At 39.2% G+C, this 288,358-nt stretch overlaps 6 protein-coding genes across 10 annotated transcripts; 4 read left to right on the top strand and 2 right to left on the bottom strand.

The window, feature by feature from the left end:
• The first annotated feature begins 47,570 nt into the window (after positions 1 to 47,570).
• Positions 47,571 to 72,910, top strand: acsf3 (acyl-CoA synthetase family member 3). Of its 3 annotated transcripts, XM_055154978.1 has the most exons (11): positions 47,571 to 47,610; positions 47,680 to 47,700; positions 48,053 to 48,823; positions 49,549 to 49,704; positions 53,344 to 53,498; positions 54,145 to 54,290; positions 58,129 to 58,226; positions 58,450 to 58,576; positions 70,040 to 70,174; positions 70,286 to 70,397; positions 72,318 to 72,910. In XM_055154978.1, exons 3-11 carry the CDS (start codon positions 48,110 to 48,112, stop codon positions 72,430 to 72,432), a joined length of 1,758 nt encoding a protein of 585 aa, XP_055010953.1. In that variant the 5' UTR covers positions 47,571 to 47,610; positions 47,680 to 47,700; positions 48,053 to 48,109; the 3' UTR covers positions 72,433 to 72,910. The 3 variants fall into 3 exon arrangements, with proteins under 3 accessions (XP_055010953.1, XP_055010954.1, XP_020794647.1); XM_055154979.1 differs by lacking the exon at positions 47,680 to 47,700; XM_020938988.2 differs by having other exon boundaries at positions 47,571 to 47,700.
• A 29,866-nt stretch (positions 72,911 to 102,776) lies between these two features.
• On the top strand, positions 102,777 to 120,022 carry cdh15 (cadherin 15, type 1, M-cadherin (myotubule)). Its single transcript, XM_055154847.1, has 14 exons — positions 102,777 to 102,827; positions 109,622 to 109,777; positions 110,586 to 110,741; positions 111,817 to 111,961; positions 112,411 to 112,592; positions 113,608 to 113,736; positions 113,814 to 113,996; positions 114,654 to 114,898; positions 115,513 to 115,649; positions 116,424 to 116,654; positions 117,575 to 117,814; positions 118,165 to 118,313; positions 118,899 to 119,087; positions 119,603 to 120,022. The coding sequence occupies exons 1-14, from the start codon at positions 102,777 to 102,779 to the stop codon at positions 119,801 to 119,803; spliced, it is 2,394 nt and encodes a 797-aa protein (XP_055010822.1). The 3' UTR covers positions 119,804 to 120,022.
• A 420-nt stretch (positions 120,023 to 120,442) lies between these two features.
• spg7 (SPG7 matrix AAA peptidase subunit, paraplegin) lies at positions 120,443 to 124,895 on the bottom strand. The gene is given in 18 exon segments (XM_020938820.2): positions 120,443 to 120,949; positions 121,020 to 121,097; positions 121,166 to 121,262; positions 121,264 to 121,327; positions 121,402 to 121,558; positions 121,670 to 121,785; positions 121,875 to 121,985; positions 122,056 to 122,158; positions 122,259 to 122,383; positions 122,490 to 122,663; positions 122,746 to 122,908; positions 122,976 to 123,101; positions 123,184 to 123,286; positions 123,399 to 123,538; positions 123,613 to 123,854; positions 123,911 to 124,000; positions 124,079 to 124,181; positions 124,377 to 124,895. Coding segments are annotated over 18 exon segments (2,412 nt in total). The 5' UTR covers positions 124,590 to 124,895; the 3' UTR covers positions 120,443 to 120,742.
• A 1,112-nt stretch (positions 124,896 to 126,007) lies between these two features.
• On the top strand, positions 126,008 to 238,906 carry ankrd11 (ankyrin repeat domain 11). Of its 3 annotated transcripts, none has more exons than XM_020938857.2 (14): positions 126,008 to 126,398; positions 157,630 to 157,706; positions 220,398 to 220,543; positions 222,573 to 222,705; positions 225,573 to 225,743; positions 226,368 to 226,568; positions 226,654 to 226,796; positions 226,873 to 227,020; positions 227,638 to 231,952; positions 232,030 to 234,589; positions 234,678 to 234,776; positions 234,882 to 235,025; positions 235,103 to 235,195; positions 235,266 to 238,906. In XM_020938857.2, exons 3-14 carry the CDS (start codon positions 220,457 to 220,459, stop codon positions 235,449 to 235,451), a joined length of 8,280 nt encoding a protein of 2,759 aa, XP_020794516.2. In that variant the 5' UTR covers positions 126,008 to 126,398; positions 157,630 to 157,706; positions 220,398 to 220,456; the 3' UTR covers positions 235,452 to 238,906. The 3 variants fall into 3 exon arrangements, with proteins under 3 accessions (XP_020794516.2, XP_055010999.1, XP_055010998.1); XM_055155024.1 differs by having other exon boundaries at positions 126,014 to 126,398; positions 232,033 to 234,589; XM_055155023.1 differs by having other exon boundaries at positions 126,025 to 126,134.
• A 1,412-nt stretch (positions 238,907 to 240,318) lies between these two features.
• Positions 240,319 to 259,199, top strand: slc22a31 (solute carrier family 22 member 31). The gene is made up of 9 exons (XM_020939042.2): positions 240,319 to 240,770; positions 244,598 to 244,701; positions 245,149 to 245,303; positions 253,688 to 253,856; positions 254,994 to 255,139; positions 255,862 to 255,970; positions 256,154 to 256,368; positions 256,614 to 256,725; positions 257,228 to 259,199. The coding sequence occupies exons 1-9, from the start codon at positions 240,378 to 240,380 to the stop codon at positions 257,667 to 257,669; spliced, it is 1,845 nt and encodes a 614-aa protein (XP_020794701.2). The 5' UTR covers positions 240,319 to 240,377; the 3' UTR covers positions 257,670 to 259,199.
• Positions 259,200 to 263,690: 4,491 nt separating this feature from the next.
• Positions 263,691 to 275,138, bottom strand: dpep1 (dipeptidase 1). The gene is made up of 11 exons (XM_055154324.1): positions 275,108 to 275,138; positions 273,819 to 273,876; positions 273,499 to 273,625; positions 273,067 to 273,199; positions 272,833 to 272,983; positions 272,656 to 272,725; positions 272,389 to 272,565; positions 271,556 to 271,640; positions 271,396 to 271,471; positions 268,890 to 269,025; positions 263,691 to 263,876 (listed from the first exon to the last, which is right to left on the bottom strand). Exons 1-11 carry the CDS (start codon positions 275,136 to 275,138, stop codon positions 263,691 to 263,693), a joined length of 1,230 nt encoding a protein of 409 aa, XP_055010299.1.
• Positions 275,139 to 288,358: the final 13,220 nt, after the last annotated feature.

Here is a 288,358-nt window from a genome sequence, read left to right as displayed (position 1 = left end):
CATGTCTCAAGCCAAGAAGAATGCAGCAACACCAATCAGGGTTTATCTGGAGAAATAAGAAAAGAGGGCAAAGGGCCACATAATAATTGCATTCTTCTTGAGAAAGAAAGCAATGTGTGCTGTCAGCTGTCTGCATATAATTATAAAATGAAAATCAGGAAGTGTACTATTAGCATTCTAGTTGCATTTCTGTGAAACCAAAATTCACATTCAAATCACAATTACCAGTCTGGAGCATCTCTCATTGGAAAAAGAAAAACTCTGGAAAGGTGAATGACGAACAATTGAATCTGATTGGTTGACAGCGGAACATATAAATAAATGTATAGTGGTGAATAATTAGGATGCTTGAAATGCATAAGGTGAGGAATAACTTTGGACCAACATTTTAAGATGAACTACTTCTCTTTTACACAAATCATAGACATGAATATCTCCTATGCTTTTGACTTACTGTATCTTCCAAATACTGTAATACTGCTATGGGGACCATACCAGAAAGGCTGAATGATGTATCAACAATTTAACTTTTGTCACAACTTTATTTATTACAGATTATGTCATACACCATGAATCTATTTGTTCCTTTCCTGCATTGTGGCCTGTTGCTAGAGGCACCTGACGTTTAGAATAAACACATTATAAAAGCCCTTTTTCTTTTGTCAACACAATGGAGGTGGGTGTGAAGCACTTGTGACAGATATGACTGATGGATGAAGGGAAACCTGCCCCGGCTGTCAAAGAGGTTCAAAGTATAAAGAGGTGATGAGGAGGGGACTAAAGGGAGGGTCCTGGCCGATGGGGGACACTGTGTGGATAAGAGGAGAGAGTGGAGATAGAGCCAGACTAAATGTAAAGCTATATAGAGTGATGTGAGAAGAACAGTGCTAGAAAGGTCATCAGAGTCCCCTGTGACGTGGAGTGGTATTTGAACCTTTCTGTTGTTACAATGTCTTTTCTCTGGCATTCTGAGTGGGAGAAAGCTATAGAAAAAGATTATATTTGTTTGGCAGTTGACAAAGGGGATGCTGGATTTAATTGTCTGTAACAGAAAGCTGTCTCTTTAAGGATCTCCTTTGAGGTTGAGACTCAAAAGGATTCAGTGAACATGATCAACACTTTCTCTTTTTCCATGTTTTATGAGGTTATGAACAATAAAAGATGGAAAACAGACCTTCTGTAACCCGTGGTAACAGACAGTAATTTGCAAATATTATTATAGCAATTGTGAAAGTGTTACAAAATTTATTTCATTCATGCCTTTTAGCTATTGGAGCCAATTTAGTGATCTCGAATTTTATGGTAAAGTAAAAATAGTGAACTGTTATTCATTTTTAGCACTACCGCACACACAGAAACATATTTTAAACAATTATTTATTCAGTTGAGTCTGTCAGCCAAAAGACAGATACAGGGAAATGCTTTTGAGTGAAACTGATGAAAGGAGCAGTGTGCTTGTGAATATTAACCCTTGGTGAAATTTTAATAAAATGTGAATGAAATATGCAAAAGATGACAACTAACTTTGAGGATGAGCCTTTTGGATTTGTAAGTACTTTCAAGATGCTTAGTGCAAGCACCTGTCACAAAAAGAAATACTTCAAAGTAAAAAAATATATATATATATGTATCACTCTGTCTGGTCTCCTCAGAGGCATCATTGCAGAGACACTGTTCCATGTGGATCAATAGATCTGTGTTCTGATTGGTCACAATTGAGTCTTCAGGAGCAGTGGGATGAACTGAAGAAGGTGATGTCCAGCCTGACTGCCCAGCTATGCTGACCTTGTATTGATGCATGAAGACAGATGCACATTAAATAAGTCAATACATGTGAATGAGCAAGAGTAAAATCAGCAATACATATTGTATTGATGTACTGTTATTTAGATTATGGTTAAGAAATTTTAAATACACAAATAATGAAATAAGTAATGAAATGAACACTCATGCTTAGAGTGGTAGAGTGTTAGCCACCTACTTGCCTCCATCAAATATGCCACAGTATGGCATTAAACTTACATTATCTATCTCCATGGAGACAAGCAGGCAACAACACAAGGTGAAGTTACAGGTTAGATCTGTGGAGAGACGTCCCCATTCACATAGTCATACCAGCTTGTCAAAGCTTGATCTCATCAGATCTCAGGAGCCAGGGCCTGGCCTGGGTAGTACTTGGATGGGAGACCACTGGAAATTCCAGGTGCCACAGTGGGACATCAGTCTCAAAAAATAATAAATAAATAAATAAATAAATAAATAACTAAAATTGTTCTAACCTTAGGCAAGACACTTCCCCTACATTGCCTAGTAAGAAAGTGGAGTGTGTGTTAGTGCTGGTGGTTGGAGGGGCCAAAGGCACAGATTGGCAACCTTGCTTTTGCTTGCTCAGTCTGCCCAGGGCAGCTATGGCTACAATATTAGCTTGCCACCACTGAGTGTGGAGTGAACGAACAATGAACTATAAAGCTCTTTGGGTGTCTTGAAAGGAGCTATGTAAATGCAATGATTAATTAATTAAAAACAGTAAAAATACATGTTTTTCAAGGTATCTGTTTTAGCAATAAAAATCTTGTAATTGAATAAATGCAAATTAGGTCATTTAAATACCATACTGTGAAACATTCCAGACAATGCAATAACATCTCCATGGAAACAAATAGGTGGCACCTTTAATAAAACTACACAATTATTTAATCTGTTCATCTTCTATTATGTTGACCACATACAATCCAAAGCAACAGAAACCACATTACTAACTGACCTAATCCTGTGAGTATTTGTTTAAAACTCCCCATGCAGAATGATCCTATTTCAGATTAGTTAGTAAAAGTTGACCTTGGGCTCGGTCTCCACACGCCCTCTCTGTTCTTAACTTGTCGTGGTGTGTGGTGTTTTGGGGGGTCCGTGCAGCTGAGGTCCCAGTCTGTTGGCTCCCTTTATGCCTGTCTTAAATGGCTGTGTAATTGCTGAGCTGCTGGCTGTGGGCCCCTGCTGTGTGGAGATGAGAGCTTTACTGCCTTCATCCTGACCTCTTGATCCTGCCTCTAATTCTGCCTCTGCTCGCTCCCTCTTTCTCTTTCTCCAGTTTGCTGTCTGGTTTTGTCTCTCTGTTTGTTTCCTCTCATAGATCTGCAGTCTGCTGGGAAGACAGACACATGCAGAGTTTGGATGCAATGATTCTAATGGGCCTTGCAGGTGGCATCTTTGTAAGTCTCCAAACTCATAAATATGCTTAATGTAACGTATTCTATGGTCAGGAAAATTGTGATACTAGCCATATTTTATAATTACAAAACCTGGAATAACTGGAATTTACCAAGATGTTTGTAATGTATTTGGTTTGATCTTGTTTAAAGTTCAAGTGACATGCTATAACATATTTTTATAGGTCTATGCCACACGAGTAGTGTGTATAAAGGGAAAAAATGTATAAATACATTATTTAAACAATTCTGTACCTTGAGACTTTGTACATTAGATAAAGTTAGTCAGAGAGCTTACGTTTCCGGAGCATGTACCCTGACTATAACCACTCGATAAACAGAAATAACAATAACACAATAAGTGCAAACTTTTTTGGTCAAAAAATATTATGAAAAACCTAACATTGTTGATATACATTAAATTAATGTTCACTGACTCAGAGACAAGACCAAGGAACTAAAATTGCATTGTGATTAATGAAAAAATACAACTGTAAGTTATTGGACGCCTTCAAGAAGATATCTCTAAGTTTGAGTTAAATTTGGACAGGCAGATGGAGCAGCAGATGGATGGAAGGACAGTTTGTGGTTTGGTAAAGACTTAAGCACAGAATTCTTAATGATCTATTTCTCTTTCCATCACCATCCCCACAGTAAATCCTTGCAAGCTTATTACAGAAATATTGCCATAATGTTGTGTTTTTCTCTCCAAAGTTCAGAGGGATTTGAAAGAAACTGCCATTAAAATTCATGTGTGCAGCTTGGTTTCACAGCAGCTGTTGACATAATTACAGTGAGGGAAAAAAGTGTGAAATTAATTCCAAATTTAATGTAAATTATAGTGATTGGCAGAGCTGTGCTAATCGCCATTCATGTAAAAAGAAAATATGCATGCCTGGAGCCTGTGTGGGTGCATGAGGAGCCCTCTGATAAATAGACCATCACTACATGGATGGATACAGTGACGACACTAGAAGGAAATAAAGTGGACAAACAAATACTTGAACAACATTAATTTTCCTGGATTTGTAAAACATTCTTTTAGTGCTTACAACCTAAACTGAGCTACTTTATAACCATCTGTTGGATATACTTATAAATATTCAACTCAAAATTTCTGAGTAACATAGGTTTTTGTATTTCTTGTATTTCTAGGTGTATTTCTTGCATTGCTTAAATTACACGAATATTGCCATACACCAAAAAGGATCCAATAACTCCAGTAGCATCTTATTGGTCAGACCCATCTGTGTCAAGTGGTCTATTTGACATTTAAGGCCTATTTGAAACACTTTTTAAATATATATTATATTTATTTAAATGCATACACCTGCAAAGTTAGACCAGTATCAAAACATATTGTATCACTAGCATTAATTGTAGTGTCCCATTCCTAAATGCTACACACAAACATGCTACACACACTGCATAGTTGTTACCATATATTCTTCCAATGCACATAAATGCACATGTATTTTATTTATTGTCTTAGAATAAAAAAAAACAAAAAACAAAACAAAAAAAAAAAAATACTTATTACAGTACTAACAATAAAGTTACATTTCTTTGTTTGCATATCTCTGTTCACATATGCTTCATTGGTGTTTTCTGAAATGGGATTTACTTTCAAACGTGTACTGATCAAGTGAGTCAATGACAACATCTACAGACATTTCATAAGCTGTCAGTCATAGATGATAGTTGTACCAAATGATTTTATTCAAACACTATACTTTTACCTACAGTAGTGGCTTGACTAATGTATTTTAAATATATTCCACACATCTGCAGAGCCATTGTAAGTCAACATCTGCTGCAGCCGCACTCAAACACCCACAGACTTTGAGCGTCTTGAGCAGTTCGACTCATTGCACACATCAAACAAAGCCATCCAGACGAGATGAGAATTTTAAAGCCTTTCTCATGTGACAACTGTTGATTGTTTTTGTGTAAGGATTGTGCTATACATAACACATTGAGAAATATAAAAGTTAACTACAATGGAGACTTGTCATTGAAATGTCAAAAAAGCATAACATTTTGTAGCTGCAGTGAGATTTTACCCATAGTTCAGAAGTGCACGATTAACAGACTGATTAGCCAATCAAAGAAATGCATGGTTTGTTTGTATCTTCCGAAAAGAAAAAAAACAACAAACAAACACAAAAAACAAAAAAACAAAAAAAAAAAACAAAACAATAACACAGGATAGGTACTCCTGCAGAATTGATGTGAGATGCACTAAACGCTCTGAGTTCAAAGACGTAACTAATAAACAACCTGATTGCAAGTGTCTGAGATGCAGAGAAGGGAGTGGTGACCAGACTTCAGCAAACTCCTGTATTAGAAAACACAGGGAAAAGTCTGGATCCCAGGCTTGGTATTTTCAAAATTCTTTAATCCTCTTGTCTCCTATCAGCCAATCTTTGTTTTTGTGTCCCAACCACCTTCATTGGTATAAATACATTCTTTGTACATGTGACAAGAAAACAAATAAAAATCCTTTTTATTGGGGTCAATGTATAATTCGTCAATTTTATTTTGGAAATAGCTGAAATAGCTCTATAAACATTTCACCGTTTGTGACAGGGTCACTACTGATGTCACAGAATAAAAAAAGAGCAGAATAAAAACAATAAATACACTGTTTCTATGTGCAGGGTTCTTGATGACAGAACAGCACAACACACATTAATATACATTCAGACTTGTAGGCTTATCCAACTCGTCTTGTACCTGTGTGGATCTTATGGAGCCATTTATGTTGAAAAGTGAATGCAAAATGAAACTCAAAAAGCGTTTTTCCTCAGACCTGTCACTCAGCACCTCGCCCTGGCATCTGGAGTGTACCCACCTCCACCCAAATTAAAACAAGGAGGGCAAAAAGATATTTTCCAATTCAGCAGATGTGAGTCATTTCATCTTGTGATTCAAATGAGTTTGGTGTTTTGTGTGAACAGATGTCCGTACCCCACCTCCTTTATCAACATTAGCTGATTGGGTTTTAGCATGCAGTTGCCGTGCCTGTGCCTCACAGGTACTAACACACTAATCTGCCCTGCACAGCTGTGCGGCTGGTGGAGGAGGCGAAGTGAGGAGCAGAGAGAGCAAGAGCTGCATAGGAAGATGAGAAGGGCTGCGGGCACCAGGAGAGTGATGGCACCAAGAAAATACAGAAAAACAAAACCAAGGAAATGCTGTTTTGAAGTTAGAAGCTTTTTATGCTTAACTTCATGGTCTGAAGCCGTTTTGAGGAACAACTACAGAGAAGCAAAGTCACAAGGCAATGTACATATATCATATTACCTGCTGAGGTGGTTTGTAGGGCATTCACTTAAAAACCTAAAGGTTGGGGCATCAGTACCAGCTCCAGTCAGTGTCAGTGCATACTGTTGTAGTGTCTATGGGCTAGACTCTTCACCCATCATTACATGAATGTGGTGTGATTGGAGTTGGTTGGAGGGGCCTAAAAGGCATTGATTGGCAGTCTCAGCTCCGTAGTCCACTCCAGGGCAGCTGTGGCTATAGAAGTAGATTATTCTTTATTCAGTTTAATCCCACCATAGTTGAAACAGTTTTTGATTTAACCAACTCAAGACAACATGGATGCACTTTCTTTGTTAAATAACACCTGATAAGTTACACCTGTATAAAAGTGGCTTAGGGAACACTGCCTTAAGTCCATCTGTAACCCGGCTCTTTTGAACTGACACGTGTTTGCGGATCTAAATAGTGAAATACTCTGTTTGTGTGTGTGTGACAATGTGGCGGGGACCTCTGGTGAGTTTGTTTACCCAGCCGCTGTGCCACAACAACGGGGTTCTTTCTGTTGGCGCACCTGTTCTGCAGTCCTGACATCAGCAGCACTCAGAGCACAAAGACCACCTCTGCTCCTGGAGAGGTGGAGGTGACAGAGACATGAACAACCTCGAGTGGAGCTTGTGAAAGGGAAACTCACATGCACAGGGTTTGTGTGGCTGCTTACAAACTTTCATAGATGTCAGTTGGTTTGTTATACTGCCGAATCTAGGCAGCGTCTCATATGCACCACAAAGCTGCTCCTTTTTTTTTTTTTTTTCTTTTAATCATTAATCTTAATTTGTAGCAAACAAGGAGGATTATGGCGTGAAACTGAATTCAAATAATTTGTGTTTGCAATGACATATATACTGTACTTGCACTGTATAAATATGGAAGCAAGATGTTACAGAAGTAAACTGGAGGCATCAGTCCTTATGTGGAACATATTCAAACCAAGTGAAACCCTTTTGGAGATGTATTTATGTATTTATGTATTTATTTATTTGTTTATTTATGAGAATAGGTGCTAAAAAAAAAAAAAAAAAGGAAATATTTATTTGCTTGGTGCCAGAGACAAGGTGAGGTTGGGTGTAGAGTTCCTTGCGTCACTCTCCTCAGACCCGGGAGTTGATCGGGTGCACTCAGCTTGTGAGCTCATTAAAAAACACCCATTATCCCGGCATTTGCACGCATCGCATGCAAAACTAATTTACTTGTAAGAAATTAAAAGTTCATTTTAATTGAGCTCGCACTGCAGTATGCAAATGAGGAGTACATAATGTACATCGATGCAAAGCAGACAACACAATGAAAATGGACTTAACCCTTTCATAACAATAAAAACAAATCCAAAAGTAAAAATTCTATAACAACTGAATTTTTCCCAAGTGTTTTACCTATTCTTTGTTCTGTCTTTTCACAAATCTTATTTTAAATCAATGGTGAAAGATGTTTCACAATTTCTTGAAAAAATATTTGACATCCTAATTAAATACTGTACTCCCATATGAGGGGGTGTTAATTGTTTGTGAAAGAGCCCAGAGTGTGCCAGTAGTGTCCCAGTTCAATAACCCGCTGGAGCAGTGCAAGAGCAGTGCAGATCCATACGTGCATTTCTCCATAGGGTCAAAGATCAGGGACAAAGATTGGGATCAAGCAGTAAATAAGATGGAGCTGAGGTTTCATCACTTATATAAGACTTGGTGTGTTTCCCCAGAGCTCAACCTAAAGCCTTCAGCCTGACCCTGTGACCTGACCGCTGCCCGTCAATAACCAATAACACGTCAATGAAGAGGTCCGATCGTCCAGAACGTTCCATTAGCTGAATGTCTGAGGGTTTGACTGCACTGAAGCAGAGTTCATTTATCACTTCATAGGCTACTTATTGTCATTAAATACTTAGTGGCCTACTCTATATGAGACGTTCTGATGTATAGAGCACATGCAGGTTGCTCTTTGAAGGGTCCGTGTAAAGAGCTTTTGTGAAATTATTAGTAAATAATGAATTGTACTGGAAGAGGGTAAAATAATTTGTCCCTGTTTCGTTCAGTTTAAAATGGAACATTATAGGGTTATTATGATTAAGTTGTGATACTTCATATTTGACACATTCTGGATAAAAAACAATTACTTAAATAGCACCAGCAGAAAATGTCTCCTTGTAAACTGCAAAAAGTATTACATTTATTTTTATGCACATAATGATGCATTCAGTGATAGATGGTATGTAATTACATTGACAACAGTCATTTCCATTGTACATAACTCAGTAGATTTGCTCACACACACACACACACATCTCCACACACACACACACACACACACACACACACACACACAGACATACACATAGACACACAGTGTGGGATCAGCACTGAGTCAGCAGCCTGTATCCTCGTCATGCCAGGTGAGCAGGCCTCTCACAGGCCGTGCTGGCACACTGCTCGGGTACAGTACGGGCGGGCGCGTCGTTAGCTGGCACATGCAGGAAGCCACCACTTAATGAGTAAAGTGTTGATTTGGCGCGGATCCTAATAGGATCAAAGCTGTCATTTGGCTCCCCCGATGGCTGACAGGAGGCCAGGGCTGGCACGCCACCAAGAAGGAAGCAACGCGACGCCACTTTCACAGGCTACATAAGCTCACATCCACTGCTTTTCTTCTGCGCGTTCCTCTGTCGCAACCAATTTCTATCTCGCAACTGTGTTACCACTTTGATGCTTTTCATCTGCTGTCCTTTTTGAGCTCTCATTTACAGAGTCATACAGATATAAAAGAGGCTAATGGATCTGTAGTTCATAATAGGGATGTATGGCAGCAGTATGATGTAAGGTTGATGCATGTTCATTTGTGTCACTGAGATGTCCACTCCAAAGCTCAAGGCCGTTTGAAGCAAAGGGAAATCAGTGACAGAGAGGGCAATAGGAGCGATGCTTATTGAATGGGGATGATACTGTAATGCACTGAGCAGCGTCTCAGCTGGCTGCAGCTCATTGAGGAGAATGATTTATTGTACAGCAGTAAGTGGGGTTTATTTTGGCTTGGGAGTGCCACATGCCCTCAGGGCTGCTGCTAGATTCACTTACACACATGCATGCATTATCACTTATACATACACAAACACAAAACAACTTAAAGACGCTTGTAGTAGCATAACAACAAATAGCTGACAGTAAAAATTGGATTTGATCGGAAGCACAGCACAGAAAAAAGAGACAAAAGGAAAACCCTGATTGAAAAAAAAGAAACAACAACAGACCCCCATAGGCTTAAAATTAAAATGCAAATGTTTTTTTTATCATTATTTGCCTCATCCTCTTCATCCCACCCCCACCCTTTCACCCTCCACCCCTCGACACACACCCCCTTGTCTCCTCCATCCTTTTGTCTCAAAATTAGTGAAGCAGAGTGCTCGGGCGGCTAATTATGTATTCAAATGAAAGAGGCTCGTTAATGTTGCACAGGGGAGAGGCAAGATGATTGGGAGAGGGTGATGGAATTGAAATGAGTGCCGGGGTGTCGTTCGCCTGCGCACCCTCCGCTCGGGTGGCGGTGGCGGCGGTGCATCTGGAGCCAGCCGAGCGCGTCCCGGCAGATGTCACCTCCCGGGGGGTGAGGGGAGGAGGCAGGGGGAGGGGGTAAGGCAGGGGGGAGAGGGGGGTTTGGTCAGACAGGAGATGCACAGTGACAGAACGGGAGGGGCTGGGGGGCACAGGGCTTTGTTTCAGCAGAGGACACACAAAGAAGAGAAATGGTATGGTTAATTTAGCTCAGCAGTGAAAGAGAGAGAAAAGTGAAATGAGCTAATGAGCGTGTTGTTGTTCTATAAGGCTGTGCTACTGTATGACCTGCTGCAGCGTGCACAGTGTGAGGGCATGACAGTGAGGCTAATGCTATGGAATAGATGCACCTGCAGTCACACAGTCCAGGAAGTTTCACTCACACACAAACATAACATGTCCATGAGAAAACAGTGGTATGAGGAGAAAGTGCCTGCAGTGAACTTTTCGACCACAACACAATTGTTTCACTTTTGTAAATTATAGGTTCAGTGTTTTGCTCCAAATGTTTTTTTTTTTATTATTATTATTATTATTTTTTTATAAATATATATATAAATAATATTGCACCATTTTAAAGAAAATTAATGTTAATATATCAATTTTGCCGATGCCAAGCTTACAAAGAATATACTGGTAAGGTCCTAAAACCTCTCTCCACCTCAGAGTGTAGCCGTAGGTGAAGCTGCAGCCATCTGCTCCTTGTGTCCTTCAGCTGACATACTTCTCAGCACTCGGCCCACATCAGCTGTACTTCTCTTGGTCCTGTATTCATAAAGGCTGAGCTGCCAGAGCACTGCCTTGAGGCTCTTGGAACTGTGGCCTGCAGCTATCATTAGACAGAGCCTGTACTCTCATTATTGATCCTGTGAATGAGGTGGCTCTGTCCCTAGGGGGCACCACTGGGACCTGTGGCCCCACTCTGCACTGCTACTGTGGGCTGTGCCATCCACACATTAGTCACTTCATGTTCAGACATGCTCCTGCCACATGAATGAACATATAGAGGAACATAATGACATGTATGTCTTTATTAGGGATGAATACATACACATTATTTACATACACATTGTTTTTTTTTAAAAACAATGAAGCAGCCAACACATGAACCACTCACTGAAATACTGAGTACATCACTGTATAATATGGATAACACTGAGCACACTGGTAGTATTTAAAGACTTAAAGTATTCATTTACATATCCATCTCATCACATGTGCCACTCTTTCTCATTTCTTTCTTTTTCCATCCATTCCATCCTTAATTTTTCCTGTGAATCTCTGACGGAGATGCATGGTGTTTCTAATTTGGCATGCAGACATTAATTCCAGCACAGCTGCTGCTGCCTCCTCCTCTTCCCTCCATCCTCTCCACCTCCCTCTGCCACCCCTCTCCCCCTCAGCCCCAGTCTACCTCCCCCACTCCCCGAAGGCTTCTCTCTAATGTGCAGCTTCAGAGAGGCGCGGCAAATTAACACCATTTGTTCTGCGGAGCATGCCTTCTTCTCAACACTACAAGCATATCTTATGAGCTTTGTCTCAATGTGAGAGAAAGCAAGAGAAAGAAATCCACAAAAATGTTATTATGTTGTTTTTCAAAATCCACAGCGTAAAAACACATCTCAAAGTTATTTTCATGTGCCTTTACACCAGAGATGGCAAACCTTGTTATCTGTGTAAAGTTGCGCCTTCAGCACCAGTCTTTTGCTGTGGCACTGACAGAGATCAAAATGTGTAAATTGTCACTTTTACAACAGCCGACATCTGTGCAGCCGCTGTGATCTCTGCCGGAGTATTTCTATTTATCTATTAGCATGCGTCTATGGATCTGTAAAGTATTCTATTCTCAGTGAGAAATACCACTTCAGGCTTTGCTGACATGGTAGTCCATATGTCTAGTGTTTAAGGAGAGATATTTAAAAACATCTGCAGTACTTCTAAAAACAAGAAAAGTAATGCAGAATTTGTATAGACCCAGACAGGTTGCTTTGGTATTCTGAGTCCAGACTTACAGGAATATTGAGCAGAGGAGAGCAGCCTTTTGCATAGCACAAAGGAGCAGGCAGCGCACAGTGCAGTGAGCAGCCCTGCAGACTGCCACCTGCTCCTCCTGCTCTCACAGCGGGACTCTGGCTCTCCGCGGGCACGGCTCCTTTTGAACCACCGGCTAATTCCCTCCTGCACTTCTTCCTGTTCTTTTATTTACATTTATTTTCTGTGCACACCCTCCCTCTCCCTCCCCTCGCTGTGCCCGCCCTGCCTTGGAGATAACAGCATTATTAACTGGCCTAGTTGACCTACACTCCTGATAAAGTCGTCCCGCTGAGGATCCTTGCCTTGCTATCGCTGCGGCTGCTCTGGGAATACTATCTTCCCAACCGGAGGAGAGCGTCAACATCAGAAAGAGCACGGTCATCTCCACCTGGAAATAGATAATGGATAATCAAACTAGCTAACTAAGCTAATTAAAAATAAGGATGGGCGTTGCTCAAGAGTGCGTTCACAATATTCAAAATCCAATGTTTGGACATGGAAATCATAAAAGAATTACATTAGCCGCTAATTTGTTAATTACATAGAAGCAATTTGATTAGCAGGAGTTGAAGTAGTGCCGGATATGGGCCCATAAGTACTCAGCTGCGCCTCAGCTGGAAGAGCTGAATAACCCCTCTAACACAGGTGCATGCTGGGAGAATTCAGGGGGCTCAGGCTCTTAAACAAAACAAGCGACTGGTGTCAAAAGAGTCTCATTTAGAAGCATCAACCATGGAACATTACTGTATTATGTTTTGCACAGATGTTATAGAGGAGCGGGCCAAACGGAAAGAGGGATACTTCATCAAAAAGGCGCCGAGTGAGGGAAGACGGAGTATTGGGGAGCGGAGAGGAGAAGGGAGAAAGTGTTGGTGCACTTGGAAAGCTGCCGCCACATCTGCTCGTCCATGATGTCTGTGCAGCCGGCGTCAGCTGTCACTTTGGACCGCAGTCAAGTGGAGCAGAGGTACCTCCTGCTCTGCGCTCACACACTCCCTTTGGTACAGAGCACACTGCAAACTCCAAAACTGACTTCACCTCACCTCCACATCTGCTTATTAATAGGGCTGTGCTTCAGAGTGGCATACTCCAGAGTGCTTGGAGGCAAAGAAGAGCTATTGTTTATTGGATAGTTACACAATAGGATAGTTCTGCCCTTTTATTTTAGACCAATATGTTTTTCTGACTCACAAAAATTCACATAGAGTGCGCTTACACTTGCACACAAACCACATTGACACCCTGAAACTAAACCTAGACTGGACCAGAACTAAACCAGGACTAAACTGATTTCAAACCTGGACCAAAGCACATTGCAATATTATTATTATTATTATTATTATTATTATTATTATTATTATTATTATTATTATTATTATTATTAATTAATAATAATAATAATAATAATAATAATAATAATATTATATTATTTATTTTTTACTATAAGAGACAAATGTCTTCATTTGTTTCCAGCCTTGGGACTGGACCATTTTTATCTCCATTTTTATGTCTTTCTTTTTTTGTGTGTAAATACAGTTTCTTATGCATGTAGTTTTGGTTGGTCTGCCCCCTCCTCTCACTTTTATTAGGCAGATGGGTGAAGAGTGACTGGAGTGCTGAATAACTGATGTTTGTGCATGAGGCCTAATGGTAGTGCTTAAAACTGATGCCATTGTTTACAACCCTGGCTAATGCATTGGGACACTTAAATTCTTTGTTTGGTGATGATAATTGGGCTAAATACTCTACAGTAATGGATCCTGTTGTGGGCTGTTAGCGGCATGTTTCTCCTGATGGATCACCCTGTTGTTTCGTAAGCCATTTCATAGAGTATTAGCCAAGACATGTAAGGTTCTGGTTGTGGCAATGGCATTTTATGTACAAACTTCTTCTCTTGGTAAATGTCTTCTTTCCTTTCTGCTTTTCCTATTAAGTTTCAAAACAGTAATTAAACTGACAAACATGGGATGATTTGCATGGTGCTTTTGGATAGACTATCACCCCAGATGCCCTTTCTAAAGCTGTGCTTCTGTGGTACAGGCTTCACTCAGGACTGTCTGCAGGTCTCCTGTCTTTGTTCAATTAGAGACAATTTAATACAGTGTATTAAGTGTCTTCCCTTCTTTTAGTCTTTGTTTATAATAAATTTTACTCTGTCCAACAATCAGATGACCAGATATTTATGTATATATTGTATACTGTATTTCTTCTTCTGGTCATTTTGTTTCTGATTCATAATAATTTACCTACTTTGTAACTACTTTAAAATCTCCTGTCAGATAATAAACCTCACAAAATTCCTTTAATCTAATGAGTAAATATTTATACAAACTAAAAAGTTGGGAGAAGGATGTGCCTAGTGAGAGTGGAAGGTGCTTTTGTTGAATGTTGAATTATTGTTGTGCATTAGACAGTCAGGCAGCAGCAGGGTGAGGAAATAAATAAAGAAGTGGTCTGCGGTGTGTGCTGCTGTGCCTGGTTGCCCATGAATATTCCATGAGGCGGAGAGAGAGTGGGGAAGTGGTGCCTGGAACATCTGGTCCGGTCCACAGGGACGCCCGTGGCGAGAAAGCTGCAACTTCAGGAGGAAAAGGGAGGGAAAAATGCCAATAAAAAACAGCAGCAATCAACAAGCCTGTGCATCACATGCTTGATTTGTTTTGCTAATTTGATTTTAAGAACGATGGGTCCACAGTCACAGCTCAGCCTCTGAATGAATATAGTGGTAAAATGAATAGTGCATCACAGCATCAAGGTCAGTGTCTCACATTTGGCTTTGTGTGTGATCAAATATGTATTTCACACTGCATATGTACAACAAACGAGCCACTTTGCAAACTGATGAATTAGGATTTAAACTGACAAGGTCTGATGGAGATGGGAAATGAGCAATGTGTTTTCTGCTGCAGTGTACAAAACATTCTGAATATAAATATGGCAAAGGGACATTAACAATAAAACTGCACAAGATAAACATTTAGTCTATAAGGCCTGATCTGAAAATGGTAAACAAGCAAATAGTCGTGCTATATTAAAGCTATGACATCAATCACATAAAAATATTATAATCTGAAAGGGGAAAAGTCCTATTGAAATTCTTTAAATTATAGAGGATACAGTTCCCTGGAACCCATCAAGTTGTAATTTCAAAAGTTAAAAAAAGAGAGAGAGCCAGATTTAATACAGTACTGTGCCTTGGATGGTAATTACTGTAAATGTGTAAAGTTGCTACTTAGTCAGCTGCCTCGTTTTTGCTTTGGTGCATTGTGAACACACAATACAGAGTGAAAGTTGTGCCTGTGCGGTAATCACTGAAACACCTCAAGGTTTCAGCTTCCAAAAGCGTATGACGTTCATTTTGTAGAACAAAAAAACAGACCCCTTTGCAACACTCAGATGCGAGGTTAGTTATAAAACCTTGCTAAAATAAAAGGCTCAATAATGAAGCACTGGCAAAAGAGAGGAAATTTGTTGGTATTCAGTGTAGTATGTAAAAGTAAAATAAAGAGAATGGGACAGAAAAAAAAATGTGTACCACTTTAAACTGTCAGCATTTATTGGGTTTTTTATTGAATATTACTAAACATTTTGTATTTCTGTAGAGTGCTTGATGACTTCTAATAGGTTTATGTTGCATTTTCCACATGGGTTATTTATCTACATATTCCAGTCACTGGATGCTGGATATATGTTTAACACCATTGTCCTGTCAATTTGAGCTACCCGTTGATTCAAGCTACCCATCAATTTGAGCTACCAGTCAATTTGAACTATCTAGTGCTACTGCACATGCACATGACCCTCAAGAGCTGTTACAGTTTAAATGCCCATCGATTTGCGGTACCTGAGGCAGAAGTGGAGTAAAAAAAAAATTTTTCTTGTGTAGAAAACGTTGTAACTTTGTTTAGAAAGGCATTGTATAAATAAAATATCATTATATTATTATAGGAAATTCACATTTTATTATATATTTAACACTTTTTAATATGAAGATTTCAGTGTCTCCAGTAGTTTCTTTCTGTTATAGTGGGAGCCTTATTTGATAGAAGATATAGGCCTGTCGAAATGACTTCTACCCAAATTCATATAAATGAAGAGAGAGGAGCGGTGGGATCTGGAGGACTAAACGGGAGAGTGAGGGGGGATGTGGACGGGGTCTGGGGGACTAAAGGGGAGAGTGAGGGAGGATGAGGGAAGTGGTCTGGAGGACTAAAGGGGAGAGTGAGAGGGGAGGAGAGGCGGGGTCTGGAGAACTAAAGGTGAGAGTGAGGGGGGATGTGGACGGGGTCTGGGGGACTAAAGGGAAGAGTGATGAGGGAGGAGAGATGGAGTCTGTGGGACTAAAGGGGAGAGTGAGGGGGAAGGAAGGATGGGGTCTGAGAGACTAAAGGAGAGAGTGAGGGGTGGTGGAGAGATGGGGTCTGGAGGACTAAAGGGGAGAGTGTGTGTGTGTGTGGCGGGGGTGTCTCTGTCTGAGCCACTCACGACATCAGAGGCACATAAGATCACAGACCTCTTAAAATGCAATGGAGTTTGACCGGTTGGCAGCACAGTATTTGGGCCGTTTTGGACCACAAAGGAGCGCATACACCAAGTTTGCACTAAAACAGCAAAAAGGGACAATGAACAGAAGAAATTTAAAATGTGTAAAAAAAAACACAAAAAAAAAAACATGTATACTAGCACAGTTGAGTTGCAAAAATGTTATTGTTTTTAGTTCCATTCAATGTAGGACAGGTTATTTTGTAATTAAATGTGTTCAGTCTATTTGACCAATTCTTCAAAACTATAGGAGCAAGATGTCAAGGGCAGGACCCATCGTCTGGAGTACCTTGCTGGAGGACTGTATAGCCTTTGCTCAGGTGGTTGAGGAAACAGAAGTCACTCTCAAACAGGGAATTTAAGCAAGGACTGTTCTTTAAAATCACTAATTTGACAAAAAAAAAAATCCAATGAAAGACTCAACAGCACACATTAGCATTTTCACCTGCTAAACATGAACACACAATCAAATACAATCTATCAGATGTCTTTTTCCTCAGCTGGATGTGAATGTGTCTTTATTAATGTGAGTGCAGCAGCTGGCCCTACAGGGATGGTGCATGGGGGTCAGACTGTCCTGTCCTGGATACTGAATCATGGAGATCCCCTCATTAGGCCCAGAGTCTGTGATGATTGGCCTTCAGCCGCAGCACCTGAGCACGGACCACAGCAGAACAGCACCAGAAGAACTGCCCTCACAGACACTCATTATAATGGCACCAGGAGCAGCAGACCGGGCACATACAGGTGAGAGATGCAGTAATGACGATGGAGTAAAATATTATTCTTACACAGTTACAGGGGCGTATGTGTACAAGTTTATCTTAGTTTGACAGGACAAACAAGTACAGCAGAAGAGCAAAGTGGATTTTTTCAGAAGTTCAGTGCTAGTGAATCTCCAGTGCACATTCACATAGCAGGCCAAAGAGTGTTGTAACTGATTTTAAAAAATAAATAAATAAAAATAGATCAAGGCCATTTCAAAAATCCAAATCAGAATAAAGTGTATTGCCATTGTCAGTGAACAGCATGCACCCAAGACAGAAGAAGCTAGAAAGAAATCAAACTTATATAACTTTTCATTTGTTCATAAGTATCTAGAATATTTATTTAAAGGTTCCATATTACATAAAATTGACTCTTGTGGGTTTCAAGGCATGCTATAAGGCTGTTATCTCCTCAAAAAGAGAGGTGGAGTTGTTTTTTTGTTTCATTTACACATCTTTATTATTAGTCTGATTACATCTCCAAAGCTCAAAATGCTCCGTTCCACCTTGTGATGTCATGCAGAGGTACTTTTACCTTTAGTTCAGTAGAGATTGGCAATTCCGGGGCTGAAATTATCCAAATGATTCTAATAAAGGTGTATGGAGTTTAAAAACACAGTGGAGCACTCCATGTATTACCACATGAAATCACAAGGTGGAATAGAGTGTTTTCTGTTTGTGAGAAGAACTAAATATGCAGGGGTTTTGTGTTACATGTGTGTGAATGAAACAAAACACAACTCACAAGGGTATTTGACAAGGAAACTACATTAGAACATAGATCAGAAAACAGTGTAATATGGGCCCTTTAATATTACACTATAAACTGCTCTGCTTAACTTCTTTGTGCTCCTTTAGCACCTTGTTCTTGTCTGTTCTCTTGCAAATAACAAATAACTTTTTTTTTTTTTTTTTTGAACAGTGAATTAAAAATATTTGTACACGCTCAGACTACAATATAAAAAGATAGCAAATACCACAGATAATTGGGAAATATTTTGACTGTTTGGTGTAGCCAACATCTGAAATTACTGTGAGTCCAACTACTAAAACTACATTTTGCTCAGTTAGACTCAACAGTCAATAATATGTATATATTTTCAATCAATAAAATGTAAGCACTCCAACACACACTTGGTTGTAAGTATCAGATTCATGTTTATCTTCTAATTTCAAATGTATTGTCTGAAATGATTTGTATGTATATTGAGTGTGCTAGTGTTATGTACTTTTGTGTGATTGTTGCTGTACTTTTCCCTGTCCTGTAGATTATTTCACATCAACCTGCTGAGGGAATGAAGATTGAAATTAGCCACGTTAGCTATAATCTTTACATATTTACATTTTCATTGTTCATTGATATGTGCCATCCATTTACAAATAAATACAAAAATAAAATAATAAGATTCCGCTGTCAGAAATCCTAGTCCAGTTTTGTGTGACGTGAGCTCAGCTGGACCTGTCCTGTATCTGAGCGAAGGAATCCTTGGGTCCAATCTGCTGTGATGGATTGTGTGTTTGACCATAATATGTGTGGTGAGAGCCCACATGAGCACACCTCATCCATCATGCAGCGCCACTCTCCTCGGCATCAGTCCTGCCCACAGACTCCCTCCACCTGAGACCTTCAGCGCAGAAAACACCGCGTGCTCCGCGTGTCCTTAACCCCGCCGCACAACAAAGATGGCCTCTCCCTCTTCACCTCTGCCCCTCTCACACCCACACCCAGCAGGCCAGCCACGGTAACTGCTCTCCCTGCCCCCGCCCCCGCCCTCCCCTCCACACCGCCACTGTTTTAGAAAATGTCTCAACGTGGCAGCCTCTCCAGCTCTCACTGAGGGTAACCTTGAACAATTCTGAGGGATTTTACAAGCTGCACTAATGAAGCTAAAGTGAGGATTTGAGCAGAGAGGACACAAAGAAACAGCAGCGCAGACATGTACTCTGGATATCATTTATAAACATCTCATTGAAGTAATATGCATTTTATTGATTGTTTAATCTCCAGATCAATAACATAATGTAATAAAAGTAAAAAAAGAAACATGGAACCCCAAAGCATTGGAGCAAGCCACTTCCCTGCCATTAGCATAATTTTTACTCTATTCATTGAGTGATTACTGTTGTAAGAGTTTTACGTATTAGTCCCAATTTATCTTTAAATTTGGTTGAACATATTTGTTTACATGTATCAACATCATACTTTATGGCAAAAAACAGTTTCAGTATTAAAATAAGTTTGAATAAAATGAAAATGTATACAAGTATGTAAATTAATTGAAATAATAAATAATTAATTCAAATTCATTTGTACGTGAAACAAATGTACTACAAAAGGCCAAAAAAGGTATTTTTAACCAATTTGACATTTTGATGTATGTTGAAAAGCACATTGTAGTTGTAAGCAAATAAGTTATGTGGCAAACTCAGATACTTTGTGTTCTTAATAAGATTGAATTGAATTATCTAGTGAATAAGATGATGTAAACTTGTAGACCTTTGAAAAATCAAGACAGAATGAGAAACTCCTGAAACACATTGCACGGTATTGCCTCAACATTTTTGGTTTTCTGTTGCTGCTGTCGTCTTTTACCTCCAACTAAACTCAACCTGATTTCACAGCTCGCACTTGGAGCATTTGTTATTGCACGGCTGTCCATCGCCCGCTATGGCCTCCCTCACGCGTTACTGTTGTTCTTACACTTTTACACAGTCCCCCGTGTGCTGGACATGTATATTAGATGCACAGAGTGGAGCCTCGCCTTCATGTCTCCCTGTAGCCCTTCTTTCAAATCAGCACTTTAGATCGGATGTGGGTGTGTTTTCACAGCAGACGCAAGGAGTAAATTAAAAGCAGTGGCTGACAGAGAACCATATGGCCCCAGTCTCCGCACAAGAAAAAAACACAGCAAAGATTAATTGATAATAGCTCGCACTTCCACAACCTCCAACTGGGATATGACTGTTAGATGTATGCGTGTATGTGTGTGTGGATACAGGCAGATTTGAAACAGCATGCGTATATTGAAAAGCCCAGGAGGGGGACCTGTCAGCTGAGATGTTTTGTATTGTCAGTGGTATCAACGCGGCCTGCATTTTTAAACTTGCCTTGTGTTGTAAGAGACACTGAAGACTTAAACAAGCAACGCATTACTCACGACTGGCAGCGCTCGGGGCACGGCTGGAGACTGCTACATGTGTGTTTTGTCTAGATAAATCTGTAATAGGCACACGGTTTGTTCTCAAATTTGGATCAGAGAAAATGACAAGGGTAGTACATGACCAAACAGAATAGTGCAGAAATGTACTGATTGTTTATATTACTTACTGGAACTGATACTGAATATTCAAAGGTTACTTATGTTACTATTTCTTGCAGAAATTACTACTATTACTACAGTCACCATCTCCAGAAACTAGTTACTGGTTACAATACAAATATTTCTCAGTCTGGATATTGATGCTACACTGTAAACTCAAAGAAGTTACCAGAATTCAAAAAAGGCGAAAAAACATTTGATTGCTTTAAACTATTCTAAACTGATTAACTTAAAAGTCACAATCCTCCAGAACTTAAAGGTTGGATGGCTTGCTACTTGTACCTTTTGATAACAGCTGAATTAAAAGTGCTCATTTAGCTCAACTCAGAAATTTGCAGTTAATATGACTCATAGTTTTCATTTATTATTCAAATTTTCATTTATTATGACTTAAAATAGGGAGTTCAACCAGTTCAAATCACTGGAATAAGTTCACAGAACTTTAAAAAATAAGTACACAACCACACCATTTTATGTTAAGCAAACTCAAATGTTTATTAGTACCCACTAGTCAATTTTGTTTGTTACAGCACAATAGAAATAACAGGACTTTATCATTCTCAGCATTTAATTACTTAATTTTACTAAGTTGTGCCTCATCTATATTTTTAAGTTAAGGTCACTTATACCCATTAAGCAACACTTTAATAAAAAAAAAAAATCAGTTAAAATGACTCAAAAAGAAGAACATGTTACAGCAACGTGATATAATTAAGTTAGTAGGACTATTTCTAAAACTTTGAGTATACACAACTTAATCTATTTAATTACTTTGAACGTTTGGGTTTACAGTGTAAGAAAAGTTCAAGAAAATACTCAATACTCATTTACATAGCAATGATAAACCATATAATTGTATACATAACATTGTTGAGACTATAGAATGTAATTTTCAATGCCAAATTATTTTAATTATTTAATTTGGACCATAGTAAGTTCATTCTTAAACTATTCAGAATAGGCCCAATTGCGTTTTCATTGCTAATAGTTTCAAATTATAGTTTTGATCATGGCATTTGTGTTGTTTTTGTTTTGTTTTTTTTGTTTTTTTTTTTTTTTTTTTACAGCCCCAATATTATGATGTTGACTGCTATAATAATACATAAGTCCTACAATTACAGCAGTTAGTAAGTTTCCATAAAGAAATGAAATTGCACAATTGTATTTGGTATTTATAATTAACATTTCCCAGTGAAGTCTCTAAAAGCAATAAAGGACATAACCATTTTTAGCTTTGAAAATCTTAAGTTGAATTGTAAAACTCTGACCATTGTCTGTTCTTTGAATTCCTCTAAACATTCTCCCAGTCCACTCATCATATTTCCTGTCATCTCTCACAGTCAAATGGTGTGCGACCTTTCACCTCTGGGTCAGATCACATGAGATACTGGAGCCCACGACATGTTTGATGATGGGGGGAGCACCCTGCAGGGCTGCACAGGGTGGCTGCAGGACAGGGGCAGGAGAGGGGCAAAGGCTGTGGATGTGATTGGACAAACTGATGTGGGCTAAGAAAACACTGAGAGCTGGGGAGATGGAGTAAGACCACTCAGGGGAAATCAGCTCCCTCCACTCATAAACAAATTCATCATCAGCTCTGACAAACCACACGCCGCATAACGATGAGCTTAAGTGCACGGTGCTGAAGAAGAAGGAGGGGCCAGATTGGAAAAGACAGATATGCAAAGTATATATTTACCTAGAACAATGGCTATAATGTTTGGTAAATAGTTGCTTGCTTTAGAAAGTAACAATTAAGTTAAAAATGTATCAATCTATGATGATGATGATGATGAGAAATTAGGATTGTTGCCATCCATAGTGATTAGAAATATAAAACAATTCTATTTTTGAATAGGAAATAGTTTTCAAAATGTAAAAGACACGAGATATGCAAAGTATATACTTACTTAGAACAATGGCTGTAATGTTTGGTAAATAGTGGATATTGTTTTAGAAAGTCACTTTGTAACAATTAAGTTTAAAAACAATCCATGGGTTTCAGAATGATGGGAACTGTTGCCATAGCAATTAAAAATGTAAAACAAATTATGGTATTTTTTCACAGAGAAAAGTCCGCAAAATGTTGCATACAAATAGAAGCTGAAACCCATGAATATAACTGTATGTGTTGATGTCTTGTTAAAATCATTTACATTCTGTTTTTAGTATAGAGATCATATTAGCAGTAAAACATACATTTCTAAGAGTGAGTTTTTATGCTATTTGAATAACAATGGCTACTCCTGTAGGAAGAGAGAAGGAGCTGTCCAACAGATGGGTGGTGCTGAAATAAAAAAAACATAGAGCATAAACAATACAGCCATTCACCTTAACCTCTGCTCTTCACTATTGTAAGTAGTTTCATTTGTACATTTATTTATTTATTTATTTAGAAATACAATAAAACATCAGGCATTATTGAAAAGCCTGTAACATCGAGATTGATTAAGGCGCATTATTTACTCAGAGTTGGTGAGTGATTGGACTGAATGCGCTAAGTGGACGTTGTTAGAGTTGACATGGGGGTGTGGTGGGGCAGAGGGGAGGGGGCACAAACTAGAGAAGAGCCAGTCTAAAGGGGTGTGAGGGGGGGGGGGAGGGGGTAGGAGGGCAAAGGGGGGTAAGGGTGTAGGGTAAGGGTTTGGACTGACAGCACATAATTACCACTCATTTTCAGTCATTAAGCCACAGAGAGAACTGCACTGCACTAAAGGAAGGGTCCTGATTAATAATGAAGCCCCCTGTCTGCTCTTAATGCACTCACACACATCACAACCAGATGAGAAGTCCAGATTTCAATTCAGTTTTGTCTGTGTCTAGTATAAGGTCACAGAAACATGTTCATATTATGATAGTGGGTTTGGTACATTGTATGTCTGTCATTTTGACAACATAATTAAAAATGATCTTTGGTGTTTTCTTTATTTTACATCGATCATGATATCTTATTTTTGTTATGACAATTTCCGTATGTTCTAACGTAATATGTATATATAATTTATTGTCTAAATGTGGTTTATATCTGGTTACTTTCACACATAATTGATGATATCATAATCACAGATGGGGAGTAAAAGCCTGTGTAACTCTTTGGGAGATTTATTGATTTTGAAAGAAAAACCAAAAATCCAGAAATGTTAAACCTCATCATTATTTGATAGGGATTGGCTAGTGATTAAAGAGATTTAAAAAATGGCCAAAACATTTGCAGTTTAACAGTTTCTATAATTCTGTGTTGACAGTATGTAACCAATATCCACACTTTGGTATAATGCTGTTTTATTTAACCAATTTAAAAATCTTATCAAGGCTGCACTGAGCCTGTTGCGGCAATGAAGGCCTTTGCTTTCTAAAACGATGTTTTGTGCAATAATACCTTTGTGAGCTTTTCATTGCTTTACTTTTTTAAAATCTCAATTCATGTTAACAATGGATTTACTTTCTAACTACTTCTAACAAAACTTTTCATCTAAGTTTTAAATCTGAAATTGTCCAATTTCTACTTTTCTACTTTTCTAACCCTAACCCTTACCTTACAGTAGTAGTGCACAAGGATGAGGAGCTGTCCAGCAATGGGTGGTGCTGAATTCATTCTGAGCACAAAACAAAAGCCATCCTCTCCACCTCCCTAACACTTCAGTTGTTGCCTCACCCTTCTCCCTCTGCCCTTAACCTCTTCTTCCCACTTCTCCCTCTCTCCTCATCTCCCTCTCCTTTTTCTCCTCTCCCTCTTTTCGCTCTCTCCTCTTCACTCCTGACTCTGTTCTGGCTGAGTGTCAGAGGGCCTTGTGTCTTCTCCTTTGAACTCCAACACTGGCCCCCTGCTATGATCAAACTTTGCCAGCTCCCCTCCATGAAATATTTAGCACACAGAAGGGACATACTCAGTCAGTGTCTGTGGGGAGCGTCCACAAAGGTGCACATAGAAACACACAGAGAATATAAAAGGTGCAGAGGTGCATTTTTGAAACTGAAACTCCATCCATGACTTCACTATGAGACTGCAAGGACCAGATAGTGACAAAGTTTTTTTTTTTTCTGGATAAGCTTTCTGAAAATAATAAATAATGGATGCTGTTGCCAGAAACACAAACATATATGGCAAGACAGACATAAAGTCCAGTATGCTTTGTTACACAGTTTTGTACAGATACTGAGTGGAACAAATAGTCAAAACTTTTACCATTTCCCATTAAAAATAAAAAAATTAAAAATGTAAATGGCAGAAATTAATGATAAGAAATGTTAATGAAATTCAAATCAATTTAATACATTTTTGTAGAGTTCCACATCACCACACACACACACGATAAAAAAAACTCAAAGAAAACCTAGTAATCTCAATAAATAGTAAACCAACTTTTATAGCTCACCATAAATTTTGAATTAAATTATTAACATCCCAAATTAAGTTTGAAAAGATGAATGACAAATCTTTTTTTTTATGTCATGGTTTTAATGACACTGTTTACTGTACCACCCTGTACGCTCCCCCATGCCCGTCCCACCCTGGTTGTTTGCAGGTGTCACCAGCCCCTCAGTGGGACACACCAGCAGCACCAGCACAAGCAGAGGCCAGAGTCCCAGCTGCTCCCTGCTATCACATTCCACTGCACCCTAATGACAGCACCCTCCACCCAGCACCCCCAGCCCCCTGACCCCAGCCCTAACACCCCTTCATGGGCCCCTGGGGAGGCGGTGCGGATGGGACAGGGGGGAGGCAGGGGGTGGAGGGGACGGGGGAGGAATGACACAGATGAGGGAGGACACTCCAGGTGGTGGGACAGCTCTGAGGGAATTGAAAGTCATGAATATATTAACTGACAGGAGGGGGGAGTAATGAATTCAAATTAAATTATATGTGGCGAGCACCAGATGAACACGAGCGAACACGCCGGGGATATTTCAAGGGGGCCGACATAATTACACCTTTCAGAAAATTTGATAAAAAGGAAATATGTGTAAGACAATCAGAGATGCAAAACACAGCTGCCAGGCTGCTGCCACTCTGTTGGAAAGTTAGATACTATCATTAGGCAAACTTTTAGGAGATACCAATGAGTGCCTCTGTCTGTTCCTCATAAAAATTAAGAATTATTTATTGAAGCTTGATATTTTGGGTGTTTGAATTATTTTTGTTCTGTTTTTTTTTTTTTTTTTTTAGAAATCATTTCATGAGTTAAACATCATTATGAAAAAAGAAAAGTAGCATCCAATAACTTAATAACTTTTTATTTAGTCTAGACTTCACAATAGTTATTAGGTTAGAAAAATCTTCAAGCCAGAAATAAAGTTAATGATGAGATATTTACGCCTAAGTGTTGTAGAATAAATTGCAGTAGCTGGAGTGTTGAAGAGAAGAAGCATGATGTTAGAGTTTTAATATAAGAAATATTTATTTACAATCAGTGCTGCATGGGACCCAGCACCCTGACACACGAACCCTTCAGACATTGCAAGTCCACATTGTTGTTGATTCTTTTGGTTGTGTTTTCATTGTATGGAGTATTACACCTCTAAGATACCTGCCAAAGATAACAGAGACTGAGCTGGCAGTGAGAGCCCTCAGTACAGCTCAGAAATGTAATTTCTCTAACACTAAATATCTTAATAAGCCTGTGCAGCAGCTCAGTATTAGCTATTACCCCAGTGGTTAAATTGAAAAAAAAAAAAAAAAAAAAAAAAAACAGAACTAGAGTAATACTAATAACGGAGCGCCATAATCATCATGTTATCTGCAACAATCGCCAATAAAGATGGCTTATCTAAACTGAAGGGGCAGTTTTCCCTATTGATAACATTATATTTTCCTGTGAAATATCCAAAAGGTAAATGCACAAATGTTGAACTTGATGATTTCTATTAATGACTAGACCCAAGAACTCCCTGTATTACACCAAAACTGAAATTTGAATAATACTGATTTACGGTGATCCCATATGTATTAAGTATTATGGGCCTATAGCATGCTGTGACACCAATGGAAACCCTGCAATATAAAATTTAACTACCCTAGTGGCCACTTGGGGAACTACAACAACAAAACAGAACATGATTATGGACCTCAACATGCTGAATCCAAATGTGTTTGACTACATTTTCCGCCCAAAGCTATTGTGCCAATCCAAATTAAATGAGTTGAGCCATTGGTCTTGTTCCAGGCCACGGATTTGGACCTTATGGCAGTGGTTACAGGACTGACCACCACAAGCCATGGGGAGGTGAGAGGAGGTCCAGCTGTCTCCCAAGGCTGGAGCTGACTGCGGCTGGCCAGCTAGCAGTTGTGGGCCAAACCCGCGCCCCCCCTCCTGTCTCCATCCCCCACTTTGTCCCTGAGTGTGCTATGGCTACGCCGGGGGCAACTGTCATCCTCAAATCCCTCTGTTATAATGTGCGGTCAGCTGACTGGAGGGCAAACGGTGCTGCAAAGTAATTGGTCCAACTGTGAATATCAGGAGAATTGCAGCTGAATTAGTCCTTGATGCATATGAGAGGCAAAAAGTAGGTGAAAGTCAGAGGGAGAGAGAAAGAAAGAGAAAGAGAGGAAGCGGAGAGGATGCTGGGAAGGAGGAAGAAGTGGGTAAAGGGCAGACTTGTGCAGAGCCGGAGGCAAGAAAAGCAGAGGGAGCACTGAGGAGTCTCCCCTGTCTATTGTTCAGCTGATCCTATAAACAATCTCCTAATCCCTGTGATCTGGTAAGTATTAGTCTGTCCACATGGGCCTTCTACTTAACAAGACAAACACTGAACCACAACATTCAAAATACACCATTTCTTTAACAAGGGACCTCTATGATATTATAAGTACATAGGATTATTATTTCTTTTGACTGTAGTACATTACAAAGAATAATAAAATAAAAGAAGTATGTTTAAAATGTGATAGCATTCATCTTGATAAAGGCACACTAGAAGGACATTTTTGTTACACTGCACACGTAAGGGAAGCAAAGTTGGAACCACTGTGCAGGGACCATTCCACAAATTGTCATTATTTTCCTCAGATTTCCAATCAAAACTGACAATAATGATGTTTTTAGTTAAGTTGATAAAATCCGTACAGTGAAACCTGCCTGAAACATGTAATGAAACAGGGCCTTATTATTAAGTTTGATTCAATTCAAATGTATTTTTTTGGGGTGTAACAATATCCAAGTCTCTTGGTACGATATTTTCACAATATACATGTCATGGTACTATATTTATTGCGATATTTTGTAGAGACTAACAAAAAATGCCTTGAGAAGACTAAGAACTAAGACTTAAAAGTGCTTAGGATTGTTATTTCTTCATGTAGTCTACACTGAAATGGAGCAAAGGATCATGGTCGATGTAGTTCCCTCCACCTTTTTTGCACTATAACTCTTAATTTAAGCAAAGAGACTTATTAGATTGGTTATTGTTACATCCCCAGTATTTATATAGCACATTTCACAAACATAGGAAAAAACAATAAAATACCAATATATTCTGTTCAGGGAGAAGAGGTGGGGTTTCAGTCTACACTTCAACTGAGTTAAAGACTGAGAGGATCTGACAGGCATAGGGAGGCTGCTCCACAGTTGGGGCACTGCCACGGAAAAGTCTCTGTCACCTCTGGTCTTGAGCCTGGCTTTGTGCACAGCCAGCAGGAGCTCTGGATGGAGTATCGGGCTGCACTAAGTCCCTCAAATAAAGTTATTATTCTTAAAAGTATCTAATTACACAAGTGGACACTCTTAAAAAACAGTTATAAATTAGCCAAATAAAAACAAATTGTGTGAAGACATGCTTATGATGTTTCATTATTCACCATGTTTCCTTTTTTAAATGGTATGATTAATTCAGTTGCAATAAAAAAGTAATTTTAGAAAACCATTCTAATCAAACCAGCCACAGTGATTTATATTTAAATTTAGAGAGACTAAGATTAATGCTACATTTATCTTATTCTTAACGCAAATTGCTCCGCTTATATGTGCAAAAACAATCTTAAGGTAATAGCAGCCACTCTGTTGCCTACACGTTCAGGCTCTGTGTGTTAATTATGGATTTTAAAGCTCAATTAAAAAGCCTGCAGTTACAGAGAGCATTGTTTTAAGAATCCTATTATTTGAGAAGACTGTGCGATGGGGGAGATACAGCTACACCAGACAAAGATAATGTAGACCAAGATGACGTCTGGATAACCGCTTATCTCAGCTTTCACATGTAGCTTTGTCCTTCTCCTACCCTCCTTCAGATTCCTTTATCAAGTCCTTTCTATCACTTCAGATCTCCCTCAAGTAATCTTCTTTTCCTCAAGCTCATGTCCTCATTCACCGCAACATGTTTATTTTGGTATGTTGGTGCGTCTCACAACCATATCAGTGCATCTTTCTACAGTCTATAAAGCTGAGTCCCCTTCTCATTGCCCTTGTTGTGCTTTGTGCTTTCTGCAGGTTTTCATTATCTTTGTGCGCACAGCCGTCACCCTCATCTCACCTGGAGAAATTACAAGGATATGGCTCATTAAGGTTCGCCTCGCACTGGTTTGGAAAAATATAAACAAATAACATGCAATTTATATTAATCTGTAGACTATATAGTAGCGTCAATATGGTGAAATGTGAAAATGCTATTTAGACTCCACAAAGTTGACTTGCAATATGCTCACTTTAAAGGTCCTATATTACACAAAATTGATCTTTGTGAGCTCTAAGCCACATTATTGTGTTTTGTTTCATTCACACCTCTTTCAATAATCCTTTATTATTAGGCTGTCTACATCTCCAAAGCTCAAAATCCTCAGTTCCACCTTATGATGTCATGTAGTGGTAAGTTTAAAGGTAACAGCAACATTTTAGCTTTAGTTCTATAGAGATTACATGGCCAAAATCAACCAAATGATTCTGCTGAAGGTGCATGGAGTTTAAAAACACAGTGGAGATCTTCCTGTACTGCATGACATCACGAGGTGTAGAGAGAGAAGAGAGAAGAATTTGGCTTAAATGTGCAGGGTTTGTGTGTTAAACGTGGGAATAAAACAAAACAAAACTCTAGGTTTGTTTTTGATGAGGAAACATTATAACATGAATCAGAACATATTATAATATGGGCCATTTAAGTATTGAATTCCATTCAATTCCTATCTACATTCAAACTATAACCAAGCTATGCCAAGCAGTCTTTGAAAACATTTGATAATTTAGCATTATTGGGTGTATCATTATGAAAATTTGTCAAAAGATAATACTGTGAAGAAAACTATAAAATCTAGAATAATAAAAGTTGTGGTTGCCAGAATTGTGCTGTAAATGGTGACTGTAAATTATCGTTTCTGCCCCCAATACATCGTAAAACAACATTACAAAAATTAGAGAGTTTAGTTTCAGCTACCGTAATTTACTAGCAATATAATACAATATGTTTATACTTATTATTACAAACTTGACAAACTTGGATACTGGATTAACTGTTAATTTGATACTCATATTTTCATCCACATAGGAAAGCAGTGATAGATACAAAAAGACTAAGTTCATTTATTCAAGTGGTAAATTCTCCAGCAAATTTACAAAAAATGAATGTTAATATTATAGCACTATATCTCCAAAATAATAAAAGCAAACATCTGTGTGTAGGACACATTTGGAGGTGTGAGACAGCAGATGGGTCTGTCTAAAAAAGGACCCAAGCCCCCAACACCAATCAACCACTGCAGGTCGGGACTATTGCTAAAATGCCAAATTATTTTCTATAGCACTGAGCAAATTAGTGCATATTTTATTCTTCACATGAACGCTGATGGAAATGGAAGCACTCAAAAATCCCCTTGAAATTGCATTTTTCTCTAACATACGGTTATAAGATTTAAATATATCATCCAACTTAATCTTTCCATAGATTTAGCATTTTGCTCATGTTTGTGTGTGTGTTGTGTGGCAGACGAGTGTAGAGCCCAGTCTGATGACAATGACAGGACTTGATGAGCAGATATACCCAGCGCTGATGCCCTGACCATATGGACGCGTATTGTTGTCACCTCCCCCTCACTATCACAGATGGTGCCCGCAGCAACACAGCACAACAAAACCTTAGCTATTGTTTTACCAGTAGCAATCATAATACAGAGAGGAGGCGCGGGAGGGGAAACTGGAGAAATAATTACTTCTCCTGCAAATGTGTCCTCTTCAGAGCTGGTGTCCAGAAGGGCAGATTCCTGAGAGAAAGCAGCCAGAATGCTATCGTTGGTAATTGACTGATATGGTAATGAGAGCGCCTAATTATACCGGGTAAAGGGGCGCAGAGGGCTCGCCTACACAAGGACTGCCCTGTGACCCGCTTTCTGACAAACTGTCATTTGTCCTGCCATGTCACTCAAGAGCTTCTCAAATATGACTCCAAAAAAGAAGAAATACAAGGCACATTTACTGTAAACAGTCTTTACTCATGCATATTACAAAGGTCTATGTTATGCTACTTTCTGATCTATGTTATAATGTTGTTTCTTCATCACAAACATACCTAGAGTTTTGTTTTGTTTTATTCACACATGTTTAACACACAAACTGCATATTTAGGCTGAGTTCTTCTCCCAAACGGGAAACACTCCCCACTGTTCCACCTTCTGATGTCACATGGTAATACTTAAAGGGCTCCATTATGTTTTTAAACTCCATACACCTTTATTATAATTATTTGGATAATTTCAGTCCTGGGATTTCTTACCTCTCCCGATCTAAAGGTAAAAGCCTATTAACTTGAAAGATAATAAATCGTTACTTAAACATGTGTGAATGAAACAAAACCCAACCCCAGGTATGTTTATGATGAGGTGACAGTATTATAACAAGGCTTAAAGCTCACAACAGTCAAATGTGAGTAATGTAGTATGTTTAATACTAATACTAAACCATGCTGTGAATAAGATCTTGCTCATATTAGTACACATACTAGCATCTACAAATTCCTGCATTATACAACATTATATTAGAACATTGTAAAACACAACAGTGAGTCTTATTCACCTGTTTACCAGTAATTTTGAAGTGCAGCTACATAGGGTTTGGTGTCTCTCTCTCTCTCATGAGCACACACACACACACACAGCATGTGCAAGGCAATGTACAGGCCTCTGTTTTGTGAGATAATTTGCCAATTCCAACAATTTGCTGAATATCTCTCCCTGTTCTTCACTTCCATTTAATTCAAAAATGTAAGTAGCTAGCAAATATTGGTTTGCCAGGCTGGTGCCACCTAGTGTCTCCGCTTAATTTCATTTCTCTCCAGCGACTAGGTCAGGAATCGGAATCCACTAGAAAGTTTGCAAGAACCCCGGAAGTTGTAGACCGTGCACCAGCCAGTCAGCGAAGAGCTGTGAAGCCATGATGTCAAACTCAAGCACCTGTCTGGGTCCCTTTTGTGGTACAGCACAACAGTAAACAAAGCGGTCGAGGTGGATGTAGACAAAGCCATACAATCTGTGTTGGCAACAATTTCAGATCGAGGATTTAAAGACATTATTGCCCTTCTTCCTAAGGGATCTGATGCATTACATACATCAAGACCAAATAACAGCAATTGATTAAATAAAAAAAGGACCCGCCTACCCTCGAGTGAACGAATCCTAATGCTGCGAGGTAAGACGATTTCCATGAAGTGAAACTGGCTGATGAATCAGGCTAAATATTGGTTGTATATTGGTTGCAAATTGTTCTTGCTTTTGCATCTTTCCCAAACCAGTTATTAGAAAATGTTGAATATTACACTTGCATCTACAGTATTAACACAGTACATTTACTACAGTCATTTTAAGCCATATATTTTATACCTTAGTCAATATATAAAAAATATTTAAAACTCATTAGTTTTGCAGATATCATGTGGTTCAGAAGTGTAGATGTAATATTATCAGGTCTTGGACAAGGTGTTCTCTGTTATATTAAAATAAAACCTTGGCATAAACACAATTCATTTTTTCTGTCAGCTATCACAATATGTGTACTGTATAATTGCGAGTCAGTCACGTAACTTGTTCTTGTACAAGGTTAACACTGCTTGAAACATTCATTAAAGCAAGAATTATTCACTTTTCATTCAAAGTGTTCTCCATTGTTCTCAGAGTATTTATGCAATCCTGCGTTTGGTTGGGTTCTTGACAGTGATGTGAACAGTATTCAAACCTACTCAGCAGGGAGGCCAAATTAAAGCTCTATTGACCAGAGGGATTTTTACTCAGTGGAGTCCCCAAATGTCTAATGGTTTTAGCTGACTAAATATGTTATGAAGAATTGCCTTGCCCTAGAGGGAAATGGTACCAAAATATACAGACATTTGTAATCTAATATGGCATACTTGGGAGCAGGGATGGTAGTCTTTTTTGAGGAAAATTGCTGTAGTTTTTAAGTTTATTTTAAAACAAACCTTGAGCACAGGTTGTTTACTTTTTTATTACAGATCTTTTTGTTAGCTGAACTCAGAATTGTTTGTTTTGGGTGAAATTTTGGGAAATTTCAGCCATGAGTCAAGGAAAAGCCCCCAGTAAGGTCAAACAAATGCTAGATAATTCCTCTTTTTTGTTCAGCCCAGAGCACAGCACTGTGTTCATTATTGCAAAGAATTGTTACCTTGGAAAAAATCCACTATGAAATCTGTGTAATTCTGTCAATTTAAAAATGCATGGAACAAATTACTGTTTTTTACTTGTGTTGGAAAAGCATGTAACTCTGTATGCGTGGGGGAAAAGTTTCTAAAAACATTGTCAAAGTTCTTTACTTGAATCATGCTTGTAGACGATTTCAGCAGATATTGTGATTTCATCAGGTTTGGGAGCTACACCACAACTCTGTAACCAGCAAGAAACCTGGCACAGACTGCTCCAGACTGTACGGCTAAGAAAACAATGCAGTCTCCAGGGCTATGAATAAGTCTGGCACTCTCAAATCATCAACAGTTACTCAAACACAGGAAACAAGGATTAATGATTCTCTGCTCATTATACCTCACATCAGCTGGTTTTAGCACCTTTCCTTTACACTCACAGTTAGGCTGCCACACAATCAAAATCAGCTTTTTGTGTGACGCATTAAAACGGTAGGAAAATGCATTTATGTCATATTCTTCAGTATTGTTCACGAAAGCAAATTTTTTCCTTATTTGGAGAAGTGTTCATTTGTTCTTAAATTCAAGGAATGATAAAAGATCCCACTAATATGAAATATATTATTTTATGAGAGTCTTGATCTCATAAGGAATTTTGGCAGCCAAGAAAACCATACACTGCAAATCAAATTAAGAATTATTAACAAGTAAAATTATTTACCTTTCTGCCCCTCAATTCAAGCTAAATAGGATTTTGTTTCTTCTTTTAAGTGCAAAGAGTTGTTATTTTTGACCTATGAAATGTACTCAAAGATGACATTTTCTTAATTCAAGTCATTTTAACTTGGTAAGATTTTATTTTTTGCTGTGTATGAAACTTATACAGACATAGATATAACATGCAAACTGCACAAAAGGCTGCAAAGGCCTCAGTCATCTTGTAAAATATTTCTTTGAACTCAGGTCACCCAGACTGACTACCTTGCTCTACCTGGCCTGTTTCTGTTTCCTGTCATGTGACATGCTCCTGTGTGATTGGTCAGTGTGGGTCAGAGTCTGGCTGTAGTCTCCAGATGGCCCTAGTTCAACAGGTGGTCCCAGGGAGAGAGAGAGGTGGGGGGTGGGGGGGTCTGGAGGTCTGACATCTGCTGTCCCCTGCTCACTGTCCATGCAAGAACTGTGTATGACTTCATTCACATATAACACACTTCATCTGCATCACTAACTAACAGCAGTCCTGCTGGTGAAATGGCAATTTAACATGAGAAGGTTTTTGAGAGGTGTTTTGCGTTCGGCTACAATAACGTGCTCAACAATGCCATTCAGTTTTACCATTCAAGCTTTAGCAGAAGAGAGAAAAGAACTAGTAATATCTAATATGAATCATAGTAGTACAAATCACTTAATAATAAATGCATTCATAATTTCTTCAGATGAAAAGGTGTAACATAAAATAATTTCATAAGGTTGACATTTCATTATTTGTAGTGTATAAGAGCAGTGTTATAAGTGCTATAGGTGAAGACAATGATGGTGTAGGTTGAGGAGCAGAGATGACTAAATTAGCCCTGTTGAGAAACGTGAATTATTCATCAGACATCACAGACATTTTTGTCGACTTTCAACTGACAGGTGTCTAGGTGAGCTCATATGCTATAGTGCAGGAGCAGAGTGCTACAGTACAGTGTGTATGAACATGTACATAGCACAGGTCTCGTTATCACCACAACCGTAGAGTAAGGCTAATTTAGTCTTCCCCATTGTGCGATCACACCTGCTCTCACCCTGCACCTGTCACTGAACTCAAGCCTCAGATCATGTTGTTACTATTGATTTTCCATAAAAATCTGATCTTGGTTTTCTATTTTGATTGCTAGTGTTGTTATTTTTATCTTGTCATAGCATTAATTGTGAGTCTATCGATTGGAATGGCATGTACATTTCATTGTTACTTACAGCCTTATAATTGTGGAATTATATTTAGCAACAGGAGATGTTACTGTCTTACAAATAAATGCATAACAGTTCTACATATACAAAGCTGTTTTACATTATAATGTAATTCAATGCAATGTGAAAGCATCCAATATTCAGAATCCATATATAAATATAGAAATGTAAATCTTGTATTTCTTAAAGTCTTGGCCAAGAATCTACAATACATGGTAAAAAGTAAAATTACTGGCCAAACGTAATCCTTGTGATGACTCGTTTATTTTTTTATTTTCTTACCACTCAAACCAACTGTAATTCTTTCACAACACTCTCCCCACTCAATTTGTGCAAACCAGCCCATCCTCCCTCTCACTTTGAATCCTTAAATCACTATTTCTCATTTTGCTTAAGTAGTTTATTTTACCCTCTGTCATCTCATTAATTAAAATGCTATGCCCAGGCATGTTTTACCCAATTAACATATTGTGCACAACTGGTAACAAAAGCCAGCAAGAGGAAAGGCACATAAAGTGGACAATGGTCCGTTGAGACTGGAGGTCAAAAGGTGGCGGGGTCGTGACCTCTGTGGGCAGTTAGGGGCAATATGGTCTGTGCTGCCACCAGCTGAGGGTTGTTACTGCTTTGTGCAAGTTCATTCAGCTTGGTTCATTTATCTTCTGCCAAATATACTCCTTAAAAGTTCACACACTGGCAAGCAATCATTCACTGGCTAACTCTCATCCATATATAAGTTACCAGATTTTAATTATAATCATTGCAATTGCTGAATGTCAGTCAAATGTAATTTTTTTTTGTCATTTCTCTTGACTAATTTTCTGTTGTTTTCCACCATATCACCAACTTAAAGAGCCCATACTATACTATTTTCTGATCTATGTTTCAATGTTCTTTCCTCTTTACAATCATATCTAGAGTTGTGTTTTGTTTTATTTAGCTTGCATATGAGTTATTTTCTTAAACAGAAAACATTCAATAATACAAGAAGTGCTCCATTATGTTTTTAATCACCTTCACTAGAATCAGTTAGATTATTACAGCTTTGAAATAACCAGTCTCTTCAGGTAAAATGTAGGTGTTAACTTGAAAACTACTTGATATCACAAAATAGAACAGAGCATTTTGAGTTTGGTGATGTAGACAGACTATAATAAAGGATTACTCAAATATGTGAATGAAACAAAACACAACTCCAGGTATGTTTCTGAGGAAGTAACAGCATTATAACATGACTTAAAGCTCACAAAAGTCAATTTTGCATAATATAGGACCTTGCATTCCTCTTTTAAATAAAAAATAAAAAGGGAAAAAAATTGCACATTTCCTTCACTGTGTTTATTTGGCTATATATATATATACATATATATATATATATATATATATATATATATATATATATATATATATATATATTTATTTATTTATTTTTTTTTTTCCTACCAGTACCACATTGTTCCCCTTCAGGCTTTCTGCAGACCCTTTGGAGACCTTTATATTGTTGCCTTTGAACAGGCTCCAATAAACAAACAATTACATCCAAGGAAGATATATCAGGCTGGATTGCTTTACAATGACAGAGCATTTAATTTGTGATTTCACAGTGCTTTAGAGGAGCTGACAGGGGGCAGGACAGGCAGCAGTCTCTACATACTCGCCCTCTATCTGCAGTTTTCCATGACTTTCTGAACAGCTAATAATTGCATCTGCTGACCCTGTGTCACGGTGCTCATTTTTAATTTAATGTATGGATGTAATGCATTGTGGCTATAGGAAAAAACATCCATCTCTATTTGGGATTTTACATGCTGCTCATAACTGAATCGGATACTGAATAATTCAATTTGAAGCTGTATATAATAGCTACATATTGTGGAAAGTGACCACAGTTTCAATACGCACCTTTAATGGATTGATTCAGTTATGATGGTGGGCTGCAGTAAGTAGTCTTCCTCCTGGCTTGTCTAACCACAACATAGCCATAAAGTCCGGCATTAAACTGCACGCAAATCAATACGCACCACTAAAAACACTGGGAAGGGCCTGGGCATTGCGGAATAAATATATTGTCTATATTGTGAGCATAAACATAAACAGTTTTAATTGCACTGAGCAACACAAACTACTTACATTAAAGTAACATGCTTTCTGATTTATTATTATCATGTTTACCTGAGCCATGAAGGTCAGAGACTAGCCATGGTCATTAGGGATGCACTGATACGATACTAGTATGGGATATTGGTGCAGATACTGAAAAAATTTACTGGATCAGACACCGGCACCCAAATATCAGTTCAGTCAATATATATATATTTGATATTTACTAGTTTTAGTCTCCCAGAAAGTCACAGAATGTTTGAACTTCTATTTACACAAAGTTGTTCTGTCACTACATAAGGATAAATAACAGCTACATACCACATTTTGATCAGCTTTGTCTCGTTTTTGTTTAAAGTAAATAAATGCTGTTTTCACATACTTAAAGCTAAAGTATCAGAATCGGTATCTGAACTGAAAAAGTGTAACCCTAGTAATTATTGTTTTAAAATTCTGTAAGATGAATGTTGTGGACTTTTCACAAAAAGCTAACAAATGTGGTATTGATCTTATAATATTATGTTATTTGTGTTTTTAAAACATTTTAAGACAAAACTTCAAATAGAACAATAACTAAACTTTTGATAGCTTTAATGATTTGGAGAAATGAAGAAATTATCCATGCTTATTAAATACTTAAAGGTCCTATATTATGAGAAATTTACTCTTTAAACTTAAGACATGTTATAATTATGTTACCTGCTCAAAAACATACTGGAAGTTGAGATTTGTTACATTCATACATGTTTGAGTAACCCTTTATTATTAGTTCATCTACATCTCCAAACCTCAGAATGCTGTCATGTCATGGAGTGATAGTTTTCAAGTTACCTTTTACCTTTTGTCAAGTAGAGATTGGCAATTCCAGGGCTGAAATCATCCACATGATTCTGCTGAAGGTGTATGGAGTTTAAAAATACAGTGGAGCACTTCCTGTGTTAGCACAAGACATCACAAAGTGAAACTGAGTGTTTTCAGTCTGAGAGAAGAACTTTGCCTAAAGGGTTTGTGTGTTAAACATGTGTGAATGAAACAAAACACAGCTTCAGGTATGTTTGTGATGAGAAATGCAATATATTCTAAACACAAGACAGATCACTTTTGCTTTTTTTATAACTATTATACCTCCACTAAACAAAATATTGCTATTACAAAAATACCTTATCTGCTCTGTTAAAACTGTCCAGTAGCAGACACGCGCTGTGCCCACCCCTATTGTTTGCCTTGCATTGTCCTTGCCGGCTTTATGCGTATCTTTGGCCCCCCTCATACATCTGCCAGCCCAGTCTATTGTCCAGCAGCGCACTTCACAAACAGGCTTCAATTAGGCGGGATGTCCTGTATTCTGTAGCAGTGTGATTGTTTTGGCCTGGTGTCACCCGCAGCACCTGTTCCACACATGCTACACTCTTTTGATGAGCTGTAACTTAACCCTTGTTCAAATTATCCACCAATAAATATAGTATGGGCTGCTCAGGTCAGGTTCTGCTAGTTATTAGTTCACTTAAGGTCTTCTGACAGGATCATTATTACCACATAGATAAGACATGCAGACACAAAAGCCTGCATATTGGTTGGTGTATAGACTATGCATGTTAAAGTATCTGTATTTGGATTACAAATGATAAGCTCATGTTATGCTACTCTAATTTAAATTAATGATGTAGATTGAAGTCCGCTATGTGTGCATCAAGAAACATTTTGAGTGCTATTAAATATTTGTTCATCCTGTATTACCAACAGAGTTACAAGTATAGTTGTATTAGTAGTAATAACAGCTGTAATAATAAGACACAGGAAATACTATAATGTGGAAAATACTTCATATATCTGACCTGTAATTGACCTGGCAGTTTCATTTGTTTGGAGATTGATAAATGAAAGGGCCAATATTGTTTTATTTTCTGAAAAAACATACCTGGAGTTGTGTTTTGTTTCATTCACCTGCATATTTATGCTGAATTCTTCTCTCAGACTTAAAATGTTCCAGATTGTGATCTCATGTGGTAGTACAGGAAGTGCTCCGTTGTGTTTTTAAATGGCTTACAACTTCACTGAAATCAGCTTTTGGCCCTGGGATTGCCTATCCTAGCTGAAATAAAAAGGTAGCTATTAACTTGAAACCTACCACTACATGACATCACAAGATGGAACAGAGCATTTTCCACTTTTGAGTTGTAGATAGACTAATAATAAAAAGGCTACTCAAACATATATATGACGCAACATGCAACTCCAGGTATGTTTTTGATGGGGTAACAACATTATAACATTGTTTAAAATTCACAAGAGTCAATTTCTAATTTCTAATATAAGACCTTTAAAGCCATACTGATGAACATTGCAGACAAAGCATGAACATTTCCATGGAGACAATCATATGGCGAATGTGACAAATTGGGCACTTTTGAGTTTAACACTTTTTGGGTATTCCTTGTCTTCTTAAAAGTTAATCCCTATATCTCTTTGAATTACGTTACTTTGAATGACTGTGTACAAATTGTGCTATGCAAATAAAGTCACTTTGCCTTTGCCTCTCTTTAATGGGCAAACATGCCTTTAAACTTCAACTGTTTTACTCTTTTCTGACCAGTTTTTTTTTTTTATTGGGTTAGATGTAAATTTCACCATCTGACTGCTTTTCCACAAGTGTATATTTGTGCCAAGTATAGATTGTGCTGATTTGCCTTTTTAGTGACAAGCAACAAATGTGAAGAAAGTGAATATTGGCACAAACGTCGGCTCGGGCTTCCAACACCACAAATCAGTCACACTGCACTTATTGCACTTGTGGGCTTTTTCATTAAAATATACTCTAGCACTGAGCATGTGTGTGTCCTTAAAGATGCACTATGTAACTTTTCTGATGGATGATTAGCCAGCTGTTTGCCTCCATGGAAAGGTTATTGTTCTTCAGTATGGCAATTGGCTTGTGTATCTCCATGAAGACAAATATATGGCGCCACCAGGTCAAGTTATGGATTAGATCTGTGGAGAGGTGAGCTGTATGCTTGTTTTCAAAGTATGTGAGCTCACCTCTCCACAAGGAATAGAACGCCTGTTTCAGTGTATTTTAAGCAATAAAAACACCTGTAAATACAAAACATATCATTTAATGGCATACTGTGAAATGTTCTTGGCAAAGCATTCATGTCTCCTTGGAGATAAGCAAATGGCAGACCTCCCAACAGAAGTTACACAGTATACCTTTTAGTCTTTTTTATCTCCTTGTTTTATATACTTACAATACCATTTAATAGATAGAAAGAAATGATGATTATACATTTTCAGTTGGCCAATAGAATTTTGTCCAGTACATGTTCAGAGTACATTTGTACTAAAATGACATAAAGCGCTTGCTTTTTTTCTTCTTCACCCTTTAATAACAAGACAACAAGGTAGTGTCCTTCAAGTCGAATTAAAGTAGTGGCTTTTTATTTCATTCTATTACCAATTTTGACTTCATATTTTTTTCAATTACAAATTGACAACAAAATATTCTAAGTAAAACATGCAAATCAAGAGAAGATGGGTTTGTATTTCTATGGAGCATTTTCTCTTAATGTTATTTTATAAAGACAGCAGTAACTAAAACTAATTGCATTTCCATATGTCAACATCCATTCATATGCGTTTCATCTGTTCGCCCAGATAAAGCAGGTGTAAATATTGTCTTATGTACCAAAAGATACAGTTAATCTCTTCTCAAACTCCACGCTTAAAGAGAACCACAGCTAATTAAGCACACACCAAAACAAGAATACATTTTAATATTGATCCTCATGTCCCTGGTGCATTGTCTCTGTGTGTGTGCGTTGGTGTGTGTGTGCGCAGGCAAGTGTATGATTATGAATATTTTAAGAGCACATTTAACATGGCGGAGCTGGAGCAGGGGCTCGGTGAGGGATTTGCGCCTACTCTTCAGCTAATGACCCCGGGCGCTTCCAGCAAAGCTTCTTCATATTTTAAAGAAAGTCGATAGAGCCTCAGCCCAGTCAGCAGCATTAAGATTCATACAGACGCCACAGGGACCCAGAAAAAATTAATAACACGCGTGTCTAACAATCCTTCCTCCGATTTAGCCGAGCACCCGAGCTCTCTGCCTGAAATGCAAAGTAGTAATGAACGCGCAGATAAGATAAATTCAGAACACGCAGCTCCTACCCTCAAGTCAATGTGCAAACAAACTCCTTTTCCTTCATCCTGATTTCAGCAAACACATCCAAAGGTATTTGAACAAAACGCTGACAACTTATAGCACTCCAGAACACTTGTCCTTAGCTAGAACAGTCTCAAAGCACTTTCTCCTTTTTATTTTGAGATTAGATTCATCAATATACATTAATGAACAAGGTTAACCATTGTCTAGACTGGGAAAATAATTGTGTTGTAGCAGAATGTGTTCATGGTTGGCAGCGTTCCATGTCATTCTATATGAGTGCTCTTGAAAATAGCATTGTCATTTAAGATCAATGTCTCAAACTGAAAACAAAGAGACACTGAGACAGACGCCATATGCATTCATTAATTGAGGAGTGGGTGACTTAATTAGTTAGCTAATTAACATTGTGGTGTGTTACGAAATGTGTCTTGTCTATATAGCAGCAATGGCATAATAGAAATTATGGGTGGTAAGTATCTAATATGTATCAACTTTACAATGAGGCATTGAGCCCTATTATCATTTCAACTGTTTAAAACAATAGAACACTTTAAATTCTACTTGATAATTCATCTGAGCACTATTAATTTAATTTGAGTAATAGTCTTAGCATTAACAGTTTACTTTTTGAATGCAGTCAACATCTTCCACATTGGTACTGCTCTGAAATTGGGAAAGTTTTTTATTTTTCTTTAATCACGTATTGTTAAAATGTAACAAACAATGTAACAAAATATCCTTGTTGAAAAATGACTTAAAAAAGATTTAGAGAGAGAAAAGAGAGAGAAGATAAGAATCCATTATATGTGAGATGCATGATATTAGTATGGCATTAGTGTGTGGTGTCCTCTAGTCGGCCTCCCTGTAGAGTTGTGGAGAGGGACATGGCTCAGCCCCTTCCAGGTCCAGACAGCATATGGCACTGTCTACTACAGAACAGCACCAGCAGCACTGACACCACTGAGGCCTGTGTGTGGATACAATGTGAGTCATACTGATATGACCACGTTAGCAGGGAAAACACATGAGAGGAAACTGAACATGCAGGAGTAAAAAAGGAAGAGAGGCAATATTTTGAAAAAAGAAAGCTCTGACACGGTGGTATAAATGTGCTTAGTTTTTGGAGGAGCAGTTTTGTATTTTTATGTGTATGCACATTTATGAACCACTGATATTTGTATTCCATAATTCAGATATATAATGTATTTCCCAAAGTTCACTTATTCAGTGTAGCAGATCTGACAAGTGTGTACATAAATGCTCCACACTGTTCTTGCCTGATGAGCCAGTCCCTGTCTGTTCAAGGCCACAGAGAATTTTGGGACGGTCCAGTAACACCCACTAATTTGTAGCATTTTTCAGACTATTGTTCTTCTCACATATTCTTTTATCAATGAAATGAAATGTTTTGTTTGTTTTTTACTCATAAGCTGCTATGCATTTCTTTGATTGGTTAATCCACCTGCCAGTCACACCCACTGGAAGTAAAGGAGACATGAATGCAGACCTTAATGTAACTGCATGGGTTCTTGGCAAAACAGACACACATTGTCCTGTTGTATTGTGAACACTTTCACTCATATTTTAATGTCACTACAAAGAAGTTATTTCTGCAAAAAAAAGTCCAAATGTTATTATTATATGATCTGCATGAGAAACCATCATAGTTTCATGGCTTACAGTATATACAGTATACACAGCAGTGTTGCTGATCTAAATTACTGGTGACTGCGGAAGTCCCGACTGTCTGTCTTGCACCACACTTTCCATTTCCATGTGTAGGAGTAAAAGGGAAAGAAGAGGAATCAATAAGACATTAGCGGAAAGTCATCTGAAAACTCTGGAGTGATCTAAAGCTTATTACGGCTGGGAGCTAAGGAAGTTGGAGATCATTTATTTAGGGTGAGTTACTTTAAGACTACTGTTATATTAAATTTATTCCATCCATTTGACCATGCTATTGGGAGAATGTGTAAATTACAATAACAAGCTGAGGGCACAATCATTCGCATATATTTTATGCTTTTTACGACCACAATTTAAAGTTGGAACATGGTGTAAAATGTTAGAAAAGACATAAAAAATCTTTCATATGCAATAGACACTATTATATAAATATTCACCATACTCTTTTGAATAGAATATATGCATGTGGGATTGAGAAATATTTTATTATTTCTTTAAAAGTGGCAGCCGACTTTCAGGGTGGCATAAGAAGCATCTGTTGGAATACTCAATAAAACAGACAATAAAAGCTCATCTTTTGTCCATAACTATGACAAAAAATATTAGCAAAAAATGTTAGCAACTTTCACACTGAACATGGCAGAAACACAAATAACCATTTTTATTGGGTGCCTTCAAGCTAAAAGCAATATACAGACTAAAACCATAGAGTTTATAGTTTTAGTGCACAATGTGGTGGCACTCCAAACAATGCACTTCCAGACAACAGCCTGGTCGAATCCTCTGGAGCAGGGTTGTGTCCAAGGCCGTGTCGGGGCTGACATAAGCAGCTCGTGAGCAGCCGTTTGCCCATATGTGCCTCACGCCCCACTGTCCCCAGTGGGTCCTGGCGCACTGCAATGATACCATCTCATCTGCCAACATGGAGCACTTGGACTAAACAACCCAATTCCTTCTCTGCTTGGCTTATTTGGACCTCATTGGCTTGTGTTTTAATTTGTAAAGATAGAGAAGCCAGTTTGTCAACCATCTGAAGTCCAATTGAATGGTGGTGAAACTTTACCTCCAAGCCCTTCACATTTCAGAAACCAAGCAGCATAATAAATAATTTATATGTACATACGAAAAAGAAAATACTGTAGCTGTAAATTACTGGAAATCATCATTGGAAAATATGAAATGATCCATAATCTTATCAATTACTGATTATAATATGGCATTGATAACATACGTTTTCATTATTTAATAATCACACAGTTTGTAATGAAAAAAAAAAAAAAAAAAAAAAAGATAAGATGTGATCAAATAAAAAATTCAATCTAAACTTTACTTATTTAAGTAATGAGATCACAAAATTAAATTTTGCTTTGCTATTCTGAAAAATAAGTTTGATATAAATCAAGCAGACCCACTTTACATTCAGAGCTGCAGTGGATGTTTAGGCTAATTGAAGACTGTTGTCCAATTACAAAGGTGTGAGTCCTTGAGGCCATTATTGATGATGACATATGCCACAGGAAGCAGAAGTCCAGGATCATATGAGCACAGTGTGAGCAGGTCCTGGGAGGCTCGCTCACATATGTCTGGGGCTCAAACAGTTGGACGTGGCCGAGGGCTAAACTGGGTCAGACTGACACAGATGGAGACTAAACTCCCACCGGCTCACTGGCACATGACTAATACAGAAAGGAGTGAGCTGATATGAGCCTGTCTTCCTTTCAGAGTATATGTAATCTTATCTAAACCTTACTATGAAAGTCAAAGTAGGACAAATGCACTACAAGGTTGAAGTTACTGTATATGTTATTGGCACAGTTTTTTAAATTTGCCCCATCTTTCAGTCCCGCTGAGACAACCTGTCAGGAGCAGAAGGGCACCCTTCATGACATCTTCATGGTCAGTACTACCTAGCTGGAGGATCTTGTCCATGTTTATGGTTAATGATAAAACCAGGCATGATGAGAAAATGCAAACTCCACACAGAAACCACTTGTAAACCAGGAATTTGAACATTGGTCCCTTGGTTCTTTATTGGTTGCTCCAGTGACAGTGCAAGATTGTAAAATTAAAAGAATAAATAAACCTATCCACCCTATCCATCAACTACACCTTCAAAATACAAAATATCTTAAATGAGAAGTAATGAAATATAACGAGTTATATTTAAAAATCTATAATCAATCAAATCTTATCATCAATATTATCAGCATAATGTTTAAGTAAAAGGCATGTTTTGGTTCACAGTGTGGCACAATGTCTTTGAAGGTCATCTAGGAACAAAGCCATTATGCTTTTGTCAAGTTATAAGTATGTCACAGATTAAATGCAGTGAAAGCTTCAGGCAAATGTCCTTGCTCGTCAAAACCTCCATTAGAGGCAGAATGTGAGGCAGTAATTGGAGAGTTGAAAGGTCACACATCCATTTGTTCAGTTTAAAATAGGAGGTAAATTCCATTCAGTATGTTTCCTATTCACATGATTCAACACAAATCTGAAGCCAAAGAGAAATCAAGAGTTGTAGTGAGGTCCGAGCTTGTGTGAAAGAGCACACTGAATAGATGCAGATGCCATTCATGTGGCTCTCAGCTGCTTTTGTGAGTCTCTGGACATAGGTTATATGAACACTCTTCCCTTTTACAAATCTGACCTTCCAGTTGCCATTTGACTCTATTTAATGTACTTTTGACTTGAAAAGTCCCATCCACAATCTCTGTTGAAACACAAGGTTAGGTAATCCTGTCCATAACAGAAAATACCATTTCACCAGGGCACTGGCCTCCTGGTCCTGTGTGAAACCATGCATTAGTCCTTGGGTGGCATGGCTGTTGGAACCTGTCATATGTTTACAGAGAATCACTTGGATGAAAGTCAAGTTTGCAGCTGCAGCATTGGAATAATTCATTGCATGTCTTTTACCCAGGAGGAGCCACAGGTAGTTGATGAAGTGGCAGTGCCAAGACTTCCAACTGGCGAAGACGAAGCGCAGCTGCCGGGAGTCAGCGCGGCCAGATGCCGCTGCTGATGTACCATGTGTTCCAAGCAGGGCAACAGTGTGTTTGTGTGCGAGCTTCGGTGGGAAGGGAGAGAAGGGAAAGCTTGCCAAGGCATTCACACATTGATGCCAACCTGACACATGCTCGGGTACTCCCCGTGGTTTGTGCTAGCATCATACCCTCTTTGGCGGATCTGTCGGGGGTCCCTCTCTTCTCCTCTGTCTCTTTTTTCCTGATCCAGTCCTTTGCCAACGCAGGAGAGGCATCTGCTCGTGGTCGTCCTGCCAATACGGTGGAGGATCCTTTCAGGTGGTTTAAGTTGATGGTGAATTGGCAGCAGGCCATGGCACCAAAGATACATTCGATACAATGGGTTTTCTCCATACCTTTACATTGGCCCTATTTGGGAGTCTGTTAAATAGCTATAAACAAATGTGTGTAAAACCCATTTTCTTATTCATGTTCCGTAATCGCTCACCCTGGCGACAAAATGTGGCCAATTTCCAGGACACAATTCCAAAATTACGCGTCGTCAACGTCTGGTTTTGATTCTTCTTACAACGATCCATCGAGCCAAAGCGCGACTCCACCATCTGTACCTAAAAAATGTTAACAAATAAATCGTATTTGTAGTCGTGAAAATTCATAATATCCCGGAAATATCCAAACAGTGGGTGCAGGAGTATCATGGCATCCCCTTGAATAATGTTTTTTTTTTTTTTTCCAGAAATGAGAGCGAGTGGTCTTTGACGATACTATTCCTGAGAGTGAAGGGGAGATCTCTGAAACAAAGGCTGCAGTTTTGTTAGGAACATGCCATCACCGTTCACAGTGTAGGGGGTTTGGGGAGGGAAGTGAAAACTTTTTGAATGTGTGCCATGTCTGTACCATTCTCTCATCTAAGGCCCGCGAGTGCCAGCTGGCGGCTGATTGTGCCCACTTGCACTGTAATGATCATGCCAGCCAAGCTAGTTGGCACGCTACTAAACTTATGATCTCCAGCCAAACAGCCCCATATGTAGTAGATAGATATTTTCTGAATATCAGAATAATCTGCACCACAGTTCTGGGAGTTTATAAACATACAATATATAACTTATTGACCACTAAGGTGAAATTATACTGCTAATCAACTATAATGATTAAAAGGTTAAAGTAAATAAAATTTAAAAAAAAATTAGATCCATGTTCTGTATAAGTATATAATAAAATCACAACTAATACTGTTGGTTTGTCCATTAAATTAATCAACTATATTTGGTAATATAAAAATAAATAAAATGGTTGCTTACAGTCAGTTCTCCCCTCCACCAGTTTCTTTGTGCCGGAACTCTTGTCACGGTTCTTGTTTCATTAGGGACAATGAAGCTGATGCACGGTCCGTCACTGAAACAGTACGTACCGGTTTTGTCAACACTGCTCCGCGGTAAGGCCTTAAAATGTTGTTTACTTCACTCGTGTGCTCTATAATAAATCCGTATAATTCTTTTCCTAGGGCATCACTTTTCAAAAACGTGTAAGTGTTTTGTATTTTTTTATATATTTCCCGTTTTACCGCCTGTAACCTTGATATTGACAGTGTAAACGTTTCTCAGCACTCTTTCAGTGTTTGTGTCAGAGTTGTTTTTTTAGGTGTAAAATGCATACCATAACAATATCAAAATAAACATCATTATATATTGTCTGACAGCCAGTAGAAAACAAATGAAGTAGGTTGTATCAGGATCAAGATTAATGTCACATAGTTTGACTTTACTTTAATAAAAACTATTTATTACAGACTATTTTCAATTGTGTCTTATGTTGTGTTACTTTGTAAAAGTGATTTATAATTGCCTTTTTCTTGGTGTGTCTTTAATTTGTTGCAGAGAAAAAAGACATTATTAATGGAGCTCTCTTGATCAGTGTGACACTGGTCCTCTAGTATGTTGCCAGTATTTGGTGTTTCTGCTGCTACTTTCCACTCGTTGAAGTGGTCATGCAGTCAGGGGAAATTCCCTGATAGAAACCGTTGTCCATGGAAGACACTGACCTGGCTTTTCAAAACTGGAGCTCAGAGAAATGCTCATAGATGGACAGTAACGCCTCCAAAGCTAAAGGGGCCTGTATTCGCCCGTGCTGCTTCATATGGAGACAAGACTGCAATTATAGATGATAGTGGCACTCACAGCTATAAACAACTGTACAGCAGCAGTTTGGGGCTGGCAGGTAGAATCAGTACCGCTCTCAGTTGTGGAACAGGGGATGTTGGTGGAAAACGAATCTCCTTCCTGTGTGCCAATGACGCATCCTACACAGTAGCACAGTGGGCTGCTTGGATAATTGGTGGGACCGCCGTGCCCCTGTACAGAAAACACCCTCTGTCTGAACTGGAGTACATCATCTGTGACTCTCAGAGCTCACTGCTGGTGGCTGGACATTCCTTTGCTGATAGTCTAGAGCCTCTGGCACAAAAGTTAGGACTTCCATGTCTGACTCTTCCACCAACCTCCAACCTCAGCAGTTTAATTCAAGTGGACACTCATGAAAAAAGTACCATCAATGACTGGGATGAAAGGTCAGCTATGATCATTTACACCAGCGGGACTACGGGACGTCCCAAAGGAGTACTGCACACACACAGCAGCATCAAAGCCATGGTAAATAAGTCACTTACTTGACAGAACAGATAATGTTTCTGTCGACTGTTAGGTCAAGTTTTAATTTGACGCTTTTAAAAAGACTGATTTCATATTTTAATGACTGATTGATTGCTTTATTGATTGATTAATTTGTTGTTGTTTTTTTTCCCAGTTTGTGCCAAGAGAGTAACAGTAATCTTATACATACTACATGGTCATTGAAAATAACAGAAAAGCAAATTTCTCAAAAATGAGTGGGAAGAAGAAAAAACATATTAACCCACCCCTATTCATTACATATTTTTAAAAATTACATTTATAATACAGTACAATACAAATACAAATATATAATCTTTATTAACAATGATAAAACAACTACTCACAATTACACAGAGTAGAAAAGAAAATTAATACTTTAATAAGCAAAAATGCATTTACTTATTTCTACTTGTATGTGTTTTTCTCCATTTTACATTTCTGAATAATTTCCAACTAGCTATTCTATAATTCTATAACTATAATTGCAGTTTATAAGAGGAAACAGTTAGAATAAGAAGAATATGTTTGTAACAAGTCATCATGTGTCGATGATACACCCAAATGGTTAACTGCAAAAAATAAGTAAGATCCTGATGATTTGTTTATTTTGATAATTTTCCTTTTCCCTGGAATTATTGAATGAAATGCAGTACACAGTAAAATCTACAGTTTAGCACATGTGTCCTTCTGTCCTTCACCTCCAGGTCCACTGTCTGGTGTCTGAATGGGCGTGGTCTAAAGATGATGTCATCCTTCACATTTTACCTCTTCATCATGTCCATGGGATCGTCAACAAACTGCTATGTCCGCTGTCCGTGGGGGCCACCTGTGTCATGCTGCCCGAGTTTCATCCTCAAAAGGTTCACACTTTATTTTGTTAACACTTTCATCCTGAACCTGTACAAAAGTCTCTTCAAGAGAATATTAATTTACTTAAAATGTATAATAAAACAGCAAACTGTTACTGAGATGACAGTAGTTGAAAAGTAGAAAGTTGTTTAATTTGCTGCTGCATCATTTAGACTATAATTGCAACTACAATATTAATATAAACAGTACTACCTCTGCATTAAGAGTGTGAAAGATAATGTTTTTAGTCATGAAATAACTTCTACAATGGGGCTTACTGAAACATTTGTAAAAGCTGATGATGCGTCCCTAACCACCATAAAACACAATAACAGTGTGTTCTGGCATTTTCTGCATTCATTTTCTGCATCTCTTTTCCTCCCAATTGTTCGCTCTCTCACTCCATCTCCCTTGTTTTCTCTCTCTCCCTCTCCCTCCCTCCTTTTTGCTCTATCAGTTTCTTCTCCTTCTCCTACTTCCTCTCCTTCCTTCCTTCCTGACTGTCAAACTAAGTGTTTGGGGCTCAGTGATGAATTGCCCTGTGTGGCTTTGTATCTGACCAATGCCGACTCACGGCAGGGGCTTAAGCAGCGGATCAATCGATGCTCTGACATTGAAGGATGATGCTGCTTGTTTGGCCCTTAGAGGGAGGGGGACAGAGGGCGCTAAGTGTGTCTCTGGACGTGTGCAGAGGCTCAACTTTGCTGTACCAATAGTGTAGTTTCATGCTTCAATTTGTTCTTTCAAGGTTTTGTAGCATATTGGCCATGACGTAAACAGGCTGAACATATGTATTTATCAACTGGGGTATTGCTTCACCATACGAGCTATCAGTATGCTGCTGTTATCCCTGACCTTGTGCACTAAACCACCACCCCCCTCGCTCCGTCTTAGAAAAAGCCTTTATTCTCCTGCTCCTGAAGTTACAGTACATTGACGAAGTGATCGATAGTCTGTCTCTTCTATCCCCTCAGATCTCTGAAGGGTAGCCTAGGCAGCAGAGGCCAATATTGATCTCTCCTGATTTTGCCTCCAGATAGTGACAAGAATTTTCAGTGGAAGAATCGTGATCTACTAAAGAGCAGATAAGTCTATTTCAAGTGTACACGTGTTGCCTGGGAAAAGATACCAAGTCCTCTGAGCTTAAGAATAATTTGTAGTAGTTTTTTTTATTGTTTATTATTTTTCCTTTTTATGTCTGACTTTAGTGATAGTGTTCTGCACAATGAGCAGTAATACAATGCATTTATATTTCATAATATTTATTTTATTATAATTTTATTCAATTGAATGTTTTTGCTTTGTCAACAAAGTGCATAATTATAATCAAGGTTTTGGTATTATATTATAAAAGGCTATTGTTATTTTGGTGAAATTTAAATGTGTCATCATACTTAAAAACAAAACAAACTATAATTTATACTATCTTCTATAATCTCTCATGCTGTATGAATTTGGTCTGCGAGTCGTTATGGTCATCTGGTCTACAGCGAAATAGTACTGATCTAAGCTGATCAGTTCTCACAATAGTAAACTGTTATGAAATTATCAAATACCTTATGTTTTCCTCATATACATTTTTCATAATTCAGGGACACTTATTATATAGAACCTTTATTATTAAATGGCATCTCACCACCCCTCTCACAGTTGTTTTTGATGTGGTCTGTGGCTTTCCTTTGCTCTGCACGCTCCTGTCCCTTTAGTAGAGGCCAACATTTTGACGGACATAAATTGCCTTCCTCTCCCCTGCAGACCGGCCAATGGTGGAAGCGCTCCACTGCACTTGATGGACACCAACCAGGAAGCATAGCCCATGCTCGCTTAATAACCCCCTTTCTCTTCTCTATATTCTGTGTACAGGTGCAGGCTAACATTTCAGATTGCCTTGTAATTTTATTGTGAGTAATAGTTCTGGGGAGAATGATTGGACTCTTGTCAAGTTTAATTATATTTCCTGCCAATTTATTTTGCTGTGTTTGTTTATTAAATGTAGACTATGGAGAAGCGGACCTTAATAGAGTGCGCAGAATGGATAATAGATCTGTATAGAAAGAGGTGACTCAAAGGAGAAGTTTGGAAATTGGCCATACATTAAGAAGGATGTGGTGGTATGTGAGAGGAATGGGTATATGCTGCATCTGTGTTTTTCTATGTGAGAGACAGGAGCTGAGGCAGTCAAGCAAGAAATTATGAAATGGAGAGAGGGGGTAAGTGAATACGAGATAGGACAAGAGGCAGAGGAGGAAGAAGGGTAGACGTAGGGTCAAGAGATGAAAGCAGCAACGGAAAAAGACCAGTTGGGAGGTAATAGGAGGTTTGAGAGTAGAGGTATACTCAAGGTACGTACACAGACCACTGAGGAGGAGCGTTGGTCTCTTCAGGGGTTCAGACTAGACTGGGAAAAGACTGTCTTTCACCTCCACTTAATTCATGACCCAGTGTCTTCATGGTTTCCTGCTGTAAAGCTGGACAGCATATATAGTTGGGCAATATGAAAATGATTTTTTTTTTTTTTTAATCCAATAGTTTTTCAGTGTTCATTTCTTGAATAAAAAACATACAGACTGATTATCAATACGATTTAACACAAAAAAATAGTCATTTTTTTCTGCTCCAAACCACAATTTACTGACTGACTGAACACTGACTATAGACTGGATTAATTGAATTGATTAACTGCACATCACAAATGGGAGGTGCAGGGTTTTTTAAATTTTGTTTTGTTTCTTTTTTGAAGTGTATTTCACACATTATGTGCAACGTAAATTGATTTGTATTATCTGATTTATATTTTAAGATAAAAACTGAAAAGCTGAAAAACTATAAATTAGGTTAGAAATGCTTTCTAAACCTTAGCATCTCATATCAATTTGTGTTTGCAGCTTTCTTCCCAAGCTCACATCTGTGCTACCATTGACTTTGACTGCACAGTGAAGGGTGGGGCAGATATTTCAGTACACTATTGTCCTTGAATGCTTAATTAAAACAGTATTTTTACATGTGCATTGAATGTTTTTGTGTATTAGTCACAGCAGAGCCAGTGAAGGCATGTGTGATGTAGAGGCAAAAGTGGCTCCTTCAGCTGCAGATACATTTGTCACAAGTGTCTGTTCAGGGCCCTACAGCACTCTGGGTTTTCTTCTCCCTGACCTTTACAAATCTTGGCTCTTTCCTTTGCTTCTCAGCAAAGGTTTGACATCTTTTATATGAGCATTGCTGTCCAGATTTCTCTTAAAAATACACTTTTATGTATTAACTTTAAATTAGTTTGATAATGGCAATTTGCTCATAGATATATATAATTTCTAAGATAGGTATTTTATTGTTCTCCTCAGGTAAAAATCTAATTTCAGGTGAAATATTACTATGAAAATTCATGGTCAAAATATAAATAAAGATAAGATAAGAAGATAAGAAATAAAATTAAATATATTCAAAATATAAAAATCTATATTTTTCCATTAAGCTAATGAATTGTTATTTATTGGTGACTTTATTAAACCCTGGAGTAGCACTGAATGATTAGTGAGTGTTGAAAACAGTAACTTCTCCTTGAGAAGATTGGTTGTCTTTTATGTTTTATTATCTTGCTTGTGTCTATTAGAAGCTCATTTAATAAGCTTGACATGTCTCCTGTGTGCCTGCAGGTGTGGGAGAGGCTGCTCGGCTCCAAGGCTCCGAGGGTGAATGTGTTCATGGCCGTACCGACCATCTACTCTAAACTCATCCAGTATTATGACCAACACTTCACACAGTCTCATGTCAGGGACTTTGTCAAAGCCGTCTGCAAGGAGAGGATCAGGTACAAACACATGATCAATATCAAATATGCTATAAAGAGACAAAACACTGCAGAGATTGTGTACAAGGTGATTCACCTGTAATTGATGTTATTTTCTGAAATATTACTCATCAGTGGTGTCAGACAGTGGTTTTCAAACTGTGGTATGTTTATGACTTGTGGTAACATGGAGGCTGAGTGGTCAGAAAACTTACCTCAAAGAGAGAAGGTGCTGGGTCCCTATCAATCCAAAACATGCACAATTTGTAAAATCTTCTGGCTAAGGTAGTCCTGACCAAACCTAGCTGTGTGTTTAATCTAAAGAACCCCAAACTGGTACCAGAATAACTATATATTTTAATGCAACTTTTTAATGCAACTAATACAACTATATAATAGAACTTGCCCTGTAAAATTTGTGCTACAAAAGGTGATTATAGTAATCCCTTTACCTGCACAGTTTAGTTTTTGAAAAATGAATTACAACTTTAAAATTTTTCTTAAATTTTAAAGTAATTAGAGATTACTTTTTTGTTGACAAAGATAAACTACGTCTTTTTCCAGCTCTGACAGATGCCTAATAAGCTGAAGTCTATATAAGTGCATCTCCATTTCCTCCATTATTCATATTACATATATGGTTACTTTTCTTGTCTCTGATCTCCAGGCTGATGGTGTGTGGCTCCGCAGCTCTGCCTCTTCCCACTCTGCAGCGCTGGGAGGAGATTACCGGACACACGCTGCTCGAACGCTATGGCATGACAGAGATAGGCATGGCACTGTCCAACCCACTCAAGGGCCCACGCATCCCAGGTACACTGCACTGACAGCACTGGCTAGTCTCTTTTAGAAGAAATAAAGTAAAGATGCTATTCTTGACAAGTGCATGTTGAAATTTAAACATTTATTTTGAAATGAAACTCAAAGGATATTCAAGAAAGAAATGTATCACAAAAAGAGGAAAATATTTTGCAAAAGATCCAGATTGAACCCAAATATTATCTGCCTCTTTCTTTAAATCTCCTTTACAGGTGCATTATTGAACATTATTGGGGGGTTGATATGTAGTATGTGTGCCTGGAGTGTTCCACGGGGTCATTTTCTGTCTTGTCTTTATTCAGTTGCGGGTGTTTATATTACCCTGAAAAATATCTATTCTTAAATAAGTGGACTCTCCTCTCTGCAGATCTGAGCAGTAACTTGGCCTGGTATTTTCACCTGCTGTACCAAAAGTAAGCAATAGAAGTACTTATTGCCAAACCAATATCCTCTCCATGGACAACATGGTAGCCTTCCCTCCACCAGAAAAGTTGCATTGTGTACCTTTAAGTCTATCAGAACCAAGACAATAAGATTATGCCATAATTATATATGCAGGAAAAATACTACTCTCAAATTAATTATGGCAAACATTTCATTAAGTCATAAAGAGCAATTAAAAACCCAGAGATAATGTATAGCTTAGATTAACACAATTATCTAAAATGTTTATCATAGACTCTAGAGAATTTCTTCTGTTTGTGTTGTTGACTAATTAGCATCATGTAACATATAACCTCTGAAGAAACACAGAAATTATGATTATCAATCAACAAACCTGTAATTTGTGTTTTTCCACCGTAATCAATTTGTTTTCAGTACACGTGCAGAGACAGTTGTGATGCAGCTGGCAAAGAGAGCGATTACAAACCTTCATAACAACATTTTTTTCATAGGTCGAATTTGTTTCTAAAAAATGCTGTTTATTGGTTGATGTGCTCATGACAGCCACAAGGGGTCGTTAAAGAAACAACTATTATGTTTTGGTTTTGTTTTGTTTGTTGTTGTTTTGGTTTTTTTGTTGGGGGGGGGTGATGGTTGGGTGATGGTTGGGTGATGTAGCTTGTGTGATGGTTTCATTTGGTCTAAAATCTTTTGTTGATGGAAGCAAATAAAAACAAGTCTAGCATTAATTAGGAGCCTCATTAATGTAATTACTAATTAGAATTTCAGGATTTTCTCTAGTTTCTCATTTATCATGTCCTGACACTTCAAAGGTGCACTATTGTCTCATGGAGATGTAAATGTTTTGCCTTGAATCCTCCACTGTATGCCATTTCTTTAATTACAGGTGTTTTTATTACTCACAAAAAAATGCATTCTTACTGTGAGCACCGCAGCCTCTCCACAGATCTGATCAGTGACTTCATCTTGTGGCACCACCTGCCTGTCTTTACATATAGATATGATTAACACCATACTGTGGAATATTCCAGGTAAAGCGATATCATCTCCATGGAGACAAGAACGTGGCCTCCATCAGAAAGGTCACGCTTCTTCATGTTTCTTTCTAACTTTTTATAATTGATTTTATCACCACAGAAAACGCCGCCAGGTTGATCCAACTTTTTTACTTTGTCTTTCAATTCAAGTCCTACCACTTTCCCTCCATATGTTTTTACGTTCATTATTTCACACTGGTGCAGTGTCAAGTTAAACCCCTAAATCCCAACATCACCTCCCTCTGATGTTCACCAAAACAAAGTTGACGTCTTGAAATGGGGTCACATGCACACTTCTCATCTTCTACCTTGCCTCGCCTTGGCTCTTTGCTCCCTTGTTCCCTTCCCGACTCTCCCTCCCACTTCCTGGTAATGCTAATTAGCCTCGCAAGTGGTTTGGGTAATGCCCCGTGCGCATGTTTTGTCGAGGATATTATTGTGTTGCTCTTGTTTTGCTTGTCAAGTTTCTCAGCATAAACTGCGCTGGCTTTGTTTGATTTCTCTCAGATGATTATTAAGAATGGCTTTGAGAGGTCTGCGGTTGTATTGATGTTTCCACTGCAGAAAAAAAACATTTGAACAAGGTGTGTGAGTGAGTGTGAGTGTGTGTGAGAGAGTGTGTGTGTGAGTGTGTGTGTGAGGGGGGTGGGCATCGTCTGTGCCTGTTTGAGTCAATGCGTTCCTGTCTTGTCTTTAAGTAGGTTAAAGCAGATCAATAGCAACCACAGGAAACACTCTCTGAAGAGCAGTGGAGACTGGAGAGGAGTCCACACAAACACATGCACCCTTATTTTTGTATCTATTCCAGCCATCAACTACATTAGCTGGATCTTAATACGGTTTTATGCTTTTTTATACTTTTTTTTTTTTTTTTTTTTTTTTTGAGGGGCTGACATCAAAGCATTTTGAATTTGTTGTGCTTTTACAGTTTTGGAACATTTCAGATTATGACAATGCTGTATAGGTCACATTGCTTTTGTTGAGATGTAAATATGGGAGATGCCTTCATCCTAGTTCCATTTTATTATTAACTCTTAGGACTGCAACAAATTATTATTTTGAAAGTTGGCTTTTTTCAATTAGTCAACCAAATATTTCAAATATACAGGTTTTTAAAACACATTATATATAATTATTTGTCATTTTGATTTCATAATGCCGCTGCCTTTGCAATTCATCTTTTGGCATTTTATAGACTGTATAGTTCAGATAGCAATTAGTGCACTATACATTTTTTTTTAATTATTACTTTTTGATATATGATATGATATAGTGAATCTTCACTGCCCATTGAAATCTGTTCACTATAAAAAATACATGTGCGCTTTCAAGTTGGGTGTCATTTTATCTTGACAAGACAGAAAGAAAATGGTGATGGGAGGAAGAATGTGCAGTTCCCAGAGTTTAGCTACAAATGGATTTTTGAGATTTTTGTCAGAGAGAAACTGGAGGCAGTTTTTGTCATTTTGTCACTGGAGAAACGCCCACGAGGCGAGATTACACTGTGCACACCACTTCACCCCAATACAAGAGGAGTGACCCAGGGTTTAGCTGGAGTTATGGGCTCTGACACTTCAAGTTTCAAACTTGTAGAGTTTAGTGATTTAAGGACAATGAGATTCTTCCAGCTTATTTAGTTTAATGACACTGCTTTTAAATCCAACCCCCAAAGCAACTGGGGAGACATATTAAGCAGGAAATAATTTGCCTTTACTTATCTACTTAGTCAAGTGTGTAAATTGACTCCTAAATTGAAGTTTAGGCTGTTATCTTTTACAATTTGTCCCTAATTTCTGTATTAGGACTCACCTGTAGGAATCAGTCCAGCACTTTATTGGACTGGTTGACTGGAAAGTGACAGGCATTGCCAATCAGGGCCAAAGTGGATTGGATCAATATAAAGTAAGAAAATTGCTTTCTAATCAGGGCTTGACCTGCTCTTCTCTGTGAGAGCAGTGGTCTGTGAAACGGCATAATTGCTTCAAGGCAGCAGTGCAGACATATACCTTTAGAGAAAAGGCTCACGACTCACAAAGACCTTCCTTTTGTACCTCCTGGTTATAATTACTTTACTCACATTTTCACACAGCACAAATTAAAACTGCAGGTTATTCCATTATGTACAGGGGTTTCCCTGCTCTGCCTTCAGCCATTATTTTAATAGATCAACTTAAACATCACAGCAGAATGATTAATGAAGTCTGCCCTTCACGTGTTCAGAATTTAGTGCAGTTCAAAATGATCAGCCCACCTTTACATTTGTATCATTGTGCTCCATTAAAAAGAGTTGTCACACACCCAAGTCTCAGTTATGATTTTGTTTTATTTCTAATATTATTGAGTTTTTTACTAAATATTCTGTACATACATATAACATGTTTTGCCTCCAGGAGCTGTAGGTCTTCCTCTTCCTGGAGTAGAGGTTCGCATCACCATGAATAACTCCATCAACACCACCATTGCAGAGGGCAATCACAGAGAAACTCAGGTAAACACGAGAAATAGCCAAGGTTCTGGTGTGGCCTGGTCTATGGACAGAACTCCCCTGAGCTTCTAAATCTCAGAAGGACTTTGATTAAAGGTTAAATAAAGTTAAAATTTGCAACACAATAGTTAAACAGTTACAGAGATCCAAAAGTGAAACATATATTGAGAACATTTTAAAGTGTCTCTTACCCTATGACACTGCAGTGATCTTGTGTCTGTCCCAGGTGCGTCCCGGGCTCGAGGGTAAAGAGGGAGAGCTCCTGGTCCGTGGAGCGTCGGTCTTCAGGGAATACTGGAACAAGCCTCAGGAGACCAAAGAGTCCTTCACCGCAGACGGCTGGTTCAAAACAGGTACCGCTCTCTGCTTCTGCAATTACACACATCACCATTAGCACTAATTGTCCTGCAGTGATCTGTTACAAGCATTTACAAGTGTAAGAAAGTAGTCTATAATTGATGATTTTGTACACTTTAAAAAATGTAAGGTGGCTGTCGCTTATCAATTACTATTAAAGTAATTTTCAGGTTCTAACCACTCTTTCTTAGTGATATCTAACTTACTGCCAACTGTGCTACTGTGTTACTACTCATACATAAACACAATAAATTGGTGATTCAGTATGGTTATGGCTGTTGCACTACATTGCTAAGAGTACTTTTAGTTTCTTTTAGCAAACAATTTTGTGACAGCACTACAATTTTGTCACCTATTCAGTGGAAGTGAACTTGTTTATGTAATACATGTGACATTTTGACAGTTTTCATATTAACATGAAGCAGTTTAGTGACTTAGCAAATACTGTTCTTACATTGTTTTTTAACAGTGATATATCTGTATACTGATTATCATATGTATCGCCATATCGTGATATTAACATATCATATTGAGTCATGATGGCCCCCGTGATTGCCAGCCCTGATTTTATAACATATGCTTAGGCCTGTCGTCATCGACCTCTGGTTCTATATATCAAAGCTGGAACAATATATTTTTGGGCTCAATATTTATCAAGTGCCCAATTTCTTTGCAATAATGGGGAGATTTTTTAGACATTTTTATTGTAATATGATAACATTTGAGCTGTAGAGAGTAGAATAACTAATGTTTATGGCTAATTATTAATTCATTCTGCAGTTTATTTATGACAGCTCATGCGTTAAATGACACTGTATATTTACAAACTGGTTTACAGGGATTATCCTGCTTTGTGTCAGTGGCATAAAGTACTTTCAATTCATTGCTGTATATCTGTGTACCAATTAGGGATGTAACAATATGATATTTATTGTGATGTGGAGGCTAACAAAATTGTAAATATGCTACTTTTTCCTTTTACAACACTGTGGTTTTGTCATAATCTAAATAATTAAGTTTTAAAGTGCTCAAAACAGTTATTTCTTCATGTAATTGACACTGAAATTACACTGATCATGTAGTTTTTTTTAAACTATATTGCTGTACTATAACTATTAATTTAAGCAAAGAGACTTGTAATTAGATATATTGTGATACTGTTTATTGTAAATCCCTAGTACCAATATATTGTGCTTCAAAATTTGTTATAGTGACAGACCTACGTATGGTTCAGGTGCACACCAAGACTGAACTCATTTTCGTGAGTTATGAGGAAGTGATAAATGGACGTTGTGTGTTTTTGGTGCTGTAGGGCATTTTTCCTCCTAAGTGCTTGTGACTGCTCTGGGCTTTAAGAAAACAGGCCCTGCTCTTCCTCTCTCTGCCTCTTTAGTCTGCGTGTGGCTACGCACAGAAAAGCTGCCTCTCCCAACAGTCCAGCACTTTTGCCTCTGCACCCCCAAAGGAATCCGTCTTAACTGCTGAGCCACCGGGAGCTCCGCGTTTGGATGGGGAAACTTCAGATTGTCACATAAAATAAAAAGTGCCCCAGGCAAAAGAATAGGAGAAAAAGTTTGAATTATTGAGCATGTGGTATAGAGGAGGGGTTAGATAGAGCAAGGCAAGCACGGTGACATGCAGAGTCCCAGAGAGAATTGAGACAGCATTGGGGAGCTACCGGTGGTCGGGGAGAGAGAGAGGAAGGGTAGAGTGTGTTTAATTGGCTTTGCAGGCTAGAAGGACAGGAGATCCAGAGCCCAGCATGCCACTGTCACACTCCATTACAGCCAGTGGCCACATAATGAGAGGCAGTGCAATCAGCTCCCCACAGACCAGAGCCTCCAGCACAGACACAAACGCACTGAGCAGCAGCAGAGAGCCAGAGCAGCGTCTCCACCAAGTCTATCCACCTGTCTATATGTCCCTCACAGACACTGCCAGGGAACACTGCAGCCAACTTTATACTGAGATATAAATGTGTTTTTCTCTATTTTATGCCCTTTCCAAGGTATTTAAAGTTACATTTATAATATGCAATTAAGCTTGAATAATTTTTGATATGGTCTTATGTGCAATAATGAAATTGTCCAAAAAAAAGTAAAGAAGTAAAGTTTACTTCTCTTTGGTTTTAAGTCATACATTCAGCTTTTAAGCCATTGAAATACCAGGATACCTGTTATTTTCTTTTGAAAATAACAGGTATCCTGGAATTAATGGAGCCAGATTGTACAATGTTACTCAAAGAAAAAACTGCAATGAATGTACATTTTCTCCATTCTTCAGTGTTAAACTCAAGACTCAAGTGCATATTTTAAGAATAGGAGATTTTCTGGAAGAACACTGTTTTTCTTTGTGAATATTTTTGCATTTTTGGAGAGATGGCTGCTGCATATTGTATAGATTGGCTAGTTTTTAGTGCACCAACTGTTGAACTGTTATGTATTTGGAAACCTAATTGCTGTCATAGATGGAGTTTATATATGAAAAATATGCCAAAATGTCAGGACTTTTTCTCTGCATGTACAGTAATATGACACATTTATAGCTGATAAGTTATTTTCAGCTCAACATATAGCTGGATAACAAGGGTAACTTTCTGTCTTCTATTCTTCTTCTAGCATTGTCTCTAAGTGTCAGACGCTCATCTAATTCTCAAATAAAATCAAATGTTCAGACTCCTATCGTCAGGGACACAGCAGTGCGTTAATCTTGATGTGGGAGCAGATTGTCGCCTCCTGGTTGAAGAGTCTTAGCGTTGACTTGAGCTACCTGGCTGCTCTGTGACACCTGCACCTTTCCCCTTGCACCTGCTCCCTGTTTCACACTCCACTCCAGCGCTCTTTTCAACTGTCTCCTCCTCCTCACAGGGACTGACGGGTGTCTTTCTATTTATTTAAGAGGATAAACAAGATGATACAAATTTCATCAACCATATGTTTTGTAGTGGGTGTTAGTCAGGCTGCTAGAATGTACCGTATATGGGGTTAATACAGCATTTTAAAAATCAAAGAAAATGTATAATATAAGTTGTGGATCTAACTATATTCTTAACAGGAAACAATTAAGTCACATGTGAGAATCAATGGTTTGACATTGATTTTTCTTTCAGCTGATTACGATATTTGACTTGCTGTTGTGGCCTATACTATTATCAATATTTTTAACCCAGTGGCGATTCCCACAGAAAGAAATAAGTTTCACTTCTGTAAAAACAATATGTTATTGTCTTTTTTTATTATTGTGTAAACATACAGCCACCTGGGCTTCTTTGCTCATCTATTTCTGTTAGAAATAAAAATAAATAAAAATCCTTAGAATACCTATTGGCCTATATACCCCAGGACCACTGACGTTGCAGCAACACCGATATGTTTAGTTCATCCCTAATAGCGGCTAGCAAATCTTACAAATGTGTTATCCTATTAATAATTTAATTAGCAGAACCACATCTCACTTTTCATGGCTAATATTTTAATTTATGACTAGGCACATCTGCCAGTTCATAGCAATGCACTAACCCCTTGAATGCATATAAAAACTGCTTCAGAAAAAAAACAGTCTAAAATTTTGTTACTATAATATGCCACATCTTAACATAAACTGCTCTGTATACACAAACCATTAAACCCCTGTCATTTTAAAATTGTCAGCAAATATGTACCATTTGAATCCTCTTGAGGCTGGAAAATGATAGTGTTTGGCAGAAGCACAATACAAGATAAACGTGGAGGCAAAGAAAGCTATTAAAGCAGACTGACAGGCGAAGAGGAGAGAGACAGGAGCGATGGAACAGAGAAAGTTGTGAATAAGGAGTGTGGAGTTTAGATCAATAGTTGGACGGAGGTGTGGCGTGCGCTGGGAGGGTCCGGGTGAGTGGCAGCGCGATAGAGGAGCTGTCACCCTCTAAGTGCGCTCTCTAGCTCACATCTCCACAACATCTCACTGCATTGATCCTCTCACATGGGTTTTCTATTTCTGAGCACAACAGTCCGCCATGCTCCACCACTACATGACACTGTGTCTTTATGTGGGGCTAAAGCACATGTAAACAGACCCAGTGCAGTCAAACAGAGTGGACATTTTAGTCATAATATTTCCTCTTCTTAGACAGGGTGGTTCGAGTAAGATTAATGTACAGTACTATGAGGATAGAGTGGCTGAGCTAACCGCAAAGTCAGGGTCTAAATCATTATAATGTGTTACGTTAAAAGTGCCCTGGATTTTAAATATTTGTACTGCAGATGACATTAAAGATCATGTTATTGGAACAATTTGAAAGAGTTTAAATTGGCTATAGTTGTTTTTGTTTCCATACCATTATGATAAAGATAATAGATTTGACTTGAATTACATTTTGACTTGCGTTTTATTTGATTTACTAAACAATTTTGTTTCCTTTTTCTAGGTCCAAAGTCACTGCTTCCTTGCTTACTCAGGGTAGCCACAGGGTCTTGAAAGTCTTAAAAAGGTCTTAAATTTCATGTTCCTAAATTAAGGCCTTAAAAAGTCTTAAATTATGTTGTCCAAGTCTTATTTTTTTCACAAAAGTCTTAAATTTCATTAGCCTATTTTTTGTATACTCAACCGGGCTGCAGTGCAATGTTAAATGGAGAGAGAGAAAAAAACAGCAAGAAATCACAATCTAATTTGGAGTATGTGTAAACAATACTTTGGTTTCTGGTGCTGGCGAATGGATTGGGGGAAGTGTAAGTTTAAACTACAGTGGCTCTTAGATTCTAGATATAATACCGTTAGTTGGTTGGTTATAATGGGTGCAATGCTGGTCTTAATTTTCACTTAAATGGTCTTAAAAAGGTCTTTAAAAAGTCTTAAATTTGGGGTAGTCAAACCTGGGGATACCCTGTTACTCTTTGAAATCAAATCATTCACACTTATAACATACCAACATTTTAATTCTTTACATAACACACTTGAAGACAACAACTTTCTTTGTTGTTTTTATCTCTTGAGTTTAAACTGGGCATAAGCTGCAGAATTCCCAAACTATATTATAATATCTTATACCTTGCTAAATGCTTATTTGCTCACACTTAGTTGGTTGAAGTTTAAAACGCCTTTCTTTGTCTTCGTTTCCTAATTGCCTTTGGTCTTGTCTTTAATTCTAGTGAAATGTCTTGTCTTGTGTTAAATACTGTGGTGTCAGACACAATAGGCTTTTGTTCTTTTTGTCTCTCCCATCCCACTCCTTCTTGGGTTTGATGTGCCACAAACTAAAAATAGTGCTTTGAGTTTGGAAAGCAGCCATGCTAAACGCTAATAGCCCGAGCTTCAGTTGATCCGTCTTGCTTGACTCTGTATCACATTTATGAGCCTGGAGCTGGAGAATACAAACAGCATCTAAGTGGTTTTCTTGATGAACATTTCACATCTAAGACAGACATCAATCCTGTAGTTCATCTTGTTATCTGCTGCTGGAGTGGAGACCTAGCAAGGATTATAATCGGCAACATTACCATAAAGCAATCCGAGCTCTTTTAATTGCATTATATTAAACAAATTAGATCAGTCATCCAAGTGCAAAGTGCTTTCTTGTAAGATATTAATTACTAAAAAAGGAGCGCTGACAAAAGTTAAGGATGATAAATAATGTCATAGCTGGGATTTCTCTGCATGGCTGTCTGTTATTTATCCTCATTAACTCTTCCATCTCAGGCCTGCAGCTTTAATGTGTGGCATTAATATTCATATATGCTAAGTGTTTACAGTGCGGCGGAGGCAGCTCTGTGAGACCCCTCTCGTCTGGAGGTCTCTTCAGTGATGGAGGGCACTCACTGCAGATCAGGGCCGCGGTGAGGTGAAAGACAGGCGCCACTCATACCTGTGCACAGCAAAAACAAACAGCTCTTACACTGAAAAGTGGCTCTAGTGCAAAACATGTGCAGAGATGGAGAATCAACATGACAAGTGAACTGCATCAAACTTTGATGAGTAGCTTTGAAAAAATATTGGATACGCAGATGACAATTACTTTAGTATACTGTGTGCAATTTAATAGCAATTCTAACATTAGTAGTTTTGAATTTTGGGAGATATAAAGTAGATCTGCACAGATGTTCTTTGGATCTCTTAATTCTTTTGCAATAATTACACCACATTTGAAATTTCAGGTCAGTAAATGCTTATATCGATAAAAGGGCTCCAGTTTGATTTTCCTGTGTGTGTCTCTCTCTACAATTATTTTTGTTAAATAATAAATACCTAATAATTGAATAAGGAATTTTGTAAATAAGAAATTGTGTGTAAACATGTTGGTTGGTCACTTGGTTTGATACTTAAATTACATACTTTCTTTTTTTTTTTCTTTTCACTGAAAATGTTGTAAACTTCCTTAAACACCCTCTAATCTGAGCAATGTTTAAATAATCCTTTTTGCTAATACTGTATATATTAATAAACCTTAAAGTTAGGAGCATGCTGAATCCAATTTAACATTTATAAACTAATTTGCGATCTGAAAATGTGGACCAATTCTGTGGTGAATTGATCCAGTTTTTCTATTTTTTAGAAAGTTTGATAGCTTTGCGGTACGATGTAGCCTGTAGACATGAGGACTATTTTAAACAATATTTTCTCTAATCTTTCTTTTGTTTGTTATGCTAATCTTTCTGCTAGCATAATAATGAATAATCCATAATGCCACAATCTCATTCACACAGCGCTGGTCTCTCAGTGTGACTGTATTCTGCTGCTATCATTTCCCCATTCATCACTTTGCTGTTTGCAGGAGGCTGAATACCACAGACATCCCGAGGGCTGAGCTGTGTACAAAAACAAGTGCAGTGTGCTCCCATCCAGGTCACATTCACTTACAAATGCATCCACCATGTTTCTCTCCCTCACCTCCACAACGCACACAGCTCTGACAGACTAATGGATGGTTACTGTCACCTCCAACCACATTTTTTGTGCGTTTTTGGAGTTGTCTGACACATCTGGCAGCAGCGCCATCGGCCGGAGAGCTGTTTTTGTGAAGTTGGCTCTGGCCTTTGTCACATGTCACACTTTGCCCTTTTGTTGTTACCTCCAGTGGCGAACATTCCATTTTTGCACTTTGTATTCGGACAAAGAAATGGGTGTCCTTGTAAGATTTAAGATGGTTGTGTGAGAAGTCTTTACAGTGTGGCTTGGATAACAGATGCAAGGTCCAACACAGAGGCAGGTCATTGATAAGAAAAGATGTGAACAAATGGAAATGTAAGGTCAAGTTACATAGCTGTGGCATGGTTATGAGTACAGTTTTCCATTGTGCATTTGTATAGGAGAAAGTTATACATTTACTGTGGTCTCTGAATGCCTTTTTCCAAGAAATTGGTATAAAGATGTATTAACAAGTACATATTCTTTTCACATAGGCTTCTCACATTTTTTTACAAAAAATAATAGACCTTTCAGGATGCAGTTATTTGAAATTACTGCCATAATACTACTGCATAACACTGTGCAATCTTTACCGGGGTTTGGAATTTCCATACAAGCTGCTTGGCCACTGGGTTGCAAGTGAACTGTTCTGTTTTGATAGACTCATTCATGTTTGAGTAATAATGTACGGTACTGACTTTGAGGCTTGACAGCTCAGAAAATGTCTGGTTACCATACTATACCATACCAGACCAACTTTATTTATAAAGCACCTTACAGCTGGCCAAAGTGCTGTACACACACAACCCCTATCTCCCCTCTGCTTTGTACTAACTTGAGAGTACAAAAATTTTATTTTGGGTCATACATGGAGAAAGCAAAAATATTACTTAGACTTCTTAAAAAAAAATTTAAAACATAAAATCTGTTGCTTGCTACTATTGAATTTCACAGTGAAAAAGCGAGGTCTTACATTTCTGCCATTTTTGAACAAGAAGTTAATGGTCCTGTTTCTATTACTAAGCCCATTTAGATCAACGTTGCAATTTACAATGAACAAATGTAAAATGGTTTTCTACTTATGTTATAGTTTAATGCTAAGTACCAGAAAAAAAGATAATATGTAAAATGTCTCTAACGAGACAAATGTGGTTTTCTTTCTGTTTTCATAAAATAACTAATTTACAGATTAAATTATATGATGAGTTAAGACGTCAGTTCTTTGGATTACTGAGCGCCCTTCACATATGGCTGGTCAGTGTGCTGGAAGCTGTCATAAATAACAATAAGAATGATTAAGACGCATTTGACAGCAGCACCGAAGATCCACTGTTGGAGTGTACATTTCACACATCAACAGGCGTGTGACTATTGAGGCTTGTTTTAAATCATTATGACAAACGGTTTAGAAAAACTCACTTACGCAATGTTCTGCTTTAACAAACTTTAAAATCTCTGTAAAAGCTGTCTTATCTGGATTTCTTTTAGTTCGCTGATGGTAAAAGTTTCTTCAGGGCCATTTGCTTGTTTTCTGAAAGACATGATAAAACTTCGCTGTCCTCCATCCTTCGGTTAAAGTCTCGAACTGTTTTATTTCATTTTTTTTCCTCTTCACACTGAGCGCCTTCACTTTCTTTAATGCCTCGGAATGAGATGAAAGCCCAGTGCAATTAGGCTTCTTATCGTTTTAATTAAGAAAGCCATTCGTCCATATCTGCCTCCGACGCCATAACACATAATGGCAGTGAGTCTCTGATGCCTGGAGTCGTGTTTGTGTGTTCTTGTGTGCTTTTGTGTGTTGTGTGTGTGCTTTTCTGACATGGTTCATATTAACTATCTCGCCCCTCTTCCCTTTTATCAGCCTGTGTTCTCCATCAAATTCCCACTTGTACTTCTCTCCAAACATGTTGTTGTAGTCCTCGTTATTTCGCTCTCTCAAACAGCCAAGGTCAAAGAGTCTCACACTTCAAACTCCGCTCAAGAATGCTTTTGTCAGGCCTCATTAATGCGGCTTTCTTTCTCTGCACTTAAACATAAGTCAAAAACATGTTTAGTTGTGCTGGTGATGGTGATCAAAAACACCCTTTTCAAAGTTTTAATTAAATTGTTTTTGTCAAAGAAAACACAAGCTGTGCAGTGGAGGTCACAGTAGCTATACTATATTTTGTGCCACTCTTTCTCTTTATGAGGAATACCGCATGTAGATAGTTTTCTTGTGTTTTTCTCTTTTGCACATCTGAATTGTATTCCTAATATCAGTTTGTAAATGCCATTTGTTTTCGTTTGCAGCAGCATTTCTCTGTTTCTCTAAATGACATCTGTTTGCTGTCTGGCCTCTCTGTGAAAGCAGCATTAGTGGTGTTAACACCAAACCAAGCTCTATCCTTCACTCTGCTCCCCTCACCCCCCCTCCTCTCCCCATTACCCTGCTCTATCAGTGCGGAGCAGTGGTCTGTGAAGAAATTCCCAATATCTAAATTTACACACTGTATCAATCTTGTTTAATAGACTGGAAAGCTTATAGCCGGCGTGGCAAGCCGGCAGAGAGGGCAGCAGTGATAAATTGTGGGTGTGCAGGCGACAGCCGCCCGTGATGTATAATGAAATATTTATGATTTATCCCAGCTAATAAACTGAAATGAAGTGCGTGATGTATGGGAACAGATGGGCTCTGTATTGATGCTGAGGCATACAGGCAGAGGCTAAAGCAGACAGGAAGAAAGGTGGAGCAGAGGAAGTGGAGATGTGGTGAGCGATGCTACATGGACGCTGAACGAACGACTTAGAGAGAAAATATGGAGGGCAAGGATGAGAAAAAAGAGGTTTTGTGTTGGAGTCTGAAAAGCGCAGAGGAGATGGATGGAGGAGGCAGAGGAGGGAATAAATGAGATTAAATGATGGAGGAGAAGATAGAGAGAAGATGGCAGTTAAAGAGGCCACCATCTGAATGTGACTCTCCTCTATGTCACCGCATTGGGCTGAACAAGCACTATTGTTTATTTTATTGATTTGGTATTTTGGTGACACTTCTTCTCAGTCATTCTTTGTCCTTTTTTCTTGTTCAGTTTAGTCTTTATTCTAGGGACACTTGGGAAATGCATTCATAGAGTGGTGTGTAATAAAAAGGCATGAATTAGGTTTGTACCAATTTTAGTTCAGCATTTGACTGGCATGCTGTCAACACAATCACCTGTTAATGTCTCTGAAGACCTGTACAAAATATATTTATTATATTCAGAAAAGCTTTTACAAACATTTCTGCCTGCTTTCTTCTTCTTTCCCTTTGAGTATGTCTTAATTTAGTAACAAAACATTCATTTCTCAACTCACTGTCTGCAGTCTACAGATCAAAGCAGAATGTTACACTAGAATAGAAATAATTAACAGAACATTAAATAGCTACAAGACTCTTCCCCTAGCGGCGTTTCACCTCTGTCCTTACATGCTTGTCCCTGACCTTTGACCTCATCTCACACGTTTCACTTTTAATTTGTTTTTTCTTTTCCTGGTTTGGCCGCAGATGTGAACGCAGCACCTGTAATAATCCTAAAAGACACCTTCCTCCCTTCTCTGTCCATTTTCACTGTCTCCTCAGTCTCTCTCCACTCATCCATAGTGACCCATTTCCTGAGCTCATCGCACCCCGGCCCAGCTGAGCCCCATGTCCCACTGCTATAACACCCCCACCCCCCTTCTTTACCCCTCTACCTCCACCCGCCCACCCGTCCCGCACCTGTCCGCCCCTCTCTGGAGTAAGCATAGGGGGCTGGGGATCTTAAGCCATCATCCATCCACTGCTCCAGTGCATGTGAGGAGACGCCTGAGGAGCAAAGCATTAGTTACTGTTCATAGTTACAGTCTAGACCAAGACTCTCATACTGTAGATTAATAGATTTGGATAAAAATAGTGTATCATCTGAAATTGATTATTACTTCCTGCAAAATCTTTTCTTTTTTACACTGCTAAAAAAGTACCAAGCCTACATATCAACTCAGCCAGACAAGATTTTATTACCTCCGCCAAGGAGGTTATGTTTTTGCCAGCGTTTGTCTGTTTGTTTGTTTGTTTGTCTGTTAGCAACATAACTCAAAAAGTTATGGACCGATTTTGATGAAATTTTCAGGATGTGTTGGAAATGTGAAAAGGAAGAACTGATTTCATTTTGGGGGTGATCCGGAAGAAATCCTGGATTCTGGATCACTTTGAAATTTTAGTTAACATTGTGGTAAATGAGGCCAAAAATTTTGTTTCTCAATATCTCGGTTAATTATTGACCAAACCCCATGAAATTTGACTCAGGGATGGACAATGGGATCCTCTTTCATATTCCAAAGGCTGATCCGGATCTGATCCAGAAGACTGATTTTATCGCAATTTATATAAAAAATGGGGGTAGTCCTTGGCGGAGGTCTGCGCTCTCTGAGTGCTTTTGTAGTTTTTCATGTATTGCTGAATGGTCTACTAAAACAAAAATGGGTTGGGTGTGAGCTCTGGAATAAATGTTAATGACTATGGATACTGATTAAACTACTCCCTGAGGAAAATTATTTAAAATTTCAGCTATTTCTTAATTTTGCAGGTGACACCGCAGTCTATAAAGATGGCGTGTACTGGATCATGGGCCGCACCAGTGTAGACATCATCAAAAGTGGAGGCTACAAGATCAGCGCACTTGAGGTAGAGCGCCACCTTTTGGCACATCCAGATATTATAGGTAAGAGTTCATAGAATATTGTACTTTTATATATAAAGCAATATACTAACTAAATCCAACCTCTCTAGTAAAGATTATCCATATCTTTAATTGTGTGATGCACTTGTCCAGATGTGGCTGTGATCGGGGCTCCTGATGCAGTTTGGGGTCAGAAGGTCACTGCAGTGGTACAGCTCCGACAGGGGAAGAACTTGACTTTACCAGAATTGAAGATTTGGGCTCGGTAAATAGTTTTGTTTCTTGACACGGCTGCGTTCCATTATTCATAGGTAGCCCATGTGTTTTGTGTATTATGACTATTCCTCTTAGCATTACCTGAAAGCAGGTGCCAGAGTTGTATATGGTCTGAACACCCAGTAAGGATGATGTCTCTAAATACTGGGCCACCTGCCACCTTTAAAAATGCTTTTCAGAAGCAGGTGGACTCCAACCTGTACCACCAGTGGAGACCGTGACCTGAATAACTAACAGCAGATTCATCATCCAGAAATCCAACAAAATTCAAGAACAACAAAGCATGCACCATTACACACTATTGTTTTATACTGTTCCCTGGTCCCGCATTTATATACAGAAAGTAATGCAAAACATGCGCCAAGGCCCTGAAGTAATCCTTGTTACATTTTTTTTCTTGCTGAGATTCCTGAAACATGTTTGTCCCTTAAAATAATTTGGACCAAATTCTCAAAACACCAGACATACTTGAGGCACCCTCCCATCAACATGTTTTGTAAGAAACCGCAAACACAAACAATTGTACAAAAATGACAAAAACGACAAATTAAGTTCCATTTCTGAAATTTGATATGAAAGAATCTCCATCAAAAATAATATCAAACTGATTTGGAACCTCTTCAAAGTAATTTCAATCTCTTGAGTCAGATTTGTTAAATGCTAATTCAAATTCCTTTGTCATTGTAACTACACAGACAGTATTGACAAAATCAATAGATAAAACCGATACCACAGAGATGATTCGTTCTTGTAAACCTCATTGTTTAATATTCTTTTCCATGTTTTATAACTATCATAGTAGTTTATTTTTCCATTGTGGACAGCTGGCGACACGCAACCTTTGCTTACACACTTTTATAACACTATTGTTTCTTTTTGCAGAAATTTAGATTTTCTCATCTTCACCTTTTCCTTCACCTTCACTCTACCATCTGTTTTATCCTCACTGCTTTCCTTCCACATCCCACTAGTATCATTTATCTGCATTGCATGTGTGTAGCTCCAGTGCTGTAGGCTCCATATGGTGTGGGGGTGGTTGAGTCTGACTGCTGTGGCCCTTTGCTGGTCCAGCGGTGGTTTAGTGCCGGATTGGTGCGCGTGACGTGACCCAGTACAATGGTGCCATGGGTACAGCCAGTGGTCAGCCAGGGCCCAAACACGCTCCAGTGCTACGATTTGATGGAGGGAAGAGAGAGACAGATAAAATGAGACATAAACAAGTGGATGGATGCTCACTCCTCAGTGCCCTGGCTTCAACTGTCAGTCTCAGTCAGCGTCATTGGATTGAACACAGGGGGAGCGCTATAGACGAAAACTGGTGGCACATTACAACAATATATGCAGTGTAGTTGTATTCATTGACTTGGAGACACATCTGCTCAAAGGGGCGTAAGATGGCACCACTATGAATCATTCTACTTGCGCGCAGCAAAGCATTAACACGGGAAGTCACACGCGCACACAAACAAACTAGGTTAAAGATAATAAAAAAGCCCCGGGCCTCAATCCTTGACGTAACAACTGAGCTCCCCAAATGGAAAAAAATAAAAGACTTTTAATTATCCCTGCCTTCTGTTTTCCGCTGTATTATTTGTTTTTCTTCATAGTGGAGATTATATTGTTTCATAAAGGGAAGTGTCTGGGAGGCGAATGGGATATTAGGGAGGGGAGCTGCGGCGCACTGTATGAAGGACATTGGTTTGCTTATCTGGACTGCTCTGCCACAGGGCGAGCTTTTGTTTTGAAATTGTTTTGTGTTTTTTTTTTTGTTTGTGCCGATGCATTTGTGTGTATGTTTTTGTCGGCACACTCATCATTGTCAGTGCGTCCTTGTGCAGTGTTTGTCTATGTGTTATTGCTCCTCTGTTTTCACTCGTCTGACCTCTATGGGACTGGGGTTGTTTTTCAGGGAGCACATGGCGCCCTACACCATCCCCACAGGCCTGCTGCTGGTGGACCAGATGCCCCGGAACCAAATGGGCAAGGTCAACAAGAAGGAGCTGCTCAGACACTTCTTCCCCTGACCACTGTGTTCAATGGAAACCACAGTATATACGGTTAGCAATACACCCAGGAGTAACATTTTAGTCACTCTAGTATAAACTATGTGTTGGACAGTGTCAGTTGAACAAGTGCCTTATTGATTTTATTATATAGAGAAACAATTAGTGATCCAGTGTTTTATGATCCAGGCTTTATTATTTGATTAAATTGTTGGTAATATTATATTATCACCAGGGCATATATTCTGTAGCTCTGTTAACAGACTGGCACATCTTAACATGCTGTAATTTTACCAAGTCTATCATGCTTGTAAAGTGTAGTTTTTTTAATGAATGAACCTGCCATTCCTATTAAATGTGATTATTTGTGAAAGTTAAAGGGACAGTCTGGAATTTTGGACATAGGACCTCATTTCCTAGTTAGCCAGAGTGTTGGAGACGTGTGGAGAAACTTTTTTAAATATTCCATCCAGTCCTTGTATTTGCAGAGGTCGCTGGTGCTGGGCTAGTGCATGTCAATGAGCATAGTTAGTCTGCCACTAAAAACCATCTTACCCACTTCACAAAGCACCTGAAGTAAATCTCTTATTATGCCAGAGTGTCGATGTGAATGTCCATGTTGATAGAATAATGTTTGAAATAAAACTAACCTTGCATCGCATGAATCGTCACATGGGCGGCAGTAGCTCAGTTGGTAGAGCATTCGCCCACTGATCTGAAGGTTGGTGGTTTGAATCCAGCTCTCGACATAAAACATCACAGATTGAGCGGTCAGACCCACAGGTTGGCTGGTGTGATTCCAGCTCCCACAGATGAATGCTGCTGTTGTGTTCTTGGGCAAGACACTTAACCCACCTTGCCCACAGTGTCTGCGTACACTGGTGTGTGAATGGGTGGTTCCTTGTTGTAAAGCGCTTTGAGTGCCTTGAAGGTGGAAAAGCGCTATAGAAAAATGTTTACCATTTACCATGTTGAGGGACTATTTTCTCAGCAGCAGCGGAACTTTACTTTGCTTGTAAGATAGGTGCTAGGTGATATCAGTCCACCGCTGCCAAGCTTTCTATCAGGAAGTACAACTCACTGCTGTTGCTCAGACATAAATCCTTCAAATGCAAGGTCGGTTTTACTTCTAAAATTATTCTATTGACACAGACATTCACATTGACAGTCTGGTGTGATAATAGATTTTCTTCGGGTGCTTTGTGGAGTGGGTAAGACGAAGTTTTTAGTGGCAGGCTAACTATGGCCATTAACCTGCACTAGCCTAGTACCAGTGACCTCTGCAAATACAAGGACTGGATGGAATTTTTTGTCTCCACACGTCTCCAACACTTTGGCTAACTAGGAAATGAGGTCCTATGTCGAAAATTTTGGACTGTCTCTTTAAGTAACTAACGTTGGCAAAGAAGGCTACCAAGAACACGGTGACACTATGTGTATTACAGTGTTATATTAACATTGAACCATCAACCTTTTGGTTACTGTGCCAATCCATCATGTTGAGACAGTTACAGATTCTGTTTTGAGTAATTATTACATAACAACATTTTATGTAAGAGACTGAAATAAGTTGATTGTAAATTTAGCTCCATGCACTAAAGTGTATAATTGAGAGACTTTTCTGAGGCGAGATGTACACAGGTGTGAAGAGCCTGAAGCGACGCACAAATCCACAGCTGGCCCCACACTCCATATGACTAACCCCACTCCACGCTCCCCTCATCTCCACATCTCCACGTTTCCTCCTCCATCTCTCCTCCTCCTGATCTCCTATTCCACTTTTCCTTCTCCACGCTCCCCTCACCTTCACCTCTCCTCCTGCTCTCCTCCTCCTGCTTTCCTATTCCACCTCTCCTCCTCCACACTCCCTTCACCTCCATCTTTCCTCCTCCTGCTCTCCTCTTCCTGCTCTCCTATTCCACCTCGCCTCCTCCACCTCTCTTCTTCTACCTCTACTTTTCCTTATGTGCTCCCCCAGCTCTCCTCCCCTCCTACTACTCCTCTTTTATATCCCCCCCCCCCTTCATCCATCCTCCTCCACCTGTCTCCATCTCTTCTTCACCCCCTCCACTTCTCCTCTTCCACTTCTCTTCCACCTCTCCTCCTCCATCTCTCCTCTTCAACCTTTCTTCCTCCACCTCTACTTCCTCTTATGTGCTTCCTCCTCCTCTACTCCTCCGCCTCCTCCTCCATATGTCCTCCATCTCTACTTCTCCACCCCCTTCATCTATGCTCCTCCACTTGTCCTCCTTCATTTCTCTTCCACCTCCTTCATCTATCTTCCTCCATCTCCCTCCACTATCTCTCCTCTTCCACATCTCCTCCTCTAATTTCCCCCTTCCACCTCCCCTCTATCTCTGCTGCCTCACCTCCTCATCTCCATCCTCCTCTTCCACTTCTCCTCCTCCCCCTCCTCTACCTCTCCTCCACTACCACTTCTCCTCCACCTCATCCTTCACCTCCTCCATCTCTCCTCCTGCTCTGAAAGTCTCACAGATTACACCAGGAACAACTTCACCGTAGACTTCTCTTCAATGAGCTCTGGCCTGCTGCCAACAGAGAGAGAGAGAACAACAAAAGTGTAGAGTAGTAGGAGTGCGGGGATGGCTGTATTGTTTTCACTCTATTCAAGATAAATTAACACATATTGCACTGACTCCGTGTTTGGCATACTTGATCAGCGCTTGTGACTTGCCTTGTTTTAAGTACGGTGAAGTGAATACTCCAGAAAATGTATTATCTACTTTTAATGTGTGCAAATAAATCTTTAATGTGATTTCATATATGTTTTTTTTTTCTTTCTTTCTTTTTTCACCACCAAATACAGTATTGACATGTACCATAAATGCTAACTTTCAGAAGTATGAGTGGATGAAGGAAATGTCTAATTCTCAATTTTGTTCTAGTAATTATTTTAGCTAATAACACAAGTCTATATAAGGATGTCAGAACAGACTGTAGCTATTGTAATTTAATACTAAATATATCAACTGAATGGGAAAAAGTGCTCAAAATATTGTGTATAAAAGGAAGCTGAAACCCATGGATACTGACTAAAACACACTGCATCCTCCATTTTCAATGAGATCAAGCATTTGAAAATCAATGGTAAAAGTTGTCTGGAAATGTAAAGAAATGATAACAAATAAAAAACAAAGTGCAACCTTCAGCCTCTAACAGCTCCTGTCCACACAAACGCACGCACACACGTAGCGGTCCGCCCACAGTCACCAGAGACCTGATTAAGAGAGCAGAGCTATCGATCTGTGGGTTGGCAGCCCAGGATGGATGAGCACACACGGCTACAGGAACAGCAGAGGACAGCCCCAGTGCCCTGGACCCCACTCACCACCACCCACACCAGGAGGGGGGAGAGGGGCGTGGAGGGCTACGGGCAAGACCTCTGGGGCCGCCACACTTAGACTGGTGAACAGGTCAATACTGGAGATGGAAGAAGACAGCGTGTGGTTAAGGTGACACTAGAGCAAGGTTATGGATTTGTACTGTAATTTTTAAATGTGCAGAGTCTAAAACTAAATGTAAAAGTTCAATCTACATTATTTTTAGGACCTTACACTCACCCAAGATATTTTCAGATTCAGTTCAACTTAAAATCTGTTCCTCACCTACAGCAAGCACAGTATTTGTCATGTTTTATTGAAATGTCTTTCAAAGAGTTGGCTGTAAATATAATAAACGGCTTCATAACATGACTTGTATATATTCTGATGGATATTTTAGTCTTATAAGCAATCATGGAAAAAGATACTGGTTTAAGTGTTATTGCCCACAAATAAAATACAGAAACCATTTGCATGATTAATAATTCTTTATTTAATTGTTCAACCCTGTACCTGATTTAGAACCATGAGTGAAGAAATGTTTTTTGTCTCTGCCCACTGATTCCCTTCTCTCACTCACTATAGAGCCATGACAGACAAACAACTGTAGGGATAGTGAAAGGCAGTTGTTTCTATGGGATTCTTTTGCAACAATGAGTCTGATTGGACAAGAATAGTGTCACTGATAGTTGCTTTTATGTGGTTCACGTCCAGTAAAATAGCTTTTAAAAGTAAGGCCTATGATATCCCTTAGATTCTTTTTTTTTTTTCTTTGATGGATAAATAAAAGACAGGACACATAAAGTTATTCTTATGATATGGACAGGCCATACCTCATGTGAAGGCTCAGAACCTCCAGAAATTTCCCCAAATTATAACATAAACAACTTGGCCATCATATCCAATGTTTTTTTGTAATTAAGAATAAATCTGTGCTAAGTCATGTTTATGGAATTTGAAATGAAAATATTACATGCTGTCCCTTTGACCAAATAAGTTTTTCATGCTCGTATTACAATAACTCAGTCATCCAGTCCTTTGCACAGAGTTAACACTGTACAGTGCTGGTGAGGCTAAAGTACATGTGGTGATGGGACTATTCCCTGGGCTGGTTCTTGATGGAGTCCTCACGCCCTTGAACCACCTCCTCTGCTCTCGTCTCTCTCCACAGCCTTCCTCTGACTGCTGGAGTGGAGGCAGAGGGGGTCTGCAGATGGCTGCTTATTGGACCCCTGGGTGCTGCCGGCTGGGTTATAAGGGACACTGGTGAGGTTGTTTATGCTTTGAGACGTTTAAAGGGTTATTGTTAGAAAGTTCACAGACTCTTGCAGATGTTACACAAGAAGATACTGCTACGTCATGCTTTTCCTCTGTCTCCTGTATATTCAATTCATGCTATATTAAAATTGTATCTCACACTGAATAGCAAAAATACATCCCAAATTGCAATGTGGGTTTATAGAAAGTTGCTGTGAAGGTGTGTTCATTGGTTTGGCCGTGGTTTGAGCCCCATTTAGACCTGATATACTTGATTTGGTCATTTTGTAGTCCTGATTTGGTCCTGGTTTAGTTCAGGTTTAGTGAGGGTTTAGTCTAGGCTTAGTTTCAGTTTTGGTTTTAGGGTAGGGTCAATTCAGATGTGGTAAATGTGCAAGAGTGAACGCACGCTCAAAAGATAACAGGTCCGACCACCAGGGGCCAGTAAAGGTACAACTTAACATTCCTCTCATTGTGGACTGGACCAATGAATACAGTAATAGTTTTCAAAAGTCCAACCTGAGGTTAGATTCACAAACCTTGCATTTTATTTCCAAATATCATTACAGTACTTAGGGCAGGGTGACCAGATTTCCAAAATAAAAAACGGAGATCCCTGATTTGGGTTGGTTCGTAATAATAAAATTGTGACACAAGTACTTAATTATGAAAAAATTGTTCTGCACTCTGCAGTAATGTGAGTAAGTATAGTCACATTTTCTTTGTGTTTTGGTCATTTTTAAGCAACTTTTCTGTATTTTACCTAAACAAATGACAATTTATGCTTCTCTTTACTGTTGGTGTCAAATTGGTCAAAAATAGGGACACCTGGGACATGTGTTCACAAATCACTGGTTTTAGATAAATCTGCTGGGACAGGGGATAAATGGCTCAAAAAGAGATGTCTACTTAAAGGTCCTATATTAAGCAAAGTCTCTTGTGAGCTTTTAGCCATTTTATAAGGTTGTTTCCTAATCAAAAATATAACCAGAGTTGTGTTTTGTTTTATGCATGTTTGAGTAACCCTTTATTATTACATCTCAACAACTCAAAATGCTCTGTTCCACCGTGTGATGTTATGTAGTGATAGTCAAGTTAACATCTACCTTAGACACTGGCAATTCCAGGGCTGAAGTCAGCCAAATGATTGTACTGGCACAGGTGGTGTAGGTGTATGGAGTTTAAAAACACAGTGGTGCACATCCTGAGCACTCCCACATGACATTACAAGGTGCATGTTTCCCATTTAAAGGAAGGACTCAGCCTAAATGTGCAGGGTTTGTGTTTAAAAATGTGTGAATGAAACAAAACACAACTCCAAGTCTGTTTTTTGATGAGGAAACAACATTAAACATAGATCACTGTAGTACGGGCCCTTTAAATGTTTCTTTACCCAAAAACAGCTAAAATTAGGATGTCAGACAAATTGCCTTTTAGTCTTTCTTTTCAATCATATAAAGCTTGAGGAGTCACAGTAAACTTAATGCTGATTAAAAATACCTACTTTATTTGGAGAGCACTTATTCTTCTAATATTAGGCACAGCAAATCGTCCTAATGCATTCAGAGAGACAGTGACACCTGTGCGTTCCAGTGCACGCTCCTCCCTGCAGAGTCTCAAGTACCATTTACCAGTTCCTCTGAGCCACCTGTGACGCGGCATCTGAGGTGGAAACTCTCACATAGGCACAAGGTGTGAGCTTCAGCGGATATGGCTGCAGTTGTAATGTTGAAATGAATATTTTAGCAACTTCTAGCAGACTAATCAGGTGTACAGGTGTAACAGCTTGAATACAAGAAGTCGACGTGGTAACAAATAGTTAATTATTGTAAATTAATGTCTTTGGGCTAGTTCTAACAAGGCAGTGACATAGCTTGGAAGTATTTTAATCCTCAAAGTGATAATACATAAACCCCTTGTAAATTGCAGTAATCAGTTTATTGGAATTAAACAATGAAAATGACCAAGATGTGGGGCTGGGTCAGTGTGGATACCATGAATCCTTAGATGGTTTCTAGGAAGGCATAGTTTTGTCTAAAGAGGTTTAGCCTACTTTGATGTAATTTATGAACAATGTTATATGGTTTACATCACTGTTTCCCAAAGACTGGATTGCGACTCTCAGGTGGCGACAAGAGGTTTTTGAGTTGCCTTGTCACAAGCTGCACATAAGTCTGTAATATACCGGTACATACATACATAAATCTTTGCTCACTCCCTCTCGCATTGCCTAACCAATTTTCTGTGGGAAACACTGACTACTGTTTTTCATAGTTTAAAACTTGAGTCATACTAATTGTTCAGAGAGACATGATCACTCAGTCAACAATAAAATATCCTCATTAATGTTCAATTATTTTTACGAATACTGTAATGTCTTTTGACTTGGGTCGTGAAGATTCGTGACTATTAAAATATAGGTCCCCAGAAAAAAGTTTGGGAAACACTGGTTTAGATAATGAAGACATGAAGAAAATATTCTCAGCTACAAAGTTTTACATATTCCATTTTAAATATAATTAAAGGTCCTGTATTGCTTTTAGTCATATTGGAATGTACAGTACATCCAAATGATTCTAATGAAGGTGTATGGAGTTTAAAATCACAGTGGAGCACTTCCTGTATTACCACATGACATCACAAGGTGGAACAGCTTGAGAGAAGAACACTTAAAGCCTAAATATGCAGGATGTATGTGTTAAATGTGTGTGAATGAAACAAAACACAACTCCAGTTATGTTTGTGATGAAGAAGCAGCATTATAACATAGATCAGAAAATAGTGTAATACAGGCCCTTTAACAATTTACAATTTAATTTTATCACAGAATTTCTCAGTTCAAAGCCTGATATTTTCTCTCAAACTGTCTCAGGATCAGTAGTGGCGAGCTGTGGTGAGTAGCTGTGTGCATTATGAACAGTGGTTGCCTCAGCCTCAGCGCCTCTCCACAGGCCCTGCTGATGCTGCTGTCACTCTGCTGCCAACATGAAAGCCATCCATCATGAATGATTCTGAGAAAAAAAAAAAAAAAAAAAAAAGTGTATCCTTTGAACCCAACTGAATAATGAGCGGTCAACCTGAAGCAACTGAGCTCAGAGACACAAAACACAGCACTTCTGAGAATACTGTTGTACTACTACTACACAAACATGAAAATTATGCAGTCAAACATTCACACTCTTTTGACAATCACAAAAGGCTCGCGGCTACTTGATCAACATGACAAGCTTAAAGGATGTAAGAGGAGAGAGAGGGGATGACAGACAGGTGTGTGCGCCCCAAGGATGCCCCAGGACTCACACTCCAGTGCAGCAGCAGGCCTGTGTATGGCCATGTATTTAGAACCATGTGAGGACTCCAACCTGTATACTTACAAACAATTCAGGTCTTCATTAGGGTTGTACAATATAGGACACTCAAACTGAAATTACAGTTATACCATGACTAATCTAATCACAGTCACAATATTTGTCAAAAACGACTGCAATTCAACTTGTTTGTTGTTGTTGTAGTTGTTTTGTTTTGTTTATTTCAAAATTGTGCAGTCCTAGTCTCCATGACACGTCTTCATCATTATTAGATCAACAACATGCTTTAAAGTTTAGATATGGATTAAATTGCTAAGGTTATTAGGTTTAGGTTAAGGTTATAAGCAAGTGGTGACGATTAAAGCTGCACTGTGTAACTATAAGAGGGTCTGCCACTTGTTTGACTCCGTGTTTTTCCTGAAATGTTCTATATTATGGCATTTAATTTAACAATTTCCATGGAGACAAGCAGGCCACACCACCACAAGAGGACCCGCTGACAGAAGTAATGCATGTTTTGCGGAATAACTTTGGGAAATAATAACACCTGTAATTGAAAAAATAAAAAATATATACTGTATTTGATAATGCCATACTGTGGAACATACCAGCCAAAGCAAGAATATCACCATGGAGACAAGCAGATGGCAGACCCTCCACCAGAAAAGTTACACAGAGCACTTTTAAGGTTAAGATAAGTCTAGAATAAATGAACGTAAGTCAATGCAATGTCCTCAAAGCACGTAGAAACCTAAAATGTGTGTGTGTGTGCGCGCATGTGTGCATGTGTGTGTGTGTGTATGAGTGTGTTGATGCTGGTAGTGGCAGGTTGTTGTTTACATGCGGCTCATGTTTATTCTGCTGCACACACCTCACTGCCTCAGGGCTCAGGCTCCTGCTCACTGTCTCTGCCTTTTTCTCACATGACCTTTTCAATGCTTCTCTCCCATCACTACACCCACAGTATTTCTTTTATTGGCCATTCGCTGTTGGGGTTATCTGCTGTTAATTACTGTGTGTTAGCCACTAGAATCGAATTATGAGGAAATTATTCAGTTAGATCGAGTTTATCAGAGTCATTAAAAGCATTAACAAATTGTGATAAAGTCTGTTTTATGACAGGCTTGTAGCGTGCATCAGGTTGTAACTATTGCTGTTCATTTGAATGTGAGACTAAAGGATCTGTCAGCATGTCCCTACTGCCTGGAAGCATTAACCCAGCAATACCCCCCTTGCCTGAGATGTACCAATTAAATATCTATATATTGCATAGTGTGAAGCCTCTGCCATTTATTCTAACAGACATTAGTACAAAAATACATAAATACATTGTAGATTCTCAGTGAACACATAAAAACTAGACACACTCAAAATAACTAGATTTTTTTTAGAGCCACGCTTTGATCACCACTTTGAGCCTTTGAATATAAATATAAATATAATATTTTTCTGCTACATAATTCTGTATATCTTGCCTCATATATTTTATGTCTTCCATATGTATATAAAATGTAAAACCTAATGAAAAAAAAAAAAAACTTTAAATGAGATGATGTGTTCAAACTAGTGTATTTAAAAATATGTTCTTTTTTCATACATCATTTATGAATAGGCTATTTTATCTTAAAAACCAAACAGAGCAATTGAAACCTGCAGTATCACCTTCACTGAGCAGCAGAATCCGATATTACACAGACTGTAAAATAGTGCGCCCCTGATCCTGAAGAGGCACTGACACCACACAAACTTTTTAGTTAAGGTAAAAAAGCGGTGATCAATAGTAAATTATCATGTTGTAGCCCTCATAACTCGGCCCACTCAACAATGGAGAGAGACAAGGTCATGAGAGAATAAATAGCAGGCAGACTGCCTAATGATCGATCATTCTGGACAAGCCGCTGCACCCGAGAGCCGCGCGTCTGACAAGATCATTAATAAAAGCTGCTGGGAGAGTGATCGATCGGCCTGATGGATGATCACAGCCACAAATACTATAAAACACCTGCACGTCAAAGCTCGTCTCTTTGAAGAGCCGGGCCTGAGGAGGGAGCTATAAAAATAAAGAAATAAAGTCTAAGACCCCAACTGGGAGAGATGGGATCAGACCTCTAAAGCTGAAAATGAATGTGCAGTGTTTTATGCAAGGCCGTGCTGAGGTCTTGTTGAAATCTCAGTGTGAGGGCATCATTGTCATTTGGGCTGGATCAGACAGCCAGTGGGGGTCGTGTTGTACCAGTCCACTGCGCTGTAATGGCAGGTATTTATTATTGACACACTCTTCTAACATCATTACAGGAGCTGGGCGGTGGTAATCCTCTCTGTATCTCCACAGTATCTTCCATTGTGCGTCTGTGCACACACACCTTACTCAGCAGTTCATCTCGATGCCTAATCTTTTTTGGTGAGAGGAGAGAGAATGAATTGAGGAGTGTAGTCTTCTCGCATGGCTGCTTGTATCAATATCTGCGCATTGATCTGCCCTCGCCTCTCCTCTCTCCGCGCCTTCGTCCAGATATAGATTGGTTTTCCCAGCAGGTATCTGGGCCCGGGATCTGACTGATGGGCGGGGTGCTCAGGGAGGGAGGCCCAATCGAAGCAGGGTGTCCCACAAGCCGAAGGAATGTGTAAGACCACTGAGCAAAAAAAGTACAGGGTGAGAAAAAAGAAGGGTTACATTTTAGGCAACTGAAATGCACACAAAAAAGGCTTCATGAATTGTTTTTATGTGAAGTACAACTCCCATATCTATACATTTTTGTGTGTGGTGACAAAACTTTATACCCCTTAGACAGTTTTCCTTTGCCTGGAGAATGTGTATTGCCAAAGGACACAACAACAAGACTGGTAGGAAAAATGGCACCTCCACGTTAGTGGATAAACATGATCTGAGTTGCCATGTTTCATAGATCTGTGAACAACAAAATGTCCACAGAATTTACAAAAGTGGTCAGAATGAGTCAAGGAGCCAACAGTTCTTTATATTATAACTGAGAGATAATTTTCATTCATTTGAAAAAAAAAAACGTAAAGTAAAAGTATTTTATTTACCACAGAATATTGCCAATGATTCATGTGATGCAGTACATCCCATATGCCTCTGTCAACCCTCATGTGGTTTTGCTGTTCACACTTGACTTACTCAGGCACATTATAGAGTGTGCATCACATTATTAAAAGCTTTATATTGTGTGTTTAGTTTGTTTGTGTGAGAGATGTATTCACTGCAGTGCATTTGTCTGTATGTGTCTGTGGGGCCATCAGGACTGGACCATAAATCAGGCCCTCTGGTCCGGGGATAGCCCGACTGCGGCTCCATGTGTAATTACAAAGCTGACATTTAAACAGCAGCACCATATTTCACTCTCGCCAGCACTGGACACAGAGTGGTCTACGGACCCAGTAAAAGTTTTCAGCTAGAAAAAAGGCACCGAGGAAATCAATAAGAGATAGAATGCATTCTAATGCCTTGTTAATGGACCCGCATATTAATTATTCAACGAAGGCCATTTTGTGTGCTCATTAAAGTGGCAGTTAAGAGGAGAAATGTACAGCATTACTGAAGCCCACAGCGCCCCAGCTCCAGTGTTACAACACACTGCTCTCTTACACAGATGGGCAAACTACAGTCTCTGCGTGTCACTGCTGGTTCAATATGTCTGCTGTATTTAAGCAACTGCATCTACATGAGTGAGAGAGAGAGGCAAAACTGGAAATGTGCTTCTCTGTATCATCTGAAACCATGGTTTATTAAACTATCATGACATGACAAATCTGGGGCCTTAATGACTAACGGAGCACCCAGTGTTTACACATATGTAAACTTATTTAGTTTATTTTTCATTTATTTATGGAACTCCATTAGTCTCTGTAACACTAAAGACCACTCTTCCTGGGGTTCACTTAGTGAAACATGACATACAATCCATTCATTCAGTGAGGTTATATGGGCCTTTAAAAGGGTCACTATTAGTAATGGGTATTGTATTGTATTGTATTATTGTATTGGCAACTTTTTTTTCTTTTTTCTTTTTTGCCATATTAGCACAAAACTTGTGACTGTCATGATTCAACGTGTTTCATTCATATTTCTGCATTTACATATAGTCTCTCCAATAACATGAAAATAGCACAAATTCAAATAAAATGTGAAAATATGTGACACATTTCACTGGTCCAGGTGGAGGATTTCTGCTGGAGGTTTCATTAATGCAGGGATCTGGCAGGATTTGGGATGAGCCTGGCTCTTGGGGCAATATATGGCCCAGTGTTTGGGAGATGGAGGCGAGGTGAGAGCTGTGAGACGAGGGAAAAATTAAAATTCTTCTTTGGTCTGCTGTCAACCTGCGTCTGCCGGCTGCGCTCAGGAGCTCTGCGTGACGGGGTTCCTAATGACGTTGCAGCAGTCATTGCCACGAATTGCTTTGACTTGATTTATTTCTCCTTTTCCAGCCCCCTCCACCACAACACATCCTCATTCAGCCACTTTCTCTCATTGGCCTCTTTCTCTGTGCACAAACGCAGGGCCTGCTCCTGATAGCATCTCCTCTCAGAGTGGAGCCAGTGGCAGGGAGCATCTGTCTCTAGGTTGTGCTGCCACACAGTGTTACACTCAGGGGCGCCTCCTCCCTCCACAGGAGGGTCCAGCAGGCCTATGGGCAGAGCAGGCCTTAGTCCCATGTGAGGGAGGGCATCCAGGCGGAAATGTGGCCTAGGGTCCATCCTCTCGCCCCCCTGTGTGTGTTTGAGTTTATAGGTCAAAGGGCATCAAGGCATCAAAACAACTACAGGCTAAGATCTGTCTTCTATTTGGGGAGCTAGTGTTACTCTGACATTGTAGGGAGCCACTAAAGGGACTATTCTAACTGGAGTTCTGTGAGGTATAATATTACCCAAATTTTTTAAAGTCAAAAAATTACTTGATTAATACATATTGTTACAAAATGATAAAAAAAAAACAACAACTCCAGCTTACAATTTTGGCATTCACCATCAGAAAAAATCATACAGCGACAACGCCAGAACATTTACTTATAGTCACAGTAAATAATGTGTCATAGTACTATTTAATGTGTTTTAGACTGCAACAAATGAATTTAGTTCCCATTCCTTTGGTAGCTGGGTATCTCAATCAACTGGAATTGGAAATCTGCCTTTAAAAATGTGTATAAGAATGGCCACCTCCAAAAGGATATCTGTGTTGTAATGTTTTTTTTTATCAAGATTTTGTATTTTTTACCATATTGCAATGAAATAATAAAACATCTTTCTTAAACCAAAAAAAAAAAAAAAAAAAAAAGTGACTTTGGCAAATTTTCCTAATCTTCACAGGATATGAGGAAATGCCTTAGTTAACCTCTGGACTTCCAGGTCTTCTAGAAATGATAACTATTCCCACAAACTTCACATTCAACATTCAACTACCTGAACTATAACAGTAACTCAATCATTTCCCTTTTTATTTAAGCAGAACAAAAGTAGCACTGGTCCTTGGTCGGCATCTGTTTGGCCACCTTTAATCTCATTACATTTAGAGTGTTTAAATAGTCTCAGTTGAGTTCAGTCCTATTTACCCAGGCTAAGTGGACTGCTATCAGCATGTGCCAGGCAGCCTCCACAGATAGCTCCTTCATGCAGCACCAGCTCTGATAAGGCCCAATATACAGGAGGTAAATCAAACAGAGCGAAACCTTGGGACTTTTGCAGGTGTGCACAGAGGACACTTTGGCTCTGCTTTTCTACTCCTTATTCCAGGGTATGTTTTTCATGATGGCGTAAAATATAACATTGTCTGACAGCCAAGGGATCTTTAACAGATATTTAATGATATTTGTTATTTCTTAGAGTGCACACTTCACTGTGATTGGCTAAATCTGCCTGTCACTCACTCCAACCATTGCAGAAGCGGGCTTTTGACTTTATTCTGGAAACACCACCATTATCGTCTGGTTGTATAATTTTTCTTAAGGCTGCCAAACTCAACAGTAAATAAATTTACTTTTTTGTTTTCAAGATGCCAAGTAATTTGAATAAAAGAAGACCAAATTCATCTTTTTGGAATAGCAAATAAGTTTTATACAAACTACAAATCCATTTTCAAGCCATCCAGTGAAAGAGTGCAATGGTGGCTTATTGGTGAACATGAACTTTGAACATTTTACACAAAAACTCAATCTACTATTTAGCAGAAAAACATTTTTATTTCCCATTTAAATCAATGGGATTCTCTCTTACCCTTGAATTGACCACCTCAATGGAACAGTAGGTAGTATCAGTCAGAAGTAAAAGAGTGTGGGGCTAAAGAGGAGTCAGGGCAATTGTCCCATTTTTCCCTAAGTACCACTTCTTAAGGCAACTTTTTGAAAATCTATCTTGATAAAGTGAATATCAAATGTTTAACGTGTCCTTTTGAGGACCTAAATATGGATGAAAATCTGGAGACTCGTTATACCTAGTATAAATGCACATATTTTAATTATTTACTGTATTAACCACTAGTCTATGGCTTTCAATCAGCCCTCCTCTGAGATATGTGCTCCTTGAAGAGAAAAGTTTGCGCATAGGCAGCATTACAAACCATCAGATCAGGATTCCATCTTAAAGAAAGTCATATTACCCTGTTTTAGTTTTCAGTTGCTTCATGGCTTACTTATCTTTTTATTGATGTTTATAGCTTTACCAAATAGCCCTCTCACTATGCTTTTGATGACTGCCTGGAAATTATTTTCTTACTGTTGTTAGCTGTATTTTCTTTCAGCTAATGGGTAGACTGACTATCAGTTGAACCCTGCTTCTGCTCTGGTCAGGTCAAACCCTTGTTCTCTGGTTGATCCCAAAATGTCCTTATTTGAACAAATTATAGTGACTTGTTAGTTCTCAAAATATATCTTAATTATATTTCAATCCCATTAAAAGGCCCATATTACGGTATTTTCTGATCTATGTTTTAATGTTGTTTCCTCATCAAAAACATACCTGGAGTTTCATTTCATTCACACATATTTAACACACAATTAACACTCACAAGAAAGCATTTTGCATAATATAGGACCTTTAACTAAATGGTTATGGGTGGGGGAGTATCCCAGTCAAACAGCTAGGGGAGTTATAGGTGCACACAGGGAATATTTCAGTTCTACTTTTCCACCTAATATTTTTTCCATCTTTCCGTAGGCTCACTTTCCTTCCAATTGCACTTGTTTCGATATCTGTCTATTTCCTCATCCATCTTTGGCCGTGCCCTTTTAGAGAAGAGGAGTATTCATCATCTTTACAGCTGCAGTTTGAGGGTCATGCATTGGTCTGATAGATGGGCCAGCCACTCGAGTGCAGCCACCTCAGGAGACACAGGCAGACAGCTATTTAGTATCTGAGCAAGACACATGGCTTTTCTCTTATTGTTTTCAAACTGCTGAGATGAGTCTAGAGGAGTGGAGGGAAACATAGTCAGTCACCTAGAAGTCCAAAAATCAACAAACTGGAAGTGCTATAGGCAGTGGATATAACCATTATAAATTGTAGGAATATGTGCATGCTTTTTCAATGGCATACTGTACTTTCTGTGTTTTACCAGTAGATAGACTGATACATTGGGTTGACCTCTGTTCCTGCAGTCACTGGATCTCTACCATTGCAATACATAGAGGTACTACGACATCAAAATATCAACAAAGCGTATTCATTGGTTTTAATTGGGTGTCATTTGAGGACATTTCAGAATTTAAAAAACATCATATTTCATTTTGAACTAATTCATTGCTATGGCTGTTGCACATTAGAACTGCACAATCATTGGAGCACTTTAAATCCTTGCCCAAAATGCACCGTTTCTCCTTGGCATTTGCCCAAAGTTACGAAGAGACACCTTGGCACCTTGCTCTTATTTATTTATTTTTTTATCATTATTATTCTGGTTGATTTGCCTATTTTATATTTCATTTCACTTTTCAGCACTTTGATAAGCTTTGGCTAATTTTAAATGTGCTATACAAACAAATTTGATTTGATTTGACATCATGTTGGGGGTGTTCTACATGTATCTCTAATGGTGAAATGTTTAGGGGCTACTGCTGACACAATGCACACACTGAAGAAACGTTATAAAATTGTCTGAAAACTCGAGAAAAAACACAACATGGATTTAAAGAACAGATTTTAGGGAGCCTGTGATCAATAGTGTTCAAGGTATTGATTAGGAGTTTGATTTCAACAACAACTGTGAGAGTGAGGAACTGAAAAACTGCTATCTAGCTTGTAATTTTATGTGTATCTGTTGTGATTCCAGTTATGTCAGTTCTTTATGGTCAGATTGCGTTAAAATAAATAAATACATAAAATAAAGCACATATTGAAGTCTAATAAAGCCTCCGACAAAGCAGAGCCTCAAGTTAGCATCAGACCCCCAGGTAATGTTCATGGCATCAGTTGCAAAGTGTCAATAGAAATGAACTGGCCATTGGCTGCCCTGGTCTATATAAACATGAAAAAAACATATTGGTCAACCTTTTCCTTGACGACCAGTTGTTTGTGTGGCAACCCCAGGACAAACCCCAGTGGTTACTTGGGTCCCCATCATTCGGACCCCCCACCGCTCCAGACCAGCCTCTGACCACGACTGTCCATTATGAGTGTGCTGTGTATCACTATGTTGTTGTGAATCAATGGCTCTGACAGTGATGACTGTGTGTTGAAAACATAAAGCACTCAGACGATCTGCTATAAGCCTGCAGAGAGGAGCACTCCAGGCAAGGGCACTCTCATCCACGAGCGCCGGACAGCCTTCTGACAAATACACTTTTATTGAGCACATTCAGTTTTCTACTTTTCCTTCAGGTTTATTTTCTGGCGCTGTAGTGAAAATGTTATGTGCTTGCTTGTGAAAAGTTTATGTCATTGATTACTTTTTTTTCTGAATCATACATATTACTGCTCAGGATAAATATGACCATTAATCACAAAGGACTCACTGTTCATTTTTGTGTCTTGTAAAATCTATAAATGTTCTTAAGTCAGGCGCATTCATTTCAAACTACATAAATCCACCATTTTATAAGACACTGTAAAGTCTTCAGAGCCTTGTTCTGGTTTATGTGACTTTTACTAAATACTGATAGAATAGAATAGGATTGTAATGTAAAGTATGCAGATTAGTAAAAAAAAAAAAAAAAAGACCTCAATTAATGTACTAGTATATACTGAACAATAATGACTGCTGTATAGATTAAAATAAAATGCAGAGGCACAGAATGAAAATGCAATCAATGTTTAATGTATCTTGCTTGCCTCCAAATGAAATAAAGAATAAAGTGTGGACAAATGCATCCTGTGTCAACCTCCTTACTCACCCCCATAGCTATTGTATATGTTCTAGTAATTTAAGTCCATTGTGACTTTTTGAATAGGCATAATGATCAGATTATGATGATTTGATAATACGTTTTCAAGAAAAAAAAAAAAAAGATACTGCAAACTGTGTATAATTTTTCTCTAGCTTCTCTTTAAAGCATTACTGTTTGTTTGTTGCCTACAGATTCAGCTCAGTTGCACAGTATGTCCCTGGCAGAGCTGCTCATGTATGCAGACACTCTTTAAGGTACACTGCGTTTGTGGTTAACATTCATGTTGCATGCTGGGACAGCGAGCTGGTTCACTCCACTGCTCATGTACTCAGATATCATATTTGTGGAGGGGGCTTTGGGGTAATTTAGGTGAAACGTGCATCCAAACATGAGGACAGGAGGGGGAGGTAGGGAGGGCTTTCCTGGTGTTTTGATTGACAGGTCCTGACTGTGCCCCTGTGGTAGGAGCCCGGGGCAGGTCACTGAGGCAGAGGCTTCATGAGCCACAGGAAAACACTTGACTGATGCCTCTCGCATATGTGTGCTAGAGAGGCACCGCATGGAGCCTGAACTCTTTATGTTATGAAAGACTTTCCTGAGCTGGTAAAAACGCTGTCATTTCCTACATAGGATGAACACATTCCCAAATGTTACTCTGGATTTACAGTTAATGATTAATTCAGGATATTTTAAGACACTGTCCACAACTGGCTACATATGACCAACTGTGTATAGAGAGAAGGGAAGATTTAACGGGGCACTATATATAACTTGTATTATGTAATTTTTCAGGTGGAGGGTCTTTCACCTGCTCGTCTCAATGGAAATGTAAATACAGGCCACTATTAAATTGAAAAGATAGATTTTTAGATAAGTTGAGCAACACTAAAGCGATTTAGCCTGAAGCCTTGTGAATGTTCAGAAGTGCTTTTATTCCATTTAAAACAGAGAAACTCAAATCAAGAGCTGTAAAATACATCTCTATTTGTCTCAGTTGAAAACAGCTGCTGAGAGCTCACTGTGAGAAGATTTTGTAAAGTCTAACATTTGTTTTAGCATATGCCAGTTTATAACAAGACAAGTCAAGTTGCTTTTTATGTTACCTCTTAGGAGTAGTTTTTAGGCTTATTTTTTATTTTTTGTTTTTTCTTTATCTGCAATCACTCACTTGCAGTTATTGTCAATACAAAATCAGGTTTGAATATTTTCAAGGGGAAAAAAATAGAGAAGGGTTGCCGGTGCTATCGAAATGTTTAATTTGTTAACTTTACTATAACTTCACATACATTTGTGGTCCTTTCTATGGATTAAAACACTTAAAGGTCCTATGTTACACAAAACTGACTTTGAGTTTTAAGTGTTATAATGTTGTTAACTCATCAAAAACATACCTGGAGTTGTGTTTTGTTTGTTTCATTCGCACATGTTTGAGTAATCTTTTATTATTAGTGTTGTGCTTTATAAATAAAAAGTGGATTAAATTAGTCTGTCTATAAATTTCCAAAGCTCAAAATGCTCTCTTCCACCTTGTGATGTCATGAAGCTGTAGTTTTCAAGTTAACGACTACGTTTTCCCTTTTCTTCAGCAGAGATTGGCAACTCCAGAACTAAAATTATCCAAATGATTCTAGTGATGATGTATGGAGTTTACAACATGACATCACAAGGTGGAACAGAGGGTTTTCAGATTGAGAGAAAAACTCTAATGCCTAAATATGCAATATTTTGTATTAAACATGCGTGAATGAAACAAAACATACATTTATGATGAGGAAACATTATAACATAGATCAGAAAATAGCTTAATATAAGCCCTTTAATATCAATATCGGCCACAACAGCAAGACAAATACTGGATATCAGTATTGTCTCGAAAAATCCATATCAAACCCTCCCGTAACGACTATCTAATATCTACCATTTTATCCAGATAACAAGACCTGTTTCTTCCTCCAGCTTTTGTTCCGCCCTTTTTCTGATCCCTCACTGGCTCAATAGCTGTGGGTGGCTGTGAGCACACTGTTTATATATGGTATTGAATTTGTGGTTTCACTGTACTGCGCAGTGCACCCCTGGGCTCCTGGAGGTCAACATCACAAAGCTCGGGACAATCCTTCCAGTTCGATACAACTCCCCGCTGCTCAAATTAAGAAGCCTCCCCCTCCTTTATGCTGTTAAGTGAGCAGACAGGGGCAGTAGACTCAAAGTAACGGACCACACAGAGTAAAGCTGTGTCCAACCGTGTATTTAGACCTGGTTTATCCACATGATCAAGACAGCCCACTGCTTTTCAGTGTACGGCCTCGCTGTGCCCAGACTATAGGTTTTTCAAGAGTACAAAAAGGCTAACCACAAATGACAACTTTGCACCATACTTACAAGCTGCACTTTTTCTGTTACTGTACTGAAAACTGAAACCCCAATGATTAAAGGGGTCATATTATGCTATTTTCTGATCTATGTTAATGCGGTTTCTTCATCAAAAATGTACCTGGAGATGTGTTTTGTTACATTCACACATGTTTAACACACAAATCCTGCATATTTACGTAGGGTATATGTAGTTCTTAACATTCTGTTCCATCTTGTGATGTCATGTGGTAAAATAGAAGGTACTGGATTGTGCTTTTAAACTCCACAAACCTTCACTTGAATCTTTTGAATAATTTCAGACCTGAAATTGCCAATCTCTACTGAAGAAAAAGTAAAAGTTAGCTGAACTACCTCTTCAGAGCGTTTTGATGTTTGGAGATGAACAAATTAATAATAAAAGATTACTCAAACATGTGTGAATGAAACAAATGAATCAAAATGTTTTTGATAAGCTAATAACATTTGAACGTGGCTTAAAAACTCACAAGAGTCAATTTTGCATAATATGGGACCTTAAAAACATTAAACACATACTAAGTAACATTTATTTTATATTATCATAAAACATTCATTCATTCATTTTTTTATTTTTTTATTAGTCTTAGTCTAGCTAATTATTATTGGTCCATAATCTCTTAGTGTCATTATGAGTTGTTTACATACAGACACTAACAATCAATCTTTCTCATAATCATTTATTTACCATCACTATATGAATAATATTAAGTTCTCCACACATGTATTCTAAATTTATCCTTATTTCAAACCATGAAAAGTACCACTTATGCTGGGAATCTAATTTTGAGGAATCTCCATTTTACATACGTTTAAGTAGTAGAACACTTGGAGGAAACAGAGAGAACATGCAAACTCCACACAGAGAGTCTCCTGGGAATAGACTGCTATAAATTCTACCCACTATATGCCACCATCCCAAATGACTGCACAGTGAATCAATCTAGTGAATGGTTATCAGAGTGTGTGGCACCATGTTTGGACCCTAACTAACTGGTCATTGTCCAAAGTGTATACACCCCCTCAAGCCTGTATTGGCCGAGTGAAGGGTCACATAGGGAATAAGACAAGAGCCAAACAGCGGACGGGGAAAAGACGCTCCGACATCACCCCACCCCTCCCTTTTCCAGACAAGCATATGTGGGCTGACAACATGACATTGCCAGTGAAGAGAAAGAGAGGGAGAGAGAAAGAGAAAGAGAGGGGGAGAGAGGGAGGGAGAGAAGGGGGGCTGGGAGTTCTGACATCTCTGAGTCTGACAGCTGATGGAGGCACATTAGGCTCAGGCATGCACACGACTGTCAGTCCGCACCCCCCACACACGCACTGGGCCATACCAAAACACTTTGACTAAAACTACCCCCAGCCCCCTTCCACATAGTAATTATATAGTCAGTAAGGTTGTTTTCATTAAATGTAGTGAGATTTTTCTATTTGTTATCAAGAGAACACTTCATGGCATATCTGCATACATTCATTATCAAAATCTTTCTGTGGTATTGTAATTTTAAATGTACTGTCATCAACCACAAGGGGTCAGTAGAAGAACAGAAAATTGTTTTAAATATTTATACTTTAAAATAAGGTGGGAAGTGACTAATAGGGCTACAATATTATTAACACATATTATTATTATTATTAGTAGTAGTAGTATTTGTACCATTGTGTATTTTAAGTGTAATGGATTTTGGCCCATTGTTTCATCAAATAAAAGACAGTTTTTTGTTATCCAAAAATGAACAAGTCATTTAGAACAATTTACTTAATTAGGCAATCAGGCAATTTTTGGTTTACCCAAATAATATTAATGGTTTGGCCTTGGCCTTAAGTTAATAACATTGGTAGAGCATGATTACAATTTTAGTATTTTATGTTACTGTTCAGTATTTTTGGTATTTAATCATGTTAGTAATAGTGTTGCTGCTATAAGATCCCTTCATCTACTTATAAATAACTGATTTTTTCTATATTTTTTTTAGCAAATTCACTTATTTCATAGCCTTGTTGTATTGCTTTTAATTGAGACAATCATCACATTTAAAATATAGACACATTGCGACAGTGTTTAATCAAAAATTTTTTTAACAGTCTCCATCTGAACTTCTTTCAACAACCAGCTACAAGCAATATTTCGTTTTTTTTCTTCAGATCTGATACAACACAAGCTGGTGGACTACAGTTTGCATCAGACAAGGTTTTCTCTTTTATTTGAAGTGGTGTTGTGCTGTATTGAGAGCGCGAGCCAAACAACATCAGTATGCCAGTCCAAAACTCCAGTCCTCACATGGAGTTTATACAAGCTATCTGTCTGTATACCTTACACAGCACTGTATCCATTACTGTAAGTGTAGGGTCCTTATGACTTAGGGGCCTGTCCTGTAGGATTACAGCCACTTAATCGTGTAGTTTACAAGGGATATGTAAGGTTTTAGTCACGAAAAGATATTTTTTTATATAGCTATATTCTTACTTATTTGTTTGTTCAGTGTCTTGAAAAGTGCTAAAACTATATAGGCTATGTTTTTTACGCTCTTCAGTAATTCATTGAAAAAGTTTTGGTAGGCTTTTGTGATCATGACATTGAACAATCAGTCACTAGTGTCTTGTCAAAGTTTTTTTGTGCTGATAATTTTCTGTATTTTTTATTTCTGTTTTGTCCCACAGTATACTGTTGATTCCATTTACTTGTTGTTCGTATTACAGCTCTTTGCCAAGAAACATTGCAATGCGAAAATGCTTTGAAACACAAAATAGCACAGTAAGCTATTTTCTGTTGATTGTATAGCTCTGAAACAGAAACCTGACATTTTACTCGCTGACAGATAAGATTTAGTGAGCAGAGGAAGAAAGAGGTATATGGGCTATGTGTGTGTGTCTGTGTGTGTATGTGTGTGTGTGTGTTGCCACTACAGCGAGGCAGACATCCTCCCTGGGACAGTGTGTCATCGATTGAGCGGCGGGAAGAGGCCTATTATCTCCAGCCATGGTTCAAGCGGGGAGTCAAGTGTGTCATATGTGTTGTGGCTCTAATTGGCAACCCACCCGTAGAGTAGGCTGCAGAAGCCCAGCCACCCTCTGCTCTCACTCTCGACCCTGCAAGCAACGCCTTTGGAAATGTTACATTGTGCTGCTGGGAGGAGGAGGAGGAGGTGGTGGTGGTGATGAGGAGTGGGGGGGTTCTTCTCCAGTCACTGCTGTTTTTCTGCATGAGCTAACAAAGAAATTACAGCAGGCAAGGACAAGACCCTAATGCACAGATATAAAATGTGCAGCCAGAGATTATTATTACATTGTTTGTTTTGTTGCCAGAATAACACAGTGCAGGATAATATTTTTTAAATTATACAATAAACATTAATTAACAGACTGTATTGTCAGACAGATCCTTTGTCATTTCTGCCTCTCATTTTAAGGTGTGCATTTGTGTTTGTGTCTCACTCAGATTTCTTAGAAAGCAGGCAAACAAATCCTTTCAGTACTCTTTCAAACTAACTACTTAGATGGGACAACACTGCCCTCTGCAGGAAGGTGAAACAACTGCAAATACACAAGGAATTTTGGAATGTAGTGGCAATAAAACAAGATATAATTAAGATATTGTATCAGGTGAATGAAATGTATACTGATTTTAATACTTTTAAAAGTTACATTTCATATTATAAAACATGTTTATATTAACAATAAAATACTATTAAGCAGCCCAAAATAATATATTGTGTTTGACTGTATACTTTTCTGTATTTTTAAACTAGTGGGAAAGAAGAACCACGGTAGAATAGTAGAATAATCAGTGTACCATTATTTTTCATTATTGCTGTTACCGGGGTCTTGGAGAGCTGGATCTGAACAGTGGGGTCTGTGACACCTGGTCCTCAGGGTGCTGGATACAAAGCTTCAACAGTGCCCTTCCATGTTATTATCGCCTCAGTGGGATCTGACAAGAACAAGCACAGGTACAATGCACATTTACATATTCAATGAAGATTCTGCATGTGTTCCCATTTTTACACACACTCACATTATTGATAATTTGTTACATATTAGGCTTTTTTCTGGAGTTAAGCAATAGCCCATCACTAACATAAATCATTATTTTACATCTTGTTCATTTCAAAACACAACAGTGGTTTAAACAGCTTAATAATAGAAAGAGGTCCCTGACTTCCTGTCAAAATTGCTAATACTAATCATCTTCTGCTAGTCCTACATCTTCAGTTTCCTGCTTCTGATTTCCATTCATAGTGGTTTTGTATTTGAAAAAGGCTACATGGCATTTTAATTTAAAGGTGCACTGCTTAACATTTGTAGTGTAGGATCTGCCACCTGCTTGTCTCCATGGAAATGTGTCTAGAAAGTCTAGAATGTTCCACAGTATAGATTAAACTTATCTTTCTCAAGGGGGCAAACAAATTACAGCACTAAAGTACATTACACTTCAGATCTGTGGAGAGTCGCCTCTATTCGCAGAAAGAATTATTGTATTTCTGAGCAATAGAAACACTTGTAATGAATAAATGGTAGATGTATATGTTCAATGGAACATTGCAGGCAAAGCAAAAACGTCTCCATGGAAACAAGTAGGTATTGGACTCTCCACCAGAAAAGTTGAGGAGTGCACCTTTAAGTCAAAATATTCAAATAATACAAAAATGAATTTTCTGAGCACTCAAGCTTCAAATGCTGGACAAAATACAACCCTAGGTATAAAACACCTTTACAGAACAGTAGTACTTTATCACACCGGAAGGTCCCAATGCAATCACTAATGTATTTTGCAAACAACATTTTTGACCCTATAAGTGACCTATTGTTCACACTGTATTGTCTAACAACCGGAAACACAGAGACCAGAAAAGACTTGCCCTGATTAGGAAGAGTTCACTGCTCTACATCTGTCATTCACTTCCAATGTTTTTATATTTAAACCAAGCAGAATATTATGTTTGAATATTTTGAATTAGTTTATTTATTTTGCAGCATCACACCAATAAAATACATTACACCATTATTATCATAAAGTTCTACAGTTGCAGTCTCTAAAAATTAGGAACTCATATACATACATTCCCATACCCACATCTAAGACAGGAAATCAAAACACCCCTTTAAGCACTTACACAGTAAATAGTCATACATGAGCTGTGATATGAGAGTCTGCTGTTACGGAAGTATGTAGTGCTACAGGAAGATAAACAGCAGTGTGTATGCGGCCAACTGCTTTAGATTGAAATGACAGAGACAGGTGCTCCAGATCTAGCCTCTAAAGCCCTGGCCACGCATTAGCTCTATGAACACTATCAGACATAAAGTAGGGCATACAACTCCAGCTCAAGTGTTATAATGATTACTAAAACACATTTCAAACTTACTATTACAGCTATTTCAACACTACTATGAATATCCAAATTATACACCCTGGACCTGTAATCAACAAATGAGCAATTACACAACTGCTTTTGTTTAAAGTATTTTAGTTTAACAGTATCCCTCAAAGTGAGCTTTTTCCTTTCTAAAGATCCATATCAACCTTTGACCCCTTGGCTAACATGCTAAGAGGGCGATGATTCCTCTGGAGAGCAGCGCTGACTAGAAAAGTGCATCTTGTTCACACTTTAATTCCCTTTCCTTTTTCAATATTTGGACACAAACCAAGAGAAATATTAATACAGCTTGTGAATTAGCCAAAAACTTATTCAGAGAAGTAAATATTTGGATTTGAATTAAAATAAATCACTATGAAATAACAATTTATTTCAACAAATTTTATGATTTTATTGGAAAGTATGGAAATTAAATGTGTTTATAATATTTCTTATATTATAAATCTATATTAACAGTGTTCTCACACTCATATAATTGGATTCTACTTAAGCAGGACAGATGACACAATAAATTTGCCAGTGTTAAGACTGTGTTGAGGTGCTTAAAGGTCTCATATTATGCCAAACTGACTCATGTGAGCTTTAAGCCATGCAGAATGTTGTTAACTCTTCAAAAACATACCCAGACTTGTGTTTTGTTTCATTCACACATGTTTGGGTAATCCTGTATTATTAGTCTGTCTACATCTCACAAACTCTAAATGCTCTGCTCCACTTTGTTATGCCGTGAGGGTTTTCAAGTTAACAGCTACCTTTTACCTTTTGTTCAGTAAAGATCGGCAATTGCAAATGACTGTATTGAAGGTGTATGGAGTTTAAAGAGATGTGTGAATGAAACAAAACACAACTCTGGATATGTTTTGATGAGGAAACAACATTGCAACATAGATCAAAAAAGAGCATAATATGGTCTCTTTAAGATGTAATGTCTTTTTAAGCTGTTTTTTGTACTGTTTTTTTAACTAATATTACTCATTCAATCTAAGAACACAAGAGAGAATGCACACACCATAGTTCAGGTAGAAATTCAATTAAATGTGTCTAATTCACTGTAACATATCCTCTCACTCAAACACGCACATTTCTCCCTAAAGCAAGACAGATGATACAACCTAAACTTCTCAGATGAGCAAAGCTTTTTCACAGTTTTTCACAGTCTCTCGTCTGTCTAAGCGGACCGTCTCTCTCTTAGGAATACCTGTGTTTTGACATTCCCCATAGAGAGCCATAGATCTTCATCCAGTGCTCTGACAGACTGTCTGAAATAGCAGGAGATCAAAGCGCTGTGAGTGAATGTTGTGAATGTGTCAGGGCTCTGAACTGGACAGCCCAGGTTACCAATGCAACCCTTAAACCTGAAGGTTGCTCCGGACATGAGAGATCCCAGAACAAAAGAACTGCTAAGCCACTAATGAATTTTAAGAGCAGGGCATGCCACACTTGGTAAAATGCTATAAACATGTCTTTTATTACTTTTATTGTACGAAGATCACATGTCCAAAGACCTATGAATAGTCTGAGATGCAGGAAGAGGCTGGAGAAGATCTTACTGTATCTCTGTTTCATGTTTTGGAGTAGGGCAAGGCGATATGACTAAAACTGTATCACAATTCTTTCACCACTCATACTGATTTCATTTTTACACATAAGACTCCTTAATTAGAACCATTTAAAGGGCCCATGTTACGCTATTTTCTGATCTATCTTATTCTTGTTTCCTCATCACAAACATACCTGGAGTTACATTTTGTTTCATTCACACATGTTTAAAACACAAACCTCGCACATGTAGGAGTTTTTCTCTCAAAACTGAAAACACCTTGTGATTTCACATTCACAAGAATAATTTGGAGTGCTTAGGATGATTTCAGCCCTGGAATTGCCTGTCTCTACTGAACAAAAGGTAGAAGGTAGCTTTTAATGTATTCCTTCAAAGTCTGAACTAAGCTTAACCAGATGCTGACAGTGAACATTTTGGCAGAATCTAGCCAAATGGAGTCACGAGCCTGTCTACTCATTGGGGTATGGGGTTGCAGCTGAAATGGCATCTGACGCAATTCCAGTTTAATGTGAGGACTGCACGCTGTAATACATGATTTACAAAAGTCATCGCAGAGGACAAAGGTCAAAGCTTAGAAGATATTTAAATTTTAAGAAAGCCATTTGATTTACATTTTAAGCAGCGGATGTGCGTGCCATTGGGACATAGAGGCTCCTTAAAGTGAGTGTAATAAAGGCCCTCTTATTGACTGTACAAAGGAGGAGGCCTCAGCTGCTCAGAGCTAGAGTATCACTGAAGAGAATTTAGATCTGTACAGTCCCCAAATCCACAACTAATGACTTCATGAACTCCTTTAGAGACAGTGTGCCCCGTACAAAACTCAACTGCTTCCAATTTCATTTTCAATAACCAACCAAGAAATAATTTAAATCTAATCTGTATAGGAGTTTCATTGTGATGGAGGAAAGCAAAACACTAGTGTCCACTCAAAGATACACTATGTAACTTTCTGATGGAATGCCCATCACCTGCTTGTCTCCATAGAGATGTTATTGCTTTGTCTAAAATGTTCCACAGTATGTATAGACTTCTGATCTCTTCTAATCAGTTGCGACAGAATCTTAGTTGGTAGAGTGTTTGCCCACTGATCCTCTCGATATAAACATCATTATTACAGAGGTCAAATCCACCGACCCACAGGTTGGAGGTACGATTCCAGCTCCTACAGATGAAGACTGTTTTAGTGTCCTTGGGCAAAACACTTAACCCACTTTGTTCCCAGTGCCTGCATACACTGAATTATGATGTGTGTGTGTGTGTGTGTGTGTGTGTGTGTGTGTGTGTGTGTGTGTGTGTGCGCTGTGTGTGCGTGCGTGTGAATAAGTGAGTGCTTTGAGTACCTTGAAGATAGAAAGGTTTTATAAAAATTTGACCATTTAATATTTGATTGAATATAATCTTAATATATCTCCTTAGAGACAAGTAAATGAAGCCTCTAAACCAAGTTACATGTCAGATCTGTAGAGGCAAACCTGCTCACAGTAAGAATGCATGTTTTTCAAAGTATTCTTAAGCAGTATAAAGGACTGTAATTTAATAAATCCAAGATGGGTTTAATTAGGGGTGTCAAATTATCGCGTTAATTGCGATTAATTAATTACAGTCATATTTAGCGCGTTATGTTTTTTAATCGCGTTAATCTCATTTTTAATCTCTAACTTTACTGTTTCTGTATGTGAGTTGCTTTATTATAAAACCTGTTTTTATGTGTTGTTGGGACAACAACACACACACACACACAAAAACACATTTATAAATTTTTTAATTTCGGCAATTCCACTCATTGTCGGAAACCCGCACAAAACACGCGCAGTAAGAGCGACGTTTACAGCGTCAGTCGCACAATGGACGAGGTCGAAGAGCCAGTAGAACAGAGTCAGCAGTGCACAGGTAAAAACGCATTCGTGTCTTGGAAATTATTCTCCCGACGTGAAATATAAAAGAAAATAACAAATATAATATCGCCTACAACTTAAATGTCACTGGTGAAAACAACCTGCATAGGCTCATGATGTCTGCACTACTGTCCTATACACACACAAACACAAACACAAACACACACCTTCATCATCGTCATTAACCTCAGAACGCGCGGACCACGTTTCCTTCCGTAGTTACTGCGCGGACACCGACGTGCTCCCGTGAGCCGCGTGTGGATCGTGTTTTCTCGCGTACGCTGCGTAAACCGCGCATCCTCCTGTGCGCCTCTAAACCAGAACTAACACCAAGACTAAAACCAGGACTAATTCAGTCCAGGACTAAACCAGGACTAAACCAAGTCTAAACCAGGACTAAACCAGGACTAAACCAGAACTAACACCAGAACTAAAACCAGGATTAATCCATTCCAGGACTAAACTAGGACTAAACCAGGACTAAAACAAGGACTAAAACCAGTGATCTCATATAGAAAGCATTTCTCTATTAATAATATTTTTAATATGGTTAGGGAAAGACTGGACTTTTTATTGTCTTTAAGTAGACAAAAGTTATTATGTTCAGATTTCCTCGTCTTTGCTGCTTTACAGCAAACAGTTTCTTATTCATGGAGACTTGGGCTCAACAGCCAATTTGGAGAGATTTGTTAAACAATAAATGACTTTATAAAGTCACTTTTTTTTGTTCTATATCAGTCTTTTGATCTGCCACAATAATGTAATAATGAATTTAAATGAAAATACCTCAAATTGAAGGCTTTTCTCAGCAATTTTTAGGTGAGATTAAAAAGAGATTAATTAGATTAATTAATTACAGATCATAATTAATTAATCTCTCAATTTTTTTAATCGCATGACAGCACTAGGTTTAATGCCATACTGCAGAACATTGGCAAACACCCCACCAGAAAATAGTGTTATTTTAAGTATGACTTTGTAGACTTTATGGGCACTACAGGGATGGAGAGACTTCATTGCTGCCCTAAACAAAAAAAACAGGCAGGCAGATTGTGGTCAGTTTATACTACAAAGAATCACATAAGTAACATAATCACCATAATCACCAACTAGAAATGCTGCTCTTTTCTTCTTGCAGAACCTATTACTCCTGAATGTATACAGTAAGTCTGTTAAGATAAGAATTCATTAGGATAGATAGAAATGATTCATGATCAAGATCCCAATAGGAGAAATTCAGGGGTTTAACATTTGTGAAATTTCTGGTTAGATTTTTATTGTATCTTAGCCATAGACAAGACATTATAATTTGTTTTAAAGTGTCAGTTGCCATGGCAACAGTCCTAATTTTACATCATTCTGAAACCCATGGATCAAAACTTACTTACTAAACAGAAGTTCACTCATTAGCAACAGCAGCAAGAAAAGTTATGCAATTCTTTTTAGCTTGCAGCACTTGGTTTGTTGATTTGCAATAAGATCTTGTTGTGCCCCCCACTACATCCACACCCATTTCTTTAAAGAACTGCTAAATACTCCACAAATGAAGTTTACTCTTGGAGCTGCTGCTGCAGACGTTGTCTCTTGTCTGCACCCCCAACAGCTGCAGCCCGCTCTCTTCATCCTATACCAGGCTCTCCCTCTCCACTGCTCTTTGAGTGACAGCACATGTGCGTGGGGTCCAGGGGAGGGTGGCTGCTGAAATCCAAGCCCCCTGTTTGACTCTGAAACATGGGCCAGCAATGGACAGGGAGGAGCTGCGGAGACGGACCCAGGACCGCGACACAAACTGCACCAGTGAGAGAGGCAGAGAGAGAGAAGAGGGGGCAGGAAGGAGAGCGTTCTGTTTGAAGGAAAAGTTTTGGACTAGTGGATTGTCATCAGCGGCTGTTGTTGAGGATGGAGGGGCGGATGTTGTTGTTGGTGGTGCTTGGGAGTCTAATTAGTCAGGTAAGGAAATTTCAAATTGAGTGAAAGTTGCTAAATATTGTGTTATGATTGATTGATGAAAGCGTTAATTTGTGTTTTTGTAAATGTCTGTCAAAGTCTTGCTGGAAAAGTTGTTTTAGTCTCTGCTATCAATTACAAAGTGACACGTCTTGTTACAATATGACACCTCAGCTTTGCCCACACTAAATCAGGTGTTTCTTTTCTGAGGGGCACAACAGAAACTGGCAGATATGTTGTGGCTAACACTTTGCTGCTATACAGCAAACACAAATAACTGTATGTTTAGCAATGTATGTTTTAAGGATTTTTCCCATTGAAATTATGTAATATTTTGCTTTGCATTTTTAATGGTTATGGCAACTCTTTTGTTATTCTGAAACCCATAGATAATTTCAGTTAATATGCACTACACAATGTCAAACATTTTAGAGGTTTCAATGATATCTTCTGTTAATTACACTTCTTAGGGATACATAGAAATTGTTGTTTATTTAGAAGGATTCGGTGGGACTATCTGCTAAATGAGGTGCAGTAACAAGCATTGATATGTGTTCAAATGAGCATCCTATTTTGAACATCTTCATTATAGCCCTACAATGAAGTTCTTCACTAGTTTTCAACTGGTCTACAGTGACTTCTCTTGCTCTGTCAGGTCTGATCCACACTGCACCTTTGCCAATATTTGATCCTCACTTCCTGTCATCTGCTCTTAGTTAGCCGGTGACCCTTCTCCACTCATCTCCCCCGATATACAATTTATGTTTCTACCTGAGTGAAGCCCTGACAGAGTGATCTTGGTTATTAACAGAAGCACATAAACTGGCTCACTGCAATCAGCGCTCAGGCTTGATCCAAACAGAGGGTCCCGTGTGGATGTGGGATGATGAAGTGATTTGAAGAGTACCAGACTCCAGATGTGCTTTGGGCCTAGGTCATCATTAGTAGCCTCTGTCAGCAGACGCCATTATGTGATGTGCATGGGATGGCAGTGTAAACTGACATGTTAGCCACAGCACTTTCCACATCCATCGGTCTTTCACTGTGTTTGGAGAAACAAAGGAGTCCAGGTCAGGGCTGTTGAGTGAAAGAGCAGCCACCAACCTTCAGAAGAAGACATGGATTAACTTTATAGTACAAGGAAGAGGGTTGATTATTTGGTAGCACTTTTACAGTCCCTTACATCATATAATGGTTCCTGGATTCATGGAGTTCACATTAAAGGTTTGGCACATGGTAGAGGTCTGTTCTGTTTCAAAGCAGTTGAGTGAATGGATTTCCCCATAATTTTCTCATGACCAATTCATTTTGTTCTAAAAGAAATACTGATTAATTTGTCATTGACTAATTGAGAGACAAATCTAGACATGTTGGAGGGGTAAGCTGTTAAGCCAATAACTAATGGTGTAAGAGCCAAAAGGTGTAGTGGATCTTCACCTCTACAGATGGGAATCCTAAACAGTGTCTGAAGTAAAAATGTTACATTCTTCACTCACGTTGACTACAATTAATGTAAAACTGAAAGTGAAACATGAGTGTAGGGCAGCTGACTGTAGGCAGAGTTCAGGTACCATAGTAAACTACTTCAGCTTTGATTTGTGAGGCTGCCGTGCATTTAAGTGGCAACGCCAAATGTCACAAGAGCCACAGACACATGAAGGATGATTGAGGCCATTTGGAAATAATAGGTAATAAGCAGCTAAAGCAATGCACTAGTGTGCACATCAGATAGTAACAATTTGACCATATCATAAATACTCAGAATAAAATAAATAAGTTGGAGCATAAGCAGCTGGCACCTGTTGGCTGTCGGTCGAGCTTCATTGCACTCTTTTAATTATGAGGCACTGTTCTTGTTGTTTTGAGCGTAGTGCTCAGGCCTGCTGTATGCTGAGAATGAGCCACAGACACAGCTGTTCCCAGATGCATACGTGATGCCATTTGTCCCACGCTGTAATCCCCTTCGTAGAGACAGGAGTGGGCGCTCCTGGACCATGAAATCGGGCACAAATCATGAGAGTGTTGCAGTGGCCAGCTGGTGCAGAGGCCTCACTCATCGGAAACAATCAGTCAGAGGATTTAGAGCTGACTCACAGAACTGTGTGATACCTGTGGAGTCCATGGAGGCACGTACACTTTATGAAAACATCATATTATAAGTCACTTTAACAAGTCTACATTCACTCTTGCCTTTGCCCTAATATTCTTATAGACTGCAGCATGAAAAATGGAGTAGTGACAGTTGTTGTTAGCATTCACGGACAGCTATGTGCTAGCATAGCTATAATTAAGTGGGTCAGTTGGTGGGTTTGGGAGTTGGCGTCCCAAGTGAATAATGTGTTTATAATAAGGAAATGCCTATTGACCTGGTATAAACAAGGGTAAGGTTTGTTGAAAACAGAATATTTTGGGTCAAAAACACAAGTGAACAAGAGTTCATTTTCTTTAAATTACTAAAGCACTACTTTAGTCTTGAACATGTGTTTTGGAGGGAAAAGCACATTTAGTGGCTCCAAGAATAGGCCCTAAGACTTTGTATGACTAGGCAGACTCTGTGGTGCTGTGAGTGTTGTAGGAGCAGGAGAGGGGACACCTGTGTGACCCTCGGCCCACAGCAGGGACATCCTCAGAGTCACTGTCGGACCTGACCCCACATTCTACTGAGAGACGCCATATTTAAAAATGCACCGGACTGCGCTCTTTGGTTTATGTGGTAACAAAAAATGTCACAGATGTATTGGCAAATCACTGATAGGTCCTTATAATTCTCTGAGTTCACAGAATGCCAAAAACTGTAAAAAGCAAAACCAGAAAGCACTTATTTACAGTTGTCCAAAACATGAGTAATACACGAGACTGTGCATGGTTTCATCTAACCAATAAAGACACAGCACATATTACAGAGGCATGTCATTACACTCTTTGCTCTGTTTCAAATGAGACAACTCCCCCTGCTTAAAGTGTGTAAACAGTTGTTGTCTCAAGAGTGCTTTCTGTTGGAGCATATCATCCCCAAACAAGCTGTCTATAGTGTGTGAGGGTCTGAGGTGAAAGGTGAAATGCTGTAAAGGGATCTGGGAAAAGCTCCTAAAACAGCCCAATCTGTGTGTGGCGTCTCCCCTGCTGTCAGAGAGGGGGCTCATCGATCTAATTGGTAACTGGATACTTACTAGAGTTACAGCACTCTGCCTGGTAAAAGCATTATAGTGAGTCTGTATGCCTTTGGTGAAGCCGCTCTGCTACAAGATTGTGTCTATGAGGTGTTGACAACCAGGACACCAAATAAAATGTGTGGAGTTACAAATGACTGATTTCTTAGTAGAACTGCCTTTCAGGTCATTTTTGATATTGCTTCAGGACCGTGCAGGGTGACAGAAGAAGGGGGGTGTTTGAAGAATGCCACAAGTAGAAAGTGCAATGTTTGGAAACTTAACCCTCTCAGGCTCAAATTAATTTTTAGTAAAGAAGAAAAATCTGATATTTGGGGAAAATTATAATATGGGGTAGTAATATACAATCCTGACTTTTTTATCCTTTGTAAACAAAAAAAGTATTTTGCACTTCTGGCAGGTCGTTTGCGTGTAACCATTCTTGCACAGTCTGCATCGTCCATGTTTATCAGCATGGATGGGAGAAAAGGCTCCTGAGTCAAAAAAGCTCATAAAATATGGATGTGGAGTAAGTAGGTAATTGGAATTTAGCTGTTGCAAATCTGCAACGCCTGCCTGGAGAGGATTAAGGTTGTTGATTTTGAGTTAAAGAAAGAACTTTTGAACTTTTTTTAAACATTAATATGTTTGGGTGATGGGAATGTTTTTTAATGTGCCTCTGTCTAACAAATGTTTTCACTGCAAAAGAAATAACACTTCTTCAGGGTACACAGCTGAATGAACGAATGAATATCTAAGCAAAGATTTTCAAGGGGTAAAAAATATTTGAAAGTTGATATTTTATAAAAACTGATTTCAAGACCAAAGCAAATATTTTGTATATACTTTTCTGCTAGCCGGCCTGCTGTGGCAGATGCTAGACTCAAAATGCTACTCAAAACCTTTCATAGACTCTCTAAACGTGTAAACATGTTTCTGTTTGAGAGTCCACCACCAACTTCTCTCCATGGATATTTGCCTGAATGTTCCACAGTAAGGCTTTAAACTTCAAACTAAACTAAACATATGCAGATGACACCACGAGATCACGTTACAGGTCACATCTGAGAAGCAACTCTAATCATGTTTTTTAAGGATGTTTGAGCAATAAATGACCTGTCACTGAATAAATGCAACTTTAATACCATACTGTGGAACATTCCAGGGAGTGACAAGCAGGTGGCACACCCCTGTAACACTGTAAAAGTTGGATCTTCAAGTAATTAAATGGATTGACGACTCTTTACTATAGCCTATAAAAAATAATATATATATATATATATATATATATATATATATATATATATACCATACCCTTTCCAGGTAACTGTTGCTTACTCTGCCCACACCTCCTTCTAATGTGTGTTAACATCCTAGAGTGTGTAAATGATGATGGCCACACTAAATCAAAAAAGTAACAGAGCAAAAAAAAGCCTGGCCTAAGTTTAGCCTACCCTCTGACTTGGCTTGCAGATGCCAGGCGTCGTTGCCATTCCTTCCTGAACTGTGGAGCCGCGTGCCAAAGGGAAGTATATCAGCGTCACACCCCAGGATCAGGCATCGCTTCAGTCAAACCTGTAACAAAATCAGCCATTCTTAATATGCTATCCTCTTCCTCTGATCTCAAAGAGGCTGCACGCTGATTCTACCTCTCAGTGAAAGCAGTGGGGCTGATTCTGCTTATTTTATGTCATGTTAACTCAGTGATCTGGAGTTGGCTATTCATCGTGTATATTACTATTATTATTATTATTATTATTATTATTTTATTTATTTATTTTTCAGAATTTTGTTGTTTTCACTTGTAAAAAATGTTGCTCTTTTTGTAAGTTCCTTAATTGCTCATACAGCTAGTGTTGCAAAAACATCCTAACCTGTATCACATCACAGAAGTAGCCCTATTATTGCAATGTGACATAAAAAAGTTTTCAGCTTTGTAATAAAATGCCAATACCAAAATTATTTAAACTTTTATCAGTTTTGAAATTGACATGAATTCCATTTATATTCTCAGCAAAATAGGATTCTCAAATATTTTACATTAGTCTGCACAAGGTAAAGGCATGGGTTCGTGCTCTTTGCCTACTAGCCAATAAATATCATCCTGGCAATGGTTGTGACAAAAAAGAGGGAGGTGGACTTCCAAACGTAGACTATAATTTTGCTCAGGCTCTAACTACTAATTAAAATAAATGGTAAAACATTAGGACTTTATATTACTATATGCATCAATCATGTGATTAAAACCGAGCATCTTCACTTGCTCGTTGGCTTGATCCACCTCTTGCATATTATGCCTAAAAACAATTTATCTTAAGTGTTTCACTGAGGAAAGTTTAAAATTGTGACATGTGACATCCACCGTAAACCCACCCATGTCGTAACCCAGCAAGTTTACTCCAACTAAAATTAGCACGGTTCATCTCAGTCAGACGCGTGGTGGGGGCGGAACACAGAGTGACAGGTAACCTAAAGTTATGGCAGACTTTACATAATCTCAGTTCGCTTTCAAGTACCTTTTTGGGTTTTCTAATCAGGTAACTTTTATAATACTGTCTTTTGTGTCCATTTTTATATATTTTTTTTATATATAAGCCTAAATTATCTAGGAAGTTTACATCAGCATGGTGAGTAAGGAATACTTATGAGGTGGCCTTTGGATTTTATGGAAAATACTGCTGGAGTCCCTTTTTTAAATCCAGTTCAGTGTCCCACAATAATAGATCCATGGTCCCACATAATAAAACAGTTCATTCATCAGCATCCGGTCCTGTAGTGCAGCCTGTGTAAGTGTGACAAATATAGACAGAGCTTTTTGGCAAGTGAATACTTCCTCTGTGGAGTTTTATGGATTTCTTTAGCAGCTAAAACCTATGAGAAAATGTGCTGAATCAATTTAATTCCCTTTAGACAAAGGAGAGGAAGCCTCCGATGTGTAGTATGTATATGTGTGGGTGTTTAACGTTGAAAATGTTGAAGATGTCAGTCCATGTGTGTGAGAGAGATGCATGTATCCGAGGCATTCCTGTAGTGTTGCAAATCCGTAAGGTGACCCCAAAGTCCCAGTCAGGTGCAGAGCCGAAACATAAGGGGGAATTTGTGTTGGAGCGGGGGAATGCGGGTGGGAAAGCACAGCATTTAAATCCAGGGACGACAGCTGCAGCAGAGTGCATTTCTCACATGTGAGTCTATGTGTGTGGGTGTGTTTTGGAGCTGGGCTGTGAACTGATCGTGGTTGTTTGCGTTGCACTGTCATGAGATTAATACGCGTGCGGTTCAAAAGGAGCCTACAAAGAAGCGTATCAGTGAGTGAAACCCGAGGAGGAGGACCTGTGTGCCCCCCTGCCCCAGACAATCCCACAGATTCCACATTAGAGACAGGCCGAAGCTTAAAGTGCTCCCATATGCCCCCAGTGAACGCTACAGCCATGACTCCTGACATGGTTTTCAACAGCTGCACAATTCTATAATGACATAATTTGTATCTTTCATGAGAAAATCTTAGCTGGATTTGAAATTTAGATTACATGTCATTTGCCTCATAGAGCATATCTGAGGAGTGCAATGCTATAGCTGTCACTTATCCTGCGCACTTAATTATACTATGCGTTTCTTGGACCTATAATAACTTATGCTTTTTTTCTTCAGGCATGGACCTCATCACAGACTCACCAAAAACACTCAAAGCTTCACACAATGCACCCATGGAGAAGGCACAACAGCGGGAGAGTAAAAAGAGACTGGATCATTCCTCCAATCAGAGTCCTGGAAAACAGCAAACAAATTCCTGAAGATCTTGTACAGGTACAAAGCTCAACCGGTTATTGTAAATAAAATTATGTTAATAAGAACAATAATTTAGTCTTATATAGTGCTTTTCCATACACTCAAAGTCACTTCACAATTTTATGCATTATTCATTCCTGGGGTAGACAATCTGCCCCTTTGGCCCCTTCGACCACCACCAACACTCACGGCACATTCATTCTAAGAAATGTGGGTGAAGTGTCTTGCTTAAGGACACAACAGCAGTAAGCACTAGAGCCACTGCCACCCCTCTGTGGCACCTGGTATGTCCTGTTGTCTCCCATCCAAATACTAACCAGGCCCAACCCCGATTAACTTTCAAGATCAGACATTCAGGCATCGGGCACTAAAATAGTTATATCTTGCATAATAAAAACTTTTAAATTATTCAAGCTTTATAGATTTTTTAAATATAATGTAACTAACTAACTAAAGTATTCAATGAACAGGGTAAAGTTGAACTGGTCAGAAGTGACTTAAAAGCGTGTATGATATGTTCTCTTGTAAATTGTCTTGTGACAGGCTGACCTGTGCATGGTTTAGTTTTGATACAGTAGTGGTTCACATATACACCAGAGACACTATGTCAAAGCCAGGGATGTAAAATCATACATTTTGTTTGTAAGATTATAAATTAGTTTAGATTGTCATTTCCTGTCTTAAGTCATGGCCTCTATAGGTTTCAGCTCCAGTCCCACAGTCCCAAACTGTTAACACTCACATCTGGTGTTACGACATATGGTTTTCATTGCTTCTTCCCCAATTGTCTGTGATGTCCACTACTCATTCATTGTACCATTTTTAGATCAAATCAGACAAAATTTTCACCGGTGAGGTCATCTACAAATTGGAGGGACCCGGAGTGGACCAAGAACCCAAGAACTTTTTTGAGATTGACGACAAAACTGGGGTCATCCGCAGCAAGCGACCTCTAGACAGAGAGAAACACAGAAGCTTTACGGTAAAGACATTCTTCATGGTGTTTTAAATCACTCTTACATTTAACAAGTACAGGTGAAGCATGCACTGTACTCAGAGCTTGATCAGAGCCAGCGCCAAAAATTATATTTTAAGCTAGCTGTAAGTTTATTTGACCCCTCCTCACGTGGCCTTTGCTCTCCTCACCTGTGCTGTCTGGTTGTCTCCTGTTAGGTCAAAGCCAGATAAGTGTACCAGTTGTGCAGCAACATAGATAGCATCTTGTGGTGTTATGTTAAAATGCAACATGTCCGGGTCGGCCAGTTTAATTGCAGATGGTAGCTTTAAGTAGGAGTATTATTCCTTCAAAAGAAATTTTATAAATAAACAATACAAGTGGTCCAATTACTCAAATAAACTATAAGAAACTATAAGACTAACTGCTGGACATAACATTGAAATTATAATGAGAAGTTGTGGAAGGATAAAATATCAAATAAGTGACATAAATATTCAAATCATTTAAATCTATCAAAGCTTTTGTCACTTGTAAACTTACTCACAGTTTGAAAAGTAACCAACATTTTTACTCGAGTAAGACTAACACCGTAAATCGAGAGTAAAGGTATGTCTAACAATTTCAGCTAAATTTTATCAAAAAGTTCCTCAAGTAAAATTACTTGGGTAAATGTAACTAGTCCGAGTATTACCAACCTCTAACTGTCCGTAAAGCAGGAATGTATATATTAAGCCTGTACATGTGTTTGAAAGCCGCCATACGTGTTCTTGCCTCTGAACATACATCAGTGTCTGGGACAGCAGTAACAAACATGCAGAGGTCAGACTCTAAGGACCTTAATGGGCACCAAGGGAGTAACTTCAGGATGTCTCAAACCAGATGACTCGTGATGTAACCCACAATAATGAACCAAACATCCTGCACGTTTTAACTCACACAATTTCCCACGTTATGCACTTGTCTGCAAATAGGGGGCGACCCATTAGCTATTTGCTTGTTGGTGGGCACATAATTTATCCCAAAGAAAACAAAAAAACAACCATTTGTGTTGTACTGAAGTGCTTTTAAATAAGAAGCATGTGTGTCTTGTGTGTTGCAGCTCAAAGCGTTTGCCCTGTCCCCCAGCGGAGAGAGACTTGAAAATCCCACCACTATTGAGATAATGGTCCTGGATCAGAATGACAACAGACCAGCATTCACTAAAAGTCAGTTCGAGGGGTCTGTTGCCGAGTTCTCAATTCCAGGTATGTCAATATTAATAAATGTAAATGTCAAACCTAAATGTTTCTGTATATTTTAATTCAGTATTATATCTCTATGCATACCTAACCACTATCATCCAGCTATATGGCCTGACTTTATCCCCAAAACATCCTACATGAGCTGTCACTCTAATCCAGTAGTTTCCAAACTCTTTTTGAGTACCTTTTAAGGTGAATGTTGTCTTAGTCTTTCACTTGAGGTACCTCTTTAACATTGCAGTAGTGATTAGGAGGTATAAGTACACATCTGTTTACTAATATACTGTATTGTAAATGTACTATATTACAACATTATATATCTCTACAAACATTCATATTCAGAAACATGAACTACACAAAAAAGTTCTGATGAATTATTCCCTTTCATCCTTGACCTTTGTCTACTAAATGTCTCAGTACATTTATTTTTAAACTTTCAATTGGATTTACAGGAACTTCAGTGATGTCCGTTTCCGCCGAAGATGCAGATGACCCCATGACTGAAAATGCTATGTTAAGCTACACAATTCTGTCCCAAGAAAGTGTCCCTGCCAATGCTGTAACCAAGACAATGTTTGGGATCAACAACCAGACTGGAACAATTTACACCAGGGACGTGGGGCTAGACAGAGAGGTAGTTACATCTGGAATTTTGTATAGCATGAAGATACAATGTTGGCATAAGTCATAAAAAATGTTGTAATATATCAAATCACTCATTCCAATTTGGCATGCATGTATCTAACAAACAAGAAAAATATGTAGCACATGCTGTAGACTGTCTCTTTGGGAATGTTAAGAATGTATAGGATTAGGAAATCAATCAGAGCAAAAACATCAAGCCATGTTAGATTAGATGTTGTGGTGATAAAGTTAAAAGGGCCAAATTTAAATAGTTTGGGATAGTGGATGACTAACTGTATTTATAAATGGACAGTGGCATTACAGCTTCAGCTTCATTTTACTTCATTCAAAAAGTTTGATTGTATAAAGTGACAGTGGCTCAGTGGTTAGAGCACTAGTCCCATCCCGCTTGGACTAAGTCCTGTCGTTGTGTCCTTAGGCAAACCATATAAGCCACATCGCCTAATATGAAAGTGGTGTGTGTATGAATTATTGGTGGTGGTCTGAGGGGCAGATGGCGCAGATTGCCAGCCTTGCTTCTATAAGTCTGCTCCAGGGAAGCTGTGCCTACACAAACAGCTTACCACAACTGAGTGTGGAGTGAATAAATAATGACTACAGAGAAGCCTTTAACAAGCATTTAAAGTGCATTACAGTGCAAGGCATTCATATTTTTATTTTTGAAGCTGGTCACATACTCAAGGAATGGGAATATTTCAATGAGAGAAAAAAAAATTCACTGTTGGTTCTGGGGTCGTTAATCACAACAACTTTTTAACATTTGATATTGTGATAAACCTAGTCTTAGGTCAACACTTGAGGGACTGTAAATCTAACATATACAACATGCCTGAACAAATCACTTAACCTTAAAAAATAAATAGCATAATAATAATTTGTTTATTTTAGTCATGAATTTGACATGGCTGCCACTTTATTAAACATGTCACATTTACATTTTAATAATACTTTTAACATTTCTTAGCTGCCCGCTGGTTTAATTACAAATTGCTTTCTTGTTTTAGGTTGTCAAAAGTTTCAAGCTAAAACTGCAGGTGGCTGATATGTTAGGCATGGGGTTGACAAGTGAAGGTGTGGCAGTCATACATGTATCCGATATCAACAACCATGCCCCCCATTTCAGCCCCGTCAAGGTAAGTGTCAAACAAAAACGCAATATTGAATAACAGCATATATAATTATGTACTAAATACGGTTATAATCCCCATAGTACAACATGTTAGCAGTGGAAAATAGACAGGACTACGAGGTGGGCCGGGTCAATGTAACAGACAGAGACGACAGAGGAACAGGAAACTGGGAGGTCACATACTCCATTTACAATGACCCACACAGGAGCTTTTCCATCACTACGGACCCCGCCACCAACCAGGGAATACTCACTGTGGTCAAGGTACGCGACTCTGGCTGATGGAGATGGATGGTACTGTCTCCTATGTATACAAAGGGTTTTGGTCTCGGGGTGGCTCTGGTTAGTTGGGTCATTACTGCTGGAGCCTGGAACAGACTAGTTTTGCAAGTTCTGAGGAAGAAGCTTCAGTGAAATCATTCTGAAAAATGCATTTAAACAGCTCCATCTAGTGGTTGAGTTTTAAAATACAGCATGTTTTGTATGTTACGCATGCACAAAATGTTGCTTTAAAGGCCCTACATTATGCAAAATTGACTCTTGTGGGCTTTAAACCATGTTATAATGCAGGTAACAACATTATAGCATCAAAAACACCCCGGGGTTTGAGTAATCCTTTAGGTCTGGCTACATCCCACTGACAATTCCAGAACACAACTCCAGGTATATTTTGATGAGGAAACATTATGCGCCTTTTAAAATTTATTTTAGGCACAATTTGTACTATATCTTATAAAAAAAAAAAAAAAAAAAAAAATATATATATATATATATATATATATATATATATATATATATATATATATATATGTATATATATACAGTTTGAGTTTAAAATTATTTAATATTAGTACGAGTCTGTCAATAAATAGAATACATTTCAACGTCTGCAGTAACACATTTCTTCTGTGTGCATTGCAGCCCTTGGATTATGAAGCACAGCATGAGTACACTCTGATTCTCACTGTGGAGAATGTGAACGCTCTCAGTAATAAGGCCCCTAACCTCCCCGTGAGCTCTGCCACGGTGATGGTGACTGTGGTGAATGAGAACGAAGCTCCGCATTTCAGAGAAGATCCCATACAGATCGTGGTAAAAGAATCTGTGCTTCCTGGGACATTACTGAAGTCCAACATCGCCTATGATCCTGACAATTCAGAACTAAGGTAATACAAAAAATAGTATTATAAAATTATTAAAATACATATGGGTACAACATGTTTATATGTATCATGTATCATTGTATAATGTAATCTGTTGTCATTTAAGCCCTTGCAAAAACACTTGACTATCCTGCCTGTGCAGTATTGCTTTTCTCCCTGGAGATGTCATTGCTCTGCCCAAAATGTTCCACATTATGACATTAAACAGCTCTACCTTACATTTATCCAATTAAAGGTGGTTTTATAGCCCAAAAACTGACATTCTGACTGAGTGGGGTTTCCTCTCCACAAATATGACCTGTAACTTAGTCTGGTCAGGTCTGATACAAAGTTTTAACATCATTCTGGGAAACATTCCAGACAGTCAAAGCAAACACATCTCCATGAAGAAAAGCATTTGACGAACCCTCCACCAGAAAAGTTACACAATCCACCTTTAAAGGGCATCTTTGTACAACAGAGTACTTTGGAGTTGTTGCCTGACAAATTTCAGTGTTGTGAGCTCACCTAATTTTGCTATATTCCATAAATGATCATCCTTTTTCTTGAAGAGCACCTGTGTTTTACCACTGTGAAACCCTCATGTTCAAATGTTAATATGTTAACTTGATTTGCAGGTATGAGATCAGCAGAGACCCGGAGCGGTGGCTGGACATTGATCGAGTCACAGGAGACATCAGCGTGAAGAGAGCGTTCAACATGAGGTCTCCACATGTGAAAAACAACGTCTACACCGCTGCGGTCAAGGTCACAGGTCAGTCGGAAGAAAATACACAGAAAAGTCTTGACTATAAAAACTGTGACTCAGAATGACGATATTAGTATAATTTTGTATTTGTTTTAATATTCTTATGTTGATTTAGTCAAAATGTTACTCTACAATAAAGGGAAATTTGAGAGTTGCCCGCACTCATATTTTATAATTTTAGCCAAAACACAAATAAAATTTATCAGTAATGAAAAAAATCTATGCAGTAGTGATGTCAACTCCAAAACTAAGTGGTATTTCTTTAATGTATACTGTACATTAAAGGTGCGCTGTGTAACCACCACCTGATTTTCTGATGTTATTGCTTTGTATGAAAGGTTTCATAGTATGACATTAAACTTTCTATCATGATGGAGACCAAACCAGGTAAAGTTACAGGTCAGATCTGTGGTGTGACACAGTGAGAATGTCTGTTTTTCTTGGTATTTTTAAGCAATAAAACCACCTGTAATTGAATGAATGTAAGGTAGATCTGTTTAATGTCATATTGTGGGATTTCAAGCAGAGCAATGACATATCCATAGAAACAAGACAGTGACAGACTCTCAACTGAAAATTACACAGTGCCCTTTTAGCATGATTAATGGTGTCTGTGTTGCCATTGATTAAAAAAAAAATGTAAGGACATGAATAAATTTGTTTTTCCCTCACCTTGATTATGATCTACAGTAATTCAGAATTATTCAAAAAATATAGTTTGAAGGCATATCAACATAAACTCTCCCAATACTAATCCTTTGTGTATATTTTCCTGTGCAGATTCTGGTGGCGTGTCCACAACTGCGACACTGGCCATCACTTTGAAGGAGACCAATGATTTTCCCCCTGAGCTCCACCCTCTGAGTGGCTCCGTGTGTAAAGACGCACACAAGAAAAACTCTGGCCTGATTCTGACGGCTACAGACGAAGACCTCTACCCACACGCTGCACCCTTTATCTTTGAAATGCTGGAGGATATGTCTATCAACTGGACTGTCATTCAAATAAATGGTAAGAGATGCCCAAGTGTTTTGAAACAATAGTGAAGACCAGACTGGCTTCCATAGGCAAGAAACAAGTAAAATAATAAATCTGGTTTTACAAAGTATACGTTTTGTTTCTAGTGCTATCATGATATAGAGAAACCATTAAAAAAGATTGCTTGAAATTAAATAAAGGCACTAAATTAGGAGTTACAACTTGCAATTATTTTTAAATCGTCGACTAGTCAGCGGTTACTTTTTCAATGATTTGAACAATCAAATGGTTATTTCTTTTTAATTAGATAAAGGTTGAAATATGGTGCTTCTAGATGGAGAATTTATGAATGCTTGGTATTATTGATGACAAGTAGACATTATTGTATGTCTTTGTTTGGCATGTGTTTTACTCTTTGTATTCCAGATTAATGAAATATGATTACAATAAGTCACAGTTATGCTGAGTAAGTGTTGCATCGTATCATCAATAATTGACATTTACTCCATAGCTATTCTTTAATTATTCAAGTTAGGATTGCCTGTGAAATGCCCACACAAAGCTATGGCTGTATCTTTAAAAGGCACATATTACGCTATATTCTGATATGTTATAATGATGTTCTTCTCTCAAACACTGTGTTCCACCTTGTGATGTCATGTGATAATGCAAGAAGTGCTCCACTGTGTTTCTAAACTCCCTACACCTTCACTAGCATCATTTCGATGATTTCTAGAATTGATAATTTCTATTGAATTAAAGGTAAAGGCTGGCTGTTAACTTGAAAATAACCACCACATGACTTACGAGGTGGAAAGAGCGATTGATAATAAGGGATTACTCAGTCATGTGTGAATGAAACAAAACACAACTCGGAGTATGTTTTTGAGGGGGTAATAGCATTATAATATGACTTAAAGCTCACAAGAGTCAACCTTTAAACTCTTTTGTAGGTACTCATGCTTTGCTTCAGCCGCTGGTGGACCTGGAGCCTGGAGAGTATGTGGTGGCCGTGCTAGTGTCAGACTCGGGCAGCCCAGTGCTTGCAGGTATAGCCCAGGTCAACATCACTGTGTGCCTCTGTGATTCTTTTGGAGACTGTAAGTCAGAGGCAGGGGCCATCTTTGGGGCCACAGTGGGAATAAACTTCATCGCTCTCATCATCATAATGGCCTGCATTGCACTTCTCCTGTGTAAGTTAAGATTGAACTTTACAAAAAAAAATACATTTGCAGTGAATTTTGTATAGAAAGATTATAAGCCAACAATGTATCTATGTTCAAATATACACAAATACTACTGCTACCACTTCCTCTTATTACTATTGCTGCTACTATTACTACTACTACTACTATTAACTATTACTGTTACTATTATTACTATTACTGCTACTATTACTACTACTTGGATTTCCCTCAGGACCAGTAAAGTATCTCTCCCTATCTCTTTCTCTCTACTACCACTACTTACCATTACCATTACTATTACTACCAGTGCTATAACTACTACTACTATGTACTCATCACTGATTAATGTGGTACAGTGCTGCTCCTCCTGGCTGTGGCCATAACCTCCTGTGGAAGACGACATCACATAAAGAAAGGGACTGGCCTGCTGGTTGGAGATTCAGATGATGACATTCGAGACAATGTCCTCAATTATGACGAGCAAGGAGGTGGTGAGGAAGATGAGGTATGGTTTTATGAATGTGAATTTTAACTTTATTTTGATATGAGCATGATTGATTAAAGGGGCCATATTACGCATTTTTTCTGATCTATGTTATAATGTGTTTCCTCATCACAAACATACTTGGAGATATGTTGTTTCATTCACACACTTTTAACACACTAACCCTGCACAAATCTAAAACACTGTTCCACCTTGTGGTGTCATGCGGTAATACAGGAAGTGCTCCATTGTGTTTTTAAACAGTGTTATAAACCTTTGCTAGAATCATTTGGAAGATTTCAGACCTGGAATTGACAATCTCTACTAATCTTAAGGTAAAAAGGAGCTGTTAACTTGAAAACTACCACTACATGACATCAGAAGGTGGAGCAGAGCAATTTGAGCTTTGGAGAGGTAGCTAATGTAGACTACTGTAGACTGATGTAGACTAATATTAAAAGGATTACTTTAAAGTGTGAATGAAACAAAACACAACTCCAGCTATGTTTTTCAGGAGGTAACAAATTTGTAATATAGTTTACAGCTCAAAAGAGTAAGTTTTGTGTAATATAGGACCATTAAGTATTTATTTATTTTAATTTGTAGAATGCTTTCAACATTGATATGCTGTGGAATCCTCATGACGCTCCCTCCACTCCTGGATCATACTGTCCTGTCTCAGGCCCAAGAGGGAAGCAGCCTTTGAGGAGAGACGCTCCGCACAATCTGCCCTCACCCACCTACCCCCGGAGACCACCTGCTGACCCAACAGACATCGAGGACTATATCAATGATGTATGAGCTGCACTTATGACTTTTTAGTCCATAAAAGTGATTCCATTAAGTGAACTGTATATTTAGTGAGGTGTAAAGAATATACTGTTAATTGTTTTGGAGAAATTATGGGCTTTTTGATGATTTAACCTCATATCATATTGTATAAGATCTGACAAGGAGGCACAATCAAAAACACACCATGGAGTCAGAGCAGATTAGACCATCTGCTTGTCCCTACCAGTAATGGCAATGGGAAGAGCAAATGAACAGAAATTTATGAAATTCTAGCACCGTTGCCATAGCAATTAATGATTCAAAACAAACATCTATATATTTTTAATCATCAAAACTCGCCTTTAAACACGGAGTTGAAAAACATGATTAACTAGAGCTCAACTTGTGCATTTTTCTGAATTAGTTAAATTCATGCTCACACCAAATTTTCCCAAGGAATTTTAATTATTTGTGTGTGTGTGAGTGTGAGTGTGTGTCTGCATAGTCTTTTTCATTGACTGTATTTTGTCTTCTATAAGGGCCTGGAAGCAGCTGACAATGATCCGAATGTGCCTCCTTATGACACAGCCTTGATCTACGACTTTGAAGGAGAGGGCTCGCTTGCAGGAAGTCTCAGCTCCATCGCCTCAGGCAGCTCAGACGGAGACCAGGACTACGACTACCTCAACGACTGGGGCCCCCGCTTTAAGAAACTGGCCAATTTGTATGACCCACGCTAGCAATGATGGAAAACCGCTGGAAAAGACAGCATTAACAAACACATATACGGTTTGAGTGTTTCTCTGGGAGCATTTAAAAAGATTGTGTTGAAGGACCTGACAAAGCGAGCCAAGCAATTGTGAATCAAAGTGAAAGGTGGACTTGAACATAATATGCCTGTGGTTTCTTATGAAAGATATGGGCTGATATTACTCCAATGGGTTGGTGTAAAACTTTGTGAATAGCTCAGGAGATTTTAAATGACACAGCTGTAAGGACAGAGGCTGTGACTGGTAACTTGTGTGTTGTTGACTCTTTTTTTTGTGTTTTCTCAGACATATCAGTGGTGGTGCATTCAGTCTGAGATTTCAAAACTTGTTAATGTATTTGTTTTTTTTATAATTGATTTTATAAAGCATCTGCAGTTTGATTTTTTTTGTTACTGTAAATCCTCCATTCCAGTAATGTTTCTTTATTCTTTAAAATTACTGAACAAAATGGCAATGTTTTCAAATTTCTGTGCTACTCATGCATATGGAGGAATCACTTTTTTGTTTGAGTTTTATTTCAGTTTTTACTGAATTACAAAATAAATATGCATTTTCTCTTGTGGCTCTTTCCCTTTGCTAGCTCAATAAATAGATTTAACAGCAGGTAGAAACTGTTAGAAACATTTTATTTAAATAACTTAACACTATTGGCCCAAACTTAAATCTTCAGTTTTGTTTTCCAATGTGTTTACTGCAAATAAAATAAAATAGAGTCCTAGAAGCTGCAGGGGCAAATTTACTTTTTAGCCACTTAATTGAAACCCAGTTCAGAGGTGCTGCTTATTGATGTGGTATTGCATATACACTTGCTTTCTAGGTACCTGGTATGATTTTGATTATATAGTATTTTGCATAAAACCCCTTACAGTAGGTTATAATAGTAGTCAAATTGGCACACAGTACATCTGTTCAGACTAATTGTGGATTGACATTGTCCTCCTGATGTTTTCGAGGAGGTGGAGGGGTGTCATCCTCCCCAGTGTCCTGCTTGTCTCTCTCTGCCTCCACCCAGCTCTGTGGGACAATCATCTTCTTTGGGCCGTGAGGGGGAGGACCCAGCAAGGCTTCAATGTCATCGTAGTTCACCACTTCACGCTCCAACAGGGCATTAGCCAACTGTAAACACAAAGCTCATGCTCATGGCTGTCTCATGAGGCTGGTTGTAGGGTAGATCATCTGAACTTACCATTGTAAGTTTGTCCCGGTTGTCGAGCAGTAGCTTCTCCGTTTGCCTGTAGGCCCGGGCTATCAGCATCTTTGCCTCCTGATCAAAGAGGAGGATTTTAGAAGAGTTTTAATTTCATATATTTTGTAATGACATTTACTACATACATGATCCATCTGATGCTGCAGTCCTTGACTAAAAGGGCGGCGTCCAACAGCACCTTGCTCCTCTGTCTCTGGGAACGAGACTTGCCCCACACTGTCACATACCATACTGCTTTACCATGGAGTATGCCACACGGGTCACCTTACGCAGATCATCCTGAGCTCCTGAAACAGGTGAATATTGTTAGTATCAAATCAGGACATGTCCACAAAAAAACAGACATAAACAGCACCAGAACCTGTGGTAACTTTGTTAAAGGTGATAGCTTCAGCGGCTCGACCCCCCAGGGCCATGCACATGCGCTCAAACAGCTGTTCTTTCGTGAACAGATACTGGTCACGAGGCAAGATCTGGGCAAATCCCAGAGCTGCATTTGTTCGTGGGGCAATGGACACCTATGCGAAATAAATAATAATACATATAATAATGATATACATTTTTTAGGTAGGTTAGTACTTTTCCAATAAAATAAAGTAGGCAATCTTTTACACTGAGGTGATTTGTACCTTCATGACTGCCTCTGTGTGCTCAAGTAGCCAGCCAACTAAAGCATGTCCAGACTCATGGAAAGCGACCACTCTTCGTTCCTCCTTCGAAAGGATTTTACTCTTCTTAACACTTCCTATAAACAACACATACATTTGAAAGGCTGTGATATAATGGTATGTAAAAAAAAAAAAAAAAAAAAAAAAAAAAACATTAGTACTGCACCTGCTATTACTCTTTCCACAGCATATTCAAAGTTCATAGTGTCAATATACTTATGGCCTTCTCTGGCTGCATGCAGCGCTGCTTCATTACAAATATTAGCAATGTCTGCACCTGTAGACAAATCACTCAGGTAATACACTGCATGTTTATGATGAGGAGAATAAAATATTGTCCAACATACCACTGAATCCTGGCGTGAGCTCAGCCAGGCGTAGAGAATAGAAACTTGCTGGATGGTTTAGCTTTAGAAATTTCAAATGCTGCTCATAGATTTCCTTTCTTTCCTGAAAGTAAATAAATACTTCTTAATAAACAAGAAATACAACTTCAATGGATTTCTAAAATGCCAGATAAAATATTAATTTGATTTGTTAACAAATCAACCTGTAGAGTGGGTAAGTCAATGAAGATGTGCCTGTCCAGTCGACCTGGTCTCATAAGAGCATTATCTAAAATATCAGCTCTATTGGTGGAGGCCAGTACAATTACATGATCTGTTGTCCCCATTCCTGTAAAAATGTGAGAGACTGTATGTAAAATATGGTATATGTATGTAACTTATGTATGTGAGAAGTAATCATGTCTTTCTGAAGAAAATGCTTGGGTTAAATATACCATCCATTTCGACCAGGAGCTGATTGAGTGTCTGTTCTTCCTCAGTGTTAGAGAAGCCGGACATGTTGGTAGAGCGCTTTTTCCCCACAGCGTCAATCTCATCAATATACACAATACATGGAGCTCTGGCACGGGCCTCTTTGAACAAACTCCTAACTCTAGCAGCACCTAAACCTGCAATGAAAAGACAAGTGTTCAGTTAGAAGACTTGACTTCAGTGTAACTTAAGTGCAGTGCATGCTAGATATAAATGTACCTCCAATGACCTCCACAAACTCAGACCCAGCCATAGCCAGGAAAGGTACCTGGGCCTCTGTAGCAACAGCTTTGGCCAGCAGAGTCTTGCCACAGCCGGGGGGCCCCAGCAGAAGGGCACCCTTGGGCACTTTAGCTCCAAGCTGTAGATATCGATCAGGGCTCTGACAACACAGATAGTATTTTATAGTCCACTGATGACAAAACAGTACAAATGTCAAATCTTCTTACTTTAAGGTAGTCCACAAATTCCTTTACTTCCATCTTGGCCTCATGCATTCCAGCTACATCCTTAAATTTCACACCTTTTCCTGATTTGCCATCAACAATGGTAAACTTTGCCATTTTCAGTTGGTTCTGGAGTAAAAATAAGTATATATGTAAAGGCAAAGTAATTGCATTTATACACCAAAATATCACCTTCTATGGTGTTACTCACAAATGCACTAAATCCACCTTCCCTGCCTCCCATGCCAGCAAGACGGAAAATATACCAAAGAATTGCCACACCAATGGCTGCCATTCCCAGAGCATAGAGCGCGCTACGAACAAAGTTACACATTACTTGAATTACACCAAAAACAATTTAGATCATAGAAATACAACTAGATTCAGCCATTTTGATGTAAATGCATAAAATCTGCACACTCTTACTTTCCAAAGAATCCAGTGCGTTTATAGGAGACAGGAATTCTGTCTTTTGAGTCAATATTCAACTCTTCTTCAGCAGCTCTGAGCTTCTCTTCAAATTTGTCAATGTTGGCGACCTGCATTCTGTACATCAATGCAAGCCTCTGTTCAAAAACAAAGATATTTGAAAATTGCCAAGTTTCTGTTATATATTTGAATCATTTCATATTAAACATACAGGTCGCCCAAAAATAACAGCTCCAGGATGAAGGTAGATTTCAACAGTGTCACTTTCAGGGACAACTTGTACACGTGACACTTCCCCCTTTGCCAGCATCTCATTGACAAAGTCATTCCATGAGATGTTGCCACCACTGGTGTTTATGGAGTTTAGCAGGCTCATGATCAGTGCAATAAAAAACAAAGTTCGAAGACGTTCTCGGTACATTTGATCCTCTTGCTCTCTACGTTTCTTGTCCTCTAAAAACAAAGAAGGTTATATTATCTCATCACACAAACATCTAATTGGAGCGTACCTTCATCCTCTTCTGGAGTTCGACCCTTTGGACCATCAGTCTTTTTCTTCTCCTGTCTGGATTGGGAGGTATTGAAAAAATATCTTGACCCTGCAACAAATATGTTCCAAATGAATGAACAGTCATTTTTATTAATAGAAAAAGAAATAATAACAAAGATGTATTCACCTAATATGTTAATCAATCCAACTGGGTTCCTTAGCAAATGATCCGTAATTAGGTCTGTGCTGATACCAGTCATTGCTGGACTCATGGGTTGAAACAGAAGACTCTAGCAGAAAATATTAGAAATGTGAAAACATTATTATTTCCCTTTTTCATAGCTACTGAAAATAATACACTGTATTACACTTTCTTTTTTTTTTTTTTTACAAAAACAAAAAAAGAGTTCTGTTATCAAAGAGCACCAGTGATGCCCCAAGATTTATAAAGGTTTTGTGACACAAATGTGCCGTGTTTTCGTTACCTTGATAAAGTGATGGTTTGTACTTGAAAACAGCCGCTCAGACTTTGACAGTAGAGTCTTTGTAAGTTGATTGTCGCTCCTGTATAAGATGTCTTTGACATTGTTGTTAGATAATTTCTTCAGAGCTTGATAGTTTCGTCCTGACAGAGTCCACAAGAAGCCTCTACTGTACTTTCTGTAAAGTCCAGCGCGGTATCGTAGTGCAGATGCCATAATATTATTATTATTAATAATAATAATAACAATAATATCTATCTACCACTCAGATGGTAGATGCATGGCTGATTGATTTTTTATAGATAGCAGGCTCCTAGCTAGCTCAACGCGCAAATAGAGTTTCTATGTCTATTCTTAACAACCCGATTGCCTTTACTCACGGTTCTACGTCACGAAAACTGTAAAAAAAAAAAAAAAGCAATCGTTAATCAACATGTCCATGCATTTGTGCAAAATTAAAACACGGTCATATTTCCTTAATACGAGTGCAGCAGCAGTGAGCTCAAGCGTTTCAAAACATTAGCTCTTCTTTGAATCTTCAGATCTTGAAAAACTCTAGACAAGACATTAAATGCAATTAACGCCCCCTGCTGCACGGGCATGAGAAACACAACAACAAAGTAATTTTAATGCAAATGTGTTTCTTAATATATATAAATATAATATCATATTATATCCTCTTTTTTCTTGGGCAGACTCATTTCTCTCATCTTTTTATGTATATCATTGTTGGATATAAGCTAGACAGCTACCATAAATAATATTGGCTATTCTTTTCATTGTCATTTATAAATAAACGGAATAAATGGAATGTGCATTTTTTTATTATGATACAATATAGGAAAAACTAACAAATTAATATTAATATACTGAATTTAGTGTAAAGGAGTAATCTGCAAATAATGCGTTTGTCTAAAAATGTCAGCAGATGGCACTATAATTCTGTTAACTCTGTTCCTCTTTATTTTGTTGACGCATATTTGTATTAAGATATAATATTCATAGACTGTATACAGTCCATGTGCATATTGCACGTATAACTAAAATATTTACATTTTGATCGTTTTCATTTCACTATGACGTAATATATAAATTAATTGGACATACATGTTCAATATACATTTATTTCAATGGACCATCATTGCTTCCTGGAACACATGGCATAGATCTTTTCAATCTTAAATTTGAAGAGTATTAAAATAGAACAGATTATGCTGAGGTACATGACCTAAACGTTAAAAAAAAAATTAAAAATTAAAAATGTAAACAAAATATGTTTTTGCGAAAATTTAGGAACATGGCAAAAATATCAAAGCACACACAAATTAGAGTGAATTTTGTAAACTGTACACACATAACCCTGTAGCATGTACTCCATTTCCTCTGCCTCGTCCTACAACAACATAATGGAGTGTTGGCTGTGTATTTGAAACTGCGTCCCTTGGTCAGCCACGTTGGATCTCTGTTGCTGACAAATAGAATGAGAAAAGGCTCTGTCGTGGCGCCAAAATGGCGCTAGTTTCCCACCTAATCAAAGCCGGAACCGCCCAAAGAATATCAGCCAATTGCAGCACTCGTTTCATTCACGAAATGTTTTCGTCATCGCGTCCACACACACGAAGCCAAAGGCCGCTCGGAAACCGCTCGAATGGGTTGGCGGAGAGGATTACATCGAAACTAAATATTGTATTTTGACGACATGCGCGAAATCATGCAACTCTGCAGTTGGTCGAATGGACTTCTAAAGACTTTAACTTGCTGGTGAAGATTCTTCTGTTCATCTAAAAACGAGTTTTCTGTGGATATTTCAGTGTTTTTTCTCTCGGTCGTCTGTTTGGTGCGCTAGCCTCCGTTGCAGCAGCATCGAGCTGCTTTGGAGCCGCGATGGTCGACTTTATGCGGATGTCTTTAGGAAGTCTACCTTGAACCGAAGGCAACAAATGGGAACATCTAGCATTGGCCGAAAACATCGCGGCGTAGACTAAATATTTTTGTCTTTTGTTTGGGGGGGGGGGCACAACAAAGGTAAGCTATAAATATGATTTGCAAAGCTAACAACAAACTGTATTACTCGTTGGTGGTTGCATGAGCCTGGACGCTAATATGTTGCGTCAAAGGTCAGCTAACCCAAGTGTTTTGTATTTGTTTTACTTATTTTGCCGCCGTAATACTGAATAAGCACTTATAAATAGTCACATAGTTCAGTATTTACTGCCTGCTTCAGACTGGACGCTGATTGCAGAACCTGGCTTTTCATGGTCTAATGTTTTGACCTGTTTTCCAGTACTTTCTTTGCACAAGCTTTGGTACAGGATTGCATGGTAGTAATATTTGTTTGGACTTTGTATTAAATATGTATTTCTTGCCGTTGCATAATTTGCAGAGTTAGAGTGCACTTGTCAATTCTTTCAGGTTTTCTACAAACTGAAGTTGACCTATTTCCGACTATTGCGTATTAGTTTTAGTTGTCCTATAATTGTTCGGAGTTGAATTTAGAATTTAGTGTTGCATTATTATGTTTGTAGTAATAGACTTGGTCCCATGCATGGCTGATGCGTGTGTTTGTAGAAAACTACGATGTTGTGTGCGCAGGAGGACAGCATGGAGCAGGGGATGTGGCAGAAATAGAGACTGGTGGAGATGCTCTCTACTGTGGTGCAGTAGTGATGCTGGGAAACCACTGCAGTGCTGCTGGTGTTGTTTCTTCTAAGACTCGAAGTATGTTTGAGTTTGTTGGGCGTTCTTGTTGACTACACTGCAGAGGCTCTGATACATAGTGTGGACAGGCACAGCCCTTATTTCTCTAACCTACCCCGACATACTCAGTGTTGCACATGTGGAACTCATGTGGTAACATCGTTATACTGTATGTTTTGTTCAGAGGGATGCTTCATGTGTGCACTTAGCGAGTGATTTCACTATTTATTTACCAATCTACACCATTTGGTATAGTTTAAAGTTTGATTCTTGCCCTCTTACTTTACTGTAATATTATTAGGGTGTACAAGTTCTGTGTAAAATGTATAATAGTTGTATAATGGTGTTGTTCTGCCATATAGAATGTCTTGGCCCATTTGAATGGACACACTGGTGTTGTTTGGCCTGAATTATGACAACGCTCACTGATCACTACCCAATTACCTAAAAACACTGTAACCTGCCATACACTGTTAGAGCTCATATCCACTGTAACAAGAACAGACAGTCAATATAAGAGGGGAAAGTCTCAAAGTGTGGATGCTGATCGAGACAAGGGGTCAGATTAAAAGCCACTGATGCAGAGCACTGCAGCAGAGGCACATTACACATCATCTGTCATGACTCTGCAAATTAAATTTTCAGCAACAAGATTCACTATCTGTTCAAAATGAGACACATCTCATTCATCATATTTACAAATGGAATTCAATGCAGGAATTTCAAATGTATTTGTAAGATAGAGTTGGTTACTGCAACATCAGGTGTTTCACTTCCCTTTTGTGGAGCTTTTCCAGTGACATGAAACAGTAATATATTATACTCCATTCCACATGGAGCGATGATAAATACTACATAAGAACAGTTTATTTTTTTTTAATGTTCACTCAGACATAAATTATACATTAGGAGTACGGGGCACAGTTTGTCCATTGCTTTCTAAGAATGGTGACTAATTCTGTTTCTGAACCATTTGAGCTGTGTGAGTTAAGTGTATATGACATTGTGTTTTATTTCTGGGGAATGCTTAGTTTTTGGGCATCAGTGTTGTATTAACAGATTGTATGATAGCACATCTTAGTCCAAACTGAGTTTCAGAGGCATTTTAGAAGTTGTGAAGTTGTTTTGGAAGTACTGCTTGGAATCCCACAAGCAGGCTTAACTTCTTTTTAATAGTAAGTCCAGTGTCTGTTATAACAACAAAATCATAGCTACAACTTCATATAGTCACATTGAATCTTTTGAGTCAGGTTCTGTCGATCCATTGGAAATGTTTGGGAGTATACTGCATACTGCAGCGTGATTGGAGCAGGCAGAGAAATTAAGCTTTGACTGAATCCTGTTAAAAAAAATCACAGACATGTTTCCCATCCACAAGTGCACAGAGTACTTCCTCCTGCACTTTTCCAAAACAAAGTCTGTATATTTCTGTTAAAATTTGATTTTTTACGTCTGTACTGCCATGTTTGTTTTGCTTCATTTTATCGTTGGAATTCATCTTGCAGTGCAAGATATTTGAACAATTGTCAGCTAGACTTGGGTGGTGCGAGGGCTGTAGTCTTTTAGTCAATTAGTTGCTTAATTGGTCAATGAAGTCTTAGTCAAGTTAGTCAAAGATTATTTTATTGAGAAGGATTTACATGGACAATAGTAGGAAGGAGAAGGCATGGAAGGATGTAGCTGGAGTTTGTAGTGAATGGAGTCAGGTTAATCTCCCTTTCCATCTGCACTGTTTACTAGTATTTCTCTCTATGCATAGTCATTATTGCAAGTGTAGTTTGGGTCAGATGCAGGCTAAGATCATAGAGGTACAAGCTTTTTACAGCTAAGGCTGATAATATATGGAACAATATTTATCGTGGTCACTGTTTCTTTGTACTGATGGAGAATTTTTGTTGTTTTTTTGTACTATGAATGTGATGAGATTTTAACTGTGGGGGGTTGGATCAATAACTTTTATGACTCAAAGTGTTTAATTTATTTATTGCAGGAATTAGCAGCATGTTCATTAACAGTACTCTCCAGAATAGTTTTTGGGGGATAATCCTGCTTTAAGGTTACCCTGTCGGTGGCATAATGGCATTCAGTATTGTCATCTATATTTTCTGCAGCACTACATCGTACTTCAAAACGTGTTGTTATGACAAGCCTACACACAACACAGCACGCCTCCTTTAGTCGATACACTGGGCATGCCTTTAGTCGACCAAGAATTTCTTCAGTCCACTAACACTAACTTGTTTGAATCCAGTAAGTAGCACAGTGAAAGGTACCACTACGGTATTGCTGTCAAAACATTAACTTCTTATCAACAAGTTTAAGTACCTTATGAGTCATGAGAAGGAACTATAGAAAGTTACCACAGTTAATAATGAAAAAGTACAGATTTTCCTCAACAAAATAATATTTTTTTTTAGCATTATATTACTATAGTGTGTTGTCATTCTAGGAAAATAACACTGTACTGGTTTCAACAACATTTATCATAAATATGATCAAACGTGTTTAAATATTGTAGCTAAGGTTCATATATTACATAAAACCAGACTGAAGTATAAAAAAATCACATGCAGAACTATCACCTCTTTAATCACTCTGGCTGCACTACACCAGAATCGAAAGGATAATTAGATTTTTTTGGAATGGCCAAATCTCAAACACTGCAATTATTCAGACAGTACAGCGTCCTCTCCTCTACAACAAAAGATCCTGCCTTTATGTGTGCTTTTTTGTGCTGTCATTTCTTAATATGGTGCGGTATTATAAGTACTTTTTCCTTTAGCCTGAATCCTTGCGGTCATGTCATGATTCAAATGGGATTGTTGTTTATCCCTGTCTAGCTGAAAATGACCAAATAAATTACTGCTATTGTACCTGTACTTTACCTCTACAAACTTGAACAAAAATAATTATTGTATTAGTGTAGTAGTTCCTATTTCAATGTTTTCTTAAATGTGAACGTTCCTCTGTGTGTTAAAATTTGCGCTGAATCCTGATTTGAAAATGGCAATTATGATGAGAAAGATACATTTTTTAAAATAAAAATTATGCTGCCTTGGAGGTTTGTGTTTGTTTGATGTTGCTTACGTGATAGTCACACACTGTCAACAGTACACAGACTCTTTCTATATTCAGCTGCGTGAATGAGAACAGACTTGGACTTTGGGGGAATGCTGTGCCTAAAATATGTGGTTCCTGTTGGGGCTGCACCATTTTGGAATCGTAAATCTAATTAAACATTTTCCGTCAAGTTTTTCCACTAGATTTATGTTTTTAAAAGTAGGATTCTGTTCAGAGTGCGCACAGTAGCTCCAGGAGTATTCACATTTGAGAAAAGACTGAAATATGAACTGATAAACTAGTACAAGAATCCCATACATTTCAGAGCATGTTTGTAGAGGTCAAAACTACAGGTGCAACATGAAGTTTCTTTACAGTCATTCTGTTAATAATTGCAGCCTTTGCGATCTAAATATTTGCACCAGCTCAAATTGCAATTTTGATTTGATGGCAATATAATGTGCAGTATGGCTGCAGCTATTATTATATTAGTAGTCTACAATCATTTCTATTGTACACTGAGACTTTTTCAACACATTTATAACCAAATAAAGCTTGGAATATGTGACTGAAGCTTTCTTAATATTTATTATATATTATATATACACAGTGTGTATGTATATGTGTTCCATATACAATGTAATGTAATATTTATACAATGTAATGTAATATTTATGTAATAAATATATAATATAGTCTTAATAATGAAATATTATCATCAATATGACTTACTTTTTTATAGTTTACTAGTCAGGATAATTCTGTTAATAGTTCCCGCCCTCTTTTGCAGCTCTAGTGCCTGTAACTGTAAAGTGCAAAAGGGCTCATTACAACAGTTTTCTCAAAGGACCTAACAAGTCCAGATCCTGTGCCCTCCAACATGGCGGTTTGTTTACAAACGATGGTCGGTGATTGCAGAGAGTTAGTGGCTGTGAGGTGCAGGCTGTGTGGGCAGCTGACAGTGCGTTGGTCCTCTTCTCTTTTCAGAATATGGCTGAAGGCGCTCTGTTTGATGTGGGAATGGGAGAACAGAGCGATGGTCATATATTCAGAGATACAGAGAGAGAGAGAGAGAGAGAGAGAGAGCGTGTAGCTGCACTCTTTCTGCAGCCTGCCTTCTGTCAGCGTGCCCCTCCCCCACACGGGCCTATGGTGTGGTCCTTTTAGGTAAACAAGCGTGGCTACTCCTGTTTCTTGCCTTTGCGTGGCTCAGTTTCTGCCTCAGTTGGCCCCTTCCTCCACCCATTTCCAGTTTAGTAAATCTTTTATAGCTGCACAATCTCGGTGGATACTCAAATGGCATCGGATGCTCTTTGAAATTCTGCCTAGTCCTTTCCCCCTTCCTCTGCTCCAAATGGAACAAAATGGCGGGGCCCTAGTCCTGCTGTTCCCCTCAGGGACCATATAGCCTCATTTTGGGCTTTGGAGGGTCCTAATGGTTGGTGCTGCCTCCATCTGGGCTAGGCCAGGCTTGTGTATTGGCCTTGTTTTGTTTCTTTGCTGTAAATATTTTTTTTTTTCTAAGAATCTTTGGTCTAACAAGACATTTGTCGTTCTAGTTTCTCCAGAAATATAACTGACTTTGAAACTGAGAAGTTCTGTATTTACATGTGTTTAAACCGAAAACAAAACAGTTGACTTGCTTGTCTTGCTTGTGGCTTCATGGATAAACCCAGAACATTCATACAAACAGGATATAAGATCCCCATATTCTGTGATTATTTGTAGAAGAATAGTTCAGTTGCTGCTTTGCCCTTAACCTCTTGTTGCTAGATACCCGTGTCTGCTTTGCTGTTGTGACAGTTCTCCTTTAGCTCAGTCCTTCCTCTTTCACTCTGTTGTTTTGTCACTGTGTTTTCCATGCTTTTGTAAGTTAGGCACTTGTTCAGCAGCTAACCTAAAGCCCATAAACAACTCTGACTCAGTCCTAGTGTAGAATACTCTCCTTATCAGTATATAGCAAATACATTATTAATATTAACATCAGGAAAAACGTGCATTAATTGTACATTCTGGACATAGAATGACACTGTAAGATCATGTATTTGTTTGAATTTCAGTCTTAGATTTGTCTTTTACTTAAATAATAGCAGCTTTGGCAATTTGATAATTGTGAGTTAAGCACTGTTTCCATTTGATTGTAATTTATTTTGCAGTCCTATTCCCCAGCATTATTCTGGTTGATTAATCGGTAAAATCTGAATGGACATCCCAGCGATGGGCAGTGTGGGTGTTTGCAGCTATCTCCCATCCAAGTACTAAGAGTGATCTGATGAGATCGGGCATTGACAAGCATTAATGCCATTATCATAGTCATCTCACTAGAAGGAAGGCACTTGAAATTCTTTCTATCCATTATATGAAGTAGCAATGCACTGCCAACAATGCTCATCAGAAATCCACTATTTACAATGCATTTGTGTTCAACTTAATAAAGTACACTAGTCATACAACATTACTACTGTTTTTCTGTGGCCATGCAGCATACAGTACGTAAAGTCAAGTGGATGTAAACAATGGAGCTTTGTTGTTGTCCAGTTGGTGGCTACTTTGGTGTGAGCAGGCTGGACAGAGATGATGCTAATCATGACACAACAGTTGGTGTTATGGATGTGAGCGAGGCAGGAGGCTGTGCTGAGTGATGCATTATGGGAAATCTCCTGAGGTTACTCGGTCAGGTCTGCTCCAGCTGTAGCCCACTCTGTGATTTAGGAATGGATTTTGGAAAAGTATTTGTTAATTATCCTAATAAGCATTGTGATTGTGATTAGTTTTGCTAAATGTTTTAAATGTTTTACCAGTTCTCTGTGACATTGGTGCTGTATTGGTAGTTTTCACCAAATAGGCTGATGGGAGATTTAATTTGTTGTTTTTGGTGGACCTAAATCAAACCAGAAGGTGAGTTTGGAGCTCTGCATTCAGACATCAGCCTGTTCAGAGGCAGAGCACTAGGTTATTTGTACACAGTCACGCCCAATTTTCCTACCAGGTGACACTTTCAGGCCCCTAGTGCAGGTGGATCGTCTGTTTATCTAGAGGAGGATATCCAAATCTTATGGTACGATATTATTTCGGTATGAACCTCACTGTATGATATTTATTGTGATTTTGTGGGAATGCTTGCGGTGTGATTTAAGGGCTCATGATATAAAGCTTACCCTTACAAAAATGAGTGTAATAGTCATATTAGTGTCATTAGTTGTCATTTTTCAGTGATACTATTTTCTAAAGTGCAAAAAAACTATTAAGAACAACCAGCTTGGTGTTAAGAAAAAACAGCAAAAACTAAACTATGTTTAATTACATTGCAATTTTATAGTGTGCTTTCTTAATTTCTTTCTTGCTCTGTTAAGCACTTTGAATAAGGTCCTACTCTGTCTTGTGCTCTACACATGCATTTTCCCTTGTCTGTGTAATAAATAGAATTGCTAGTTTCTGTTTTTTTCAACTTCAGAAAACATACATGAACAACTGGTGATGTTCTGCAGCGTACCTTCTGCTGTTGTAGGACAGTGCTGTTGCTCTGAAGTCTTTTAGCCTGTACTGGACTTTGTTTTTGAGTTTGTGGAAGTGTCATTTTGCCAAGCGAGCCTTCAAGGTGCTTGTATTTACCAAGGATAGGCTATGTCCATAGACTCAGCAAAGTTAGCGCTAGTACCCCATTATTTTTTGTCTGACTCCTTTTCTCCTTTAACGCTTGTGGTGTTGGCAAAACCAAAATGCTCCTAGGACTTAATAGCAGCAGGAGTATGCAGTGTTTCTGCTCTGCTTTACTTTTTATCCATTCTACTTTCTTTGCAAATGCCACCATCCATGTGCAGTTGTGTTGTGTGTGGAAAACATGCAGTGTTCGATCTTATTGGCTCAAAGAGCCAATACTGACTGATGACACAAAGGATAATGATATATAGTAGACAGAGACCACGACAATATCGGGGCAATTTGGCAATTGCGATATTGCCAGTATTGTTACATTTTTGGTGTACAGTGGCATAGCTTGGACATAAGTCATGCACCTTGAAGTCGCCAGACTGCTCTCTGATCATACCTGTCTCATTGCACCAGTCTCTTCCCTTCGAGGCAACCCCAGTCAGTGTGAAGGGTCAGGCTGATGAGGCAGTGTTTTGGTGGGGGAGGGGTGAGATAATGTGCCCTGGCTGCATCTCAAATCACCATGGCTCTTCACTAAGGCCTGCCTTTTGATGGGCCAGATGCAGCCTTTCAGTCGGCCTTTTACATTGAAATGCAACAACAGGAAGGGGTGAGGGGCCTGGGCACTGGGGCTTCTGGGATATGAATGAAAAGCACAGGCATACCCAAATACCACAGAGAGGAGGGTCAGCACACAGTCTGCTAACCCACGCGGACAGCTAGACTTTGTTATGTCCCGGCTCACAACACAAAAGGGAGATCCACGTTTTGACCACTCAGCTTTTTGTGTAGCAGCGGCTTGTGTTAGACTGTGGTTCAGTCTTTCTGTCAGAGCTGCGTTTGATACTGAAGTGAATCAGGCTTTAGGTTTGTCATGATATCTGAAAACTCACTAGAGCTGAGAATCACAGGGTCCCTCGCAATTTGACACAATACTTGATACAGTAATAGCACAATAGGGTGTTGGATGCGGTAGGGCTGTGCCAAAAATCGTAAAGATCGATAAACTCAACTTTGGTCGATCTCGATGATAAAAGTGCATTTTAATCACCAGGTCAACAGCCAATCATGTGACAGCAGTGTTGGGGAGTAACGAATTACATGTACCGCCGTTACGTAATCAGAGTACAAATTATGAGTAACTGTATTCCGTTACAGTTACTGTTTCAATGAGTGGTAATTGGATTACAGTTACTTTGCTGAAATAAGTGGATTACAAGGCGGTATTTTCCTGTTTTCACATTTTGTGCTACATCCCATTTATTAATTTTTTTATTTCGGTAATTTCACTCATTGCTGGAAACCCAAACAGAACGCGTGCAATAAAAGCGATGTAAACGTCATGTTAAAGTTGGCGGTGTCAGTCACACAGTGGAAGCAGCAGTGCACTGGTAAAAACGCATTTGTGTCTTGTAAATTTTTCTCTCACGATGTGAGATATATATAAAAAAAACTAATATAAAATCGCCTACAACTTAAATGTGAAACCAGAGCTACTGGCACTGGTGAAAACAACCTGCATAGACTCATATCTGCACCACTGTCCTATAATGAGTGGACGCGCACACAAACACACACAAACACAAACACACACAAACACACACCAACACACACCTTCATCATCGTCATCAACCTGAGAACCCGCGGACCACGTCTCCTTCCGTAGTTACTGCGCGGACACCGCCGTCTCTTGCGCCGCATGTGGACTGTGTTTTCTCGCGTAAACCGAGCTTCCTCCTGTGCGCCTCTAAACCAGGACTAACCCAGGACTAAAGCAGGACTGAACCAGGTTTAAACTAGGACTAAACCACGACTAAACCAGAACTAAAGACCTGGTCTAGACCTGGTCTAAACCAGGTCTAAAATCAGAAGTAAACCAGGTCTAAAAATCTGGACTAAACCAGGACTAAACCAGGACTAAACCAGGACTAAACCAGGACTAAACCAGGACTAAACCAGGACTAAACCAGGACTAAACCAGGACTAAACCAGGACTAAACCAGGTCTAAACAACATGACACCTAACAGTAGGTTGACATAATTTAAGGTGATCTCATATAAAAAATAATTTCTCTATCAATAATATTTTTTAATATTAAGGAAAGGCTTATCTTGTTACTGTCTTTTAACAGACAAAACCTCTTATATTAAGATATCGTGGTCTTTGTTTCTCTACAGCAAACAGTTGCTTATTCATGGAGACTTGGGCTCAGACAATTTGAAGACAACAAACAAGAATTTTCAGGATGTGGTTGCTACATTCATGTCATTTAAAAAAACATGACAATATCAAGTAATCCAAAGTAATCAGATTACGTTACTCACTTTAAGTAATTTAATGGATTACGTTACAAACTACATTTTGGGGTGTGTAATCTGTAGGGGATTACATTTTAAAAGTAACCTTCCTAACACTGTGTGACAGTAAGAGGCGAGGAGCTGATAAGGATTTAACTGTCTTGTTTAGGAAAAAGGAGCTTGAGCCACAGTGTGTCTCTCTGTGTCCATACGAGCCCTCACGTTTCACAAGTTGTTACTTAAATCTGCACAATTTGACTACAAGTCCAGTGTCCCTCTTCATCTGTGTGTCTCCTCACCTTTTCTCCTCTTTATCTCTCCTCTGGTGCTTCTTATTATTATAATACTTCCTTAATACATTTGCCTGTGTTTTCAGTAAGATGGATGAAGATTGAATTGAAAATCAAGACTGATCATTATGGAAAAAAATTTAAATAAATTTCCCCATATGGCTCAGCCCTAGCATGCAGTACATGCTTATTTTAATAATCAAAATGGTAATTGTTTACTGTGTTACATAACCATGTTTACTTCCTCTAAATAAGTAACAAAACTGCAGTCCTGCCATAACTTAATGTTTGTGGGTCTATATTACACTACTTTCTGGTCTACATTGGTCTATATTAGTGCTGTTTCCTCATCAAAAACATACAGGAGTTTAGGTTTGTTTTGTTCACACATTTACCACATAAACCCTGCACATTTAGGTTCTAAAAACAGAAAACACTCACCTTGTGATGTCATGTGGTAATACTGGAAGTTTAAACTCCATACACCTTCAGCTGACATGTAGCTGTTGAAAACTACAAATACATGACATCCCAACATGGAGCAGAGCATTTTGAGCTTTGGAGATGTGGACAGAATAATAATAAAGAGTTACTCAAACATGTGTGAATGAAACAAAACATTGGGTATGTTTTTTGAGGAGGTAACAACATTATAACATGGCTTAAAGCTCACAAGAGTAAATTTAGTGTAATAATATAGGATATTTAAAATGAAGTATCACAATATATGGATTTATTCATCTGTTGGTGCACCCACAACATTGACAGTGCTGTATTTCTAATTATCCATGTTGAATTATTGCATCGGCTGCTTAATTGAGGTCATACACTGCTGTTAACTCATTAAACCCAGAGACACAAACTACCTGAGACAAATGAGGCCAGTGTGTCATTTTCTGCATTCATCCGACTCCAGAAAGCGTTTGGGCAGTTTCTCTGTGTGTATCATGTACCATTAACCTGAATGTTGTACCTGTTCTCAGTCCTGACAAGAAACAGTTTTGATGAATCATCGCCCCCTCACTTTTATGAGACCACTGCCTCACCTTTCATTAGTGCTGCAGGGCAGTCTGAGCCAACAGAACATGTCTGTCCCAGCTTTTGTTCAAATCACAACCCAAGTCTTGTGTGAGCACAATACTGCATGTTTGGCAAATGAAATACTGGAATGTCCTATGAAAGGGATTGCATTAAAGCATTCAGGATTTTCTCCTTGCTTGGACAGTTTTGTCTCGGTTCGGATGTTTGGGCTTTTGTTTCCCTTTAGACCAGTATAGTCCTGATTTACTGTCTATTCCTGGTGGTACTTGAGAAGGTTAATTTAATTTTAGCAATGTTTATTGACCAAGGAAATGAATGTACTTCTAACTGACATTGCTAACCAAATTATTGTCTGACTTGGGGGTGGTGTATGTAATTTTTATGGTATGTGATTTATTGTGCAAAATGTTACACATAAAGAAATGTGTGTTATGTAGCTTTTAGCTAGGGCTTCATAAAATACAATTACTATTACCCTGATGCCCTCTGTGATGTTTTGCCGTATTAGTCACATGCGGTGGAGTTGTTGCCAGTTGCCAAAACAGTTGTTGATTTTTCATTATTTGCAGTGTTTAGTGGCTAATGCTAATCCCTCCAATATACTGACAGTATTTACAGTGTAACTCACATTGTAAACATAATCACAACTGAAACTGAACAAAGACATGAGTCTACCATTATCTATGGCAGACTCTATATTATCTATGTTTCTGGTAATACTGATGCGTCTGTGTTCTTTCCGGATGATGAATGTATATGCGACAATGGCCGCAAAAGATCTTTTCCCTCCTAATGCCTAATTTGGTGTCACCCCTGAGGCCAGTGTGAGCGTTGTGATCAGGAGCAGTGGATAGCAGTGGAAAATGTGTTGTGTGGCTTTGGGACTTTCCCCTTTGAATATGTGGCAGCAGCAGAGCAGCTCTTAAAGCGACAGGCTGGTGCTGGCGTCAGGCCCAACAGGTTTGTGCACACCACACATGCCTCAGCCTTTCACACACAAGGGCACAAGGACAGGAAATGTACCAAGTTTAGTGCACAATAACTATATTTAATCTACTGTACCAGTCTCACAAGTGCAGTTTGGTGACTGGCCTTAACAATAATAACAATGGTGAATCTGAAGGTCCTGCTACAATCACCTTTAGCCCACAAACAGTGTGTGAGTCAGAGCGAGGAGCTGGAGCCTGTGTCACTCACTCTCCTGCAGTAGAGCTTTTTATAGAAACGGCAGCAGTGTAATCTCTGCTGTGGATGTAGGACAGCCTTTTATTTCTGCTCATTACTTATTCAACGCCACTTCTCACCCACAATCTCTGCATATTCCTTTGAATGTACCATTTCCTCAGACAGGCGTGAGCTGAAGACCTTTCCATGTTCCAGACCAAACCATGTAAATTTGCTTTTGACAAGCCACGTGTTCCCTCTAAATGTCAGTGTGGAGTTTGTGTTAGAAAACCTCCCCATTGACTTTTTCAAATGACAACCTCGTCTTACAACTGAGGATTTGGACTCTTTGTTACAGACTGAAGCTGCTCATCTTCTGAGTTATTTCACTTCACTCTGCGTTGCCCAGTTTAGTTTCTTCTGTTTTATTCCATTTGAATACTGAATGTGCTTCCAATTCTCCCCAATTATGCTTTACTGCGTTTGATAAGGTTGCACGAAGCACACAGCTCCATGGCATTCACTTGAATAAAATAGTTATCATTCGTGGATTCTTTTAAAAGACTTAGTTGTCTTTGCCTTTGTCTTTTTAGGTCATACAAATGTGCGAGTTGGTGCAAATTTGTCTTTTTTTTTTTTTTTCCTGAATGAAGGTGATTTACTGCCTATTTTGGTCATGTGAAATTTTACCATCAGTCTAGTTCCTTTCAAAAACACCAGTGGGATTTTGTAGACACTGATGGAGTTTGTGCATGGACAAATTCATCTGCTGCACTAATGTAGCGCTTAATGCACACTAAAAACTTGGGCATGGGCCAAGAGGGGTAGGAAGGTTAGGTTGGGCAACAACTTGCCTGCTTATTTCTCCATGTTACAAATACTCATCCACAGACCAGAGTACACTGTATGAGTTCTTGTACATTTTTCTTGTACAACGGTCCGCTAGAGCTGAACTTCCCTCACTGTACATCTATTAGACTGAGCTTTGCTTTGTCTTTCAGTTTTAAAGCTGAGTTTAGTTCTGACTCTTATACACTATTGCCCTGACTAGAGGGCTAAGTGTGCGAAGCTCACTTTCTACATTTAATAGTAATGGCAAGAAGCAAGGTAAATGTGGTTTGCTCCCATAAAGGCTTATATACAAGATCTCAAGTGCACATTAAAAAATGCTGGGTTAAAAATAACCTAACCCCCGGGCCACTATTGGATTAACACTACTCTGTGTTATTTTGACCCAGCAGTTTGGGTTATCATTTTAATTAGAGCCCGACCGATATATCGGTTGGCCGATATTATCGGCTGATATGGGCAACTTTAGGCATATCGGCTATCGGCCGATATGCTTGCTGATAGGGGCCGATATTTCACGTGGGCATGTTATACCTCGTTATAAAGCTTAGACTCTCTACATTCTGTTCATTTAATCCAATTTACAGACAGATAAATATCCTAATATGTGGCTCCATATCAGTATTTATCTACGGAGTCATTTGTCTGTGTGTCCGTACTGTCCCTGAACACACCACAGAGTCGCGTCACTCACATGTGTTTGTTTACACCTGCAGACACAGATCCAAACACTGAGATTATATTCTTTTTACGGACAATCGGTTTGAGTCTGGATTAAAAGGACATTTATTAGTGCAGATTTGTGATGTGAGGAGGAGCCTGTATGAGCGGTGAGTGTTGGAAATATGTTGACTCTGAAGCTAGTTTTTGTCATTTGTTATGGGTTAGCTGCTGTAGCTCCCGCACATAAACAGACTGTTTTCTATTGGTCTGTTCTAAAGTGACTATATTGGCCGTATATTTGCTACTGGACCTGCACTGATATGTAAATGAGCTGTGAATAGAGGTGTGAATTATGACATTTGCGCATATAATTAATTACCGCGGCGCGCACGTATTTACGGCTAAAGGCTAATAGCGCAACTTTCTTTACTAGTTATGGGTCCTCGCGAACGAAATGACTCTTAGAACCGGCTCTTTAAAGGGAACGACGGGAGCCTGATCCTTATTGGGAGCCGTGTTTTCTCTTTCTCTCACTTTTTTTCTCTTCACGCCGCGTGCAGACTCGTGGTAGTTTGACAGCGGCTGAAAACGAAACTTTGAGAAATTTGTGTGTACATAGGATTAAAAAAAAACAAAAAAAAGAGCATATTTGACTGTAGTTTAGCATAAAATAAATAAGTCCCAGTTTAATCCTTTTTCAGTCCTGGTTTAGACCTGGTTCAGTCCTGATTCAGTCCTGCTTTAGACGTGCTTTAGTCCTGCTTGCAACAAAACAATCTGAAGAGCCACTTGGGAGCCAAAAGAACCAGCAGCTTTTAGTGAGCCGAGCCAAAAGAGCCGGTTCTCTAAAAAGAACTGGAATACCCATCACTAGTGTCTAGAATGTGATGCAAAAATGCCATTAAACCAACCTACTGTTTGTAAATATGATGTAAAGAGGCAGAATAACAATAAATGTTGCCTAAATAAACCCAATTTAAAATCCACCAGAGCCAAACCTAAGTTTTTTAAACAATTCAACATTTACAGTGAATTTTTACATCACTAAATATATCGGAGATTATATCGGCTATAGGCAGCTCCATCTTCCATTATATCGGTTTCATATCGGCCACAGCAAAATCCATATCGGTCGGGCTCTAATTTTAATCCAACTTTTTGGGGTGTTTTTTTCTACTCCGTTCTGGGTTGTATTTTACTACTCTGTTGGGTTTTAAGTGCTTAAATGCTGTTTAAGAAACATTTGTTTTTAAAAAAAGCATTTTAAATAATCATATTCAGAATATGTCACACTATTAACAGGAGCACATTAGAGCCCAACAGATATATCGGTTGGTCGATATTATTGGCCGATATGGGCACCTGGAGACATATTGGCTGTTTGCTGATATGGACCGATATTTCACGTGGGCATGTTATACCTCGTTATAAATCTTACTCTCTACATTATGTTCATTTATTCCAATTTACAGACAGATAAATGTCCTAATATGCGGCTCTGCATTCAGTATTTATCTGCGGAGTCATTTGTGTATGAGTGTCTGTACTGTCCCTGAACACACCCCCAGAGTCGCGTCACTCACGTGTGTTTGTTTACACCTGCAGACATAGATCCATGTGTAACACTGAGATTATATTCTTTTACGGACAATCGGTTTGAGTCTGGATTAAAAGCATATTTATTAGTGCAGATTTGTGATGTGAGGAGGAGCCTGTGTGAGCGGTGAGTGTTGGAAATATGTCGACTTTGAAGCTAGTTTTGGTTATTTCTTATTGGTTAGCGATTAGCTGCTGTAGCTCCCGCACATAAACAGGCTGTTTTCCAGTGGTCTATTATAAATTGACTACATTGGCCGTATATTTGTTACTGGACCTGCATTGATATGTAAATGAGTTGTGAACAGAGGTGTGAATGATGACATTTGTGCATATAATTAATTACCGTGGTGCGCACGCATTTACGGCTAAAGGCTAATAGCGGTAGTTTACTTTCTTTAGTGTGTGTAGTGATGGGTCAGTCGTGAACGAAACTGCTCACAGAGTCGGCTCTTTGAAGCGAACAACGGGAGCCTGCTCCTTATTGTGTGTTTTTAGTACTTATTCTGTGTTTTCTCTTTCTCTCACTTTTTTCTCTTCACGCCACGTGCAGACTCGTGGTAGTTTGACAGCGGCAGCGACTGAAAACAGAACTTTCAGAAATATGCGTGTGCATAGAATAGAAAAAAACTTGCATATTTGGCTGTAGTTCAGCATAAAATAAATAAACCAGGACTAATCTTAGGCTCGAGAGAGGGAGAGAGATAGAGACTGAGTCCCGACACTCAGTCCTGGTTCAGTTCTAGTTTAGTCCTGTTTTACACATGGTTTAGATCTGTTTTAGCCCTGGTTTAGTCCTTTTTCAGTCCTGGTTCAGTCCTGCTTTAGTCCTGCTTTAGTCCTGCTTTAGTCCTGCTTTAGTCTTGCTTTAGACCTCCTTTAGACCTCCTTTAGACCTCCTTTAGACCTCCTTTAGACCTCCTTTAGACCTCCTTTAGATCTGGTTTAGTCCTGCTTGCAACAAAACAATCTGAAGAGCTGCTTGGGAGTCGAAAGAGCCAGCTGCTTTTACATTCTAGCTACTAGTGAGATACGGCTCGTATCTCACTAGTAGCTAGAATGTGACGCAAAAATGCCATTAGACCGACCTACTGTCTGTAAATATGATGTAAAGAGGCAGAATAACAATAAATGTTGCCTAAATAAACCCAATTTAAAATCCAATTCAAGATTTACAGTGAATTTTTACATCACTAAATATATCGGCGATTATATCGGCTATCGGCAGCTCCAACTCCCATTTTATCAGTACATCTGCCACAGCAAAATCCATATCGTTCAGGCACTAGAACACATTATGAACATTATTAATTCTGCAGTAAAATGTTCATTTAAATTGCTCATTTTGTAGTTTGTACTTTTACAACTTGAAAGAAGTTTGAGTGCTCAGTAAATTAATCTCAGATTTGGGAGATTCCACTGTGAGAACAAGGAGAGAAATATTTTTACAGGTCAGATATATTTGACTACACAGACTTCATAAAATATGGTATTATTAAACATAACACTTACATTTGTGATTGAACAGAAGCTTTGAGCTCTGAGTCCAGAGCACAGGGCTGGACTCTGCTCCACTGTGAGAGGGAAGAACAGAGAGAGGTCACATATAAACAGCTCAAATCTGTCTTCCTCTGAGACAAATAGAAATTGAGAAATATTAAGTCAAACCAAAATGAAGTGGATTAATTCATGTGAGACCCATTCAGATCCAGAATAAAAACATAATGTCCATTTATTTAAGCAGGTAGTTACTAGTAGTTACTGTAATAACAGTTAAAAACTAGGTAGTTAATTGTGTAGTGTAAATGTAGATGCTTAGCAGGCAGAACTCTAACGTTTATTCAGTAACATTAACTGGCATAAAATGATTAAATTGTGTAATAAAATCAACAAAACTGATGTAATTAACATGTTTAAATACCTTTTAACAGTTGTTTCTCTGAAGCAACAGAGGAGGTGAGTAATGGCCGCCGTTGACAGTTGAAGAGTCCGTGTTTGACCTAATTTGCTTGAGAGTTGTTTGAGAGAATTTGACCCAAAATGCTAGGTAGACCAGAAAAAGGTGGGAAAATGTCTATCATTATGTTATATTTGAAAAGACCCAACTTGTTGATCCAGCATTTGGGATAAGAAAAATAACCCAACAAATTGATCAAATTGCCCTAACCCAGCTGTTGGGTACAAAAAATAACCCAGCAGTTTTTAGGGAGTGGACACAGTAAAAGAATATGGTTCAGAGAGGACAAGTTTGCACTCAGACACTGCTGAAAATCTGTGAATGTGCTATAGGAAGGAAATGTGATGTCTTGGTTGCGTAGTTTTGTTATAATTTTGACAGATCAGGGTCTGGAATATGCTTTTGGCATAGTCAATGAAACTTGTGTACACATTAGATAATCTCAGTTAGATGTGAGAAGTGTACAGTACCGTCTAAAGTAAAAGTGGTGACCATGTATTTTGAGTTCCTTGGCCTGTAGCCAAACCTGTTTTTGCTCATTATGTCATGAGTTTAATGATGGTTTTCACACATGGCTGTACTCTGTGGAGTGCCACAGTGCACACTAGATGCGGTTGTATTTACTTCAGTTGACAAGCATTGTTTACTATTTGCTCCAAGCTGCATCATAATCCCTGTGACCAGTGACCACTCATCAACCGATTGACAAACTCCATGGCAACGGGCTCAAGCGAATAGAGCTTTTGGGTCACAATAATTACAATATTGTTCAATATATTTTAGATGGAACAATCATTTTTGGTGGTCAGTATTTATTATATGTACTTTTTCTTTGTACTTTTTTTGTAATATTTTGTAATTTTTTGCTGTACTATGGTTACATTTGAGTTGTATGGGGCTGAATAAAAAACAAGTCATGTTTATAACCATTTTATTCACCTTATTATGGAAGTTGCCGTGGGCGCCACCATCATCATTTGAGTTGTATTATTTTGTATGGGGCTGTTGATCTTGATAGCAAATAAATTCAATACAAACAGCAGTAAAGCAGTTTTAAAGCCTCTCAGATAATTGGTGCAGTGTTGACTTGTTGGTGCACATGAACATTGAACATTTTGCACAAACTAACCTACTTTATTTCATATTTAATCTACAAAACTTTTCTCAAATTGCCCATTGACATGAATGGGATTCCTGTTTAACCAGAAGTGCCACCACAAGAAAGCACGGTTTAGGAGCATTTAGACACAATAGAGCTCCGGACCCCACGTGACTCACGGTGGGCGGGCCGCCATTTTGGCAGTAAAAATGGATAGCGCCACCGTTGAATTTTTCAAGCCATCGGAGTACTCACTTTAATTCACAAGACATTGAGCTTCAGATCAAAATTAAATGGATTAAACATTGACCGTATAATGCCCCGGGGGTGTTTTTTAAAAATATTTCCGCTGAAGAAGACGTCCCACATCCGCAGTACATCGCCAAATGAACCAAAATTGGTCCGATTGACATGCCTCTGTTTCCTGGTAGAACAGCGATACCTCCAATTATCAACACAGATATTCCCTGTTAAGACCACGGGACATCCTCATCTCAAGAGTCATCATGAACTCGTAAAACACAAAAGCACGGGTAACAGCAGCAGCAACAGCGATAAAGAGGAGCACTCACTGCAGCTCAGATCCCTCAGGACGGGGTCTGCGGTCTGGTCCTTGGTCCGGAGGCTCCGTCCTCCATGTGCTGGTTCCAGACGGTAGCGAGCAAGACCAGTGCTTGATGGGCTGGGTCTGAGCTGTTCCGTATCATCGTCTGCACGCTGGTTCTGTGCGGGAAAAGCGAGAATGCACTGTGGACTACAGGTCTGGACAGTTCGCTCCGGCGGTCAAGAACTGCGGCTGGTTCCGAGGTGATGCAAAGCATCCGGACAGAAGCGTGAATAGTTTGGTGGGTTATATGTTGTTCTGAGCGTCCGACCTCCGCGCTCTTTGTTCCTGGGGAACGTTCTTGTCAGGCCAAGGCTCCTGACACCACTCCTCGCTGTAGCTCCTCTGAGCCCGGCCTGAACCGGAGCTTCTCCCGCTGGTTCAGGACTCTGGTTTGGATCTAGTCTGACTGTAGCATTTCTCACACTAGGCTAAAAGCAGGACATTTTTAAAGTTGAATCAATTGAATAAGCTATTGCCTATTTCCATAAAATTATTTAGTTAATTATAAGCCTAAAATAACAAATGCTGTTTGCTACTTTGGAGCCACACGTTCGCACATTGGTTCTTGCTCTGATCATTGTGTATTACATTATCTGTATTGGAAAATTGTTGGCAAAATAATTTGGAAATGAATCGCGGCTGCGTCTGTAGAACAATCTGTTATTGCGCTGGAGTCGTACAGCGCGAGTCAGCCGATCTGCCGATTACTGCCAAAATGGCGACACCTTGTGCCTGACGAGCCGGTATGACGTCAGCTTCCGGAGCTCTATAGTGGACAGGGTGGAATAAGTTGAATACATTTTAGAACTGTATTTTTGGGCTAATAATTTACCTATCTACTTTAGAGCTATTGAGTCTGTGGCATAAATTAGTTTCAGTATTCTTGTTTATCATTAATACTTTCAAATTTGTTATCGTGATGGGCCTAATTGTGATAGGAGCTTGTGACAGGTGAGCTGTACTTGGGGCAGCTGCACCATAAACTTGCATCAGAAGCTCCTAAATCGCCACTGTTTCAACAGTCTAATTTAGCATGCATAGTTAAAAGTGTATAACTTTTCTGATTCAGATGTCAAACTGTGTTTTTCTTTAAAGAACTTAGTACTGTGATACGGCTATTGCTGCTGGTAGACAGTTTGTTACCTTTGTTGCAAAGTGTTGTGGTGCATCACTATTTTTTATGCAGATTAGCCATGTGCTCTGGGTTTGTTTACAGGTCTTGCTGTTGTTGTTCTTACATGCTGGTATAGGGCTGTGCTGCCAAGTAGCATTGGTTATTACATTATTTACATGTGTTTGAGTGCTGATTTTGGGAAAGCAGAATGTTCTCTAGGTTTACATGCACACCAGGAAAACGAGATAATGGGCCTAGTTCAATTTTAAGACAAATTTTCAAAATGCATGTAAATCTGGAATCTACTATTTGAGATGTCTAAGCACAATGATTCCAGTAACATTTGGAGAAGCCAATACATACCAATAACTGCACAGTGCAATATACATTAGGCACTGGGTAAAATACAGCCAGTAAAATATTAGGCATTTGTACGTGTACTCACTCATTTTAGATCAACAGCGATGACAAACTAAGGTCTCCACCGAGCACGTGTTCCTTTGTTTTGGTCCGCTATGATGAAGTGAAAATGAAACTTACTAGCCCTTCAATGTGTTTTTTGTTTTTTTTAAGCTCCATAGAGCAAATGCTTATGGGCAATGCAGTTTCTAACATGAAAATCAATGATCAGCCTGAATGTGATGCCACTTATTAGGGATGCACAGCTTTTTCATTTCTGATAACAATATTTTGACTTAATATCGGGCATCTGCAAATACTTTAACAGATACCAGGATAGGGATGGAAAGTGCTACTCATTTTCTTAAACTAGCTTATTACACCAGAGATCTCATTGTGTTATGCAACGGTCATTTATCCTTAAAATAACTACTGAACAAGTTTTGTATGCCCAGTATACAGTCGCTGTAATCACTTGACAGTAGGCCTGTAAGAGCGAACAGGCTGTTTACATGTGGCAGCATAGGCAGCAGCTAAGCGCTAATCAAGGTGAAAGAAAGAAAATAAGCGTCAACCATAGACTGTATGGACATAGTTAACCCTCTAGCTGCTGCCTTCTAAATGGGAAGTGAGCGTGGGGGCAGTTCCAGCTCCATCAGTTCTAGCTCCAGTTCACTCTATTGGAAAAACATTACCCCTCTGTAACTGCTGCTGTGAGCCTTATCATTTTGACCTTAAAATTTTTATATTAACCTGCTCTACATGATCCTGGTGTTTTTATTTGCTATTTTGTCTGTAAAGTTAGCAGCACGCTTGATTGACAGCATTGCTAAGTGCCTGCTTCCTGCCAAACCAGCGGTGCTGGCAGGAAGGGAGTTACCTTCAACATCCTTGCTCTGGATTGGTTCTCTGGTTACTTTGGTATTAGTGCTTGAAATTCCAAGTATGCAACTTGGCTCCAAATTCACCCCTATAGCTGCAAGCCTTGATGAGCTTCATTTGACTGGAGCCAAATGCACTTCTTTATACACTCCATGGTCAAAGTGGAGACATTTGCAATTGTCACCGCTCAGATAGGCTACCTCTCAGATCCCAAGTGTTCACTTATAACATTCTTTTAATTCTGATTCAAAATAATTGTCAGCAAAAATAATATAATCCAGTATGACAGCAGCAGGTGCACGTGTCCTGTCTATGGCAACAATCCTTTCCCTTCACCAAACTGATAAAAAATAAATCTTATTTTGTTGCTGGTGTGATCAGCGCTAAAGTTAACTTTTATTTTAGAGTCAGTGGTTTAGTTCAGAGAGTTTTAAATCCAGCGCTGTCTCTGTCACAGCCCTGAATGGTCAGAGGCAGCGGAGCATGCACACTGATGTAAAGAGGAGTATGCAACTCTGAATCTGTATTCAGGTGCAGTACAGCCTCACAAACTACTCCACAGATAAATATTGATGTGGCGTCACATAGTAGGGAATTTATGTGTCTGTGAATTTGATTAAATGGCTGTAATACAGAGTCTAAGCTTTATAATTAGGTTTAACATGTACACACATTGGCCCATATCAGCTAGTTTTAGGCCAATTGCCATAATTTCTCCAAGTGCCCGTTATGGCCTATAATATTGGCCAAGTGATATATCAATCATTCCTTAGTAAATAGTCTTATTACAGCCAATTGAAGGCCAATCTTGACATTGGATATCAGTTCCATGATATTGATTAAGCCAGTCTTTTCTGTATCGACACAAGTATTCGATACGAGTATCGGTTTATCCCTATGACTTATCTATTTATGCAAAAATGTGGATATATGTATCATAACAGTTTTTATTGGTAATTGAAGTTGCAAAGTTTTAGTGCTCATGCTAAATCACCAGTTGCCCCTGAACGTCAGTTCTTTGACCTGTGTGTAGACTGGGACAAGAGTTGTCTGACAGGTTTTGGTTGTGTAGCACACTCAGAATTCTCTGAAGATAATGATATCAGACTATCCATGGGTTGTAGAATAATGAAAATCTAGCACAGTTGCCATAGGATTTAACAGTGTAATAATGTAATGCAATTAATGTAATGTCAGAATACTCTTGGCTCTAAGGGTATCACCTTTGTTTTGTAAATATGCTAAATCAGAATCTTGCGTATTCAGGATATTTGTGTACATCTCTAAACTATAACATTTGCATATTTTTATAGTGAATATGACAGGATATTTTGTTGTGTGTGGAGAAAGTTGAAAAAATGCAGCTATTGTGATTTACATCCATTCAAATTGCACTTTCGATTGCAATTCATGATGCAGCCTCAGTGTTTCACGTAAATCACTGGAGTGTGATTTCAGAGGCAGCATCACACTGACTGCTGCATCCTCGTCTCATCCTCAGACTCAAGGCTCCTCCCACAACTCCTCTGCAGTAGCACTAGGTCTCAGGAAGCTAAGGGCGTTGTACCTAACTGTTTGTCCCGTTTCCTCCTTAAACTAAAGACATAATAAATTATTTTTCTCCACAGATATATGTCAGGGTTTTTAATTAGTAACCGGGCAATTTGTTTCGTAATGGCATGTAATATTTGTAAATCTGTGACTAAGTTTGTCTTGTAAAATCTTGCTAAAAGAAGCATAAGAATTGTAATATGTAGATTCAGAAAATGGTAAATATCTGTTCAGGATTTATCAGAAACATATTTTGTTTACGTTTGTGTTCTCAAAAAATAAAATTCCATACACTAAGCAACATTGTGCTGTACAGTGTGTTTTGTTGCTGTCGTTTCATATTTCACTTGATAACATGTTTAGTCTGTTTTTTTTGCTTACTGTTGCCTTTACACTATAGGGTATAGGGGTAAAAGTATTTTACTCCACAGAAGAAAACATAGTGCTGCCAAATTCCAACCAAAGTCAGTTGTAGTCCATACTTACTCTTAGACAGTTGAAATGATTAGTCCAGCCCAGTTGTTCATAATTTTTTTTGCTTATTGGCTGCACATGTGTGTGTCTTCATCACAGACGTAGGTGTTGGCACAGATAAAAACACCAGTGACATCAGAGCACAATGCAGATCAGTTTCGGTCTTTTGTCTCTGAATAAAAGCTACCATTTACCTGTAATCAACTAAACATTGGCATGCAGATGTAATAAACCCTATAAATAGTCCAAATGTTGTAAACAAGATAGGTCTGTCACATAATGTAAGTAAATGATTGTTAGGTTAGTCTCTTGTTTTCTTTCAGTCAGATAATGTTGTTGGTGCGTGTTTATGTTTGTATTTATGTATGCATTTACCTTGTTATGGCCTCTGATGGTCCCTGGAGTAGCATGTCGCATCGCGTGTGTGGTTTTGTGTTTATATGGGTGCTTTGAGCTAGCGTAATCTGATGACTTTTGCATGACAGTCGAAAGTAGATGTCTGCATTGTCAAGCAAAACTGGGGTGTCTGGATTCTGGAGGTTCTGGGCTTAAAATTAGTTATGACATGTTAGTAAAAATGTGTGTGTGGCTGAATGGGGCCCAGTCCAAAACACTGGCACAAATCTGTGAATTTTTAGCCAATGGGCGATGCCTCATGAGACTCAAAAATCTGTCTCTAAAATCATGAATCATGGTCAGATATATTTTGTCTGGCTTTAAAAGAAATTGTGGGATTACCTGTTTGGCATATCGCCCAGACGCCTACCTCTATTTCCCCCTATACCTGTTAGTTTTAGGTTGATATTAGCCTGATCTGATATACAGTAAGTTGTGCAGTTGAGTAACCATGTATAAAAGTGTGTGAATAAGTGTGTCAGGCGAGGGTTTATTAAATGCCCAGTTTGGAGCACTGATATTGTGTGGGTGAGTGCTCGGCCGCAGGCATTCTACTAAACCAACATGGTCCACTTGTTGTGCTGGGTGTTTGTGTGGATAAATGTACCATGTGCTAGCTCCTCCATTTCCAATATCCATCCGGTCCTGTCTTTCACTGCCGCCATGGCAACAGAAATGACAAATGGCAGAACTGTGAAAACGTTCAGGTTGTGTTTGATGCTGCACAGTGCATGGAAGCAGTGCTAGTGAATAGACGTGAATGGCCTTCATTTTGAGAATAAGAAAATATGCACAATATACCCATGTAGGCTTAGCTTTAACAATGGGTGCAAAATGGAGTTACTACAAAATGTTTACAGGCAGTAATGCGTTCTGTTGATACAGTAGATCTAATATTCTCCTGTTGTACTGTATACAGCTCTCATATCAAAAAGAAGAAGTGAAAAATCTGGTTCATTTTCTTAAAGACAATTTGTCACATTCCTCTTTTAGAAACTACTAGTACACGTGTTGTGATAGTATTACTTTGAGTCATGGTTAGGCCTGTTATAAGTATTATATTGACCTATCCTTCAATATATGAAACCTGGAATATATTATGGGGCTCAATATTTATCGTGTGTACAAGTTCTTTGCAGTTGGTGAGATCTTAGTTGTTTTTGTTGTAATACAATAAGATTTGAGCTATAGCGTGTTAAATAATTACATTTTATGGCTAATTAATAATTCATGCTGTTATTCATTTTGTTGAAGTTCATGTCTTTTAATGATGCTGTCTATTTAAAAAAAGGTTCATTGGTCCTGCTTTATTGTGACAAAGGAATAAAGTAGTTTCAATAGTATTGTTTATCGCAATATTCCTCTATAACAATATATCGTGCTTCAAAATTTGTTATTGTGACAGGCCTAGTTATGGCCTAAATCAGAAAAAGCCCTTATTACTGCCTCTCATTCATATGTAGGAAAGATGGAAGCTGTTGGCTTTTGTCATACCCGTTTCCCGCAGCACTTTATAGTTAAGGCCTTGACTATGTCTCTTCAAACCACGTGAATCCTTGCAAAGCAAAGGAATCTCCGCGCATCCCCTCTGTGTACAGAATCTAATCTAAGAAGCTAAATAGTTAAGAAATACTTTGCTGTAAGTAAAGTTGCTTGCTCAGAAGACAGTAACTGGTATTGTTCCTGATGAGTTGCCACAGTGGTATTGAATGCTGGGTCAAATGCAGAGGACAGATTTCCCTATGGGCACAATAAAGTCTTCCTTAACCTAATGTTACAGTATCCAGTATAGTAGAAACCTATTGCATTTCCATTTAGGCCTATCATGATAAATACTATATTGACTTATCGTTCAATACATGACAGATGGAACAATTATTTTGAGGGGGTCAATATTTATCATTTGTGTAATGTCTTTGCACTAGTGTAAAATTTGTTATTTTATGCAATATGGTTTGAGCTGTAGAATTATGATCTAAAACTGTACAAACTAGTGCTGCATTGTTGTGTATTTATTGCAGCTCAACAATATTTAACTAAATTGTACATTTAGAATAAGTTTTGGAGGACATTTCTGCTTTATGATTTGGATTCAGTCTTATCGTTTATCAGAAATTCAGAATATTTATTCAGAAATATATCTCACTTCAAAATGTGTTATATTTGTAGAATCATGAATCCCTAATAGTTACTATAGATCATTTTGGTTCTTGGAAAATAAAAATGTAGTCTTTAAATCAGCCTAGTATTTATTCTCAATGCAGTGCGCTTCCCTCATCCCTCCACACCTCTCCTGTGTTTACACCTGTCCTGGCCAGATGCCATCACTCGGACGCTTGTTATCGCCTGGTGTGAACAGCCCCTTCAAGTCTCCACTGCACGCGCTGTACTGTAAACCAAGGCACATCCTCATTTGAGTCGAGGCCAGCATTTGAAAGAGCATATCTTTGAAACGTGATGTTTTTTTTTTCCTGGTCCACAGAGCTTGTTACCTTGACAACAATAGTGAGGACGAGAGGGAGGAGAGAGAGGGAGAGCGTGTGAGCCTAGCTTGGTGCTTGCTGCTCTGAACAAACAAGCTCTGTCGCTAACTGTGTCACGAGTGCTGCTGCTTTCTCATTGCAGCCTCCTCCTCGCTTCATATGACCCTTCAGTTTGAGTTGCACCACACTCATGTAGAGATGTTCTTCTTTCCATTTGATTTCATACATTTATTATCGAATAATTGCGTGAGGTTTCCAAAGCAAGATCCCTTTAGTATCCCTTTAGTTTTCATATGACGTAGGTCTTGTGTAGGTCTTTTGTAAATGACAGTGGCTGCAAATGGTCATAGTGGTGGTTCTTACAGATTTTTTTTAGGATTAAATGGCAATGATTAAAAGTCTATTATTTTTATTCAGGAGATTAATATGATGAATCTTGAAGACTGAAATGCCTAACACAAACTAGTTTGAAACTGGTTATAGTAGACAGACTAAATTGCAAAGAATTGTTGTTTTACTTGAGATGACATAATATTAAAGATCCTCATTTGATTTTGAATGGTGTGTTTTCTACTGTCCTAGATGCATGCCCTGGTTTGCTGCTGTTGAGCTGGCGTGTGTTGTGGCCTCTGTGCAGAACCTCAGCCTTATCAATAATGGAGATGTTTTGGAGCATTGTGGGTGTGGTTAGTGTGTATCTCCTCCCTCAGCCTGCTCCCCACACCCCTCAGAGTCAAGTTTCCCCTCTGTTTTCACATTGGCCAGCAGATGACTGAATCTAATTAGTGCACATATTACAATAAGCCCTGATACCTGATGCCGCACCATGCTGCAGGCTGGACCACCCTTGTCAGCTGCTATTGTTTCTTTGCCATAAGTTTAACATTACTGTGGTGAGTGATATCTAGCTATAGGGGTGCACTGTAAATTGATCATTGTCATTGAGTTGCCTCAATATTGCGTTATACACGTGGTGTTCCATGTGGTTGATTTGTAATGATACAAAATGAGGCCTAAAATTATTTTTGTCCAAACCAAAATCCCTGATATTGGTTCATGACTTGTTTTCCATTCCAACTTAGAACCCTAGAACAGAGACTGCATTTACTGAGAATGGGCCCTATTCTTACGTCACGAAACCGGAAGACGTTTGGAAACATGAGGATGACTTCCTTTGGGCTCTGTTGGCGTTAGAAAACTGAGAAAATGGCCTGGTTTCTTCATCTAGATATCATTGTATTCTTTCCTTTTTTTCCTTTCATAAATTGCCTATTAATTTATATATTATAATTTATCTAACTTAAGAAGAAGAAATAAAGACATCATGGTAGCACTCCCTTATGTTTGGCAGATCAACAGTTACAACCAGCTGCCTGTATGTGATATTGAAGATTTGATTAGAAAGCTTTTGCAGGTTAAGACCGCTGATGCTGAATCTATGGTTTTATTGCATGCCTAGTTTCAGTAACTACACCGGAAGAGGTCATCCTCATGTCCAAACGTCTACCGGTGAGTGTGAATAGAGCCTGTTTTATTTAGATGTGAATTTTTAAGTGACGAGTTGAATAATAGGGCTGCATGATTTTGGGAATATCTTATTGCGACTTTTCTGACAAGCATTGTGATTAGATTTGAAATTCTTTTGTAAATAATAAGATTTTGTTCAAAGCACATTTTAAACATCTTCAGAAGAAGTGACAAAAACACTGAAATATGAAAAGACTAATACAGAATATAAAATAATAATTAAGTTACATAACACATTGTAGATACTAGAACTGACTACTTTAGTGCTTTATTGTACTATTTATGTATTGCTGTCCACATTATGTTTCATATTCACTTAGAAATAGTTTACTGTGATTATCCTCCTTTAAGCTTATTAGGAAAATGGTACAAATTCATTTCAATACTATCATTTATCGTGATATTTTAAGAATCAATATATTGACAAACTCTGCTTTGCTTTTTTCACAGCAGGGTTGAGAGGAACCTAAATGCAAGTTCAGTGACAAGTAGAACAATAACATATCAAGTTATTGTATTTATTAGTGTTAGGAATCAATTAAAAATAAACACAAATCTGAAAAAAGACCTGAGTGCTTATTACAGTATTTTTGCCCCAAGGCTCCTAAATGCATTTGACTTATAACAAATCCTGGATTATTCTGTTTGTAAGAACTTGTTTCAACTCTTTTATACATTTTATACATGCGTCATTTTCCAGTGGGACAAATATTTGTGAGATCTGGTGGCCCAAAACTTTGTCCCATCCTGTTGTAAATGTATTAATGATAATCACAGGATGTGACCTTTGTCCCATCTATTGCAATAACAATATACATTTCATATGTTACTTTCAATATTGATAACAATTTCATTTTCATGTGTGAAATTTATTGATTCTTTCCCTGTGCTTAAACTGTTGGCTCTCACCTGAACATTGAGGGTTTGTTTTTCTCGTGGTTCTGCTGCTGATGGATAAAATGGCTGAAAGTTCTCATGTAAGAGCCACGCTGGGATGAATGTTCCTCTGAGTTCAGGCTGGAGCCTGTATGTGGTGTCTTTGATCATGATTCTCACTGTTCATTGAACAGTCTGAGGTTGTCATCTAATCCCTCAGCAGCCTTTTATTCCCATGATGGATTTGTTTACATTAAGATGCTTCCGGATTGCACTGTTGAGCTCTAATGCTGAGCATGACATTGGAATATGAATGCTGCTGCTGCTGTGGGGAGTTTTTTGTTGTGTATAGGTGTCTTAGAGCTGCTTCATGTCTCTGAAGGAGGGACAGTCATCTGAGTCTAGCCTGAGGGTCTCTGTGTTAGGGTTCAGTGTATTGTACCTCCTGGCCTGTCTCCCACAGAGGCCGCTCTGTAAAAATGGAGGCTGTGACTGTAATTACAGTAGAGGCAGATAAACAGGACAGCAGATGTCTGTGTTCTTAAGCCAGCACCAAAGTGTCCTTTATCCACCGTTCCCCAGGGCCTTCTCCCACTTTTTACGCTCATGCAAGCATCGTGTGTCATCTCAGCTTGTTTATAGAACTTATTGCCAATGTATTATTTTTGTATGCCAGCATCCAGACTTAGAAATGCGTACGACACAGCCTGGAAGCCTAACTGCCACACTGGCGGGAAAAAGCTTGGCCCAAAATAGTTGTGTAATAAAAACGAGTCTGTGAGCTGTGCGCTGGTGTCTTTTACAGGAGACATGTTTTGTCCTCTGAGTCAAGGCTTTACATAACACTGCATGTGCACCTCCAGAGCTGTGTCTGCCCCTCAGTGCCCTGATCTGAGCATGTATGCTTCAGGTGCATTTCATGAGGTATGGAGAGGACCATGCATCAAAAATGTGTATTGGTTGGAGGGAATGTTCACATTAATATCACCCTAAATGCGCTGCACAAACCACAGTATGAAGGGCACCTGAGAGACTTCCGCACTTCAGTGGTCCCTGAGTTGTGTTCTTTACTCGTCACTATTACGTTGCCCTAACTGTGCATTAAACCTCATGTTTAGTCTCTGTGCATCTAATGTATAAGCTATAACCCAATGCTCCATGTCTTGCCTTTCAAAACCTCTTTATTCAGTGCTATTCTGCTGCACTGAAATGAGCAGCAGATGTTGGTTCTGATTGTCTCCTTCATGTGGACCAGCCATAACAACAGCACTACTGAATTGTGACACGTTTGCCATAGCCTCAGCGAGACCCGGTCACTGTGGGCATAAATTGAAATCCACTGCTAGAACTGTCTAAAAAAATATAAAAGATAATAATTAATAAATAAATGTATATTTTGTGACTGCTTAAATTGGCTCTTTGCTCTTTGTAGACTGACTGTAAGCAACAGTTCATGAAAATGGCATTATTTTTCCTCAACTGAAGTTGCATTTTTACTCAGTTGTATGTTTGCAAATATGTTGGACTTGATGGTATATTAATCATGTGAAATGATTGGTATATTGCTATTTGTAGTTTGAAGTTAATGTTTTTGTTTAAACTTATGAACCTTTTGAAGAGGATCAGTTCTAGCAATGTTGCGCTCAGCTCTTGTTGATAGCTGCGTTGTTCTTCCTGTTGGATTATTGCAATCCCTCAATCCTTTGTTTCCCGCTGGGAAAGCCCACAGGTTCCACTCAACACGCAGATAAAAGTGTATGTAACAGCATAGTTCCACACTGGGGATGTAGGAGAGGTCTGGCCTTAATCCTGTCCCACCACCCACCTGCTCCTCTCCAGTCGGCTGTAGTCTGTAGCCTGCGTCCTCCATCTCCAAAGCAGAGCTGTTGTCAGGCTGTCGCAGCACACAAATGAGGACTCACATGTGATAAAATCAACACATTTGTGTACATGCATTTGTAGATTTGGAGGGACATTTTGATGCGTTGGTGTGAATGCTGTGTTTTCTGAGTAGTGCTAAAACTGACAGTTGGCTGCCTGTGGCCGACTGCTGGCCCCTGTCTCCGTCTGATAACTTAAAACCAGGTTGATGGAACAAATGTGGGTTTAAATGGGGAGGGGGTGTCAGCCATGCAGCCAAACACTGGGCCTCTGTTAAACAGCCTCCAACGTCCCACGTCCTAAATTCTGATAAACCCTGTCCTCAGGAGGGACAGGTCAGCCACGAGCACTTTGGCTGAGCCCTCTGCACCAGATATGGAAATGTTCTGCTTTCTCAGGCACACACTCAAAACAAATGCAGATATAAGTCTCAGTTTCATAATCTACATGAACAGACTCCTTTCTCTGTATTCCTTTTTTTTTTTTTTTCATTTTAAATGCTGCTTTTTTTCTGTATTTGGGTGCTGTAATGATCAGTCAAATGCAGAAGTATGTGGTGACATTTTTGTTCTGCCAACACTGAAGTGAGAAATGTTATTTGACGTGTTTTTAATTATCATTTGGCAAAAGGTCAAAAATGTGTTTCTTATGTTTTGGGAATTAATCCTAGTTTTTTCCATTTGCTTTTTTTTTTTCTTCAGGGGTCTCTGGAGTCTGCAGCAGGTGTTTTTTTCCGGTTGGATTTTAACCCACTGATAGCCCCAACAACATGGAATCGGTAAGTTCTAATAAAATCATCTTTTTATTTTGCTGCTGGTGAGCTGAAATATGGTTTGTTTATAGTGGTTGTATTTGTGTTGGTATAATGCAATGTTACTGCGCATGAAGTTAAAATACTTTTTGCAGTGAGACGGCTGGTGAATGTAGATTAAGATACATGTGTGAATGTTTGTACTGCTGTTTTGGACTTGGTGGTATAGTGTTTGTTTCAATTTCACCAGAGCTCAAATCAAAATTGTTGGATGTAATTTATCCAGTGCATGTTTAGTTTATTTTGTTGAAGACATGCTCATTATTACAATGAGAACATGACCTTTAGCCTAGATGGTGCTAATGCATAAATATTCTTCAATATTTGAGGTAATATTACATACTATCACATTACATACGCAATGTGTATTTGTGCCAGCCACAATGTTGTTCACTCAGTATCAGCAAAATTTGTTTTGTGCTGCAATGTTGTTTAAAGATGTCAAAATTGTTTTAAGTCCACTAGAATAATGAATGATCTAATAAAATGGCTTTTGTGAGATGCTAGCTTGTCCCTGCATGTGTTCATATAAGTTTCATTATATTGGGCAGGAGACTCTGTAGATGCTGCTTGTAGGAACAGGCAGGTTGTGAGAGCTGCATTGAGCCGGATCCCGTGGAATGCATTTGTTTCAAACAGAGTTTAGATCAGGCCTAACCTCTGCCTCCTGCCCTTGTGTGGTTGTCTGATAGACTGAGTAAAGTAGGTCACAGCCTCAGCTTTGCAGCTAGCATGTGTCCAACCTGCCGTTCTGTCGGACTGCTACATGTCTAGACATTAATTCTGTTGCTTCTCGGGTATGGGCTTAAAGCAAGGAATGTTCAGTGTGCAAAATCTAGTGCTTATTACAATAGTCAAGGTGATTTTTTTTTTTTTTTCTGATAGTAAAGTAACTTAAAATTGCTGGGTAATGGTTGTGGATTGGGTTAAATTTCAGTTGTTTACACTTAAATGTTTTTGGTTTAGTCAACTAATAACTCATGGGTGTTCTGGCAGGAATGAGTTTGAGCATAATTACCTCTGGTCTTATTTTTTACTCCTCTTTTTTGCCTGAAACTGTGATGTACTTAGAGCTCAAGACCAAGGAAAGAGATCACGAGCCTGTTGTGGCAGTGGCAGCAGTGCAGAAGGTGTGCTGTCCAGACTCTGCCAGCCTCCCTCTGCTTATGTGATGCCAGTCACATGGCTTTCCGGGCAGCAGCTCAGTAAATCACAATCAGACTTTTATTTTTAACATCTTAAATCCTCCACCTGGCCGTCGCACTGCTCGGCACATCTCAGAGGTGGTGTTTTCTTATGCGACTGTGGATTTTTGGTGAATTCACAAATGTCGCTATTCTCCTCCTCTGACCTGGCTTTGAAATAAAGCATAATATTTGTTTTAAATGTTTCATTACCAACATTTCCAATGTCCAATCAGAAAAGAAGAAAGCTGTATAACTGTTGCCAACATTAAAAAGCATTGCTGCTAGCTGCTGCCTATGATGCAGGCCACTTATATCATTGTACTCATTTTATTTGAAATGAATACAACAGTTAAATGGCTGAGGGTTTATTCTATAAGTGTTGTGTGAAAGGTCAATGGCCCAGATTGGTGGCTTTGCTTTCCTCACTCAATTTTAGGGCAGCTGTTCACTGCCTGTATCTTTATTTATATGGACAAAAAATCCCAAGCATTTCTTGGGAACGTTTTATTTGGTTGCACTGGCTGCTCTGTACTTTTAAAATCATTTAAAAACAGATGACTCAATTCTGTAATAGCCATATAACCATGATTTGGTTAAAGACAAGTCTGTTTTGCAGAATGTTTTGTCAGAGCGATGTTGTTATTTAGCCTTTATATTTCAGGCCTGCAGCCGTGCTGAGGCAGATGAAAGGCAATAGTAGTAGTTGTAATAGTAGTAATCCCAGTGTTCCTTAGTGGTTGTGTACATCTCCTCTTCAGCTCTCCTTCCTTTAGTGTGCACCTCTACCTCACATTACATAACTGACCCATGCTGGTGTGGCCCAGCCCAGCCCGGGTGCAGACCCCACTAAAGGGGCTTTGTTTCCTGGCCTTCCTTCTTCCTCGGCCCTCCTCGAGCCGGCTGCACACTCACGCTGTATAGAAGGTGACTGTGTATAGGGAACAGGCACGCTACTGTGGAGCTAGTGCAGAGAAACACGCTAATAGCATTCTGAATGAGCGCGAGCGCACATCTGAGGCACTGGAATCTGAGGCCTCTCTGAGGTCGTCTGCTTTCACGGAAGAGGAGCAGTATGTTGGGCTTTACAACATGTCAGCGGATCCAAAGCAGTTTCACAAAATGTCAAAGGTCATGTGAGGAGGAAAATAGTGTATATCATGTGTGAAATAGCTGTGGACTTATGAAGACCTGTTTTCAGGAACGGTCACTTTGTAGGAACATTGTAGGAGAATTCTGTTATAGCTAACATTTATTACCCTGCTTGAGGTTTAGCACTGTGTGGTTTTGCCCTGATATGTGAAGCATTCTTTATTATCACTACGTATCCCACACTTTTCATTGGAAATCATAAATTACTTATTCATATAGATAAGAAAATAATGCATAGCTTTATTTTTTCATGTAAATTAATGACCAAGAAAACACTTTTCAATCCTTGAATTACTATGTTAATTCATGTTTTGAAAGAGTTTAGACCCCTAAGGCCTAAGTTTTGACTAAGTTTTCCTTTTGTTTTCTTCATATATTGCTCTTTATATCAAAGGCAGCACATGGAGCATGTGCTATTTGTTTTGATAAATAACTTCACACTTCTACTGCATTGTTACTTGGGATGTAATGTGGTTTTCCCATGATTCGATATGTATTTCGATACACGGGTCATGATATTGATTCGATTTCGATACGTTTTAAGATGGAAAAAAAAAAATCTTATGTAATTTTTTTCTGCTAATGAGTATAATGTTGTGGCCGATATGATACCAATAAAATGGGAGTTGGGGCTGCCGATATAATCGCCAATATATTTAGTGTACAAATTCACTGTAAATCTTGAACTTAGGCTTGGATTTTAAATTGGGTTTATTTAGGCAACATTTATTGTTATTCTGACTCTTTGCGTCATATTTACAGACAGTAGGTCGGCCTAATGGCATTTTTGCATCACGTTCTAGCTACGAGTGATGGGTATTCCAGTTCTTTTAGAGAACCGGCTCTTTTGGCTCTGCTCACTAAAAGCAGCTTGCTCTTTCGGGTCTCAAGCAGCTCTTCAGATAGTTTTGTTGCAAGCAGGACTAAAACAGGTCTAAAGCAGGACCAAACCAGGATCAAACCAGAACTGAACCAGGATTGAAAAATGACTAAACCAGGACTAAAACGGATCTGACCATGTGTAAAACAGGACTAAACCAGAACTGAACCAGGACTGAGTGTCGGGACTCAGTCTCTATCTCGCACCCTCTCTCGAGCCCAAGATTAGCCCTGGTTTATTCATTTTATGTTGAACTACAGCCAAGTAGTAGCAAGTTTTTTCTATTCTATGCATACGCATATTTCTGAAAGTTTCGTTTTCAGCCGCCCACGAGTCTGCACGTGGCGTGAAGAGAATAAAAGTGAGAGAAAGCAAAAACACGGCTCCCAATAAGGAGCAGGCTCCCATTGTTCCCTTCAAAGACCCGACTCTAAGAGCCGCTTCGTTCGCAACCGACCCATCACTACTAGCAGTAAAGAAACTACCGCTATTAGCCTTTAGCCGTAAATACGTGCACGCCGTGGTAATTAATTATATGCATAAATGTCATCATTCACACCTCTGTTCACAACTCATTTACATATCAATGCAGGTCCAGTAACATATATATGACCAATATAGTCCCTTTACAATAGGTCAATAGAAAACAGTCTGTGTATGTGCGGGAGCTACAGCAGCTAACCAATAACAATTGACCAAAACTAGCTTCAAAGTCGACATATTTCCAACACTCACCGCTCACACAGGCTCCTCCTCACATCACAAGACTGCACTAATAAATATCCTTTTAATCCTGACTCAAACCGATTGTCCGTAAAAGAATATAATCTCAGTGTTACACATGGATCTATGTCTGCAGGTGTAAACAAACGCACGTGAGTGACGTGACTCTGGGGGTGTGTCCAGGGACAGTACGGACACAGACACAGACAAATGACTCCGCAGATAAATACTGATGAGGAGCCACATATTTGGACATTTATCTGTCTGTAAATTGGATTAAATGAACATAATGTAGAGAGTAAGATTTATAACGAGGTATAACATGCCCATGTGAAATATCGGCCCATATCAGCAAACAGCCAACATGTCTCCAGGTGCCCATATCGGCCGATAATATCAGCCGGGCTCTAATAATAACACTATGATTTTAATAACACATTACTTACATTACACACAATGCAGTACAACTACTGCACAGTTGTAGTTTATATATAAAGTGTTTAATTCATTTGGTTCAATGATTTACAGCTCAGAATTTTGATTCAGTGAAAATAAGAACAGTGCTTTCTCAGGCAATTTTATAATTTATAATATAGCCAGTCTATTCTTAATATAAAATTACACTAACAATTTTCCTTCTTTGATGATAATTTGATTTCTTTTCCTCCTGAGTCCTCACTGCACACGCCTGTGTCCACGGTGCTCTATCCTCCAGCAGAGATTGTACGTAGCTCCTCCCACACTGCCCTGCTACAGTCTGTGACACACATCGCTCTACCATTCTCTTTCTGGACACTGAAACTATGTTATATTACAGTACATAGAAATGTCTCAATGGACTGTTTTCTGACTAAAACTTATGAGATAGTCTGGGGAAAAAAGAGTGTATTTTGCTCACAGGTGCGTATATGAGCACATTTGATTAAAGCCAATGTAAAGCCAAAAGTGATTCTAAAGCATTTAAAAGGTGATATCTTTGTCATTGCTGGGTCTATCAAAGTAAAATTAAAAGTGAGTGAAAGATTAAATCCACCTCTGTTAGAATATTTCAGCTGTAAGTCCCTATGGAGCAGTTTTCTTGCCGCATCTGAGGAGGACGCCGCAATAACTGTTTTCCTTCCGGGCCAAAATAAATGATAACACAGCATGCATGGAGGGACATTTGCATATCAACACGTGTATCAAATGAACACATGTATCGAATCATGAAACCGGTATTGAACGATTCAATATTATATTGAATATCGGTGCATCCCTATCCCTCACTCTGGATATATTTTCTGTCCCACATGTATAAGACCCGAGCGCCAGAATCTTGTTTGTGAATTATTCTTTTACCGAGAGGAAGATGATGTTGGAGTTTTGGTTAAAATTATGTGCCTTTGGCTGCATCTTTACTCAGACGCACACTGGATATCACCATTCTTAGCTGGAAATTAGCAGGAATTTGGTTTATATTATCTATTTGGCTTCAACTTAACATGCACTCTACAGACTGTGACTGGATGTGGATTTATTATTATGCACTTACCGTAAAGGCCCCGCACTGGTGTTTTCAGCTGGATATAAGTTTCACACTACACACTGTTTCTTCAGCTCTTCTGTTTTATTGGTAAGATGACACACTTTGTTTGGACACATGTAGGACTATGTTAAAATGCTTGTGCTGTTTTGCGCTCTTCATTTGTGCAGAGCGCAGTCATGACGTGTGAGCACCTGCACTGCTGATACATATCAGATCAGTGTATGTTTTTGGCTCATTAATGCATTTAACCCAGGGGTCTCAGACTCGCGGCCCGGGGGCCAACTGCGGCCCGCGGAAGGATTTTTTGCGGCCCTCCACTTGATTCCAAAGAATAATGTCAGTGCGGCCCGCGGTAGACGTACGCACAATCCCACCCCTCTGCCGCGGGCCGCACTGACAGATGAAGCTGCAGTCGGTGCCCATGCAGATTCACAACAGATTATTAACGCAGTTTACATCCCAAAACTCAATTTACAGCAGTTGTGAAGCAACGAGTCTAAGTGGATCTGTTAATACAAGTACACGTGCACATACGGCGTCACCGAAGAACCAAAACAAACCACACATGGTGGTACACGTGTGCGCACTTCACTTTACGCTCCCACAACCACAGCATCAGAGCACAGAGGAGGCGCTGACAGAATTCCCCTGTTCATAAGTGTGGGACCTTTATTGGAGGGGCTAATAAGAAATAAAAAGACTTTGACAGTCTGTTTACCTGTTCAACACTCGGTGCGTAACTTGCTGGCAACCCGATGACCAAACTCCACCTGTGCGTCGCCGAAATCCACGCGCACTCAGCGGCAAACACAGCTGTCCCATCAATATGCAAGCACCACAAAACTGCAATGATCTATTCCAGAGGCTTGGCGACATGTTAGCAAAAAGTACGAGGCAAAAACAAGCGTCTTGCATCCATGTTTGACATACGAGAAGCGGATACACTCCAGTGTGGCGCTTTCACACCGGCAAACGAACCAAAACTGGTCCGATTAACGAGCCTCTGTATCCCGGTAGAACAGTAGAACAGTGATATCTCCAGTAACTAATACTGATGTTCCCTGTTAATACCGCGGGTCGTCCTCATCTCAAATTATCACCATGTACTCATAAAACAGCAACGTAGAACTTTGTACAAACTCAACGCATCAGCCCAGAGTTCGGGTAACAGCAGAAGCCAACAGCGTTCAGCGTAGCGCGCAGCTCCTCAGGACAGCGCTGGAGTCTGGTTCTTGGTCTTCTGTCGTCCTACAAGCGCGTTGTTCAGATGGTCCGGAGGCTCCATCCTCCATGTGCTGGTTCCAGACGGTGGCGAGCAAGACCAGTGCGCAATAACTGGGTCTGAGCGGGTACGTTCCGCCGTCTGCGCGCTGGTTCCGTGCGGGGAAAGTGAGAATGCGCTGTGGACTACACCTACAGGTCTGTGCTGCTCCGCTCAAGAACCGCAGCTGGTTCCGAGGTGGTGCAAAGCATCCGGACAGAACGTGAATCCAGTTTAGTTGGTGTCCGCATTTGGTTCTTCCCGGGAAAAGCGCTTTTCACTCCCCGCTCCACGTCATCTGAGCCCGGACAGAACCGGAGCTGCTCCTGCTGGTTCGGGACTCTGGTTTGGATCTAGTCCGACTGTATTTCTCACATTAGGCTAAAAGCAGGACATTTTTTAAAGGTGAATCAATTGAATGGGCGATTGCCTATTGCCATAAAATCATTTGGTTAATTAAAGCGTAAAATAACAAATGCTGGTTCCTACATGATCACGGGGAACACGGGGACCTCTGTGCAGGTCCAGAACAGAAGTACACTCCCCCATTTTTGACTCACTCTGGAGCCACACGTTCGCACGTACTTGCTCTGATCTTCGTGTATTACATTCTCTGTATTGGCCATTGTTGGTAAAATATTTCGAAAATGAATCGCGGCTGCGTCTGGAAAACAATCTGTTACTGCGCTGGAGTCGTACAGCGCGTCATTACAGGCAGGAGACGCGTTTCTCCCATGATGCATCTAGAATAGTTCCTTTGGACCTGCTGTGTATGGTTTGGACCCGGGTTCGCGTTCACACCAGAAGAACACACGCACCAAATGACCAACTTTGGTGCGGATTCAAGCGAACCGAGACCACCTCTTTTTTTAGGTCTCGGTCCACTTGAGTTGGTCCGGGTCAGAGTCCGATTGACGCTTTCACACCAACGCAAACGACCTGAGCTAACCACTTCTGGTTCGAATGGATCGTTTGGTGCGCACCAGATATTGTCGGTGTGAAAGCACCTAATACAGGTCAAGGCTCACTGATGAGCATCTTCAATCTATCCTGAGGATCTCATACGCTTCCTCCTGCAAGCCAAATATCTCTCAGCTGTACAAGATGAATCGTTGCCAGGTTTCAACCAGCAATAAGTAGGCAAAAGAAGAAGAGTAGACGTATCAGTTCAAACTTACGTTCTGAATACATTTTCATGTTCTGAACTGTTATTAAAGATTAAGAAAGTGTGTTGCGTGTTGTTCTGTCTCTCTCCTTTTTTCCCGTGCAGCCGCTATTTATCGAATACTCAATGCGGCCCAGCCTCACTCAGACTTTATCTAATGTGGCCCCCAGGTAATTTGAGTTTGAGACCCCTGATTTAACCCATTGACGCCGGATGCTGCGCAGCGCAGTGCTGAGTCCCCTATCGGTGTTCCGGATTGTCTGGGCGATCAGCGTAACTGGTAAAGGCGGGGCCACATCTGGAAGCATGGGGGGCGTGTCCTCCTCTCGCTTCCATTCACTCCCATAGAGAGACGCAAAACTGCCAGAGCTGTATTGTCACGTTAAACCTCATTTATCGTGGCATATTATTTCTCCATTGACAAATAATCCAAATGTATCCCGAACATGTTCCCATCAAGACCTGGTTTGAAGTAACAAACGTTGCGCAGTAAAGCCAGCGCATGAACGCGCTCAACCACTTGATCTGGTCGCTGCTCCACACGCTCCTATAACAGGTGCTATATCACTATGTCGTGTAACAAATAAACATGGTCAAACACAAATGTTGTCCGTGTCTTCACTGTCATTGTCACTGTCAGCATTTTTGTGTGCGATATGGCACCTGTTATAGGAGCGTGTGGAGCAGCGACCAGATCAAGTGGTTGAGCGCGTTCATGCGCTGGCTTTACTGCGCAACGTTTGTTACTTCAAACCAGGTCTTGATGGGAACATGTTCGGGATACATTTGGATTATTTGTCAATGGAGAAATAATATGCCACGATAAATGAGGTTTAACGTGACAATACAGCTCTGGCAGTTTTGCGTCTCTCTATGGGAGTGAATGGAAGCGAGAGGAGGACACGCCCCCCATGCTTCCAGATGTGGCACCGCCTTTACCAGTTACGCTGATCGCCCAGACAATCCGGAACACCGACAGGGGACTCAGCACTGCGCTGCGCAGCAACCGGCGTCAAGGGGTTAACTAGCCTGATTCATCAGCCGGTTTCACTCGTGGTAACTGTCTGACCTCACAGCATATGTTCGCTCAACGGTAGGCTGGTACTTTTTTTTATTTAACCTGTCGCTGCTATTCATGACGTATGTAATGCACCAGAACACTCAGTGGTGTCCAAGTAATTGTTGGCAATAGCAAACAAAGTAGAGAGTGAACATGTCTGTCAACGATCATTGTCCTTTCTGCGAGATGAACTTGCAAATTAAAGGTGCAATAAAAAATGCAAAGTTTGTATTTGACAAAGGAAGTCCAATGTAGGATGGCATATGCAGTCTATCACAACTCGGGCTGGTTCAGCTCTTTGCTCATTGGCCGGTGTGCGGTCTATAACTTCCAGGGTTCTTACAAACCGCCAAGTGTATTCTGATTGCAAACCGACTAGTGTATTCTGATTCCTTACCTAGTCACTGGAGAGAAATGACATTGAGTGGAGGCACTAGGTGGCGCCAGCCTGGCTAGCATTTAACACCATGGAACCAAAAATGGCACAGACGAACGTTTTTCGGTACCAGACTTACTGGACTTTTTCGGTACCCAGTCCTAGTGACCAGCAGGACATGAAAACATGTGTATGTTATATGGCGCTATTACCAAAATAACTTATTGTCTCAGGAATCAGAATTTCTGTATTATTCTGAACTGCATTATTAGCCATTTCTTGCCTTCATGGGTACAGCACCACCTTATAACAGACCTGTTCAGGTTGTGTAGGCTTTCCCTGTGCTGTGAGCCTGCTGTGGTGAGCATAGGATGCAGTGGGAGAGGCTATACTGTGTGTGGTGTGGAATACTCTGGTTAGCTCAGGAATCGTAGGCGCAGAGTGAAAAGGATAAACAGCAGCGCTTTACAGTGCAGCTCTGAGTCACACACATTTCCCTTCGGACACATTTACTGCCAAGGACGTGCCCTTTTATATTACAGCCAAAATAATATGTATGCAGTCCACATCCTCTTCCTATGTTGGATATGCCACTGTATCGCTCAACTGCTTTGGACGATGTGATTGGTTTTAAAAGCTCTAAAAATAAACGGTGTATCTAATGTGCATGCTGGCAGGGTTTCATTGCGTCGTTGTTTTGTGCTTGCTGGGAGGTCATGGAGCTCTGTTATCCAGCAGCTTAAGTACATGTTAACACATGCACACACAGGAGCTCTACCTGATGCTTAGAATCATTTAAACTCACTGCCGCTTCATATTGTTGGTGGTCTTTGTCATATTTACTTCTTTTGGTTTTGCCAGCTACATCCAAACCTGTAATGGGACAGCTGTAGTGCAGCATTGCTTCTTGGACTTTTAAATTAATATTGGAGGCAAATAAACACTCTTAAATTCAGTAAAACATTAGTTGTTTTCATGTAATTTCATATGCTAAAATCCCTTGTTTCAAATTGAGCTTTAGGTCAGGTTGTTTTCTATGGGGGAATTTGCTATTTAACTTTTATATTGCAGATTTGTTGACCTGCGTTTTGGTTGATCTCTTTAATTACTGGGCATATCAGGAAACAGACTGGAACAAAGTTCAGTGTCTTCTCATTATAGCAAAAATAAGGGAATAAGGGAAATGCATGTTTTAATTCAGAAAGTGGTGCCATTATGTAACAGAAATGATGTGGTTGCTGTAAGTTTAAAGAACTTTAGAACCACATGACATGTTTGTGGAGCCAATTAAACATTTGTGAATTTTCTGTTTTAGGGGATTAATTTTTACAAGAAATATCCATAGCTATATTGTTTTTTGCTGGCTGCCGCCATATTGGTTGTAGTAGTTCTTGTAAACAAATGTAAACTTTAAAGTAAACAGGCATTAACATATCAGTATTTGAGCTTCCCATACTTAGATTAGTACATCGCTCTATTACAGTCTGTAAAAAGCCATAAAAAACAGTTTGAGAATCAATATGGCACTGACTGCCCCGATATTCATGCAATATCTAACTTCAGCATGACGTTAGTTGTAGGGCTGTCACAGTAACCATGATGTTGCATTACCATGGTATGATCACTCACACCACACAAGAGCTCAGGTGACCAATTCATGCTTACATGGCTCTAAACTGTGGAGACACTGGGAATATGTATTGAGGGACAGTGGTGAGAGGGGAACAGGCGCCCCGTCCCTTTTAAGTGTCTAAAGCTAAACACTAGCTTGAGTCAGACAGGATACGGGCTACCGGCTACCAGCTTTGTGCAGTACTCACTGGAGGAGCGGCAGACTTGAGTAGCGCTAAAACCATGGACTGTACAAAACCACCTGAATTTTGTCTTAGCACTCGATAACCTGTGATCTGCTCATGGAGCTCACAAGCGCTCTGTCCCACATGAGTGCAGTAAACAGTGTTACAACATATCCTGATAAGTCATCTCTAAACTATATATGGTGAACAGGGACTGATGTGCTTATCCGTCACTCATTCCTAGCTGTTGTTTTATATTGATATATGTAATGTACAATGCCAGTATTGCTATTGAAATCAATATTAGAGCCCGACCGATATATGGGTTGGCCGATATTATCGGCTGATATGGGCAACTTTAGGCATATCAGCTATCGGCCGATATGCTTGCTGATAGGGGCCGATATTTCACGTGGGCATGTTATACCTCGTTATAAAGTTTAGACTCTCTACATTCTGTCCATTTAATCCAATTTACAGACAGATAAATGTCCTAATATGTGGCTCCACATCAGTATTTATCTACGGAGTCATTTGTCTGTGTGTCCCGTACCCTGAACACACCACAGAGTCGCGTCACTCACGTGTGTTTGTTTACACCTGCAGACACAGATCCAAACACTGAGATTATATTCTTTTTACGGACAATCGGTTTGAGTCTGGATTAAAAGGACATTTATTAGTGCAGATTTGTGATGTGAGGAGGAGCCTGTATGAGCGGTGAGTGTTGGAAATATGTTGACTCTGAAGCTAGTTTTTGTCATTTGTTATGGGTTAGCTGCTGTAGCTCCCGCACATAAACAGACTGTTTTCTATTGGTCTGTTCTAAAGTGACTATATTGGCCGTATATTTGCTACTGGACCTGCACTGATATGTAAATGAGCTGTGAATAGAGGTGTGAATTATGACATTTGCGCATATAATTAATTACCGCGGCGCGCACGTATTTACGGCTAAAGGCTAATAGCGCAACTTTCTTTACTAGTTATGGGTCCGTCGCGAACGAAATGACTCTTAGAACCGGCTCTTTAAAGGGAACGACGGGAGCCTGATCCTTACTGGGAGCCGTGTTTTCTCTTTCTCTCACTTTTTTTCTCTTCACGCCGCGTGCAGACTCGTGGTAGTTTGACAGCGGCTGAAAACGAAACTTTGAGAAATTTGCATGTACGTAGGATTAAAAAAAAACAAAAAAAACGAGCATATTTGACTGTAGTTTAGCATAAAATAAATAAGTCCCAGTTTAGTCCTTTTTCAGTCCTGGTTTAGACCTGGTTCAGTCCTGATTCAGTCCTGCTTTAGACGTGCTTTAGTCCTGCTTGCAACAAAACAATCTGAAGAGCCACTTGGGAGCCAAAAGAACCAGCAGCTTTTAGTGAGCCAAGCCAAAAGAGCCGGTTCTCTAAAAAGAACTGGAATACCCATCACTAGTGTCTAGAATGTGATGCAAAAATGCCATTAAGTCAACCTACTGTCTGTAAATATGATGTAAAGAGGCAAAATAACAATAAATGTTGCTTAAATAAACCCAATTTAAAATCCACCAGAGCCAAACCTAAGTTTTTTAAACAATTCAACATTTACAGTGAATTTTTACATCACTAAATATATCGGCGATTATATCGGCTATCGGCAGCTCCAATTTCCATTATATCGGTTTCATATCGGCCACAGCAAAATCCATATCGGCCGGGCTCTAATCAATATACACCCTAATTAAAGTGTTGTTTACCCCTGATGATGTTGAAGTTATGCTTTTGTTATCTGTGACCAGCATCAGAGGCTGGTAAATGTTATAATTCTTCCAAAACGTGAGAATGTAGCCTTGAGATAAGTAGTCTTGTTGTTGTTGTTGTTTTCAGTTGAAGCTGCACATTAGCCTACATTAGCTTACATTAGATTATGTTAGCTTACACTTGTATTATGTTTGAAAATGACCCATGTTTAAGGATCACCAGTTACTTTTGGAAACTCTGCTTGGTTTGGGTTTTTTTTTATTGCCCTATCGTGTGGAAAGCTAGACTCTTTTGGAGGAAGGCAGCCCAAGCAGGAGCTATTAAAGGTCTGAATGAGCACAGAGCACGGTTAAGATCCTGGCTCTACCATAATGGTTGTGATAATGGCCTCTGTCCCATCTCCATATGTCAGAGGGGCATCTGGTTTCAGGAAAGGCATCAGTGGGTGTGGGGCTGTTATTTTTCATTTATTTACTAAAATCTGAATAATGTCACTGTGAGCTTATTGGAGACTGCACAATATAAATACATTGTTTATTGCAATATGGTATATCAGCATTTGTTACACCATAAATAAATACATTGCAACAACTTCTTTGTTTGTATTTGACAGCATTTTTTCCCATCATGGTATGGTTTAGAGTTTTTAGTAAATCACCTTTAAATCACAGGGTTAAGTCTGAATTCATAGATTCATGGTGAACTGTTGGGCACTTGGATGGGTCTTCTTTTTCTGGGTGACTTTTCAGGAATTGGCCCCAGGTGTTTAGCCCTAATTTAGCCTTGGGTCTGTTGTGGATTATTGTCAAAACGTGAGTCGGACCATGTCCTAACATGTAGTCAATAGTGCAGCCTTTGCTTATGTGTGGATTGTTGGAGTCCGCACACAGAGCCATGTGGTGGAGGAGCTGTCCCACTGCCTCTCCCTTGTCCCGCAGCACTGACCTTGGTTTCAAGTAGCTGTGCTTGGTCAGAAAGGCAACACCTCTCCCGGGATGGGCCGACCTTGTTGTCTGACACACTGTAAGTCTCTCACACTCACCTCAACAGTTTGCTGCTGCTGTTTTTGTTGTGGCAGTCGTGTTCTGCACAAACACTTCTAGGGCTGTGTGTAATTTCTGAGCAGTGGCTTTTGCAGGTTTGGACGTCTCCCCAAACAGGTGTCTCATCATCTGAGCTACTGTCTTTATGAGACTGTGTAGCACGCTGGAGCTCTCCTTTTGATTATCAGCAGCTGCCCGTCCCTCTTTCTTCTGGATTGGTCTGGGCTTGTTATCCTTTTCATACAAATGTTTCAGTTTGTTTCGGAGTGTATGTCTTTTTGTTGAAATGTGTACTCAAACCGCACAATGATTTTTGGCTGCAAGTGAATCAAAAGCTCTAATTGAATAATCTTCTCCTGGTGTCCAATTATTTTTACAGCTCCACTAACCCTGTAGGTCAAAACCCTACCAACATGTCCTGAATGCATGCAATTCTTTTATTAGTTAAGCCATTATTTTTCTTTTCTCAAATGTCCCTTGACAGGCTTAATCACATTATTTTTCCCCTCCCAAAATCATACAGTCTTAAGTTGATGTAAGGGTAAGAATTATGGTGATAATATTTTTACAACTCAGTGATATTATGTCACAATATAGTATAGCTGTAATAGGTTTATTTTGAATAGTCTATTGGCTTTGACCGTGTGATGACCCACACTGTAAACATGAGCCACGTCAGAGGAATGAGGTGTATAAAGTCACTAGTTGTGATTGGAGAGTGTGTAGCCCAGTAGCATGTTTGTGTTTTCTGCAGCAGGACAGACCAGGAAGCAGATGGAGCAGTGTGAACTTAACCCTTCCCACGCCACGACATCAGCCTCAGACAGGACACTGTGTGTTACTGAAAAATACACACGTCAGCCACCAATTTCTTAGATCAGTTACAGAATAAAGAGGATACCTTGTACTTGACTATGTTTTGGTAAATGTCTTTGAAAGTCTTTAGTTAAAATTCAGCATGCACTCTGTTTCCTGCCTCTACTCACTGCTCCTCCCCCACTTCCACTCTGCAGTCTGCTGTCTCAGCCAAACCAGCACTTTGCTAGTTTGTCCTGGGAATGTCTTGCCTTTTTTGAGACGTACAACCACCACGCCCCGTGAGATGTGCTGCTGGCTGCTGGCCAACTCTTTCAGCCTCTCACTCTCTCCTTTCTGTCTCTGCTCGGGCTTCACCTGCCACATAAGCTTTCTACTAAATTAGTGTACAGTCAAACATCATTGTTTACTGCACTGTTTAATTGCTTTCCTTTTGTATTACCCCCTCTCAGATTTGCCTGAGTACCAATCCCTTGTCTCTGAACATGGAGACATACAATTGTTGTGCTAAATTGAATGATTGGTTTGTTAAATGCTTTTGTCAGGTGAATTTCACTCTTTTGAATATGATTTAGTAATATTAAGATGTCTATAACGACACGTTTTCAACCACATTTCTTGTTGTGAAAATAAAATCTTATTTTATTCTATTGACTTTTGAGTCATACTTCTCTCTTCTTCAGACATTCACAGGTATAGTTAAACTAGCACATTTCTGATGGATTGCTTTAATATGGTCTGGATATCCTCATTGGAAATATAACAAAAAATATTGTTATAAAATTTGTCGCCCATTCCCTGAGTATAATGTAATAGTTACACCTGGGGTTTTCTTTACTAAGGTATTCCAGGCCATTTTAACTGAGGGCTGTGAAGTCTGAAGCTATATTATGTAAAATTTAAGCCAATCACAGACAGACTTGTTGTGCAATTCAGCGTTTTAAGGCGCATCTTGATTGTTCACGCCACACTTGGGGAAACTGCATATGCATTATCTTTGGGTGCAAAAAAGGGTTAATTCCCTGAACATGACCTGTGTATGGCAACTGTCTGACTTAAATCAGCCAATTGACAAGTTTTTGTATTCTCAATCATTTTAATGAAATTGTTTAAGAAATGTGCCAAAACCTACATATATATTTGTTGTGGGACTATAGAATAAAACACTGTGAAATATCACTAATGTAGTCTGTTTTTTTCTTGTTTGATATGCTACTTTACATACCCTAAATACAACAATTTAGATGTCTACTAGACGCCCAATACATTCTTTCTGTCAATATTGTCAAGAACTGCACTCAATATTTAGTCTTCTCCAAACCTTTCCATAATTGGCCATAATGTGTCTTCCTTTTAGCCTGTTAGTTCAGCTCCATAGTCTTGTTCTATTGAGAGAACTCCTGCAAATGTTTGACTTAAGCTTAGACATGGCATGGCAAGGCATTTATTTCTTGTTGGTAACAATAGCTTTAGATGCCTCTCCCCCCACAACAACTACCTCTTAAGCCACTCTGAGCCTGACCAATCCTGGCTGCCCCTCCTGCCCCTCACGCACCTCCCCCCACCACAACAACACTAGCTCTGAATGGACAGACATCTGCGGCCCTTGCTTGGGTCTTGAGCGCAGCTGTATTGTTGGAGGGATGTAGATAATCAGAACAGCAGGAAAGTGGAGCAGCCACAGAGCATTAAAATTAAGCCTGGTTTGGTGTGACCTTAGAGCCACTTGTGTTTTGGGCAGGTGTCCCTTCTGAGGTGTGTGGGAGTGGTCTGGGGCAAGGACAGGGATGCAGCTCCACTGACCTTTGACCCTGTTCATGTAGTCGGCCTGGGAGGGTTTCTACTTAACCTTCATCTGTTTTTACCCATTCATGGCTGTGTACTAGTATGTCAGTTTCCCATAATACAGAGAACATGAGGTACCTGTCCGGTACCTTAGTTGTTGGGGTTTCTTGTGTGGCTATAAAGTATTTTCTAATGTCTAAAAATGAATAATAAAAATTAATATCCAAAAATTATTGTAAGTATTATAAGCCCCATTCAAACACTTTTTTTTACCACCTTGAGCTCTGTCATGGGCATGCCATACCTCATTTCTGATAAAACCCACAACTTTTTATTTAAGAATTTGTTTAATATTTTATCTGCTCCTTTATTTTTATCAGCCTGCAAAATATGGCATTAGCATTGTTAGCATCTTTAGCAAAGTCTAATTAATACAGCCTGGCTCAAAATTCAGGGGTTGCACATGCACAGCAGCAGAATCTGTCTATGAAACATGATTTATGTGTGGGGACATGTGTTGTTGTTTATTTACATTAGGAATAGCCCTTATTATCAACGGGCTTGTTACTGCAGTGTATAAGCTGAGGTTATAAATGATACTTTTGACATCAGTTTTGACTTTTGAACTGCACAGTATGCCATATAAAAACCACAATATAAATAGTTATGTGAATTCTGTGAAAATAATTGTGTTTTATTTTGCTTTAGTTATGAAAAATGTGTGATGCGATTTTTAGTAAAGTTCCTTCAGAAGATCAGCTTGGACTGCAGTTAGTTCAACAGTCAGCCCTCTCTATGTCGTTTTGTAAAGTTTGTTGACTATAGAGTTTCATGTATCGTCAAGTTCACAAACTAATCCCAGAATTTAGATGTTTGATGCCAACACTTGTGGTCTGTATGGGCTCATTCCACGTTATGCAGCTCCACTCCGCTGTGCCACTCTACTGAAACGTCTCCGATGAAGGGCACAGACCCTCACTCACTGGATGCCTCACATCACTGTGTTTCAGTGAAATTAAGTAACAGTCTATGGAGTCCAGCTATCAAAGGAATAACTTGTTAAAACATCTTTCAGAAATAATCTGATGAAAGTAAAGTTTGTGCAGAGTATATTTACTTGATTCAGTTGACATTGTCTCTCCTGTTTGTGTGCGCTCTTAACTGTGGAGATTGATCTGGCCAGGAAAAAAAATAAGACTTTCTCCTAAATTTTGTCGGAGAATGGTGGAGTGGCGTATCTCCGGTGCAACCCTGTGCAGCGCATACGCGAGACGTGGAACATCTCATTCACTATGACAGGTGTGCAGTTTCCACGCAGTGGAAGTCCGCAGCAGGGCGGACATGCATGATATGGAATCAGCCCAGTAGTTTTATTGTAGGTTTGTACTTGCACTGACATTCTCTGTGGATGTCCTCTAGCTGCTTTACTTCAACTTCATCTGCATCAAGTGTAGTAAAACTCAATTCATATTTGAAAAGCCCTATTCTAGTTCCCATAGACCCCTCCACAAATGATGTGTTTAGAATTGTTGAGCTCACAGCCTGGTGCTGATATTAACATTCTAAACAATTCATTTATAAGGACAGCAAAAAAAAAAAAAAAAAAAAAAAAAAAAAACGGCATATACAAATGGTTGTTTCTTACATTTGTCACATTTGTTAAACTCTAGCTCCATTTTCTAAAGTTGATTCATGTTTGCAGGATGGTGGTGCTTGATGAAAGAAAAGTAAAATTTTATTGTGAAACTGTTGTGGCCCACTATCTTTTTGGTGCATTATTGTCCATGTAGATTTATGAAATGTTTACTTTGTGTTGGTAAGCATGCATAGATATAGAATGGTAGATCTTGCGTTCAGCCTCTTGGCAAGCGTTAATACGCTGCCTCCTTGGTACCGTGGTCCCTGGTCTAAGGTAAAGTTTTTCAGTGTCAGTGAGTGAAGATGCTGGACTTTTGCACTGCATACGAACAAGCAGAATAAGAAGACGAAAGAGCAAGGCATAACATTTCATAGGTAACATTTTATTTTGTAGGCCTATGATACTACATTTTGCGTTTTGAATCCAGACTGACTGAACCCAGACTGACTGAACCCAGACTGACTGAACCCAGACTGACTGAGCCCAGACTGACTGAACCCAGACTGACTGAACCCAGACTGACTGAACCCAGACTGACTGAACCCAAGACTGACTGAACCCAAGACTGACTGAACCCAGGACTGACTGAACTGAACCCAGACTGACTGAACCCAGACTGACTGAACCCAGACTGACTGAACCCAAGACTGACTGAACCCAGGACTGACTGAACCCAAGACTGACTGAACCCAAGACTGACTGAACCCAAGACTGACTGAACCCAGGACTGACTGAACCCAGACTGACTGAACCCAGGACTGACTGAACCCAGGACTGACTGAACCCAGGACTGACTGAACCCAGGACTGACTGAACCCAGACTGACTGAACCCAGGACTGACTGAACCCAGACTGACGGGGGGAACGGGTTCTAATACTACTTGGTCTGTGGGAAATACTGATATCACCTTGTCCCCAATTGATGTTCATTAATTTAAAGCAGCGTTACCCCTGTACCAAGATGGTGGCTTTGTTGACGCATTCTTTCCAATAAACAGTCATAGTCAGGTAGTCAATGCAAGATCTACCCTTTTATATCTATGGTAAGCATGTATGCCAATTTCAGCACTAACTGCTAACGTTTATAGGCATGTACAGAGAAAAGCACCATGCTTTGTTGCTTCTTTTTTTTTTTTTTTTTTTCAGTATTTGCTGTTTGTGCTCTGAGTATAAGAAGCAGATGAAAAATAAAGACTAAAATTTTATAGGACATAGAACATTATTGCTCTGTGCTCTTAATGATTAGGCTCATGCAGCTGCGTTATGTCTCTGAGCATGGCACACTGGTGCCCCTCCCATCACTGTGCGTCAATAGCATTTGCCTATACTGCCTATGCCACTGGCCGCTTCGGTTACACGTGTTATTGTCTAACAAGGCTCTGGTGTTATGCTGCTTTCATGTGGTGTCAGATAAACCATAAATACGACTTTCCGAGCGGAAGTTTTACAACACTGCACAAAGTCTTTTGCTCAAGTCGGAGAAATGGGGATTTTGGAAGCAGTACAAACCACCCGAGCTGTGACATCAGGAGCATTGATTGATGGAAATCAAATGAGATTTATCAACAAATAACATTGTAAGATATTTTGCATGAAGTGAACGATATGTTTGATGTAACTTCTGTGGGCAAGAGTTTCTGACCAAAACACTGAGTCATAAACAGGGTGTTCTCAGCTTCTGACCAAAAGCACATGAGCACACAGGTCGGGTGAACGAGCGCGAACCTCGGAAAAATCTCCTATTCGAATTGCCCCACATGCACATAAGAGAGGCATAACTCACGTGTGGTCAAATGGTTGTCAGTTGCCAAAACAGCCCTGATTATTTTGTAGTTTCTGATGTTTGGAGGCTAACACTAACCTACCGAGTGAAAATGCATTAGGGCAAGTATGTGTTATTTAAAAGTGTCAATTATGACACCATACTTATTACATTGCACTCAATTTTCTTTTATCTTGTTTGCATTTATTTTTTTAGTTAGTTAGTTAATTAGTTAGTTAGTTCATTTATTTAATGACAGGGATAGTGCACGGGGGGTGAGTTGAGTTGAGTTGAGTACTTTGATGTCATTTCAGTTGTGAGTAGTAGCACATGCTGCATCTAATTGCTGAACAGGTTTACTGACTGTAATATTGGCAGGTTATGTTTAAGTGAAAACTCTTTGAAAATCTTTAAGACCATGGAGCATGTGGGAAAAGTGCTGCCCTGCTATAGGACTTCAATTTCAGATACAGCTGCTCCAAAGATCCTATCAGTGTTTGACATAGTTGTGTGGGAAAGTGGGCCTATCGCAGATAGTCGGTCAAATAGAAAGGAAGAGTGCTTTTAAAGTTTAACTGGTCTATATTTGCTACTATCAGCCTACCTGTTGGATTGGGTTTTAAATATATTTGTTCTGTATTCTTTATTAGCTTTAGTCAGTTTGATTAGATAACTATTGAACTGCTCCTGTTTATACAGAACTAGGGGTGGGCGATATATCGATATTTTAAATATATATCGAGATTTCTGTAAATGTCTGTAACAGAACCCACAGCAAACACTGTTTGCATGCACAGTACAGTAAGCTCCAAAATGTGGAAGGTGAAACACTTGCACATGGCTCATTTGCAGACAGAATACACATTCTAGTGTTACTGCATACGTGGCCCTGCTTGTGTCACCCTGTATGTAATTACCTTCTGTGTAAAACGCTGTTGCTACCTTATGCCATAAATGGGCGCAACACGATCATAGTATTTATCTTGAAAAGGTCAGTCGTTATAGTGAAGGTGTAGCGTAATAGTCTGCTATGAAAGACACAGTGCTCTGCCCAAATACAGCATTGAGTGCTACGTACAAATCTTGAATGTGATGGAATTATGATTTTAGCTTCCGTCTCGTCCAATTGGGCCATATTAATGTGTTAGTGCTTGGTGTTACCTTTTCCATGTCCAGAAGGGAGAGTGAGTCACCACAAGCCGCCCTCACATGCACACTGTATAAGTGTGGGTGTGTGTGTGTGACTGAGAGAGAGAGTGTGTGTAAGAGTGAGACACTGAGACAGTGAGTATGTGCTGTAAGGGGCTTGTTTGTGCACCAGTGATGTGTTTAGATAAGACATCAGAGGTGTGGAGACTGTCTATTTTCTGTCCTGCACCTCTATCTGCTACCCCCAGGCTAAAACTGAAAACACCCATTCAACTTTCAGGCATGGACCACCTGTTTGTTTGTTATTGTTTATAATGATAAGGGAGATAAAACCACTGATTTGTGTGTGTGTGTGTGTGTGTGTGTGTGCGCGTTTTATAGTTTGAGTTGCATGTTTTTCAGTGTATAACTAATTGTCAAGTTGGTGGAATTAATCTACAAAATGAAAAAGATTAATTTGTCTATAGGGAAAGAAAATCTCACAAATAAAATTTTATATTTTGTTTTTGTTTATCTGCAGTAAATCAAATGTGACTAACTCTGTAATCAAGCTTTCTACGTTTTAAGCTTGAGCTAAATATTAGGGCTGTGCTGAAAATACTGATACAGCAATATATCCCGATAGATTTCTTAACTATACGCTTATCAATCGAAGTTACTGGCCGATATAGAAAAAAAGAATCGGGTCATTCCACACCATTTCAACAAATGGCCCACGCACTTCGATTTCAAAAATTTTTGAAAAAAATTACCAAATAGTCCCTTACTATCATGTACTAACCTTGTGAAGTTTTAGTGATTTTCAATCATTACTTTTCAAGTTACAGCTCATTTTATGAGGGTAGTATTTGTGTCAATTTACAGGCCCAAAATGTGCGTAATTTTTTCTCAGGCGTGTTCACAGGTCGATATCTTCGTAAGTATAACACATAGAGGGATGAAATTTTGTAGGCTTGTACTCCTCTACTGTGTTCAAATAACATCTATCGAAAGTTTGGTATCTCAACTCATTGTCATTTTATATAAACTTAAAAATGAAAAAAGTACCATTTTAGCCCCTTTTTAAACCTACTTGTAGGTGTCAGAGACCCTTAAATTTTTTTGGAGAATCAAGATATGTACAAGGACTGTTAAAAAAAAAATCACCAAATGTGAAAAGACCTTTCATATGGTACCAAACATATGTATTTTATGAAGCTCCTTCAATTTTTAATTGTATCTTCTTTCGGTCATAGCGCAAGACACAATGACACGAGTATACAGTGACCATGTACTATGTTTTATTCCAGCAGCTAAGGTCACTAAACATTTAAAGACTGAATCAATTGGTTTGATAATAATTTTGATGTGACAAGGTATCTGACAAGGTTTCTGTGACATGTTATCTGACATCCAAGAAAACCGCTGTAGATTATTCTCATATTAAAGAAACAATCAAGTCATGTTCAACAATATGATATTGTCTTCTGTTAGTTGTGGACATTGTGGATGGGACATTGATGTTCAAGACTATGCAAAACGTTACAATAGATTTAGGTGCGCAAGGAAGTCAAATATCCAGAAGCAGCCAAGTGAGGAAACGGTTCCCTATCATGTTTGGATCGCCTGAGCAGGTAAAGAAAGTCTTATGGAATCTTAAAAGGAAAGTGCTAAGGCTGTCTATTTAAGGCAAATTGCAGGATTTGTGGGAATTTATCGCATATGAAAAAAGTCATATTCATCTTTATTCTGGGGTGGACCTATATAGTTCCAAATGCACATTTGTTTTGAAGGGTTTTTTTTTTGTTATATATTTTAAGAGAGCCAGTACATGTTTGAATCATCATGGGAGCAAGAGCCTACTCCCAAGAAATTAATGAATTGCGTAGATGACAGATCGCCTGATTCAAGTTACAAGGCCACACTGCAGTCAACATGGTCAACTGAACCAGTCCACCAGGAATGAAAAAGCCTCCACAGGTTGAGGAGAATTCTGGTGGTCAAGCTTGTGGGGACTGTCCATGCTGCCGTGACCTCGGCCAGAAAATCCAAAAGCTTCGGGACCGACTCCGGGTTTATGAAGATGTGCCTACCAATACTGATGACGAATAAGACATACATGTTCTGTGTTCTGGGTTTTTAGATATCTTGTAACACATTCTGTTGATTCATTCTTGTTCATTCTTCATGTTTGGGAGCTTTAGCTGCTGGAATAAAACATAGTACATGGTCACTGTATACTTGTGTCATTGTGTCAAATGCAAATGTTCAAGATACAATTAAAAACTGAAGGAGCTTCATAAAATACATATGTTTGGTACCATATGAAAGGTTTTTTTCTGGTCTTTCAAGAAAAAATTATTCAACTTTTTTTTTAATCGCTACCCACATGCCATAAATTACATGGGAAAATCGAACCATGTTACGTTTTCTTGTTTTTAACAGGACCCTCACACATAACGTATTTAAAATTTTCAACATTTGGAGATTCTTTTTTTTAACAGTCCTAGTACATATCTTGATTCTCCAAAAAAAATGAAGAGTCTTAGACACCTACAAGTAGGTTTAAGAAGGGCTAAGAATGGTAGGCCACGGAAGTGAACAAGTTTTTTTTTTTTCATTTTTAAGTTAATATAAAATGACAATGAGTTGAGATACCAAACTTTCGAAAGATGTTATTTGAACACAAAGTAAAGGACTACAAGCCTACAAAATTACATCCCTCTGTGTGTTATACTTATGGAGATATCGACCTGTGAAAACGACACATAATACCTTCACTAAATGAGCTGTAACTTGAAAAGTAATGATCGAAAATTTCACAGGGTTGGTACATGATAGTATTGAGATTTTTGATTTTGACCATCTTGTTCTGTAATTTTTCAAAAATAAAGAGGGGAAAAAAACATTATGTGTGAGATTTTCTGGAAATTTGATGAAATGGCAGTGGAGTGACCCAAGTTTGTTTCACAATTATTAAGATATTAGCAGCAGATTATTTGAAAGTAATTTTCACAATTGCCAGAAGCTAGCTTAGCATTATTTTGGTTGTTTGGGGTTTAAGTTGGGTGTGGAATGAATGATGTCTGAATTTTAAAATGTTTATTTTATGTCAGTTCTCTGCCTGGTGTGGGTAGTCTCAAATTGTAAGCCACTGCCACACTGCTGGTTAAGTTTTTCCTCTTGCTATCACTGATGTGTTGGAAATGCCCCTGGAAGAGGTAAAGGGCACATTTAGCCCTGTTTGTGGAGGCGCACTGCCCTGCTGGGGCACTTGTGTTTACTATCAGACATTGGTTGAAGTCTCACACAGCCCGTAATTGTTCATAAGATTGTTCCATCTTTCACATTTGTCCTAAAGAGCTACAGAGTGCGATTTTCTCCATAATCGAGTCATGCCAGAAATATGACCCATATGCCACCTGCGGTCATATTGGATCCAGTCTCTCTAATGTAAACAAATGTAAACTCTAAACGAAATATGCATCAGCTGCTCAGATATCAAAAACACCCTAGTCTTTACTGTCTGCTATGGTGCTGACATTTATACAACAACAAATTACATCATAGAAAAGTACAACTGCATTTTAAAGCAACAAATGTGGCTTTGTTGGAGCAAGTTCTGCATCAAATGATAACGACTGATTGCATGCAAGTGTGTGCATTAAAGAAGTATTTCCCATAGATTTTAATATTATGGTGGCACAAATTATTTATTTGAATTATCTAATCTCGTTCAGTTTGTGAAATATAAAATGTCATTTACTGCCTGAATTTCATCTTTAATGATATTTTTGACCAGTGTAGTCTAATATATAATCCTATAATAATACAATGAGCAACAAAGTCTAATTTGTTATGCTTCGAGCTCCGGCCCTGCCGTGGGCTCTGAGCCTCCGGTCTGGTCCCGGTCTGGTCCTGGTCTTGTCTCGGTCTTGGTCTCAGGCCCGCTCTGGTCCCAGTCTCACTGCATACGGACTGAATCAGGATGGATCCAGGTCCGAGACCAGACCGAGACCAGAGCAGGACTGAGACCGGGACAGAGCTGCTCTGGTCCTCCGCGCTCAAGAACCGCGGCTGGTTCCGAGGTGGTGCAAAGCCTCCGACTGACGCATTCACACCAATGAAAATGAATCGAACTAAGAGCTTTTGGTTCAAATGGACCAGGTCCGGGACCAGACCGGGACCAGAGCGCTACTGAGACTGGGACCAGACCGGGACCAGAACGGGCCTGAGACCGAGACCGAGACAAGACCAGGACCAGACCGGGACCAGACCGGAGGCTCAGAGCCCACGGCAGGGCCGGAGCTCGAAGCTGAGGCTTGAACGGTCTGGTCCCGGTCTCAGTCCCGCTCTGGTCCCGGTCTGGTCCCGGTCTCAGTCCCGCTCTGGTCTCGGTCTCAGTCCCACTCTGGTCTCGGACCTGGATCCGTCCTGATTCAGTCCGTATGCGGTGCAAAAGTCCAGCATCGCAGTCACGGAAGTCACATAAACGGGAAACGGCCGTTATCCGTTTTTTCCATTCTTCATTTAAACACAAAATCGAAAACTGAAAAAAGGAATCGTTATCGTTTTTTTCATTTTGGTTTTGGAGACAAATAACAAAGAAAACTGTTGTTTTTTCGTTTTCTTATTTTTGGTTTTATATTGAAAAACGAATGAACGAATGATACACGGATTCAGGCTATTTTGGACGATGGGGGAAAATTTTAGACTATGGGGGACTACCATAGTCTCCTATATTAATGGGAAAAACTGATTAAAGTGGCTGTACCAGTTTTCTGTATATTTGAGCAAAATGTGCACCCCAATACAGATATATTGTATAATTTTATTATATTGTATTATTGTAAATCTGCAAACTGTTTTAAAGTCTTATATTACGCAGAATTGACTCTTGTGAGCTTTAAGCCATGTTATAAATGCTGTTACCTCATCAAAAATATACCTGGAGTTCTGTTTTTTTTTTCATTCACACATGTTTGAGTCATTCTTTATTATTAGTGTGTCTACATCTATAAACCTCACAATGCTCTGTTCCACCTTGTGATGTCATGAAATGAGTTTTCAAGTTAACTACCTTTAACCTTAAGTCCAGTAGAGACTGGTAGTTCATGGGCTGTTCCAAATGACTCTAGTGAAGGTGTATGGAGTTCATAAGAATCATGTACAGTGACTTTTAATGTATTAATTTATCTGAATTATGTCAGTGCAATCAGAACTGGAAAGCCAAGTTTTTTGTGTTCTCAGCTTTGGGCAGTGTCTGTATGCTTGCAGCCAAGTTTGTTAGTGTTGACAGTAGAAGACCTGCATTGTGTCTGGTAGTGAGTCATAGCAATGACTCCAGTCTCTGTAAAACTTGTTAGCAACTAGTTGAAGATGCAATACCTGCTTATATGGTCTGTCCATCAGCCAGCCCCCTGGTCATAGGCACTACACAGTGGATTGTTCTGCCTTTCCCCTCGCTGTTTTTATTGACGCAGCAGGTCACAGAGTTCACTTTATGGTGCTGGTATTTAACTGTTGCAACAAGTCCCTCTTGTTTGGGACAGTTCAGCTCTACTTTCATTAACCGTCTGCATGTTTCAGCCTGCAGGAACAAATACTATGCAAATCCTGTTTACATACTGGCAGGGACATTAGTTTTATATCATAACTTGTCACACTACAAAGTAATATACATATCAAATTATTCAGTATGTGAAAGCTGGAACAATAATAGTGAAGAGTTTTCTTTCTTTTTCTTTTTGGACTTGCAGACTTGCAACTGCATTATCAATTCAATATTGTTTATTGTGGTATATTTATGTAGCGATGTGTGGCACTTCAAAATGTGTTATTTTGACTGGCCTATACACACTTTCCCTCTAAGAAAATGAAATATGTGTTTAATTTTGGCCGACATAGTACAAATGTTGTAGCTACTGTTGCTGTAAAAGATGTTGGCAGATATTTTGGGCAGAGGTGGTCCCTGATAAATGCAGAGTCCTGTCTAACAACCATTTGCAGCAGGGCGTCCATCTGGTGTACTGTAGCAGCAGCTCTCCTCCACAGCAGCTCGTTGTGACTGGCTGCTTGCGGGGAAATGCTTTTGGCTCAATTCAACAGTTTTCCATTTGCATTCCTCTGTTGGGGTTTGGTCAGTGATGTTTTCAAATAATTCATGTGTAAACAGCATAATGTGAAGGACTTAGTGGAGCGTTTTTCCGAATGGCTCAGAAGGTTTTAAATAAAGGTTATATCAAATGAAGGTAGTTGGATAAGCTTGTCTCAATAGTGGCAGGCACTAGAAAAGTTACATATTGCACCTGTAAACACATACCTCTTTAATGCTAATTTAAGACATTCAATGAAATGATATGCAAGTCACAACACAAAAGTGTATGTTCAGGGCTTGTCGCGTGTGTGTGTGTGTATGTAGTTTGTTAAGTCACTACATTTACATGCACAGTAAGTCACAGTTCCAGAATGCTCTTGATCCAATTTTTGCCTTGTGTCCCCAGAGAACCAGTCAAACCAATCTTGCCCCAGTCTACATATAGGTCAAAAAGCCCAGTAGCTAGGGGGACTAAGAGACATTCATGGGTGTCTAGTAATTTTGCATGGCACATGGATTGAATTTTTCGGTCTATGTGATGGATTTCTGGCATTTAAATTTTTTTTTAAACATTTCAGTGAAATATACTATCACTGAAATGTTCAAGGGATTGTCAAAGAGCTATAGAAACGTGGCTATGTGCAGTGTCCTCATAAGGCAGACATGTGAAGCCGAGGTGCAAACATGAGTAATACATGATACATGATGTCGGTAATGTATATTTGCATAATGTTAATGTTCAGCATTTAATTTAAAAAAATGCCAAAACTGTGTTGCTCACAAGTCATTTGCATCATGACGTTTTACTTTTGCTTTTAACATTGTGGACCAAAATTATAAAACAAACCATGATCTGATCAGTCTACACAAAGAGTATATAATGTGCCCTGGCAGATCTAAGACAAGTGAATTTTCTGACACTGCAGTCGAATGACTTGTGAGTGCGCTCTATTAGGATTTCTATCAATGACTATTTTAACAGTTAATTAGCCAGCAATAAATGTTTTTATCAGTCGCCTATTCAAATGATTATTTGTCTATCACCAGATTATTAAAATGCAGTGGTGGCACCAATGTTTCCAGTTTTGCATGTCCTTAAAATATGGTATATAAAATATCTGCTTTTAATTTATGACAACATTTCACTAATCGAAACATTGTCAAAGTGTGCAGGCTTTGTCTCACTTTCTATGTTCACTGTAGTAGCCTTGCACCAGTGATGTGCATATATCTATACCTTTTATGATTATAAAATATTCATGAATTTACTGATACTATTGACATTTTGATATGCATATTCCAGATAATGATCTTTTTTTTATTATTATTGTTGACTAGTCTGTGTTCTAGTGTCTAGTTTAGTTCTGTGTCTTTGGAACTGGCCACAATATTTTTAATGTTGGGACATAATTTTGTATTCATTTATTTGTTCTGTGCCTTTTCAAGTTCAAGAATGTTGCAAAACATTTTCTTCATGGGTCATAATATTAATGTGATTTCTATACTTTCTATTATTGCCTCAAGAGGCAAAAATTTTTCCCAAAATTTCCCTTACTTTGTTTTTTTTTTTATACAAATTGTCAGTGAGCATAACGTTTTATAAAATTTTCCTATAACTGTCAGGTAAAAAGCTCATGACTTTGTTATTATAACGTCTAGCCTCATAAAATATACTGTCAAAGTTAAAAGGTGCCCTCAGTGTTAAGCTTCTATGGAGCGGTTTTCTTATCTCCAAAAAGATGACAAGCTTAATCCTTTCCTTGCTGGAGTGACCCATGCGTATTTGAACCATACTACTTTGTGATGTTAGTATTTTAGCATCCTTAGTGAAAGTTGAAGTGTGTAGGGGAGACTGATTCTTTGGAAAATCGTAGTTGTGAGTAAAATGTTGCACAATGTTTATTACAGTAGGGCACTACAATTAATCGCATTTTAAGATTCACTTATTTCAATGTCAACCGTCAATGATCTGCGTGGTTCTTTTTAAATGAGAGGTCTACAGTCAGTCCTGTCAGTAAATACATCAACTTCAGAGTTCAGACTTTGAAATGATACATTTTTGTATTTTCTGTGTTAAAGGGCTGGAGGGTAAAGTCTGTATTATTTATTTTCAGGAAGTAATATTGAAAGACACTGTATTTGTTTTAATGAGACAGATAAAACCCTAATACACAATGTTATTTTATGTCAAGTCATCATCCATCTCAGTGGCCTAAGTGGACGAGTACTACTACTACTACTACTACAACATTCCTACTTTAATGTAGTTGTAGATGTGTGTAATTTAGAGACGAGGTGTGGTCGCTCTCGTAGTCAAAACAGGAGGTGTAAACGAGGCCTTTCTGGAGATGGAGCTCCTGTTGCTGGGGAATATCAGGTACACAGGCAGCCGTTTGGTGCACACTTAACTGTTGCAGCAAGAGGCGGAGGGCCTGTGTGTGTCTCTGTATGTGTATGTGTGTGTGTTTGTGTGAGTGGGAGGGAGGATGGCATTCGGGAGCCGTGGCCTAATGGAGTTGGAGCAGTACGTGATCGGGAATGAGATGAGGCAGATCTGCTCCTCACCTGTCCTGTACTGAGCTCAGAGAGTTAGGAGGGGGGGATAATCTGATGACTGTAGCCGGCAGTATGTGTGCCCACCTGTTAGTGCGGCCCCTCAGTCCCACTTCAATCACTTCCCCACACTACAGCCTCACACTACAGCAGTGGGGCTGCACAAATGTAAGCCATCCGACCATAGTAAAAGAGATGATGGATGCTGTGCACACTTTGATCGTGTGAACTGAGCCACTAGGGCTGTGTTACTTTACAAAAAGTGGAATAGGTAAAAACTTAAATGTATTACAAGTTTAAGTGCTGTCTTACAAGTGTGCGTTTGTTACTGTTCTGGCTTGTACCTTCACACTTACTCAAATGAGCAAGATGTTTTGTTTGGTTGGTTTTTGGTTGGAACAACAATTGGATCCTAAACCTCAACTGCGTTTTCAAAATGTGTCTGTTGGATTTATGGATTTTTCTTTGGGTTGATATATTATCTGTTATAACATCTGATTGTCATTATTGACATACTTTAGCTTTAATCTAACTCTTTTTAGAACTTGTCTTCAGTAAATACAGTCTTGTTGCTGATCAGCTGCTTTTCCAAGGCTTTAGAGTGTTTGCTGTATGTATCACATGGCTGTCATAACTATTCTTCGGTCTGGATTCATACAGGTCATGGAATTGCCATCATTCTAAGCCTGTACTATTCTTACCCTGAAAGTGCAGCACATGCAAATGCCACAAACCAACCTTAAAGCTCTTCTGTTGTGTTTCTAAGGAATAGTGCTTGGATGAACTGTAAACTGAAGTTAGCTTTAAGATTTAACCTTAGCTGATCAGAAATATGACCCTGCTCTGCTTATGTGCCAGTAGGTTTGTATTTGTACCAGGCAACTATGTTTTATTTACATGAAACATATGATTCTCAATATCAGGGGGAAATAGAACTTAATTCCAAAAACTAAGTTTTTCCCTAACCAGTGCAGGTATACTTAAAATCTTTTGACATTGCCATCTATACTTTTGGATAGCTTTTAGCATCGGAGAGTGTTTTAACTCTAACCACTACCACACTACGTTCCCCATAGACCTGTAGACACGTATAGACATGTTTAACAGCACTGGCCTGTTAATATCATAAATAGTACATCCCTAACCCTAACAGGTTATAATTTGTCACGCTGTGTGCTTTTTATGATGATCCTTGGCTGTTCATGGTGTACAGAGTTTGCGTTGTAGGGCGAGGGCCTACAGCTGCACAATGTTGTAATACAATCAATATCAAAATTTGAAATGGCACATTTATCACGTTGCAAATACTACACTCATTTAGGTAATAGAATGTTCTCTGCTTTATTGACATTTCAGACATATTCTGAAATGCATGGGATTTGCAGTTTACATTCAATCTTCTCGCAAATGTTGTTCCCCCTTGATGTGTGTAAAATGTGCACTTAACTTAGGGGTGTCCAAACTTCTTTTCACGTGTTGTATATTTAAATATATTTGAAGCAGAGTGCTGGTGTCAATACAGTGAGTTATTCAGATTGGTGCATTTTACACAGCTTTGATAGAGCCTCTGTACCTTTTTAATAAGATTTGAAACAGTAATTTTAGATATATATCACAATATAATGTGATGCTGTTGAGGTAATGGAGGTAGAATGATTTAAATTTGTTGTAAAAAATTCTGCCTATGATCGGTTCAGCCAGTTCACCATCAGTACTGAGGGCCAACTAAAATTGGTCTCTGCTGCATCTGGGGCCATAGTTTGGACACCCCTGACTTAACTGAATCTTCATTTTAGAAATTTAAGAAAAAGCTCAATTAAATATTGCATATTTAATACTTTTTTAAATGACTTTAACCTGGTGCTATTTTCCATAAACCATGCTTGGTTTGTCTTTTAAGGGTGTTTTACAGACAGAAAAAGATTACACAGGAAATTGAAGTAAATAAAAAATAAATAGCTTGATTACTGGAAAAGGTAGCTGCAGCCCTAATGCCATTTACACTAATATTTCTCCCACATAAGTCAAACTCCAAAGCCCTATAGTAGATATGGTGATGACTTGTGATGATTTGCTTGTTGATGGCCTCTGTGGTTGGTGGTACAATATTAAGTTCTGATGGTCCCTCTCTCTGTCTTTGGTCTCCAGCACTTCCCCTTCCTCCACTGCTCTCGGGCTTTCACACTGGGCAGAAATGTGAGCCTGAATAAATTGTCACACGCTCACAGATTATCTTCCCAGGATGTTATTTTGTGCAGGAGGATGTTTGAAATGCCAGTCACAAACTCCCCTCCCCCTCCACACTGTCTTTTCTAGCAATAGCAGCACTGGAACATTGCAGTGTGCTATTGCAGGGCTGTGCAGGGCTGTGCAGGGCTTACTTTTCTGTTTGTCTGAGTGAGCTGGTGTGGCATAACGGACCAACACGTGAGGTGCTTTTCAAAGACTTTATGGAGAGGTTGATTTACAGCAGCTATTCACAGCATCCTGCCTGGTCTCTGGCCCACCCCTTTCAAAGCCTCAATGAGCATGGTCTTCTTTATCTGCCCTCACACCCCTGTTTTAAAGCCCAGAGATGAGCCCTAATCTGGGGACTGAGAGGCAGCCTGGGCGCAGCCAAGGCATTGACAGAGTAGTGAGACCCAGCAGGGGTGTGAGTGGCTAAATATAGAGCAGCTTTTGGAGCGCTGATGATGTCACAGGCCGTGGAGAGTCAAACAAACACACAATATGGGGAAATGCAAAGCTTGCGATCGCGATGAGTCCTTTTTGTGTTGCAACTAAAGAAATTACCCTCCCCTGTTTCAATTCAGCATACATTTGTAACTAATCAATGACTTCAGATCTTTGCAGCTAAAATATGTACATTTCTGGGTAATATGTACACCAATATTGCTTTTCTGTGAAATTGTTAATAACTAACCTTTGTGGAAACCATGATGGGTCAATTCTAAGCAGTGTTTGTCTGTGTTGCTAGGTCAGGGCGAGAGCCTTTAATTGCAATGCGGCAGCTGCAACTCAAAGAGCTGTCGGGTTGTATTGATTGGTAAAGCCTGATGGATTCTTAATTACAGAAGGTTGGCCAGTCTGGTTGAGACTGTTGTACAGCATCTACACGGTGTCACCCTGTGTATCCCTGCACCTCCACAGACCCTCCACAGACCCTCCACACATTTCCAGGAGCGGTCAAGACAAAAGCTGTGTTTGTGAGGCCTTAAAGTAAATAGCATGTGGTTGAGCTGAGCAACGCTGCCCTGGACTATGTCCTAAAGCTTTTGTGTTGTTAACCACGCGGCTGTAAATGTGTAAAACTGTCTGTCTTTACGGCCCTGTTCCCCTCTGATGACAGGCTGCTCATTATGTCTTTCTTGTTGTTGCTTTCACTCTCCTCCATTGGCTCATTTCGGTGAGTGTCACCTAGCAACATGCCTGACATGACAGTAATAAGTTTCCTACAGTAGAGGATGGGCCTTAAACACAGATGTCAGAGCTGTGTTTAAATGTCTTCTGTTTGTCTTCTGTTTGTCCTCTGTTTGAAAATAGGAGAGGCGGGCTATATCCAGTGTGTGTTTTTCTGACTTTGTCTTGAGGGAAGCATATAGCCCATATTTAATATGTGTGGGCGTGCTCATGTCCCTCATGTGATCTGATGGAGAGAGCTTTCTGCTGCAGGTTGCTAGGCAACATGCAGTTGGTTCTCAGCCACAATCTCTGATTTTAGCAAAAAGAGAAATGCTAAAGTGGAGCAGGAGGCAGAAATAAATTCAAGGTTCATGTTTGATTTGGTTCACATTGTTTAAAGAGTTTACGTCTAAGACTTTAGACTTTGACGCTGGTACAAGAACCAGTCAATCATCAGTATTCTCTGTGTTCAGAGTTGGTCACTTTTTCAGAGCATGAGAAGCATGTTCTTTAAGGTTTATTTTTACATTTTTTACATACTCTTGATTTTTCACTGCATATATTTATGTGTCTGTTGTTCTTTTACATTGTGTTGCAACTGTGAAATTTGCAAATTGTTGGATAAATCACGTGTTTCTCCTGTCTCTTGTGTTTGGGTTAATGCATGTACAATAGTTGGTTATTGTTATAATTTATCATTACTGAATCCATCCTTCGACAGTCACTCCATTTGAGCTGGTCTGTGTTTCATCAGGTTCTCTTGTTCTGATTGTGGTGCTGCTGGTGTTCACTTGTCTGTATGTTTGTATTGTTGAAGAATTATGGGAATGTCAAACATTGGTAGTTTGTATGTGACTTTTAGCTGGCCATGCAGTGGTGCAGTGTAGGAGCTTATCATGGACATGAGAGGAAACGGCAGCACAGACCAGTGCTGGTGAGTTCTGATGAGCTCCAATGAAAAGCCTTTGTGTGCTTAATAAGAGACTGGCTCTGGTCCAGCCGCTGTGGCTAGTGTAGGATTAGGCCTGGACAATCAGGACTGAAGGATCAAAACAAGGGCCGGGAACACCAGGGTCATTCTGCTTGCTAGGATACCATCTGCCCCACTGCCTGCTGCCTGCCGCAGTCAGGGGGAGGGGAAACGCTCCCTAACCCAGAGAGGTGGGGGAAGGGCACTCCAGGCTTTACAGTCAATAACAATGTGGAGCCTGAGCCTTCAGCTCAGTGATCTGCTGTGTACAGCACGCAGCTCTCACAACTGCACAGGCCCGTGGACCACTGAGAGCTCTAGTAAACATGTATGATATATCCTGCTCTAACAACACTGAGCTATGAACTGGTATAATCTTATCCACCCAATTGTTCTTAGTCACTGAAGGCATAATACCTAAACATGAAGGACCATGGAAGGGACAACATTGACTTCAGAAGTATGACTTCTCTATATCTACTATATCATTCCCATATTATTTCCAACACTACCCATGAAAGCTTTCAATTCCATAAGATGAATAACTGTTTGGACTCATTTGGATTAATTTCCTCCATTGACTGTGTTTCTTGGGCCCGCTGTTGTCTCTCCTAACTTCAGATGTTTATAAGCCTCCTCAGCCTCTTGGACTGTTTTTGCTCAGTTTTTTAGTTTATGTACATCCACCTATGTGCTCTGCTCTGCTCTGCTCTCTTTGGCTCTGTTTGGCCTGCTCACCCTGTTGTTGCGGGGGAAGGCTGCGCGGCTCTTAGCCTCGGCATGAACCCTCTTCTGATGGTTTGTGTAGCAGCAATGAGGCACATCAAACAAATGTTTATCACTGTCCGCCAGTGTCCATTAACTGAGACTAAGAGAGAGAGACGGGCAGACGGACAGACGCGCAGGTCGATTGCCTCAAAAGTGCTGCTGCTCAGATTTTCCATTCATCAAAATTGCATTTACCAAACCATATTAGTAAATTAATGCAGTGTCTGGGGAAGCATTTTTGCATATTTTTAATCATAGTTCTTTACTTGTTTTAATGTTTTTTTCATCTGTAAATTCCTGTAGTATGATATTGTACAATATTGTTCTTTTTGACCAGAGCATTTTATAACCCAAATAAAATCATTAATGACCCAATTTGTCTCTCAAAATCATTCTTAGGAATTAGGAATATTTTAGAACAGGTAATGTTATGCAGCGATGGCCTAAGACATTTCCTGGATATAGGACTTGCTACATTCTGAAATGGTTTTGAGGTTTTCAAAGTAAGACTTCCACCAACAATTGTCACCAGTCAAAGTTGTGTCTCAAAGTTGGTGTTTTTTTCATTGCAGACCATCAACTTTGCCCTCCTTAGTCCTCCCTAAATGCTTAAGTCTATGATTATTTGAATATTTCACACGTTCAGCATACAGGATGACATTCCAGCCAAAGCGCTGCTTTTCTTGGATTTTGTTCAGCTGCTATTGAGGAATATGCTCTTTCTTCAGTTTTGGTACATCAAGCATGAACTGTCTGAGGTGGATTTCTTTGATTTATTGGCTGTAGGCTTTTGGCCGGTATCTGTCGGTTGTGTCTTAGCACACTTTTTAATAGTCAACTAATACATTACTGTGGCTGTAAGTATTCAGAAGTGAATTTTAAGTTTGTTCTTCCATGCTTAAAGGTAAATACCTAGTGTACTAATATTTTTTTCCTGCATCGATATTTTTTGTTGCAACTCTGAGATTGTGGTTTTGTATGTGTAGTTTAGGTCAGATGCATGGGTCCAGATCAAGAGATATAGTTTTGAGAGCATGCGTCATAGTCACCCTTTAGTTAACTAATAAACAGATCATGTCTTCTAGACTAGAGCCTTACTATGACCTGTAGATGGGAAAAGTTGCGATGACAACAGTAGAGCCAGGCCATTTGGGTACATCAGCTGTTATATGTATGTAAAATTTTGGCCATCTGCAACGCACAGCTGAAAGCTTGGTCTATCAACAATAAAATCTTTTTTGCAGACTGAATGAATTAATTAACAATCAATAACTGCCCTTTTCCAAACAGCACCTGTGCAAATCATCTCTGTATTTTTTATACAGCCCTGTGCCCTCTGTCAAGTCTCAAATGTGACCAAACATGATTGTCCAATCACATTTGTTTATTTTAGTGATGCATGTGAAATGAAGGATCTCATTGGTCACCCATCATTTACAGTCAATGTCATTCCTCTCACCTCATATTAAGAGTTTAGTGATTCACTTATTGATTCTGCAGAAATTTGAGATTTTTTTCAGTCCATATGACATTTTTTTCCCTTTTTTTTTTTTTTGTAAGCAGCCATATTTGTTTTGATATATTCATACCATGCATGTCCCTGATTGGCTAATTCACCTGTCAATCACACCCATTTGAACCTTTCACTGATGACCAGACTCATATCTTCATATTCAAGTACTGAAGAAGTATTTATTGTGGATTATATGGAAAGAAATAACAAAATAATATTCCAAACAGTTCAAAATAACAAAAATATATATGTGACTCTGGCGTCTGGGTGAAAAAAGGCTGCTAAACTCTGACAAGACTTGATTTCTTTATTAAATAATGATCAGATTTGACTGGCACACAAGTATTGTATGGTTATTATTAGTCCATAAAGTTGTTGTTTTTTCCCCTCAGCTTTTTGTCTGAGATGTAGAAATATAGATTTTTTGATATGCCCAGCTAAGGTAAGCGGCTAACACTAACAACTTTACACAGCAACGGTTTATTTAATTGTGTTTGATTCACAATCACAGATCAGCAGTGCGATAAACCAGTGCTTCTATTTGCTTTCATTCAGTCATGCTGTGTCCAGTTGAAGTCTTGTCGTTTTCCCAACTCTTGCAGTGCATTGCAGTCTATATTGAGCAGCCTAGTGACCAACACTGGACCCTACGGTTCAAGGTTAATTTTAAGACATTTTTATGGCACTACTTTTTCCGACACCGTTAAAATTGACAAGACCCCTAGATAGTGCCCTCTGTAGGGAGTAGTGTGGACATTCATACACAGCTATGGTTAGACTGTCTCTGATAGAGCCTTATCTGGTCAGAAAAGAACCTTTTAGATGAAAATAGAACCGTCTTGGGCCTTATAGAATCTTTTGTTCTAAGAGCAGGCAATCAGTACTTTTTTCAATACCACAATGATAAGAACATGTTTTAGTAGACATTTTCCTGACAATATTTTATGATAGTAGTTTCTTTTATTTTACCACAAGATCTTATATTCTGATATAGCTCAAGACTATTTTTAAACTATTCAGGAAAAGTCCAAAACAATGAAACACCTACTAGCCTGCAGCAGAGTGAAACACACTGAGTACAGAGAACACCTCTTAACACACATCTATTTTCTGTTTTTTTGCTGAGTGCAGTTGAATGCCTCTCCCAGCTTTCTTTGAGTGTAGTGTTTACCTGCAGCAGTTCTCAGAGTAGCCTATACATTGCTCCTGTGTGATACATGGAAAACAAACACTCATTTGTTAGCTATGATTGTGATCAAAATCAAACTCCTTCACAGTGTTCACTGCTTTGCAAATGTTTTTCGGTCCTTAGTGTTTTTATTTTGTTTATTTGTTTTTTATTATATCTTACATTTATTGTTATAACACCTTGTTTTTAGCTGCACCATTGCATGAAACCACATTCATGGTCTGTGAATTTTGTTTACTGACAATGGCAATAAAGCTTTTCTGATACACAAGGGCCATGCTATTTTCTGTTGGGCAAGATTGGCAAACTGGGACCATGGAAGTATAATAAGATGTGGAAGAGGAACCAAAGATGGTGTCCTATTGGTTTCAATGGCCCAAGCTCATTGTGCATATGTCCAAAAATCATACAGCAATGCACACCCCTTGTTATATTGTTATTCCAATCTCTATCGCCCATATTTCCATATTATCTTGGCTTTGCGTGGCAGTAACTTGGTGATCCTGGTTGAAAGTGGGTGCCTGTGCAAGCGGGCGGGTGGTGGCGTGACTTTGGAGCGGCTGTTGTGGGGCCATTACAGACAGGACGCAGACGGAGGCTAAATTGAGGCTGAGGTTGTGGTGAGCTGGAGGAGAGGCTGATGTAATGTGTAACAATATCCGTGCACTGTCTTAATGCGCGCGATCTTATGGACACCTTCAGTCTGTGTGTGCATTAGTACTCTGGACCAGCCGGCGGCTTTCATCAATAATGTACCAGTCCTTTTAGTGCAGATCCCCTCATCCATCTGCCTCTCTGTCCTCTCTCAGCTCTCCCTCCTCCCAAACTTCCTAAACTGTTCCAAACTACTGTCTCAAACAAGCACAGTTTGGGAATGCGTCATAAGGTGTCATAATTGGCACAGTGGGCTGCTCTCTTGAAACATGCACAGAGTGGATGTCTCCTCTCTGACTTGAGGTTCTCCTTTGGTCAGAGATAAATGGTTTTCTGGAGTAGGCTGTCCCAAAAGCTTACAGCTTACACTGTAGGGAAATTTGTCCACTGCATTTGACTCAGCCTTCAATGCCTCGGGAGTAGTGGACGCCATAGTGCAGTGCCTGGGAACAATCTCCAATACTCTTTAATGAGGCCACCAAATAAAAACATTAATGTTTATAGGTTTCAATAAATGATGTTGTTTATGTTACAAGTATTTTAAGAATCAATATCTGACTCCAGCTCCACTATATATTTGGTACGATGTGTGAAGCATAACATAATGTTGAAGAAAGAAGTTTCTTTACCTAATCAATAGACTAAGCTAAATGCTGCTACATGGCATTTTGTTTTCCAAAATTTTTGGGGGGTACAAAATGAGAATAAGTTGACAACAGAAATGGCAGTGAAGAAAGTCCGACATCACAGCACTGTGTGCGAAGGAGCGAGACTGAGGGAGAGTGGCCGTAGCGCCCAGGGACCACTGTCCAGATATCTCCATCTTTAACAACTCAGCTGCCATGCCAGCTACTGCTAAAACTCTAAAAACCTTTTTTGATGTTCTTATTAGGCCTTTTAAGAGGGAGCAGAACTTTGGCATGACAAACACGTGCTAACACAGATTTTATGTTGCATAGATAATTAATAGGTAATCTCAGGCTTTCACTGCCCATGCTGTTGTTGTATTTTTTATTCATATGCCTTGGTATTTTGGCCAGGTATCTGATACTAAAAGTTCTCAGTGGCTGTATGTGTTTGAGTCTGCTCTCTGTGAAGAAGTTCGGTTCACCTCTGTCTCTTCCACTGCTCATGCTATTCTTGTGTTAAGCCATTGGTCATACTTGTCATTGGCATCTTCCATCTTTTCTCCTTCCCCTGACTTCCACATACTCACTTTCTAAGACAGTGGAGGCGAGGGAGGAGGAGGCAAGGGGAGCAGGGATAGTTGGCCATTTAAAAGAATGACGTGGTTGGTTGTTTTTGGTTGCAGCCAGCCTCTTGTGGATGGCAGCCTTCACAGCTCTTTGGCAGAGCTCCATGGCTGCGTTTAATGGTGATGCAGCACAAAAGAGAGGCATTCGGGGCCTTTCACTCCCCAATGTGGGCTTTAATTATTTAGCCTGACAAATCTCTAATCTTGTAATTTTAGGATAATCTGGTAATCTTTGGAACATGCTCTTAGCCCAGAAATTAAAGTCCATAATAGTTTTTTTTATGGGGCAGCTGAATGAAAACATGTCAGTGTAATATGAACACAATAGACTCTAAGAAGTTGAAATGATGTTAAGCAACTATATTGTAATTGCCACAATGCTTGGCAATAGTACTTTAATATGTTTGTCTGTGGAATACCTCTGAGCATAAATTTCACCCTGAAAAGCCTGGGTATTATTGAGATTTTGCAGACCGGACCACAAAAAAATATTTTCTTTTAATAGATGATATGAATAAATAAACTTAAACCTTAACTATGAAAGTGAAGTATCTATCATGTTTGTAAGCTTTAGATACTCCTATTTAGTGTGCAGATTTTAGTGATTGTATGTTAGATTAATTTCTTTCATAAAACTGTCCATCCACTGTCCCAAAAAATAACTTCTGTACTTATCGTTCATTGACTGATTTGGATTTAAAATGTTACATGACATTTTCCCCCCGTTTCAATTAATATGCAAGTATTACTAGTGCTACATTAGTCAACCTCAGACAGTCATTCCACCTTCTAGTTTTATGTTTTATCCACTAACATACATTTCATCTCTACCTGTGAAATGCTAGAGTTGTTTCCATGACACCGGAGCCTGGAGCCTGACAGTTGGATTTTGTTGCTCTGAGCAGTGATTTGTGGCATTGCTTTTCCTCCATAATGACTATGGGTGTGTCAGAAAATATCAAAATGTTGATATATAGTGATACTAAGGCTGGGCAAGTGATCAAGATTCATGTCATGTTTATCTTCAATGGCATGTTTTGGACTTTTGAATTGAAGTCAATAAAAGCATGTGGTGGTTCAGAGGGGGGGAAAAACTGATTCAAAGTCTGTTTTCTTTCATCAAATCAATACTAAGACCCTTTAATTTTATTTTTGAAAAGACTGAATAAAATCTAATTGAGATTGATTACTGTACCCACTGTTTTGATTTTAAATAAGCTGTATTTCATTAACAGAAATGTGCATGTAGTGTTTAAATAATAAAATGCTTGTTTTTGTATTTGTCATTTTTGTATTTGTTATATTGCAGAATATCATGGGCAATGGGCACTTATCACATACATTGCCTCTAAAATGTGTACAATAGGGTTTCCTCTAGGGCCACTGCTCGCCTGAAAAAAGATCCTTAATCTCAGCGGACTCTCTGGTTTAAATAAAGGTAATTAAATATTGTGAGATTATCATATCTCCAGCCATCTATTGTGTATCGTATTGAATCGTGAGGGACCTTGTGATTCCCAGGCCTAATAATGACCTCCCACTTTCCCTTGTTTCTTGTAGCTGTCTTTGGCATCGTTTACTTAGAAAAGGCTTCAGTGCATCCAGGCTGAGGCTAGCATGTGGAGTGAGAAGTGCTTCATTGTATGGGAAATTGTGTGGGAGGCTCAGAGGAGGAGGAGGAGCGGCATGGAGGTGATTAGGAAACCAGATCCAAGGCTAGGGCTCTTCAAAGGCAACGGGATCTTTCTGCTGCGAGTATCGATCTGCGACGACTCTGCTCAGTCTCTGCTCAGTCTCCTCAGTTCTAGAGCAAATCCTAATTTAGATATTGGGGAGATACTGTGCTCATTTGTTATTTGTTTTGCCTCCCACTAGATTCTATTTCAGCTGTGTTCATTATTCATTTTATGCTACAGATCCCTACTTTAGTTAGCTTGCAGTTAAAATAGAAGTTAGCATTTGTTCAGCTATGTAGTTTAGCCTCAAACAACCTTTTTACCTTCCTGTATAATGTTACACAATAGAAATACAATAGAAATAGGACATTTTAACTGCTGTCTATTTGTGTTTCAGTCATGTATCTTCAATTTTATGCTTGCCTTTTGATTTTCTTTCTTTCTCAAAATCACAACAGAAATACATATGATCTAGAATAAGAAATCAAGGCTCCAGCTACAGCACAGAACTATCATAGTGTTATTGGAGTGTATTGATTTATGAAAGTTTCAATAAAACTGTATTGAAAACATGTAGGAAGATGTTTTAATGGTTGAATGTGGAGGTTATAGTCTCTTAATAGTCAAAGTGTCCGGCCTTTATTTGAATTCTTACAGCAGAGTCCTGAGGAGAGGCAGCAGCTTTGTATTATTTAACTCCTTCCTTCCTGCGCTCTCATTCGAGTCCCATCCTCATGTTTTGTGGGCCCGTCCTGCCTGTCTGTTTCCTTTCCCTCCCCGAGAGCAGGCGCATGCAGAGCCAAGTAAACACTTTGATATGCGGAAGGAATCTCTCCCCTCCCCCACCGCGCTGCCTCTGTTTTCAACCTCTCTCTCTCCTCTCAGTTTTCTGTTTCCTGGTTCTCTCTCTCTCTCTCTGTCTCTCTCGCTGCTGCGGCCTATGTAGGTCATCATGACTCACTCCTTTATGCTTCAAAAGCCCTATCCCGCTCCGTGGCTCTATCTTGAGCCCTCTCACGTTCTGCGTTGTGTAAGAGAAGTGTGTTTGACAGAGATTATTCCCGTTGGAGAGCTACTGACCACCATTTTAGTTCTGAAATTGACAAGGATGTTGTTTTTATCCACTAATAGTCCATTTAATCAGTTTTAGTAGTTTGCTTTCCTTCATTTGTCGATAAATCTTAACTGTCTTGTGACAACAGGGAAAATCTCATATCAAAACAAGCAGGCCTGCTACTCACAAGTCTTTGCAGTGGTTCCACTCTGACCTAGATGCCGAATCCATCAGCTGCAGCAGATTAGCGTTGCGTCAGAAATGAAATGCTAAGGACTGTTTCCAGAGTTGTGTCTGTGATTGTGATCAGAACAAAGATAAACTGTTTTGCATCATCACGACACTTTCATTATTGAAGATCTAAGATCTAACACTTAAAAGAAGTCTCTGTGGTGTTTGTTTCCATCCAAACATCTCCTTGTGATTGTGTTTGGAGAGGTCATTGCTCTGATGCTCATTGTGTTGTAGCGTGACAATATTAACAGCCCTCACGGTTCACATCCAGGCCACTGCACTCGGCACATCTGCTGGGAGCCTGAGGTCACTAGTCCCCTGCTCTCTACCTGTTGACTCATTAGCTCACACTACGCTTTAAGCCGTACAGTCTGTTACTACAGCACTAAGCCCTGTGTTCTGGCTAGTTGTGTACACTCTGTATTTGAACATGCCTTCTGCTGTGTAGCCCTATGACTCCACAAGCACAGTTTGAAATATTATTCCTGGTTTTATGTTGATGACATTATCAAATGTAAACACTTTCATAAGTTCATACTGCACAAAGTTGTGACAATCAAAAGTGGTAAAAGTGCCTCAGCTCTTGCTTATTTAAAGCACAATATGCAAAGTAAACACAAAATGCTTATAATTATTAGGTTTTAATAAGCTTACTCAGAGTTGTAGTATGCCGTTTGTTTACATTTCTTGTTTGTCTGCGTAATCCTTAATTCGTCCAGGTTTTAGAAAGGTTTTAGAGTGAAGACATTTCACTGCTCATCCCAACAGCTTCTTCAGTTTGTGAAGAAGCCACTTGGATGAGCAGTGAAACGTCTTCACTCTGAAACCTTTGTCTAGTTGACAGATTTTATTTTTTTTCTTTTGCTTTGTTCATGTTCTCAAGGGGGTGGTACTAAAATCCATGCACCTGTCCTCAAACATAATTTCTGTCCAAATACGAGCTCTTTTAGACTTCAATTTGTTCCAGTTAGCCAACATTGCTAAAGCTAACTGCAGTGATGCGAAACCTAACTGGATTCTGTGATGTCCATGTCTACTCCATATGTGTGGGGTTGTCATGTGGCTACAAAAAGCAACTTGGCTTGATTTTTTTGATGTATTGATATATTGTTTTCTTTCCATTTCAACACTGATTGTAGCACACATTACAGTTATAGAAAATGTGTGCAATTTTACAGGTAAAATAAATAATCTATCTGTTTTTTTCAGATCAGATGCACTTTTTTTTTTTTTTTTTCGACAAAGACCAAGTATGAACTGACCTTACACTATACTCCAATGGTTATGTCATCAATGTTTTTCTTTTTGTGAGATGAAAAAGCAGCATTAATTCAGCATCATATTGTGTGCAGACAAAGCTACTGTCAGAGTGTATAGAGGAAGCGGGTTCACGATCCTGACCCACATCCCAGAGGCCATAGCGTGTCACATGTGCGTCCTTTGTCCCCCTCTCTCCAGGGCTCTTTTCATCGGGCCAGACTGAGGAGGGGGAGCGCACTCTGAACAGGGTCTTTTTTGATGAGTCACTCAAGCGAACAGCGAGAGAAGGAGGGCTCAAGAAAAAAATACAATGACCCTCGCCCTGAGCGCCCTGCCCCCACCTACCTAAACAGCCCATTACGTCACGATTACCCAGAATTACCCTGTGCTAGCGGCTAAAGAGTGTCCGCTGCACCTCCCACCAAATGGTTACACACCGCATATCCCATAACATAGAGAAGCATGCTGGGATCACATTCAAGTGGTCAGGAGCTGGATGTGTGCAAGGGGCACGGGGATGGGGGGTATGGAGGAGGGGGCAAGTAGATGGGTGTGTCGAGGCAAAATGGAGGCTTTGTGGAGGAAACCCGAGCAGGCTGCGTTTTGTGGCTGTATATTCACACGCATGTATCATCTATCCCCTCTGCGTGCATCAATGCAAGCCTTGTGCTCCAGTGTGGCCCACCACAGCAGAGCCCTCTCAGACCCCAGGCTGCTTCTGTAGAGGCCAGAGGAGCCTTGACTCCATCAGACCAAACCTTTCAGCAACTCAGCTCCCCAAGGAAAGCACTCAACAGGCTTAGATTAGTGTTAGGGACTCTTCAGACGTTATTATTTTTATTATGAACATACAGTAGATATAGCGTAGGGCTGGGCGATATGGATCAAAAAATATATCTCGATATATTTTGCTATATCTCGATATACGATATATATCTCGATATATGTTCAAGAAAAAATAACCCCCTAAAACTGAAAACTGCAAAAACAAATCTGCCAAATTCCACAAGGTTTTTTTAATTGAAATGTAAGAGGTCGGCAGTTCATATAGGAACATTTAAGATTACAAAAAACCCTAATTACATAAATAATAATTTAACTGTAAAATAAAAGAAATAATACATATTTCCTTCTTTTCATTCATAAATAAAACAACTCAACACAAGCTCATCATTGCATTAACTCTGTTACCCAAACCAGAACCAGAACCATGAGCTCATTTAGCAGAAGAAGCTCAGGATGTTCCTTATTTCAATAGATCCATGTTCCTGTCCAGCAGTAAAGAGCTCTGAGGTTTCCCACAATCCACTGCAGATCAAATCCAACGTTTCCAAACACTATTGTACAAGTGACACTGCAGCAGATTATTAATTTAAATATTCTGCATAAAAACAACTTTACATTGCTAAACTTTATAATATATAAAGCATAACGACTATAGAGCCACATCAGCCCATTTGCGATAATAATGTGTTTAATGCAGTTTTGCACACGTGTGTTTACATTTTACAGAAACGAAACTTAAGCGCATGGCTCATTTGCATAAACAGCGCACTTCTCGTGCAGCTCAGCTCGTTTAGCTTCTTTCGGGCTAAAGGACGCGACTCGGTGGAATATGAGGATGTGCTGCTGATGGTTTTGTCTGTAAATGGTGGAAAAGGTTCGTGGTGCTTGAAGCTTTTCACTGGCACCAACTTTCGGCATTCACGGTGATAGTGACGAGTGAAGGAGACACGAGCGAACAAAATCATCGAGGCGCGGGCGACGAGAGAGAAGGTAAACAAGCGAAGCGGCGAAATCAGAATTGAATATAAGCATCATATCGATATACACGATATGTCAGAATTCATATCGAGTTTAAAAACTATCTCGATATATTTAAAATATCGATATATCGCCCACCCCTAATATAGAGGGTGATTTATTTGTTGATTTACAAACAAATTCATCTTGAGATTGTCATACTCATTGCGTTTTTGTATTTCAGCTCCACTTAACCAAATCCTGCACACTTCATATTAGTGATAAGGTTCAGTGAGGAGATTCATTTGCAGACAATTTGCAGTCTGATAGAGCTACCTGCGGTTGCCATTTCTTCTTTGCATCGTTTGCCTTTTGAACCAATTCAAATATTCACTGTTTTAAGGATATGTGCTGTTGTATTGTTGGTTGGTTCTGGGTATTGACAAATACTCAAAACTCTCAATCCATAATAATTTGGTGTTATAAAGATGCAGAAAAATTGAGTTATATTGTTGATGAGTGAATATTTCTTTCCACATGCCCTAGTGCCATTCTGAGTTTGTTGTCAGTGCAACACTATCTTTTTAAACATTTTAAAATGCAAGAGTATTGAAGTTCTTTCTGTAGAACCATACTTTAATTTATGAGACATTAATTAGATTTCATGATCTTCATCAGTATTGGCAAATACCGGTTACTACAGCAAGATTTGCCCTTTTTTGACTTTTGTTTGTTTAGACCATATGTAGTATTTATGGCATTAAGCATTCTTCACATTATTTATGGAGATGATCACTGCATTAGTGTTTTGGTTGCTGTGGTTAATAGGCCATTGCTCTGATTCAGGTAAAAACCTGTGTAGACTGCAGTTAGCCTGAAGGCCCTCTGATGACAGGACTTTGTTTCAGTAGTTTCTTGTGTCTGCGCTGCTCATCTTCAAAGCGGCGTTCCCGATGGAGAGTAGGCGTTAGCAGCAGCCCATCAACAGGAAATTCCAGCCCTCAGAGCATGGGGGCTGGGGACGCTGGGAAACATGAGGGAGAGAGAGCTTTCTGGGAGCACCCAAAGGTCCTGGACCAGAATAGTTATGGTTAAACCTCATTTCATTGCTGCTCTTACTGTACATTTTATCTTAAGATAGTGTGTTATTTGAATATATTCTGTGTGCTTGTCATTGTTGCTATAGTCTGCTCTAATGTAAACAACCACAGCACATCCGCTTGTTGTGATCTGAAGTGCACTTTTACTTCCTGTCAACAAACCAGTCGTCAGGATTAGTTATCGTCTACGTGCCATTTGATTGCATCAGCGTTTTCGAGTGATTTCGAGAGAGCTCCTATTTACACATTACATTGTATGCACTACTGGAAAATGACAACCACTAACACTAAGGGTCTTGGGTCAATAACAAGTCATATAAGGACAATGCTTTGACCTGTATATAGAAAGGAAATGTTTGTCTCTCTTCTACATTGTGATGATAAAGTGAAGCAAATAGCAGTAGTTGGAAGACTAAATTAAAATAAAGATTGTCTTTATGAGGCCTTTGCTGAACCCTGCTGAGATAATATTCTGCACTAAACAACACTTGAAGCTACTGTTGCATCATCCAGCTATTTTTGAATCACATCATTCATAACAAGACATTGCACATATTTAAGGGCAAGTGTGTGTTCCCTTGAGGTGTCAAACCTCAAACCAGGCATAGGCCTTAGTCAAATGTGTATTTCAATGGTTGTGTGTGACCTTATTTTTTTATCATTTCATGTTAGAGGTGAGAAGTGCATCAAAGAATGGATAATAATACTGTTATTTTGGAAATGTGCAAAATTAGAATATTGTTTAGGTAATTACAAAATATCTACAAAAAGAGCTGATTAAAAAGAAAATAATAGGCATGTAATATATCAAACAAAGGTATGAAAAGCTACTTCAGTACTTTTGTGATACAGTACAGTCCTTTGTTTGTGTGATACTTGAACCTCTACTTTTACAGCCACCTCTGAGCACATTTTTCATGCAGTGCATAATATCTAATATTGTAATTGAGATATTTTGCCCACCCCTATTTCCTATTGAGGATATATTAGACCTACACGGAGTGAAAAACTTCCCTCTGGTGCAGATAAATTCCCCCTTTTCATCTTCTTTTGTTTCCATTTTTGGGCTGCTCATAAAAGTGGTTTGTGTTACCTTAGCGGTAGGGCTGCGTCAGGTTACGGGTTAAAGCTTTAATTGGCTGAATTGCAAACATATGTTGATAGCTGTTGTTCGGGAGGGCCGTCTCAGATGTGCAGGAGTGATACCTTGTGCGCACCGGAAGAGCGTTCCCTCAGGGTTTCAATTATTGCATTTTCCATTTTAGCCCCGAACAGAGTGCATCGGCTCGCACACGCTGATAAAGGCATGTTGGACCAAAACATATGCAACAGCTCAAAAATATACGACTAATCCAAATGTTTCTCCACCAAGAAACTAATGCAGTGTTGCTAATATTCCTTTTTAGACAGCACAAATTATCCTTTTATCTATGTCTGTGTCATACACTCAGCTTTAGCTTCAACTATGTGGCTCTTATAGATAAAATATTCCGACAGGTTAACTCCCTCTGTCTACTGCAGCTGAGCAAAGATAAGTACATCCTCCCTTTTGTCCTCTTATAAAACTTGCTCATGACAGAACTGTGGAGGACTGACTCAGACTTTATAAATTTGTCCTGCACCTGTGTTCATGTCATTCTCTCAAATACTGGAGTGGTTTGACTGTGGTTTGCATTTCGTAACTTAAAGACGCATTGTGTAACTTTTCTGGCTTTTCTCCATGGAGATGTTATTGCTTTGTCTCAAATGTTTCACAACGTGGTATTTAACATTTCTATCTTCATGGAGAGTAAACCAGACCAAGTTACAGGTCAGATCTGTGGAGAGGCAACCCTGCTTACAGTCAGAATGCTTGTTTTTCTGGGTGTTTCTGAGCTATAAACCCACTTCTAATTGAATAAATGTAAGGTAGAGCTGCTTTATGTCATCCTGGCTGTTCAATGACATATCCATAGAAACAAGCAGGTGACTGACCCTAAAACAAAAAGGTACATAGTGCACCTTTAAAGTTATTTAGAGATTTTCACACAATATATATCTCCTGTGTAACACTGACATAACATGCATATAATAACTATGAGGAGTGTAACTGGAAATACCTGTATCTTCATTATTTGGTGTAGTTGAATTCAAGCCGAAACTGCTATCGCAACTGTCAAAACTGAGTAAAACTTTCAACGCAGAGCAGCGAGAGACAGATAAACTTGTGTGAATGTTGTTTATGGATCATAATATTGGTGGTATTTTAGCATACCCGGTACTGACTGACTCTTCCTTTTGCATCAAATATTGCTTCTAATTTGAACTTGTAATATTTGTGCAATAATGATGTTAATGATACTAGACGTTGTGTGTGGTCAGTCTATACGTGATTTTACAGACATCTTTATGTAATTGTTGCAAGCTTAAATAACTGTGGGTTGCTTCCGTGGGTCATTTTCCAGAGTTGAGTTGGAAGAATTGAAGTGAAAAGGTGGGATCATTTCCTCGTTACAAAAAAGAGATTTGTATTGAGTGTGAAAAGAACTACTGCATGTGTTCTGTTGTTTCATAATAGCAGGCTGACTTAATGACAATTCCATATTTACCCATTAATATAAGTAGTTCAAATTACCTCTAAATCCCCACCCTACATCCTGAGGCCCTGAGAAAAGCTTAGTCACCTGTCAATCAGTTGTTATTCTTTCTGAGTTCACGCCATAACATCCTCATCCAGTTCTGCAACACAAATAACTTTAGTTGTAATAGTACTATTACTTAATAGACTGACTAAAGAAGTGGACTAAGGGAGTGTGACATCACCCATAGCATTTGGCTGTCAAATGAAGCTCACAAGACTGGCAGTTATTGGATTGTTTTTTGTTGTTTTTTGGATTGGAGTTAATGAAATATTATGAATATGAATTTATTGATGGACAAAATAGTGAAATTTGAACATCAGGATCATGTAGAATGGGTTAATATGACCATTTTGAGACCAAAATGACGAGGCTCACTGCAGCAGTTACAAAGAGAGGGGTGACAATTTTTCAATGTAAAGTGAATTGGAGCCAGTCGATGGAGCCAGAGGTGTGCCCACGCTCACTTTCTATTTGGAACGCAGTGGCTAGCAGATCAGTTATGTCCATTTATATATAATGTCTATTAGAGCCCGACCGATATATCGGTTGGCCGATATTATCGGCTGATATGGGCACCTGGGGGCATATCGGCTATCGGCCGATATGCTTGCTGATAGGGGCCAATATTTCACGTGGGCATGTGATACATTGTTAAAAATCTTAGACTCTCTACATTCTGTTCATTTAATCCAATTTACAGACAGATAAATGTCCTAATATGTGGCTCCGCATCAGTATTTATCTACGGAGTCATTTGTCTGTGTGTGTCCATACTGTCCCTAAACACACCACAGAGTCGCGTCACTCACGTGTGTTTGTTTACACCCGCAGCGGTGCGCAACACTGAGATTATATTCTTTTTACGGACAATCGGTTTGAGTCTGGATTTAAAGGACATTTATTAGGGCAGATTTGTGATGTGAGGAGGAGCCTGTATGAGCGGTGAGTGTTGGAAATATGTCGACTTTGAAGCTAGTTTTGGTCATTTGTATGGGTTAGCCGCTGTAGCTCCCGCACATAAACAGGCTGTTTTCTATTGGCATATTGTTAAGTGACTATATTGGCCATATATTTGTTACTGGACCTGCATTGATATGTAAATGAGCTGTGAATAGACGTGTGAATTATGACATTTGTGCATATAATTAATTACCACGGCGCGCACGTATTTACGGCTAAAGGCTAATAGCGATTGTTTATTTACTAGTTATGGGTCGGTCGCGAACGAAATGACTCTTAGAGCCAACTCTTTGAAGCGAACGACGGGGGCCTGATCCTTACTGGGAGTCGTGTTTTCTCTTTCTCTCACTTTTTTTCTCTTCACGCCGTGTGCAGACTCGTGGTTTGACAGCGGCAGCGACTGAAAACGAAACTTTGAGAAATTTGCGTGTACATAGGATAAAAAAAGGAGCATATTTGGCTGTAGTTTAGCATAAAATAAATAAGTCCTGGTTTAGTCCTTTTTCAGTCCTGGTTTAGACCTGGTTCAGTCCTGCTTGCAACAAAACAATCTGAAGAGCCGCTTGGGAGCCAAAAGAACCAGCAGCTTTTAGTGAGCCGAGCCAAAAGAGCCGGTTCTCCAAAAAGAACTGGAATACCCATCACTAGTGTCTAGAATGTGATGCAAAAATGCCATTAAACCAACCTACTGTCTGTAAATATGATGTAAAGAGGCAGAATAACAATAAATGTTGCCTAAATAAACCCAATTTAAAATCCACCAGAGCCAAACCTAAGTTTTTTAAACAATTCAACATTTACAGTGAATTTTTACATCACTAAATATATCGGCGATTATATCGGCTATCGGCAGCGCCAACTCCCATTATATCGGTTTCATATCGGCCACAGCAAAATTCATATCGGTCGGGCTCTAATGTCTATGGTCCTACCTGTTACATCATACTGGAGGAAAGTACAGTCCTGACTCGTGCCTGGGCCGGTTCTCTGCCCCTCGTTAAGTAGGCACCGCCCCAGCCCTCGTCTGCAGCAGCGGGCCTTTCATCCTTCCATTCCTCTATCCCTCTCTCCCTCTCTGCCTCCATCCGGCCCGGCCCACTGATTTATAATTCATCTGGGATCCTGCCTCCCTTCTCCCCTCTGCACCAGCAGCTCTTTAACATTCTGTTTGGTCCCCAGCTACGCAGCACCCACGTGAGCCTGGAGTCGTGAGCTGCGGCTGCCAGTGCCTTCCTGAAGCCTCTGGAACTGTACCACGGGCCTGTTTTCCACTGTCTCTCTCTCTCCTCTCCCCTCTTGTTTTTGTTTATGCCCAGTCAGCTGCCTGTCCCACCCTGCGTGAGAACACATTAGTTATGAGGCTGTTGTTTGCACAGTTCCACGATGATCATAGCTTTGTTTATATGTGGCACCATGCCCCGATGCAGAGCCAGGAGATTCACAGGTCTTATGGCTCATTCAGTGCAATGTACCTGTGGGCTTTTCTGAGTGTAATTGTTTTTGGTACAGTGTAGAAGTGGGTGATAGGACTGTCACGATAACAAATTTTGAAGTGCGATATATTGCTGAAATTAATAGATGATAAACGGTCATATAATAAAAATGTTCTAAATCTACAATATTGTTAAAAAAAATGAGCTGCAATAAAACAGCAGGATGAAATACTTTAGTACTTAGTTTGCATCTATAATGAGTCATATAATGTATTCAACCTTTTACATCTTAAATCTTTATCATATAGCCGAAAATTTCTCAGTAGTACAAAGAAAATGTACTCATGATAAATACTGACCAAAATATTGTTCCATCTTTCATATATTGAACGATAAATCATAATGATAATATTGTAATTATCATGACAGGTATAGTTCTATTTTAGGATTATCACAATTCTCATATGAAGATAACATTATGGCAGTCCATCAGAAATGTTCTAAACGTGTCTGTAAATGTCATGGTGGAGGTTCAAGTATTGTACAAAACTTGAAAGGACTGAAATCATAACCACTTATTCAGAGGTTTGACATTATTTGAAAGAGTACATTGCAAGTTTGTTTGATTATAGTTTTTTAGATGTTTTTACTATAACTTAAATATACATTTTGAGTACCTTGAGTCATTTTATTGTTGGCATTGCTTCTTGCTGTAAAGGTTGCAACTGTACTGTGCTATAATGTTTATCTGCTTAAAGTCTGCTTTATATTGCTTTTTTATTGAATATTAAAACATAGCAGTTTTGTATTTGTATTGGTGCATGTGTGTCATAGACTGTATATGGGTGATTCTATAATTAGGGGTACATTTCATGTCCGCTCACTATATTTATGAACTATACAATTGTTTCCGGGAAACAATGATAGTTTTTGCACTGGCCCATCAGCCCCTTTTTGGACCTCATGGTAGCATTGATTATTGCAGAATCAATCAATTTATATGCTTGTCAACTTTTCAAATTTCAAAGTCTCACTTAAAATATAAGCCTCATAATCCATATCTGAGTGGAAAATGTTGTCTTATAATATCCTAAATGTTAGAAAAGACTGATTTAAATGTTTTTAAACTTTTGTCCCCATTACTTGTATATTGAATACTTTCATGCTCGTCCAAACATTTTTTGTCAATTGGGTAACGCTTTGGATAATCCCTCATAACACTGCAATGGTGCATTCTAAAGTCACAAACTCAACACTACACTGTCTTTCTGGACTGATATCTGAAAAGAGACTGCTCAGGTTTAACCCGCTTCTTTGGAAGAATCATCCTGTTTTACTGGGTACTCAGCTTCAGAACTTTTCAGACATTAAACTGGATAATGCACATATTTTTGTAGAAAGGTAATGGGTTTGGAATGAGCTGAATGACAGAAATAAGTCATGGTAATGTAATGATTCTCACCTCTATAATAAGCACATCCTACATCCTAAAATGTTACAGATCCTACATCCTAAAATGTTACAAAATCTCAACTGAGTAATAGGTCCAGTGAATAACGCTTCCCATAGACTCCACTGATTATAGATTTCAACAAACACATTTAAAAAATACTTATTATCATAGACAACAGAGCGTCAACTGAATAACACTCCCCAGTTCTTTATTAGGCCATAATTTCTTAAATATTTAGTTGTATTGTATAAAAAATTGCACATGATGGCATGACTCAAATAAAACCCCTTACCCAAATACAAAGAACAATGTATATATGTGTAATTTTCAAAGTTATGCATGAAAATAAGTATCAGTCATGGTCAGCATTCCCCTAATTATATAATCATCCATCTGTAAATGGATATAGCTTACCCTCTAGTCACTACAGTCTATTGATACAGAGATGGATGTCGGGATACTTTTAAATAACATAAAATCATTATACACTGTAGAGATACACACTTACTAACCTGTTACATTAAGACTGAATTGGCTAGGCTTAAAAGGTGGCCTATTCATAGGGCAATTGTATCCCAATCTTAACGGAATGGTGACTATAAAATTCCAACACACATCATATTATATTAACATACATTTAGAAAACTTTTAACTATATCCATGTATCGGGACATATATCAAGCTCCAAGTGTCAGAATATGTGGTGGATCCAAATGGAAATTGTATTGCATTGTGAGGTACTTGGATGTACACAGCCCTGGACATTAGTGTTATTGCAGTTGCATTTATAGATTGAAGCCTATTTAATCATGGACCATTATAGTTATACTGTCAAATGGCATATAGGATGTACACAGGGCAGTGTTGTCACAATAAAAACATTTCTATTCAAACTCTATTTCGATATTAAGGAATAGACTGGATACCCATTACAGATTCTGATACTAACATGATCATTAAAAAACACTTTAGACAATAGAAGGTAATTAATAGATGAAATTATCACTCAGTTGTCCAGGTGGGCTCTGTATACTTGTCTGTGTTCTCTTATTTCTAATTTGATTAATAGATTAAATCATAGTACTTTGTTTTATATTGCTATGTGGTCTTATATCTGTGTAATCACTCGGTCATCCAGGTAGATCTTAGGTCTTATTTCTTTCCTGTGAATGTGACTTTTTAGTATCGATACCAGCCCAAATCAGTGTCTCGTTCTGATACTAGTTTTAGTATGAATTAGTATCTGATTATTGATGCTTTTGACAACCTTACTGCAGAGTAGACTTTTTGTTCAGTTTTTCATCAACAGGGTTTTCAAATGAAAGCAAATGTACAGTGAATTCCTACAATTCTATGGTCATTGTAGCAGCTGCAAAACTGTCTGGTCCAAATTCCTGCTTGATGTTTTTATGTGGTTTATTTTACAAGAAAAAAGACTTGTCATTGGCCCATATTTCTTATTTTCATTACTTTTTCCTATTGTTTCGTCTCCGTGCTTTGTGTATTTGGACCAGCAGCAGTGTCAGTCCTGTGGCAGCGGTGGTGTGTACTCTGGTGTGGAAGACATTATGATGCTCATCTGTTGAAAGGTCACATCCACCCTGCCTCCCTCTGTTCATTATCCAGGCTTTTTCCCTGCTCCGACAGACTTGTATTTTTACCTCCTCACGTAATCCTTAATTAATCTAGCTCCAGTCACAGCGCTGCACATTTTACACCATTTCGCACACACACACACTGTTCATTCATGTCCGCTGTGGGGACTTAGAGGCAGGGACACATTCGATCATTTGTCTTCTCTCCGACTATAATGATTTAGATCACACAGCATCCTCTCTGCGTTCCTCACTTTACAATAATTGCTTGATCGCGAGGCCCCATTGTTAAGTGAGCCAGACCACATTCCGCATACGCATTAAGAGCAAGCCAATGGAAAAATGCTTGAGAGTGGATGGTAGTGGACCGAAATAACTGCATTTGTCCAGCCCAGTCCATTTAGAGGCCTAATGCAAAACAAAAGTAGAATGTCTGTTATTTAGCGGCAAAACAGATCTTTAACAGAGCTAGAGTGCTCCTCCCTCTCACAGCTTGTTTATACATTTACATGTGAATGAACTGTCATCATCTGCAGTGTGCACATTTAGTAAAACAGTTCCGCCGAGAAGCTTAGTAGGAATATTTGATGCTAACGTTGGCGTAGCTAACTCTGTTGTTGATTATGACCGGGCTTGTTTGAGTGGGCAGTGAGAATAAGGCCAGGGCTATTTGGAGAAGTGGAGCTGATAATGTTGCTTAAGTGCCACTTTTGCCACTGTTTGTTTCTTTGTGCAGATGTTATTTGTCTGAATACGATACTTGGTGCCTGTACACAGGTTACATGTGTGTGAGGGGACTGTCTGAGTATGACTCTTGTACATTTATTCAGGTTGTGTTACAAATACAGTGAGCACAGGTGTATGTTGCAATCTGAAGTTCATAGTGAAGCCTTGTTGCTTGTGGCTGATTTGCAGAAGCACTGTTCTGTCAATAGGTTCCCCTCTCGTTCATGCCTCTTCTTTCGGCCCCTCTGATTGGTCCGCATCTGTCTCATCCCTTCGTTGCTAGGCAACAGGCTCTGGTGCGTGCGATGTGTGTGCTCACACGTTGCTGTGGCAATGTGGAGAATAGAGAAGTACTAGAGGATGAGTCAGAGGCTGATGAAGGGACAGAACATGGCCAAAAAACAGAGATGGTCTCTGCGGCTGCAGCTTTGTGGCATAGACAGCATGATTTAGCAGACTGACAGCAGCATCTCAGCTCTGCCTCTTATTGGAGGAGCAGAGGTGTAGAGCGTGGACGTGCCCAGAATAGAAAAGTGTAGCAGTGATTGGATTCCTCCCCACACCTCTCTGTCCCTCGCCTCTGAACACTCCCTGAGACACTCCCCCTCACTCACAACTCACAACATTTTGTCATCTTCATTCGCCCTTGTGTTTCATCTCTGGGGCGCTCTCAAAACAGTGTCAAGAGTTGGCTGTACGAATGACATTGTTTGATCTAAAGTAGCACTAAATACACATTGTTTTGTGCTGTTTGAAGCTACTGCTTCTAACAATTTTAAACTGAGAAAGGGAAGCCCTCCTTAACCCAGTTCTGATGGTTTTGAGCACAGCTCCAAACTCTGTCACAAACCAGTGTCTAGGTGCAGATAATTACATCTGTGCCTGTCCGCTGTGGCGTGCTCCTGAAGAGTGTTCTGCAGCATAATTCACCTGCTCTCAGCTCTCAATCTGCACGTGTGTGTGTGCTCGTGTGCATAAATGTGTGTGTGCTTGTGTTGCTTTTCTGTTTTTTCAAACAGGTTCATAATGAAGTGAATGGGCCCAGGTCAGGGATGAGCACCAAGCTGGGCTGTGGTTGCCAGGAGACAGCAGCTGAGCGCGGCTGCCTTTATTTGCACACCAAACAGGAGAGATACGGCTGCGGCGGCTCCTCCTATAGACTCTGTGTATGGCATGTCAATAGACTTGTGCCGACTCTCAAAGCAGCTGCTCACTATATTCTTCTAAAGGTTTACTGTAATGCCCCATATTACACATGTGCAGAAACAACTGCTGTGTGTGGTAGCATTAATACCTCTGACTGTCCCTGTTCTCCATTTTAAACTTGTGCATTTGTTTGTGTGTTGACATCGGGCAGTTCAGTATCACAATGTATAGATTCTGTGGATGGGTCACTATAGCATTGTTTTTTTGATTTTGTAATACTTGACAGCTGATTGACAGCAGACATTGCACACTCTTATTAATTGTAATGTAATATTAACCTGCTGAAGTGTGTCCATGACAGAAGCTCTTAAATCCTGTCATAAAGTGCAATTTAAATTATTGGCTTTGAAGCCATTCCATTCTAATAATTGTTATAAATATTATAATTATTATTACAATCAAGTTTGTTGTAGACAACAGTATAGTGCATGTTTCCCAGTTCTGGTGAGAGGAATGGGCCTGCAGATACAGTAGCTATCCTTCCAACAGCACCCTTAAAAACAGATTTACATGAACGCTTTTAATCTGCTTCTATAAACGGCCGAGCGAACCGTGCAGTCCACTTCACATCTTTAAGACTTGGAGCAAGGTACAACTCATGTTTCCCTGAGTATTGTATTGTTATTTTCAAGGACACTCAGAGCTGGAGGATAGTGTGTTCGCAAATGTATAACTTTAAAGGCTATTCTGTTACATATGTGCTCTCAGTGGGAGGCAGGGGGATTTTGGACCAGTGTGTATTTCACCATTTCGGTTACTATTTTGATGCCGCGGCGTGTCTGCTAACTCGGGATATCATCTGACTGTCTCTGGGAGTAGTCTGTTGGTTTATATCAGATTGAGCCATGGCTGTGAGCGCTGTGCTGAGAGAGAAAGAGGGGAGGCGAGAAAAGGGAGGAGGAGAGAGGGAGAGAGGGAGGGAGAGTGGGGATGAGGGAGGGAGGCTTGGGAGAGAGATGGAGAGAGAGAGTGAGAGAGAGGCTCATCCCTGTGTGCAGCTGCCAGGCTTTCAGCTGTCGGCCTCAAATACTGAGGTGTGTTTGTGTCCACAATGAGAGGAAGGAGTGGCACAACTGCTTTATCCACACACCTGCAGCTTTATGTGTGTGGGGTGTTGTTGGCTAGTATTATGCACAGGATCATGTACATTTGGCATCCCCATGTTTGAATTGTAATAATTTTTTTAGGGTTATTTGTTTATTTTTAGACATTATGAAAATGTTTTGCTGGCTATTATTGTCAATACTTCTAATTGGATATTTATATGGGAAATAAAAGATTGACTGCTATTACTATGTAACCTAACTAGGTCTGTCATAAGGCTGTGTAATCAAATTTTGATTGCGATGTCGATTTGTGTGTCAAACGATCTCCAAATGAGTTGAAACGATTTAAAGCTTAACAAAGTTTATTTTGGGATTTTTTTATATATATAAATAAGTAGATTTATTTTATTTTTTTAAATATAGAGATTGTAGAACAGCTGGATAGCTTATTTATAGCTTATTTTGGATACATTGGTGTTTTCTCTATCATATTAAATGTTCAAAGTATATTTTATCATTTTAAGTTTGTACATTGCAAAACTGCTCTAAGATACATATCTGTAGCCTATATTTATTTTCAGTTTGAAGGTTTTGTGTAAATTAAATCAATAACAAAGTGATTTGTTTTGTTTTTGTTTTTTTGAGAGAGAGAGAAATGCTGAATAAATGTATTGTGCATGTAACTAAAAAATTGTCGTTGGAATAATCGTGATTTCAATATTGACCAAAATAATCTTGAAATTTTTTTCCATAATCGAGCAGCCATAGTCTGTCAGCATTAAAAAAAAAGTAAGCATGAAATATTGCAATAAATCATCATCATATTGAAAGTAGATTTAAAATGTTTTGCTTTTTACCATGAAACTACTTCATGCCACTGTCACATACCAGGATAATTTAAATATACAGTATCATTAAAAGACATGAGCTGTAACCTCTAAAAGGCAGAGTGAACTGATAATTAGTCATAGGAGTTATTTCTTCTACTCTGTACAACTCAAATCTTACATTATTACATAAAAATGGCAAAAATCTCCCCGCTATTGCAAAGAAAAAGTACCCACAATAAATACTGAGCCCTAAAATATATTGTTCCAGCTTTTATATATTGAATGATAAGTCAAATTAAGTGTAATTACCATGATAGGCCTAAACCCCAAAAAATCATGTTATTTCTTTTAGAAATGTTTTCCTTTGGCTATAATATTCCACAGTTTTGCATGAAACGTATCTGTATCCATAGAGAATGTTCCACAGTGTGGGTCTAACCAGAAAATTTAGCTTTAAGCCACAGGTAAATATTGTTATTATTCACACTTGGTCCATGATGAACCAGGATGTTGGAAGCGAAACATAATTTTATTCCATAAGTCCAAACAAGAGTGGACAGGCTCTGGTGTTACAAAAGGTGCATCTTCTGTAAAATGTTTGACTTGATATGAAGGTGTTTTGTTAGTCCAGTGCAGTTGGATGTGTATGCTACAGTGCACAGTGTGTTAGCCACAGAGCTGAGGGGCTGGCCTCCATCTGACCGCAGAGGATTCGAGGAATGACTCCTGGTAATAACTACAGTACACAGGGAAGAGGCTGTGTTTGTACAGAGGAAAAGGATTCCACTGTGCTTTTTATTTTTACTTACCAGAGCTGGGCTGCTTCACCTTCCTCGTGCATATTGTTCTTGTAGTTAAACTGTATTATATAATAGATCCTGTGCTTATTGTTTAGCCTTGTGCTGCAGTGTTTTCAGTGATCAGAAAGTGGGTGACTCGGAGACCTGAGTGTATTGATCCTCATGAGAACAGACGGTGTGTAGAGCGGTTTGTGGTGGTTCATTCATTTTACACCTCTTGCCCCGACTGTAGGCAGACGGAAACAGCACTACACTGGCTATGAATAGAATCAACTTTGCCTCAAATCCTTTTGCATATTTTATCACCTGACAAGAAAATCTACTGTATGAGATCTTCCAGAATGGATACCAGAGTGTTTTAAACTTATTTTCTACTGAAAGGCAAAACTGTTCTCTTATGATGATTGGCTTTGCAGGCTTTTAGCTGCTTTATTCTCTCTCTAGTCCACCACAGTGATGCTTAGTGTTTGCAGTTTTGTTTGTCTTTTTTCAATCTGAAGTAATGTAAAATTGTAGCAGAAGACTCTTGGCAAATAAAATCACCCTTTGCTTGGTTCCCATAATTACCTCAGTGATGAATTTCTGCAATATTTCCTAGTTCTCAAACAACTCTGACTGTTGTGCATGAGGGCAGCATTGCGGTTTGGACAAAAGCTAAAAGTGAACCAGCAAAACAAACCAAAAGAAAGGTGGCAACATCGAGAGAGATACTTAGTATTTTAATATTACAGATTATATTGCATTTGAAAAGGTGAAGGTGGGAGGGAAGTATGTGCCTTTGTGGATAGGAAAGATGTCTGTGCTTTTCTATGAACTGGATATAGTAAAGTGAGATTTTTTTTTCTCCTCACTTTGGCTGAAATGTACAGCAATGAGCTTGAAGTACTCAAGTTCCACCTTTTCCCAAGCACTTTTAACAAGAGCCGTCCACTGATAATGTTTACAGCTCCTCTCAGGACGTAACTTTAAATCTCACAGTAGATTACATATTACAATACTCATTTCACAATACGATATTTGCTGCAATATTGTGGAGATGCTAACAGAATTGAAGAAATCCTACTTTTTCCTTTTTAAAAGCCTTGGCAAGCCTGCCTTTGGGGCTGATATTACTGTAATAGTCCTAAGAATTAAGATAGAAAAGTCCTTTATAACAGTTATGTTTTCCTGTTTTCTGTGTTGTAATGGAGCAAAAGATTGTGGTCTATGCATTTTTGCTTTCACCACAATAAAACAGTAATTTAAGCAAAGATATGTTTAATACAATATGTTATGACAGCCCACGATATTGTAAGAACTTTGAGGATACGATATCATGATATTGCTATTGTCACATCCCAACTGGCCAGAGGGTTACACATATCAAATTTGCCTTTTGCCACATGAAACAACTGGATTGGGGTCTTTGAATCTTGTAAAGATGTTTCCATGTTGGGGTCAGTGTTTTGGTACTGTGCTCTCTGTGTGACTCTAGGGTGTCTAATGTTGTGATGATGATGATGTCTTTAAGCCGAGGTGAGGTATCTGATCACTGGGATGTCATTACAAAGGAAATGAGCCCTGGTTAGTTGTGTGCTTCCTCCTGGTGTGAGCTTTTGTAATATCATTTCCCTGTACTTCTCATCTCAGTGAATGGTTTGTTGCCATTACGCCTGTCATAGTAGTCCTGAAATAGCTCAGGTTATTGTTCTGAACGCAGAGCTGACCCACTTTGAGGCGTTAGCGAATCTCTTGCTGCAACAATTGTTTATTTCTGTGAGTGGTCGGACCTTCCTACTTTTTGTTTGGTGCGAAGAGAGGTGGGAGTTTTAGTGCTTTTAAAGTATGTAGCAAACAGGCCAGCGGTGGAGGTGTTTGCTGCTCATGGCTTCATAGACCAGTAGAAATTATTGCGTATCGTCTTTGCTCCTCTCTGGTTGGTTGCCCGGGCTGTCTTGATATGACTGACTTGACTGGAGGATATAAATAGCTCTGTTTGAATAGGATCACTGCAGAAGGCAAAGGGGGTGTATGGAGAGGGAAGTGGCGCCAGAAAAGATCGCAGTCGAGAAGAAGGAAAAATAAAAATGAATGTCGTAGCCATAGACACATCTGTTCAGTTGGTCTCAAAATGACGGTACACTCTGAGAGCAAAGTAGATTATGGAATAACTGGAGAAGCACAGTATGATTTATTCATGGCTTGCTGATGCAGAAGGCCTCACTTCATGATGGAGCGTTGTATACAGAGGACAAAGCAAAAACATCGGAGCTAGTAAAGCATAGCAGGTCTATACATAAGAAATCACTGGGTAGCAACACTTAGCATCATCGCATAAACATGCAATGGATTGTGGGAGTTGCAACTGCTATGAGGCTCAGCACAATTTTTGTTTTTAGCTTTAAGCCAAGTAAAGTGGATTATTTTTTTAAAGGTGTGCTGCTTAACATTTCTAGTGGAGGGCCTGCCACCTGCTCACTTCCATGAAAGTGTTATTGCATTGTCTAGAATGTTCCACAGTATAAATTAAGCCTATCGATCACAAGGGAGAGGAGCAGGTCACAGCACTGTGCTTCATTACAATTCAGATCTGTTTAAAGTCACCCCTGTTCACAGAAGAAATTATAGAATTTTTTGATTAATATAAACACCCATAATGAATAAATGCTATTTGGATATGTTTAATATGATGCCATGCAACATTCCAGGGAGAGCAATAACATCTCCATGGAGACAAGCAGATAAGCTGCACAGTGCACCTTTTTTAAAGAAAAAAATATTAAAATGCATTTGAAGTCAGACAAAAACTCTTTATACAACTTTATACACCAGCAATATTAGAGGTTCATCTCTTTAAAGCTGTTACGCTAGTTTTGCTTTCTGTCTGGGATGAGCATAGCCATGTGAAATTGTGTATAAAATGTAAATGAAAGTTTAGTTGAGTCAAAACCAGATCCGCCAGTGTTCTGTGTCCGCACATACCAGATTGTTTATAGAAATGCTGAGCTCTCATGTGGGACCTGTATTATCAGAGTTTGATAAGCCCCACTATTAAAGGCGCAGAGAGCATGTGCTGTCGAGGCGTGCCATTCACATTCCTGCAGACATTCTTCAGCTGCCCGCTTGCTCTCACGCTCCACAACACTCAAATATTGCGCAATATTCAGCATGGCGTGTCCTGTCATCAGCCTACATAGCAGCGCACTACCTCTGTAAATGATAGCATAGTTGATTCCAAACATATGGCCTGCTGCTTTGTCACTGAAAGATTAACAAGCACTATTAAGTGTTTGGCCAGACTGTACAAGCTGGGGTCTGTGTGATAGCTTTAGCCAGCTCCCCTCTCTGCTGTACTGCTGCTGTCTGTGTACCAGTGTGTAATGCTACAGAATAGGGAGTTTGATGTACCACTAATGGCCTCATTGTCTGGCTCAGTGTAATGTGTTTTCAAAGAAACATTGTGGCCAGGTGCTGACCTCCATCTCATCCTTCTTTCTCTTTTGTCTTTACAGACGGTTGATGATGATGCAATGGCAGCGTGAATGAAGCTTGGCGTGGGGAGAGCTGAACGATGCCCAAAGGTGGGGGTTCTAAAACCCCACAACTGGACCACTTCCCACTCGGCACCGACATGGTGGAGAAGCAGGGTGGGAAGAAGGTAAGACCAAATCTAAGCTGCTTTTGAGACTGCACAACCCCCTGAACATTCTCATGAATAAATACAAACTAAAGAGGGTCTATTTTCATTTCACACCGTCCTTTACTATAAGAAAATGAAATGTCATGGTGCTTGTTGCAATACACTATAGTTACCCCAGTACTTACTGTCTGGACTACAATTCTACATCAAAGACCATGGAAATCCTGCTTTTGTGATGCTGTGTAAACCAAGATTATGAACCACTTTTTTCAGTTGTTATTAAAAAAACAAAAAAACAAATAGCAATGAAAACATGACGAGTGTTTTTTGTAGGTGAGGGCTTACAATCCAAATCATTTAATAAATGCTAAAAATAAAAACCCTGGCATTCAAAGAAAAAAAAATACACAAGTGATTTAGAGTTGAAATTGAGAATTGAAAGTGATCTGTCAAATCTTGCGTCTAAGAATTTGGTATACAACGGTGTCAGTAACACCTATGTAATCTTCTATCTGAATTAAATACCATCAGAGTTTGTAGCTTGTTTAGGTAGTGCCCTTTAAATCTCCACAGGTACAGTCTTGTAGATTACAGTAGAGCGTGTTGTCGGCGCAGCTTGATGATGTCACGTGTTTTCTAACTGTGCTGACGGCTTCACCATGAGGCACAGGGAGCAGAGGTAGGCTTTATACAGGCCTGGATTTACAGCACTCTGCACAGGATTGCATCAGACGCAGAGGGCGGGAGGGAATGGAGCTCGGGAGTGGGTGGAAAACGGAGGGAGCCGAAAAAGAGCAGGCATTGCTAGGAGACCACCGGACTGACGGCTTTATGCAAGGAGAGGGCTATTGCTTTCTATAAACTCAAATCTGCATAGACCACATAGACTCGTGACCATTTTAATGTGATTTTCAAGCCAAAATACCTTTACTACGGTTGTGGCTGGATTACACATTTGTGCTGCATGCCTTTTCAATGATCACCAGTGTGTTTCAGTGAGGCTAAGCTGTTTTTTACAAACAGGAAGAGAGAAGTGTAGCTGGCAGTGTGGCAGTGTACTGTAGGATGACATCATGGTCTTATGACTGGGGCAGGGCAGGGGGAGGAGTTCACCGAGTCCACACACATAATAGAAAAGCAGCTACCCCGAGGCAGGACACAGATGAGAAGAAGAGGTCACAAGACACATGCAGCCATAGAAGTGATATTATTACCTACCTGGGCTTAGACACTTGAACACGCTCTTAATGTTGAATTCATACTTTTTTAGTATTGTGTCTAATTATTACACTGCAAATGCTGCAGGTTATAAAATATTATGTTCCCCAAAACTCATTTCTGTTAAGTGTTTATTTATGTCTCTCGTGGTATAGTAAGGACAGTGAAGGTACAATGCAATGACAATATAGATCTCTCAATACAACAACTTTGAATCTAGATGAACTGTATAATGTACAGATTTTCATAATAAACATTACAGGATTGAATTGAAAAAATAAATCAATTCTAGCTACAGAAAACATCACCATAAAGACAGCTTTTCCACCAAAAGCATGATAATTCTAAGATTGCTTTATAGATTAACTATATTGTACAGAAAACATCAGCTGCAATTATTTAGCCTAAAAAGTATTGTAAAATAGTAATTCAAGACCAATACTTTTATTTACCCACACCATATTACTAGGACTAGTTACATAATATTTGTTGAGTAAGGCTTTCTAACAGTTAGCCTGAACAGAGGGATCCCAAACGCTGAAGTATTCACATCTGTTGTTTCGCCGATGGACTGGTGATTGTTTCCAGCAGCTGTAGACCACAGAGTCAAACCGGCGTCAGGAATCCAGGAGGAACTGTGTGGAAAAGTTTCCTCCGCAAAGCCCATAATAACAAAAGCACTTTTAAAATCGCAGCCCCAAGCGCAGGAGGTGGTCACATGATAATGAGCTAATCATTTCTGGCTCTGGTTGCGTTTCAGCAAAGGGTTCTTTATTAATTACACAGTTTAAGGATTCCTTTTAAAGTACGCATTTGTCTCTTTTTGCAGGATAAAGTGTTGTCAAACAAGACTCCCAAATTGGATCGCAGCGATGTGGTCAAAGAGATGAAAGAAAAAGCCCCTAAAAGGAAATTACCTTTCACAACAGGAGCAAATGGAGACCAGAAAGATTCAGATTCAGGTAAGACAAAATATCGACTCTACTAACCCTATTAACCCTACTTTTGGATGTGGGGTAATTGTTACCCTGCACTCTCTCAGCCTAACAGGAAGTAGCTGATGTATTGTTCCTAAAAGGGGCGGAGCTCTGTGAAGCTAACTGGTTTTAGCATAGTTTCAGGCTGATCATTTGTTTGGGGATTTAGTGACCTAAAGAAAGACCCAAAGAAGAGATCTTTATATGTAGGCTTGTTATAATGGATTATGTCTAGGAAATGGGGCTAAGTGCCCCTGGATTTGGTAAGAACTTATATTTTATTGCTTATGAAATGTAAAGGTCTGGTGTTTACATCACTGAACTGAAAGTAGTCTTGGGCATCAGCAACTTGGCTATTCTATTGATTTTTGTTAAATAGCATTATTGTAAAAGTGTGCAAGGCCAAGTCTTTCTGAAGTGAAGCACAGTCTATTCAGCCAAGGGTCCTGTGTCTTGGATTAGTTTAGTTTTAATTTTCAGGTGATGCACAAAGGTTGTAATGGAGTGAGAAATTGTGGTTCTGTGACATATTTCTGTACGAGTTGTTTTCTTCAGTAAGACGCAGTATTGCAGTATTGCATTTGTTGGTTTTGTTTCCCCTTGGAGTGCTTGAGTGTTGGCCTTTTTACTATAGTACATTTAATAGTAATCTTTTAGCTGGATACAGTATGTTTACGGTTGCATGATACTCAACCATGTGGTCAGCCCCATCCCCCTCACTCCAGTGGAGATGTGAACTTTCTTGTCAGCAACAATGAGAAGACGGTCATTAGTATGCTAATAACCCAGACAGCTATTTGCTGTGGCTCAGGCTTCTCACTTTACTTTATTTGCCAGAATTGTAGTTTACATGGAAACTAACTAACTAAACCTAAATTTTAACTGCAGCATGTTTACATTTTTCCTATTCTCTTATAAGCCATTTCCTTTTGTTGCAGTAAATATCGTTTGATTGTTAAAGAACCTGCAGATTACAAAGCAAGCAAATATTTACCTTGCATCTTTATGTGAAAATAGCTGACCTGTGTATAATTTCTAAATGCTAATAATATGAAGTAAAGGCATTAGCGACCATGTCTTCTACTGACCTACTTATCAGCTGTCTCTGTCCTGGCCCAACCTTCTAAAGAGATTTCCATAGAATCGCAGCCAGTACTCGTCTGCCCTGTTCATCTTGTTCATGTCTTTGCGAGCCTTGACAGAGCATCCTGCTAGCCACTTCCTGTGTCTTCTGCCTCAGCTTCCTGTTTATGCTCTTTTATGAAACACAATATTGTTCAGCCTAATCTGCCATGGACGCCTGTATCACCTGGACGGGCTGGTTTGGGTGGTTGTACTTGTCAGGCTTCTGGCAACTGATCTTTGTATAGCAGGTGGCTAACCCTGTAGTGTTGTCTGTGCTGTTTTAAACGGTAGTTGTATTGTATGTTGACAGTGATGTTTGATGTGGTCCACTCCCATGACAGTCTTTTCATAAAGGGTCTATTCCTGGCTAGCTCAATTTTCTTTATTATTTCATCTTTGTTTGTCGTGGTTCAAGCATTAAGGCGAGTAAGGTTTCATCCCTGTCTGTAAGCTAAGCAATATCATTTTACTGAGACACAAAGGCGCTAGCTGCCTGGCTAAAATAGACTGGCTTCAAAAAGATGGAAAAGGCATACTGACATGTGCTTATATTCTGCAAATTAATTAAAAACTATTGTAACGTAATTGTAATAAAAACATAATGTTGATGTTTTGTTTGGGTTTTTTTGTTCTGAAATTAACCACAATTTAGTATTTGTATACCCTAAATTTTATTTTTACCTCCCTCAGCTATTCTAAGACTCTCTTATATAATTTTCTATTGCCTTAAGATGACTATGACCTCTTGACTGTGTGTAAGAGCTCTAGTCTTTTGGCCATTGCTCAATCTTCATCTTTGTGGTTTTTGCCTTATGTGCAAGTTAGTCACGGCCCTCCTGTTAGTGCAATGAATAGAGAAATAATAGTATTTGGGTTGTTATATTGTAAACACACCAGAGAAGCTGGCGTAGCACTTTCTCAGTTCTATGGCTCAAAAACATGTTTGGACTCTTTCTGTGGTTCCTGCTGTTAAAGTTTTAGCAGCAGGAATGTGTCTAAATGGCAAATGCAGCGGAGAACGTGAGAAGTATCAAAGAGGGGTGGGGGTACATTAGCTGTAAGTGCTCACAGATGTTACTCAAAGTTCATCAGTTCTACTTGGGGCTGGAAAAATCTTTTCCTGGAAAACTTTTACCCACCGGAAGCTCTGTCTGCCATCTTTCTGTCTCACTGTATTTACTGTGTCTCTCTAGCCTTGAGCGCTGGGTCTGTCTCTCTGGCCTTTCGGTGCATCCCGCGCCTCTGCTCCAGTCTCTGCTCTGCTGCAGTCTGGCTCTGCTGGTATTGCACACTCGTGGAGCTCTACCCTCTGAGGGTCATCAGATGGTATTTTGCCACTGAAAATAATTGCTGGGTGTGTCCTTGTGGAGCAGCTGCTTTTGTCCAGTAGCCTCATGTCTCCACACAGCCTGCCAGTCAGGCATGTGGTGACCTTGGTGAGGCCATGTTGAAATGAAATGTACACCGACTGTTTCGCAATAACTGCTGCCCTGCCAAGTCACACCTTCTTCCCCTTGAACTGCACCGACTGGCCCTAATGAAGACATTTGTGCTCCTCATTTAGTGATCCTTTGAAATCTTGCCCCTGTTAAATGTGATACTATAAAATGTTCCTACTGGAATAGCAGAGAAAGAATCTAAATAAGCAGATAGATATACAACAAACCATGTGCCACTGAAAGAAGAAATTGTTGAGTCTCATCTGAGTGCATCTTGTGTCTTTACAGAGAAACCAGGTCCCGAGCGGAAGCGCATTAAAAAGGAGCCCAGCACCCGGAAGGCGGGCCTGCCGTTTGGAATGGGGATGCCAGGGATCCGGGTCGGGTACCCCCTCTCCGAGCGGCAGCAGGTGGCCCTGCTCATGCAAATGACAGCGGAGGAGTCCGTCAACAGCCCAGGTGCGTGCTTATCAAAACGGCCACGTCTTCAGAGGATGGGGGCCATGAGAGAGAGCAGTTGTGTTAAAGCGCACCATTTAAAACCAATAGAATTGTTCAATTAAGCAATTAAGATATTCAAGTATGGAACTGGGATTCAAGTATGTTATTTGTTATTAAAATAAAGGTCTTTCATTTGGTATTTTGTACCTACAAACTATTGAACAGTGTAGTAGACAATTAAAAGAAATATTTAGAAATGATCTATTTTAAAAAAAAAAAACTGCTACAGCATAATTGTAACTAAGTACTTTTTAAACTGTGCGTATTGTTGATAGTATGTGTGTACTTTATTTATGTGAATAACAAACCATTTATCTATGCATATGTGTGCAGGATTTTTCAAATGTTATTTTGGACAATAACTCTCAAACTCAATCAGGAAGATGTGATTAGTGCTTGGAGTTAATCTTATAAATTGGATCAAGTGTGCTGAAGTGTTCAGGCCTTTTGCTAACTAATAGTGTTATACTGCCCCCATGTGGCTGAAACCCATTGTTGCTACCAGTTTGAAGGTAAAAAGGATCTAACGGGAACTAACGTGGTTCTGTTTGTGTTGGTTTTTTTGTTTGTTTTTTTATTTAGACACAACACCAAAGCACCCGTCACAGTCCAGTCTGGGTCAAAAGGGAACGCCAAACTCTGCTTCTAAAACCAAAGACAAAGTGAATAAACGAAATGAGAGAGGAGAGACGAGGTTACACAGAGCAGCGATACGAGGGGAGGCGCGGCGGATTAAGGAGCTCATCAGTGAAGGAGCTGATGTGAATGTAAAAGACTTTGCAGGTGAGACACTACTCCCCACCTCAGAATGTAAAATAACAGTGTAATATAACACACTGACTTCTTTAACTCTTGTTCCTGTGCTCAGGCTGGACTGCATTGCATGAGGCGTGTAACAGGGGCTACTATGATGTGGCCAAGCAGCTGCTGGCAGCCGGGGCAGAGGTCAACACCAAGGGACTGGATGATGACACGCCACTGCATGATGCCTCCAACAATGGACATTTCAAGGTACATTATTTATACTATACTTTGAGTAAACAGGCTTGTCAGTCTACTAATATAAGTTACTGTTACTTATATTCAGGTGGTGAAGCTACTTTTACGGTATGGGGCAGACCCACGTCAGAGCAACAGGAGAGGGGAAACTCCGCTCAAGGTTGCAAACTCTCCGACCATGTTGAACCTGTTGCTGGGCAAAGGCACTTACACGTCGAGTGAAGAGAGTTCATCTGGTATGTAAACTATTCTATTTTATCTGTGTTAAATCAGTTCTGTTGCATCATTATTAGTGGAATAATGCATTGCTTTTTTGGGGCATAACAAGATGGTTTTTCAATTTTATGTACACAGTAGCGGTAATTGGCTAACTAATCTATAATATAATATGGCAAAGCTTTATATTGTTGTTATTTAATTCATTAATCATTACAGTTATATAGAGTGTCTTTCAAGACATCCAGAGCGCTTTACAGTTCATTGTTCATTCACTCCACACCTGGTGATGGTAAGCTACTGTTGTAGCCACAGCTGCCTTGTGCAGACTGACTGAAGTGACGCTGCTAATCTGCGCCACCTCCAACCACCACCAGCACTCGCGTACACTCCACTTTCATACTAGGTTGAAGTGTCTTGCCTAAGGACACAACAACAGTTTTTGCCACTGGTATTCCCAGTGGCCTCCCAGTCAAGTACTGACCAGACCCAGCCTTGCGTAGCTTCTGAGATCTGACGAGATCAGGCTTTGATAAGCTGGTATGGCTAGACTTGTAGCATCATAAAGCTGTTTATAGAGACCAACAGATGTGAGTAATTTTATTTAATAATTTTCTGTCTGTTTTTTTGTTTACAGAATCCTCAGAAGAAGAGGAAGACGCCCCTTCGTTTGCCCCCTCCAGCTCCGTGGACGGCAACAACACAGACTCTGAGTTTGAAAAAGGCCTGAAGTTAAAAGGCAAAAACGCAGACCCACCTAAATCTGCTGTCACACCCGTCAAAGATGAATACGAATTTGACGAGGACGATGAGGAGGAACGAGTCCCGCCTGTTGACGACAAACACTTGTTAAAAAAGGACTTCCGTAAGGACACTGTCGCCAAGGCCAACAGCTTCATTTCCATACCTAAAATGGAGGTCAAAACCTATTCCAAAAGCAACTCGCTCACACCAAAGAAACCTGTCAGGCGGATCATCTCTGACAGTAACAGTTCAGATGAGGACGACAGGACATTGTGTTTCACGTCAACGCCAACGCCACGGCAACAGACCCAGCAAACAAATACCAAGACCAGAGACTCTAGTAGTTTGAGCTCAAAACAACAAAAAGACAAGAGCAAAGTTAAAAAGAAGCGAAAGAAGGAGAGCAAAAATAATGTCAGTAAAGAAGTTCGATTTGGCAAAGTTAATGACAAATTCTGCACTTCTGATTCAGATTGTGAGGACATAGAGAGTGAAGACGACAAGGGCTCGAACAGTATTAAAGACTCTTCTACAACAAAAGACTCCTCATCACATGTAAACTCTCAAAAACAAACACAGTCGTTAGCCGAACAGCACCCCAAACAGTGGCGGACAGATGGCTGGAAAACAGTCTCCTCTCCAACATGGTCCGACGTTAGTTCTCTTTCAGATTCAGTCAGAACCAGGTTATCCAGTGAATCAGACTACTCCTCTGCAGACTCAAGTGTAGAGTCAATAAAACACCCTAAGAGGAAAGCGCAAGAAAACAAAAAGAAAAACAACTCACACAGCAACGCAGTAGATAAGAAAAATTCAGACCTCTTTAAAAATGCAGACAGCACGGCTTCCAAAATGGACGGAGATGGAAAAGTTGTAAAAAAGCATAAAGTTAAACACAAACACAAAGCCAAGGAGAAAGAGAAGTCTCAGAGCGTAGTGCTTAATCAAGACATGAATGAAAAATTTGTAAAAAGCTACTCTTTTGATTTTGAAGATTCGAGAAAAAATTCAGTTGGAGATTCTGAATCTGCGACTGAGGGCAAAATAAAGTTAAAACATGAAAAAGACCATTCAAAAAAGGACGATAGACTATCAAAAAGTAAGTCTGATGATAAAGACTGGACAACAAGTAAAGATCTCCACAGAACATTAAAGGAGGACAAAAACAAGAAAACAAAGGACTCTGCCAAGGAGAAGACGATTAAGGAGGAGAAAACGATAAAATCTGAAAAAGAGAGAAATGTCAAGGAGAAGGAGAAACCAAAAGAGGACAAACAAAAAGCTCACAAAGAAGACAAGAAGAAAAAGTCAAAGGAGAAATCATCTTCCAAAGCAGAAAGGAAGGGCGAGCAGAAAGAGGAGAAACATCTCAAAGTGGATAAGGAAAAAATCAGCAAGGAAGACAAATCTAAAAAGGACAAAACAACAAAAGAAGAGCCAGATTATGAGGGCTATGATGTCAACAATCGCTTTCTCAACATGGAAGACTCAAAACTCAGCGCCTCCGATGACCATCATGACCGATGGGGGTCTGAAATGTCCTCCGACTCCTCCCTCTACGATGATAGCTGGGACACACCTGTGAAAGAGTACAAGGAGTATAAGGCCAACAACTCTGTCAAACTGATAGTAGAAACGGTGAAAGAGGAGACCAGAAGGAAGGATGGCAAGGTTAAGGATAAAAAGTCTGACCACAATGAAAAGCGGTCAGAGGATAAGGTGACATCTAAAAAGAAAGATAAAGACTCAGAGAAAACCAATGAGAAGAAAAAGGATTGGACGGAAAAACAAAAGCTAAACTCAAGCCACTCTGAAAAGGATAAAAAGAGAAAGGAGTCAACAGAAATTGTTAAAAAGGAGTCATTGGATAATAACAGAGAGCGCAAAGATTCATACGAGTTCACAAAGGAGCGGAAAGATGTCAAAATTAAACAGGAGAGCCATGACTACAGCAATGACGCTTTCTTTAAGGACCTAGATGCTGTCAGTAAATCCTGCGATGTCAGAGAACGAAATCACTCTGGGAAGGAGAAAGATAAGAAGGGTGATATTGTGGAGAAGCGGGAAAAGAAAGCTGACAAGCACAAAACAAAAGACCCAGAAAAGGACAAATCTGAGAAAAGCATTATTGAAAAAGGGGTGAAGGAAAAGGATGGGGAGCGGGTAACTAAGGAGAAGAAGGAGGCGGTTAAAGACAAACATAAAGAGTCGCACGGCAAAGATCGCAAAATGTCATCCGAGCAGGTCAAGAAAGAAAAGGTCTCTCAGGAAAAACATCCGGAGAGGGAGAAAGATTTCCAAGAGGTCAAAAAGGAGGAGCGCAAACAAGAGAAAAGCAAAACATGGTATAAAATCGCAGATATTTTTACAGATGAGAGTGATGATGATGAGGATAGTTACAATGGAGGAGTGGCTCTGGACCGGAAAGATTCCACACCCGATCATGATGAGATGGATCACTTCAGCTCGGACAAAATCAGAAAATCTACAGACATTAAACATAATACGGAAAAAGCAAAGGATCACAAGGACAAAAAGAAGGAGAAAAGTACTTTTGACACCGGTAAAGAGAGAAAGGGCTCATTAGAGAAACATAATAAAGACAAAAAGGATACTGTTGACGTCAAACACAAAGACAGGAAAGATCGCATGTCGGTGGACTCCAACCAGGACAAGAAAAACAAGCAGAAATTGTTGGACAAAAGGGATACAAGTGAGGAGAAGACAAAAAGTAAATATAAGGACAAGCTGGACCATTCAAAGGAGAGGAAGGCATCAAAAGGGAGCGGCGAAAATGAAAAGTCCCTATTAGAAAAACTAGAAGAGGAAGCTATGAATGACTACAAGGATGACTCCAATGATAAAAACAGTGAGATCTCCTCTGATAGCTTTACAGACCGTGGTCATGAGCCAATCTTAACAAGCTATTATGACTCTCTAGGCCTGAATGATGTGTCCGATGAGCGCAGAGATTCCCTGTCCATATCCACGCCACAGGACAAATTTAGGGAAAAGGAGAGACATAGACACTCTTCGTCCTCCTCCTCTAAGAAAAGTCACGACAAAGACAAAGAAAAGGTCAAAAAGGACAAAGGAGACAAACGGGACAAAACTGAGGAGATCAGAGAGTCATACAGCCGCAGAGAGAGCTTGCCCTTTGAGAAGGAGCCAATGCCTCTAGAGGCTGACCCCTATACGTTTCCATATGGAGGGAAAGGGGATGGAGAGGATGATTTTGATAAAACGCTGGAGTTTGAAAAAGAAATGTCCAAAAAAGATAAAGAAAAATCCTCAGTCATCAACGACCGCATAAAAGACAAGAAAAAGAAGGAGAAGCACAAGGAGAAAATGAAGGAGGAGAAAAATAAATATATTGATGGGTTTGGGTCATTTAAACACTCCAAAGAGGACATCAAGGTGGGGTTAAAAGACAGCCCTCAACTCACAGTCCTGAAGGAGAGGTCAAAGGAGGATAGTCCTAAATATGACATGAAAAAGGACAGAAATAGAGAGAATGTGGAAAAAGACAATCGACTAGACCATAGTAAGTCTAAGTCTAAAGAGGAGAATGAAAAGCTGGTCCCCTCTAAAGACACAGCAGCGCGTAAAGACAACAGGCCACGGGAAAAACTGCTGGTTGATGGCGATCGTCAAATGACGAGTTTTGGCCAAATGTTGAGTCTGAAAGACCAGGAGAGCGAAGAGCGCCACAAGAGGCATAAAGAGAGGATGAAGCAGATGGAGAGGCTCAGGCCCAAAACAGGAGACCCCAAACTCAAGGACAAAACAAAGTCCACAGAGGAGGTCAGGAAAGGCCGCACTGAACTAACCAAGAAGTCCAACAGTGTGGAGTCTGGCCTGAAAGAGAAGAAGCTGAAAGATGTCAGCAGCATCCCAGCTCAGATGATGTCCCCAGGCAGAAAGTTCCAGCCAGACACTCAAAATTCAAAAGACTGGCTCACAGGACATCAGATGAAGGAGAACCTCCCTGCTTCTCCCCGGCCCGATCAGAACCGTCCAACTGGGGTACCGACTCCCACCTCTGTCATCTCCTGCCCCAGCTATGAGGAGGTCATGCAGACTCCTCGCACACCCTCATGTAGTGCAGAAGACTACCCTGACATCACGTTTGATGGGCTGATGGAGTGCCACAACTCATCAGCCATGACCATGTCTATGAATGCCTGCTCACCAACCTTCTTTGAAAGGTAAGCGCCAAGTCTGTTAATTATAATTTTTGACATTTGGGGTTCATAATAACTAATGTTTTTGTCTTGTTTCCCAGCAGGTATTCAAACTCCCAGAGCTTTCCAGAAGGCACCTGTCCAACTCCTGCTAAGAACCTGCAGCTGCCTCTGGTGAGCCGCTCCGAGGACTCTGGTGTGCGGAGGCCTTTGGAGGATGAGTTCAAAGCGGAGGCAGACAAGTTTCTCCAGCAGAGCGATGCAGGCGGGGACTATGACCCCACCTCTCAGGCTCAAGAGGACAAGACGGGCACTCTGGACAGATTGGAGTGTGTGTCCCCTCCCTACTTCTCTCCCATGAGGCTGCTGTCGCCCCGCCGGGAGCCTGTCCACTCTATGCCTGATGTGGCGGCGCCTGGCCTGGCTGGAGCAGAGAGTAGTGACCATATAGCTGACAGTGTATTCAGCAGCTACCTGCCCAAACCCTCCACCCCAGTGCACCGGCCAGACCCCCAAGAACCCTGCTTTGACATTGCTGCCCCTCCTACCCCTGCTCCTGCCGCTTTGCCTCCTCTTGACATAGACGACATCTCTGAGCCGCACCACAGTGAACCCAACATGGTGCTGTCGGACCTCCCACCTGCCACTGACCCTGTGCATTTGGAGGAGGAAGAGGAGGAGGAAGACGACAGAGTAGACCCTGACAACTGTGCCCTGGAGGAAGCTGAGCCGCCCACAAATCCTTGCTCCTACTCTCCTCACATGGAGGACCCTCTTAGGAAGGGCTGGTCTGCAGAGTCACCCATCCACCATGAGCCAGAGGTACAGCCTATCTCCCCTGCTCAGCCCACAGACGACCATGACGAGAACTGCTACGAGCATAACATGGGTTGGAACACAGACATGGACCTAAAATCTCCTCATATGAATTATGGAGAGATTGCTGCAGCAGTTTCCAAAATAACTAGCCCGTACTCCCACTCTCATTCAGATAATGAGATGCAGCACATATCTGGTCACCCCACTGTCAGTTCTCCATACGCATGGAACAGGTGGCATAAAGAAGAGCAGGACTATGATGAGCAGAAGGAGGCTGTGGCAGAGATCCCGTCACCAGAGAGACCCGACTCTGGGATGGACGATGAAGTTCACTATTTAAACACCTTGTCATCCTCAAATCGTCTGGAGTCCTTTTTCCCGGACTGCAATAAGTCACATCAGATGGACACAGTAGAGCCGGCATGTGTAGAGCCCGAACCCAGACAACCCGCTCACATTTACAGTGCTACAGAGGAACACATGCACCCTGCTCCCACTGTGGCCCCTGAGCCTGTTGTCCCATGGGCCGACCCCTTCTCTGCTGATGCAGATGAGCTTGATGATCTAGGACCTTTCTCTCTACCAGACCTCCCACTCCCAGACAAAGCAGAGGAGGCTGAAGCTCATGAGGCCGAACTGTCTGAACAGAAGTCAGTTCCATCTCAGATCAGGCACATGGTCACAGACAGAGAAGACCCAGATGTGATGGAGGTGGATCCCCTGGGTCTCTCCACTCCGTGTCCACCTGCGGAGCTAGGTTTACGGGAACCTACATCACTAGGTTTACGGGAATCTACAGCGCAGGACTTGGTTGTCCCATCACCACATGCCACTTTCCAGCCCGAGCTGGAGCCAGAGCCTCAGAGCGTGCCGTATGGTCCCCCTGAGGACTCGGACACTAGCCTGCTGTACACGTCTGTAAAACCAGACTCTGTTTCACAACCTCATGTTCAGATCCACGCTCTTGACTCTCTGCACATGCCCACAGATTCACTGTCTGCTCTGAAGCCGGACACTCCAGAGGAGAAGCATGAGCCTGCAGTCGAACCACTCACCACATGCACTCCTCTGCCACCCCCTGTGCCAGTGACCCTCCCCAGCCCCGTGGACCTCCCAATCACTCAGGACACCTCACCTAAGCTGCCAGCTGAAAGTATCACCCCACTGTCCACGCCTGTAGATATTCCCAAAAAGGACGAAATCCCTCAGAGGATGACCCGCAACCGCGCCAAGAACAATCCCGCTGCTGTGGCCCCTCCTACCTCCAGCATACTGACCTCATCAGCCTCTCTCACCTCCATAACTGCCAATCCTGTCGTGAGCATCAACCACTTACCCACCAGGACCCCGACTCCCACCTCAGCGTCTTCCTTCTCTCTAAAGAAAGACAAAGAGTCAGTGCTTAGCATTGCCTCCACTGCTCCGACTTTAACAACCTCTCCGACAGTGGTGCTCAGTAAAACCACAAAAGGTCGTCCCATCCCGGTGGAAGATGACGACACTCAAACACAGCACCCACGAAAGAGGAAGTTTGCCAGGACAGCAGGACAGCAGGTGCAGGTTCAGCTTGTGAATACAGCCATGAAACAAACCAGGGAGATGATCCAGCAGACATTGGCTGTTGTGGTCAATGCCATTAAACTGGATGACATTGAGCCCTACCACAGCGACCGTTCCAATCCTTACTTTGAGTACCTCCAAATCAGGAAGAAGATTGAGGAAAAGCGGAAAATCCTGTGCTACATCACACCACAGGCTCCTCAGTGTTATGCTGAGTATGTGACCTACACTGGCTCCTACCTGCTGGACAGCAAGCCTCTCAGCAAGCTTCACATTCCTGTGGTAAGTGAATGTTTGTATATTCAAATATTTTATTATAGATTTATTTTAAATGGGACATATCTGAACTTTTTGAACCTTTTCTCTTCAGATTGCTCCACCTCCATCGCTGTCGGAGCCCTTGAAAGAACTTTTTCGACAACAGGAGACTGTGAGAGGAAAGCTCAGGTTGCAGCACAGCATAGAGAGGGTATGTCTCCTGAAACAGTGTTACCCTCCCTCAACAGTATAATTATTAGAAGTGTGGGTAATTTTTTATCCAGATGTTAATGCTGCTTTCTTACTGTGTTTACAGGAAAAGCTGATTGTGTCATGTGAGCAGGAAGTGCTGAGGGTCCACTGCAGAGCAGCCAGAACAATAGCCAATCAGGCTGTTCCATTCAGTGCCTGTACTATGCTTTTGGACTCTGAAGTCTACAATATGCCATCAGAGAGCCAGGTAGGAAAATGACCAGGTCATTTAAAATCTCTTTCTGTGTTACAGCAACGACTGTAACTTTGTATTTGTGTTTTTAGGGGGATGAAAACAAGTCAGTGAGGGATCGGTTTAATGCTCGGCAGTTCATTTCATGGATCCAGGATGTGGATGATAAATACGACCGCATGAAGGTCAGTACTAAACAGTCAATATCTTTGCTAAAGTTGAAGAACAGGTTAATAGTAGCGTTTTCTTTTTCAGACATGCTTACTGATGCGGCAGCAGCATGAAGCAGCGGCGCTCAATGCCGTGCAGAGGATGGAGTGGCAGCTGAAGGTGCAGGAGCTGGACCCTGCAGTGCACAAGTCTCTGTGCGTCAATGAGGTGCCGTCCTTCTACGTGCCAATGGTCGACGTCAACGACGACTTTGTCCTGCTCCCTGCATGACAGCGCGCAGCACTCAGACTCACCAACTGAATCTGAATCATGTTCTCAAAGAGACTTCGTTACAAAGAACGAATGGAAAGGGCTAGCAAGTTTAAGAAGGACAGGAAAGACTTTATTATATTGAAAAGAAATTATAAACTTGCCCTTGATTCCCTTCCGTGAAGAAGGAACTACGTTTTTTGTGGGGAATGAGACGGAACACAACTTGCACTTTCATCCTCAAAGTTTTTATGCTTTTCTTTGATCAGAGTTCAAGAAGCAAAAACAGGCGTTGACTTTGACACTCTGACACCGGGTCACATCTCCCAACGCTCCAGGAGACACAGGACAGAAATCTTTTTCTGCGTTTGTTTCTGGTCCTGATTTCAGCAGACCGCACGAGGGCACAGAGAGGGGTTGTTCCGCAGAAGGACGGAGAACAGGGCTCCCTGAGGACCAGGAGAAGCAGAGGCCACCCAGTGGATGTGGTAGAGGTCAGAGCTGTGCTACTGCTCTGAAGCACCCGCAATGGGCCACACCTGCCCCGGGGCACTTTGAGCGACACGAGGGCCCAGAGAGCAGAGGGACAGACTGAGGCAGACTCTGCGCCGGGCTCACGGGACAAGACTGGACCTGAGGACAGACCGGAGTGTCCTCATCTCCACACTTTGTCCTAAAAACACAAGAGCGCCATAGACTGCAAAAACACCACAGGACAACCAGAAAATACAACCATAACGAATGTTACAATTCAAAGACTATTGAGAGTTTGTGGTTGGGTGGGAGAAGAGAAATATTGTTTTTGTCTATTTCTTTACTTGGGCATTTCATTGTTTCTGAGGAAGTGACTTGAAACACTACAGAGCCAATATTAGTTTAATGGAAAAAAAACAAAAGAAAACAGAAAAAAAGTTGTATTCCGTAAATTATGTACAGTTTTTATATTCGTTAACCAATGTATTCTTGCTGCCTTCTAGATAATTTATTTTGCCACACATTACTGCACAGTTGTAAATAACCTATGTACTGTAATATCACTCAGTTAAGTGTAAAGAAAAACCGTAAAAGAAATAAAAATTATCTTTTTATGTACAATTCACTTTGGGCAGCACTTTCCCCCTCATATCCATGGGCCAAACGTGTGTGACTCCAGTGCACAGTTTAATCCCGTCTGATTCAGTCCAGGGATCCCTACCACACACAGTATTCTGATAAAACAGGCCTAACCCACAAGCCAACCTCCATATAGTCCCTCTAATGTAGCAAAATAGTTATCAAGGATTTATTTAAAGAATAGACAGAGGATTATTATTCATTGCTTTACTACACAACTATATCTGAAATTTTTTGAGCCAAGAAAATGCCTTTTTCAGTGAAAAATGTACTCATTGTTGGGCAAAGTCATAGATATTTATGGGTGAGGTGAAAGTTATGTCATTTTCAAACAAAGTGTCATGTCTGTTCATTGTTTTTATTTTTACAAAATCCACAATTGTCTCAAACTAATAAGACACGGGTCTCATCTTTTTCTTGTTCTTTAAGCTCTCATAATTGTCATTCCATGTTTAATTTGTTTGCCCCGTTCATTGTTGTAATTCAACTTTTACTCACTTGATGGCGCCAGTAGTCCTTTTTGTCTCAGCCAAAACTTGTGTGAGAGACCTGTGGCCTTTGTCATGAATGGGCATTTTTTAACAACATGTTTAAATTGATTCACCGTCGGCTCAAAATCTTTATTCTCCTTTTAAACTTCAAATTTGTCACTGCTTTTTAAAGTTAGAGTTACTTCCTCATGTTGTTGTTCACCATAACTTTAGTTCAGGCCCAAGTAGATTAATTGTATCTTTACTCAGTATGTACCAAAAAGGACATGAAAACTCAAAACTCAGCCAGTGGGTAGAGTAATGCTGAATATACATCCCTTTTTATTGTCTTTAGTTAAATGTTGAGTTGTGATAACTATTTTAGTGGAAAAAGCTTTCTTTGACTTGTCCCCACATCGGCTGCCAGTCTTTGTGAGAGCTGCTTTTGTGTTTTTCAGATGGCAATATTTCCCATTCACTTACACACTGTCAGTGAGCATAGCTGTGTATGGTATGTCTAGTCAGTGGTTGTTAAAGTTACCGTGCAGGCAAGGTGGCTAGATGTTCTTCATACCTCCATACACACCCATACAATAGATTTAAACCCCTCCTTTGTCATGTTTTCATTTCATTTACTGTTTTTTGGGATGATGTCTGTTGTTTTGTGTTTAGCTAAATGTGTGTGTTTTGTGTTCATTCTTATTAAGGGGTTAATTTTGTTCCTGTATAGTAGTTAAGCATACGCACCAGTGGCATGTCAATCACTTTGCTTATCAAGCAGAATGTATCCCATTTTACTATATATGCCCTGAACGACCACGCCCTCACTATTGTTTACAAGACATTACAATAACATGTATTTTTGCATCATTTGGAACGGTTTAATTATGCCCTGCCTTTGATTTTACTTCATTTATTTGAGTCCACAAAGGCTTGAAATGGTGATGATGGCTGCTCCAATGTTGTTTTCCCCAAATAGCAATATCCTAACCATATATATCGTCACTAAACAATATATTTTGGCCATATTCAGTAATCAATAGACTGATGCACAGTTGAGCAGCACTAGGCCATGGTGAAACAGTCAGCAACATATTACCTCTATGCTCTTACATTCACTAGCTTAGATTTGTTTGTGTTTAAATGACATTTTTCATAGTAGAATCACAATTTCAAGCCTTTTTTTCTAGTTTTCTTTGATTTCTAATTAAACCCAAACTGTAGCTGTTTCGTTTTTTTCCTTGTATTTTTTTAGAAGATAAAGCATGGCAAACTACTCTTTAAAATGATGAGAAATAGCCTATTTATTATTTTCTTTTTTTCTGACACCTGTGGTATGTTTTTGAACTGAAGTTGGTCTCCGCTGTGTAAATTTTCCTTCTTGTTAATGCGTGAACGAGACATACTGTACATAGCTCTGTAAATAATAAAATCTCCCAGGACGTTTTTTGCACCCTCCTTTGTACTAGTCTGAAAATTTGCGTAGAATGTGGGGTTAATAACAGCTGAGTACGGGCTGGTAATGATGTACCAATGTAACATTTTTTATTTGTATAATGTAGTTTATTTGTGTACATATTGTCGGAGCAGCTAAAGGGGGCGGGGTTTTGGGGGGTGGTCGTTGATGCTATCGTCAGTGCTGTAACAGATCCAGTACTTACACCTCTAGCTGTTGTTGATTTCCTGCAAAAACATGACATGAAAATCTATGAAAAAATCCATAAAAATTTACAGGAGAAATGCGAGAACTGAAAATGAGGATGGATGGGGAAAAAACTCAAACTGAAAAGTAAAAATCTAAATTGTTATTTTCTACAGTTGCATGTACAGAGAGCGCGAGAACTGCTGTTGTTCCTCAGAGATTATGTTCGTTAATAAAATTTTGAAATATTACCAGTCGTCCTATGATTCTTGGTTTGGTGCATATATTTATACATTGACATTAAAAGTATAAAATATTAGAGTTTAATTCAGGGAAAGCCCTCTAACAGAAATTGTAGACCTGTAGCAAGAGACAAAAGTTCAAGCCATTAACTGCCAGAACTTACCTAAAGACAAATGTCTGAATACAGTAGAATATGCCAAACTCTCAGATGTGGGGCAAGAGCCTGTTTACCCATTGACAACATTGTACTTGCCATGAAATATCAAAAAGGTAAATTCACAAATGTTGATCCTGATCATTTCTATAATTGGCTAGACCCAAGAACAAATATCTGCAATTTAACAATATTTATTTTAGCTCCAACACATCTGTACTGATCTGAAGCCCCGCAATAGACATGGAGAAGCGTGACCGATTACTTGCAAAAAAAACAAAACAAAAAAATAAATAAAATTATATAAAACAATCTTGGCAACAAAGTAAATAGAAAAGTAATAAAAGTAGACCTAACTATTTTAGAGCTATATGGTAAGGCTAAATAAATGAGACAGAAAAATAATGTTAATAATTTTCTTTTGTATACAGCAGCTTTCAGTTAACAGGGAACTCCCTGACTAAGTACTTAGGCCTGTAGATCACATTAGTTCAGCTGAAGTTCCACTGAATCGTGTGTGTTTGAGCTTATGTTGTACAACCTGTTCTTCTGTCTCACTTTGTCTCTGATATGAGCCAAACTATAACTGACTGGAAAAAAAACTTGGCTTTTTGAAAACAAAACAGTTCTGAGGACTATGTTAGTTAATATTGGAGTCCAGCTGAAGCTGTAGTCCTACAACCTAAGACTCACCAATCTGAGTATGTTATTGTAGGCCCAAAGCAGCATGGGGCTACAGCAGATAGTTTTTATTTTTTAATGTGCTGATGCCACATTCTCGGCTGGGGGCAGGTGCTGATGTGATCATATTTAAAAACTGAACATTTGTCCATAAAGTCACTGTACCACTTAATAAATCAGAAAATTAAAAAGAAACCTTCCCCTAACACTGTGCCTCAGCAGGCCCAAAGCCTAATCAATCTTTAGGCCATTATATAGGCCTACTACTGGCCTAATAGTGTATAAAGTACATTTAATTTAGGTAACATTAACCTATATTTTTAGTAGCCTATTGTAATTAAAAGTTACACTTGCTTCACGGGGTCGTGGTCTCATGCCCCAGATCCCAAAATATGGTTTTGACACCATGGCAGTCTGAAATACGAGCTTCTTTGGGGAGTGACTGTTCCCCGTGGGTCCCCTGGAGGTTTCCCCGCATGTGAGTCACTGTGGCCGGGAGCAGGTGTGACTCCTCCCCCGCCCTCCTCCTCCTTCTCCTCCTCGGCGCTGCTCGCTGCTCTCTGCGGCTCAGAGGGCGCTGTGCCATGGCCAGCAGCGGTGGTGGAGTCGGTGACAAGTGTGTTACCACAAACCGGTGTGTTCAAATGGACTACGAGGGCAAAGTGTTCCCCCTCACCGGCGGGTACGGGCGCTACAACCGCATCGTGATCATCTTTAGCTGGTTCCCAAACTTTGCGGTCATTCTCAACTTGTTCAGCGACATGTTTTTTACGCTCATCCCGGAGGAGTACCACTGCAAACCCGACCCTCAGCTACTGCCCTCCACCTTTCTACTCAGTAACTTCACCAGACAGGGGTACCTCAACCTCACCATACCCTGGGTGGTGGAGAGTGGGCGCTTCAGCCACTGTGAACTCTTCAAGTATCCTCCAAACTCATCGGACCTCTCAGACAATGCTCCCCGGGAGAAAGTGTCTTGTACTCGGGGCTGGGAGTACCATCAGGCGGCGGGGCTCCAGAGCAACTTTGTCACTGAGGTAAGAAGGTCACTGAGTAATACAGGGCCAACTTTTATTTTTTTTATGTTTTGTATTTTGTGTATTTTTCAAAAGCTACATTCAGGGCTGATCAAATTTAAAAACGCAAACTTTACGCACAACCCATTTTGAACCCTTCTCTGTCAAGATAATGGTGCCATTTGGCCTACATGTATTTTACCCGTTCTGTTTGTGAATTTACTAATCTAGACCTATCTATACTGTATTCTAGCAGTTAGAGTCATCCACCCATAGCAATTTAATTAACAGTGACCTACATTTGCTGTCAGTGTGGGAATGGGAAACTGTACCTAAAGTAGACTAAAGTTTTCTAGTGGCAGTTGGATTCCAGTCTAGGATACTTACAATAAAATATAAAATTGTCTGTTGTGGTAGTCACTGATTGGACTCTACTCGGTCATAATTTGCATTGTGTTATCCATTTCCACAGTCAAATCATACAGACTCTATGGTGTCTAGTTTATCTTTTACTCACTGAAATGGCTTCTCTTTGTACCATGTGAAGATTTCTGTTCTGTCAATATTTGTTCCTCTCAATCAGGTGGGACTTTTCCTTGGGCATAGTTTGTTTCCAGTTCCCAATTTCACTACCTTGTCAACAACACTGCAAACAGTCAGTCGAAACTAAACTTCATGTTCGAGTGTATAACAGAATAGTTGTATCTTAGACTAAAAACAGGTGTGTTGAAAAATATACCGTACAAAAAGGATATTATTTACTATTATAATTGGTTTTATGTCTGTTCTTAGTTAACGTTAAGTCTGTTCGAGTGTGCATTATGCATGTGCTCATTCTCCTATTGTATGAGTGGCATAAAGTAGCTTCAGTATTATTGTTTATCGCAGTATATCTCTGTACAAACATATCGCACTTTTAAATTTATTGTCATGACAGGCCTAGGTACGTTTTAAAAATACATTTAAAAAGACAGTATGAACATTTTTTTATTTAATTTTTTATTCATTTGTGAGCAGCCTCTTTACAGATCTTACCAGTAACGTGGCCTGGTTGCGTCACCAGTGTATCCCTGTGGAGATGGTCAAGCTTTATGCCATGGAGCATTCCCAGGCAAAGCAATAACATCTCCATAGAGAGGAGCAGGAGGTGGACCAGAAATGTTAGATTGCTTTTCTGTCATCAGAAGCATATCTGGAGTTGTGTTTTGTTTCATTCACACATGTTTGGGTAACAATTTATCATGAAACTGTACTTTTCAAGGTAATGACTAACTTTTACCTTGTGTACTGTGGAGATTGGCAATTCAAGAGCTGAAATGATCCAAATGATTCTAGTGAAGGTGTATGGAGTTTAAAAACACAGTGGCGCACTTTCTGTATTACCACATGACGTCACAAGGTGGAACAGAGTGTTTTCTTTTTGAGAGAAGAACACAGTTTGAATATACAGAGTTTGTGTTAAACATGTTTGAATGAAACAAAACACAACTTCAGGTTTATTTTTGATGAGGAAACAACATTGTAACGTAGATCAGAAATTAACGTAATATAGACTGTTTAAGGCGTGTTTCTTTTATGCATAACAACATTTTTGCCTCACCTCTATGAGAAAGATCATTCCCAACAGTATCAGGCCTTATTAGTTAAATTTCCTGCTCTGTACAGCCGATGATGATAACTATCTTGAAACTTGAAGTCATTATGGTTAACTGCATCCTCTTCTCTCTGATCGTCAACGTCTTTACAGAAAGAAACATCATTCTATCCCAGATTTCTCTTGTTCTAATTGTTGGCAGGAGAGGCAGGGTCTGTTCCTTTTTGCGCCCCTCTTGCCCCCCTCTGCAGTCGCTTCCTCTGTCTCACAGATCAGGAGGGAACCTCGGTGCACTGAACATGGTCCAGAGAAAACATGGCTGACAGTGACTGAGCTCATCATTGTATTTACACAGATGGGGCTGATACTGGACCGGCAAAGTTCAGGTCATCAAGGCAATGCAGTACTCAGACAATATGCTATGTACAGGGTTCAAACAAAGCACAATACATGTACAGGGCAAAAAGTACTGTTCATATTCCAAGAAATACAGAGATGGACAGAGAGACAGAGAGATAAAAACTTTATCAATCCCAAAGGAAATTCAGTTTTTGGCAGCAACAATAAAACATAATAATACTAATAAACAACAATAAAACATAATTATACAAATAAACAACAATAAAACATAATAATACTACTAATAATACAGCAGTAATTCATCATTTATAGTTTTATCCAATTATATCCAGTTATAGAAATATCCAGTTTTATTTAATAAGCTACATAGTGGACCATTCATTATCTGGAGAGGGGCTCCTGATCGTCCCCTTTGAGATATTACATGCTGCAGCATTACATTTATAACATTTATTTTATGGTTGATGTTTTTGTTTTTCAAAAAAGCCTTAGAAATAAATATTCTTACTGTGAGCAAGGTCCTCTTTCCCCAGATTTGACATGTAACTTGGCCTTGTCTCCATGGATATAGTTAAGTTCATTGCAATATGTTTTTTAGCATTCAATTAAAAGGAATACCATCTCCATGGAGACAAACAGACTGTATACTCTCCCTCAGAAAAGTTACATAGTGCACCTTTAAAGAAGGAAGTTTCTAGGTGTAAAATCAAGATGTTATTTTAAATGTTTTTTTCCTGTGGTCTTTTTTGGACGTAGGTGCTTATGTCCTGATTATTCCCATGTTTCCTTTTCCTCAGAATTTCCTTTTTCCTCATGTCTTTTTCCACAGTGGAGACAATGTTTGAGACTAAAGACTCGCCGTATTGTCCAAGCGGTTAATGACATGACTGCCAAACCGCTCCAACGGGACTCATTGTTGTAACTGTTCTTTCCACGTATCATTTACTCAACCCAGGCTGCACACAGCAATAGAAAAACAATTCAAAAACTGATATTTTGTACTGTAATCATTAGCATGTCCTCTCCTGGTAATCTTGACCATGTAGCCAGTATTACCCCAATGCAACTGTTCATACATGTGTACATTTCAAATCATTTGTACATTTCTTCAGTGTAGTTTAACTGGAGGATGTGGTGCAGGTCTTATGTTAATATGCCATTTTTGTTCTGTGGTATAAAACTTGTAAGTACGGTAATAAAAAGGGTCCAGTTTTCTTTTGCAGAAGTATTAGGATAATACAAGATAATGAACTTACAACACAACATTAATTTTATAATGTATTTCTGAAAAGGTATAAACCACAAAGGTTTTAAGGAATATATCCAACATTTAGGTTTTAAATTACATTAGTTTCTGAATAGCTGGTTAGTCTCTGTAGTGACTTTAAACTCTTATATTTTAATTTCTAGTCTGAGGGAATAATTAATGGGAAATTTCCTTTTGGAACCACAGCGGATATTGACTGCCGAGCCCCTTATGCATTTGTGAAATGTGAGAAACAATGAACATCTTCTATTACATCTTCTTCTGACACAAACATAATCAAATGTGCGTGGATGTAAAACCCTGCTTCACTCTGTAAAATTGAAAGTTAAACTTAATCCATTGCCAGTACATGGTTAGCTGTGAATGGGAATGGTCTTATGCAAAGAGTATGTAGCTCGTTCTACTTTGAATCTAACGTAATAAGGCTTGAACAGGCATCTTAACTCAGTTACTAGGACATTCCTCCTCGCTCACTCCAGTGTCTACTGTGTCATCCAGTGAAAGGAAACACTGAGTATATATACAAATATGTTTGTAGTAAATTACATCCTGTCCCACTGCCTCTTAATGGTTGATAAATTGTGTATTATAAAAGGTTAACTTGTTTTATGTGTCTGTTGTTTACAGTGGGACTTGGTCTGCAGTGACTACTGGAAAATCCCTCTGCAACACATCTGCTTCATGATGGGATGGATCCTGGGATACATCCTCCTGGGTACACTGTGTGACTGGTGAGTGAGAAGATACAGAACCACAGAACTATAGAAGGAGAAGTCATGACTTTAATGTTAAACAAAGTATGTTCACTTGATGCCATACAATGGCCTGAGTGTACTACCAAGAACTACAGCAGGACTTTTTCTGGAGCCTTTTTATGTACATTTTCATCAACTCTGCCCATGGGTTAATTTTAATTACTAAGCCATTTTAGCTTAATATTGTGATTCACAATGATTTATATATGTTATAGCTTATTACCGAAGACCTGAAAAAACATAATATATTTTATTTCAAGGTACGCTAAATAACTTTTTGGTTGCCAGATCCACCATCCACAATTTTACTTTTTCCCAAATCATACTGCAATAGTCTGGAGCTGTTTGTCCTGAGAGAATATAAAAGGTTACGTATTAGATGTTAAAGTCTTGGGTGAAAACATTGCAGCGGTGTGTTTGCAGGTTTGGTCGGAGGAAGAGTTTCCTGTTGTCTCTGAGTCTGTCCAGTCTTTTGGGGGTGTGCGTGTGTCTGTCCAACAGCGCCGTGCTCTTCCTGCTGTTGAGGCTGGCTCAGGGCTGCATGCTCGCTGGAGTCTACCTGTCCTCATACATCAACAGTGAGTATGGCTTACCTACACAGTCCCTTTAGAGATATGAGCTCAGTGTGAATCCGAATGAATGAATCAAACATTAAACACATGTCGTGTGTCATGAGTTTGTGCTACTGGTTACCCATTTCCTAACCTGTTAGCCAAAAAATAAAAGCATGTTTTTTTTAGTTTTTTTTTTTATGTCTGTATTGCACTGAAGTGGGCTGTAGTGGCTGTGCGCTGTAAGTGTGCTTGCATCTCTATTGTGCTCTAGAGGAGGGCCTCCCCCTACTTGTCTCTGTGAAAATGCTTTTTTCTGTGGCTCTGATATTCTACAGTATGGGCATAAAACATTTCTATATCCATGGAGAATTGTGTGGTGTAGTTTTAACTGTTCAACCCATGTGTGTTGCTTTAAATTTCTAGTAGAGTAGTTGTAATAATTACACTCAAATAAAACTTAATGATGTCTAGTTGTAAACAGTTTGAAACGCCTTACACATCATTAGCTGACTTCTCTTTATTCTTGGAACTACTCTGCCATCTCTCTGAGTCATCTCTGGCACTGAGTCTGTCCACATCCCAACATGTTGTGGAGTAACCAAGGATCTGGCTGATCAAAAATAACTCACCTAAATCATGTTGAAACATATTTGAATTGTGTTAAAAAGAATGACTGGCACACTTTCTGGTCCGTGCCAGAAAGCTTCCTCTTCCTGTAAACCCAGTAAAGGTTACATGGGATTGATTGAATATACTGAAGTCTTGTGATGTTGAGTAACAATGTTGTGGTGACTCTATAACTCAAACATCCAGTAACAGATATAAATAGAATACATTATACTGACTGATGTGTATGTCTTCAGCAAATTATTTTAGTCTCCAAGATTTCTGTCGATCAGTGCAGGGAGTAGAAAATAAAATAATGAAGTATCTCTCTTGTATGTATCCAGGCACAGTTGTTTTTATTGCTGAAATAAAGCTTTCTTAAAGAGGGGGTGTTATGCAATATGTCTTCATGTCCAATATGTATTCATGCATGTTTGAGTAATCTAGCAATCTCAGCCCATAAGTCTACATCATGTATGCTCCCACACTGCAATGTTTCATAAATATACAAGCACATGGCACAAACCAATACACTACAGCTTCACAAACCTGACAGTTTTATTAGCAAAATGCATGCCAAATGTAATTAGATAGCACTCTGAAGGGGGAATGACTTGGCACGGAGAGCGAAGGGAGTGGGAAGTCAGAGCATCAAAAGTGAAACTGAAACATATTTAACATGTTAATATGTTGTTTTTGTTGACTATAAAACAATAAAAGGTACTGTAGCATGGCGATTTAAATATGTTTTGTGTTAGCATTTAATACCCGCTCTTTAATGGACGTCGCCTGTCCACAGATCAGACTTGTGATTTGGCCTGGTATCACTCACTGCTTGTGTCTATGTGATAGATAAGTGTAATGCCATACTGTTGAACCCTCCGAGCCAGGCTGGAGCCACCTAGTGCCTCCGCTCAGTTTCACTTGTCTCCAGCAACTAGGTCAGGAATTGGAATACACTAGACGGTTCACAAAAACCCCGGACGTGCGAAGAGCCATAGATTCTATGTTGGCAATGATTCCCGAGATCGAGGATTTAAAGCCGGAACAAAGAAAATGTTTGGTGAATTTTATTAAGATGTTATTGCCCTTCTTTCAGTAGGATTTGGGAAAAGATTAATAAATCAGGGAGTCCCGTTAGCAGCGCATTACATACGTCATGACCAAATAGCAGCAACTGTTTAGATGGAAAAAAAAGTACCCACCTACCGTCGAATTAATAAATTCTAACGCTGCGAGGTCAGATGGTTTCTATGAAGTGAAACCGTCTGATGAATCAGGCTAGAACCTTCCAGGGAAGGCACTGACATCCTACATGACAAGCAAATGGCATAAACTCCACTAGAAAGGTTACATAATGCACCTTTAATAATTATTGTTGGAAAATACCATTTAAATCTACTTTGACGTACTTCTTTCTGTATTTCACCTCGATTTACAAGTATGATTTGAAGTGGGTTGTTCAGTTCCCAAACAATAATTCAACTTTGCAAGGCTTTGGAGGCAGGAGTGCTACTTGGATATGCAAAAAATGTGCAGAATTGTCCTTTTGGTGCTCTTCAGTGTAGGGACCAGTCTCAAATACAAAGTGGGAAAAAAACTGAGGCACTCAAAAAGTACAAAATAATTAAAAGCCTTTAATACCACATGGCAGATAAAGTTAAAATACGCCAACGCGTTTCGGCCCTTCGGCCTTCGTCAGGGCAAACTCGAGATGGTTCTCACAGTGCAGATTTAAAGTAATAGGTGTAGGTCACATGTTCACAGTGGGCTGGCCCACAGTCCCCTAGATGCATGATGGGACAGGTAGGCCTAACAAACCTTAATTATAGGCTAAACAAATTCAAATACAATAATACAAGACATAAATGGTGCAAATCCCAACAACCAATACATAGATAGATACATTATATGAAAATAGTATAAAATAGTATAAAAAGATACATAGTGTAAGGATATATATAGAGTGCGATAACTCAAAAGTGCTTCAGCTATAGTTTGTATAATATATTTAAGGGCTAGTCTTAAATAATTTCAAGAAGACAGGGATATAGAACAATCGATTACACATTTAAAGCAGTTAAAGGAAGGGGGAGAAATCTAACTCTCCACTGAGTCCTGGAAACTGTGTAGCCTTGAGAGTGTAGATCCAGTAGGTCTCTCTCTGTAATAGTTTTTCAGTCTATCTCCTCCTCTTATTGTTTCTTTAATATGTTCAATTGCATAGACTTTTAGGCTTTTGCAGCTGCCATGGTTGGCTTCTTTGTAATGCACGGCCATAGGATACAGGGGGTTATATGTCCTTATAGCCTGTTTATGTTCAGCCAGTCTGTTTTTCAATTTGCGTTTTGTTCGGCCTACGTAAAAACGACCACATGGGCATTCAAGTCTGTATACTACATAGGTAGTGTTACAATTAATTAATGTTCTAATATAAAAAGTTTGACCTGAGTTAATGTCCATGAATAAGTTCGTCTGTTGTACATGTTCACAAAAGGTGCAGTTACCACATCTATAGCAACTAGCCTTAGTGTCCAACCATGTCTTTTGTTTCAAAGGAGGGAGATAACTGTTCACTAGTCTATCACTGAGCGTAGGGGCTTTTCTAAAGGTGATGGTGGGGGTCTCTGGGAGAGCGTCTCTTAGGGTGCTGTCGCTTCTTAATATACTCCAGTTCTGTTTGATTATTTGTTTGATTCGGTTTGCTTCAGTGCCATATTCAGTTACAAAATACACTTGATTAGTACTCACATTTTTCTTTGGTTTCTGAGTCAATAGTTCTTCTCTATAAAGACTTTTGGCTCGATTGTAGGCTAAAGACAAAGTACTGTCTGTGTAGCCTCTGTTTTTGAATCTACAGCTCATATCTTGAGCATTTTTTTCAAAGTTAGACTCAGTATCACAAATCTGCCGTAGTCTTTGAAACTGACCATAAGGGATATTCTGAAGCAACCATGGGGGGTGAAAGCTGTCTGCTTTTAAAATTGTATTTCGATCAGTTACTTTTCTGAAAATTGTGCTATGTAAATCCCCATCAAGGTCCTTATAAATATTTAAATCTAAGAAATGTATTTCTGATAAGGAGTAGTCTAGGCTGAGTTTAATATTGACATTTGTATTATTCAAGTAAGAATGAAACTGTAACAATTCTTGTTCAGACCCAGACCACAATAGTAGAACATCATCAATGTAATGTCCCCACCACAATATTTTGTCTCGAAGATTGTTCAGATTGGAGAATACATAGTTTTCTTCCCAAAAGCCCAAGTACAGATTTGCATAATTGGGTGCAAAGCATGCGCCCATTGCTGTGCCTTTTTGTTGTTTATATAGTTGCTGCTGAAAGAGAAAGATGTTATTTTTCAGTGTCCATTCTGTTAGCTTTAATATAAATCCAGCAGGGGGCATTGTCTCTGAAGTCCTCTTTTTTAGGTAGTGTTCCAGTGCCATTAGTCCATCTTTATGATCAATGTTAGTGTATAATGGTTCTACGTCCATAGTTGCAAGATATCCTTCTCCGATGTCCTTAATCAGTTTCAGTTTATTTAACACCTGAGTACTGTCTTGAATAAAGGAAGGCAAGTCACTGACAAAAGGTTTAATATGAAAGTCTATGTATTTAGATAAAGGTTCTGTAAGTGATTCATTCCCACTAATTTTCGGCCTTCCTGGTGGGTAATAATTCAACTTGTTGTGTCTTATCTTCTGACAAATGGCGTGGAGTGTTACATTTCTGACTGACAGTAGCAGCAGCTGTGTGCTTGTCTCCTCTTACTTTTGACTCCTCGGTTTACTTCTGTGTGTGTGTATGACGTCTGTGTGGAGATGTCTCTGGCTTGTACAGATTCACTGAGGGCATTTGTTGTGTAACTAGTATGAGCTATTGCAGGAATGTAATTTAGTGATGTTCTTTTGGCGTAGATATACTCACTCTTTGGAGGGTGGACGGGGGCGGGGGTAACTGGTGCCCTCTAGGTTTCTGACACACTCCCACATTCCAGCGGGGTCAGGAATAGATTAGGTCCAGATTGAGTTTTTGAACCTCCTGCAGATGTTGGATTGGGCAAGGGGAGTGGGGGTGTGTGTGGGTGTGTGAGACATGTCAGGCATTTTCATGTTACAGTTCTTTAGGTCCAAAATTAGGAGTTAGCAATTATATTCAAATTAATACCTCAATAATTTTACATTAATCTTTTTTTTTATTATTTTTTTTTATTTACAATTTGTAATTTTTTAGGGAGTGGATACCCGGCACATTAATAACAAAATAGACATAACAAAATATAAGATTAACAAACAAAAAAATATATATATAAATAAGGGGCATGGGTAGGGGGGTGGGTGTGTGGGTAGGTTTTAATATTATACAATAAATAAATAAATAAATAAACAAAAATAAGCCCTCCCGCACCCTCTCTCTACACCACGAATTTAACAATACTCAGAAGCTCAGGTTTAAATATCAGACAATATTATACTCCTTTACGAACTGCTCTGAGTCTAGAATAGGGGTGTGAAAAAATATTTAAAAATCAATATATCGTGTCATTTAATGTGATGATACAGTATCGAAATTGTGGGCACAAAGAGTATTTTTTGGTACATTTTACCTCATTATTTTGTTAGAGCTCTGCAGTTTCGTTGCTTGTTTAGTGGAAAGAAACTCTTTTATGCAACGCCTTTGACATTTTCACTGTTTTGATGATTAAAATGAGTGTGTTTCATATTAACTTTGCACAAGAAGTGGTTTAACAAAACTTTTAGTATCACAGCCACAATTTAGCCATTATTTTTATTGAACCACATCAAATTGTTTTAAAATTTATTGTATCAAATTGAAAGTGCATTGTATCAAAATATGTATTATATCCAGTGTTGGGGAGTAACAGATTATATGTACCGGCGTTACATAATCAGAGTACAAATTATGAGTAACTGTATTCAGTTACAGTTACTGTTTCCATGAGTGGTAATTGGATTACAGTTACTTTGTTGAAATAAATGGATTACATGGCGGTATTTTCCTGTTTTCACATTTTGGGCTAAACCAGGCCTAAAACCAGGACTAAACCAGGACTAAAACCAGGACTAAACCAGGACTAAATCAGGACTAAACCGGGACTAAACCAGGAGTAAAACCAGGTCTAAACTAGGACTAAAACCAGGACTAAACTAGGACTAAAACCAGGACTAAACTAGGACTAAAACCAGGACTAAACCAGGAGTAAAACCAGGTCTAAACCATCCCTAAACCAAGACTAAACCAGGACTAAACCGGGAATAATCTAGGACTAAAACAGGTCTAAACAATATGACACTAACAGTAGGTGGACATACTCATACATTTCTCATTTCTCATATAAAAAGCATTTCTCTATCAATAATATTTTTAATTTGGTTAAGTACAGTCTGGGCTTTTTATTTTCTTTTATCTGATAAAACATCTTATGTTAAAATATTTGCTTCTCTACAGCAAACAGTTGCCTGTTCATGGAGTCTTGGGCTCAATAGACAATTTGAAGAGAACAAACAAGAACTTTCAGGATGTGGTTGCTACATTCATGTAGTTTTAAAAAGCATGACAATAGCAAGTAATCCAAAGTATTCAGATTACATTACTCACTTTAAGTAATTTAATGGATTATGTTGCAACTCAAGGTATGTAATCTGTAATCTGTAGGGGAATACATTTTAAAAGTAACCTTCCCAACACTGATTATATCATGGCCTGGGTATCAAGATATGTATTGCATCTCCAACTTCTTATTGATACCTGCCCTAGTCTAGAATTCCACAACGCTTATACTACAGTCCCCACCAACTGAAAATGGAAAATGTCAATGGATGTTCAAAGCAGTAGTTATTTCTGTTTTAGCTGAAGCTAGTCCCTCCTAATAGCAGATAATTTGTTTACCCTTTGCTAGTGGTGATGCTCACAGTGTAGTGATAGAACAGTGATTAAATGTTGCCGGAACTACCTGTGCAGTTATTAAAAAATAATGCTCTTAGCTCTTACCATTAACACTGATCTCACTGATCTAATTTGTACTGCTCATTTCTATCCAAAATGTAAAAAAAAAATGCAAATGGTTAGGTTGATCTAAGGGAGGATTTGATTTATTTGTTTGTTTGTTTGTTTTTTATAGTGGCAATGACTTGAAGGTTTATGATGCCATCTTCTCTTCTGACAATACTTGCTGTTGTTGTGTGCTTGGGCAAGACACACCCAGCTTGTATGTGGATGTTAGAGTAAGGGAAGAAGCCATGCAAACTTTTTTAGGGTCTCAATTTATTTCGCAGGTGGTTCCTTTTAAACAACAGTGCCGATATAGCCATTACTTTCTCGTGTTGAGTGCAAATCTGTTCTTGGTGACGTCCTGTGTTTCTAATGGTAACAGGGGAACAATAGGTGGACAGGAAGAAAGCAGGAAATGAAATCTTTGAAGGACCCTTTAGCTCGTCCTACAAAATGTAGGATGTGGAAGAAGCCTAGTGCACAAGGTCAGAAGTCAATGGAACAAACTATGTTACATCACCAGCCCATCGTGGCGTTTTTTTCTCATAGATATTTGTGAAAACCGCTGATTGTGATGGGAAAAACAGGAAGTAATGTTGAGCTGGACACTGTGACCCAGTGGTTGAGCAGGTCTTGGGTTCAATTCCTGGATTAGGCTTGGCCTTTCTTGCGGGTTAGTGTCATGACGCTAAACTTCCAAACTCAATTTCAACACTATAAGTAAAGTTTTTATACCAGTTCTAATACATCTATGACAGTATAAAACACATTTCTAGATAGATTATGCATTTGAATGAAAATAATGCATTTAATTAATAGGTTGTTTTCTTTATGTTTTCTTTAATATTATCATGCAGCCTTATACTAGTTCTGATATAGCTCCAGACCATTCTAAAAGGTCCAACTTTGTCCTATGCATGTAATTTTTTTCTCTTTTTTTCAAGTTAATATCTTGATACCAGTTTCAGTATTGTTTTAGCAGACGTTCAGACAGGATTAATCATTGTCTATTGTACAACTTGTATATCTAGTTAAAAATATAATGTTTACTTTGCTGTACGTGTATCAGGACATAGAAAAAATGAAGAATTTCAAATCTCCAGACCAGTACTGATACAGTTTTATCTAATTTGCACAGCATCTAGCTTATTACAATACATCAAACATTTCACTGTATGTCCTGGGCTTCTATATGTTTTCTTTGTATAAATCAGATTCTTCAGATCCATAAATGCCTACCGTGAGTGTTTCCAGAGTAGATTTACGCGTGAACAAACAGCTGAATGGCTCCATTTTCCAACTATGCACCAGAAAAGTTGAAACCTCGGTCATCTGAATGAAATCAGTTTTACTGCATAACAAGGCTTAAAGTGTATATGTTATGAATTGTATGTAGTTAGTTACAGTTCCCTATTGAAACATGTTGTGCGTTTTCACATGTATTACCTTTTAAAGAATACCTTTTGTTGACATGGTTGAATCAGTTTAGAAATGTCTGTATACTTCTGTTTTGACAATATGTTTTCATTACATGTTTTGTTGCTACTACAAAAGACCAGCTGATGTATTTAGCCCATGCAAATAAAAACACAATCATCTGTCTAATAAAGTATAAAATCATTGTTATTGCATCTAATAGGAATGTTTTTATCAGTACCACTCACTCACACTGTCATTATGAAACCACAGCAGTAGGTTTCCATGTTTGTTTACTGATAGAAAATCCATTAGCTCGACAGATTGGTTTTGCTTCGGTTTGGTTTAATTTAGATTTTCCTTGACGTAGGACTCGAGCTGTGTGATCCTCCCCATCGCCTCATGGTGGCAATGGTGAGCGGTTTCTTCGGTATCTTTGCGGAGCTGCTGTTGCCGGGTCTTGCTGCTCTCTGCCGTGATTGGCCGATTCTTCAGGCTGTGGTCACGCTCCCTCTCATCCTGCTGCTCGGATACTGGTGGTGAGTTTAAGGGGAAGTGTTTGACTCTGTTTACGTTTTTATACTACATTTTATTTATTTATTTTTTTTAATTGTCATCTGAAATTGCTACTGAGAGGTCTACAGCCTATCCTGTCAGTAGAATGATGTGGTTTGGAGTTCAGATTTTGTATCAAGACTATTTTGTTGTTTTAAAAGGCAATGATTAAAACTTTGTATTGGTTTATTGTTTAAAATGTTTAAAATGTGTATGTAATTCCTCAGTCATCCAGATAAGAGCCACAGCTAAAGAAATAATCAATTCTGTCAACTGGACTGCTTTTAGAGTGAAACTTCAGTCCAGTTCACAGAATTACATTTTTCTTTTGGTATTGATTAATATGAGAAAAAATATATTGCCCAGCCTTACTGTCAAATAGATGAGAATACTGAGGAAGCAAATATTTACACTACAGAAGTTTTTAAAACTAAAATATTTTTGTCTGTTTTAACTCTGTTTTATGTGTTTTATATTTGTAATAGATAATGTACACGAATACATGCTCAATGCAAACACCTATAACCTTTTGAAGTCACACCTGACTGAACAGGATCCATCATGCCTCAGTCGGCCTGAACTTAAAGCACAAAAACAAGCTTTTCACAAACAGTCATTACATAACATTACAGCTGCAAAGTAGTGTTAGCAATAACAACTTGAAGATTTACTTTGCTTCCTATAAAAGGCAAATAGTTCCAGATGTACACCTAAACAAAATAGGAATGGTTAATCTTCTACATTTTATATCATGTAGTCAGAAGTTATTCTAATAATATTCTAAAAAAAAAAAAAGAAAAGAAAAAGGAAAAAAGGAAAAATAAAGAATATAGAAAGAAAAATGAAATAACAATAATAATAATATTAAATTATTGCAAAACTTTATGAACAAGGGTGTATGTACAATGCAGAGGCTTATATTAGTAACTGTATCATTACACTGTAGCATACACTGCAGACTCTGTGGCTTATATAGTCATGGCTTATCTAAAATGGTTCTAGCCATTAAAATGTAAATCTTCCTCATGATATAGAGCATGCTGCCCTATAGACTGTGTGATATAACAAGTAAATGGTGTGTGTATGTACTTGTGGATGATAACAGCCCTTTTCCTCCTCAGCTGTAGCTCGGTGTTCCCAGAGTCTCCTCGATGGCTCCTGGCCACGCAGCAGATCCCAGCGGCCCGGAAAAGTCTCCAGGAATTCAGCTCCAGGAACGGGTCTCCTCTGCAGGATGAGATGTTCCCAGGCCAAGTCGTACTGACGGGTAACTAGTTTAACCACTTTAGATTAGTCTCAAGTCTATAGGTCTTATCAGTTAAACAATATCATGAGAATACGTATTCTGAATATGAATTTTGAGTATCTGTATTCCATCACAATACCTTTTTCATTTGGTCCTTAAGTGATATTCAAAATACAGTTACTCTTCTAAAATCAAAGGAATACATGGCGGTACTTGATTTTTTTTATTTATTTTTTTTTAGGTTTCAAATTGCACAGAGTTAGTGAGACATATGTACTGCTCTTGTGGTGGATGCCATTGTGATTTTTCCTTCTCTAAATCAGTGATAGATAAATGCAGAACAAACAGTGAAACAAAAAGACATTTTTGGTTGGAGGAGGTGCTAAGTTCTTCCATAGGGATACACACTTAACATGTTAATTTTGAACCTTTTGTGATTGTGAGCCCACCCCCTACCATGTTTGCTTTGCAGTTTTAAACAAGTTTAAATTAAGTTAGCACCCTGTAGTTATTTATAAAACCTTATATGGTATTATTGTTTTATTGTAGTCTAATTGAACATTCTGTAGTTGCCATTTGAAAAGTTGTAATTATGATTGAATGTATTATCAAATTGGCATCAGCCATTCTAGGTGCCGCCCCTGTGCACAGCTCTACCAAAAGGCTGTTTAGTTTGCTACATTATTTGTAATTGTTAAAGCTGGTGTTTATGTTATACTGAATTGTACCTGGCATGTTTACAGACATTGACTCAGCGTTTGGAGAGGACTGTAAGCCAAGTTACCACACAGTTTTGGAGCTGCGTCGCACTCGAGTCATCTGGAAAAACTGCCTCATTCTCAGTTTCACTTTGTAAGTTTCTAATCATTATTGTCTTCTGCTCAATACCATAATGGGTTTGCAAAGAGTCTTGGGAATTGGTAAAGTTTTAAAGTGTATTTTAATATATTTCTGAACCCTTTTTGCATGTATTCAGACTAACTATAAACTCTTAATCAAAATACTTAGCTTTTGTACTAATGTTTTTTTGTACAGGTTTATTGGGACAGGGATCCAGTACTGCTTCACCCGAAATGTCCACAGCTTCAACACCAACTTCTACTTCACCTATTTTATCCGTGTCCTGACAGGGGCACTAGCATGTGTTTTTATCTTTCTGTCTGTGAATCACTTCGGACGACGAGGGATGCTCCTGCTGTCTGCCATCGTAACAGGACTGTCCTCACTCCTGCTCCTGGCTCTCACTCCATGTATGTCACTTATAGACAGATTTATGTACATGTATCATGTATCTTTCTTTTTTGTTGTTTATCCATTTTCATATTAAGGCTAGACACTGCAGGGAAATAGGAAAAAGTCTTTAAAATAACTGCATAAAAGAGTAATTTGTTTTTCTTACATTTCTTACACATAGAACATATAAATAGTAATAATAAGTTTTTAAATTTAAAAATAATTTATACTGTGTCCATAAGTGATCTTACTTTTGTTCCAGATCTACGTGGGGGTTTGGTCCTGGTGCTGTCTGTGGTGGGGCTGCTTTTCTCTCAGGCCTTGGCGATGCTCAGTGCCTTTTTCGCCACCGAAGTCTTGCCCACCGTCGTCAGGTCAGTGTCCCAAGCAGAGTAAAAAAACTAGTATTGAAACTTGATACTTATTTGAACAAGTATTAATGCTGAAAAAGTCACATAAAGTGTGCAAAACAGAACCTTTTCTGAATACTTTTAGACTGTATAAGACCACAAAAATAATTGGGTCTTATAATGTGTTGAAAACTAAATTTGATTAAAAGTGTATTCATTTTTCTTTGTTCATTATAGTATCAAAATCTGTATCGAGTATCAAGCCTTTTCTTTAGTATCGAAATAGAGTTTGAAATTTTAGTATTGTGACAACACTAGTCCTGGGTCACATTTTTACTTGCCTAGACTAGACTAGACTAATTTTACATTTCACTTTTTGTGCAATACTTGAACATTTACAGCATGTTTAGAACATTTCCGTTGGATTTCCAGTATATCATCTGAATATTAAGAAATAAGAAAATGTGTATATTACTTTTGTCAGTATCACCAGTATAATTCATGTATTTTCTGTTTGCTTTCCCAGAGGTGGGTGCCTGGGCCTGGTGATGGCTGCTGGCTGTGTGGGGATGGCGGCCTCTTCTCTGATGGAGCTCCAGAACAACGGTGGATACTTTTTACATCACGTGATCTTCGCCTCCTTCGCCGTTCTGTCCGTCCTCTGCATCATGCTCCTCCCTGAAACCAAACGCAAGCCTCTGCCAGACTCACTCAAAGAAGGGGAGAGTCAGCGCCGCCCGCCTCTGTTCCTGTCTTATCCGGATCGGGACAGTCTGCCACTGCTACGCACCCGTGCCCCTCTCTCCGAATATAATCCAGATAATTATTCACGGTTAGTTTCTGCCACGAGGAAAATGTTGGCTAAAGACAGTTTGCCCTATAGGATTGCAGTACCGGGCCACTCCCCTCTGCTGTCAGACAGTGATAGTACGGGACAGGACAATGGGACACTACGAGCTGTGGCGTAATCCCCCAACCCCCAGTTAGCTGCATATTATAGACTTCTTACTGTGGACAAACCTTACCTCTGAAGACCATGAAGTGTCTTGAATGGATACAGTGCACTTTACATTTGTGGAATTAAAGGCCCACTATGTAACTTTTCTAGTGTAGAGTCAACCCACCACCTGCTTATCTCCATGGAGATGTTCCACTTTAAGGCCTGATCTAGCTTGTATTTATACAAAATACCCAGTTATACATGAATTATTGAGCGTGCATGCCTATAAACAGAAAGGACCTGTATTTGGCCTACTGGCATTGCTCTTTCTCACCAGAGATACATTTAAATACTGTGAAACTTTCCAGGAAAAAAAAGATTTCCATGAAGATAAGCATTTGGCAGACCTTCCACCAGTAAAGTTGTATAATACACCTTTAAGTGTCTCAGACTTCATTTTTTACACTGTTACGTTGCTGTGTTATTTTCATGAATCAATCTTGTTTATTGTCGTTTTTTTTGGTAAAGTTTTTTTTATTGTACAGGAACACACTGATCAACTGCAAAAGTTAAAATAATACACAACATTATACAGGTTTAGAAATGGGGACTTCATGAGATATTTCATGTATTTTATATAAATATTTACCACTAACAACTACTTCTACTACTTACTAATAAAGTTTAGGCTTATGAACTGCAAGCCATTATCACAATATAGACACAGCTATATGTCTATCTAAATGTTGTGTAATTTGTGAAACCTGACTTAAAAAATAGTTCAGTTTGCCATGATATTCTAATTGATTGATGTCATGTACACCATGTATTTGATTTTCTTATTTTTTATGTCATGTGACAATCTAAAACTGTCCATTTCATGACAGCATGTCACTCTAAACATGTGACCACTGTGTATCATGTGAGCAGCAGCACTTTCCCCATTTACAAACCGCTCATGCACTTTTCATTAAGTCTGTATGATTCAGCAGTGTCACAGAGCTGAGAGGAGCTTCTCATGGTGACCACTAGAGGGCGCCTTATGACGCATTGGATACTGCATCTCCAACACCTTCATTCTGATGCTGTCTGTCCATCTCATTTGTAAACCACTCTGTTCCAATATAATGTAGTTTTTCAAAACACTGAAAGCTAATTTGGGGTTTATTTGTTGCTTTTTGAAGCATTTGCGTATTTTTATGTTCTTTTTATTATTTAAATTCACTCACATAAATAACAGAAACTGTAGTTCATGCCTTACTTTTACTTTATTTTACAATTTCCTGGTACAAAATTGCAAAGCTACTAATGTGCTTCAGTTATTCTCAAGACTTGCTGTATCTTGACTTAATTTCTATGCATTTCCCCCATGACTGCCTTAAATCAGCCATATAGCGAAGGTTCATACTTTTCATTAAAATGTAATGTGAAATGCAGAGTAGGCTGTCATCTGCCTGAGAATATAATTTAGCTCTGTGTAAACATGACTTCATCTGTGCTGCCTTCAGGACACCTGGGATTTTTGAACACGCAGTTATTAAATCCTTTGGCCAATGAATATTGTTTGGGTTTTGTGTGTGTGTGTTTTTTTTTTTTTTTTCTATTTTATTTTTCATTTTATTTTAATAAAACATCATAAAACTCATGCAGTAGCATTAGTACTTTGCCTCATCTTTGGCTGACCACAAGATGGAGCTGACCTTTTGTAGTCTTCCAAGTTTTGAAAATACTTCAAATTAAGTTGATTTAGTTACTTGAAAGAAACTCTGAAAGTATTCTGGTGTATAAAGAGACAAATAACTTTTATAAGTACTACAGTAACACTTATAGTAGGTCTTTTGGCTTAATAGTTTTTTCAATTACTTTCTCTGGATTAGGGTTTGTTTGTTTTTTTAATCAATGCTAAAGATGGCATCAAAATCTATTTTAACTACAATTACTTAATATGTCGATACAATCCACAAGAAACTGAAACTGACACCTTACAAAAAATCTTTAAAAGGTGGTGGCATAATTAAATGACTTTAACCCAAACATTTAACATTTTAAGTGTGTGGACCTAATCCCTAACAAACTGATATAGTCCAAGTTCAAATTTCAGTGGATATTTCTTTCACAGACACCTGCCCCCTATTTTATAATATTGTGAACCTATTTACATGTATTTGTGTTATTTTTTACCTTATATAACCAAATTTACATATTGAAAGGTCCCTTATATATGCCACTCCAGGGAGCGAGTATTTAAAAAAAAGATTATTCTGATAACATGTAAAAGTCACAGCAGAAAGGTCGACCTCCAGTGCGATAAAGACTGTATTTATGTAATTAGCAAGAAAAGAATGAAAGATTTCTGAGAGAAAAAAATTATTTATGCATGACATTTCTAACTATGCACAAATATTAGGAATATCCTGTTTTGAAAACATTCAATGAATAGACATGACCTTGAGCAGTGTGTTTTATAGTACTCACTGGGAGGCAGTAAAATGTGTATAAATACATGCAGTTTGGTCCTGATAATAATATAAAGATTTTTATTTTTTATTTTATTTATTTATTTATTTTTTTAATGCAGTTGTTTTAAAACTGTGGGATTATTAAAGGACCCATATTACACTATTTTCTGATCTATATTATAATGCTGTTTCTTCAAAACATATCCAGAATTGTTTTTGTTTTGTTTTGTTTAATTCACACATATTTAGGCTGAATTCTCTCTAACTGAACACACTTAGTTCCACCTTGTGATGTAATGTGGTAATAGAGGAAGTGCTCCACTGTGTTTTTAAACTCCATGCGCCTTCACTGGAATCATTTGGTTGATTTCAGCCCTGGAATTGCCAATCTCTACTGAACAAAAGCTAAAAGAAACCTATTAACTTGAAATCTACCATCATTTTGAGCCTTGGAGATGTAAACAGACTAAGTACCATTATAACTCAAACATATGTGAATGAAACAAAACTCACCTCAAGGTATGTGTTCAATGAGGTAACAGCATTGCAACATGCTTTAAAGCTCATAAGAGTACATTTTTCCCAATATAGGACCTTTAAGGACAAAAACAACATGCAATAATTTAACTAAATATATTCACTGCCAACAGCAAACTGACCTGGATGTGTAAAGGCACTGGGTCAACGAGAAACATATTTGGGTTATGACTTATGTGCTGGCTTCCATTTTATATTACCCTTTGAGTGGTGAAACTGAACCTTTACAAGTCTAGAGAGTGCATTTTGTTTTATTTTACTTATTTATTTGTTTTGTTTTGAGCTTGACCGTAGTGGACATATGCATAGGCCTAATATCCCAGTGTTTGTAGCCGTCACCCAAAATAAAACTGTCATTTGGTTCCAGTCCAAATTTCCTCTGTCGACCACTGTAAACTATATAAAAAAAAAAAAAGCTTGCATCATTTGTGGGGTGAAAAGGTACAGGAACAGGCTATAATTTGAACACTGAGGGGTTCAAGTCCCACTCTCCCCAGTCTGGATCGTTCTTGGGCCTTGGGTCACTACATCTAGTTTGCTTGATTCATGTTGGCAATTGTGGCTACTGAAATCACCATTAAACTGTGCCCTAATAGCATCATTATGTCAGCTGGGAGCTTGTTGAAAATATAAAATAGCTTAATTAGTGCTGTCATGCGATTAAAAAAATTGAGAGATTAATTAATTATGATCTGTAATTAATTAATCTAATTAATCTCTTTTTAATCTCACCTAAAAATTGCTGAGAAAAGCCTTCAATTTGAGGTATTTTCATTAAAATTCATTATTACATTATTGTGGCAGATCAAAAGACTGATATAGAACAAAAAAAGTGACTTTATAAAGTCATTTATTGTTTAACAAATCTCTCCAAATTGGCTGTTGAGCCCAAGTCTCCATGAATAAGAAACTGTTTGCTGTAAAGCAGCAAAGACGAGGAAATCTGAACATAATAACTTTTGTCTACTTAAAGACAATAAAAAGTCCAGTCTTTCCCTAACCATATTAAAAATATTATTAATAGAGAAATGCTTTCTATATGAGATCACTGGTTTTAGTCCTTGTTTTAGTCCTGGTTTAGTCCTAGTTTAGTCCTGGAATGGATTAATCCTGGTTTTAGTTCTGGTGTTAGTTCTGGTTTAGTCCTGGTTTAGTCCTGGTTTTAGTTCTGGTTTTAGTTCTGGTTTAGTCCTGGTTTAGTCCTGGTTTAGACTTGGTTTAGTCCTGGTTTAGTCCTGGACTGAATTAGTCCTGGTTTTAGTCTTGGTGTTAGTTCTGGTTTAGAGGCGCACAGGAGGAAGCGCGGTTTACGCAGCGTACGCGAGAAAACACGATCCACACGCGGCTCACGGGAGCACGTCGGTGTCCGCGCAGTAACTACGGAAGGAAACGTGGTCCGCGCGTTCTGAGGTTAATGACGATGATGAAGGTGTGTGTTTTGTGTTTGTGTTTGTGTGTGTATAGGACAGTAGTGCAGACATCATGAGCCTATGCAGGTTGTTTTCACCAGTGACATTTAAGTTGTAGGCGATATTATATTTGTTATTTTCTTTTATATTTCACGTCGGGAGAATAATTTCCAAGACACGAATGCGTTTTTACCTGTGCACTGCTGACTCTGTTCTACTGGCTCTTCGACCTCGTCCATTGTGCGACTGACGCCGTAAACGTCGCTCTTACTGCGCGTGTTTTGTGCGGGTTTCCGACAATGAGTGGAATTGCCGAAATTAAAAAATTTATAAATGTGTTTTTTGTGTGTGTGTGTTGTTGTCCCAACAACACATAAAAACAGGTTTTATAATAAAGCAACTCACATACAGAAACAGTAAAGTTAGAGATTAAAAATGAGATTAACGCGATTAAAAAACATAACGCGCTAAATATGACTGTAATTAATTAATCGCAATTAACGCGATAATTTGACACCCCTAAGCTTAATATTGAGAATCATTGAGTGTAGAAGGTGAACATGATGTCGCTCTTTATTGTATGACAGCATCAGCCCTCCAAACTGCTCATCTCATTCAACAATATCTTGTGCCTATAGATGATTTACCCCACTGCTCAGTGACACACTTGAAATAAATGATTCCCAGGAGAATACTGATGCTTAGACGCTTGACATTTGTAAACGTCAGTGAGTCTCTGTGAACGTTGATTAGTTTTGTACGACCATTTTAGCTGAAAATTTGTGCATTGCTAGGATGTCACTGTGTGATGAAAAACTTTGTCACAACAGCTGGTAGCCTTCAGCTCAAGGTTCAATTTAATATAAGATAAACCTTTTTAACTGCAAGACAAAGAATCTGAACTTCTCCACAGGTCATGGTCTGTCTTTTTATATATTTTATAAAAAGACATATATATTTTTTACATTTACTTTTTCTGTGTATTGGGGAGACTGTAATTGTCACTATATAAATGTGTAAAATGTATATAGTTAATGTGTCCTTTATCATCTTCTCATACAAATGTTAAATGTATTTCCCATTTCCTGTTTGTCACGGATGTTTATTAATATCAATAAGAGGTGAGGACCAACCAATATGAGCCAACGACAAACCCTTGTTAACAGTTCACTGCGATAATGACTGATAGAAGAATGTAGTTACTATTGACCAGAGGTGAGAAAAGTATCCAAAAATGTACTCAAGTAAAAGTCTTGTTTCTCCATATTAGAAGTACAAAAACATGATCCAAGAAATTACACAAATAAGTAAATCAGGAAGAATATTTGGGGAAAAGACTACACAAGTAAGAATAATTGTCTAATCAGAGGTTAATGTATTTTGAAGGACTGCTTAAAATGAAATGAAAATGCGTAAAATAAAAAAAATTACACAAAAACAAACTTTCAAATAATTTAAATTGTAAATATTAAGCTTTTTATTGCAATAGGACTCAGACAAGAGTACTGCTACTACTTACTATAAAATCCTCAAGTAAGAGTAAAATGAGGTGTGAAAACTACTCAGTGAAGTACAATTATAATATATTACAAAATAATTAAGCTAATGTATGAGATTACAAATGAGTACTACCCAGTTCCATAGTTATTCATGTGATAGTGTAATGAAAGCCTGTATAAAGAGAGGGAGCAGGAGCGTGACTATGGCGAGGTGGTGCTCAGGGGCATGGTTTGTAACGTTGTACCCGTAGCTCGTCCGACATGGGTTCTCCACCTGCTCATACGGGATCGGGACATCATCAGGAGGACTGCTGCTCAGACTGTCACGCACCTGTACAAGACCACAACCAGTTAATCCTATAAACAATAAAGCAACAGAACAGCGTACATGCTACAATTTAGTCTAATTAAAACATGGTTTAAATCAACTAGTATTTTTATAATTACTTGGGAAAGTTTATGACAGGTATTACTGGGTGTAATTAAATATGAGGATAATAGTTGATCACCAGAATAGTAATCACACTTCACTTGCAATATCCTGCCAACTGACAGACATAAAGGACTTCATTTTCAAAACAGTATCCAGGGTGTTTGTGTTTTGATTCTCAACGGCCCCATAAGTACATTGTCCATTAATATTTCTCATAGACTTTTCGAAATGTTCAAACATTAAGAGTCTAAAGGCACAACAGTGGCTAATCAGCTATGTGGTAACTAATGTCAGTAATGCTGGTAAAAGGAGAAATTCAATTTGTCAACTGAACAAAAGTTTAAAAAAAGAAAAAAGTTCCCCTCCTTGAACCGTCACCTTATCGTGGTGGAGGGGTTTGAGTGCCCGAATGATCCCGGGAGCTATGTTGTCGGGGGCTTCATGCCCCTGGTAGGGTCACCCAAGGCAAACAGGTCCGGGGGGACGGGTCAGACGAAGAACGGTTCAGAAGCCCTGTATGACAAGTGTACCAACAAGGCCAGTTACGTCGCCCGGATTGGCGTCACCGGGGCCTCACCCTGGAGCCAGGCCTGGGGTGGGTGCTCGCCAGCGAGCGCCTGGTGGCCGAGCCTCCCCCCACGGGGCTCGGCCGGGCTCAGCCCGAAGGAGCGACGTGGGGCCTCGGCGACCAGATCTCCGGACATGGAGACTAGCTCTGGGGACATGGAATGTCACCTCGCTGGGGGGGAAGGAGCCTGAGCTTGTGCGGGAGGTTGAGCGTTACCGACTAGATATAGTCGGCCTCACCTCCACGCACAGTTTGGGCTCTGGAACCCAACTCCTTGAGAGGGCTGGACTCTCCATTTCTCTGGCGTTGGCCGCGGGGAGCGGCGGCGGGCTGGGTGTGGCCTGCTCATTGCCCCACAGCTCAGTCGCTGTGTGTTGGAGTTCACCCCGGTGAACGAGAGGGTCGCGTCCCTGCGCCTTCGGGTCGGGGACAGGTCTCTCACTGTGGTGTCGGCCTACGGGCCGAACAGCAGTGCTGAGTACCCGGCCTTCTTGGAGTCCTTGGGAGGGGTACTAGACAGTGCACCGACCGGGGACTCCGTTGTTCTCCTGGGGGACTTCAACGCCCACGTGGGCAACGACAGTGACACTTGGAGAGGGGTGATTGGGAGGAACGGCCTCCCCGATCTGAACCCGAGTGGTGTTTTGTTATTGGACTTCTGTGCTAGTCACAGTTTGTCCATAACAAACACCATGTTCGAGCACAAGGGTGTCCATAAGTGCACGTGGCACCAGGACACCCTAGGCCGGAGGTCGATGATCGACTTTGTAGTCGTGTCATCTGATCTCCGGCCGCGTGTCTTGGACACTCGGGTGAAGAGAGGGGCTGAGCTGTCAACTGATCACCACCTGGTTGTGAGTTGGGTTCGCTGGCGGAGGAGGAAGCCGGAAAGACCTGGCAGGCCCAAGCGTGTAGTGAGGGTCTGTTGGGAACGTCTGGCGGAGCCCTCTGTCAGAGGGACTTTCAACTCGCACCTCCGGGAGGACTTCTCCCGGATTCCGGGGGAGGCTGGAGATATGGAGTCCGAGTGGGCTTCATTCTCGGCCTCTATTGTCAATGCAGCTGCTCGGAGCTGTGGGCGTAAGGTCTGTGGTGCCTGTCGCGGCGGCAACCCCAGAACCCGGTGGTGGACACCGGAAGTAAGGGATGCTGTCAAGCTGAAGAAGGAGTCCTATCGGGCCTTGCTGGCTCGGGGGACTCCTGAGGCAGCTGACGGGTACCGGCGGGCCAAGCGTGCTGCAGCCCGTGTGGTCGCGGAGGCAAAAACTCGGAGCTGGGAGGAGTTCGGGGAGGCCATGGAGAAGGACTATCGGACGGCCTCAAAGAGATTCTGGCAAACCGTCCGGCGCCTCAGGAGGGGAAAGCAGTTCTTCACCAACACTGTTTACAGTGCGGGGGGAGAGCTGCTGACCTCGACTGGGGACGTTGTCCGGCGGTGGAAGGAATACTTTGAGGATCTCCTCAATCCCACCGTCACGTCCTCCGAGGAGGAGGCCGAGGCTGGGGACTCGGAGGCGGACTCATCCATCACCCTGGCCGAAGTCACTGAGGTGGTTGGCAAGCTCCTTGGTGGCAAGGCTCCGGGGTTGGATGAGATCCGTCCTGAGTACCTGAAGTCTCTGGATGTTGTGGGGCTGTCTTGGCTGACACGCCTCTTCAACATCGCGTGGCGGTCGGGGACAGTACCTCTGGACTGGCAAACCGGGGTGGTGGTCCCTCTGTATAAGAAGGGGGACCGGAGGGTGTGTTCCAACTATAGGGGGATCACACTCCTCAGCCTTCCCGGTAAGGTCTATGCCAGGGTACTGGAGAGGAGAATTCCGGCCGATAGTCGAACCTCGGATTCAGGAGGAGCAGTGTGGTTTTCGTCCTGGCCGTGGAACACTGGACCAGCTCTACACTCTCCATCGGGTGCTCGAGGGTTCATGGGAGTTTGCCCAACCAGTCCACATGTGCTTTGTGGACTTGGAGAAGGCATTCGACCGTGTCCCTCGTGGTGTCCTGTGGGGGGTGCTCTGGGAGTATGGGGTCCGGGGCCCTTTGCTAAGGGCTGTCCGGTCCCTGTATGACCGGAGCAGGAGCTGTGTTCGCATTGCCGGCAGTAAGTCAGACCTGTTCCCGGTGCATGTTGGACTCCGCCAGGGCTGCCCTTTGTCACCGGTTCTGTTCATTGTGTTTATGGACAGAATTTCTAGGCGCAGTCAGGGGCCGGAGGGGGTCCGGTTTGGGGACCACAGGATTTCATCTCTGCTGTTTGCGGACGATGTTGTTCTGTTGGCTTCATCGAAGCCAGGACCTGCAATGTGCACTGGGGCGGTTTGCAGCCGAGTGTGAAGCGGCTGGGATGAAGATCAGCTCTTCCAAGTCCGAGGCCATGGTTCTCGACCGGAAAAAGGTGGCTTGCCCTCTCCGGGTGGGTGGAGAGTCTTTGCCTCAAGTGGAGGAGTTCAAGTATCTCGGGGTCTTGTTCACGAGTGAGGGAAGGACGGAACGTGAGATTGACAGGCGGATCGGTGCAGCTTCGGCAGTGATGCGGTCGCTGTATCGGACCGTTGTGGTGAAGAGGGAGCTGAGTCGAAAGGCGAAGCTCTCGATTTACCGGTCAGTCTTCGTTCCTACTCTCACCTATGGTCATGAGCTCTGGGTAGTGACCGAAAGGACGAGATCGCGGATACAAGCGCTCGAAATGAGTTTCCTCCGCAGGGTGGCTGGGCGCTCCCTTAGAGATAGGGTGAGGAGCTCAGTCACACGGGAGGAGCTCGGAGTAGAGCCGCTGCTCCTCCACGTCGAGAGGAGCCAGTTGAGGTGGCTCGGGCATCTGTTCCGGATGCCTCCTGGGCGCCTCCCTCGGGAGGTGTTCCGGGCATGTCCCACCGGGAGGAGGCCACGGGGAAGACCCAGGACACGCTGGAGGGACTATGTCTCTCGGCTGGCCTGGGAACGCCTCGGGGTCCCCCCGGAGGAGCTGGAGGACGTGTCTGGGGTGAAGGAAGTCTGGGAGTCCCTGCTTAGGCTGCTGCCCCCGCGACCCGGCCCCGGATAAGCGGACGAAAATGGATGGATGGATGGATGGACAAAAGTTTATTTGGTCGAATACATTGTGCAGCTCATCCAAGCTACTTCTTCAGTTCTGGTCAGACGCTGGTCAGCTAACTACACTGAAACTACTCTGGAACTAACAGACCTATTTGTTTACAGTTTGTGTTAGTTAACTAGGCCTACTGAGCTGCACTGAATGTGTTCTCTTTCTTAACAAGAAATAAGAAAGAGAATCCTTCTTTAAACAGAAATTGGGGACTCATCATCTATCTCCTATTTACAACTCCATCCACAAACATAATCAGAACAAACAAAGAAAACAATAGGGATAGCCAGGCCAGGCCCAGAGGTGTCCCCACATTCAGTGCAGCTCAGTAGTATAACTAACAGAAACTGTAAACAAGTAGGTGTGTTAGTTTCAGAGTAGTTTCGGTGTAGTTAGCTCCTCCCTTTAGGCAGATATAAGGCAGTGTCCAAAAATGTACAGGAACAGGCTATAATTTGGACATTGAGGGATTCAAGACCCACTCTCCCCAGTTTGGATTGTCCTTGGGCAAGTCACTACTTCTATTTTGCCTGATTGGTGTTAGTCAAAAATACTCTCTACATCTGGACATTTGTGGCTACGGAAACCACCACTAAACTGTGCCTTAATAGCATTATTACGTCAGCTGGGAGCTTGCTGAAAAGATAAAATAACTTAATATTGTACAACATGTTATTCCTTTACCTTTCTGTAAATATATGGCATATCCTTGAGCTCCTTGAGGTTCACTCATTGAGAACATTGAGAATCATTGAGAGTTGAAGGTGAACATGATGTCACAGCTTGGATGAGCTATGAAACATATTTGACCAAATAAACTTTTGTCTAGTTGATAAATTGAATTTCTCCTTTTGCTATGGTTTCTACCTGGACGACTGAAGGATTGTACACTAATGTCAGTAATACTGTTGTTCAGACAAAAACACACTTGAAGTTTAAAAATGTTTTAATAACTTCAGAAAATCTACAGGAAATACAAATGGAAACAAGTAGAAGGCAGACTCTTGAGCTCTACTTCATTGCATTCACAGTTAACCTTCAGACCACCCATGTTCATTTGTAAGGTTAAAAACAATTGTGTGCATCAAATTGAATTATCATAAGTTTGACCTTTGAACCTAATTTCATCATTCACTAATAGAACTTAATTACCCTTTTATACAAATTCCTGTCTCATTCAGATATGGTTTTATCTTTGAAATAGCCTGGTTTAAATCCCACTCATTATTGTTAATTGATGTATGTTAGTGGTCCTCACCTTCTCTACTTCCTTCATCACTCGGAGCAGGTTCTCTCCCAGAGCAGCCTTCACCTCCGTGTCTGTCCAGCCTCTCCTCAGCAGCTCGGCCACTAAGTGAGGCACTTTGGACACATCCTCCAGGCCCTGAGGCAGCCTGACAATCACAACACTACTTTAATGTACTCTTCCATCAAAGGGCCAATCCCACTACATAAACTCAGACGCAGTGTGATATTATTACCGTTACTACATTGATTTTTGTTGCTGTTGTGTATTACAGACTTATACAACTGAAAATACATGATTTTTGTCAGTAATTATCAGATTAGAACAAAAAATCTAAATTAAAAAATATGATGAATATGATGAGATCGCAAGATGAATACATTTTACATTTTACATACTGTGGATTTGTGTATCTTTAATATTCAGTTGTATAATATTCCCTTTAAAAAACACCTGCTGAGTCTTAGCCAAACACCATCTTGGAGTTGTTTCTTATCCAGATTCTGTATTTATCATAATAATTTCATCTTTTCCATTAAAGGTACATTTGCAATTAGTTTCATGCATTTATGTGTCAGAAATTTTCCACAGTAGCCCAAGAAGAAGCCCAATAAAAAACACAAAGACTATGTGACTATCTGGCCTGAGGTAGATAAATAGCCACATTTATCACAGTCTGACCAGCCAAGACTAACTTTTGTCAAAGAGGTGAGTCTAGAGTCCTATCTCACTCCTGGGCAGGAGTGATATGTGCAACCAGTGAACTACTGAACAATCTTATGAGGGAGTTATTAAGGTTCAATGATTTTAAGCACATTTTTTGGTTTAAGTTGGTTTAATTTGATCTTTTGATTCAAACGTTTATCCAAACAGGAGTCTTAAGTGCTCAAATCATTTGGAACATTTCTCATCAGTTCACACAGGTCTCAGGCTCTTTTCAAAACATTTGGCAGTGAATCAGTAAATTCAACTGCTGGGCCAAACTCTGTTGCTTTCAATAAAGAAAATCAAATATGACTGCAAAAAATAAACAAAACTAAAAGGTATAGTAGCATATGCCTGTATATACCATATCTCCAGTGTCCTGTTGGTAAATGTCTTGTTTAAATTTCAAGAGTGCGTGTGTGACTGCATCATACTACATTGTTAAGGAAAGTCATAACCCTGTTTGGGTTTCTGTGTGAGTTGTTTTGCAAAAGTCAGTTTTCAATAGTGAAGTGTGTCAAAGTGACTGAAAAACATATAAGTTACAGAGACATTTGTGTTTTGTGTTTGAATGACACTGCAGATAAATGATTAAGGCTGATTCAAGACCAAATTGTGAGAACATTTGCTTTCAGTTGGGCTCCACATGCGCCTACTTCTGAAAATATATAAAGGTCAGCATCAGGTTAATGTGTACTCTTTGGTAAGTAACCAGCAGGGCTTTACTATTGAAGCAGAAAATGAAGTTTAGGTTCAGATGTATAAAAAAACAGCAGCTGTGGCCCTGTGCTGAGAGTTGTGCAAATAATGAATGAGTAAAAGGTGCTTACAGGGTCTACTTCTATGTGTTCAATGGCCTCCCAGGAAATAGACTGTAATAGCACAAGTAGAAGTGAGGGAGGACACCAAAGATTAACTTTCTTCAACAGCATCACAGCTTGGGCTGAACAACATTTGATTATAGAGACTGTCAAAGGCAACTATTGCCATTGTCACAAACATCAAAAGTCAAAAGTACTGATGGGCCTTTGTGAGGACATTGACTACATTTATTTATTTATTATTATTTTTTGTTATGTTATAGTGGAGCACCTGGTATATTTTATTAGTGTATATTTTATTTACCATTTTATATCTTTTTGGTTTGAATCTTAAATAGATTATGATGACTTTGGTTGGTGTCTCACATTGTTTCTGTAGGACCACTCCTTGACCAATACGTACTCCTATTCTTCAAATTTGCGGTTTTATGATTTTTGATCATGTTATCTTAAGGTTGTATTGTAAAACCAGGATGGTAATATACTAGTCAAATAAAAATACTATAATGAATATGAAAGCACAATTTTGCTAATCTGTAGTGATGTTTAGCAAATTAGGGCTTATCCCATTCAGGAAAACCCACAAGGACCAGGTAGTAATGAAAAACAAAAATGTCTGACTTTTAATGTGCCCTGTGTTGTGTCTGAAATGGCAATTTATTCATTGGTGAACTACATGTAAGGTCATGCACAGTCATTTCAAGTGATTTCATTTGTACCTGTAAGTAGAAATAAAGCAGTCAAATGTGTTAAATTGTAGGCTAGCATTTTAAGGTTTTTGCAGAGTTTCAGTGAGGTCCTATGTGAATATAGTATAATAAAACACATTTTGGGTAATTTTTTGGTTTACTTTTTGTGCAAGCTTTATCAAATATGCCACAAGTGTAGAGTTAGTCTTTAAGTCTCTCATCAACTTATAAAGTGTCACATAAATTATCTGAATTCATAAAATATATAAAATTTGAAAAATTTGTATTTTTACATATACATACCTTTTAACTCCATCATAGTCTCCACCAAAACCTACAATCTCAGCACCACCAATTTTCTTTATGTGGTCAAAGTGATCTAAGAAAATAGAGGAAGAGCTCATAAACATAATAAAAGTAGTTTCTTATCCACTTTACAACAGGGTGTATAACAATAGCTTACCAGCAACGTCTGAGATGGTAGCCGTGTGACTGCAGGTGACATAATCATTGTAAAAGTTCACCATCACAATCCCCTTCTTTTCTTTCTGCAGAGGAGAAAACATATTTATCAGTAAAGGTTCAAATACAGTAAAACAAGTCGATTTATTACAAATACAGACATAAAAAATATTATTTACAGAGAATGTGTCATTATAAAATATAAAGTTAATTCTGGCTGCAGCATATGGAATAGCAGGCGTTATGCTACTATGCAGTTACAATCATTTTGAAATCTTTCTGCTCAGTTTAACTCCATAATTTCCCCTTTAAGTTTATGTTATATGATTGCACTTTTACTTTTGTTTTTATTTAAAAAGGTAAACCAATAGATATCAAGAAATGCCAAGAGTGGAACCTTTTTTTTACTAATAGGGGAGTGGCCACACACATTAACTTACATTCTGTCCAGTTAAGACTTTTGAGACTGCGAGGCACTTGTATAACTTGTGTATGTAATATATATATATATATATATATATATATATATATATATATATATATATATATATATATATATATATATATGTGTGTGTGTGTGTGTGTGTTCACAGAAGGTAATATATTTTCATTACACACACACTGCTGTATTGACCTTCAGTTTCTTATCGTCAAGTGTTTTTCAGTCATTCACCTTATTTTTATCTGTTTATTGTTTTACGGGGGTGCTATCACTTTCATGTTGTATTAGAGATAACTTCTGTGCACAAGAAAACTGTGGTACAATTATGAAGGCTCAGTTATCAAAGTGGTAGGTGCTGTATATGGAGCTTTATCGCAGGTTTATGTTCTCACCACTTTAGTGAGGATGTGATCTGGGACGTTCCTCTTGTTGTTACAGATTGAATAGGCCGAGGAGTGGCTGAAGATCACAGGAGCCTTGGACATCTCTAAAACCTGCTCCATCACTTTCACTGTCACATGAGCCAAGTCGATTAGCATACCAAGACGATTCAACTCATTTATTACTTGCTGGAGGGGATCAATAAAACAAAATAATAGTCAAAACTAATTTATTTTCTTTTTCATTTTAATTCAGTTCGGCCTTATTGGGCTGATTACCTTGCCAAATGGTGATAAACCATCGTGTTGAGATGGCTCTGACCCTGTGTCCACAAGCCAATTATCTGCCCTGTAAGAATGACATAAGGAATGGCACAATGGTTCGGGCATTGAATTCTGCTTTTAAAAATCATTACTGTTACAAAATTCAAAGCTTAAATGAGGAGAGTGGTGTACCAGGGTGTGTTGCAGGAGTGCGTGAGGGTGAGGTAGCGCACTCCGAGCTGGTACATGGTGCGGAGGGTGCCGAGGCTACTGTCGATGGAGTGACCGCCCTCTACCCCAATCAGGCTGGCTGTCTTATTCTGCTTGAATGCGTCCAATATGTCTGTGCAGTCATATGAAACAACACGCAAACCTCAGCACTTTGGTTTTCATCTTTTTAATGTTAAAGGAGAGATAAGTTCTTACCTTGGCTGCTGGAAGCAAACATAAAAACATCAGGATATTTCTGACACATCCTGTGAACGACATCGATCTGCTCAAATGTCTGCCTCACAGCATCTTTGTACTGACTGTCACATCGAACAAAGGCTGACCAGAACTGGCAAACAACAAGTTTGAAATAGTTAATATGCTACATGTAAATGTACAGCTATTCACTGTCACTCAAGAGTGAAGGGTCTACAGTCGGGATCATTATCCACTCAGCCACCGTGTATACCATTTACATGTGTATTACATTTTGTTACTTAAAACATGTTCATATCAATGTAAAGGGGTTCTAATATTGAATCTTGTGGAACACCTCTTCTTTTTAATGTCATGTAATGCATCCACACAATATCCTTTTATTTTAAAAAAACTTGAAATATTTATGATTATGTATATTTATTTTCTTACCTGTGCTCCTAGTCGTCCTTGCTTGATTTTGGGGATATTGGTGTGTGTCCCATTAAATGTGTGTAGATCCACTTTGCTGAGTTGGTTGTTAAAAAGTAACCTCATTTGCCAGGGTAGGTCATTATGCCTATAAAATTTTTAAAAAGGGATATTTCAAATCTTTTCTTACATGTGTAATTAAATAATGTGGATTTAAGAATGCATATAAAACTTCCAAAACTAAAACTTCCAAAGCATATAAACTGCTTCCAGAAGACTCAAATTTGGTGCTAAATGTTTTTCAGGATTTCTTCCCTTTCAAAATGTTTCTTGACACTCACCCATCGATTAGAGGCGTCTCTGACATCAACTGGAAGGCCCTGGTCAGGTGTGGATCCTCTGCACAGTTTACAAAACATCTGACACAAAAAACAATAAAAAATAGCTTTGCAAGATCCCTGCCCACCATTCTCACAATATTATGAGATCCAACTAAGAAAAAAATCTAGTTTTACTATCCAAAGGGCTTATCCAACTTGAAGCATTTGTCAGATATTATTCCTAGTCTAGAAGATGTCCTTCAGTCATTGTTGCTTGTTTTATTATGTCGCCAGTGTTTGTTGCTCCGCCTGTTGTCGTTTCTCCATTATACTGTCAGCAGTTGTAAAAGATTCACATATCGCTTATACATTTATAGTATTTTGTCAATGTGTACTATGTGTTAAGAAACTGAATAAAATGCACTGTAATGTTGATTTGGCTGAGATGTTTTTGATATATTAAAATGAACAGGCAATACATATGTTATACTTTATTAGGCCCTTATGTTTGTCCTCTGTATTTGATCCATCTTGCATTGTCTCTAGTGAAACTTGTCAGGAGCAGTGGGCAAATGCAGTATGGAATGGTCTCAGATCGAGCATGGCAGATGTTAATAGTGAATAGTCTTTGTTGTTTTTTTTCCATTATTACATTATTAGATAACCTTCCTTTAAAGACATTTATTTCTGTCTCACTGGTTCCAAATCACTTCTTCAGCCATTCAACAAGATATGAGAAAATGTCGATTCATGATTCACTTTGACACGCATAATGCTGTTTATTACTTTATTGCTATTTATCTCATCATGATCATCTGTTTAACATTTATAAAGGCAAAGATAACAATGGCTGTAATTCACAAGTGGTAACATTGTGAATTTGATTTTTGACTTTGTGAAACCTGTCAGAAGCCTTCACACTTAGAGCAGCCTTACACTCTTATCCATCAGGTCAGACAGGCAATACAACTTTGAGTTTGGTTGTTTAGAACAAAATCCTGGAAACATTTCTACTTCAGAGCCTGCTGCCTTTGACACAGAAAACGGGAAGGTCATTTTCAATCAATCAACTTTGACCTTTCCCATAGATACTGTGAACAATAATGTTATTGTACTAATTTCATACTAAATGCTTGCTACATTTATAGTGCAAAATGTTCTCTTCTGTTGCCTTGAATGATGAAATTAATGAAACTGCAGGTGTTCTGTGATTTTATCAGACTTATGTATCAGCTAAAAAGATAACATTTATAATTAGACTATACAAAGGTTTTTTTTAGACTCTGAGACTCCTCAGGTTTCTCAAATACCTCGGCTGTAGATGCTTGTAAACTCTGACATTTTTTGCCTGTTTGTCACCCTGCTGCTGTGAATTCTGCTGTAACACCATTACTGTACTGTAAGAATGATTTCCATGCCTCTGTGCTTGTTTTTCATTTTTGCCAGATACAACAGAAATCAACAGTACCAGGAACTGGAAGTACAACCAGAGCAGACGTCACTCAAACATGAATCATTTGAGTGTTGAAGCTGGGTATTGAAAATCTGCAGAACAATTGCTAGCGTAATCTCAAATGAAAATCTATAGATGCACAAAACTGATAAAGCATACAATATTTGAATGTTGAATATTGATGATCATGTGATTATTTGCTTGCTTTGAAAACCTATGTTGACCTGTAACATTCAATAAAATGATTAGACCATATAGTACAGTATTAGAATAGGAATAGTTGTTTAACAAAATAAAAGTATAATGTCTTCATAAACTTTATTTTTATTCAATCAAATACAGAGCAATAGGTTTATTATAAAATGCACTGGAAAAATGAAAGACGTTAATCTAAATAATGATCTAATTAAAAATGCAGAGGGAAGCAAAAATAAAAAATAAATTATTTATTAATTTTTTTAAATGCATGTATAATAACTATTTTAGCATGACCTCCAATGCTTTTTTTTTTACTGCACCAGTGAGGTAAGACTTGTGGTACTGATCTACGCCTGTTTATCAAATTCATTTTCTAAGCCTGTTCCGTCCGCTTGTCTTGGTGCTGGTTGCGTGAAATCCTCGATAGTTAAACAAAGAGTATATGGCATGAGAGCAGATTGTGCCTTCAGTCCTGATAACTGCTGTATGGGTTGATAAGAAAATATAAACACACACAGACTCTGCTGATACGTGTGATATCAAACCATCCACGCTCACACCATGTTTCGTTCATGTCACAGCCCTTGGCCCTGTAGCTAAAGTGATGAGATTGTTGTCACTGTGCCACATTATGTGGCAATGAAATGACTCTTGGATCAGCAGTTCGTGTCTGTAACATATAGGCCCATTATATTTTCCAATCTCATGAGTGTAACCAGACTTTCATGTTCTAGATTAACGGTAAATCCATCCAACCTGAGGAGGAACAGTGATGCTGTTTTCAAAAAGGCTCAGTTCAGACTGTTCTTTTTAAGGAAACTTAAATCTTTTGATGTGAGCAGGAGGCTACTGAATGTGTTCTATCAGGGCATTTGTGGCCAGTGAGTTGTTTTATACTGTATTGTGTTGGAGCAGGAATGAAAAAGAACAATGAAAAAGATGATTAAAAAGCTGACAACTTTTGTTTTGTTTTTGGTTGTTGTTGTTTTTTTTTAAACATACATAAGTGTCTGCTGCAGACTTTAAAGTAAAAAAAAAAAAAAGTTTCAATGAAGACTCTTTATGTCATTCTTGTATGGCCGTGTTAACCTTTTATACTTTACATTTCTACAAAAGTCCATTTGACACGAGGTACAGGGTTCATATGTCGGCTTTTCACTGCCTTCTTGTGACACATGTGAGCAGGGTGAGAAGGGACTTAGCACCTCTGAGTGTTCAACCCTGACAGAGGAGAGGAGAGGGGAGGGGAGGAGAAGAGAGGAGAGTATAGGAGAGGAGAGAAGAGGGGGCAGAGGTGAGGCTAGTGTCATGGGTAATGGGCCCACATCACTGCAGTTCAGCCTCTACAGTAGATAGGCACCTTCTACTACAGTCATTGTGTCTTAGTCAATAGTGTAAGAACAATGCAAGAGAATTTAGAAGCAGAACTATGTAGGCCTAGTAATTGAATTTTTATTTTTAGAGCTGCATAATACATTGTATTTTTATTGTTGAAAAATGGCTATGAGACACATCATAAGATCGTATGATACAGAGTCTGTTTTTTTGTTTGTTTGTTTAAGGGACAGTTCGAAATATTGGACATAGGACCTCATTACCTAGTGAGTGAGACTGTTGAAGACATGTGGAGACACTTTTAAAAATATTCCATCCAGTTCTTGTATTTGCAGAGGTCGCTGGTGCTAGGCTTTTGCAATGGGCATAGTTAGCCTGCCACTAATAACAGGTCTTACCCACTCCACAAAGCACCCGAAGCAAATCTATTATCTTGTATCACATGAATCATTGCATACTGAGGGACTATTTTTTCATATATCAGTCCGCCGCTGCCAAGCTTTCTATCAGGAAGTACAACTTGTTGCTGCTGCTCAGACTTAAATCCTTCAAATGCGAGGCTGGTTTTACTTCTAAAATGATCCTGTCGACACAGACATTTAAATTGACAGTCTGGTGTAATAATAGATTTGTTTTGGGTGTTTTGTGGAGTGGGTAAGATGGTTTTTAGTGGCAGGCTAGCTATGGCCATTGACATGCACTAGCCTAGCACCAGCGATCTCTGCAAATACAAGGACTGGATAACTCTGGACACTCTGGCTCACTAGGAAATGAGGTCCTATGTCCAAATTTCTGAACTGTCCCTTTAGAAATTCGACTAAGTGGGAGAGTTTATGGGGGTAGCTGAAAACTGAAATTTTCTGAGCCCTCAAGCCCCAAATGCAGGACAATAAATAATAAAAAAGTATCAAAATTTAAAATCACACATACTAAAAACTTAAAAGCGGGTTTGACTGTTGCATGTTTCTTAATTTTTCCTAGTCATTTTTCTGTTTGTGAGAATTGTAGTGGAATAGAAATTACCTGCTTTCAAGTGAAAAAAAAAAACTCCACTGTAAAATGTATTTAATTAAAGATTAAAGATTACAGATTTTTATCTTCCACCATTTCCAGTGAGTTATGACTATGCTGACAAGTTAAACAGCAAAAGCTCATAATGTAATATAATAGGCAATGATTCACTAAGATAACTGTGGGATTGCATTGTCAGTATATTCTAATTTAAACTTGTGGGTGGGTTTGTTTATTGCTGCTGCTGACTAAATGGGCACAGACAACTCAACTAAAATGTAGGAATGCAAGTCAGTTAAAGTTTTAGTCATTTTCTGGGCAGCTCATTTTCATTCAGAAGTGTCCTGACTGCCAACAAACCACATTGTAGCCTGGAGTAGTTCAACACTGATGCTGAAAAGTATCCACAAATAAAACATAAATCATGTTTACAAAATGGCTAGCCTATTTATTTATTTATTTATTTATTTATTTATTTATTATTTATTTATTTATTTATTTATTTATTTATTTATTTATTTATTTATTTGGGACAGGCTGACTGCAAGCATAAGGGCTACCCACTAGTGCCAAGACCAGTCGACACAGCATATTATTCACGGAGTCTCTCAAGTACCTAAAATTACTTAATAATACAGCCAATAAAATGTAACAACTTAAGAATTTAGTCTCAGCAGAATATCAATTTAAGTTTAGTCTCATGTAAACCAACTTACAACAATTTATGTCTATGAATCAACTCATGTTTTAAAGCTTTTTTAAATTTGGGCAGTGTTTCAATTCACTTTTTCATCACTGCAATCAAATTCATGACTTTAAAACTGGCAGAGAAGTTGTTTAATAAGCTGAAAATTGAGGGCTCAAAATCACCTAAAAAGCGATTCATATTTACTTGCATACAGACATAATGTTTCAGACTCAGAAGCATTATTTCAGGTATTAGATTTCTTGCAGTCCGTCCTGTTTGATCTATATGATTATCATGCTAATGTGAAGGTGGACACATGACTGAAGGACCTCGGTGTATTGTTGGAGTTGAAATAAGCAGACCTCCTCCTAAGTGGCTGCAGAGAGTGGACTGCCCTGTTCTGATCTGCACTGAAGAGGTCAAAGGGGCAGGGGCTGCTGGTGAGTGCTGTGTATCCTTGTGTATCTAAACTGAATAATTTTCTCTTTTCATTGTTCCACCTGAAAAATATGGCATTGTTTTAGCAGCACTGTGGTTATTTGTAGATTGTTGTATTTGTTTAGTTTCACATTCAAATGCAGATTGCTTAAGTTTTGTCATGGGAAAATTATATTATTATAATGTCTCTTGTTGGCTTCACGCCTTAATGCACAATGCACAAGTGAATTGACTGTTGCTTATTTAAGATGGATATAATGTCTTGTGGAGAATTGTGGTCAAGAAGTTAGTACTTCCGCTAAACAGCAAGGGGGTCCCTGGTTTGAGTCCCGGACAAGTCTCAGCCTTTCTGCTCCATGTGTCTGGACACTCTGGTTTCTCTTATCAAACTAAAACATCACAATAGGTTTCCAGCTAGGTTCTCCTGACCAAGAGCAAGAGCAAGGGTGTCAGCTTTAGGAATATAATATGTTAGAAGATGGTTACAATCCAGTTTCTTTAACAATGCTAGACTATGACTTCTTGGGTTCTTTTTAAAGGCAATAGTTTAATAATGGATCAGTTTATATAGTGCTTTTTTGGACATTCAAAGGCGCATTACAGTTCACTATTCATTCACTCCACACTCAGTATTACAGCCAAGTGTTCCTCAAATGTTGGACTTTTTCCACCTAAAATATATTGATGCCACTAAATAAATATATACTTTTTAGACCTAATAGTACTTTTCTTGTTTTAATGTAAAGATAATGTTTGATTCATGGTTGTTGAACATTATACATTCCACATACTTCTATAGAGCTTTTCACAGTCAAGAGATGCTGTAGATGAGCTGGAGCTCGCTTGTGCTGTAAAGTGTGACAAGTGTGGCATTTACATGGCATTAAATTGTCACCGCTCTGTGTGTTTAAGCATGAGTAGGTCCGAACAGTCGCACTGGCTCAAGTGAACAGCACGCAACTCACCTCACCGCCTGCATGCACAAGCAAAGCAAAGCTAAAACAATAAACAATTTTGATACTGAAAGAAAAAGCTTGATACCAATTTAATTTCCACATAGAAAAAAATAACCTATAAGAGCATGAGATAGGCATTTTTCACCTGCTTCAGCGATTTAAAACTTCACAGTAACAATTAGTGGTCTGGTGTTTCTCAAGAGATACTTGATACATAAATGATCAAACAAACAACAAACAAAAATGTGAAACTTTTCTAAATAAAAAACTATTTTTGGTATGAGACCATTCTGGTTCCTTGTTTCATGTAAAGTCTCTGCATGCTGTTTGTGTCAATAGAACTCAAAACGTTTGTCACACTTGACACTCTTTTCATAGGTTTCATTGACTTATGTTCTCTCTGTTTTGAAGGACTTTCAAAGAACATTCAAAAAATACATTTTCTATATGAAATGACAGAGAACTCAGCACTACATTACTGTGCCTGTGTTATGATGATAATTCTTTGCAATATAATGTTCTTCTGAGAAAAATGGTAGTGTCTATACCTGTACTAATGTGTACCCTCTAGAAATGATATTATTAGGGTATGTAGGAGTGGTCCAATGAAGCAAAGGTTTCATCTGTCATCTGGGCAATATCTTTGATTGAAAATATTTCAGTTACCATTCAGAAGCCATTATTGTCAGCTTGCTTGAGTTAATTTCTAACTGCTAGTTTTATGACAATTGGAGCAGAAAGCCCTAACACAAACCAGTCAATATATGAGAGACTGGGGCTTCAGTGAGTTTCAATGCATATTTATTTGCACACTTATTTTTTGTTATTTGTGTTAACTATTGTAATAGTGATTTATGAATCATTGTAACGTGATTAATGATTATGCTCTGTTTGAAATGTTTTAGAATTATTGTTACATTATTAGAAACATAGTACAGTGTGATAAGCTATTATGACCACTGTGTTAGTGTTAAAATTTTTTGTTAAAATTCCCTAAACTTTTCTGAAAGTTTTAACCCAGACCTCACATCTGGCTGACTGCAGTGTTATTTGGTGTTTCTTCATTTGCATTTATGTTTATGACAAGGCTGCTACAGTTCAACTAAAATGTCTCTGTGACAGCTGGTATACTGACCATGAACGCTTCTCAACAATTCAAGGATTGTCATGTCAGATAAAAGATGTTTGCGTACTGTCTATACAAAGGAGACATTTCTGTGAATGAACGGTAATGTATAGAACTGTATTTTCTCTGATGTAAGAGAATAAAAAAACACTGTTGTTTATATGTTATTTTTGTGCACTGTGTCGTCAATTCTAACTTCCATACTTTTCTTAATTCACTACTAATTTATACTGGATTTGTGGTGCTTAATAAAGCAAATCTGTTTTGACTCGCTTTATTTTGAATACAATTTATGCAGCATAACCTTGAAGAATTTAAAAATTCTTATTACATGGTTGTATGCTTTTGAAATCCGCAAGGTTTTGATTACCTTGGTAATTATCCCAGCCTCGCACTAGTCCATAGACTGTAAATGGACATAGCTAACCCACGAGCTGTGTGTTCCAAATAGGAAGTGAGACTTTCTCAGTTCTAACTCTTCAGTTTTGTCTTAAAATGTTCTTATTTACTCAAAATACATGACCCTGGTTTTCATTTAGCTATTTTGTCTGTAAAACAATTAATATTCCTTATGATCTTAATGAACTGCTCTCCAAATCCACCCCTATAACTGCAGTCCTCATGAGCTTCATTTGACTGGAGCCGGATGCTATGGCTGAAGTCACACTCCCTTAGTCCACTTCTTTGAACAGTCTGTGACCCAGACACACACTCGCCGCCATCATATTGATTGGTCAGAAGTGATCATGTGGAGTATGTTACATCAAGGGATGAGGAAGTGAAAGCAGAATCAAAGCACCAGCATCAATTTCTAGCCAAGGAAATTGAAAAAAGTACAACTGCCATCTTTGATTCATCTCCAAATTTTATTGCAGTTCTATGGGTATCAGCGTTTCGATTACAGGTGCTCTGTTTACACCGGAAGCGTCTTTAACCTTAACATTTATTTATTCATGGGAGAAATGTCCTGTATTCTGCATATTCCCCATATAATAAACACTCATCCACTTCTGGTTATCCTCTTGTGTGAAACACGCCCTGCATTATTTATGGTGTGCACTCTTTAAATCATAGTCCTCTCAAGTCACACCTCCAGGTTGAGGAGTAAAGCGCTTATCTCACAGTCCCAGTGCCACTTGGTATAAAGTGGCAGCCTATCTAAATAATCACAGAAATGAGGCTCTGCTGTTTGGAGAGGTGTTGCTAGGTAATACATTGTTTGTGATTAGGACATTCATTTTAGTCTTTTGTGCCAACAGGCCTCCTAGACCAACAAATGCTCTGACCAGCCTTAAGCACCAGATAAGAGGGGACTCTATTAAGACGACACAGCACAGGGGAGAAGAGATGCCAGTGTGAAATTTAGAGTTTGGAGTTGCTTTTTTTGTTTGTTTGTTTTTGTATTGGGACAAAATTATATGTGTAAAATTATATCATTAAACAGATATAATTTTACACATATAATTTTGTCCTTGCCCAAACTGGATAATACTGTAATTACTACTTCTATTTGTGTCACTGATATTAGATTATACAGTCCTTTTTTAAAATTTTCACTCAATGTAATGAAATAAACAGAATTGAAATTAAAATTGACTCCTGATAGCATTTCTCTTTAATATGTGCTGGCAAATATTATTCATGATCACAGGAGCCTGTTTATCTATCTTATATTTATCTTAGCTTATCATTATTATTATTAGTAGTATGATTATAAGATCATCAAACAGGAGGGCAGGTGTAGTCCACTAACAAAAGTGTGTACACAAACCCGATTATGAGTTTGTTATGAAAATACTTATGCGTGAGGAGTAAAACAAACTGTCCAGTAAATCTTTGTTAGTTGTGGGCAAACTAAATAGTGTGATCAAACTGATGTAGAATATAAATAAATATACAAGTTGTGGCCCAACAACACTAATCAAATTACATTATCACTCGACTGCAGTTGTTTATATCATGGGTGTCAGTGTTGGGAAGTAACTGAATAAGTGTATTCCTGTATAGTTACTTTTTCATTTGGTGGTTTTCAGAATAAAGTACAGTTACTTTTCTAAAATCAAAGTAATACATGCTGGTACTTGATCATACAATTTAGGCTTCAAACTGCACAGAATCAGCCAGAAAAATATAAAAGTGTGATTTTTTCCTTCTCTGATGGGTGATAAATGCATAACAAACTGTGAGACAAACAGAAAGCTGTTTAAAACTTTACACTGTAATTTAAATGCAACCTTGTGTGAAAGTATTCAAAGTATTAAGAATACAGTACTCTGATTTGACCATGTATTGGAATACCCTACAAAATTTTAATGCTGTATTTAGCGTTTTGTAATGAAATACATTTTCAAAAGTATTCTTCCCATCACCTTAGGGTGTGGTGTCTTGAAGGGATTAGAAGTATGGGGTCTCGGGCTGAGGGAGATACCTCACATTGACAGCAGTAGGTCCCACCTGTGCCCACTTTTTGTGACCGGATGTATTCATTATCATGGGAATGTCTCTGTCTCTTTGTCTGTCTCTTTGTCTGTCTCTTTGCTGTTTCGATGATGTTGTGCTGTTGCATTCCTTGGGACATTTTGTGAGTCTGAAATGACCAAGATAAAAATCAGTCAAATGTTGAATTGTCCCTCCTTCAAATAGAGGAGATTCAGGGACATGAGGATTGGAGGACTGGATCAGCCTCTTCAGGAATGGCCACTGCATTGTTTAAATGGTCAAACTACATTATATCACTGTGATTGATAAGTGATGCCCCATTGGCTGATACAGCTTTAAAGTTGAATCAGATGTATCTAAGGTGAGATCATCTCAAATGATCAGAATGAGTCGGGCATCTTTAAAAACCCAGAGGAGCACTTGATGGGCTGCCATTGTCTCCAGTGACATTGAAAGTAGAACTGAGCATTTTAAGCTGTGGAAAGTGTGAAGGTGCAGTGTTATGCCAACACACAAGAATGAAATAAAACACAATTCCAGATATTATTTTTGATTAAAACTTAAAAGCTATGTTCATAAAGCAATGTCCATAAAAAAGATTACAGTCTGAATTTAAACAAATGCCAATGTGTACAATCATTTGAACTGCATCACAAGATTATTTGTGCACTCCACACCAGCAGACAATAAGTGCAACTCTGAGTCACTGAATCGATTCAAATGGATTAGACAGTGTTGACCTTGGATTGTGTAACTCCACAATTACTACAGTCAAAGCTGAAATGGAAGTGATAGGGTTTTTATCAGGTTGAGAGTTCAGGAAAAGACCCTTTGTACCATGTAGAGTTTTCAAATAAGGCATGTTTTTATTCAAAATGAGAGAAACAAGTAATGGAGAGTTTACAGTTGTCCACTGTGCAGACCACAGTCTCACATTACATCCTGCCGACAAGTCATACATGCAATTAGAGATGAGTGAGGAAAATATGAATATCAACACTGACATAAATAAAGAATCATATTGACCAAAAAGACAATTTTGTAGAATACATTTATAGAATGTAGGAGAGTTTTTTTTTATTCTAAACTGCTTTTTTTTTTTTTTTTTTTTTTTTAACACTGATTTTACCGCTGATTTTACACTGAATATTGTTGTAATGATCAGGAGCATTCAGGTGCAAACATATCATGTCATCATGCGCTCTTAGCATTTGCCTAAGCTGCCTATGCAAAGGTCAGCTTTGTGTACTGCAGTTTAGAGTCCCAACATCTGCTTTACTTTCTATGATCTGCGATTAAAACACAGGTACCAAATAGGAAAAAAAAAAAAACATGGCTACATGGTCTGGACAAGATGTGTTTGTCACTGAGACATGAGCAGAGACAACACCAAGGCTGAAAAAGAAAGTCATATAGATTGCCTGGGAGGGACTTCATTTTGGGGTAGAACAACAGTGGGACAAAGAAACCAGCAGTCTTTGAACATATAGATATATAAAGACATAAGAGTATGAGGGCTGTAGAAATCAATAACAGAACCCTGCTGGAAACTAAATGCCATATTTCAGTGCAGAACCGCCTCCTCTGGCTTTAACATGAAACAGAGTTGAGTGGTTGTCTTTGATGTCGGGCATGTGACAAATTGACTCCAGAGACCAGCTAATTATGTAGGTGCCTGTACAGTGATGGTGATGAACAGTAAATCCTCTCTCCACTCATACATCAGACATGCTAAATCCAGTGTAAAGTGTAGAACAAAGACTCTTAAATTGAGCTGTTAAACCATTCAGATGCCAGAGAGAAAAGGAAAATTTATTCATAATTAAAATCAGTGTGTAGAATGAATTGGAATTACATTTAGATGTGTTGAACCATAAAGATCCTTTCATCTTAAAGGTCCTGTATTTCACTATTTTCTGATCTATGCTGTTCCCTCATCAAAAACATACCTGGAGTTGTTTTGTTTCATTCACATGTTTAAAACACAAAGCCTGCATATTTAGGCTGAGTTCGTCTCTCAAACAGAAAACATTCATATTGTTGTTACATATTTTGATGTCATGTGGTAATACAGGAATTGTTCCACTGTGTTTTTAAACTCCATACAACTAAACAAAAATCATTTGGATAATTTCAGCCTTGTAATTGCCCATTTGGAGACGTATATTAACACTATAAAATGGCTTAAAATCTGAGTACATTTTGGGTCCTTAACGGTACAGTATGTAACTTTTTTTTATAATAAAATCAAACTACCTAGAGCATCTAGAATTGATAAGTAAATATTATAGAAAAATATTCAGAAAAATTTGTTCAGAGGAATACTGTTAAATATCCATCTGTTCTGTTGCTGATATAGTAAAGTTTGATCTTTCCACCCAGCTTGATTGTTTTGCATAAACCTACAGCAGTGACAGTATATTTTATTTATTTTTATTTCTTGGGTTAAATGACAAAGGACAGATGCTGTGAGGAGTGTTTGTATTCAGTCTAGCGATCTTGACCTTTTCATCCTGACCTGGCCAAATGAAACATGGGCACCCTTCACTTCAGTCAAACTAATTGCTTTTAAATTTGAACTGATCCCCCCAGTCCTGTTAAAGTACAGCTGAACATTCAAAGTCAAAATGAGGTGAAAGGTACACAATTATTTCATATTTTTGTTGGAGCAGTTTAGTGAGTATTTTATCACCAAAGATCTAAACTCCAGCAAACTGGGCTCTCTGACTGTTGGTCAGAATGACCGGTCAAAAAAGCCAAAGAGATTGTCCCCTTATGTAAGATTATGTGTTCTGAGATCATAATGTTTAAAGTTTTAGCCATAGAGCTCAACTGAATTGGAAAATCCATTTTGGCTCATATAAATCTAAAGAATTTACCAAACTCTACAAAATCTTGGTAAGTGTACAGGAACCAGATTCTATCAACCTATACCAACCATACCTATTTTTTTTTTACAAAAATGTCAGATAGTAGCTCCTAATTCCAACTGTTTCAGGTACTAATTAACATCACATTTATTGCAAAGGTGAACCAAATTCATCTCAAAATGCTTGAAATGACTTTCAGTATAATATAATTTTGTTTATAATTTAAGGGTCCTATATTTTGTGAGCGTTTAACCATGTTAGAATGTTGTTACCTCATAATATACATAAAACATATATATATATAACATAGCTGGAGTTGTGTTTTGTTTCATTCACACATGTTTGAGTAATACTTTATTATTAGTCTGTCTACATCTCCAAAACTCAGAATGCTCCACCTTGTTCCACCTTGTGATGTCATGAAGCTGTAGGTTTCAAATTAGCATCTACGTTTTACCTTTTGTTCAGTATTGGCAATTCCAGAGCTGATATTATCTAAATGATTCTAGTGAAGGTGTTTGGGGCTTAAAAACACAGTGGAGCACTTTCTGTAGCATCAGATGACATCACAAGGGAGAACAGACTCTTTTCTGTTTGAGAGAAGAACTCAGCCTAAATATGCAGGGCTTGTGTGTTAAATGCATAAATGAATCAAAGCAAAACTCCAGGTATGTTTTTGATGAGGAAACAACATCATAACATACATGTGCAGGGTAGATTATGTCATCACCTGTTACATAGACCTCAAGTATCTCAGTGGTTCTCACTTCTACATTCAATATGCAGTTGATTATTCTCTACTGCGCTCCTAAACCTCTTCTAGTCACTACTTAATTACATAAGAATCTTCATTATAGGCTTACTGCATATGGTAATCACTTCTCGCTCTTGTGGACTGCACTTTATGGTAATATAGGTATTCAATGTAACAACTAGTCATACTATTGCGTATTGTTCTGGATGAAGTGCAGCTTTTAATTGGGAAATGTGATATACTCCACAAACAAGCACATTATTTGCTGTGATAAATCCAAAAGAGTAAAGCCAAGAGTTTTTGGCTTTGTTTTTATGAAAGGTCATTGAAATGGCAGAATCAGCTTTCCAAATGCAGTAAAAGTTATGGCCATGAACGTTAATCTGATATGCTTAAGTCTATCATTTGTAAATTTATTAGATTTCTTACACTACCTAAATGTTTATATGTGCTTAAACACATTGAGGTGGTACAGGTGATTTTTAGATTCTATAATGTAACAATGTCATACTCCCAGGTGGGAGCAAGACAACCAAAATCAGCATTTTAACAATATCCATTTTAGCTGCCCCCATCTGTATTAAACATTTTGGCCAAAAGAATGTTGTGCTGTCATCTGAAACTCAGCAATTCTATTTTTTCATCATTTTATTCATGAAATTCCTCAGTTGTTCACATAGGATCCATAGCACAGGAGATTCTGTCAACTGGACTACTCCATCAAAAAAAAAACATTTGTCCAGTTGATAGAACTGAATTACTTCTGTGCTTTTTTCATTGTACTTCACCACCACAACACCTATTCTTACTGGGTCCACATAAGGCACAACAACACACAGATTTACAAGCAAAATACACAAACATTTACACATTGGTGTGAATGGAACTCTCATTGCTCATTCAAGTCAACATTTGAAAATTGGGGTTCAAAGAAAAATGTTTTGGTGTTAATCTGTGTCTTTATCAGGAATTAGTAGATTCTTAAATAATATACTATGCTATGCTATTGTGAGGTACCAAATTTCCAATATTCCAGCAAGTTTAACATTTCCACATAAAATATAAAAAGTATTGAATTAACAATCCATTTAATTTGACTTTGATGTATTGAATTTCTCATACTCACTCATAGCTCATAACACCAAGAGGAAAGAGGAAATGTCCATTTTGCCCAATATAATTTATACTTGATACAGGCACTTTGCACCGCATATCCTCCACACTTTCTTTGAGCTTTTGTAAAACTAATTATGCCACACTGATCAGCTCCCTGCGAGAGCCTTAATGCAGTGT

Source organism: Boleophthalmus pectinirostris, unplaced genomic scaffold (genome assembly GCF_026225935.1).
Source record: "Boleophthalmus pectinirostris isolate CB_2022bp ecotype Guang Dong unplaced genomic scaffold, ASM2622593v1 HiC_scaffold_19, whole genome shotgun sequence".
Classification (NCBI taxonomy): domain Eukaryota; kingdom Metazoa; phylum Chordata; class Actinopteri; order Gobiiformes; family Gobiidae; genus Boleophthalmus; species Boleophthalmus pectinirostris.
Note: the sequence above shows the minus strand (reverse complement) of the source record. Positions and strands in the feature narration are given on the sequence as shown.

Coding starts and splice junctions, on each gene's coding strand:
- acsf3 (XM_055154979.1), top strand. CDS start 48,110: ATGTTGCCAGTATTTGGTGTTTCTGCTGCTACTTTCCACTCGTTGAAG. Junction 48,824..49,548: donor ACAGCAGCATCAAAGCCATG/GTAAATAAGTCA, acceptor CTTCACCTCCAG/GTCCACTGTCTGGTGTCTGA. Junction 70,175..70,285: donor GGCACATCCAGATATTATAG/GTAAGAGTTCAT, acceptor GCACTTGTCCAG/ATGTGGCTGTGATCGGGGCT.
- cdh15 (XM_055154847.1), top strand. CDS start 102,777: ATGGAGGGGCGGATGTTGTTGTTGGTGGTGCTTGGGAGTCTAATTAGT. Junction 109,778..110,585: donor TTCCTGAAGATCTTGTACAG/GTACAAAGCTCA, acceptor TACCATTTTTAG/ATCAAATCAGACAAAATTTT. Junction 112,593..113,607: donor ACGTGGGGCTAGACAGAGAG/GTAGTTACATCT, acceptor TTCTTGTTTTAG/GTTGTCAAAAGTTTCAAGCT.
- ankrd11 (XM_020938857.2), top strand. CDS start 220,457: ATGCCCAAAGGTGGGGGTTCTAAAACCCCACAACTGGACCACTTCCCA. Junction 227,021..227,637: donor GAGTGAAGAGAGTTCATCTG/GTATGTAAACTA, acceptor TTTTGTTTACAG/AATCCTCAGAAGAAGAGGAA. Junction 235,026..235,102: donor ATATGCCATCAGAGAGCCAG/GTAGGAAAATGA, acceptor TTGTGTTTTTAG/GGGGATGAAAACAAGTCAGT.
- slc22a31 (XM_020939042.2), top strand. CDS start 240,378: ATGGACTACGAGGGCAAAGTGTTCCCCCTCACCGGCGGGTACGGGCGC. Junction 255,971..256,153: donor CTCATTCTCAGTTTCACTTT/GTAAGTTTCTAA, acceptor TTTTTTGTACAG/GTTTATTGGGACAGGGATCC. Junction 256,726..257,227: donor GTCTTGCCCACCGTCGTCAG/GTCAGTGTCCCA, acceptor TTGCTTTCCCAG/AGGTGGGTGCCTGGGCCTGG.
- dpep1 (XM_055154324.1), bottom strand. CDS start 275,138: ATGTCAGAGTTTACAAGCATCTACAGCCGAG. Junction 273,200..273,498: donor AAGGACGACTAGGAGCACAG/GTAAGAAAATAA, acceptor GTTGTTTGCCAG/TTCTGGTCAGCCTTTGTTCG. Junction 272,984..273,066: donor GTTTGCTTCCAGCAGCCAAG/GTAAGAACTTAT, acceptor ATGACTGCACAG/ACATATTGGACGCATTCAAG.